The following is a 232,101-nucleotide window of genomic DNA, read 5'->3' as shown; positions in this document are numbered from 1 at the left end:
ATTCAATAAGGAAGATGTAGAAGTATTTTTTGTGTCCTTTGAGAAACTGACAAGCCAGCTAAAATGGACAGCTGAGACCTAACTTCCTTACTGCAAAGCAAGCTAACTGGAAAAGCCCATGAGGTTTATTCCCTGTTACCAGGTGAGAGTTCATCAAATTATGAACTCTCAAAAAATGCTATCCTCGAGGCATATGAATTAGTACCCAAAGCATATCACCAAAAGTTTAGAACCCTCAAGAAGCAAGTTAATCAAACTTATCTGGAGTTTGAAAGAAGCAAGCAGCTGGCTTTTGACCAATGGCTGAGGGCTCTTAAGGTACAGCTCAGCTATGAGAATTTCAGAGAAGTAATTCTGTCAGAGGAATTTATACACTCTCTCCCACGCTCCATAAAGACACATGTAGAGGAGCAGCGGGTGCAGAGTGCCTGGCTAGCGGCCATTCTGAGTTTGCTTTAATTTATAAGTCGGTTTCCCAGGGAGAACCTTTCCTAATCACCCCCACAAATCCAAAAAGGACAAAGGGTGGGAAGGTGATAGAAGCCCAAGCAGTCCTGAGAGAGAAAGGAAAGCAGGGGGCCTTCCTCTAGCCAAAAAGGAAGGTGCTGTGAGCAAGAGTGAGACCCGGAGACCTGTGTGCTTCCATTGTAATAAAGCAGGGCATTTAAAAGCTGACTGCTGGAAACTAAAGGGAAAACCGATAGGGTTAATCAGGGCACACTTGCTCAGTGAAGACAGGACCCTGGTGGAAACCACAGCAGAACAAGCTGTGGCTTTAACTGCAGGAAGAGTGAGACCCAGGAAGCATACGACTGCAAGTGCAGGAAAAGCTAATAGGATTCCTGAAGGCTATCAGGGTTTTGTATCTGAAGGGAAAGTAATCCCACACCCCTCGAGTGGGGCAAGCAAGCCCATAGTAATTCTCAGGGACACAGGGACCACTATATCCCTTTTACTGCGAAAAGGCCTGACCTTTCCCCCAGAGAGTGCAGTAAACACCACAATGCTGGTGAATGGTAATCGAGGGCAATGCATGCCTGTACCTGTACTTCGGGTGCACCTGGAGTGCGACCTAGTTTCAGCACCGGTGACCGTGGGGATTGTCCATAGTTTGCCAATGGACAGGGTTGACCTGCTCCTAGGTAATGATCTGGCAGGGGTGAAGGTGGGAGCAAATCCCCCAGCCCCGGTAGTGAAAGAAAGACCGCAAGAGGTCAGAGAGACAGGGCAGTGGCACGAGACGGACCCCTGCAGTTTCCCTGAATGTGCAGTGGATCAGGCCATGATCAAACCAGCTCCCCCAGAGGAGACCTCATTGGCACTGCAGGTGGATGACCATGAGGTTGGAAAGTTAGGAGACCCAGGGAAAGAATTAAATAGATTTTCCCTAGCTGAGGCTCAGAGAGCCGACCCAGTATTGCGAGAGTTAGCACAGGCTGCCCAGTCTGAAAGTGAAGCAGAGGGAGTCCCTGATTGCTATTATTTAAAGAATGAGGTACTGATGAGGAAATGGAGTTCTCCTCACAGACCTGAGAGCAAGGAGTGGGCAGTAGTTCACCAGGTAGTGGTACTGCAGAGGTACCGGAGAGAAATATTAAGAATGGCCCACGTAACTACAGTGGCTGTACATGCCGGTATACGAAAGGCCAAAGCCCACATAAGACAGTGGTTTTACTGGCCAAATCTCCACAAAGATGTAGTGGAGTACTGCAGGAGTTGCCACATGTGCCAGGTTGAGGGGAAACCTCAACTTACCGTGAAAGCTACACCCATAAGTCCTGTACCGGTGTTAGGAGGACCCTCCAGCAGAGGGCTGGTGAACTGTAAGGAACCCCCGCTGAGAACAAAAGGGGACAGGCAGGCACAAGGCTGGCAAAAGGTTAGACAGAGAAGGGGAAAAAGTGACCAAGGGGGCAGGTTAAAGGAAGTCCGAGAGGAATCCCGGATGAAAGCCCCTGCTGTCCGGTCAGCCAACCCCGAAAAATGTGAAGTGTTAGACCCCACATCCTCCTACTTAAATGCAGACACTAGAAGCAGCCCACCAGAGTTGCTGTCAGCATTTACAGGAACCTGCAGAGACAAAGAAAGACCTCTAGGGGGCACAGAAACTGTGAGGTTGATGCCTCACCTAGTCGAAGTGCCACAGGGGAGTGCAGTAGAGTCTGCACAAATACCTGCAGGCAGGAGTGCTATCTGGAACAAAGGGAGATTAGCAAAGAATCATTCCCCACGTTCAGAAAAAAGCGAACCACCCCACCCCTGAAGTCAAAAGCCTTTGCATGACTCAGCAAAGCACTGAAAAAGAGTTTAGGATAGACCCGCCCGCTACTGACTCTTTAAAAAAAAATTACCTCAGCAGGAGCAAAGCCCGTAGGCAGCCATGGAAATAGGCAAATGGAAGAGAAACATCCCTCCAAAAAAACCCACATGTTTATTGGGATTCCAAAAAGGGGGCAATTAAAGCAGCACTGGCACCAAGAGAAAACAGGCTGTAATAAGTTTTAGGATTTATGAATGAATGGGAATGAATGAGAGAAATGCATGGTTTGTTCTGTATGTTACATTTTTCTCGATCCTTTTAATGAAATGCTCCTTTCCTCAAGTTGCATTTCATTCCGCTCAGTTTGGAGGTGTCTTTCTAGGCCCCCACCTCCCAAGAATGAGGCACATTAATTTTGTCATGCACATTGATTTTAAAGTGTTACTGGAGTGAGGGAAGGACATGTTGAACAGATCAGCCGTGGCTGAAAATGACATTTACGTATTAACAGACAGTGTTTGGAAGGACAAAGCAGCCATTCCCTAACATTCAACCCACAATGGACTTTTGATCACCAGACGTTGAAGGTGGTGGAGCTCGCATTCCAGGTTGACTGCTAAGATGGCCGATTACACAAACGGACATGGTCAAACCAGCTAGTCACATGACTAACCTGCTGGGCAACCTGAGTTTTTTGAATTTGTACAAACAGTTTGGGCAGAAAGCAGGCTGTTCCTGGAATGAGAAGATCTTTCCTGGCTGGCTGGCCACAGAAAAGAAAATCTACTTACAATTGGCAGCACAGTGGCACAGTGGTTAGCACCTCAGCCTCACAGCTCCAGCAACCCAGGTTCGGTTCTGGGTACTGCCTGTGCAGACTTTGCAAGTTCTCCCTGTGACCGCGTGGGTTTCCTCCCACATGCAAAAGACTTGCAGGTTGATAGGTAAAATTGGCCATTGTAAACAAAAAAAATTGCCCCTAGTGTAGGTAGGTGGGAGGAGAATTGAGGGAAGGTGGGGGTGTGAGAGGGAAAATGGGGTTAATGTAGGATTGGTATAAATGGGTGGTTGATGGTCGGCGCGGACTCGGTGGGCCGAAGGGCCTGTTTCGGTGCTGTATGACTCTAATCAAGGACTCTACAGTGAGCTTGAAGAACCGTAACAACAACTCTTCAGGTATTGCCTCAAACTTATCCACTTTATTTTTCTTCTGCTCTTTTCTGTCTCTATTTACGTGTGAGTATCGCACATGTATGTTAGCACGGGCTCATTGATTATCTGTAGGCATTAACCGAATTAGAGTATAAGTTTAATAAATTTCAACTTTTCTTCTTTAAACCTGAGAAAGCCTGTTTGTGTCCTTTCTTTGCCTTATAATTGGAAAGCGGTGAACAAGGATTCACCAAGGGGGAGCTAAAAAAACACGGTGTGTTTAAAATTACAAAGTAATTCATGACAACGCTACTTCATCGGACACGTCATCAGGATGTGCCGCGGTGCGCACATGCGCAGACGGTCTCATGCCCCCTGCGCATGCGCTGCGGTCCGACCTGCCAGGACCGTTGTGCGCATGCGCAGATGACGTCATCGCGTTATTTCGTCTTCCTCGCCGACGCGCCAGTTTGGCCTCTGCGCATGCGTCAAAGCTTCGGCGCGACTTTTTGAAAGTGGAAGGAGGAGAGGTTTCGTCGGGCATTTTCTCGCATTTTATCTGAATTATTTATTCGTTTTGGAGACTTGCTTCATTTTTATTTGACACAGGAGATTGTTCCAAGGTATGTTGCTCTGCCTTTGCTCTGAAAACATTTCCATTGTCTGGGCCACCGCATGTTCTCCAGTCCCTGTTGTGAGTTGCTCTGAAAACATTTCCATTGTCTGGGCCACCGCATGTTCTCCAGCCCCTGTTGTAAGTTGCTCTGAAAACATTTCCATTGTCTGGGCCACCGCATGTTCTCCAGCCCCTGTTGTAAGTTGCTCTGAAAACATTTCCATTGTCTGGGCCACCGCATGTTCTCCAGTCCCTGTTGTGAGTTGCTCTGAAAACATTTCCATTGTCTGGGCCACCGCATGTTCTCCAGTCCCTGTTGTGAGTTGCTCTGAAAACATTTCCATTGTCTGGGCCACCGCATGTTCTCCAGTCCCTGTTGTGAGTTGCTCTAAAAACATTTCCATTGTCTGGGCCACCGCATGTAGCAGGATGAAGGCACAGTGACTGTGATTTCTGGCGCCAAACAGTACACACTGCAGATACATGATGGCCAGGCTACCTGCAGCTGCATCTTCTCCATTCAGACTTTGTTGCCCTGCAAATATGCTGTTGTTGTGCAGAGGCATCTGGGTCTGCCTTTGGACAGGCTCGCCCCCAATTGTCGCTGGCGTGCATCTCAGACACCAACGACGACAGGCATGGCTGCTGCCATTGTGATTACAGAGGAACAGCCAAGGCCCCTCAGCCACAATGAAAAATACCGCTTGCTTTCAGATCAATTGTACCAGCTACAACAGGCCGTTCTGCAGAGTGGAACGGCAGCATTCATGAGGAGACTGGACTGGTTGCGGCAACAGACTCTCCGCTGGCAGCAAGGACTGGCTGATGAGATGGAGCCATTTACTATGCCCAACAATTGCCCGGAAGCACCTTCGGATGGAGGTGGCCACGCGCTGGACATCAGTCACGTGTCACAAATCCTGGATCCTGAGCATCTCACCCCCTGGCCTAATGATCTGATGGACCATACATATGCCTACCTGTTCAAATCTCCACTTCCCCTACCTGCGGTACCCTCTCCTTGCTGCTCAGTTACACAGTCACCTGCTCCTACACCCATCAGGGCAGTGCTCATGGACACACAGCCACCTGTTTCCCCATCCGACGTTGAAACAACCATGCAGAGCCTTGTGAGACTCCGCAATTGCCAGTTGCTGCCTGTCAAGCAGAGAGGGCGTCCAAAGGGGTCAAGCACTTGGGGAACATTCAGCAAGAAGAGACTGAGCACTAAAAGAAACAAGCATGCCGTGTCCAGTGGTAGCACAAATGTGAATGCTCTTGCTGTGAACACAACTGGTGATAGTAGTAGGCAGGATTAAATGGGAATGGATGGAAAGACGCACGAGTAACATAACCACTGGCAGGGAACTGCTGGGCTAAATGGCCAGCTTTATGTTCATAGCCCAAAAGAAATGTGCTTCTTTTCCAGCACCCTCACATCATTCATGTTTTCCCTGAGAGCAGCATTGAACCATCACGAGATAGGGGCAGTTACATCATCCTGACTCTTACAGCTGAGGTGGGTACTAAGTGATTCATTGGCGGTGTTATCAGTACATGCCTTTACCGCAGAACACAAAGCATGCTCAACAGTAATTTCATTGGAGGGGGGGGGAAGCTCTGACACTGATGTTCTTTCCTTATTTTCTTTCATGTAAAATGTGCCCTTGAGAAAACAATCCTTGACACTTAAGGACGGCATTCAAGCAAAGGAGGCAGTGCGGGAGAGGACGCAAGGATGTGCTGATTCCTGCATCTGAGGTGGGTAATAAGTGCTTCATTGGCGACGTTATCAATTGGTGCCTTCACTGCAGAACTTAAAAAGGTGTGCGCAACAGTAATTTCAGTGGATGGAGGGAGGCAAGCTCTGACTCTGATTTGCTTTATTTCTTTTCATGTAAAACATGCCGTCGAGAAAACAATCCTTGAGACTTAAGGTCAGCATTCAAGCAACGAAGGCAACTAGATCAGGCTGCAGAGCTCATCACGATGTGGAAAGGAACATTGCATTTATGGATGAATTGGGAATGCACATTGGGATGCGCTTGGGGAACATTCACCAAGAATAGACTGAGCTCAGACTCTTGTGACTTTGCCTTCTTCACATGGACAATACAGTAGTGGAATAGAGAGCCAAGCGTTTATTCACCACAAGGCTCTCCAGGAACAATCTCTTTAGCTGTGCATAGCAGAGACTCGGCCTGTCTGTCTAACGGGAATGCTGGACACAACACTCATGTATCCATGCACAGCAGTTCCGCGGATACTTAATGAACTTAATAAAACTTTTCAATAATTAAACCCAGAATTGTTGAGGTTTTGTTTTGCATGTTATTTCCCCGACTTTGCAACTGCACTTCAGATATTCAACTATGGTGGGGGGGTAGAGGGAGGGGTGGGTGAAGATGGGGAGGGGTGGGGAGTGCGGGGAGGGGTGGGGAGAGGGAGCATGCAAAATGCAGGGACCAAACAGTTGCAATGCCTGAAGTACTGAGGAGAAGTAGAGAAAGCAACTGGGTAGGGGAGAAAGCAACTGGATTGAGCATCCGCAGCTGGAGGGAACGGCTGAATGGAGAGGGCCGGAAGCGAGAGGCCATAGAGAGCCGCGGGGAGCGAGCATGCGAAGACCTTGGTGTCACCGGGTCCAGGGAATGGCCAGTAAGTCTTTTGCTGTTGTGTTTATGGCGCATGCTCAGAAAAAGGCACTCCTCTTCCGTTCCGCTGCTCCCACCCCCACTCTCTCCCCTTCCTCCCTCTCCCCCCAGCTCTCCCCCTCCCCCCTTCCTTACCCCTCCCTCTCCCTCTTTCTCCCCCTCCCCCTTCCTTACCTCTCCCTCTTTCTCCCCCCCTCCCTCTCCCTCTTTCTCCCCCTCCCCCTTCCTTACCTCTCCCTCTTTCTCCCCCCCTTCCTTCTTTCTCCCCCTCCCCCTTCCTTACCTCTCCCTCTTTCTCCCCCCCTCCCCTCCCTCTTTCTCTCCCCCTCCCCTCCCTCTTTCTCTCCCCCTCCCCTCCCTCTTTCTCTCCCTCTCCCCTCCCTCTTTCTCTCCCTCTCCCTCTTTCTCCCCCCCTCCCTCTCCCTCTTTCTCCCCCTCCCCCTTCCTTACCTCTCCCTCTTTCTCCCCCCCTCCCCTCCCTCTTTTTCTCCCTCTCCCTCTTTCTCCCCCCCTCCCTCTCCCTCTTTCTCCCCCTCCCCCTTCCTTACCTCTCCCTCTTTCTCCCCCACCTCCCCGGCACCGCTACCGCTGGTCTCCCCGCGCTGATCTCCCCGGCCCCCGCGCTGATCTCCCCGGCCCCTGCGCTGATCTCCCCGGCCCCCGCGCTGCTCTCCCCGGCCCGCTCCACTCTCTCACTCTGGCCATTGTATTCTGCCACGTGTTTGTTAGGTTTCATCTCTGTGATTTTTTGAGCAGCGCCATCTTTAGTCCTGGCAGCTGCTACAGTCGCAGGCTGTGACGTTTTCGTGGCACATGCTGTATCTGCGCATGTGCCAAAACAGCGCCACCTACCGATCATGTTGTCAACAATTGCGGTCTTAAAATTAAACCCTGTTACGGTAAGACCAGGTGAAGGTTGAAAGGGAACCCTAGACCCCTTTCTCACCTGGTCGTAACAAAAGTGTAATGATAACTTTATCTTTACCAAAATCTATTACCTCACATTTACTGACATTGAGTTTCATCAACATCCCATTGCAGCTTCCTTTGGTCCTCCGAAATAATTATCATGCCTCCAGTTTTAGTATTGTGTGTAAATTTGGACACCACTCCCTTATTCTGTTAGGTGAGGGAATCAAAGGGTTATTGAGGGTAGATCGGGGTGTGGAATTTGAAACACAAACAGATCAGCCCTGATCTTATTCAGTGGCGGAGCTGGTTCAAGGGGCCGAATGGCCTACTTCTGCTCCTAATTCGTATGTTCACATGTCCCTCTGTAGCCACACATTGGCGTGTTTAATGGATGGCCATTACATTCTCTCTTTGCATCTGTCATAATCATGTTTAGTTATTTTATATAATGTTCACAGGAAACAGGAGAAGCAAAAAAAACAATAATTAGGTCTTTCTGGATCACCAGTCTCAACACTTTACTTGGCCTTTTGCACATTTCAGTTGGCCTTGAATGTTCCCTCCACCCTAAGCTTTATCCACTGTAATTCAAACTGACAGCAACATTGGTCTCTCCTCCTGACTTCCTGTCCAGAGGTCATGACCCATGTCTTGTTTTCTTCTACAAAGCCCTCCTGTTATCAGAATGGTTTGCGCACATTTCAAACTCCAACCTCCCCCAACATCCACCCTTCAGGTTAGAATAAATAATAACATTGGCTTCCTATTGGTTGGGCCTTGATCTCGATCCCCAAATATTTTCCTGCACATAGATTCAAATCTTATTCAATCTGCATCTATACGTACAGCTCCGATAAATGTATGTGCCATAGGCTTAAAAAGCGAATCAGAATAACAGAACAGAGAAACAAAATCCAGACCAAGACTGCAAGGGGAGTGGGAGAGGTAAGAATAAGAGATTTTATTACGTAAAAGAGAAACTGCAGATGTTGGAAGTTGGAAAAAAGAAATGGAAAATGCTGGAAAGACACAACGGGTCCATCAGCATTATGAGAAGAGAAAAACAGGTTCAAATTTCAGATGGAGATCCATTGAAGGAACATTTCCCCTCAAAATATTAACCTCCTTTTCCTTTTTTCAGATGCTGATCAACTTTCTGTGTAGTGTTATTTTATGATATATGTGTAGTTGCTGATTGTTAAGTGAGAAAGGATTTTGGTCATTTATGCATTCAATTACACAGTTAAGCACTGATATTCTCAAATAAGTTTGTCAATAAATTGGGTATCTGTACTTAAGAAAAGAGAATGTACACGTTGTCATTCAACGCTGAGTTAATCCGCAGTGTGATTTTTAAAATTTGGTGTTGTGGAACAGTTTTGTGGCTTTTTGCAGACCTGGGACTGATATTTGGACTGTTATCAAATTATTTGCTTTTAGCAATATCACACTGGCAGCCTGCATCAGAAAGAACTCATTTGTGTGTCTAAGCAGACAGACATGGTGAGAAATGGTGAAGAAATGTTTGCTTCTCTTGAAGAAATATTTGTAGATTTAAATAAGCACTGAACTCATAACTTGAAAGAGGGAACAGTCAGAACTGCCCGCGTCAGTTTTGCTGCACTGATTTCTTGTGCAAGCATTGTGATGACCTATTTGCAATTATTTTGCTGTGATTGCAATAAATGCAGAACAATGTTTGGAAAACACAGAGAAAAACCTTGCCAAATTTTATAGGATGGATGTAATTAAAACAGAACTTGTGCTGTTGTATGTTACAGCATTTCTAATGTTGAAGATCAGTTTAGAATGTGGAACTTGCACCACAGGGAGTAGTTGAGGTGAACAGCATTGATGCATTTAAGGGGAAGCTAGATAAGTACACGAGGGAGAAAGAATATGCTGACAGGGTGAGATGAAGAAGGGAGGATACTCATGTGGAGCATAAAAACCAGCATGGACCTGTTGGCCTGAATGGCCTGTTTCTGTTCTGTAAATTATACTTATACAGTAATGTTAACACAGTGAGATGTCTCAAAGTGCTTCACTTGGGAGGATAATAGCATAAAGGGAAGAAAATTAAGGCAGTCCAATTGAAGGTAAGAGGTACGTTTAGAGGCTTTTGAAGTTAGGAGAGATGTAATGAGATGGAGAGGTTTAAGAAGAGAATTTCAGAGCAGAGGGCTATGATCTCTGAAGGCTTTGATGTCAATGATAGGAGGAAGGGAAAGCAAGGCTGACATTCCAACATAAGTAAGGGGATGCGCCCACTAGGAATTTTCACTGCTGACCCTGCCAGACTACCTGGGGGTCAGGGGTAGATTTCCTGGTTTACCTAAACATGGCGGTCACTTCTGTAACTACAAGTGCATCTTGTAATGCCTGCTAGAAGAAGGGATGTGGGATATGTGGCACTGGCAGGCTGCTCGTTGCCATGCCAGTATCACCAGGCCATAGAGGGCAAAGATAAGCCTCCCATTAGTCCTGTTTATAAGGGGACTAAAAATGTTTTCCCTCCAAAATCTTTGGGATTTCAGTCTGCAACCCAGGCCTGAACCCCTAATCAGTTTTCCCTTTCAATGGCCGGGGAGGGGGATGGTGCCAGTACGCTCCTTCCCAACTAGTGCACCAGCTGCCCAAGTTAGGACCAAGGAAGCTCTGGGCCTGGCAGTCCCCTTCCACCTCCAACTACATTCCCCCCGGCATCAGAAACTTGTTTTGGGCAAATGGAGGTTTCACCCCCAAACAAAGACTGGCAGTGGCCCAGCATACCTAGGTCCTAGGGACATTGACCTATGGTGGGATTACAGTGGGAGGTCTGTGGAAATTTGGGGCCCAGAGTCAGAGGATGTAGACAGTGCCAGCTGGGTGTAGGGCTGGAGGAGGGATCATGGAGTGAGGCCATGGAGAGATCTGTAAACAAGGACAAGGATTTGAAATTCACTGTGCTGAAGGATGAGGAAACAGTGGAGGTTGCTGAGGACTGGAGTGAGGACGAGTGGGAATTAGTACCAGACAGGATGTAAGCAGAGGTTTTTGTTTTTGGTTCATTCACATGATGTGGGGGTCCCAGGCAGGGCCAGCATTTATTGCCCATCACTAATTGCCCTTGAGAAGGTGTTGTTGAGCTGCCTTCATGAACCGCTGCAGTCCATGTGGTGTTTTGGAATTTGTGTAGATGTTGGTTCTTGGGAATTAGGTAATAAAGGGGTTGGAAAATTCGAGCCACCTTCCAGCTCTTTCACTGTAGCCCTGTAGGTTACAGCAACTCAAGTGCATATCCAAATGTTTTTTTAGATGCGATGATGATTTTTGCCACTACCACCTTTTCAGGCAGTGAGTTCCAGATCCCCACCACCCTCTGGCTGAAATAAATTACTCCTCAACTCCCCTCACTTACTGGTTTTAGGAGAACATCATTACGTTTTCGTACCCAAACTGATATATTACAGAGTTGACAATAGTTAGGTGCTTATCCAAATTCACCTTGAACACTTGTTAAAGATATTTCCCTTTGCCTTAATAAGTTGTTTCACGATGGGAACGGCTTGATTTATCATCAGAACAAACTAATTATACTTCCAGGGGTAGGGACTGATTTTCCTGTGTTTAATGTCTGGGGAATAGGGATTAGAAAATAGGGGTGGAGACCTTTGATGCTGGCTCTCCTTCCTTTTGCTTCAGGAGTACTGGGGCTTTCCCCAAGGAGGATGGAGGGTTTGCACCTACAATAGACATAAGTTAAGGGTGCTAATTTAATTGAGGTGGGAAGGGGCATGCCTGCCTTACTTTTCTCCTTGTACTGTTGCACCTATTTTGAGGGTCACCCAGAAGAAGTGGAGGATCAGAGAGCAGCAGCCATGAACCATGCAAGTCACATTTCCTTTTCACAGGGAATTTGGGCCAAGGTTATGCTCTCTGGATTCTGATTCCCAAAATCAGCCAGAACTGTGGTAACCATAGCTGCAACTGTAAGGGATAGTGCTGGACTGGGGAGCATCTTGGCCATGCAAATGAACTGAGGCCGTAAATCCAGGTGCACTGCAGCTGACCAGAACTCAGACGCAGGGACTAGAGGATAATCAGCCCCAATGTCTCTTGATCACTGTCCAATGTCACGTCAGCTGTGGCTACTGGTATAGAATGCTGCGTACTCCCTTATAGTCACTGCACTCCATTAATTCATTGCATGCAGCACTTTCAGACATTTTTGACAACGTGATAAGGCGCAATGTGAAATTGGCTAATGCCGGTACGGTCAAACACATTCTTAGCGAATCAGCAGCCATTTTTTATACCTCATCCAATTATCTTTCCCATTGAGCTGGGTCACAGAGGCAACAGACAGCTGGAGACTGGGACACACAACAATACCAGAAAGCGAGATACAAGTCTGGTACAAACCGTGTCCCTATTGTGATCGCTGTATAAAATTGCACATTCCTTTTCGAAGAATCTAACTTTTCACCCTAACTAATTGGAAAAGAATTTCCTCAGTTTATGGAAAGAGAGCTCCTTGTAAGATTTATTTCCTCATTTGAAGAAAGGTGCAACTGGAGCACGATAAGTAACTGCTGTCTCAGGAAATCAAAGAAGAAAAATATTTTTAGAAACATGTACAACAAGGAGTTTTGCTAATTAGAGCTGAAATAGGCAGAGATTACGGAACCTGAGCTTCCTGTGGCTCTTTCCCACAGGCAGCAGTTTGGGCAGCTCTTTCAGGCAGTGGGTATCGTTGTCTTCCTATCAACTCTAGCTTTGGCGATAACCTCCCTTACCTCTACTCTTCAATCCACCCCTCTCCATCACAACCTTTCTTCTCTCTCTCTCAGTCTCGCTGATTGAATGCCCATATACCTCCAGCCTGATTTTCCTTCTCATTGACTTCCATGGATAGGAGAATTGGGTGGTGTATTTAACACCAACAACTTGCAAATTATATAGCACCTTTAATGTAGTAAAAACATTCCAAGGAGCTTCAAGGTAGTGTCATCAAAACAAAATTTAACACTATGCCACATTAGAAGATATTAGGACACGTGACCAAAAGCTTGTCAAAGAGGTAGGTTTTAAGGGGCGTTTGAAAGGAGGAGAGAGAGGTAGAGAGACAGAGAGGTTTAGGGAAGGAATTCCAGAGCACAGGGCCTAGGTAGCTAAGCTGCACTACCACCAATGGTGGAACAATGGTGGCTGCACAAGAGGACTAACAGGTGGCTGATCTACTGCCACCACTTTTGCACCCCTGCCAAAGTTCTTTCTATTTATCCCCCAAGCCAATATCATTAAAACAGATTATTTGGTCATTATCTCATTGCTGTTTGTGGGAGCTTGCTGTGCACAAATTGAATGCCGTACTTCCTATACTTCAACAGTGACTAGACTTCAAATGTAATTGATTGGCTGGGACACCCTGTGGTCATGAAAGGCGCGTTATAAATCCCAAGTCATTTTCTTCAATATGGTCAGTGAGGCATTAGGCCCTGTATTGTGTCAGTTCTGATCAATAGGGAGATGAAACTGGGTGTGTCAGGGGTGTGCTAGCTAACTATGAAGAAATATGCATATTTTAAAAGAGTCGATTATGCTCTAATTTACTAAAGTAAACAAATGCCTCTCCTGTAACAATTCCCTGGATGACCTTTGGTAATTATTTATTGTGAACAAATTTTAAAAAAAAATAATTCTTGAATATCTAGTGCTATGAGGCAGGATTCATTTGTGTTTACATTTGGTCAGCTGGATGCATATCTGTGCTAATGTTTGAGGCCTTGAACTATTTTTAACATCCACTTCGAGATTCTACTTAAAGGGAAACAATAGGAGCCAAGAAACATCTATTAAATATGTAGAGTACTCCCCCAATTACTAGTCCTTGGCATTGATTCACATTCTCTCCCCCGCTGTTCATGAAAACATTGACTCATTCCAGAGTACTATTCCACAACACACGCTCTCCTCTTGCTCAAGAGACTGTTCTTTGTGGACAAGCTTAAATAGTGAGTGTCACAGGCTGTTTGATCATGGCTATAGTCAAGTCTGTCACTTAGTCTCCACACATATGTGCTCCCTTGCAGGGGTTATTGAACAGCACCAGAAATCAGAGCAGCTGCCAAGCTTTTCCCTCCCTAACCCAACAGAGCTGAAACCAATTGTAATATTTTCTACCTCTGAGGCTGAGACCAGCCAATTCAGCATAGACCAGGGATCTAACTCTGAGCCTATGCGTCTGTATGACTCCATTCCACACTGGACAGAGCATTTACCAACTGAGCTATTTTATCCTCATCTTCCGCTTTTAACTGTCAACTTCCTTCCTCCTATTCATCCTGTCCCAGAGACACTGACTCCTTGCTGGGGTACCGTTCCACCCACGAAGCCTTGCCCATTTGACCATTCCTGACAGGGAGGGTCATGTAGGCTATTTGAATGTAGAAAGTACCACAGTTAAGCCCAACTGAGAAACATGTACATGCGAACTGGGCTCATTGTCCCCATTCTAGCCCAAGGGAGCTGAGGCTAATTTAACTGCTTCACTACCTTACTATCACCCTGACTGAGATCATTTAACTTAGCACAGACCAGTGTTTGAACCTGAGCTTCTGGTGTGTATGCCTCAGCTATATCGAGTGACATCCAAATTACATTGAGTCTACAGCCCAGAAACAGACCATTCGGCCCAACTGCCAGATGCTGGCATTTATGCTGTATATGAGGGTCCTCTACCCCTTCATCATTTAACCCCATCAGCATCACCTTATATTCCTTTCTCTCTCTCATCTGCTTATCTAGCTTCCCCTTCAATGCACCTATGCTATTCACTTCAACAGCTCCTTGTTGTAGTGAGTTCCACATTCTTACCACTCATTGGGGGACAAAGAATTTTCTTCTAAGTTCCCTATTGGATTTATTAATGACTAACTTATATTTAATATGTCTTAACCAGTGCAAATTTGCTTTTATTTCTTCATCTACACATTAATGAGACATTTCAGGGTAGATATTTTCTATGTACTGAGAGGAGCCATTTGCAGTTCTGAAGACGCTGTTGACAGGAATTGACTGTTTATGAAATAAAAACAGAAAGTGCAAGAAATACTCAGCAGGTCTGGCAGCATCTGTGGAGAGAGAAACAGAGTTAACGTTTCAGGTTTGTGACCTTTCATCAGAACCCAGGTTTCTGGTCACATACCTGAAAAGTTAACCCTGTTTCTCTCTCCACAGATGCTGCCAGACCAGCTGAGTATTTTCAGCACTTCCTGTTTTTATTTTAGATTTCCAGCATCCGCAGTATTTTGCTTTTATTGACTGTTTATGCCTCTGTGGAGACAACTTCCTTTTCTCTCTCCCTCTCTTTTCTCTTTCAGAAGAAAGAAACAGGAAGTAAATTCCACATCAACATGGAAGGAGCGCTGACAGCTCGTGACAGAGTGGGAGTGCAAGATTTTGTCCTGCTTGATTCTTACACCAGCGAGATTGCCTTTCTGGACAACCTTCGCAAACGCTTCCGGGAGAACCTTATCTATGTAACTGCTACTTTATACTGTCTGGTTAGACAAAAACAAATTCATCATTTGCCTAAGCTAGAAGCACCTTTTGAAGAGGATCCAATTTATGCATAATAAAATCCTTATTGATCATCATACATTTTCTGAAACCTGCCATTGTAAGTGGCAGAAAGGCAATCCAAAACCACATGGAGCCCAGCCACTATCAACAGGCATATGGACTCCACCAATCAATGGCTGCCCATGCCATGCCTGCCCTCACCCTCTTTTAGGTACCCCCCCCCCCCACTTCAACAACAACTTGCATTTATATAATGCCTTTAATGTAATGAAACATCCCAAGGCACTTCACAGGAGACTTCATAGACATAGGTTGTCACTGAGCCAATGAAGGAGACATGAAGACAGGTGACCAAAAGCCTGGTCAAAGAGGTGGATTTTAGGTAGCTTTTCAAAAGAGGAGGGGGAGTGGAGAGGCAAAAAGATTTGGGGAAGAGATTCCAGAGCTTAGAGCCTAGATGGCTGAAGGCAGCACCCACCAATGGTAGGGCAGAGGAAGTAGGTGATGCACAGGAGGCCATGTCTGCCCTGCCGGTTCTGCTTCTGACATAATTAGACACTAAGAAATAAAATGTATATTAAAAATTCCTATCTAGTACAAGATTAGTGAATGAGGCAGAGGGCTTTTCTTAATATAGCAATTTTTGTTTGGCTGAATGTTACTTTCTTCCTATAGATTTTTGAAAACGACCTTTTTCTGTTGCGGTGGGAAATTATTTTTGGCAAGAAGTAACTTTTTTTCTGTTTTTGTTTTACGACTTAGAGGCTTCATTTGAAACGATATAATCTTGAGGATGAATGGATTGCCATTTAGTTTCAGGAGCCAGACTGGGGATGTTGGTGTGCATAAACTGATGACCAACTGGCTTGTTTCCCCTCCTCCTCTCCTGAATGTGGGGATTCATGCTTGGGAGCCTTGCACTAGCAGCTACGTCGTTCCAGGATCTGACCCACATACTTCATGTGTGAGCCTAGCATGTCTGCAGGCTGTTCAAGCTTGGAGGACATAACAGCAAAACCCTCACCCAACATCCACACTCACTCTCTTTTTGGCATCTGTCATTAAATACCAATTACGAGTGGGAAGCTTGGGTGATTTTTTTTTAACTTGAGAAATTAATAGCACTGAAGCTAATTGTAACATCCCTGTCATTGCCCCAATTCACTTTAATTAATAGTTCACTTTAGTTCAGCACAGAGCAGGGCTGGAACATGGGACTTTCCAGTCCATTGGCTCGATTTTACCCTTTAAGCCTTTGGGGAAGCTGAGGTGAGCAGTCTTGCCACGAGAGCGCCTCTGACAAATTGTAACTAGGGCCCTGAAAATCCATCAGCCTTTGATCACTGCTGACCCTGTCGGAGTGTCCAAGGTCATGCAGAGGTTCCTTTTTTAGCATAAGATTGACAAGTACCTTTACTAATATGGGCATGCCTCCAGCAGGGGAAGCCCCTAACAAAGCCCTGCTGCATCTACCAGAGGATGGGCTGAATGGCCTCCTTCTGTGCTGTGATGAGTCAATGAGGAGGCTGAGACCCAGTGTATTCGGGTTCCGGCCTAATCCACAGGCCTTCCACAGGGTCCTTCCCAGACAAGCGGGATTGGACATTGAATGTAGATTGTCCCACTTTCTCAGGGGGTCAGACCAACGCCAGGACTGGGAGACCTGGGTGAATCCTACCTTCCCTCAGGGCAGAATAATGCTGACATTTCCAGAAGCATGCCGTTGGGGTGCCCTCCTGTGGACCTCACAATCTCCGGCGAGGTCAGATGTCAGGCACAAGCCCAGAGTAACTGCTGGATTCATGACACAAGAAAACTCAAGGGCAAGCAGTCTGGATCTAACCAGGCATCTAATTGATATATTGTCAGAGACTGATTACAGGACTGCCTACGGATGTTCAACAAAAACAACTTGCATTTATATAGCACCTTCAACACAGTGAGACATCCCAAGGTGCTCCGCAGGAGCGTGATCACATACCCAGTCTAACACAAAACTTTGGAATTTACTGAAGTCTTCTTCTTCTTCTTTGGCCTCCTTGTCTCGAGAGACAATGGGTAAGTGCCTGGAGGTGGTCAGTGGTTTGTGAAGCAGCGCCTGGAGGGGCCTAGAGTGACAGACTCTTCCACGGGTGCTGCAGATAAAATTGTTTGTCGGGGCTGTTACACAGTTGGCTCTCTCCTTGCGCTTCTGATTTTTTTCCTGTCAACTGCGAAGTCTCTTTTACTCGCCACGCTTTAGCCCCGCCTTTATGGTTGCCCGCCAGCTCTGGCGATCACTGGCAACTGACTCCCACAACTTGTGATCAATGTCACAGGACTTCATGTCGCGTTTGCAGATGTCTTTAAAGCGGAGACAAGGACGGCCGGTGGGTCTGATACCAGTGATGAGCTCGCTGTACAATGTGTCCTTGGGGATCCTTCCATCTTCCATGCGGCTCACATGGCCAAGCCATCTCAGGCGCCGCTGGCTTAGTAGGGTGTATATGCTGGGGATGTTGGCCGCCTCGAGGACTTTAGTGTTGGAGATACAGTCCTGCCACCTGATGCCAAGGATCCTCCGGAGGCAGCGAAGATGGAATGAATTGAGACGTCGCTCTTGGCTGACGTGCGTTGTCCAGGCCTCACTGCCGTAGAGCAAGGTACTGAGGACACAGGCTTGATACACTTGGATTTTTGTGTTCTGTGTCAGTGTGCCATTTTCCCACACTCTCTTGGCCAGTCTGGACATAGCAGTGGAAGCCTTTTCCATGCGCTTGTTGATTTCTGCATCGACAGACTGGTTACTGGTGATAGTTGAGCCTAGGTAGGTGAACTCTTGAACCACTTCCAGAGTGTGGTCGCCGATATTTATGGATGGGGCATTTGTGACGTCCTGTCCCATGATGTTCATTTTCTTGAGGCTGATGGTTAGGCCACATTCGGTGCAGGCAGCCGCAATCCTGTCGATGAGTCACTGCAGACACTCTTCAGTGCGAGATGTTAATGCAGCATCGTCAGCAAAGAGGAGTTCCCTGATGAGGACTTTCCCTACTTTGGTCTTCGCTCTTAGACAGGCAAGGTTGAACAACCTGCCACCTGATCTTGTGTGGAGGAAAATTCCTTCTTCTGAAGACTTGAACGCATGTGAGAGCAGCAGGGAGAAGAAGATCCCAAACAGTGTAGGTGTGAGAACACAGCCCTGTTTCACGCCACTCAGGATAGGAAAGGGGTCTGATGAGGTGCCGCTATGCTGAATTGTGCCTTTCATATTGTCATGGAATGAGGTGATGATACTTAGTAGCTTTGGTGGACATCCGATCTTTTCTAGTAGTCTGAAGAGACCACGTCTGCTGACAAGGTCAAAGGCTTTGGTGAGATCAATGAAAGCAACATAGAGGGGCATCAGTTGTTCACGGCATTTCTCCTGTAGCTGTCGAAGGGAGAACAACATGTCAATGGTGGATCTCTCTGCTCGAAAGCCACACTGTGCCTCAGGGTAGACATGCTCAGCCAGCTTCTGGAGTCTGTTTAAAGTGACTCGAGCGAAGACTGTCCCCACTATGCTGAGCAGGGAGATTCCACGGTAGCTGTTGCAGTCACCGCGGTCACCCTGTTCTTATAGAGGGTGATGATATTGGCATCGCGCATGTCCTGTGGTACTGCTCCCTCGTCCCAGCACAGGCAAAGCAGTTTGTACTGAAAGTATAGCAGGCTTGGCACTCTTGATGATTTCAGGGGTAATGCCGTCCTTCCCAGGGGCTTTTCCGCTGGCTAGAGAACCAATGGCATCACTGAGTTCCGATTTTGTTGGCTGTACGTCCAGCTCATCCATGACTGGCAGACACTGGGCTGCATTGAGGGTGGTCTCAGTGACACCATTTTCCCTGGAGCACAGTTCTAGGTAGTGTTCCACCCAGCGGTCCATTTGCTTGCGTTGATCAGTGATTGTGTCCCCTGATTTAGATTTTAGGGGGGCAATTACATCAATGTTAGTACAACAGCATTACACTTTAACCTTTCTCTAATTGAAATCTCTTTTATTTTTCAGACATATATTGGGACTCTGTTGGTGTCTGTGAATCCTTATAAGGAGCTGGATATATATACACACAAAAGGAAGGACCTATACCAGGGAGTGAATTTCTTTGAGCTCCCACCTCATATGTAAGTCGTAAGATTGTGAATGATTTTTTTGCCCATTCCTCTCTGCAATCTTTCCCACCAGATTTGCCATCCTTGGTCAAGAGGACAGGAGGGCAACCCGCCCCGCAGTCACTTTCAGTCACTTTCAGCAGGAGGCCTTTCAGCCCCTCGAGCCTGTTCGGCCATTCACTGAGATCATGCCTGCTCTGTGACCTGTAACTCCATATAACTCTTTGTCCCACATCCCTCGATAGCAATGGTTTACAAAAGTAAAACCTACACCATAAAAACCACTAGAGCCAAATCTAGTGCCTTAGACCACTTGGCCTCGTGACTTGCTCATTTGGCGGAACTTCGTAGGAGGTTCCTCCTCTCCTCACAGTGTGAACATTCTGGAAATGGGTGCACTGTCTGTTATGATATTGAACCCAATAGAGCAGGGGTGGGTGGGGAAAGAATTCCTCGACTTACTATGTGTGAGCAACATTGCAAACGTAGTGGGAAGATTTTCCATGTTCACTCTTGTAAATGGATTGTAGCAGAATACATCTGTGGTTTTGCTGGAACTAGCAATCAGAGATGGCCTTTGCACAGTTTATGATATCATTGATATGCACCTTGCCCCATAGAGGACTCTGCCAGATTTGCTCCCTATTCTGTGCTGAGTGAGCTGACCTCAGTCACAGAGGCAGTTGAGGTCACTTCAGCTGGTTTTACTGTTCCCTTGGTATTCAGGAAAATTCCGGGCAAAGTCAGCTGAGGTTCCTGATCACAATCCAGTAATCAGTGCCGGAAATGGAGTGCGGACTTTAGATGAGGCCACAATGGGATTCAATTGTGGTTTCCTCTCCCCCATAGATGATGGTTAACACTTAGTGCCACACATAGGAAGTGTTACAAGTTACCAGAGGGCTGGCAGTGCTCATGGAATGCAATCCCAGTATGCATCAGTTCCTTTAGGATACCGCAAGGGAGGGACGTCGTTTAAAAATTCATTCTCGGGACATGCCTGGCTGTGCCCATCTTTAGTTGGGAAGGTGACAGGAGGCCTTCTTCTTGCACCACTACAGTCTGTGTGGTGAAGATTCTCCCACAGTGTCCTTAGAGTTCCAGTATTTGGACCCAGCGACGATGAAGGAATGGGTGTTATATGTCCAAGTCAGGATGGTGTGAAAGTTGAAGGGTAACTTGGAGGTGGTGGTGTTCCCATGCACCTGCTGCCCTTCTCCTTCGAGATGGGTATGGGAAGTGGGAGATGTGGGAGGAATGAAAAGAGCGGTTTATTGTGAAAGAGAAGTCATACTCCAGAGCCAACTGCTTCCTTTCCCTACAGCTACGCTATTGCTGACAACGCATACCGAGTGATGTGCACTGAGTACAGCAACCATTTCATTCTGATCTCCGGAGAGAGCGGAGCAGGGAAGACAGAAGCCTCAAAGAAAATCCTCGAGTTCTATGCCAAGACCTGCCAGACCACAGAGCAGCTGCAGGTGGTTCGAGACCGGCTTCTGCTGTCTAACCCCGTACTAGAGGTGAGCACCCAGAATGCAGAAGGTGGAATAATGCTTGGTGCTTCTGTCCACAGCATTAGTCTCGGGTAAGAGAATCGTGATTTGTATATGCAAAGTGCACGAAATAGAGAGCAATGTTGGAAAGGAGGGATCTTTCTGATGAGACATTAAACCAAGGCCTCGTCTGCCCTCTCAGATGGATGTAAAAGATCACGTGGTACTATCTTGAAGAAGTGCAGGGGAGTTATGTCTGGTGTTCTGGCTAATATTTATCTCTCAATCAACATCACAGAAACAGATTATCTAATAATTTATCACATTGCTGTTTGTGGGAGCTTGCTGTGTGCAAATTGACTGCCGTGTTTCTTCCATTACAACAATGATTACACTTCATTGGCTGTAAAGCACTCCAACTCTTTATTTCTAATGGAATAAAGTAACAGAATACGTACACACCTTCCTTACACTGTTTTTCTACACAGGAAACTATGATCTTATAGAATGGCAGAGCAAACTTGAGGGGCCGAATAGCCTACTCCTGGTTTGTATGTTTGTATGAAACACCTGAGCAAAGCATTTCTTGGTAAAACTAGTCATGTTTGTCTTCAAATCCAGCTGGACATATATCAGGACCTTCACCCTTTAGATACAGAGGGAGTTTCAGAAAGTTTCCACCATCCACCGGTAGCTTAAAGAACAATGTTCAGATCAAATTACCAGGAAAGAGTGTTATAGCACAAACTACATTGTACAGTGCTCAGATAGCACCCAGCCTGGGTGATCACCAAGGAACTAATGTTGTCCTTTATGTGAACATTTCAAAACATGTTAGATGTTTATTCTCAATCAGCAGGAAAATCACATTATGACTAATTAGGATTACTCAGTGTATTTCTAAAACCAGCCAGCATTATGTTTCCTGGTTAGGGGATGTCTTTCCCTTGTGGCTATGGTCTTATCTGTGGCCATCGCTACTAAATTTTCAACATGAGTCAGCCATCTTCTTGTGTTGCACAGCATGTAGACTCAGGAATCCCAAGATCCTAGGATCTGACCAGCACCATTTCACAATTCTTCAATACAAGTGAGTCACACTGTGTGGCAAAGGTCTCCTCCTATATCACTTTATAGTATGAAGGATGCCACTTAAAAAAGGATAATTAAGAACGATCTTGCTTTTTCATGAACTTTAATGTTCATGAAGGTGAATTCTCTGGAGTTTAGAAGAATGAGGTGATCTCATTAAAACATATAAGATTCTAAAGGGGTTGGAAAGGGTAGACATTGAGAGACTATTTCCGCTAGTCGGGGAATCTAAAACACGGGGGCGCAGTCTCAGGATAAGGGGCCAATCATTCAGGACTGAGATGAGGAGGAATTACTACACGCAAAGGGTTGTGAATCTTTGGAATTCTCTACCCCAGAGGGTTGTGGATGCTCCATCATTGAATACATTTAAGGCTGAGTTAGACAGATTTTTGGACTCTCGGGGAATCAAGGGATATGGGGAGCAGGCGGGAAAGTGGAGTTGACTCCTAAAATCAGCCATGATCATTTTGAATGGTGGAGCAGGCTCGATGAGCCATATGGTCTACTGCTGCTATATCTTGTGATCTTGTGTTCTTGTGAAGAATATCCCAGGATTGGAACATTTCCATTTTTGATAGGGTTAGGTCAGGTAAAGTGCAGGTGAGATATAGAGAAAATCTCTCTCTACTGCTCTCCAGTCATATGCCTTAAGACACAACTGCAAAACAGCACCTGTAATGCATCTGTGTAACACATTACCACACAAGCTATCCTTATAACTCTCTGAGTGAGAATGCCAAATTCTGGGCAGGCTTTGTGTTTTAGAGTGACTGGACTGTACCCACTGGGCACTGGGTTTGAGATTCCACACATACTTACTTCACATCAACTGTTACAGTCTGTTAAGCAAGGGTACTTCCATCACAGCTCGTTTTAAGCTTCCATAGAGCGCATCAGCAACATCTGTTAATCTGCAGTTTGCTTATTTATTCATGGGATGTGGGCATCACTGGCCAGGCCAACATTTATTGCCCATCCCTAATTGCCCTTGAGAAGATGGTGGTGAGCTGCCTTCTTGAACTGCTGCAGTTCATGTGGGGTAGGTACACCCACAGTGCTGTTAGGAAGGGAGTTCCAGGATTTTGACCCAGTGATAGTGAAGGAACGGCGATATAGTTCCAAGTCAGGATGGTGTGTGGTTTGGAGGGGAACTTGCAGGTGGTGGTGTTCCCATATATGTGCCGCCCTTGTCCTTCTAGATAATAGAGGTCGCGGGTTTGGAAGGTGTTGTCGAAGAAGCCTTGGTGAGTTGCTGCAGTGCATCTTGTAGATGGTACACACTGCTGCCACTGTGCATCAGTGGTGGAGGGAGTGAATGTTTAAGGTTGTGAATGGGGTGACAATCAAGTGGGCTTCTTTTTCCTGAATGGTATGGAGCCTCATCCAGGCAATTGGATAGTATTCCATCACACTCCTGACATGTACCTCGTAGGTTGTGGACAGGCTTTGGGGAGTCAGGAGGTGAGTTACTCACTGCTGAATTCCCAGCCTCTGATCTGCTCTTGTAGCCACAGTATTTATGTGGAGGCTGGTCCAGTTAAGTTCCTGGTCAATGGTAACACCCAGGATGTTGATGGTGGGGGATTCACCGATGGTAATGCCGTTGAATATCAAGGGGAGATGGTTAGATTCTCTCTTGTTGGTGATGGTCATTGCCTGGCACTTGTGTGGCGTGAGTGTAACTTGCCACTTATCAAGCTGAAACCTGAATGTTGTCCAGATCTTGCTGCATGTCGGCATGGACTGTTTCAGTATCTGAGAACACTGAGGTACATTACAGAAAAAAATGTCACTCTCCCAGGGGCAACAGGCTGCAGACTGAAAGAGCATTTTTTTTCCAGTTGGTAGAATTCCCCAAAATCAAGGGCATCAATGTCAGCATCTTCCTGGCTCTATATTAAAGAGGTCAATTCCCCTTTTCTGCACCTCTTGCAACAGGACCTTCAAAAAAGCATCAGAAATTGCAGCAGACCTGCTCCTTGCTCCAGCCATGTTTTCTGTTGTGCACAGCAACAATTCACATGAACCCCTTTAAATGGCAGCTATTGCCTTTAAGAGCTGCACTGTGTACTATTTTCTGTCTCCTTTGTGAACATAGTGCCAGCATTAGTTGTGGAGCTCTCGCTGCACAATTAATGTGCCCCATCTTTTACCAACTTGAGCTCATCCAGTGCTCTGCTGCCCGTGTCCTAACGCGTACCAAATCCCGTTCACCCATCACCCCGGTGCATGATGACCTCCACTAGCTCCTGGTCTGGCAATGCCTCAATTTTAAAATTCCCATCATCGTTTTCAAATCACTCCATGGCCTCACCTCTCCCTATCTCTGTAATCTCCTCCAGCACTACAACCCTCCAAGATATCTGCTCTCCTCCAACTCTGGCGTTTTGAGCATCTCCAGTTAAAATTGCTCCACCATTGGCGGCTGTGCCTTCAGCTGTCAAGGCCTTAAGTTGTGGAATTCCCTCCCTAAAGCTCTCCACATCTCTAACTCTCTTTCCTCCTTTAAGATGCTTCTTAAAATCTACCTCTTTGATGTTTTGGTAATCTCCCCCAATATTTCCATATGTGGCTCGGTATCAAATTTTGTTTGCTAATGCTCCCATGAAGCACCCTGGGACATTTTACCACGTTAAAGGCGTTAGATAAATACAAGTCGTTGTAGTCGCCATTGACCTCAACGACCCCATGAGCTCGGGCCAGCGCATTTCCATTGAATAATCAGCTCGCTGCTCTGGCGTCCCCTGTTGAAATGCTGGAACTATAAAATTCCCTCTGCTGGTACAGGCCATTGAAGACAATCTGTGGATGACCATAGATTCATAGAATAGTTCCAGCACAATAGGAGGTAATTTGGCCCATCGTGTCCGTGCCGACTTTCTGCAAGAACAACTCATCCAGACTCACTCCCCCGCTATTTCCCCGTAGCCCAGCAAATATTTTCTGTTCTGGTGCTTATCCAATTCCCTTTTGAAATCCCTGATTGAATCTGCCTCCACCACACTCTCAGGCAGTGTATTCCAGATTCTAAACACTCGCTGCATAGAAAAATATTTCTTCATGTCGCTGTTGCTCCTTTTGCCAATCAGCTTAAATCGGTGACCTCAGGTTCTCAACCCTTCCACCAATGGGAACAGTTTCTCCCTATCTACTCTGTCCGGACCCCTCATGATTTTGAACACCTCTATCAAATCTCCTCTCAACCTTCTCTTCTCTAAGGAGAATAGCTTCTCCAATCTATCCACGTAACTGAAGTCCCTGATCCTTGGAATCATTCTCATAAATCTTTTCTGCACCCTCTCTAAAGCCTTCACATCCTTCTGGAAGTGTGGTGCCCAGAACTGGACACAATACTCCAGTTGAGGCCGAACCAGTGTTTTATAAATGTTCATCATAACTTCCTTGTTTTTGTACTCTCTGCTGCTATTTTTAAAGCCTAGGATCCTGTATGCTTTATTAACCGCTTTCTCAACTTGCTCTGCCACCTTCAACAATTGTGCACATATACCCCCAGATTCCTCTGCTCCTGCACCCTCTTTAGAATTGTACCCTTTAGTTTATATTGCATCTCCTCATTCTTCCTTCCAAAATGTATCACATGGTCTTAGCAAAGATGAACCCTGCCCCCTGCAAATGGGTTTTCTAAATAACATTTTCCAATGGGTTGTATTGATTCTTCATATTTTATTACAGGCGTTTGGAAATGCCAAGACCCTAAGGAATGATAACTCTAGCCGGTTTGGAAAATACATGGATATCCAGTTCAGCTATACGGTATGTGTTGTTTTGAAGTTATTAGCCAAGATGACGTGTCAAGGTCCAAGTACGTACAACACTAAGGGTGTTGCAAATAAAAGAGAAGACCGGGGGAGGGGAAGGAAATCAGGAAACAGCGATCAGTTAACGTCAACTTTGGGTTGAAAAATCCAAATGCTATAAGAGGAAAGAAAGCCTAATGGAGTAAGGAGTACCAAGTTGTGAGGTTATAGGAAAGAATGAGTTGGAGTAGGTGACAATGAGATGAGTCCTGATGTCAATATAGTAAAGATGTATTTATAGGAATGTACAGTGTACATTTAGACATGGCATTCTATTTAGCAGAATCTTGAGCACACTATTAGAACCCCCAGGTTAGGCACAAAACATGTTAGATAGTGTACACAGCTCCTTCAACATTGTCCCATCAAATGCCCTCAAAGCCACGTTCAGCACAGGTTAAATTCAGAGTAAATCATCGCTCTAGTGTTCCAATGGATGCCCCCTGGTTATGTACATCACAGATTAGATACAGAGTAAAGTTCCATTCATTACCAGGTCATGTACAGGTTAAATTAGATTCAGGGTAAAGCTGCATCTACACTGCTCCATCAATGTACAAGCCAGGTCAGCTGCAGTGCAGCACAACCCCTCGAAGAGAACCAACGTGGGTCTGGCCAAAAGTGATCAACTCAGCTGGATGGTCTACTTAGAAGGTTCAGATGAGAAGATTACACTTAATATTGTATGCAGAAATTTATTTCTATTGATATAGGGATGCTACTTATCAACATGAATACAATGAAGTGTCATTTCAAATCATAAACATTTTACAACTATAATTGCCACATGTACCCACTACTGGCATGTCATTCTACAGCCAGCCAAAGTAGTTTGTCAGCATCATTGATTTTAGAGGTCACACATGCAAATTGTTTTTTTGTTCCCCGTACACTGATGTGTATTTGGCTTGTGGTTCAGTGTAGCCTGAAGAGCTGACTTATTGGCATGAAGGTCCTGTGCTTACTGTCATTGACTTTTGCCAGGACTATTCTAGCATTCAGTGTGTTCCCATTATTCCATTGTGTTGTGGATTTAAATGAGCCAGAGTGTATTTTGTTGCAGTTCAGAATGAAATATTCAGAGTGAAATCAGTCGTGTCAAATTCCCAGAACTATTTATAACGGAGGCTGCAAGTTATTCAAGATTGAACCAATGCATTGTTTGAAACCAACAAGGATTAATGGCGTACGTGTGAAACAATCAGAGCCCAGATGCCAATCCGGGCTGTGCTTGGCAGGCAGTTGATTTAGGGAGATCAAAACTGGAGATTGGGACAAAAATAAGCAATCGACTTCCTGACTAGTAATGTGATTAAGTAAGTGAGGCATAATTGACATTGATGATGTCTGCTTTTTTGAATGCAATTTTTAAATAGTGGATTAGTTTAGCAACAACATGCATTTGTATAGTGTTTCTAATGTAGAAATACCTTCTCAAGGTGCTTCACACAGGTATAATCAGGAAAAGAAAGGATGGTTGGCAGGCAAGGCTCTTCTTAAGATGCAGAGTAAAGTTCCCTCTGCACTGCCCCAATAATCTCAGACTGAAAAGAGCACCTCCTACTGCTCTAGTATGATCTTCCCACATTCTGTAACAGGCTAACTGCCTCCCTGCCCTCTCAGATCGGTCTATTACTCGGTCAGAAAGACCGAGGAAATAAAAAGTAACTAAAAAGTGGGAATGGACATAAAGTAAAGAAGGTTGCTGGGTACAATTCCACTTGTCATAAATAATGTTCCATCAGTGTAAAGCAGTTTAATGGAAAAGTACCCACCACAATAGAGAGCTAGAGTGATAAAGTGTTGCTTTAAGGAGGGATCCTCAGCAGTTAAACGACTCTTGAAGAAATAGCATAGGTATTTACATTGCACTACATTTACCGTGGTTCACTGGAGTTTCAATGCTGACATGCAACAACACTTAACACATGTTGGTGACGGTGCAGGAAGCCTGTGCACAAGGTTCAAATCTATTGGTCTATGACTTTAAAGGAGGCTAAGTCCACAATGCACCAGGTTAGTTCATTCTGTGTTGGGAGATGGAAATCCCACACATCGACCTTCATGTCTTCTGGGTTGCTAAGCTTAACCCTCTGAACATGGTGCCCAAGCAAAGGAAAGGACTGATGGAACGGAGTGAAAAATTAGCATAGATTCCACCAAACTACATTAGAGGCACTACATAAATGCAAGTTGTTCTTTTGTTGTTGAGATCCTTCTGATTTCGTTATTCAGTGATCTTCATGCAGACGTTGTAATGCAATGCGGGCCCTGTCCCCTCTCTATCTGTGTACTTCTTGTCTATACAAACACTGCCACACCACCCCCACCGCTCTTTTCTCCAGGGAGCTCCAGTCGGGGGCCACATCCTGAGCTACCTCCTAGAGAAGTCGAGGGTGGCCCACCAGAACCACGGAGAGAGGAACTTTCATATCTTCTACCAGCTGTTGGAGGGAGGGGAGGAGGAGCTGCTCCGCTGGCTGGGCCTGGAACGCAACCCGCTCAAGTACCACTACCTTATCCAGGTGAGGACAGGGGGAGGCAGCATTGTGGGTGAAGCACCACCTCAACTAGAGCTGTCACAGACCTCCGCTGTCATGTCCACCCAATGCAGAAGGCTTGTTTGCGTGTGCCTGAGCCGGGAATTAGTGTTAGTGCTGCTGTGGGCAGCAGTTCAAGCCACCCTAAGAGAAAATTCTGTGCTCCGTCTATACCTTCTATATCCATAAAGTCAAAGGAAGTGATTGAAGTGAATAATATGGATGCATTTAAGGGGAAACTAGATAAACACACAAGGGAGAAGGGAATAGAAGGTCACGCCAATAGAGTTAGATGAAGAAAGGCGGGAGGAGGCTAGAGTGAGTATAAACACTGGCATGGACTGGTTGGGCCGAATGGACTGTTTCTGTGCTATATATCCTGCGTAAACAGCACAAATTGAAGAACGAATGTGGAACTTTCCTGCCCTGAATGACGCAGTTTCCCACTGGGCAAACTCACAGAACCTTTGAGTCAAAGGTCCAATTTTTAAAATCACGGGCTCTAAATCAGACCAAAGTGTTTCAATATCGGGAGACCTTAAGAGAGTCAGAACGGTCATATTACATAGAGTTTAGAGCACAGAAAAGGCCATTCAGCCCAACAGGTCCGTGCTTGTTGCTTCAAGTTGATCCGCAGTTTCCAATATTTATTGTCCTGATTTTGTTCCATTTTCTGACCTCTGTCTTGGTTGCAAAGGTTTGTTTTTTTTGCTGTCTCTCAATAGGGTGAGTGTGCCAAAGTGAGCTCCATCAATGACAAGAGTGGTTGGAAGACTGTTCGAAAAGCATTGTCTGTGATTGACTTCACTGACAACGACATTGACGTGAGTTTTTTAAAAATTAATTCTCGGGCTGTGAGCTGGCAAGGCTGGCATTTATGGCTTTTATTTAGTTGCCTGTGCTGCTAGGTAGGGAGTTCCAGGATTTTGACCCAGCAACGATGAAGGACTGGTGATACAGCTCCCAAGTCAGGATGGTGTGTGACTTTGGGGAACTTGGAGGCCCTGCACCTGCTGCTAAAGTTTTACAACAGAAAGACTCCAGTATGTGGCTGCATGGATCTCTTGCTGGTACACTGAAAAGGACTGTGGGGATCAGATCCCACTCCAGGACTTATAACTAGGCTGCCCTGCCAGTGTTGAGTGGTTAGACTCTTGCTTAATGCAGGTTAGGGCTGCTGGAATAGCATCCCTGCTACCATTTGTAGAACCCCCCCCCAGCTGTCCATTAATCAGCACTGCTCCATACTTTGCAGTTTAAAGTTCTGCCCTTCTGCATTTTGCACTCAGAGCTGCAGATTCATCTTTATTTTTTTTTAAATGAATGTCATCAGTGCTGACCTTTGGGTGATGAGATATTAAACTGAGACTGCCTCTGCCTGCTCCTGTTATTCAAATGGATGCTAAAAGTTCCATGACGCTATTCAAAGAGTAAGGAGTTCTCCCAGTGTTCTGTCCCTCAAGCTGGACAAAAAAACCGCATTGTGGGACTTTGCTGTGTGCAAAGTGGCTGCTGCACTCATAAAGCAGTGACTGAACTTCAACCTAAATTATTGCATGTGGTGTCTTGGAACATCCTAGCAAACGTACTGAAACCCAGTGCAGAAATATAACCAATAAATCTTAATGACTAATGTTTGCCAAAGGTATCTGCTGACTCACTGAGTGATCAGATTCCGTGACTTGATGATGTCATGTGAATGCAAGCAGCCATCTTTTGTTGATGACTAATTCTCTGGTTCAGCTTCATAATTTCTCTATATAGATATTGATAACGTGCCTTTGTGTACCCAGGACCTGTTGGGGATTATAGCCAGTGTTCTACATCTGGGGAACATTCAGTTCGTTGCAGATGGCCAAGGACATGCCAACATCATAGTCGACAAGGAAATCAGGTGGATCTCCAAGGTAATGTTGCGAGGATAGATAGAGAGAAACTATTCCCTCTGATGGAAGAATCCAGAACAAGAGGGTCTTACCTTAAAATTAGAAGTGGGCCATTCAGGGGTGATGCTAAGAAGCACTTCACTCAAAGGGTAGTGGAAATCTGGAACTCTCCCCCAAGAAACAGTTAGGTCTCAGTCAATAGAAAATTTCAAAACAGATTTTGAGATTTTTGTTAGGCAAGGGTATTAAGGATTACAGAATCAAGGTGGGAAGATGGAGTAAAGATACAGATCAATATGATCTAACTGAACTGTGGAACAGGCTCCCGGGGCTGAATTCTGTCCTATGTTCCTTTCTATGCAAAGGGGCTACATGGTGTTTCTGTTATGTGGTGATTAACAGAACACAATCACTGCCTAATTACAAATCAGATGGCTTAACAGCCTGTGCTCAATTGGCCGATCTCAGTTGGGGAACTACGTTAGGCTGCAGCACTCTGGTGCTGGAGAAAGCCAAAAAATAATCATCTAGAATTCTTGCTCCAACCTCATGACACCAATTGGAACAGGTGTATATATATATGGCTGTACTGTGAGGACAGCATGAGAGCCAGCTGTGGTGTAGACACTCCAAGGTTAGTTTTCCACTTGAAACTCCACAGCTTTGCTAGGAACCTCAATCACTCCAAGCAACTTTAAGAGATTGAGTAGAATGGACCTATATTCTTTGGAGTTTGGAAGAATATGAGGTGATCTCATGTAAACATATCTTTTTTCTTTCTTTTCTTTTCTTTTGGGCCTCCTTATCTCGAGAGACAATGGATACGCACCTGGAGGTGGTCAGTGGTTTGTGAAGCAGCGCCTGGAGTGACTATAAAGGCCAATTCTGGAGTGACAGGCTCTTCCACAGGTGCTGCAGAGAAATTTGTTTGTCGGGGCTGTTGCACAGTTGGCTCTCCCCTTGCGCCTCTGTCTTTTTTCCTGCCAACTACTAAGTCTCTTCGACTCGCCACAATTTAGCCCTGTCTTTATGGCTGCCCGCCAGCTCTGGCGAATGCTGGCAACTGACTCCCAGGACTTGTGATCAATGTCACACGATTTCATGTCGCGTTTGCAGATGTCATTATAGCGGAGACATGGACGGCCGGTGGGTCTGATACCAGTGGCGAGCTCGCTGTACAATGTGTCTTTGGGGATCCTGCCATCTTCCATGCGGCTCACATGGCCAAGCCATCTCAAGCGCCGCTGACTCAGTAGTGTGTATAAGCTGGGGGTGTTGGCCGCTTCAAGGACTTCTGTGTTGGAGATATAGTCCTGCCACCTGATGCCAAGTATTCTCCGAAGGCAGCGAAGATGGAATGAATTGAGACGTCGCTCTTGGCTGGCATACGTTGTCCAGGCCTCGCTGCCGTAGAGCAAGGTACTGAGGACACAGGCCTGATACACTCGGACTTTTGTGTTCCGTGTCAGTGCGCCATTTTCCCACACTCTCTTGGCCAGTCTGGACATAGCAGTGGAAGCCTTACCCATGCGCTTGTTGATTTCTGCATCTAGAGACAGGTTACTGGTGATAGTTGAGCCTAGGTAGGTGAACTCTTGAACCACTTCCAGAGCGTGGTCGCCAATATTGATGGATGGAGCATTTCTGACGTCCTGCCCCATGATGTTCGTTTTCTTGAGGCTGATGGTTAGGCCAAATTCATTGCAGGCAGCCGCAAACCTGTCGATGAGGCTCTGCAGGCACTCTTCAGTGTGAGATGTTAAAGCAGCATCGTCAGCAAAGAGGAGTTCTCTGATGAGGACTTTCCGTACTTTGGACTTCGCTCTTAGACGGGCAAGGTTGAACAACCTGCCCCCTGATCTTGTGTGGAGGAAAATTCCTTCTTCAGAGGATTTGAACGCATGTGAAAGCAGCAGGGAGAAGAAAATCCCAAAAAGTGTGGGTGCGAGAACACAGCCCTGTTTCACACCACTCAGGATAGGAAAGGGCTCTGATGAGGAGCCACCATGTTGAATTGTGCCTTTCATATTGTCATGGAATGAGGTGATGATACTTAGTAGCTTTGGTGGACATCCGATCTTTTCTAGTAGTCTGAAGAGACCACGTCTGCTGACGAGATCAAAGGCTTTGGTGAGATCAATGAAAGCAATGTAGAGGGGCATCTGTTGTTCACGGCATTTCTCCTGTATCTGACGAAGGGAGAACAACATGTCAATGGTCGATCTCTCTGCACGAAAGCCACACTGTGCCTCAGGGTAGACGCGCTCGGCCAGCTTCTGGAGCCTGTTCAGAGCGACTCGAGCAAAGACTTTCCCCACTATGCTGAGCAGGGAGATTCCACGGTAGTTGTTGCAGTCACCGCGGTCACCTTTGTTTTTATAGAGGGTGATGATGTTGGCATCGCGCATGTCCTGGGGTACTGCTCCCTCGTCCCAGTACAGGCATAGCAGTTCATGTAGTGCTGAGAGTATAGCAGGCTTGGCACTCTTGATTATTTCAGGGGTAATGCTGTCCTTCCCAGGGGCTTTTCCGCTGGCTAGAGAATCAATGGCATCACTGAGTTCCGATTTGGTTGGCTGTATGTCCAGCTCATCCATGACTGGTAGAGGCTGGGCTGCATTGAGGGCAGTCTCAGTGACAGCATTCTCCCTGGAGTACAGTTCTAGGTAGTGCTCAACCCAGCGGTCCATTTGTTTGCGTTGGTCAGTGATTATGTCCCCCGATTTAGATTTGAGGGGGGCGATCTTCTTGATGGTTGGCCCAAGAGCTCTCTTCATGCCATCATACATTCCTCTGATGTTTCCGGTGTCTGAGGCCAGCTGAATATGACTGCATAGGTGTTGCCAGTAGTCGTTTGCGCAACGCCTAGCTGTTCTTTGTGCAGTACTTCTGGCTGCTTTAAGTGCTGCGGATGTTAAATCGCTGGGGGCTTTCTTGTAGTTCAACAGTGCAATGCGCTTAGCAGCTATGACAGGTTCCAGCTCTTCATTATGAGATTGAAACCAGTCCGCATTTCTCTTCGCACTTTTGCCGTAGGTGGTCAAAGCTGACTCATAGATGGCGTCTCTGATGTGGGCCCACTTGGTCTCAGCATCCCCTGTGGGAGTGTTTTGAAGGGCTGTTACAAGTGAATTTAGAAATTTTTGTAACAGCTGTGGGTGAGAAATTCTGCTCGTGTTGATGCGCGGGTGGCCCTTCTGCTTGGAATGATGCAACTTCTTTGGTCTGAGTCTAACCTTGCTGCACACCAGGGAGTGGTCGGTGTCGCAGTCCGCACTGTGGAAGCTGCGTGTGATTTGAACACTGTTTAAGGCGGCTCGCCTTGTGACAATGAGGTCTAGCTGGTGCCAACGACGCGATCTTGGGTGCCTCCATGAAACCTGGTGACAGGGTGCTGGTGCAGGTAATAAGCCATTTCCTCAGTGCCCACCATCGACGTCCGGAAAGCTCATCCACGTCCTTCGGGAGGTGAAGCATCATTTGGCAGACTTAGAGGTGATTACATTTGCTAAGGGTTTTTTTTTTTTGCAGTGGTTTAAATAAAGGCATGCAGCATTGCCGACAGTGCGCTGCAGATGCTCTCCGAGCCATCTCCCGCGGGCACTTTGAAGTTGCGGCCGGGGGAGCCGTTCGTGGATTTTTTGGGTGTTCGGGTGTAAACATATAAGATTCTGAAAAGGCTTAACAGGTAAAATGCTGAGAGGCTGTTTCCCTTGGCTGAAGAGTTGAGAACTAGGGAACACTGTCTCAGGATAAGAGGTCGGCCATTTAGGACTGAAATGTGGAGCTATTTCTTCACTCAGAGGGTCGTGAATCTTTAGAATTCTCTACCCCAGAGGTTGTGGATGCCCAGCTGATGATTATATTCAAGGCTGAGATCAATAGATTCTAGGGCAGTGAGGGACCCAAGAGGTATGGGGATGGACTAGGCAAGTGAGAGGGTCCTATTGAGTGGCAGAGCTGGCTCGATGGGTCATATGGCCCACTCCTGCACCTATTTCTTATATTCTATCATGAAATTGCCTGTATGCAATAACTGGATGGGGAACCATTGGCTCTGCACATGCATGACTTCCTCGGATGAATTGACTTTGACAAAGACTCCGCGCTGGACATGTGCAGTCAGAAAATGTATCCTTCAGTTCCCAGCCTTACACATGAAGAATGATCATTTGACCGAGTTACTGCAGGGAGTCTGCTGCCTTTAGAACCAGAACATAGCATGGAGGGAGAGAGTTTCAGTCATCATGTCATGGAGTCTGTGGTGATGTAATATCTGATAATCAATTAGAGAAAGCGAATCCCTGTTGATAGTATTTATTATTATGGAAATAGTGTGAAGAACATCGTAAGAACTGGCTAAGTGTCTTCAACTTTTTCCACTCAAATCTCCAAATACAGTTACAGAGTCTGATAAATCTTTGTCTTCACCACATGGGTGATGATCCATGAAGTGGATCACCCACCTATTATAGAAACTGGTTATTCTATTGGTTTCAGATTGTCACAAATGTGGTGGAGAAAACTGTATCCCAGTGTTTTCAATAATAACCATTTTTTAATAATAATCTTGTATTCTGCCTCATTCTCTTCCTCCACCTTCTGGGTTTTGCTTCATATACTCAACTTCCCCCACATGCCTTCCCTTGCCCAAGGATAGTAAGAACAACAGCACTATTGTCTGACAGCCCTTAGGGTTGTTACTGTTGAAATTGAACAATAACTGAACAAAGAAAATTTCTATGAAACATAAGCTCATAAGAAATAAGAGCAGGTGTAGGCCATTCAGCCCCTCCAGCCTGCTCCGCCATTCGATAAGATCATGACTGATCTGATTGTGGCCTTATTTCTACTTTCCTGCCTGCCCCCCCATAACCCATGACTTCCTTGTAAATCAAAAATCTGTCTAACTCAGCCTTGAATATATTCAATGACCCAGCCTCTACTGCTCTCTGGGGAAGAGAATTCCAATGATTAACGACCCTCTGAGAGAAAAAATTCCTCCATTTCTGTCTTAAATGGGAGACCCCTTATTTTGAAATAGTGCCCCCTAGTTCTAGATACCCCCAGAAGGGGAAACATCCTCTCAGCATCTACCCTGTCAAGCCCTTTCAGAATGTTATATGTTTCAATAAGATCACCTCTCATTCTTCTAAACTCCAATGAGGGCCTAACCTGCTCAACCTTTTCTCATACAACAATGCCTTCATCCCAGGAATCAGCCTTGTGAACCTTTTGTGAACTGCTTCCAATGCAAGTATATCCCTTCTGAAGTAATGAGACCAAAACTGTACACAATACTCTAGGTGCGGTCTCACCATTGTCCTGTACAGTTGTAGCAAGACTTCCCTACATTTATACTTCATCCCCCTTGCAATAAATGCAATATTCAATTTGCTTTCCTAATTACCTGCTGTACCTGCATGCTAACTTTTTGTGATTCATGTACAAGGACACCCAGATCCCTCTGTACTGCAGCACCCTGCAGTCTCTCTCCATGTAAATAATATTCTGCTTTTCTATTCTTCCCACCAAAGTGAACAACCTCACATTTTCCCTCATTATACTTCATATCCCAAAGTTTTTCCCACTCACTTAACCTATCTATGTCAGTTCCAATGGATTGGAGGGTAGCTAATGTAACCCCACTATTTAAAAAATGAGGTAGAGAGAAAGCAGGGAATTATAGACCGGTTAGCCTGACACCAATAGTGGGGAAAATGCTAGAGTCCATTATAAAAGATGTAATAGCAGAACACTTTGAAAACAATGACAGGATTGGACAAAGTCAACATGGATTTGCAAAAGGGAAATCATGCTTGACAAATCTACTGGAATTGTTTTGAGGATGTAACTAGTAGAATAGATAAGGGAGAACCAGTGGATGTGGTGTATTTGGACTTTCAAAAGGCCTTCGATAAGGTCCCACATAAGAGATTAGTGTGCAAAATTAAAGCACATGGGATTCTGGGTAAGGTACTGACATGGATAGAGAACTGGCTGGCCGACAGGAAACAAAGAGTAGGAATAAACGGGTCTTTTTCCAAATGGCAGGCAGTGACTAGTGGGGTACCGCAGGGATCAGTGCTAGGACCCCAGCTATTCACAATATATATTAATGACATAGATGACGGAATTAAATGTAATATGTCCAAGTTTGCAGATGACACAAAGCTGGGTGGGAGTGTGAGGTGTGAGCAGGATGCAGAGAAGCTCCAGTGTGATTTGGACAGGTTGAGTGAGTGGACAAATACAGATGCAGTATAATGTGGATAAATGTGAGGTTATCCACTTTGGTGGCAAAAACAGAAAGGCAGATTATTATCTGAACGGCGATAGATTGGGAAAGGGGGAGGTTCAGCGAGACCTGGGTGTCCTTGTGCACCAGTCGCTGAAAGTAAGCATGCAGGTGCAGCAGGCAGTTAAGAAGGCAAATGGTATGTTGGCCTTCATAGCGAGAGGATTTGAGTACAGGAGCAAGGATGTCTTGCTGCAATTATACAAGGCCTTGGTGAGACCACAGCTGGAATATTGTGTGCAGTTTTGGTCTCTTTATCTGAGGAAGGATGTTCTTGCTATGGAGGGAGTGCAGTGAAGGTTCACCAGACTGATTCCTGGGATGGCAGGACTGACGTATGAGGAGAGATTGGGTCGATTAGGCTTGTATTCACTAGAGTTTAGAAGAATGAGAGGGGATCTCGTAGAAACTTACAAAATTCTAACAGGACTGGACAGACTAGATGCAGGAAGAATGTTCACGATGGCGGGGGAGTCCAGTACGAGGGGGGTCACAATCTAAGGATAAGGGGTAAGTCATTTAGGACTGAGATGAGGAGAGATTTCTTCATCCAGAGAGTGGTGAATCTGTGGAATTCTCTACCACAGAAAGCAGTTGAGGCCAAATCATTAAATATATTCAAGAAAGAATTAGATATAGTTCTTAGGGCTAATGGGATCAAGGGATACGGGGAGAAAGCGGGAACAGGTTACTGAGTTTGGATGATCAGCCATGATCATATTGAATGGCGGAGCAGGCTCGAAGGGCTGAATGGCCTACTTTTGCTCCTATTTTACTATGTTTCTATGTCTCTTTGCAGACTGTTTGTACACTCTTCACAACTGCTCTCCTACCTATCTTTGTATTGTCTGCAAATTTAGCTACAATACACTCCTTCCCTTCATCCAAGTCATTCATATAGATTGAAAATAGTTGAGGCCCCAGCACTGATCCCTGTGGCACTCCACAAGTTACAGTTTGACAGCCTGAAAATGCCCCATTTATCCTGACTCTCTGTTTCCTTTTAGTTAGCCAATCCTCCATCTATGCTATTATAATACCCCCAAAATCATGAGCCCTTATCTTGTGTAGTAATCTTTTATGTGGCACCTTATTGAATGCCTTTTGGAAATCCAGATATACTACATCTACTGGTTCCCCTTTATCCACCCTGCTTGTTACATCCTCAAAGAACTCGAATAAATTTGTCAAACATGATTTCCCTTTCATAAAACCATGTTGACTCTGCCTGATTGCATTACGATTTTGTAAATGTCCTGCTACTACTTCCTTATTAATGGATTCTAGCATTTTACCAATGACAGATGTTAGGCTAACTGACCTATAGTTTCCTGCTTTCTGTCTCCCTCCTTTCTTGAATAGAATTGTTACATTTGTGGTTTTCCAATCCACTGGGATCTTTTCAGAAACTCGGGAATTTTGGAAGATTACAACCAATGCACCCACTATCTCTGCAGCCACTTCTTTTAAGGCCCGAGGATGCAGGCCATCAGGTCCTGGGGACTTGTCAGCCTTTCGTCTCATTAGTTTTCCTAGTACTTTTTCTCTCGTGACAATGATTGTTTTAAGTTCCTCCCTCCCTTTTGCCTCTTGATTTTCTGTTATTCTTGGGATGCTTCTTGTGTCTTCTACTGTGAAGACAGATACAAAATACTTGTTCAAGGTCTCTGCCATTTCCTTGTTTCCCATTATTAATTCCCCAGTCTCATCCTCAAAGGGACCAACATTAATCTTTCACTACTCTCTTCCTTTCTAAATACTTGTAGTAGCTTTTACTGTCGGTTTTTATATTTTGTGCTAGTTTACTGTAATGCTCTAGCTTTTCCTTTTTTTTTTAGTCATTCTCTGCTGGTTTGTTAAGTTTTTCCAATCTTCTGACCTACCCCTAATCTTTGCAATATTGTACACCTTTTCTTTCAATTTGATACCATCCTTAACTTCCTTCATTAGTCACAGATGGTACATCCTCTCATAGAGTTTTTCTTTCTCAATGGAATATATCTTTGTTGAGAGTTATGAAATATCTCCTAAACAAGTACATTTCATCTCTCTTCACTGTTTTTTCTGTGCAGCTGCTGGGTGTGCATGTCTTAGTCCTGCAAGAAGGTCTAACTCACAAGAAGATTGAAGCCAAAGCAGATGAGGTACCAAAGGAATGGCTTCAGAAATTGTTGCTGGGTTCTTATGAGAAAAGCAGAGGCAGGGAACGCATGCATCTGAAAATGGCAACCGAGGGATCCAGAAATCCACCTGAAAGGAATATTGAATGCTGAAAGGACATTAAGATGTAGCCCACGCTGTCCATGATAACCTTGTGGGTAACTGCACTGATAAGTATGATACTGAGCCAGACAGACCAGGAAGGCTGCAGGTTGAGTCTCAGCTACAATGACAGAGCTAGGGAGATGTTAAATGACCCACGGTCCCTGCTCTTAGCCACTACCCGGTGACTGCTGCTGCAAAATGCTCAGCTGGGAGGTCCTCCTTACTGCTGAATAGCCAGCCTTCATTGCCTGTTCAGATGAAGAACATGGGTGAAATATCAGAGAGCAACTGTGGAATCAGACTCGATGTGAGTTAGCACATCTTAGAAGGGAAGGGAAAAAAGAGAAGCGGGAAAAGAATCAGACTCATTCAGAAGCAAAGTCTGTTCATGAATAGGACGATGCTCGTCGCAATGTTAAGTGTGTGATATTAGGAGAAATTCACCATGATGGACTGTAATTGTGAATTCCCTCCCATGACCCCTCCCCACCCAAGATTCCTAATGGTATTCGCATGGCAACAAACCACAAGATGCAATGGACGAGAAAAACCATCCCATCCAGTTTAGATCATTCCAGAATGCCCCGACATTCTTCTCCCCTGCCCATCTCAACGTCCAGCTGCTTCTAAAAGTATTTCAATGTTTTTGCCTTCAAGGCACTAGCCAGGTGTCGAATTCCAGCCATCCTTACCTTCTTTGTTCCAGACGATCCCCAGGCTTCATTTCCCTAAGTGCGGCCTGTGATGGCGCTGGCTACCTCAGCGCGAACCAACCTTATGGAGGGGACTTCAAACAGATGTTAGGCCCCTTCTTTGCATATACAAAGGGCATAACACCTGCTTCAGGCATGGGTAAGGGATGCCTCTTGTTTGCCCTTACCTAATTTGACGCGTGGTGCACTTCTAGTTGGAAATATGGGCACAATTCCTGCCCACCATGTTGGGGCCTTAGTAGGTTGAGAGGTTGAGTAACTCACGGTTGTATGGACCAATTTCTAGGGCCAGATTTTTCCAACCTTTCCCATAGCTGAATCCCCTGAAGCTGTGGATTAGTTATATCGCCACAGATTCACTATTGTGACCCTGCTTTATTTGAAGGCAACCTACCCTAATAGTTTATTGTTTTAAATTGAAAAGTTTATCAACTTTGTGAAAGAAAGAGGCCAGTATAATGAGGAATAAAATTGAAAAGGCAATAGGTGTTACACTCCTTAAATTAATGTATTGCTTGTTTTTCAAAGGTTTTGAGCCCTCTGAGTGTTGAACAAGCCTTTTGCGCCCGTGATGCATTAGCAAAAGCTATTTATGGACGTACTTTTACTTGGCTCGTTAACAAAATCAATAAATCACTAGCTAATCAGGTAAGGGGAAGTATTCTTTTTTTTTTAAAAAGTACATCTTTTGATTAATTTATTGTGTTATCAAAAGTGACATGAGTCAGAGCTGGGGATTGGAACACTTTTTCTAGTATCAGTACTGACTGTTGAGATTGAGCTCCCCCAGATGTTACAGATGTTAAACACCGAGTAATGCAACCTCTAATCTGATACAGAATAATGCAGTCTCTATTCTGATCAGAGTAATGTCGCCTTTAATCTGATACAGAGTAATGCAGTCTCTATTCTGATCAGAGTAATGTCGCCTTTAATCTGATACAGAATAATGCAGTCTCTATTCTAATCAGAGTAATGTCCCCTCTAATCTGATACAGAGTAATGCAGTCTCTATTCTGATCAGAGTAATGTCGCCTCTAATCTGATACAGAATAATGCAGTCTCTATTCTAATCAGAGTAATGTCCCCTCTATTCTGATACAGAATAATGCAGTCTCTATTCTGATCAGAGTAATGTCGCCTTTAATCTGATACAGAATAATGCAGTCTCTATTCTGATCAGAGTAATGTCGCCTTTAATCTGATACAGAGTAATGCAGTCTCTATTCTGATCAGAGTAATGTCACCTCCAATCTGATGCAGAATATTGCAGTCTCTATTCTGATCAGAGTAATGTCACCTCCAATCTGATACAGACTATTGCAGTCTCTATTCTGATCAGAGTAATGTCGCCTTTAATCTGATACAGAGTAATGCAGTCTCTATTCTGATCAGAGAAATGTCGCCTTTAATCTGATACAGAATAATGCAGTCTCTATTCTGATCAGAGTAATGTCGCCTTTAATCTGATACAGAGTAATGCAGTCTCTATTCTGATCAGAGTAATGTCACCTCCAATCTGATACAGAATAATGCAGTCTCTATTCTGATCAGAGTAATGTCCCCTCTAATCTGATACAGAGTAATGCAGTCTCTATTCTGATCAGAGTAATGTCACCTCCAATCTGATACAGAATAATGCAGTCTCTATTCTGATCAGAGTAATGTCCCCTCTAATCTGATACAGAGTAATGCAGTCTCTATTCTGATCAGAGTAATGTCGCCTTTAATCTGATACAGAGTAATGCAGTCTCTATTCTGATCAGAGTAATGTCGCCTTTAATCTGATACAGAATAATGCAGTCTCTATTCTAATCAGAGTAATGTCCCCTCTATTCTGATACAGAGTAATGCAGTCTCTATTCTGATCAGAGTAATGTCGCCTTTAATCTGATACAGAATAATGCAGTCTCTATTCTGATCAGAGTAATGTCGCCTTTAATCTGATACAGAGTAATGCAGTCTCTATTCTGATCAGAGTAATGTCACCTCCAATCTGATGCAGAATATTGCAGTCTCTATTCTGATCAGAGTAATGTCACCTCCAATCTGATACAGACTATTGCAGTCTCTATTCTGATCAGAGTAATGTCGCCTTTAATCTGATACAGAGTAATGCAGTCTCTATTCTGATCAGAGAAATGTCGCCTTTAATCTGATACAGAATAATGCAGTCTCTATTCTGATCAGAGTAATGTCGCCTTTAATCTGATACAGAGTAATGCAGTCTCTATTCTGATCAGAGTAATGTCACCTCCAATCTGATACAGAATAATGCAGTCTCTATTCTGATCAGAGTAATGTCCCCTCTAATCTGATACAGAGTAATGCAGTCTCTATTCTGATCAGAGTAATGTCACCTCCAATCTGATACAGAATAATGCAGTCTCTATTCTGATCAGAGTAATGTCCCCTCTAATCTGATACAGAGTAATGCAGTCTCTATTCTGATCAGAGTAATGTCGCCTTTAATCTGATACAGAGTAATGCAGTCTCTATTCTGATCAGAGTAATGTCGCCTTTAATCTGATACAGAGTAATGCAGTCTCTATTCTGATCAGAGTAATATCGCCTTTAATCTGATACAGAGTAATGCAGTCTCTATTCTGATCAGAGTAATGTCGCCTCTAATCTGATACAGAGCAATGCAGTCTCTATTCTGATCAGAGTAATGTCCCCTCTATTCTGATACAGAATAATGCAGTCTCTATTCTGATCAGAGTAATGTCACCTTTAATCTGATACAGAATAATGCAGTCTCTATTCTAATCAGAGTAATGTCCCCTCTAATCTGATACAGAGTAATGCAGTCTCTATTCTGATCAGAGTAATGTCGCCTCTAATCTGATACAGAGCAATGCAGTCTCTATTCTGATCAGAGTAATGTCCCCTCTATTCTTATACAGAATAATGCAGTCTCTATTCTGATCAGAGTAATGTCACCTTTAATCTGATACAGAGTAATGCAGTCTCTATTCTGATCAGAGAAATGTCGCCTTTAATCTGATACAGAGTAATGCACTCTCTATTCTGATCAGAGTAATGTCACCTCCAATCTGATACAGAATAATGCAGTCTCTATTCTGATCAGAGTAATGTCCCCTCTAATCTGATACAGAATAATGCAGTCTCTATTCTGATCAGAGTAAAGTCACCTTTAATCTGATACAGAGTAATACAGTCTCTATTCTGATCAGAGTAATGTCGCCTTTAATCTGATACAGAGTAATGCAGTCTCTATTCTGATCAGAGTAATGTCGCCTTTAATCTGATACAGAATAATGCAGTCTCTATTCTGATCAGAGTAATGTCACCTCTAATCTGATACAGAGTAATGCAGTCTCTATTCTGATCAGAGTAATGTCGCCTCTAATCTGATACAGAGTAATGCAGTCTCTATTCTGATCAGAGTAATGCAGTCTCTATTCTGATCAGAGTAATGTCGCCTCTAATCTGATACAGAGTAATGCAGTCTCTATTCTGATCAGAGTACTGTCGCCTTTAATCTGATACAGAGTAATGCAGTCTCTATTCTGATCAGAGTAATGTCACCTTTAATCTGATACAGAATAATGCAGTCTCTATTCTGATCAGAGTAATGTCACCTTTAATCTGATACAGAGTAATGCAGTCTCTATTCTGATCAGAGTAATGTCACCTCTAATCTGATACAGAGTAATGCAGTCTCTATTCTGATCAGAGTTATGTCGCCTCTAATCTGATACAGAGTAATGCAGTCTCTATTCTGATCAGAGTAATGTCGCCATTAATCTGAAACAGAGTAATGCAGTCTCTATTCTGATCAGAGTAATGTCGCCTTTAATCTGATACAGAGTAATGCAGTCTCTATTCTGATCAGAGTAATGTCACCTCTAATCTGATACAGAGTAATGCAGTCTCTATTCTGATCAGAGTAATCTCACCTTTAATCTGATATAGAGTAATGCAGTCTCTATTCTGATCAGAGCAATGTCCCCTCTAATCTGATGCAGAATAATGCAGTCTCTTTTCTGATCAGAGTAATGGCCCCTCTAATCTGATACAGAATAATGCAGTCTCTATTCTGATCAGAGTAATGTCACCTCTAATCTGATACAGAGTAATGCAGTCTCTATTCTGATCAGAGTAATCTCACCTTTAATCTGATATAGAGTAATGCAGTCTCTATTCTGATCAGAGCAATGTCACCTCTAATCTGATACAGAGTAATGCAGTCTCTATTCTGATCAGAGTAATCTCACCTTTAATCTGATATAGAGTAATGCAGTCTCTATTCTGATCAGAGCAATGTCACCTCTAATCTGATACAGAGTAATGCAGTCTCTATTCTGATCAGAGTAATGTCACCTCTAATCTGATACAGAGTAATGCAGTCTCTATTCTGATCAGAGTAATGTCACCTCTAATCTGATACAGAGTAATGCAGTCTCTATTCTGATCAGAGTAATCTCACCTTTAATCTGATATAGAGTAATGCAGTCTCTATTCTGATCAGAGCAATGTCCCCTCTAATCTGATGCAGAATAATGCAGTCTCTTTTCTGATCAGAGTAATGGTCCCTCTAATCTGATACAGAATAATGCAGTCTCTATTCTGATCAGAGTAATGTCACCTCTAATCTGATACAGAGTAATGCAGTCTCTATTCTGATCAGAGTAATCTCACCTTTAATCTGATATAGAGTAATGCAGTCTCTATTCTGATCAGAGCAATGTCCCCTCTAATCTGATGCAGAATAATGCAGTCTCTTTTCTGATCAGAGTAATGGCCCCTCTAATCTGATACAGAATAATGCAGTCTCTTTTCTGATCAGAGCAATGTCCCCTCTATTCTGATACAGCATAATGCAGTCTCTATTCTGATCAGAGTCATGACCCCTCTATTCTGATACAGCATAATGCAGTCTCTATTCTGATCAGAGTCATGTCCCCTCTAATCTGATACAGAATAATGCAGTCTCTATTCTGATCAGAGTAATGTCCCCTCTAATCTGATACAGAATAATGCAGTCTCTATTCTGATCAGAGTCATGACCCCTCTAATCTGATACAGCATAATGCAGTCTCTATTCTGATCAGAGTCATGTCCCCTCTAATCTGATACAGAATAATGCAGTCTCTATTCTGATCAGAGTAATGTCCCCTCTAATCTGATACAGAATAATGCAGTCTCTATTCTGATCAGAGTCATGACTCCTCTAATCTGATACAGAACAATGCAGTCTCTATTCTGATCAGAGTCATGTCCCCTCTAATCTGATACAGAATAATGCAGTCTCTATTCTGATCAGAGTAATGTCCCCTCTAATCTGATACAGAATAATGCAGTCTATTTTCTGATCAGAGTAATGTCCCCTCTAATCTGATACAGAATAATGCAGTCTCTATTCTGATCAGAGCAATGTCCCCTCTAATCTGATACAGAATAATGCAGTCTCTTTTCTGATCAGAGTAATGTCCCCTCTAATCTGATACAGAATAATGCAGTCTCTATTCTGATCAGAGTCATGACCCCTCTTTCTGATACAGCATAATGCAGTCTCTATTCTGATCAGAGTCATGTCCCCTCTAATCTGATACAGCATAATGCAGTCTCTATTCTGATCAGAGTCATGACCCCTCTTTCTGATACAGCATAATGCAGTCTCTATTCTGATCAGAGTCATGTCCCCTCTAATCTGATACAGCATAATGCAGTCTCTATTCTGATCAGAGTCATGTCCCCTCTAATCTGATACAGAATAATGCAGTCTCTATTCTGATCAGAGTCATGACCCCTCTAATCTGATACAGAATAATGCAGTCTCTATTCTGATCAGAGTCATGTCCCCTCTAATCTGATACAGAATAATGCAGTCTCTTTTCTGATCAGAGTAATGTCCCCTCTAATCTGATACAGAATAATGCAGTCTCTATTCTGATCAGAGCAATGTCCCCTCTAATCTGATGCAGAATAATGCAGTCTCTTTTCTGATCAGAGTAATGTCCCCTCTATTCTGATACAGCATAATGCAGTCTCTATTCTGATCAGAGTCATGACCCCTCTATTCTGATACAGCATAATGCAGTCTCTATTCTGATCAGAGTAATGTCCCCTCTATTCTGATACAGCATAATGCAGTCTCTATTCTGATCAGAGTCATGACCCCTCTAATCTGATACAGAATAATGCAGTCTCTATTCTGATCAGAGTAATGTCCCCTCTAATCTGATACAGAATAATGCAGTCTCTATTCTGATCAGAGTCATGACCCCTCTAATCTGATACAGCATAATGCAGTCTCTATTCTGATCAGAGTAATGTCCCCTCTAATCTGATACAGAGTAATGCAGTCTCTATTCTGATCAGAGTCATGACCCCTCTAATCTGATACAGAATAATGCAGTCTCTATTCTGATCAGAGTCATGACCCCTCTAATCTGATACAGAATAATGCAGTCTCTATTCTGATCAGAGTAATGTCCCCTCTAATCTGATACAGAATAATGCAGTCTCTATTCTGATCAGAGTAATGTCGCCTCTAATCTGATGCAGAATAATGCAGTCTCTATTCTGATCAGAGTAATGTCCCCTCTAATCTGATACAGAATAATGCAGTCTCTTTTCTGATCAGAGTAATGTCCCCTCTAATCTGATACAGAATAATGCAGTCTCTATTCTGATCAGAGTAATGTCCCCTCTAATCTGATACAGAATAATGCAGTCTCTTTTCTGATCAGAGTAATGTCCCTTCTAATCTGATACAGAATAATGCAGTCTCTATTCTGATCAGAGTAATGTCCCCTCTAATCTGATACAGAGTAATGCAGTCTCTATTCTGATAAGAGTCATGTCCCCTCTAATCTGATACAGAATAATGCAGTCTCTATTCTGATCAGAGTCATGTCCCCTCTAATCTGATACAGAATAATGCAGTCTCTATTCTGATCAGAGTAATGTCCCCTCTAATCTGATACAGAATAATGCAGTCTCTATTCTGATCAGAGTCATGTCCCCTCTAATCTGATACAGAATAATGCAGTCTCTATTCTGATCAGAGTAATGTCCCCTCTAATCTGATACAGAATAATGCAGTCTCTATTCTGATCAGAGTCATGTCCCCTCTAATCTGATACAGAATAATGCAGTCTCTATTCTGATCAGAGTAATGCAATCTCTATTCTGATCAGAGTAATGTCCGCTCTAATCTGATACAGAATAATGCAGTCTCTGTTCTGATCAGAGCAATGTCCCCTCTAATCTGATACAGAATAATGCAGTCTCTATTCTGATCAGAGTAATGTCCCCTCTAATCTGATACAGAATAATGCAGTCTCTATTCTGATCAGAGTAATGTCCCCTCTAATCTGATACAGAATAATGCAGTCTCTATTCTGATCAGAGTAATGTCCCCTCTAATCTGATACAGAATAATGCAGTCTCTATTCTGATCAGAGTAATGTCCCCTCTAATCTGATACAGAATAATGCAGTCTCTATTCTGATCAGAGCAATGTCCCCTCTAATCTGATACAGAATAATGCAGTCTCTATTCTGATCAGAGTAATGTCCCCTCTAATCTGATACAGAATAATGCAGTCTCTATTCTGATCAGAGTAATGTCCCCTCTAATCTGATACAGAATAATGCAGTCTCTATTCTGATCAGAGTAATGTCTCCTCTAATCTGATGCAGAATAATGCAGTCTCTATTCTGATCAGAGCAATGTCCCCTCTAATCTGATACAGAATAATGCAGTCTCTATTCTGATCAGAGCAATGTCTCCTCTAATCTGATACAGAATAATGCAGTCTCTATTCTGATCAGAGTAATGTCCCCTCTAATCTGATACAGAATAATGCAGTCTCTATTCTGATCAGAGCAATGTCTCCTCTAATCTGATGCAGAATAATGCAGTCTCTATTCTGATCAGAGTAATGTCCCCTCTAATCTGATACAGAATAATGCAGTCTCTATTCTGATCAGAGTCATGTCCCCTCTAATCTGATACAGAATAATGCAGTCTCTATTCTGATCAGAGCAATGTCTCCTCTAATCTGATGCAGAATAATGCAGTCTCTATTCTGATCAGAGTCATGTCCCCTCTAATCTGATACAGAATAATGCAGTCTCTATTCTGATCAGAGTAATGTCCCCTCTAATCTGATACAGAATAATGCAGTCTCTATTCTGATCAGAGTAATGTCCCCTCTAATCTGATACAGAATAATGCAGTCTCTATTCTGATCAGAGTCATGTCCCCTCTAATCTGATACAGAATAATGCAGTCTCTATTCTGATCAGAGTAATGTCCCCTCTAATCTGATACAGAATAATGCAGTCTCTATTCTGATCAGAGTAATGTCCCCTCTAATCTGATACAGAATAATGCAGTCTCTATTCTGATCAGAGCAATGTCTCCTCTAATCTGATGCAGAATAATGCAGTCTCTATTCTGATCAGAGTCATGTCCCCTCTAATCTGATACAGAATAATGCAGTCTCTATTCTGATCAGAGTAATGTCCCCTCTAATCTGATACAGAATAATGCAGTCTCTATTCTGATCAGAGTCATGACCCCTCTAATCTGATACAGAATAATGCAGTCTCTTTTCTGATCAGAGTAAAGCAATCTCTATTCTGATCAGAATAATGTCCCCTCTAATCTGATACAGAATAATGCAGTCTCTATTCTGATCAGAGTAAAGCAATCTCTATTCTGATCAGAATAATGTCCCCTCTAATCTGATACAGAATAATGCAGTCTCTATTCTGATCAGAGTAAAGCAATCTCTATTCTGATCAGAATAATGTCCCCTCTAATCTGATACAGAATAATGCAGCCTCTATTCTGATCAGAGTAATGTCCGCTCTAATCTGATACAGAGTGATGCAGTCTTTAATCTGTACACAACGTTCAGGAGAGCATCTGCTGCTCTGTGAATTTTTGCAATCTCTATACTACCAGCCACCTTTATGATATGTCTAATAGAGATGAAAAATTGCATGTCAATTCCTAAATCCTGATTTGAACTCCTGGTCAGTTTTTGGCAAGTGATCAGACGTGATTCATGATTCTAGTTTTGTTTTTTGTAGGACCCAAGCAGAAAAACAGTGATTGGCCTATTGGATATCTATGGATTTGAAGTCTTTGATGTCAACAGGTAAGAACTTCTTGTGATGCACCATGTCATTTCTGAGGGATGTCAACGTAGTGTCAAGCCCAAGATAAACACTAAACATGGACTCTTACCTTCTTTCATCACATATTTGTTAATCTTGAGCTAAACCTGAGGTAGATAGTTGGCTCAAGCACGATTCTGCTTAACTCACTCGTTAGCCAGCTTGCCATAAAGCAGCCTGCTGTTTGCATTGAATATGTTTTGCTAAACCTAATGGGAGTTCTGTAATAAAAGCAAAATACTGCGGATGCTGGAAATCTGAAACAAAAACAAGAAATGCTGGAATCACTCAGCAGGTCTGGCAGCATCTGTGGAAAGAGAAGCAGAGTTAACGTTTCGGGTCAGTGACCCTTCTTCGGAACTAATGGGAGTTCTGTCCTGGTGGAAGTCCTGCTGTTAATCCAATCACCATTCATTGGCACTGCCTGGTATACTTTCAGCTGCAGTTGGATGCCCCACCTCATACATTAGGTCGAACCTTTACTCACAAGAAGTCACTTCTGGACCAAGTGAATATCATCCCTCTACAATCTAAATAACTAAGCTGCTTGGTTATATTCACGTGGACAGAAAAATATTCTGGAATATTTCTGCAACTCACCTAAAACCTTTACAACATGATATATTACACAGAATTGTAGTTAATAAGTGAGATGATGGCTGGAATTTTATGCTAGGCGGATGGGAGCCGGACTCCGCCGTAAATGTCGGTGCCGATCCTGCTCCCGCCCAGCCTGGGGATCCGTCCCGTCTTTTCCGGATCCCCAGGCTTTAATTGGCCCGAGGCGGGACTTCCAACCGCTTGAGGGAGGAGGTCCCACCTCAGTGAGCTGCCGGCCAATCAGCGGGCCGGCACCTCTTAGTCTCAGCAGCGCCACCGAGAGCAGAGGCCACTGCTGAGACTGCAGCCCTGCCGACCAAGGAGGATGCAATGGAACTGGTACAGAAGGTAAGTTCGGGCAGCCTCACCAGGGGAATCGGTCGTGCCCTGGTGAGGCTAGGGTGGTCGTTTGGGGGGAGGGGGGGGGTTGCGTCTTGGATCCCAGAGTTGGGTTGGGAGGCGGGGACAGCCCTCAATCGGGCTGGGCAGCCTTTCACGGCACACCTGCTTGCCACTGGTAAAATACCCGTGGACGCGGGCGAGGGCCCTTAGGTGGCCGTTAAGCGGCCACTTAAGGGTCTTGATTGGCCTCGGGCGGGCAGGCTGCATCTCACCCCCCCCCCCCCACCCCCACCCCCCTGCCGGGCCTCCGTAAACTTGGTCGGAGGCGGAATCCGGGCGGTTAGTCCTCCCGGAGCCTGCCACTCAATTTTACTCCGCCCCCACGCCACCACCCGACCCCGTGCGGCGGTGTAAAATTTCGGCCAATATGTACAGTTGCGGAACCAATTATACAGAATTGACTTCAGTCCACAGGTTGAAATGGGCACTATTGAATGAGTCGTCCATGATATCCCACAGCAGATCCTGTTGAATTAGTCGTCCATTTTACACCACGGCAGATCCTGTTGAATTAGTCGTCCATTATACACCACGGCAGATCCTGTTGAATTAGTCGTCCATTATACACCACGGCAGATCCTGTTGAATTAGTCGTCCATTTTACACCACGGCAGATCCTGTTGAATTAGTCGTCCATTTTACACCACGGCAGATCCTATTGAATTAGTTGTCCATTATACACCACGGCAGATCCTATTGAATTAGATGTCCATTATACACCATGCAGATCCTGTTGAATTAGTTGTCCATTATACACCATGCAGATCCTGTTGAATTAGTCGTCCATTATACACCACTGCAGATCCTATTGAATTAGATGTCCATTATACACCATGCAGATCCTGTTGAATTAGTCGTCCATTATACACCACTGCAGATCCTATTGAATTAGTTGTCCATTATACACCATGCAGATCCTGTTGAATTAGTTGTCCATTATACACCACTGCAGATCCTATTGAATTAGATGTCCATTATACACCATGCAGATCCTGTTGAATTAGTCGTCCATTATACACCACTGCAGATCCTATTGAATTAGTTGTCCATTATACACCACTGCAGATCCTATTGAATTAGTTGTCCATTATACACCACGGCAGATCCTGTTGAATTAGTTGTCCATTATACACCACTGCAGATCCTATTGAATTAGATGTCCATTATACACCACTGCAGATCCTATTGAATTAGATGTCCATTATACACCATGCAGATCCTGTTGAATTAGATGTCCATTATACACCATGCAGATCCTGTTGAATTAGTCGTCCATTATACACCACTGCAGATCCTATTGAATTAGATGTCCATTATACACCATGCAGATCCTGTTGAATTAGTCGTCCATTATACACCACTGCAGATCCTATTGAATTAGTTGTCCATTATACACCACTGCAGATCCTATTGAATTAGTCGTCCATTATACACCACTGCAGATCCTGTTGAATTAGTCGTCCATTATATACCACGGCAGATCCTGTTGAATTAGTCGTCCATTATACACCACTGCAGATCCTATTGAATTAGTTGTCCATTATACACCACTGCAGATCCTGTTGAATTAGTCGTCCATTATACACCACTGCAGATCCTATTGAATTAGTTGTCCATTATACACCACTGCAGATCCTATTGAATTAGTTGTCCATTATACACCACTGCAGATCCTATTGAATTAGTTGTCCATTATACACCACTGCAGATCCTATTGAATTAGTCGTCCATTATACACCACTGCAGATCCTATTGAATTAGTTGTCCATTATACACCACTGCAGATCCTATTGAATTAGTTGTCCATTATACACCACTGCAGATCCTATTGAATTAGTCGTCCATTATACACCACTGCAGATCCTATTGAATTAGTCGTCCATTATACACCACTGCAGATCCTATTGAATTAGTTGTCCATTATACACCACTGCAGATCCTATTGAATTAGTCGTCCATTATACACCACTGCAGATCCTATTGAATTAGTTGTCCATTATACACCACTGCAGATCCTGTTGAATTAGTCGTCCATTATATACCACGGCAGATCCTGTTGAATTAGTCGTCCATTATACACCACTGCAGATCCTATTGAATTAGTTGTCCATTATACACCACTGCAGATCCTGTTGAATTAGTCGTCCATTATACACCACTGCAGATCCTATTGAATTAGTTGTCCATTATACACCACTGCAGATCCTGTTGAATTAGTCGTCCATTATACACCACTGCAGATCCTATTGAATTAGTTGTCCATTATACACCACGGCAGATCCTATTGAATTAGTCGTCCATTATACACCACTGCAGATCCTGTTGAATTAGTCGTCCATTATACACCACTGCAGATCCTGTTGAATTAGTTGTCCATTATACACCATGCAGATCCTGTTGAATTAGTCGTCCATTATACACCACTGCAGATCCTATTGAATTAGTTGTCCATTATACACCACTGCAGATCCTATTGAATTAGTTGTCCATTATACACCACTGCAGATCCTATTGAATTAGTTGTCCATTATACACCACGGCAGATCCTATTGATTTAGTTGTCCATTATACACCACGGCAGATCCTATTGAATTAGTCGTCCATTATACAACACTGCAGATCCTATTGAATTAGTTGTCCATTATATACCACGGCAGATCCTATTGAATTAGTTGTCCATTATATACCACGGCAGATCCTATTGAATTAGTCGTCCATTATACACCACGGCAGATCCTATTGAATTAGTCGTCCATTATACACCACGGCAGATCCTATTGAATTAGTTGTCCATTATACACCACGGCAGATCCTATTGAATTAGTCGTCCATTATACACCACGGCAGATCCTGTTGAATTAGTCGTCCATTATATACCACTGCAGATCCTGTTGAATTAGTCGTCCATTATATACCACTGCAGATCCTGTTGAATTAGTCGTCCATTATATACCACGGCAGATCCTATTGAATTAGTTGTCCATTATACACCACGGCAGATCCTGTTGAATTAGTCGTCCATTATATACCACTGCAGATCCTGTTGAATTAGTCGTCCATTATACACCACGGCAGATCCTATTGAATTAGTTGTCCATTATACAACACTGCAGATCCTATTGAATTAGTCGTCCATTATACACCACGGCAGATCCTATTGAATTAGTTGTCCATTATATACCACTGCAGATCCTGTTGAATTAGTCGTCCATTATACACCACGGCAGATCCTATTGAATTAGTCGTCCATTATACACCACGGCAGATCCTATTGAATTAGTTGTCCATTATATACCACTGCAGATCCTGTTGAATTAGTCGTCCATTATATACCACGGCAGATCCTATTGAATTAGTTGTCCATTATACACCACGGCAGATCCTGTTGAATTAGTCGTCCATTATATACCACTGCAGATCCTGTTGAATTAGTCGTCCATTATACACCACGGCAGATCCTATTGAATTAGTTGTCCATTATACAACACTGCAGATCCTATTGAATTAGTCGTCCATTATACACCACGGCAGATCCTATTGAATTAGTTGTCCATTATATACCACTGCAGATCCTGTTGAATTAGTTGTCCATTATACAACACTGCAGATCCTATTGAATTAGTCGTCCATTATATACCACTGCAGATCCTGTTGAATTAGTCGTCCATTATACACCACGGCAGATCCTATTGAATTAGTTGTCCATTATACAACACTGCAGATCCTATTGAATTAGTCGTCCATTATACACCACGGCAGATCCTATTGAATTAGTTGTCCATTATATACCACTGCAGATCCTGTTGAATTAGTCGTCCATTATACACCACGGCAGATCCTATTGAATTAGTTGTCCATTATATACCACTGCAGATCCTGTTGAATTAGTCGTCCATTATACACCACTGCAGATCCTATTGAATTAGTCGTCCATTATATACCACGGCAGATCCTATTGAATTAGTTGTCCATTATACACCACGGCAGATCCTGTTGAATTAGTCGTCCATTATATACCACGGCAGATCCTATTGAATTAGTTGTCCATTATACACCACGGCAGATCCTATTGAATTAGTTGTCCATTATACAACACTGCAGATCCTATTGAATTAGTTGTCCATTATACACCACGGCAGATCCTATTGAATTAGTTGTCCATTATACAACACTGCAGATCCTATTGAATTAGTTGTCCATTATACACCACGGCAGATCCTATTGAATTAGTCGTCCATTATACAACACTGCAGATCCTATTGAATTAGTTGTCCATTATACACCACGGCAGATCCTATTGAATTAGTTGTCCATTATACACCACGGCAGATCCTATTGAATTAGTTGTCCATTATACACCACGGCAGATCCTATTGAATTAGTTGTCCATTATACACCACGGCAGATCCTATTGAATTAGTTGTCCATTATACACCACGGCAGATCCTATTGAATTAGTTGTCCATTATACACCACGGCAGATCCTATTGAATTAGTCGTCCATTATACAACACTGCAGATCCTATTGAATTAGTTGTCCATTATACACCACGGCAGATCCTATTGAATTAGTCGTCCATTATACAACACTGCAGATCCTATTGAATTAGTTGTCCATTATACACCACTGCAGATCCTATTGAATTAGTTGTCCATTATATACCACTGCAGATCCTATTGAATTAGTCGTCCATTATACACCACTGCAGATCCTATTGAATTAGTTGTCCATTATATACCACGGCAGATCCTATTGAATTAGTCGTCCATTATACAACACTGCAGATCCTATTGAATTAGTTGTCCATTATACACCACGGCAGATCCTATTGAATTAGTTGTCCATTATATACCACTGCAGATCCTATTGAATTAGTCGTCCATTATACAACACTGCAGATCCTATTGAATTAGTTGTCCATTATACACCACTGCAGATCCTATTGAATTAGTTGTCCATTATATACCACTGCAGATCCTATTGAATTAGTCGTCCATTATACACCACTGCAGATCCTATTGAATTAGTTGTCCATTATATACCACGGCAGATCCTATTGAATTAGTCGTCCATTATACAACACTGCAGATCCTATTGAATTAGTCGTCCATTATACACCACGGCAGATCCTGTTGAATTAGTCGTCCATTATATACCACTGCAGATCCTGTTGAATTAGTCGTCCATTATATACCACTGCAGATCCTGTTGAATTAGTCGTCCATTATATACCACGGCAGATCCTATTGAATTAGTTGTCCATTATACACCACGGCAGATCCTGTTGAATTAGTCGTCCATTATACACCACTGCAGATCCTATTGAATTAGTTGTCCATTATATACCACTGCAGATCCTGTTGAATTAGTCGTCCATTATACACTACTGCAGATCCTGTTGAATTAGTCGTCCATTATACACCACGGCAGATCCTATTGAATTAGTTTTCCATTATACAACACTGCAGATCCTATTGAATTAGTTGTCCATTATATACCACTGCAGATCCTGTTGAATTAGTCGTCCATTATACACTACTGCAGATCCTGTTGAATTAGTCGTCCATTATACACCACGGCAGATCCTATTGAATTAGTTTTCCATTATACACCACTGCAGATCCTATTGAATTAGTTGTCCATTATATACCACTGCAGATCCTGTTGAATTAGTCGTCCATTATACACTACTGCAGATCCTGTTGAATTAGTCGTCCATTATACACCACGGCAGATCCTATTGAATTAGTTGTCCATTATACAACACTGCAGATCCTATTGAATTAGTCGTCCATTATATACCACTGCAGATCCTGTTGAATTAGTCGTCCATTATATACCACGGCAGATCCTATTGAATTAGTTGTCCATTATACACCACGGCAGATCCTGTTGAATTAGTCGTCCATTATATACCACGGCAGATCCTATTGAATTAGTTGTCCATTATACACCACGGCAGATCCTATTGAATTAGTTGTCCATTATACACCACTGCAGATCCTGTTGAATTAGTCGTCCATTATACACCACGGCAGATCCTATTGAATTAGTTGTCCATTATACAACACTGCAGATCCTATTGAATTAGTCGTCCATTATACACCACGGCAGATCCTATTGAATTGGTTGTCCATTATACAACACTGCAGATCCTATTGAATTAGTTGTCCATTATATACCACTGCAGATCCTGTTGAATTAGTCGTCCATTATACACCACGGCAGATCCTGTTGAATTAGTTGTCCATTATACACCACGGCAGATCCTATTGAATTAGTCGTCCATTATACACCACGGCAGATCCTATTGAATTAGTTGTCCATTATACACCACTGCAGATCCTGTTGAATTAGTCGTCCATTATACACCACGGCAGATCCTATTGAATTAGTTGTCCATTATACACCACGGCAGATCCTATTGAATTAGTTGTCCATTATACACCACTGCAGATCCTGTTGAATTAGTCGTCCATTATACACCACGGCAGATCCTATTGAATTAGTCGTCCATTATACACCACGGCAGATCCTATTGAATTGGTTGTCCATTATACAACACTGCAGATCCTATTGAATTAGTTGTCCATTATATACCACTGCAGATCCTGTTGAATTAGTCGTCCATTATACACCACGGCAGATCCTGTTGAATTAGTTGTCCATTATACAACACTGCAGATCCTGTTGAATTAGTCGTCCATTATACACCACGGCAGATCCTGTTGAATTAGTCGTCCATTATACACCACGGCAGATCCTGTTGAATTAGTTGTCCATTATACAACACTGCAGATCCTGTTGAATTAGTCGTCCATTATACACCACGGCAGATCCTGTTGAATTAGTTGTCCATTATATACCACTGCAGATCCTGTTGAATTAGTCGTCCATTATACACCACGGCAGATCCTGTTGAATTAGTTGTCCATTATACAACACTGCAGATCCTGTTGAATTAGTCGTCCATTATACACCACGGCAGATCCTGTTGAATTAGTTGTCCATTATACAACACTGCAGATCCTGTTGAATTAGTCGTCCATTATATACCACTGCAGATCCTGTTGAATTAGTCGTCCATTATACACCACGGCAGATCCTGTTGAATTAGTTGTCCATTATACAACACTGCAGATCCTATTGAATTAGTTGTCCATTATACAACACTGCAGATCCTATTGAATTAGTCGTCCATTATACACCACGGCAGATCCTATTGAATTGGTTGTCCATTATACAACACTGCAGATCCTATTGAATTAGTTGTCCATTATATACCACTGCAGATCCTGTTGAATTAGTCGTCCATTATACACCACGGCAGATCCTGTTGAATTAGTTGTCCATTATACAACACTGCAGATCCTATTGAATTAGTTGTCCATTATACACCACGGCAGATCCTATTGAATTAGTCGTCCATTATACACCACGGCAGATCCTATTGAATTAGTCGTCCATTATACACCACGGCAGATCCTATTGAATTGGTTGTCCATTATACAACACTGCAGATCCTATTGAATTAGTTGTCCATTATACACCACGGCAGATCCTGTTGAATTAGTTGTCCATTATACAACACTGCAGATCCTATTGAATTAGTTGTCCATTATACACCACGGCAGATCCTATTGAATTAGTCGTCCATTATACACCACGGCAGATCCTATTGAATTAGTTGTCCATTATACACCACGGCAGATCCTATTGAATTAGTCGTCCATTATACACCACTGCAGATCCTGTTGAATTAGTCGTCCATTATACACCACGGCAGATCCTATTGAATTAGTTGTCCATTATACAACACTGCAGATCCTATTGAATTAGTCGTCCATTATACACCACGGCAGATCCTATTGAATTAGTCGTCCATTATACACCACGGCAGATCCTGTTGAATTAGTCGTCCATTATACAACACTGCAGATCCTGTTGAATTAGTTGTCCATTATACACCACGGCAGATCCTATTGAATTAGTTGTCCATTATACACCACTGCAGATCCTGTTGAATTAGTTGTCCATTATACACCACGGCAGATCCTATTGAATTAGTTGTCCATTATACACCACTGCAGATCCTGTTGAATTAGTCGTCCATTATACACCACTGCAGATCCTGTTGAATTAGTTGTCCATTATACAACACTGCAGATCCTGTTGAATTAGTCGTCCATTATACACCACGGCAGATCCTATTGAATTAGTTGTCCATTATACAACACTGCAGATCCTATTGAATTAGTCGTCCATTATACACCACGGCAGATCCTATTGAATTAGTTGTCCATTATACAACACTGCAGATCCTATTGAATTAGTCGTCCATTATACACCACGGCAGATCCTATTGAATTAGTCGTCCATTATACACCACGGCAGATCCTGTTGAATTAGTCGTCCATTATACAACACTGCAGATCCTGTTGAATTAGTCGTCCATTATACACCACTGCAGATCCTATTGAATTAGTTGTCCATTATACACCACGGCAGATCCTATTGAATTAGTTGTCCATTATACACCACTGCAGATCCTGTTGAATTAGTCGTCCATTATACACCACTGCAGATCCTATTGAATTAGTTGTCCATTATACACCACGGCAGATCCTATTGAATTAGTTGTCCATTATACACCACGGCAGATCCTATTGAATTAGTTGTCCATTATACACCACGGCAGATCCTATTGAATTAGTTGTCCATTATACACCACTGCAGATCCTGTTGAATTAGTCGTCCATTATATACCACTGCAGATCCTGTTGAATTAGTCGTCCATTATACACCACGGCAGATCCTATTGAATTAGTTGTCCATTATACAACACTGCAGATCCTATTGAATTAGTCGTCCATTATACACCACGGCAGATCCTATTGAATTAGTCGTCCATTATACACCACGGCAGATCCTGTTGAATTAGTCGTCCATTATACAACACTGCAGATCCTGTTGAATTAGTCGTCCATTATATACCACGGCAGATCCTATTGAATTGGTTGTCCATTATACAACACTGCAGATCCTATTGAATTAGTTGTCCATTATATACCACGGCAGATCCTGTTGAATTAGTCGTCCATTATATACCACGGCAGATCCTATTGAATTGGTTGTCCATTATACAACACTGCAGATCCTATTGAATTAGTTGTCCATTATATACCACTGCAGATCCTGTTGAATTAGTCGTCCATTATACACCACGGCAGATCCTGTTGAATTAGTTGTCCATTATACAACACTGCAGATCCTATTGAATTAGTTGTCCATTATACACCACGGCAGATCCTATTGAATTAGTCGTCCATTATACACCACGGCAGATCCTATTGAATTAGTCGTCCATTATACACCACGGCAGATCCTATTGAATTAGTTGTCCATTATACACCACTGCAGATCCTGTTGAATTAGTCGTCCATTATACACCACGGCAGATCCTATTGAATTAGTTGTCCATTATACAACACTGCAGATCCTATTGAATTAGTTGTCCATTATACACCACGGCAGATCCTGTTGAATTAGTTGTCCATTATACAACACTGCAGATCCTATTGAATTAGTTGTCCATTATACACCACGGCAGATCCTGTTGAATTAGTCGTCCATTATACACCACGGCAGATCCTATTGAATTAGTTGTCCATTATACAACACTGCAGATCCTATTGAATTAGTTGTCCATTATACACCACGGCAGATCCTGTTGAATTAGTTGTCCATTATACAACACTGCAGATCCTATTGAATTAGTTGTCCATTATACACCACGGCAGATCCTATTGAATTAGTCGTCCATTATACACCACGGCAGATCCTATTGAATTAGTCGTCCATTATACACCACGGCAGATCCTATTGAATTAGTTGTCCATTATACACCACTGCAGATCCTGTTGAATTAGTCGTCCATTATACACCACGGCAGATCCTATTGAATTGGTTGTCCATTATACAACACTGCAGATCCTATTGAATTAGTTGTCCATTATATACCACTGCAGATCCTGTTGAATTAGTCGTCCATTATACACCACGGCAGATCCTGTTGAATTAGTTGTCCATTATACAACACTGCAGATCCTATTGAATTAGTTGTCCATTATACACCACGGCAGATCCTATTGAATTAGTTGTCCATTATACACCACGGCAGATCCTATTGAATTAGTTGTCCATTATACACCACGGCAGATCCTATTGAATTAGTTGTCCATTATACACCACTGCAGATCCTGTTGAATTAGTCGTCCATTATACACCACGGCAGATCCTATTGAATTGGTTGTCCATTATACAACACTGCAGATCCTATTGAATTAGTTGTCCATTATATACCACTGCAGATCCTGTTGAATTAGTCGTCCATTATACACCACGGCAGATCCTGTTGAATTAGTTGTCCATTATACAACACTGCAGATCCTATTGAATTAGTTGTCCATTATACACCACGGCAGATCCTATTGAATTAGTTGTCCATTATACACCACGGCAGATCCTATTGAATTAGTTGTCCATTATACACCACGGCAGATCCTATTGAATTAGTCGTCCATTATACACCACGGCAGATCCTATTGAATTAGTTGTCCATTATACACCACTGCAGATCCTGTTGAATTAGTCGTCCATTATACACCACGGCAGATCCTATTGAATTAGTTGTCCATTATACACCACGGCAGATCCTGTTGAATTAGTCGTCCATTATACACCACGGCAGATCCTGTTGAATTAGTCGTCCATTATACAACACTGCAGATCCTGTTGAATTAGTCGTCCATTATACACCACGGCAGATCCTGTTGAATTAGTCGTCCATTATATACCACGGCAGATCCTATTGAATTAGTCGTCCATTATACACCACGGCAGATCCTGTTGAATTAGTCGTCCATTATACAACACTGCAGATCCTGTTGAATTAGTTGTCCATTATACACCACTGCAGATCCTGTTGAATTAGTCGTCCATTATATACCACGGCAGATCCTATTGATTTAGTTGTCCATTATACACCACGGCAGGTCCTGTTGAATTAGTTGTCAATGATACATCACGGCAGATCCTATTGAATTAGTTGTCTATTATCCACCACTGCAGATCCTATTGAATTAGTTGTCAATGATACATCACGGCAGATCCTATTGAATTAGATGTCAATGATACATCACGGCAGATCCTATTGAATTAGTCGTCCATTATATACCACGGCAGATCCTGTTGAATTAGTCGTCCATTATACACCACTGCAGATCCTATTGAATTAGTTGTCTATTATCCACCACTGCAGATCCTATTGAATTAGTTGTCTATTATCCACCACTGCAGATCCTATTGAATTAGTTGTCAATGATACATCACGGCAGATCCTATTGAATAAGTTGTCCATTATCCACCACTGCAGATCCTATTAAATTAGTCGTCCATTATATGCCAAGGCAGATCCTGTTGAATTAGTCGTCCATTATATACCAAGGCAGATCCTGTTGAATTAGTCGTCCATTATATACCAAGGCAGATCCTGTTGAATTAGTCGTCCATTATATACCATTGCAGATCCTGCTTTCCATTAAAGTTAATGAAAAAGAGAAATCAATATAATGGCCAGACAATTGGACATCACCCATTCTGCACCATCACCCAAGTTAAAATGTACCTCAATGACTTCAATTTGCATTAAGTAGCATTACAAAATGGCAGCTTTAGGCAGAGAGCTAAACACGCGTCCAAATATTGGAGTCCAGTTCCAGAGAGATTGTGAAATTATCGTCGGGCTTTGATTGGTCGATTACACTGTTTGGACGAGGACATGTGATTTCCAGCATACAAGAAGTCTGCAATCAGGTTGAAAGGACTGGGATAATATGATGAACTAGCGCAGTGGTTTTACTGGAGCAAAGGCTAACCCAAACACAAGATGTTGAGGATATGTTCCCTCTTATGTAGAATTAGAATCATGGCCTTTAAACTCTGGAGGCTGGATTTGAATCTAACCTCAAGAGAAGGGATGGTGGCCTCTGGGGGTGGGCTTTAAAACGTGGTGAAGAATAGATTGAAATTGTATCTTTTAAAATATCCAACACATTACCATTGAAACCCTGGCAGATTGTCATTTTAGATACTTCAAATCGGTGCATTGTTAATATGTTGGCACTTTTGCTCTCTTACTGACAGAATTATCATACTTTGCCTGTGAATATCCATTTATCTTAATACAAGTGACACCTGTACAGTAACAACAAGGCGGTGTGTCGTATCAGTAATCTATTAAACATGACACCTATGTATACACGGCTTCTCATGATAAATTAATTGTGAGAGTAACTGTAATCATTGCACGGTTACCTTTATTACCTTGCCTTTATTACTCATATCTCCCTGAGAGCTCAGGAATACTTGATCCCCGGACTGTGCTGAGTTACAGGGGTGAACAGAGGATGCTACATCCCGCATCAGTAACCCCTGGGCTAGGGAGGGGGAAAATAATGAGCCAGGGATTTTGTTGCTGAACATTATCTAGTGACTGCGCCTGGAAAGTGTACATCTGTGGACTTCAGGTAAGGCTAAGAATAGGGTAAGCTGTGCTGCCTCCCACAGTCAAATATCCCACCTCCATTCACTTGTCTCACATGTGATGAATGACTGTGTGGCAAAGTACTGGAGGCCAGCGCCCTTGAAACCGTATTCTAATAAGAGCGAGCATGTCAGGAAAGGAGGGGAAGAAATGGGAGGGGATACAGGTGAAAAAGACACACACACACACACACACACACACGCTCCTTCCTTGGTCTCCTTTTCTAGCTGTCACAGTGCATAATCTGCTGATATAATCTATTGTGGTGAAGTGCAGTAAGGTGCAGGTTCTCCCTGGCGAGCCTTCAGGTGAGGAACCAAACCCATTGGGAGTTACTGAACGGATAATAAAATCAGAGAGCAAGTCAAGCTGTTCAATTGCATGGGAGTGTCCTGATATCTGGGTTCCAGAAACTGCTAATGGGAACCCAAAAGAACAGAGGGTGCGATACGGGGAAGAGGGTGGCAAATACAGACGGGCAGGAAAACATAAACTAAACATTGTCTTCTCTTTAGAACAGATTCAATCAAGTGAATGACTTCTTTCTCTCCAGTTTTGAGCAGTTCTGTATTAATTACTGTAATGAGAAGCTCCAGCAGCTGCTGATTGAATTGACACTGAAATCGGAGCAGGACGAGTATGAGGCTGAAGGAATCCAGGTACAGTCTATTCCACTTGTATTATTTTAATCTAACCAATTCCAAGAGTGCAACTACCTCATCATTCACTTTGAAGAAAGTCAGTTTGGATCAAGGTGGCTTCAGCCCTCGTGATGAATTTCCATTGTTGTTAAAGTCTGCTAACCAAATTCTCACCGATCCTGGGGAAAATCCACCCTGTATAATTTTATAATAATAGCAACGCTCTACCTTCTTTATTAAAACTACTTCTTGGGTTCAACAAATTAAACAAAAGTAAGTGCCAAACAACAACAACTTGTGCTTATATAGCACCTTTAACATGGTAGAACATCGCAGGGCAAATATTAAACAAAACTTGACACAGAGCCACATAAGGAGGTTTTAGGACAGAGCCTGGTCAAAGAGGTAGGATTGGAGGAGCATCTTAAAGGAGGAGGGAGAGGTAGAGAGGCACTCGCTCCCATCACCCCCACACATGACTGCATCATATATTGGGCCATATGGACCAGGAAGGTCCCAGGTTTGATTCTTGGTCGGCTGACCTTGGGCAAAACAGCAGTGTGGCTACCACAATAGGCCCCTGGCCTTTCTGCATCTTGTTTCTATCCAGTGACCCCTGAGGGGCAAGGTGGATGTGAGGATATCGAGTGAGGACAAGATCAGGGTTAGGTCTGAAGACCCTTTCAGAGCTAAATGCACTGCTGACCTTCACTATTTAGGGACACACTTGGGCAGTGGCTGATTGCTCAAGTTACCAGAAGACTCTCAGGTAAATGAAGGGAAGCTGGAAAATTGAGCTTGACTCATTATTCATTCTGTTGAAGGCGGCCAATATTGCACATTGAGACCTGGTGCTGTGGACAATGGGAGTTAATTTCCAATGTGGAAGGAAATCATAAACACATTCTTTATCAATGAGTTTGCATTGCTGTTACATGTAATGCACAGAGGAAATCTCCCTCTGTGTTCATAAAAACATTTTCACTTACTGGATATGAAGAGGAATTTTTTTGAGGCAGTAACAAGGAGGATCGATGAGGGTAGTGCAGTGGATGTTGTCTACATGGATTTAGTAAAGCATTTGACAAGGTCCCATATGGCAAACTGGTCAGAAACGTAAAAGTCCATGGGATACCGGGGAAGGTGGCAGGTTGGATCCAAAATTGGCTCAGTGACAGGAAACAAAGGGTAATGGTTGATGGATGTTTTTGTAAATGGAAAAGTTTCCAGTGGCGTTTCACAGGGCTCAGTGTTGGGTCCCTTGCTGTTTGTGGTATACTAATGATTTGGACTTAAATGTGGGAGGCATGATTGGGAAATTTGCTGATGACACAAAAATTGGCCGTGTAGTTGATAGTGAAGAGGCTGGCTGTAGACTCCTGAATAATATCAATGGTTTGGTTGAGTGGGCGGAGAAGTGACAAATGGAATTCAATCCAGAGAAGTGTGAGGTAATGCATTTGGGGAGGGCAAACAAAGCAAGGAATACACAATAAACGGGAGGATATTGAGAGGGGTAGAGAAAGACCTTGGAGTGCTTGTCCATAGGTTCCTGAAGGTGGCAGGACAGTTAGATAAAGTGTTGAAGAAGGCATATGGAATGCTTTCCTTTATCGACCAAGGTATAGAATACAAAAGCAGTGATGAAACGCTGGAACTGTATGAAACATTGGTTAGGCCACAACTGGAGTATTACGTACAGTTCTGATCACCACATTACAGGAAGGACATAATTGCTCTGGAGAGAGTACAGAGGAGATTTACAAGAACATTGCCAGGGCTTGAAAATTGTAGCTATGAGAAAGATTGGAGAGGCTAGGGTTGTTTTCCTTAGAACAGAGGAGGCTGAAGGGTGACTTAATTGAGGTGTACAAAATTATAAGGGGCCTGGATAGAGTAGACAGGAAGGACATATTTCCTCTAGTGGAGTGGTCAATTACCAGGGGGCACAGATTTAAGGTGATTGGTAGAAGGGTTAGAGGGGACATGAGGAAAAACTTCTTCACCCAGAGGGTGGTGGATGTCTGGAATTCACTGCCCGGATCGGTGGTGGAGGCAGAAATCCTCAACTCATTTAAAAGGTACCTGGACCTGAAACTGAAGTGCTGTAACCTGCAAGGTTATGGACCAGGTGCTGGAAGGTGGGATTAGAATGGGTGGCTAGTTTTTCAGCCGCCACAGACACGGTGGGCTGAATGGCATCTTTCTGTGGTGTAACCTTTCTATGATTCCCAGTTCTATTTTTACCTTAATTTAAGAGTGATACAGATGGACCCAGATGATTCACTATCAGATAGCATGTTCCTCCCTGAGATGTACTCTGCTTAGTGCCAGCCCTGGAAAGGGGAACTCCATAACAGGAATGCGAGGGATGAACCTGAGTCATACTATTCCAATGGCATGTCACAATGGCTTATTGATGTTCTTCACTGCTACACTGACACAACATACACCAGAAACATCTGCAGTCAACTCAACACATGAAAGAGAGATGGAAGCAGATTAATTGGTAACTTCCAAAAGGGAATTGGATAAATACTTGAAGGGGAAAAAAATTACAAGTCTATGGGGAAAGAACAGGGGAGTGGGATTATTTGGATTGCCCTACAAAAGAGCCAGCACAGGTACGATGGGCTGAATGGCCTTGTTCAGTGCTCATCAATTCTATGTCAGTCTGACTTTGTTCATTTTTGTGTCTGCAGTGGGAACCAATCCAGTACTTCAACAACAAGATCATCTGTGACCTTGTGGAGCAAAAATACAAAGGAATTATCTCCATCTTGGTAAAACAAATCAAGGCTTTCTCTGTAATCTTTCTCTGCAATCCTTGTCATCAGCTGATCTGCCCATACATGGCATTCACAGTAGGGGAAGCAGGCTTGAGGGGCTGAATGGCCTACACCTATTCCTGCATTCCAGAGGGGAGATGAGGAGAATTTGTTTTTTCCAGCCAGTTGTTACGGAATGCACTGTCTGAAGGGGTGACGGAAAGAGAAGGGGAGTGGGACTTTTTGGATAGTTCTTTCAAAGAGTCAGCACCAGTATAATGGACTGAATGGCCTCCTTCTGTGCTGTAAATTCCATGATATTACGCGCTGTTGTCATGACGTAACTTGCTATTCAGTAACCCCTCCTCTTTCTCCTCCCCCCCCACCATTCTTCTCTGTATCATTTTATTATTAATAAGTTACCACATGTCATTATAGATATTCCCCATTCATTTCTTGGCTGTGGGTGTTACTGGCAAGACTGGCATTTATTGCCCTTGAGAAGGCGATGGTGAGCTGTCTTCTTGAATACGACTGAGTGGCTTGCTCGGCCATTTCAGAGGGCAGTTAAAAGTTAACCACAGGAGTCACATGTAGGCGAGTGGTAAGGGGAAAGGACGTTAGTGAACCAGATAGATTTTTAAAACAATCAGTGATAGTTTCATGGCAACATCACTGAGACTAGCTTTCAGTTCCAGATTTTCATTAATTAATTGAATGTATTAATTAATTGAATTGAAATTCCACCAACTGCCATGGTGGGATTTGAACTGGCAGCCCTAGGGCATTAGCCTGTGCCTCTAGACTACCAGTTCAGTGCCATTACCACTGTGCCACCATCTCCCCCAAACCCCAGCAACCCTCCTGAACTTCATCCGTGAGGTTTTTCTTCGTGTGTGACCTCAGACAGCAAGCTGTTTGACCACAGGAATGCAATCCTTGTCATCAGCTGATCTCCCCCAAACATGGAGTTCACAGTCGGAGAAGCAGGCTCGAGAGGCTGAATGGCCTACACCTGTTCCTACATTCCAGAGGGTGAGATGAGGAGAATTTGTTTTATACAGCCACTTGTTATGATCAGGAATGTACTGTCTGCAAGGGCGATGGAAGAAGATTCAATAGTAACTTTCTAAAGGGAATTGGATAAATACTTGAAAACAAATTATTTGCAGGCCTGTGGGGAAAGAGAAGGGGAGTGGGACTATTTGGATAGTTCTTTCAAAGAGTCGACGCAGGTATAATGGGCCAAATGGCCTCCTTCTGTGCTGTAAGATTCTATGACACTACACATTGTTGGAACTTGACATTCAGTCACCCCCTCTCTTTCTCCTCCCCCTACCATTCTTCAGACTGTCTGCGTTACTTCATCTGGCACATGTATTCTTGGTATTTCCACGTAATGTCCTGTTACCTGAGTGACTTTTTGTTTCCTTCCCAATGAGGATGAAGAATGTCTGAGACCTGGAGAAGCCACAGAACTTACTTTTCTGGACAGACTGGAGGAGAAAGTCGGATCCCACCCTCACTTCCTAACGTAGGTATCTGAGGAGCTTTAAGATAAAGGCATTTACTTGGGGGAGGGGAGGAAAGGAGCATGTTCGATAACCAGGAACAGAATACTTTCTTACCATTTTTATTCTTGTGAAGTTTGTTTTCATGGAGGTGTAGTCCTAGAGAATAAAATGTGTTATTTTGAGTACTCCAGTGTCAACATTGAGTATGCTCAGACCAGCTTTCACACTATGATGTGCCTCAGTCCTGCCCTCAGAAGAGTAGCAGGGTTTAATTATCCAATTCCTATACCAGCCATGCTAATTATTGCAGAGTGAAGGGCAGTTTGATGCTGTGCACCCAAGCTCACAAGGACCTAAACTAAGGTAAGCCAAACTCTTCACTTAGAATTGTTTATACCCAGTAGACAGGGGAGACATTCATCACATTAGAACAAACTGGGTTGGAACCAAGGTCCCAGACTTGAGTTACCCAATTTCCATTTCCTCAAGTTTTGATGCTTGCATCAAACTATCCCAGGTCAGGGACAGCATGAACCCAAACCAATTAGCTCCTGCTAAGCTTAGGCTCAATCTAGAAAAGGGGTCTGATGTTATTGCATCAGTGTGAGGTTTTCATGTCCCACATCAGTCATCCCTTTAATGTCTCTGAGTGAAACTCAGTGAAGTCAATGAAGTGATGGAATTTGGAATCCACTTACTAGTAACTAAGTTTTCACCTCAAACACCTGACACTTGGACCTTTACAGCCATGGGCTTTACTTCCATCATTCTGAGTTAGATTCAAACCCTGGTCCCACAGTTAAAGACCAGGGAGTTGCAAACTCCACCACCCAACTGTCAGAGGGACCTAAATATTGCATTGCGTACCCACTGCTGAATGTTCAATGTTCCTTCCTTACATGTGTATCTGAAGTTGGCATTTTTTGTCCTTTGGAACTGTTTTTTATAAGTGCCCAAGCAGCTGTCTGATTTCAATCAGATTAAAAATGTAATCACATTCCATAGAGACAGAAATAGTTTTTATTATTTTCCCAACAATTTTGGTTGCAATTATTCTCAATCATTTGCTTTGAAGACTCTTGACTCTAAGTGATGAGTTTTCATGACTATTAGAGATGCAGTTGACCAAACAAAATGTTCAAGTGTGCTACTGAGTCACACAGCTCACAAAAGCCTGCATTCAATCCCTGGTCTGTGCTGAGTCAGCTGACCTCAGCCAGGACAGAAGTTGAACAACAAGTGGACTCAGTGTCCCTAGGCCTGAAAATAGGCCTGGGTTCTGCTGCTTGCTAGTTGCATCTTGCTGGAAGGTGAAGGTGTGCGGACATCAGGTGAACATAGGGTTGAGTTTAGATTCAAAGCGTTATAGTCAGGTAATCTCCTGTCTGGAATGACACATGGTTACATAGGAACATAGGAACAGGAGTAGGCCATTCAGCCCATTGAGCCTGCTCTGCCATTCAATATGATCATTGCTGATCAGCCACTTCACTGCCTTTTTTCCACACTATCCCCATATCCCTTTATGTCATTCGTATTTAGAAATCTGTCAATCTCTACTTTTAACATACCCAATGACTGAACTTCCACAGCCCTCTGGGGTAGAGAATTCCAAAGATTCACAACCCTCTGAGTGAAGAAATTTCTCCTCATTTCAGTCCTAAGTGGCTTCCCCCTTATTTTGAAATTGTGTCCCTGGTTCTAGACTCCCCAACCAGGTGGAGGCAGGGTCATTGAACATTTTTAAGGCACAGGTACATAGATTCTTGTGAGGCAAAGGAATCAAAGATTATCGGGGGAATTCAAGACACAAACAGATCAGCCATGATCTTTTTGAATGGCACAGCAGGCTGGAGGGGCTGAATGGCCTACTTCTGCTCCTAATGCGTATGTTCGTTTATATGTACCTGTATCTACTCTGTCTATCCCTTTAAGTATTTTGTAGGTTTCAATTAGATCACTTTTCATTCTTCGAAACTCTAGAGAATATAGGCCCAGTTTCCCCAATCTCTCTTCATAGAACAGTTCTGCCATCCTGGGAACAAGTCTGGTGAACTTTTGTTGCACTCCCTCTATGGCAATAATATCCTTCCTAAGGTAAGGGGACCAAAACTGCACACAGTACTCCAGGTGCAGGGTAACCAAGATTCTATACAATTGAATAAAAGCAAAATACTGCGGATGCTGGAAATCTGAAACAAAAACAAGAAATGCTGGAATCACTCAGCAGGTCTGGCAGCATCTGTGGAAAGAGAGGCAGAGTTAACGTTTCAGGTCAGTGACCCTTCTTCGGAACTGACAAATATTAGAAAAGTCACAGATTATAAACAAGTGAGGTGGGGGTGGGGCAAGAGATAACAAAGGAGAAGGTGCAGATTGGACCAGGCCACATAGCTGACCAAAAGGTCACGGAGCAAAGGCAAACAATATGTTAATGGTGTGTTGAAAGACAAAGCATTAGTATAGATTAGGTGTGAATACACTGAATATTGAACAGCAGCAAGTGCAAACCTGAAGAAACTAAGATGAAATGAAATAAATGCAAAAAAAGATTGTAAAAAATGTAAAAGGAATGTAAAAACAAAGGGAGGAAAAGGGCAGTGTTCCAGTGAACATCAACGCAAGCTCGAGGAACAGCATCTCATCTACTGATTAGGCACACTACAGCCTGCCGGACTGAACATTGAGTTCAATAATTTCAGAGCATGACAGCCCCCCATTTTACTTTCATTTTTAGTTATTTTTTCTTCCCTTTTTTTTTACATTCCTTTTACATTTTTTACAATCTTTTTTTGCATTTATTTCATTTCATCTTAGTTTGTTCAGTTTGCTTACCCACTGTTTTTTTCAGGTTATTTTTCTTCAGGTTTGCACTTGCTGCTGTTCAATATTCAGTGTATTCACACCTAATCTGTACTAATGCTTTGTCTTTCAACACACCATTAACATATTGTTTGCCTTTTCTCCGTGACCTTTTGGTCAGCTATGTGGCCTGGTCCAATCTGCACCTTCTCCTTTGTTATCTCTTGCCCCACCCCCACCTCACTTGTTTATAATCTGTGACTTTTCTAATATTTGTCAGTTCCGAAGAAGGGTCACTGACCCGAAACGTTAACTCTGCTTCTCTTTCCACAGATGCTGCCAGACCTGCTGAGTGATTCCAGCATTTCTTGTTTTTGTTCTATACAATTGAAGCAAGACATCACCACTCCTGTACTCAAATCTTCTTGTGATAAAGGCTCCCATACGATGAGCCTTCTTATTCTTCACATTGAGGTACCAAAGAGCTGCTCGTGCCTGTGGAACTGTATGAATAAGCACCTTCAGGAGAAGAAGGGAGAAAATGAAGAGGTGTGTGGTGAAGCAAAATCAACATTATTCTTGCAGGACATAGGGAAAAGCAGGTGTTCAGTTCTAAAAGATGAGTTTTATTTAACCTTGAACGACAATTTCAATATCCAAGAAGCTAACCAGAAGAGTGGCTTCTAGAAGGGTTTGTAAAAGCTTCATCCAGTTGAGGTCTTTTTTGCTCATTGTGCCTTGCAGACACAAGCTGGCAGATCAGAAGACAAGGAAGACTATGTGTCGTGGGGACTTCAGGCTGCTACACTATGCAGGAGAAGTCACTTACAATGTTACAGGTGAGTCAGGAGCTATGGATTGGGAACAACCTCACAATTGGTGGCCATTCCTAACTATCTCTAACCTTCCTTGTATACAAACTGTGGTACCACCGCTCATTAATCTACCTGAGAAGAACTGGCTCAGAGTTAATAATGATGGTCATCATTAATTTAATTAAATTATTCTATCTGAAGATTGTGAGTGTTGTTGAAAAGTTTTGGTTTTCATAAGCTGGCATGTCCTGTGGTCACTGGACGGGAGAGTCCCATTTGTAACGATACTTAATAACATAGTGGCATCGCTTCCCTTGCTCTGTTGAGAGCACAGACTTTGTGAAGGTTTCTGATCTCAGAGGAGGTTTCTTTGTGAAATAGTTTATGTTTGTAAAATTTGTACCTATTCATATTCCAAAAATATGTGACTTTTTTTCCCCCTTCAACTAGGGTTTCTTGATAAGAACAATGACCTTCTGTACAGGAATCTCAAAGAGGTAAGCACCACTCAGGAAAAGCACGTCCAGCGGTTCCTTCCTTAACGGGGTTGTGTCAACATGCAGGGAGAAATCATTCATGACAAAAATTCTATGGGTCCAACAGGATACCCAGCAGTTGGATGGCAAGAGCTTTTCCCAATCCCACTGTGGCAGTCGTCGGAATAATGGCTAACAGGAGCCATCCGAGCCAGGAATGTCAGCATAACCTACTGGATGTCACTCAGTGCCGGTCTCGGTCCAGCAGATGAGCAGATAGGGATAGTTAGCTGGAGCAGCTCTTTGGTGAATCTGGTGATCTAACATGGCAGGTCATTGTGCTGGAAGAGAAATAAGTTTAAATATAAAATGCCTCCTACCAATGCACGCTTCTCTAAAAAAGGACCATTGAGAGAAGTAAGTGAATGCCCAGCACCCATGGCCCAGAGCAGCACCAGGGTTCTAAAGAATAAGCGGAAAAGCAAGGTAAATCAGAACATTGTGATTAGGTGAAACCAAGTCTGAGTTTTGAAAGCCGTAAGATTGTACAAGGAAGGATACCAGAATAACTCCATCCATGGTTTAACCAATTTAATTTATTTGTTCATGGGTTGTGGGTTTCGCTGGCCAGGCCAGCATTTATTGCCCATCCCTAATTGCCCTTGAGAAGCTGGTAGTGAGCTGCCTTCTTCAACCACTGCAGTCCATGTGGTGTAGGTACACCCACAGTGCTGTTAGGAAGGGAGTTCCAGGATTTTGACCCAGTGACAGTGAAGGAACGGCGATATAGTTCCAAGTCAGGATGGTGTGTGGTTTGGAGGGGAACTTGCAGGTGGTGGTGTTCCCATGCATTTGCTGCATGGTCAGGCTTGGAAGGCGCTGTCGAAGGAACCTCGGTGAGTTGCTGCAGTGCATCTAGTAGATGGTAAACATTGCTGCCACTGTGCATCGGTGGTGGAGGGACTGAATGTTGAAGATGGTGGATGGGGTGCCTATCAAGCAGGCTGCTTCGTCCTGGATGGTGTTGAATTTCTTGAGTGTTGTTGGAGCTGCACCCATCCAGGCAAGTGGAGAGTGTTCCATCACACTCCTGACTTGCACCTTGTAGGTGGTGGACAGGCACTGGGGAGTCAGGAGGTGTGTTACTCATCGCAGGATTTCCAGCCTCTGACCTGCTCTTGTAGCCACAGCATTTGCGTGGCTGGTCCAGTTCAGTTTCTGGTCAATGGTAACCCATAGGATGTTGATAGTGGGGGCTTCAGTGATGGTAATGCTATTGAACATCAAGGGGAGGTGGGTGGATTCTCTCTTGTTTGAGATGGTCATTGCCTGGCACTTGTTGGCGCAAATGTTACTTGTCACTTATCAGCCCAAGCCTGGATGTGGTCTTGCTGCATCTGGACATGGACTGTTTCAGTATCTGAGGAGTTGCGAATGGTGCTGAACATTGTGCAATCATCAGTGAACATCCCCACTTCTGACCTTATGATTGAAGGAAGATCATTGATGGTTGGGCCTAGGACACTAACCTGAGGAACTCCTGCAGTGATGTCCTGGGACTGCGATGATTGACCTCCAACAACCACAACCATCTTCCTTTGTGCTAGCTGTGACTCCGACCAGTGGAGAGATTTCCCCATGATTCCCATTGACTCCAGTTTTGCTGGGGCGCCTTGATGCCATACTCGGTCAAATGCTGCCTTGAAGTCAAGGGCAGTCACTCTCACCTCATCTCTGGGGTTCAGCCCTTTTGTCCATGTTTGGACCAAGGCCGTAATGGGGTCAGGACCTGACTGGTCCTGGCGGAACCCAAACTGAGTGTCAGTGAGCAGGTTATTGCTGAGCAAGTGACGCTTGATAGCACTGTCAACAACCCCTTCCATCACTTTGCTGATGATCGAGTGTAGATTGATAGGGCGGTAATTGGCCGGATTGGATTTGTCCTGCTTTTTGTGTACAGGACATACCAGGGCAATTTTCCACATTGCCAGGTAGGTGCTGGTTGTAGCTGTATTGGAACAGCTTGGCTAGGGCCACAGCTGGTTCTGGAACACAAGTCTTCAGTGATATTGCCAGAATATTGTCAGGGTTCATAGCCTTTGCAGTATCCAGTGCCTTCAGCCATTTCTTGATATCACATAGAGTGAACTGGATTGCCAGAAGACTGGCATCTGTGATGCTGGGGACCTCAGGAGGAGGCCGAAATGGATTAGCCACTTGGCACTTCTGGCTGAAGATTGTTGCAAATGCTTCAGCCTTATCTTTCGCACTGATGTTCTGGGCTCCCCCATCATTGAGGATGGGGATAATTGTGGAGCCACCTCCTCCTAATAGTTGTTTAATTGTCCACCACGATTCACGACTGGATGTGGCAATTTTAGGTGAACAGTAGAAATTCAATCTTTAACATTTTTAAAATCAGATTTAAATCCTTGGACCACATCCCCCAACAATTCTCAGGGGTGGGGTAGACTGGGGGAGGGTGGTGAGACAGGGGCAATCAGCCTAGGGAGGCAACCTACTCCCAGGCTTTGGCCTATTAAGGCAATTGACTTCCAGACTTTGGCAACCTCCTTCTAGGCCTCAGTCTTTCAGGTAACCTACTTCCATGCCTCAGATCTGCTGAAAGGTGCACTTGAATGGATGGTGGTGAGGAAGAGAATATGGATGACTGTCTCTTTGAATCTTTGTTACCCCCTTAAGGGAGTTTTATCTTGCTTCTACTAATTCAGCTGGATTTTGCAGTCAGCGGCAAAGCAATGGCGCTAGTCCCTGACCTCGAAGAAAGCTGCCCACAAAAATACTAACGATCTCTGTGGTGCGGACTTCCCCTTTCCTGACGTTAGTTTGAATCTGGCGCCAAGTCAGGGGAACTCCAGGTGTCCCAACAGTGATGTCATCAAGCCAGCTAAGTAGCCAATTACATTGAAGTATCCTCACAGACAGAGCGTAAAAAAGCCACTGAATCCCTTCACTTTTCATTTTAAATTTTACAGATAGCAAAATGAATGACTGGAACATTCAGGTGGGATTTAGGTAGAAGCTAAAGTATCACAAACTAACTTAAAAAATCAATATTTTAAAAATATATGGCATTTGTTATCATAATGGAAAAATTGGATATTCAACATATATAAAATTATTCTTTCAGGCCCAGTGAGGCAGTAATTATGAACTTTGTGTGCCATTAAAAATCAGTTACATCTTATTTAACAAGGTGAAACTTTTTCAAGGGTTTTTTACAGCAAGACTAAGAGTGTAAGAGTGAAAGTTCTCATCAGTTCAGTGATTTCTAACTGATTGCAGCCTCGGGGGACCTCAACAGTGCACCGTTTGAAGAAGCATATAATCTCTGACAGCGACTTCTGGATTTCTGCATTTAACTGCGTATGTGCAGACTCCAGAAGTTATTGTCAGTAATGAAGGTGAGCGCTGACAGTTTCAGCATCATTACTACCACAAAATCTGGGCCAATAAGTGCAAATCTGCATCCACCCCCCCCCCCCCCCCCCACCTTTCTATTTGTAGCCTATGTCTTCAGATGAACTTTAATTCTTCACTTCAGATACAAACAGATCTCATCGCATATATAACATCGACATAGTAACAAACTGGTATCTCTGTCGCTCTGCAGGTGATGTGTGGCTCTAAAAACCTCATAGTTAAACATTGTTTCAGTACATCTGAATTGGATACCAAGAAAAGACCTGAGACAGTGAGTATTGACTTTTCTGTTGCTCGTTCTGTTTAATTCATGATTATCTGCAAATACGTTCCTGTGTTTATACCTCACACAGGCCAGCTCACCAATGGTTTAACAGATTATTTCTAATCATTTTGTTTTACACCAATTTTCTGCCCCTCCTCTGCTGAAGATGTTATGTCAGTTCCCCATGTGAGAGCCAAGACAGTAAATGTGGGCATATAATATGACCTTGTGTGAGGGCTGGGACGGAACTGCCAATCAACGACCGCACAAAAGGTGTTCCCAGCAGTGATCAGAATGAAAACGAGAAAGGCTTGCATTCACATAGCGCCTTTCACAACCTCAAGATGTTCCAAAGCACTTTAAAGCTTATGAATTCCTTTTGAAGTGTAGTCACTGTTGTAATGGAGGAAGCACAGCAGCCAGTTTCTGCACAGCAAGCTCCCACAAACATCAATGAGATAATGAGCAGATAATCCGTTTTAGTGATGTTGGGTGAGGGATAAATATTGGCCAGAACGCCAAGGAGAATGTCCCTACTCTTCTTCAAATAGTGTTATGGGATATTTATGTCAACCAGAGATCAGGCAGGGCCTCGGTTTAACATCTCATCTTTCAGGACTGCGTTGCAGCATCAGCCTGGATTGTGTGCATGGGGCTTGAAGCCACACCCTCTGACTCAGAGGTGAGAGCACTACCAAATGAGCCACAAAATCCTGGATGAATCTTCTCTGTAACCCAGGAGGCCCGAGACTAATTCTTGTGCCTCTACTACTACCCGGTCTGAGATCAGTTACTTTAGCATAAGCAGGCCTTCCCTGGACTGTGTGGCTCATTACATTCTGCTTCTAGTGACCCACCCAGAGAATTGTAGTTAATTTTGACTTCTTGCAAAATAATACAGAGCTATTGCCAACAATCATTATGACTGGAATTGATATTCAGATTAAGGCCTGCCATGGCTTGTTGCAGCATAATTACATTAAATTAGATAATGCTCATCATTACAACTCTAGAAGGTGCTACAATTGTACTCTCAATGCATTTGTATCAGATCAAGCCTTGGGCTCTGATGTGCTGCTCATCCTTACAACTGTTTCTCCTGGAATAGGTGGCGACACAGTTCAAGTACAGCTTGATGGGTCTGATTGACATCCTGATGTCAAAGGTGCCTTCGTACGTCAGGTGTATCAAGCCAAACGATGCCAAGCAGCCAGGTAAGCCTCAAACTTTGGACCAAGATGTTGAATATTATTGAATGTTGCATCGAGACTGTATTGCACCTGACCTGGAAATGCTCGATGTTACCAGGGGCTGGTAAAAATTGTCAAGCATTGCATTTCCCAGTGCTAATATCCTTCACCATCATCAGTACATGACAGCATGAGATTTTAATAAGATACAGGGATAGTGAATCACTAAACCAAACTGCAATTCAATTATAAAGGATTACATTTGTTTTGTAAGTACAGGCGTTTAATACTGATAAACTGAATTTATTCTCCTGCTGTCACTTTCCTCCATCTTTCTCTCTCCCTTTGCAGGCAGGTTTGATGACATGCTAGTCAGACATCAGGTGAAGTATTTGGGCCTCATGGAACACCTGCGTGTGAGACGAGCCGGTTTTGCTTACCGCAGAAAGTTTGATGCATTCTTAAAAAGGTAACCAAATATGTCATATGGACAAGCTTGTTGAATTTGGCCCTTTAAGGACTAAGAAGCTTTTTCTTCCAATAGCAGGCCACTTGGATGGCATAAACATGGACAATTTCTCCCTCCGATGTCCCCCCTATTGTGACAGTGCCTATTCTTGCTGGGATTGCCACCCTCCAGTACTTCACCCAATGGACTATTCTTCCTCTAAACAATAGGTGTCAGCAGGATGTCCAACCTTGGGGTGCCAGCCCAGCTGGTCCTGATCTTGTCCTCACCCAGTATTCATGTACACATCTTCTTCTTTGGCCTCCTTGTCTCGAGAGACAATGGGGAAGCGCCTGGAGGTGGTCAGTGGTTTGTGGAGCAGCGCCTGGAGTGGCTATAAAGGCCAATTCTAGAGTGACAGACTCTTCCACAGGCGCTGCAGATAAAATTGGTTGTCAGGGCTGTGACACAGTTGGCTCTCTGCTTGCATTCTGTCTTTTTTCCTGCCAACTGCTAAGTCTCTTCGACTCGCCACTCTTTAGCCCCGCCTTTATGGCTGTCCACCAGCTCTGGCGATCACTGGCAACTGACTCCCATGACTTGTGGTCAATGTCGCAGGACTTCATGTCACATTTGCAGACGTCTTTAAAGCGGAGACATGGACGGCCGGTGGGTCTGATACCAGTGACGAGCTCGCTGTACAATGTGTCCTTGGGGATCCTGCCATCTTCCATGCGGCTCACATAGCCAAGCCACATACACACACACTTTCCAGCCTATCACAGCAGGAATGGGAACCCTTGCTAATGTCACTTCATTTTTTTTAACCCAAGGGCTCTAAGAAGACCAAAATGAGTAACCCCCAGTTTCTACCCTGGCTGAAATAGATAACACTGATAGGCCCAAAAATCAAACTGGGAATAACTCAGCACAGACCAGAACCTTGTTCTGGATGAATCAGCCACAAAGTGTTCAATTAACACAGGCATCGGAGAAGCTATGCCAAGAAGTGTCTTCCTTCAGGATTGGATTGGTCCAATACAACACAGAGGAATGGAATATGGGTATGTGCCCACAGATCTCCACAGGATGGGCTCCTGGTTTTAATAATGCCACTGTGGGCTGTTGCTAGATATTAGCTATAAGGGGGATTTTAGGACCAATACTCCCTTTACAGCTACAAGCTGCTAGAGTTTTAATAGACCCCTTTCAATTCCCGACTGGACTGTGGTGTAACCCCATCTCCTAATAGTATTCCCTTGGCTTTCTCTTACAGAAGAATCAAAAAGGGAGATGAAATAGTGCTGGATGCTACATCTGGCAACATCCCACAGCTGGGTGGCCCATCAACCCATACCCATAGTTACCTGGAGTAGAACATCTGTTGAAGGCACCAGGTGAAAGGGGAGTGGGACACAAGTGGCTCATAGATACTATTGTGTTACTGTAAGGAAAGTTTCAGGTAGTGATAAGTCAACTGATAATTCCTCATTCTTACTCTGTTTCCCCAAGGGTTCAAATTTGTAATTACACCAGCCAAGTGCTGAGGAGGGATAGGGTGAATGCAAATGGAGAGATAGAAAAATTTTGGACACCCCTCCTTAACACACTGTACAGACAATGAAGAGTTGTATATTCACACTTCAGTGTTCTTTTCCTGTAGGTATAAGTTATTGTGCCCTGACACCTGGCCAAACTGGCATGGACCTGCTTCAGAAGGGGTTGAACGATTGGTGAAATATATTGGCTACAAACAAGAGGAATACAAAATGGGAAGGTATGTAAAGAAAATGTTACCATACAAATGTAAAAAATAAAATCAAATTCTTTTTTGGACACGAAGGGTATCGGGGGATATGATATACGACTGAAGATCAGCCATGATCTTATTGCATGCAGAGCAGGCTCGAGGGACCATATCGCTTACTCCTGCTCCTATTTCTTATGTTTTTAAATGTACAATAAATCCCTGAATATACATTGGATTCACGAGAATAGATTCTCCTCCATATCACTGGACCTTTGGGTAGTACCGAAGCAGTCTGTGTCCATTTGCAAAAAGACCTGGACAACATTCAGGCTTGGGCTGATAAGTGGCAAGTTACATTCACGTCACACAAGTGCCAGGCAATGATCATCTCCAACAAGAGAGAATCCAGTCATCTCCCTTTGACATTCAATGGCATTACAATCACTGAATTTCCCCACTATCAACATCCTGGAGGTCACCATTGACCAGAAACAAAACTAGACCAGCCAACTGTGGCTACCAGAGCAGGTCAGAGGCTGGGAATTCTGCAGTGAGTAATTCACCTCCTGACTCCCCAAAGCCTGTCCACCATCTACAAGGCACAAGTCAGGAGTGTGATGGAATACTCTCCACTTGCCTGGATGGGTGCAGCTCCAACAACTCTCAAGAAGCTCAACACCATCCAGGCCAAAGCAGCCCGCTTGATTGTCACCTCATCCACCACCTTCAACATTCACTCCCTCCACCACCGACACACAGTGGCAGCAGTGTGTACCATCTACAAGATGCACTGCAGCAACTCACCAAGGTTCCTTCAACAGCATCTTCCAAACCCATGAACTCTACCACTTGGAAGGGCAAGGACAGCAGATACATGGGAACACCACCACCTTCAAGTTCCCTTCCAAGCCACACATCATCCTGACTTGGAACTACATCGCCATTCCTTCACTATCGTTAGGTCAAAATCCTGGAACTCCCTTCCTTACAGCATTGTGGGTGTACCTACCTCACATGGACTGCAGCAGTTCAAGAAGGCAGCTCATCACCACCTTCTCAAGGGCAATTAGGGATAGGCAATAAATGCTGGCCTGCCCAGTGATGCTCACATCCTGTAAAAGAATGAAAGAAAAGACAGGGATGAACAATGAGATTGGAACCTTTTACGAGGATTCCACCCATCTCACCAACTGTGTGATTTTTCTGTGTCGTTCCTGTTGGACATCAGAAATGTTGGACCAAATACAGATGGATGTATTTAGACTCGACTATTCCGATGTTTTCCTAGCCGGCCTCTCATCTTCCACTCTTAAGCTCATCCAAAGCTCTGCTGTCCATATCCTATTTTACTAAACCATCACCCCAGCGCTCGCTGGCCTACATTGGCTTCTGGTCCAACAAGACCTGGAACATCGGCAGCAGGCAGTAACTTCATTACCCTGTTCAAGAGGACATTGAAGGCCTCTGCTCCATTCCAATTCCTCAGCTCAGGAAACCTGGGCCTCAGAGTGGACCTATCAGGCAGGTGGGCATTTAAAAAATTCACAGGGCTTTAGCTAAATGAGAATTGCCAACTTGATCTAAACGCTAATTTAAAAGTTGCTGTCGTCATTTTTTATTGTCCAGTTAGCTGTTCGTCTGTCACACGTGGAAAACTTGATCAAGAGTCGGCAAGCTAAGCTGCTCAGCAATCCACACGGAATTCTCTAAGGGTATCACCTTTAAGCCACCTCAACCCAAATACCTCCTCCCAAGGAGCTTAGCCACTATCATTGATCATTGAACAACTGACAAGTGGATTTGAGTTTCTGTCAGGCAGGCAGCAGGTCTCCAGAGCTCCTCATGAGCAACACGATGACCATCACAACTCATAACTTGAATTGTATGCATAGAATTACAGAGAATATACTGCACAGGTTCAGGTCATTCAGCCCGACTGGTCCATGCTCCACACGAGCCTCCTCCCACCCATCTTCATCTGACCCTATCAGCCTAACCTTCTATCCCTTTCTCTCTTGTGTTTAGCCAGCTTTCCCTTAAATGCACCTACGCTGTTCACCTCAACTCCTCTTCGTGGTAACGAGTTCCAGATTCTAACCACTCTTTGGGTAAAAGAGTTTCTGCTGAACTCTCTATGGATTTATTAATGACTGTCTTATATTTATGGTCTTTAGTTTTCATCTTGCCCCCATGTGGAAACATCTCTATGTCTACCTTATCAAATCCTTTCATACACTTAAAGACCTCTATCAGGTCACCCCTCTGGCTTCTCTTTGCTGGGGAAAAGAACCTCAGTCTCTCATATACCAATCTATCTTGAATTAAAATACCAAAAGAGCAAAACTGAGGTCAATGGGAATCAGGGGGAAAACCCTCCACTGGCTGGAGTCATACCTAGCGCAAAGGAAGATGGTTGTGGTTGTTGGACGTCAATCATCTGAGCTCCAGGACATCACTGCAGGAGTTCCTCAGGGTAGTGTCCTAGGCCCAACCATCTTCAGCTGCTTCATCAATGACCTACCTTCATTCATAAGGTCAGAAGTGGGGATGTTCGCTGATGATTGCACAATGTTCAGCACCATTCGTGACTCCTCAGATACTGAAGCAGTCTGTGTAGAAATGCAGCAAGACCTGGACAATATCCAGGCTTGGGCTGATAAGTGGCAAGTAACAATCACACCACACAAGTGCCAGGCAATGACCATCTCCAACAAGAGAGAATCTAACCATCTCCCCTTGACATTCAATGGCATTACCATCGCTGAATCCCCCACTTTCAACATCCTAGGGGCTACCATTGACCAGAAACTGAACTGGGGTAGCCATATAAATACCATGGCAACAACAGCAGGTCAGAGGCTAGGAATCCTAAGGCGAGTAGCTCACCTCCTGACTCCCCAAAGCCTGTCCACAATCTACAAGGCACAAGTCAGGAGTGCGATGGAATACTCTCCACTTGCCTGAATGGGTGCAGCTCCAACAACACTCAAGAAGCTCGACACCATCCAGGACAAAGCAGCCGCTTGATTGGCACCCCATCTACAAACATTCACTCCCTCCACCACCGATGCACAGTGGCAGCAGTGTGTACCATCTACAAGATGCACTGCAGCAATGCATCAAGGCTCCTTGGACAGCACCTTCCAAACCCGCGACCTCTACCAACTAGAAGGACAACGGCAGCAAATGCATGGGAACACCACCACCTGCAAGTTCCCCTCCAAGTCACACACCATCCCGACTTGGAACTATATCACCGTTCCTTCACTCTCACTGGGTCGAAATCCTGGAACTCCCTTCCTAACAGCACTGTGGATGTACCTACCCCACATGGACTGCAGCGGTTCAAGAAAGCAGCTCACCACCACCTTCTCAAGGGCAATTAGGGATGGGCAATGAATGCTGGCCTGGCCAGCGACGCCCACATCCCATGAATGAATAATAAAATAAAACTAACAAAACAATCTCTCAGTTTTACGTGTGTTTCTTGTGCTATCGAACTCTAACTGATGCCCTTCCTATTATTTGGGAAGCAACCTTCTATCAGTATGAGAAAGTTGAGGAGTTTTGATAAAGAGGCTACAGATTTATTCTTTTGCTTTTCAGAACAAAGATATTTATCCGTTTTCCAAAGACGTTGTTCGCCATCGAAGATGCGTATCAAGCCAGCAAGAATGCCTTAGGTGAGATGGCAGACCTTTTCTCTCTGACATTCGATCTTACTTTAAAAGTATAAGGGACAATTTTAACCATGCCAACCCAGCAGGAATGATGCGGGCGAGGGGAGAAGATGATGGTGGGGATTCATGCCTCATTCTCGACATGCTCCTGGAACCACCATTTTTACTTGCTTGACTTCCGGCACAAGAAGGCCATCTGTCCTAGAGCAGCGGGGGCCTCTTCTAAATGGTAGTGCCACATCTTGATGATGTCATTGGGACATGCACGCCATTTTAACTGTGGACCTAAAGACTGCCTGACCTCTATCCCACCTGGTTCCAAGCCACAGGAGACCCAACTAAGTGGATTTTCAGACATTTTTAATGGGCAGAAGTAGCAAGAGCATTATTACAAAACGGATGATCCCATGTACATTTTAACAGCTGTATTAATGTGTCCTCCCGCTTTTAAAAATTTGTGTATTTGGATCCCTCTCTGCTCTTCTACTCCTTTCAAAGTTTTACCATTTAGTGTGCACCCACTCTCATCATTCTTCGTCCCAAAATGTGTCAATTGGGGCGGCACGGTGGCGCAGTGGTTAGCACCGCAGCCTCACAGCTCCAGCGACCCGGGTTCAATCCTGGGTACTGCCTGTGTGGAGTTTGCAAGTTCTCCCTGTGTCTGCGTGGGTTTCCTCCGGGTGCTCCGGTTTCCTCCCACATGCCAAAAGACTTGCAGGTTGATAGGTAAATTGGCCATTATAAATTGCCCCTAGTATAGGTAGGTGGTAGGGAAAATATAGGGACAGGTGGGGATGTGGCAGGGATATGGAATTAGTGTAGGATTAGTATAAATGGGTGGTTGATGGTCGGCACGGACTTGGTGGGCCGAAGGGCCTGTTTCAGTGCTGTATCTCTAAACTAAACTAAACTAAACTAATTAGCAGTTCATCTTTTACTCTTTAAAATACTTTAACCCAGGGACATCTCAATGGTGCTGAGAAATAGTATCGAGAGTTACCTCAGAAATGTTCAGTGCTATGGAGCAAAGATGAGCACTGAGTAAGGAATAAACAGAGGCTGCATTGTCTCTGCAATGAAGGAGGGGAAACAGAGAGAAGGAGAGAGAGTCACACCTACATTCTCCCTGGCATGCACCAGCTGTCATCTGTTCAAGGCATCGGCAGCAGATGACGCTCAAATGCCAGGTAAGTTTGAGAAGGAAAGGGATAAAATTACAGGGAACGTGAGCAAACCCATGTAAAACAACCCCAATAAAAAAGAAAGTTTAAAAACTAAGATTAATTTCTTCCGTTCCCTCCAAACAACACAGACTCATGTTGGGGTGTTGACAGTCTTCCAATATTTCACTGAAGGAGCCATTTTCATAAGCGAGCCACAACAGCAAGTGTCCATCGCCTGGCTCCGTCACTGCCTCAGCTGTTCTGCTGCTGAAACCATCATCCATGCCTTTGTTATTTCTAGACTTGACTATTCTAACGCACTCCTGGCTGACCTCCCACATTCTACCCTCCGCAAACTTGAGGTCATCCAAAACTCTGCTGCCGATGTCTTAACGCACCAAATCCTGTTCACCTATTTTCCCTGTGCTCGCCAACCTACATTGGCTCCCAGTTAAGCAGCACCTTGCATGTGCGACTTTCCTTGTGTATAAACGACACCTCCAATTTAAAATTCACCTCCTAGTCTTCCTATCCCTCCATAGCCTCGCCCTTCCCTATGTCTGTAATCTTCTCTAGACCTACAACTCTCCAAGACCTCTGCGCTCCTCCAATTCGGGCCTCGTGCATATTCTTGGGGCTGGATGTTCAAATGCTGGCGGGATCGGGACCGGGTGCAGACATGATTTAAAAAGTATGGTCCCAGGGGGCGTCTCTGGATCCCAACGCCTATGGGACAGACTTCAGGGGCAGTGAACCCACTCATCTCCAATTAATGGCCCTAGAGGAGTTTGATAAGGGGCTGGAGAGTTCGGGACTGCCATTTTCAGTTTGGATTCCGGTGAACCTGAACAGCTGAGTGCACCTGACATTGCACCAGATCATGGGCATTGCCTCATATTTGGATCTTCCAACAATGTCTTTTTCCTTCATGCTGCTGACTCTCCGAGTAGCTGCATGCTCTCTTTGGCAAGGCAGTGGTAGGCCCCATCATGGCTGCTCGCATTCTACAGGCAGATCCCGCCTCCTGGAGGCGCTCAGTGTCACTAATTAGGCGCCCAGCTCGCCTCCTGCCAATTAGGACATTAACATACCAAAACAGAGGCATGGGGTCAGGACCTGGAAATCATCCATGCGTCAGGTTCCCGATCCCATTTTGAAAATCCAGTTCCTGATTTCCATCATTTCACCATTGGCGGCTGCGTCTTACGCTGCCTAGGCCCTAAGCTCTGAAATTCCCCCCCTCAACCCTTTCGGCCTCTCTCTCCTCCTTTAAGACCCTCCTTAAAGACCTGTCTTTAACCAAGCTTTTGGTCACCTGTCCTAATATCTCCTTATGTGGCTCAATGTCAAGTTTTGTCTGTTCCTATGAAGTACCTTGGAATGTCTTATTGTGTTAAAGGCGCTACATAAATGCAAGTTGATGTTGTAAGGCTCTATTCCAAATCAGGCAGTGTATTTACTCACTCAGCTGTTGGAAACAAAATGAAGGTAAAAAAATATATACTTTCCTCTGCTCCATGGAAGAGAAATTATTTGGATTATTAACCGCTGACTGTTCAGCTAATCACACTGTTCCTGAATGTTGTCAAGTTACAAAATGGTTCTCATCTTTTTCCAGTTGCAAAGCTCCAGGCCAAATATAAGGGCAAAATCCAAAAGGGGGAGTTTCAGAAACAGAAAAAGGCAGGTAAGAGGAAAAGGAGCAGCACGTCCAAGCTGTTTCGCTCATCTTTTTTCTTTCATAACCTAACAGACGATTTTAACCTCACCCACTTGTTGGCAAATTGACACGATCGGGTACAACATTGGATTTAAATTCTGTCTGATATTGCTCACCATTGAAGTCAACAAATAGTGATAATGGGCAGGGTGTGAAAGCAGCATTACACCCAATTCTGAGGCTTTCCCGATGGGCAGGCTATGTTAAAATTACCCCCGAGATTTCTAAACCAGTCAGCATCTTTTCTAGCTGCTCACGTGCACGCCAACCATTCTTGTGTGACTCAGGGAGTGATCTAGGGTCCTTGCCCATGTCTTCTACTTACACTTGGGAAACCAAGGGGCATGCGGGATGGGGCAAGTTGCAGAGGTGCAGTTTGGTGCAAAGTGGAGAGTGTTCCATTCCCCAGTACTGACATTCATGGTGCTAATGAGCACATATGATGGGGATTCAATGAGTGCAATAAAAAAACAAAATGATCAGGTTCTGGACATGGAGAGGGGTGTAGGAAGGAAGTAAAAATGGCCTCAGTAGGTTCTACATTTGGGCCTACGCAAGAGGGTAAGTGGGATAGGCCAAGTGGATTTTCACCCTTTTACATTTGACTATACACAAAAGGGGTAAAAAAAAAAGGGTTGTTAACCATACAGGATCGCCCTCTGGGACTTAAAGATTAATTCCCCTTAACACTGCTGCAAGTAAAGCCAAGAGAAACATCATAGGAAGAATCAAAAATTGTGTTTTTAAAAAATTTTCTTTGAAGACTTTTGTTTCTTAGTTATAAAAATATCAGGGCATAAGGAAAAGCAGCTGTTTGACTGACAGTTTAGAATCATCCACTCAGGTCGACTCGCTTTCTGATTGGCCTGGGAAGGCAGTGCACTGCTAGTATTGGTGTGTTGGGCGACCAATGGCGGGAGTGGGGGGCGGGGCGGGGTGGTTGGAGACAGGAGATCATATGGTGACACATCCAGGAATATGTCCACACAGAGTTGGCAACCCTAGATAAACAGCTAACTTTTATGATTGGTCCCCCAGTAAAGAGATACTGATCTGCACATGTTATTCGTTGCAGCGATCAAGATCGAGACCTGCTGGAGAGGAATTCAGGCAAGGCATGATGCAGGAAAGCGAGCCTGGGCTGTAAAAGTAATCAAAAAGTACGTGGCCTCAAAATTCATTCACTTCTTTTTAATGAAAGCGGGTTTCTTGTTCGATCACTGCAATTCACTGAATTTCACCTCATTGTGAACAGGCAGTAAGTGGAGGTTTATTGCTTCTGCACAGAGAAGGAGGGAGAAAAAAAAATCAAAGAACATGTCATCTTCAGATGTTCCCTAACACCTCAAAGCTGCCACTTCAGAGCAACATTGACACAGTCCTGGGTGTCATCAGTAATTAATGGCTGAGGGAGAGCTGAAAGGACTAAAACAGGAAAATAATTAAAGGATAAACATCCCAAATAATTTTTTTATGTCATACTTTTAATTGCCAGATATTTGCTGGTAGGATCACAAAATTAGACATTCTACCACCAATCATGGAGATTAAAATGCATTTTCCCTTTAAACGATACTGCCCCTTTAAGGAGCTGCTCTTCCAAATTCTTGCATTTTCTTTCTCTTCAGATTTATAAAAGGCTTCATGCTCAGAAATCAGCCAGCTTGTCCAGAAAATAAAGATTTCTTGGCCTTCGCTCGATCAAATTACCTGATGAAGCTCAGGAACAATCTGCCGCAGAATGTTCTGGATAAAAAAACATGGCTCAAACCTCCTGCCTTTCTGGAAAAGGTAGGGAGCGACTGATACAGAAGTTTTACAGTAAATATTTTCCCTCATTTTATGGTGATGTAAGTATTACTGGGTCGGTTAATTTAGCAGCGGTATGTGCAATTCAATTATAAAAGGACCAGCAACAATAGTTTGGTGAGGTTTAAAAAAAACATACGACTGTTCTTCTCCACAGCAATGCTGTGTCTCAATAACTGAAATTACTGACTTGTGCTGAGCTACATAGTGAGCTGAGTGGAAGGATACGGGTTTGAGTCCCTTACAGTTCTGAGTTCTACAGCTGCCAACTCTCCTTGGACATATTCCTGGAGGTTTCATCACGTGACCTCCCACCTCCAACTGCCCCACCCAGTTAAACAGCCTCTTATCCCATCACTAATATTTTCACAGCTAGTAAACCACCGTGTTCAAAGAAAATGAACAAAATACACATTTGTTTTAAAATGCCCCTTAAGACTTTTCTCGCAGGAGTGACCTGGAAATGAATCTTTTTAATTCCTGGAGACTCCAAGTCAACCCTGGAGGATTGGCAACCAGTGTTACCTCAAACCCAAAATTTCCCGTGCGGGCCATGCACAAGTCAGCCCCTTTAAATTACAGCGTGTGCAAGGCCACACACAAAAATGTAAAGGGGCCACGCCATTAAAGCAATTGCCTGCGCACTCGACAAAATAGTTAGAGGGAATGTTGTTGGCTACCATACTGAGTTCCCTATCTCAGCATTTCTACTGTGAGCAAGGAGATAAAATTGGAGGGAGAGTTGTTAATAGGCCACTGAGATTTGTCCTCTAGTGGCTGGTTGAAGAATCATAGAATCATAGAAAGTTTAAGGCACAGAAAGAGGCCACTTGGCCCATCATGTCTGTGCCGGCCGAAAAACAATCTGCCTATTCTAATCCCACCTTCCAGTATTTGGTCCATAGTCCTGCAGATTACGGCGCTTGAGGTGCATATCCAGACTCCTTTTGAATGAGTTGAGGGTTTCTGCCTCAACTACCCTTTCAGGCAGTGGGTTCCAGACCCCCACCACCCTCTGGGTGAAAAAGTTTTTCCTCAACTCCCCTCTAATTTTTTTACCAATCACTTTAAATCTATGCGCCCTCATTACTGACCCCTCTGATAAGGTGAATAGACCCTTCACATCCACTCTATCCAGGCCCCTCAGAATTTTATACATTTCAATCAGATCTCCCCTCAGCCTTCTATGCTCCAAGGGGAACAACCCCAGCCTATCCAATCTTTCCTCATAGCTGCATTTTTCCAGTCCTGACAACATCCTCATTAATCTCCTCTGTAACCTCTCTAGTGCAATTACATCCTTTCTGTAATGAGGTGACCAGAACTGCACTCAGTACTCAAGTTATGGCCTAACCAATGAGTTATACAGTTCCAGCATAACCTCCCTGCGCTTATATTCTATACCTCAGCTAACAAAGGAAAGGATTCCATATGCCTTCTTAACGACCTTATCGACTTGTCCTGCTACCTTCAGGGATCTGTGGACATTCACTCCAGGTCCCTCACTTCCTCTACACTTCTCAGTATTTTCCCATTAATCGTGTATTCCTTTGCCTTGTTTGACCTCCCCAAATGCATCATCTCACACTTCTCCAGGTTGAATTCCATTAGCCACTTTTCTGACCATCTGAGCTGACCAGCAATATCTTCCTGCAGCCTACAGCTATCCTCCTCGCTATTTACCACACGGCCAATCTTTGTGCCGTCCGCAAACTTCATGCCCCTTACATTTATGTCCAAATCGTTAATATACACCCAAAAAGCAGGGGACCCAGTACTGAGCCCTGCAGAACGCCACTGGAAACAGCCTTCCAGTTGCTAAAACGCCCGTCAACAATTACCCTTTGTTTCCTGCCACTGAGCCAATTTTATATCCACTTTGCTGCATTTCCCTGGATCCCATGGGATTTTATTTTTTTTAAGCAGTCTGCCATGTGGTGCCTTATCAAAAGCCTTGCTAAAATCCACTTCACTAGGGATGCCTGGGAGGTGGTGGTAGCCTGGTGAGACTTAACAGAGAGACAGTAAAAGTGAAAAATAACCGGACAATGCTGCCGTCAACAAAAGGAAGATAATGTTTGCTGAACGTTCTGTTCTGACAGACTTCAGAGCTGCTGAGGAAACTGCACACACGGACTTTGGTTTGGAAATACTGCAAGGGAATCTCTGCACAACGCAAGCTGCAGGTAATCGCTCCTCTCAGACTCTTATTTCTGTACATTCAACAGGTAGAATCATAGAATCTTGCAGCGCCATTCGGCCCATTGTACCTGTGCTGGCTGTTTGAAAGAGCTATCCAGTTAGTCCATACCCATGCTCTTTGACCATCGCCCTGCAATTGTTATATATCCAGTTCCTTTTTGAAAGGTAAACTGTTCATAATTGTTATGGTCAAGTGAGGAGAGATTGAAGGGCTTCCCTCTTTTCCCTCTCCTTGTTTGACCACAACAGGTTTAATTCTTTCTTAAAGTGGATGTACTGGCCAATTCAGTAGGTGTTTGATTACTTACTTGCTATGATCATAACAAGAACCAATTGGACAAGTTTCCTTGACTTAACAAAGAAAGAGGTTAACTTTATTGTATCTAAACCAAACTAATAAAATAATAAACTTTCACTCTCACACACACACTAAAGGTTTGCACACACAAATAGGTTACAGAGTGGGGAAAGGTAGATTGGTTGATTTAGAGTCCATAAAAAAGATACAGTCTGTGGACTTGGGTGATTCGGCTGGCTTCCAGCTGAATTCAGTGGTCCTGAAGTTTTTAGTTTGAAGAGGTAGATGACTGATTTGGTGAGTCTCTTGGAGATAGCGATGTGGATGATTTCCTTCAACGGGGTTTCTGATTGTAGCCAGAGTATGCAAAGGTGGTCAGTCAACAAGCAGGATTTGAAAGCTTTCAAACTGGAATGGAGCGAGAGAGAGAGAGAGAGGGGGACCCCCCACATTAGGGTCTGCTCATGTCAGAGTCCAGTTGCTTCTCCTCTGTTGCAGAGAAAACATCAGCTTAAAACCACAGATGGGGAGGGGCTTGTCACATGACAGTCACTCAGTCATTCAAACATAGCAGTTAGCAGTGTCTCTCTCTTGCTAAAAGAACAAGAACAGACAGTTCCTTTAAACTTCCTGGGTCTTGGCTCTTGCTGGGATATTAGCAGACATTTTGTATAGGATACAGTGTTGCAAATTAGGTGATCATCTTAAGCTGAAAGGATGACTTTGCTGGCAGCTTGTCTTTTATAAATGTCTTTTTAAAAAATATATAAATTCAGATCTCCAGGCAGTGGATTAAAGAAAATTATCATTCAACAAAACACGTTGGTGTAACACAATAAAGCAGCAGCCTGGCAGTTAGCCACACATCAGTAGCCCTCATCGCTGCTCAATAATCATGACATATCAACAACCTGGTTGTACATAGTTTAAGCTTAATCGAGTCTATTCTGTGTTGACTTTGGGTTTGTTGGTGTCTGTTGGATTATTGACGGCTTCTGAAATTTACATGAAGCACAAAAGACTGAACGCCTGCTGTCTGTAACAGTCAGAAGCTGTCAGTTCGATTGCCATGTGATTACCCTAATTGACATTTAAATCCAATCCGCCATTTTTAATTGTCAAATGTGAACCATGATTTCCCCCTCATTTTGTTGTCTCCTGTCCCAGGAGGATGACTGTCCTCTGATAGCTCACCCGAAGCAGGCAGTTTCAGGCATGAATACAGACAATGAGACGACAGGCTATTTGACCATGTGGGCAGCATCATAGCCAAACTCGATGATGGCCACACCCAAGAGGCTCATGTTGCTCGCAACTGCTTCAAAATGCAGGCGAAGGCAGGATTGGGCGCGGCTGTGATGCTTTCCGCAGTCGGACAGATCGCTGGAACTCGCTGTGCAGCTCACAGGAATGGCTGTGGGGGTGAAGTACAGGAGGGTACCCATGGAACCATAGTCCATGAGTCACCGCCTTCATGAAAGAACAAAGAGAAAATCAGGGTGGAAAACTATCTTTAAAAACCCTCTTTTTCTAATTTAACATGCATTTTGTACAGATGCAACAAAAGGTTGTGGCCAGTGCACTATTTAAAGGAAAGAAGGATGGATATATGCAGAGTGTGACCAAACCCTTTAGTGACAGCAGACTTCGTAAGTACACACTGACCTTCCTCTGGGCACAAAGAAACAGCAACAAATTCGGAGGGTCCTTTACTACAGCACAGATCCTTTTCAATGTGGCATGTTCTCCATCCTCAGGTGAACAGGATATCAACCCGAAGGCTCTTCAGCTGATCCGTCATGAACGACTCAGGGTAAGGTTCCAAATTCAATCTAGTAAGACCTTGACTAATAGGCAGAAAATTTAAAAAAGCAGTGACTCTCTGTTGGTTATCAGCTGGGTATATATTGATCCAAAACTGACCATTTTGGTCATGTAGGGACTGGGGGTAAGGGGTAAATGATAGATGTTGGAGACATGCACATTAATTTTAACCTAACGCACTGGGCAGGAAACCCACGGGATCAGGTGGAATACCAATATTACACTCTGCTCAATATCGCTCTCCGTTGCCTTCAGTGGGGAGTGCAGTCAGTTGGATTGTAAAACCAGCATTGCTCCCAATCCCGTCAGTTTCCCAATGGGTGATGTTGGTTAAAATTGTCTGCATGGTTTCTGCTTGAGTGCGACTTTTTTCGTAATACATTTCCTCTGTCTTTAGCTGGACTTTATAACAGCTAAAATTGTATTTTGGACTGCCATAAGTGCCAATATGATGAATTTACCATTTCCCAATCGGCTGACTGCACTGCTCTTGGTATAAAACAACAGCAAGGTGTCCTGCAAGGACATTTTACTTTGGGGGCAGTGCCTTTGTGGTCAGTCAGTGAAAAGACATGTGCTGCTGTGTATCCTGTCCTGCCAGGGTTCAGAGGTCATACCACTTGAATTGCCAGATTTCAGCAGTGCCCAATGTGGATTTAGACAGAGGATGGGCACTACCCTTCAGGGAGGGAAATTCCTCACAGCTGGGGCTTGGTTTTCAGTCCCCGCCAGGGCTGGGAATCGAGGCAGAGTATAACACGTGGCTGGTCTCCATACTAGTTCCCAGTCTCCATCCTGTCTCCAGGACATTTTCGAGGAAGCCCATGCAGGTGAGTAGCCGCTTAAACCAATTAAAGGCCTATTAAGGCTTGTTAATGGAAGCCAACTGGGACTTTCCAGGAAGCGAAGGGGGCCAGTTTAGTTGTCTGGAGGCGGCCTCCTGGCGGCAGATCGAAGGCTTAGAGGCCCTCCCTGCCTGCCTGGGTGCAACAGCAGCTGTAGGCCACCCTGTAGCACCCTACTTCACTTACCTGCCATTGCATCCTGCTGTTGTTTTCAAGCTGAAAGGCCTCTGATTGGCTCTCCAGCTGAGAGCCCCGCCCCCATTCTTAATTGGATGGCAAGCCAGCCCTCTGGTCCTTAATTGGCTGCTGTGGGGAAAATCACAATGAGTGACTGTTTCCCACACAGTGTGGGCTTCTCACCCCCATTTCAGCCTGACGACGGGGTTCAGAAGCTGCAGGGAAAATCCTGCCCCTGATTTCAGAGCACCCTGCTGGAGACCTAACAGCAGGTACCTGCCATTCAAACTGGGATGGCACATCATACCTCAAATTTAAACATGGGATTAAATCAATGTCACGGTCTAATTAGGTATTCAGGACACGCTTAACACATTGTATTTCTCTTTCTTTTTAAGTTCCCCTCTTCTCTCCGGAAAGTACTGCTAATATACTGGAAAGCAGTTCACCACCCAGCACCCACACCTGTGGTCTAGCCAGTAAGATCAATATCAGAAGCTGAGAGTTTTCCAAGCCTGATTGAAGCTAATTGTTGCACTCCAACTGAGTTCAGTTAACACAACATAGGCCAGGGATAAAACCAAGGACCTACTGAGCTCGGTTTCACATTGGGCAGGTCATTTACCAATTGTTCCGGGGTGGGGGGTTCCCCAGATTGATCTTCTTGGCTGTTTAGGAAAGTATCGCCGAGCTTGCACTGTTTCCAGATTACTGGTGCTCCGACATCTTTACATGCAGGCAAAGACGGCGAAATGCAGACAGTAACGGCCAAGGAGTTACAGGAAAGGTGCTATAGTCACAGCCTCATTACAATTGCGTGTGTTTGATGACATCTGTGCTCGTTTGTTTTCAGTACGGTGTTCCTGTAATTAAATACAACCGAAACGGGTTCAAACCAAGGAAACGGCAGCTGCTGTTGATGCAGACAAAAGCCTACATAGTTGAAGAGGACAAAATCAAACAGAAAATTGAATATGCGACTCTCAAAGGTAATAGGCTGCAGTCAATGCAGTCGTCAGAGCTCTGATGGTTACATAGTAAGTATGGACCCCGCCTCTGGACTGGCTCAGTTGCACCAGGTGCCAGCTCACAGTCAGGCTGAAGCCAGGTTTGGCCAAATAGGGAAAATATCATTTAAAAAGTATTGTTGGGAAGCAGAGAGGTGGGATTTGGCTTAACACCTCTTAAAAGAACCGGGTGGCAGAATGGGTTTCAAAAGAAAGTCCTTTCGCCTCTGGGACTGGGGTTGTATTTGACGGTTAACCAAATCAATACATTGATACTGACTGCGGATGTGTTTTTGGTTGTGGTTTTACCTTTATTACAGATGTTTTACAGAGGGCACCAATAGGAGGAGGGCAGTAATTCATACTGTTTCCAATTGGTTTACTCTGTCCACGTGGCACTAGCACCATTGTACCCACTACCACCAACAAGGGACGTACAGCATTGCTGGTCAGAGGCCATGTAAACCCATTGCAAAAATAGTAAGGCAGACATACCCTCCTTCCCCACTCCACCCAGTGATAAATCTAGGCCTTGCTTATTAAAACAAGGGGGTTACATGTCTCACCGTGCCTAGGTATTTCGTGTGAATTGAACAACAGAGCTGGCCTCACACTACTGACAACTTGCATTTCTCTGTCTCCTTTAGGTGTGTCTGTCAGCAACCTGAGTGATGGGGTCTTCGTCATCCATGTTCCCTGTGAGAACAACAATCAGAAAGTAATGATTCAGCTCCTGTCTACCTTATTTTCTTCTCATGTATAGGGGGCCATCTTGACTTGACAGTGTAAAATGGGTGAAATTGGATAAGCAGCCTGTTACAAATCTTCTCCTGTTTTGCTTTCCATGGAATTCAATGGCAAGTAACTTTGAGCAGGGTGTATAATAGGTGGCAGATCTGATATACTGCCCCTTTCACACTATGGCCATTGTGCCCTCCCAGCCCCAAGTCAAAATGGCCCCTTATAGAGTTCTAGCTGTGTTACTTTGGGAATGAAAGCAGAATGAATGTCATATGAAAAGAAAAGAAAAAAAGCACCACGGAAACCAATCATAAAAGGAAATATGGTAATCCTGATAAATTTGCTGGACAATACGGACTCAATGCCTAGGGTCCTTTGGAGTTTTATTTTGTTATATTGTTGTTCATATTCCTAATGACCCAGGACCTCCTCAGGGATCCACATGGAAAATATAGGCCTCCATTGCCCCGGATTTACCCCTCCCCATCACCTCCCTCCCATGCGATCTTCCCAAAATCCTCTTTCCCACATCTCTCTGTATGCTGGTCAGTGGCCATGAACCACCCAGTTCCCATAAGGCCGGCAGTTGCTTCCTGATATTTCCAACCTGGAATGGGCAGAAACTACAACAGCCTAATGGTACTGAGGCCAGGCGGTTAAAATCCCCATGGCCTCACAGAGTTTGGAAAGTAACCGATTCCCGCGAATCCACTGGGGGTTAAAAATCAACCCCACCACTTTTACTCTAAATCTAACATGTTTCCTAATTGTATTAATACCAGCACTGACAGATGTTAGGGGAATGTCTCTAAAATACTCAAACTATTGTCGCATTACAGGTGATTTGGTCAAAGTTTCCAAGACATTAAGGGGAGCAGGTAGGATAGACAGGGAGAAAAACTATTTCTGCTGTTTGCAGGGTGGGGGCGTGGGGGCTGCGGGTCTGTGACTAGGGGGTAAAGTCTAAAAATCACAGCCAGACTTTTCAGGAGTGAAATTAGGAAACAGTTCTACGTCCAACGTGGTAGAGGTTTGGAACTCTCATCCACAAACTGCAATTGACGCTGGATCATTTGTTAATTTTAAATGAGAAATTGATAGATTTTTGTTAACCAAAGGCATTAAGGGGTATGGGGAAAAGGCGGGGATATGGAGTTCGGTCACAAATCAGCCATGATCTCACTGAATGGCGGAACAGACTGGAGGCAGTAAATAGTCTACTCCTCTTCCTGTGTTCCTGGGAGATAGTGTTTGTAAGTTTTCTTGCTAAATGTACCTGTCCTGTTTAGAGATCAGGGAGCTAAATGATTCCAGGTATCTCCCAGGGCCATTCTAAATCAGTTAATAAGATGACTAATCTGGTCTTTGGACATTAATTGCTATGATTGGTCAAGAGCTCCATCATGTGGAAAGTGAGCAAGATGGACTTTGGGTCTTTTTTTGTCGAACAATTCTTATGTGACTTAAACCAGCCTCCTTAGGGGAAGAGGCTGGTTTTTCAACCCCTTAGTGCAGAGATCAGGGAATTCAACCATGTAGTGAATCAGTCACAAACATGTTTCCACTCTCCACTGTTACCACTGTGATACATGTTACTTAAGATAAAGTTCCGTGCCACATGTAAAGATGGTAGTGATGGCTCGTCTACCAGGTATTGTACTGACTGTCTGTCTCATGTATGCAGGGTGATGTTATTCTGCAGTGTGACCAAGTGTTTGAGACAGTGACCAAGCTCTGTACAATGGCCAGCAAGCAAAACAGCTTCAAAATCGTGCAGGGCAGGTAGGTAAAAAAACCTGCACAGGATGACAGAGATGGAAATGTATTACATGCTTCAGTCCTTGGCTTTTATCCACCACAGAATGACACCAGGGCAAAAAGGGTTAAATTATAAGGATAGATTGCGTAGACTTGGCCTGTATTCCCCTGAGTATAGATGATTAAGGGGTTAATCTAATTGAAGTATTTAAGATGATTAAAGGAGCTGCTAAGGTAGATAGACAGAAACTATTTCCTCTGGTCGGGGAGTCCAGAAAAAGGGGGCATAACCTTAAAATTAGAGCTAGGCTGTTCAGGGGTGATGTGAGGAAACACTTCTTCACACAAAGGATCGTGGAAATCTGGAACCCTCTCCCTCAAAAAGCTGTACTAGCTGCGGATCCATTGAAAATTTCTAAACTGCGATTGATAGATTTTTGTTAAGCAATGGTATTAAGGGTTATGGGACCAAGGAGGGTGGATTGAGTTAAAATGCAGATCATCCATGATCTAATTGAATGGCAGAACAGGCTTGAGTGGCCTACTCTTGTTTCTATGTTCTCCCACCTGGCTCTTTGGCAAAATCAATCTGCTTTATTCCAATATTGTCACCTTCTTTCCTTCTGAAGGCATTGATTCAGATTAGGCTTGGCATTACAAACCCCGGCAGTCATTCTGAACTTATCTATGAGGTTAAAAGCAAAATACTGCGGATGCTGGAAATCTGAAACAAAAACAAGAAATGCTGGAATCACTCAGCAGGTCTGGCAGCATCTGTGGAAAGAGAAGCAGAGTTAACGTTTCGGGTCAGTGACCCTTCTTCGGAACTGTTGAGGTTGTTTTCGTTAGAGAGAAGGAGGAGAAGAGGTGACTTAATAGAGACATATAAGATAATCAGAGGGCTGGACAGGGTGGATAGTGAGAGCCTTTTTCCTCGGATGGTGATGGCAAGCACGAGGGGACATAGCTTTAAGTTGAGGGGTGATAGATATAGGACAGATGTCAGAGGTAGTTTCTTTACACAGAGAGTAGTAGGGGCGTGGAACGCCCTGCCTGCAACAGTAGTAGACTCGCCAACTTTAAGGGCATTTAAGTGGTCATTGGATAGACATATGGATGAAAATGGAATAGTGTAGGTCAGATGGTTTCACAGGTCGGCGCAACATCGAGGGCTGAAGGGCCTGTACTGCGCTGTAATGTTCTATGTTCTAAGTTAAAATAAAGTGCCCTACTCATGGTGAGGTTTTAAAGGTATAATTTGATTGCTCTAAAGAGGGTGGAGAGGAGAACTCCTTGCCCCAACTGGGGTAATGTTTTTAAAAATTCAATCTGAGGATGTGGGTGCCATCTCTAGTTACCCTGAGAAGTTGATGGGATTGGGTCTTCTTGAACCACTGCAGTTACCAATAGCACTAGTGCCACCAGCCTGGTATTTGCAGTAGCAGAGACATGAAGTTAATGTAGTTACAGGGGTCCTTGATGACTGACAGGTGCATTCAGGAGAACCTTTTTGGCCAGTATGGCCAACAAGGGAGGGCGCAGTTTTAGACTTGGTTTTAGGAAATGAAGATGGACAGGCGGAAGGAGTGGCAGTGGGAGAGCATTTTGGTAGTAGTGATCATAATTCAGTCAATGTTAACATAATTATGGAAAAGGACAGAGATAGACTAGGAGTTAGAGTTCTCAATTGGGGCAAGGCCAATTTTATTAAACTGAGGAGTGATTTAGCGGAAGTGGACTGGAAACAGCTACTTGAAGGTAAATCAGTGTCAGAGCAGTGGGAGGCATTCAAAGGGGAGATTCAAGGGGTTCAGAGTAAACATGTTCCCACAAAGTAAAAGGGTGAGACAGCCAAACCTAGAGCCCCATGGATGTCAAGGAGCTCACAGGGTAAGATAAGGCAGAAAAAGAAAGCTTATGTCCGACACCGAGAATTCAATACTACAGAAAGCCGAGAGGAACATAGAAAGTGCAGGGGTGAAATCAAAAAGGAAATTAGGAAAGCAAAAAGAGGGCATGAAAGAATATTGGCAAACAAAATCAAGGGTGAGCCCAAAGATGTTTTGTAAATACATTTAAGAGTAAGAGGATAACTATGGAGAGAGTAGGGCCCATAAAAGACCAAAAGGTAACCCATGTGTAGGGGCGGAAGATGTTGGTATTGTTCTTAATGAATACTTTGCGCCTGTCTTCACAAAAGAGAGAGACGATGCAGATATTATAGTTAAGGAAGAGGGATGTGAAGTATTGGATGTGATAAACATAGGGAGAGAGGAGGTATTAATGGGATTAGCATCCTTTAAAGTTGATAAATCACCAGGGCCGGATGAAATGTACCTCAAGCAGTTAAAAGAAGCAAGACAGGAAATAGCAGTAGGTCTGACCATCATTTTCCAGTCCTCACTGGATACAGGTGCTGTGTCGAAGGATTGGAGAACTGCTAATGTTGTACCTCTGTTTAAAAAGGGAGCGAGGGATAGACCGAATAATTACAGGCCAGTCAGTCTAACCTTAGTAGTGGGCAAATTATTGGAATCTATTCTGAGAGACAGGATAAACTGTCACTTAGAAAGGCACAGATTAATCAAGGATAATCAGCATGGATTTGTTAAGGGAAGATCTTGTCTGACCAACTTGATTGAATTTTTTGAAGAAGTAACAAGGAAGATAGATGAGGGTAGTGCAGTTGATGTGGTCTACATGGATTTTAGCAAGGCTTTTGACAAGGTCGTACATGGCAGACTGGGATCCAGGGAAATGCAGCAAGGTGGATACAAAATTGTCTCAGTGGCAGGAAACAAAGGGTAATTGTTGACGGGTGTTTTTGCGACTGGATGGCTGTTTCCATTCGCATTCCGCAGGGCTCAGTCCTGGATCCCCTGATTTTTGTGGTATATATTAACGATTTGGACGTAAATGTAGGGGGCATGATGCATTTTGGGAAGTTAAACCAGGGCAGGACATATACAGTGAATGGCAGGGCCCTGGGGAGTGTTGTTGAGCAGAGAGACCTTGGGGTGTAAGTACATAGTTCCATGAAAGTGGCAACACAGGTAGACGGGGTGGTGAAGAAGGCGTATGGCATGCTTGCCTTCATCGGTCGCGACATTGAGTAGAAGAGTTGGGATGTCATGTTACAGTTGTACGTAAGGTTGGTTAGGCCGCATTTGGAGTACTGTGTGCAGTTCTGGTCGCCGCACTACAGGAAAGATATGATTAAGCTAGAGAGGGTGCAGAAAAGATTCACAAGGATGTTGCCTGCTTTGGAGGGCTTGAATTATAAAGAGAGATTGGATAGGCTGGGTCTGTTTTCCCTGGAGTGAAGGAGGCTGAGAGGGGACATGATAGAGGTATTTAAAATTATGAGAGGGGTAGATAGCCAGAGTCTGTTTCCCATGGTAGGGGTGACTAAAACTAGAGGGCATAGATTTAAGGTGAGAGGGAGGAGGTTTAAAGGGGATCAAAGGGGTAAATTTTTCACACAAAGAATAGTGAGTATCTGGAATGAGCTGCCAGAGGAGGTGGTGGAGGCAGGAACAGTAGCAACATTTAAGAGGCATCTGGACAGGTACTTGAATGAGCAAGACATAGAGGGATATGGAATTAATGCAGGCAGGTGGGGTTAGTATAGATAGGCATTATGTTTGGCATGGACGCGGTGGGCCAAAGGGCCTGTTTCTATGCTGTACGACTCTATGATTCTATGATCAAGAAGTTTGCAGATGGCACAAAGATTGGCTGTGTGGTAGATGGCGAGGAGGATAGCTGTAGGCTGCAGGAAGATATTGATGGTCTGGTCAGATGGACAGAAAAGTGGCAAATAGAATTCAACTCTGAGAAGTGTGAGGTGATGTATTTGGGGAGGTCAAACAAGGCAAAGGAATACACGATTAATGGGAAAATACTGAGAAGTGTAGAGGAAGTGAGGGACCTTGGAGTGAATGTCCATAGATCCCTGAAGGTAGCAGGTCGATAAGGTGGTTAAAAAGGCATATGGAATCCTTTTTTTTATTAGCCGAGGTATAGAATATAAGAGCAGGGAGGTTATGCTGGAACTGTATAAATCATTAGTTAGGCCACAAGTTGAGTACTGTGTGCAGTTCTGGTCACCTCTTTACAGAAAGGATGCAATTGCACTAGAGAGGTTACAGAGGAGATTTACGAGGATGTTGCCAGGGCTGGAAAAATGCAGCTATGAGGAAAGATTAGATAGGCTGGGCTTTTTCTCCTTGGAACAGCGAAGGCTGAGGGGAGATCTGATTGAAATGTACAAAATTGTGAGGGGCCTGGATTGAGTGGAGGTGAAGGGCATATTTACATTAGCAGAGAGGTCAGTGACTAGGGGTCATAGATTTAAAGTGATTGGTAGAAAAATTAGAGGGGAGTTGAGGAAAGATTTTTTCATCCAGAGGGTGGTGGGGGTCTGGAACTCACTGCCAGAAAGGGTAGTTGAGGCAGAAACCCTCAACTCATTCAAAAGGAGTCTGGATATGCACCCCAAGTGCTGTTATCTGCAGGAGTACGGAACAAATGCTGTAAGGTGGGATTAGAATGGGTGGATTGTTTTTCGGCCACACGGACATGATGGGCCAAGTGGCCTCTTTCTGTGCCTTAAACTTTCTATGATTCTATGATACAGTGGGAGTGACAATGTTACTAACAATGTGATTATGTGGATTAAGTGCAGTGAACAGACAGTTACAACTGAGAGTCTTATAACGACAGGTGTTGCAATCAGGTGAGGAGGAGTCAAAGGGCTCCCCTCTTTTCCTTCTCCTTGTTTGACCACAACAGGTTTATTTCTTTTTGAAGTGGATATACTTGCCAATTCAGTGAGTGTTTAACTGTTTATGCGCGTGATCATAAAAAGAACCAATTGTACAGTTTTTCTTGAGTTTAACAAAGAAAGCAGTTAGCTTTATTGTCCTTAAACTGATCTAAGTAAAATAATAAAATATGCTCCAACTTTCATACACACACTCGAAGTTCACACACAAACACAAATAGGTTACAGAGTAGGGGAGGATAGATTGTATACCTTCTATTTCTCTGGACTGTAATTCAACCAATCAGTAGAGGTTGGTGACTTGGCTGGCTTCAGGGTGAATTCAGTGGTCCTAAGATTTCCAGTTTGAAGATGTGGATGGCTGGTTTGGTGGTTCTCCTGGAGATAGCAATGCAGCTGATTTCCTTCCAGGAGTCTCTGTCTGCAGCAGGGATATGCCTAGGTGGTTACAGTCAGCAGGCAGATCCGAAGCTTGCAAGGTGGATTGCAGAGAGAGAGAGAGGGAGGGGGGATATACTTGGGCCTTCTCTTGTCAGTGTCTAACTGCTTGTCTGGCTGCTGCAGAGCAAACACCAGCTTAAGCATACAGATGTTGGGCCTGTCACATGACCGCCACTCAGTGATTCAACATGGCGGTTACCAGTATGTATTTTCCTCTTGCAACTCAATCAGTCCATGTCTAGGAATTCCCTTCTCACAACCAGAGTCCCATTGTTCAAGTGATTAGCTTTGAGTGGTTCATCTCCGCCAGAATAATATTCAGGTGGTGGCCTTGATGCCTTGCTAATGGGAACAGGATGGGTAGTTCACTCAGATTCTCCAGGTCATTATTCTTGGTTCTGTGCAGACAATCCATCTTCACCACAATGCATTGCAATGTGGAATATTGTGATACAAATTGGGGTGGCCATCTTTAGCTGCTAGTATGGTCATCTTTTATCTGTTTCTTCTTTAAAATTTAATTCAGGTTTCCAGCCAGTGGATTAAAAATCATCCTTCGACATAGCACGTTTTCATGGCACAGGGACAAGTAACAAATTGTTGTAACTGAGCGCCTTATACTGGAGTGAGCAAGAGAATGTTATAACTGAGAACCTTATACTGAGGGCGTGGCAGTGCTATCACTGGGTTGCATATCAAAGACAGAATTGTAACATAACTTTATAATGAGAATGGGACATGAAACAGAGACTGTGTTATAACTGAGAGCCTTATATCAACAGTGGTGGAGGACTGTAACAGAGTATTATAACAGTGCTTTATAAGAAAATCAGGACAGACAACAGAGAAATTGCTGCATATTTCTGCTCTTTCCTAAAGTATTTACCATTCTTGATATGTAATAATTCAATAGTTTTGATAACTCACCCTGTATGTAAAATGTTTCCATTTCAGCTTGAAATTCACTATTCAGCCAGGAAAGGAAGGTATCGTTGATTTCACCTCAGGCCATGAGTCACAGGTTTTCAAAGGCAAGAATGGCCATTTGATGGTGGTAAGAAGTCCAAATGATTATATCAGTGTTATTGGTGTAAAGGCTGAAATGCTATTATTGACAGTCAGTTCCCAATCTTGGTGCAGGGAGGAATCGAGCAGGTCACCTATCCTGTTCCTGTGGCAGGGGCAGTGCAGTGGGATAATGACAATGGAGGGGTAGGGGAAAATCATCCAAGAAGGAGACTAGGTGGCTCTGTATAATGTCATGAGTCTGCTCCAATGAGATGTTTCAAGGTAGTATGTGTACCAGTTATAGCAAATTTGTCAGTCCCCTCCTAATCTTGAAAGCATCAAATAGGTCACCTGTAAGTTTGAATGATCGCATTCCACTATTTCCACTGGCAGGAGGGTCGGTAACCAAAGGGCACAGATTTAAGATAAATGGCAAAAGAACCAGAGGGGAGATAAGGAGATTTTTCTTTTCACTCAGCAAGTTGTGATCTGGAATGCACTGTTGAAAAGGGTGATGGAGGCAGATTCAGTTGTGGTATCACTTTAACAAGTGTATGGACTCCACACATCATCACAGGAAGTGATGTCATCCAGCATGTGATCAGTTCATTGGAGTTGTGTAAGACACCTAGTCACATGTGCATGATAGAGCTCTCTTGTAAATGTGTTACATTGGAAAGAACAGGGGATTGGGCCCATTTTAATAGCTCTTTCAGAGAGCTGGTACAGGTGTGGTGGGCCGAATGGCCTCCTTCTGTGCTGTATGATTCTATGAACCGAGCCCAACTTCCCTCCACAAATGAAAAATACTGCTGATGCTGGAAATCTGAAATAATAACTCAAAGAAAATGCTGGATAGACACAGCAGGTCTGGCCTTTAAAGAGTTAAAACATTTGAGGTTGTCAAGACCTCGTTATGCTTTCCTGCCAACTGAGATTCCTGATACCCAGAATTATCTGCTTGCTCCTGCTGTGGGGCATTAATCTTCTGATTAGGTGATCGGAACAGCACACTGTGGTCCAGATGGACCGTGACTTCTTACAGAGGCAATGCTTTCTCTTTTGATTGGTTCCCTATCCCTATTTCGCTTAATTCCCTTAGTACCCAAAAACCTATCAATCTCTGTCTTGAAGATAAGAACATTTATATAGTGCCATTAGTGTAGTAAAATGCCCCAAGGTGCTTCACAGGAGCATTATCAAACAAAATTTGACACCGAGCCACATAAAGAGATATTAAGCTTGGTCAAAGAGGTAGATTTTAAGGAACAGCTTACAGCAGGAGAGATTTGGGGAGAAATTCCAGAGCTTTGGGACAAGACAGCTGAAGGCATGGCTGCCAGTGGTGGAGCAAATAAAATCGGGATGCGCAAGAGGACAGAATTGGAGAACGCTGATATCTCAGAGGCTTGTAGGGCTGGGGAATGTTACAGTGGTAAGGAGGGGCGAGGCCATGGAGAGATTTGAAGACAAGGGAGAGAATTTTAAAATTGCTGGAGGGTAGAACATGGTAGGCTGGCCAGGATGAGTTGGAATAGTCAAGTCTAGCGGTAACAAAGGAATGGATGTCTGTTTCAGCAGCAAATGAGCTGAGGCAGAGGCGAAATTGGGCGATGTTACGGCGGTGAAATAGGCAGTATTAGTGATGGCGTGAATATGTGGTTGGAAGCTCATTTCGGGCTCAAATATAACACTAAGTTTCGAATAGTTCGAATAGACAGTTGCCAGGAAGAGGGATTGAATCAGTGGCGAGGGAGCAGAATTTGTGGCGGGGACCAGAGATAATGGTTTCAGTTTCCCCATTATTGGAGAAAATTTCTGCTCATGCAATACTGGATCTCAGAGAAGCAGCCTGACAATTTAGACAGTGGAGGGATCGAGAGAGGTGGTGGTGAGGTAGAGCTGGGTTTTATCAGCGTACATGTGGAAACTGACACTATGGCCTGGATTTTACATTGCTGCCACTGAAATCAGCGGTGGTCATTAACTATGGCAGTCTGCACACACGGACCGCTTGTCGTGGAGTTGCTGCAATATTAAACGTGGCAGCTCATTTAAATGGCCAGGGCTCTGAGCCCTTCAACTTAGTTTAAATATTTAAAGAAATAGCAATGTTAAATGTAATTTAAAAAAATTAAATGAATATATGACTACTTCTAGTCCCTTTCCCACCCCCCCCCTATAACCATACAGGTCATTCCTTGTCCTCTTTCACCCGCCCCCCCCACCCCCCACCAAAATACTTACCTCGTATACCTGACCTTTCCCCCCGCCACAAAGTTTATTAACTTTTACCTTCAGCCCCTTCCCACCATCCCCTCGACCAATCAGAATAGGTTGACATCGCTCCCTCCTGCTCCCGCACAGAGAAACGTACCTGCTGCCCCCTCCCCCCCAGTGTTACACCTTGGATCTCCGAATGGAGATCTGAAGACGCGGGAGTACCGGCTGCCGGCACTAATATCGGTACAGCACAGACATTGGGAGCTCATTAATGCAGGTATTTAAATATGTAAATTCTGATCACCTCGCTGAGTGGCGAGGGGGCTACCATGAGGCCTCGCTACCGCTAGCAATATTGGGCTAGGCCTTCCCAGCACCGAGGCCCATGGCGGGCCTCTCCCAGAGGCATTTTCCGGCCCCCCGGCCACGACCCCGACGTCCGGGGGAGCTGTAAAATCCAGCCCTATGCTTTCGGATGATGTCGCCAAGGGGCAGCATGTAGATGAGAAATAGGAGGGGGCCAATGATAGATCCGTAGGGGACACCAGAGGTAACAGTGCAGGAGTAGATCACATCAAACTTTTATAGTTTCCAAAATGAAGAAACCCAACCTACTGTCCCTCATTGAGCTGAGATGAATTTGATGCAGCTGAACACTTAGTCCCAGAAACAGTGAACCTCTGATCAGATCCGAGTGATTACTGGCCCCTAACCATAACTCAGATTCCCAGAGCTGAGAATTATCTTCACCTCTCACCTTTGCAACCTCTGAAAGGTTATCATATCCTACCTGTGATTAAATGACCAGAAGTACACAGACTGCTGTTCTGAAGGTAATCGCATTGTGTGTAAAACAGATGCTTGTTGAATTTTCACTCAGGCAGAGCTGTTTTAACAGATTTTCTGTCTTTTCATTTTCACAGATGACCCCAAGGGTGAAGTCTCGATGACCTTCCATTATTATTCATCTGTTTTTGTTTCTAGATTTCTTGGGAAGTATTAATTTGCTGCAAGTTCCAAAGGCATTTGTTGTCTTACCATGTTACCCACTCAATGACATGTCACAGTGATGACCTACTTATTATTGTCCTTCCATCCTGTAGTTTTTGTCAAGGGCAATGGGCATGTCCAATAATGTCTTATTGCACAAGCCATTACAGTGCCTGCAAGCCACAAACAGCCTGACGCAGAGGTGGTTCAATGAACGGAGGCATACCTTGGTAAAGGTGGCTTGTGAACTCAGCCACTCAAATCAGGATGTCCCAGGTCCGATCCCTGTCCTGTCCCATTAGCTGGTCTCAACCAGGGTGACAGTACTAGTGCTCCAATTGACTTCAACATCCCTGGGCGAGGAAGGGAGGAATCAGCAAGGGTTCTTGCTCCTGATCACTGTGCAGTAACCCCCGTAGGGAATGCCCTCTATGATTTAATAGCTTGTTGATGCTGTCTGAGTTCAGACAATGACGCACAACTCTGCACCACCTGTCTTGGCTCCTTATATTGTCCCATACTAAATCTCACTCAACCATTACCCCTATCCTCGCTGGATTACATTGGCTACCCATCACCATTTGAAATTGAAAATCCTGCCGTTTGTCTTTAAATTCCTCCACGGGTTCACCTCAGCACATCTCTGCAACTTCCTCCAGCGCAAGCACTTTAGCTACCAACCAGTGCACCAAAAGTAATGCACAAGGGTCCCAGATGAAATTGGTCCTCTCGTACCATCAGGCCATGACTGGGGACATCAGTCGTGCCCCAAGAGGCAGTGCGCTGGTTCCTGAAGAGAACAAAGGTCAGCCAGAGTGGACGACACGAGCTGATCCACGTGGGTGCAGGAAGACAGGGAGCTGGGTGACGAGTGGTGGCGGGTAGCAGTTGTAACGTGAAGCCAAGAGAACTCCTGCTCCTCCTGGTTCCACATTCAGGTGATAAAAAAAAATGATTACTTGCCCTTTTTTTTTTGCTGGTGAACTCAGCTGGTTTGACTGCTTTTCACCTGAGAAAACTGGACACGAACTGTGGTCAGCTGGGAACCAAATCCCTCAAATGGTCTGAAATAGGGGATAGGCCTCCAATTTGCATACCCAATGACCTAATTGCGACAGGGCACCCTAATCAATATGCTGGTGGCCAGTGCAGAATGAGCAGGCACATTGCATATTATATTGAAACCTGCAGCAACCATCTTTTGCCTGAAAACAGATGCCACGTGATTTAACTTCTGGGCTTTTGTTCCTCTGACTGTGGCCTCTTGCCCTGCCCTTCCACTGTTTGTCAAATCCTTCAGCCACATTGGTTATAATTGCTGGAAATCCCTCCCTAAACCACTCACCCTCCCTCTCCTCCTTATAAAAACCTCAACAAAACTTCTCTCTCCATCCACCCTCTTGAACTGCTTTCCCCAAGTTGGTGTCAACTTTCCATGTGCTGATCTGTGACATACCTTGGGCCCTCCTTTATCGTTAAAAGGAAACTATAAATAAATGTTGTCTTCCTCCGTGACCGACCTTTCGTTTTAAGAATTAAAAGGGAAATGAATCACCCCTGCTATTTAAATTAAGCTGTACTTGTGATCTGAAACTGCAGTGAGCTTGACTAAGATTACTTTGCTTAGAGCAAAGGTCACTTCTGGAAACTGTAAAACAGCTCATCCATGAAGTTGAAAAGCATAGGGACTGGGAATCTTTAATTTGTGTCATCGTTAATCTGTGAAAATGTGACAAATATAGAATATATATTATCCATGGAAGTAATGAATGAGATTGTATACACTGCAAGAATGTGTGTACATAATATGTATGTTCTTACATTTCATACAAATAAAAATGTAATTATGCTTTCTAGAATATTTAGTATTTGTTTATTTACCAGTATTTTTATTAAAATTAAAAATATTAATGTTTTCTGTGGCACTTTTGCTCAGAGCTGAATGTGGAATGCAGAGATTTTATTAAATTATTCATGGGATTTGGGTGTTGCTGGCAAAGCCAGCATTTACAGCCCATCCCCAACTTCCCTTGAGGGGGCGGTGAGCCACCTTATTGAATACAATGGAGTGGTTCACTGGGCCACTTTGGAGGGCAGTTAAGAGTCAATCACATGGCTGTACAGCTGCAATCACATATAGTCGAGACCAGGTAAGGACGGCAGATTTCCTTTCCGAAAGGGCATTAGCGAACCAGATGGGGTTTTTCAACAATCCAATAGTTGCATGGTCACAATTACTGATACTCGCTTTTGATTCCATTTATTTAATTAACTTAATTTAAATTTCCCAGCCATGGGAAATATAAATAAACGTCATCTTCCTCTGTGCACATTCTCCCCATTGGTGTACCCGCACTTACCCAAACCCAGAACACTACAGCGTGTCCGAGGGAAAAGGTGAAGTATCCTCTACTTTTGCACTCGTACTGCTAGAGATAAACTGGTTAAAACGAGCTGCTTAGCAGTAAACATAACCAGTCTCCTGTCCACACATACTGCATGGAGTTGAGGAGTCTTAAACCCTTAATTGGACCTTAATCATGTCATTGAATATGTTCACGGAATTGTTACAGCACAGGAGGCCATTCAGCTCAGCACTCTGAATGAGCAATTAATTTAGTGCCATTGTCTTCTCTACAGAAGTTTGCACATTCCTCCTTTTCCTATAACTGTCTAATTTTATTTTGAATGCTTCAATTGAATTCGCCTCCACCAGACTCTCAGGCTGTGCATTCCAGACCTTAACCACTCGCTGCAAAGTTTTTCATGTCACTTTTGTTTCTTTTACCAAATACTTTAAATCTGTGCCCTCTCGTTCTCGATTCTTTCACGAGTGGGAACAGTTTCTCCTTATCTACTCTGTCCAGACCCCTCAAGCTTTTGAATACCTCTATCAAATCTCCTCTCAGCCTTCTCTTCTGCAAGGAAAACTGTCCCAACTTCTCCAATCTTTCATAATTGAATTTTCACATCCCTGCAATCATTGATGTTCAAGGCTGAGATGGACAGATTTTTGAACTATAGGGGAGTCAAAAGTTATGGGTAATAGGCAGAAAAGTGGAGTTGAGGCCAAGATCTTATTGAATGGCTGAGCAGGCTCGAGGGACTAAATGGCCTACTCCTGCTCCTATTTCTTACAACCAGAGCTGGAACAATTCTCAAACAGCAGGATTTGAGTTTGATTTATTCAGTCAACTACTTCCTATAACTCACTAAAAAGGAGCAGGCTGCCATCAGCAGGAGATTTTGAGACATTACAAGCAGAGATTAAGAATTGAGACAACTAATACAATGCCTTGAATGTCTCGATTAGGCTTCACCTTTGGGCCGAGGTTCAAACCCAACCCAGTCTCGTGAAGGAGTTTCCTGTCTACCAGCTGAAACTGGGCTGAACAATGACACTCCATTCTTCCATAGCAAACATCCATAAATTTAGCTCCTGTCATCAGTCTCATTCAGCGAGGCTTGTACAGTAAATGAGAAAAGGTCACATGTGGTAGGGATGCTGTAACAATTTTAAGTTAGGGCCCATTGCAGGGATATTGAGGATGCAAACTACAACAGTCCATTGACTATTCAATGCCAGATATTAAAAATGGAGAAATATGTCACTTTGTGGAACACTACAAAGTGCGTCATCACTGATCAATTAGTTGTTCAAGTTTACACTCAAGTTGACGGAGTCCTAACTGAAATGAGTTTGGCTTTCCATACTCGAATCTAGATTTGACACACAGAAAATCCACAAGTGTGGCTGTTGTAAGTAACGACTAACGCCAGACTGATGCACTCTGAAGTGCTTGTTTGAGATTGAGGTTGATCCACAATAACTGGGGTAAGATAGAGACATTGACTTTGGAACAGTCAAATATTTCTTTCTCCAGATACCTCAACTTTACCACAAACAGCTTACCAAACAAAAAAAAATTTAAGGTAACTACCTGTCAATGATTAACAGCTGCAATCCAATCTACATATTAAAAAGGTGCAATTTCAAATTACAGGCTTGTATACCTCTCTTTGGTATCTAATATTTCACACAAAGACTTTGCACTGTTAATTTATTTTTTCCCCAGTTTGTTCCCAAATCCAGCATTTTAATTACAGCCTTAGTATTACTTAATGCAGATCAATGAATATAATAAAGAAAAGGCTATTGAATAGTGTCCTTTTCCAGTTCACCCAGCCCAACACTCAACTGCACTTTGAACTCTACTAATTCCACTATCTCAAAACTAGAGGGAAGATAAATCCAGGTCAACATTTGCAATGACACAGCAAACTCAAGAGGAATTAAGAAGCATCATCTTGGCTCAGTGGTAGTACTCTTGCCTTAGTCATGTTGACAGACAGATTTCACCTTAAATTTGACTGACATTTCAGTGCAATAAATGTAGGGATGGCACATGGTGAGAGATGTTTTTCAGCTGAGACATCAAACCTATCCAGTACAGGCACACAATGGATGCATGCCCTGCCTAACATTTATCCTTTAATCAAAGCATCTTAACTGGACATGTGCCTGGTCACTACTTGTGGGATGGATTTTACTTTGTGCACATTTTGCACAAAGTTTGTCTAAATGGGAGTAACTACCTCTTCAGAAGCAATTGATTGGATTGCCAGAAACGCTTCACAGCCTAAAAGGACACAAAAAGGTGCTTTCAAATGCAAGTTCAGGACTTAAATAAGACACATTTTTAAAAGGTTGAGTGACTAATAAACTCTGGAAAAGAAATAAAATTTTATTTAACATATTCACAAGTCAGTGCCAAAGCAGTTTACAGCAAGCAGAACATTAACAAAGAAATGAATGAATGAAATGCAGACATATTTACAGTGAAATTACACCTTAAAAGCTTTCAGTCATGGACTAAATTAACAGACATTTCCATGGAAATTCTGTATTAAAAAGGCTCTTTTACCTGCACCCAGATACACATGGGCCACTGGAACAAAATAAAATCTCAATCTGATCTGTTAAGTGAGCATTATGCTCCGAGAGGTTGGAAAGATTTAACAGATCTCAAACCATGTAATTATCTAGTAATAAGGCCCTTCCAATCAGTTAACATGAAATCAGTTCTTCTGCCCAGGTCTGGCTTACGATAAATCCTAATCCCACCAAAACTCTTTCTCCCAACTGGGCTCACAGCAACTTCCAGTTGATGGGGGTCTTCCCTGATTTCTTAAGCAACTCGTTGGTTCTAGAGAAGTGCTTGCAGCCAAAGAAGCCTCGGTGTGCAGAGAGTGGAGACGGGTGAACTGTCTGCAGGACATGGTGACGTTTCTGTAACAGAGTGGCAATCCCAGTTAGAGAGACAGTGGATAGCACAGTACAGAGTCTTGTGTGAGGGGCTTCTACACTTCATAGCATCAATACACCCCTCACACAGAATCAAGCAGTTGAGCACACAATGTATGGGATCATACATGATGCAGATAAAGCAAACATTCCAATATCCCCCTCTGCCTAGATTGGTCCAGTGTGGTACAGAGCCACACACACAGCAATAAGTTCCAGTTTCAGTTCCCATTGCTCACATGAGCTGATCCTAGCCAGGCCAGCAGTACAAGCAGAGACAGGCTGGAGAGCAACAGCACCCCCAGAACAGAAGGCAAACTACTGAACAGCAGATGGCATTTCATAGCTACACCGACCTCTCTGCTAAACTAATCACTTTTGACCACTACCTCAGGTGGCCAACTTGGGGCAAGTTTCATGGTAATCTCTCTGGCAAGTGCCAACTGAGAGAATGAGTAGAACAGCATCTCTACCCAGTGAGGGAAACAAGTTAAACTAGAGACAACTATGTAGGGGAAAAAAACTCACCACATACAATGTGCTGCAATGAACAAGGATAACCTTTTGCCTCCCATGTGAAAGTTGCCAACTGTGATGCTCTATTCAAAATTTAATTACTGTATCATCCCATACAAAAACACAAGCTTTACAGGAGTGGAGGACTAAGCTAGCAGCAAAAGCTGACCTAAACCAATGCAAAGGTGACCACAACCAACAAAACGACTAGTTACTGGCACTCTCTCTGCCAAGCAAAATGTGTCCCAGGAACCATGAAGAGCCAAACTGTTTTAACCCTTGAAGGTGCATCACTCTCAATACAAGCATGCCCCTGTACACCAGGAGGTTTAATCCACCCTTTGGATGAGGCATTCAACTAAGACACCTGTTCAAGTGTATGTAGCAGATCCCATGGCACATTTCTCCATCAAACAGATTAAACCAGTCATTTATTCCATTGCCCTTTATGGAATATTGCTGTATGTGATTTGGCTGCCATGTCTGCCTACAAAACAGACTACACTTCAAATGTAATTAATTGACTGTAAAGCATTTTGGAACATCTGAATGGTGCTGTATAAAAGCTCTTTTCAAATGTCTCAACGTGCTCATCCCACATGCAAGGCTTCATTAAAAACACAAGATTGTTTCAAATAACGTGAATGAAAAGACTTCCAAGTTAATACTCTAGATTACAGCCTTCCCTGGAGGAAGATTTACAACAACCTACCCTGTCGATCACACTGCCCTTTCGCTGTGCGTATGCTCCCCACAGCATGAACACCAAGCCATCCAGGTTGTTATTCAGATAAGATACCACTGCATCCGTGAATTCTTCCCAGCCTCGCTCCTTGTGAGAGTTTGCCTGATGTGCACGCACAGTGAGGACTGCATTCAGCAGCAACACACCTGTTTCAACAAAACACAACACCCATGAAGAGAGGATGAAAATTTGCTCCAGTCTGGTACATAGCAAGTCCATTGGTCTAAAATGCCAAGGCCTGGGCATGAATTACTGCTCCTTACACTTGCTGGCTCCCCCATTTCTATTGACAATCTTGGTCTCACCATTTCGTCCAATATCAAAAACACCACCACAGCCTGACTTTAACCTTGGAGAGCAAATTCAAGTCTAGTAACTATTAGCGCCTCAACTCAAACAGAATACAATTTTCCATATGCACATTACCTTGCTTTGCCCAGCCAGTCAGATCGCCATGCATTGGGGGCTCAAAGCCTTCAATGTCCGATTGTAGTTCCTTGTACATGTTTTCCAGACTGCATGGAAACAAGTCAAATTAACTTCAAGTAGACTGTTCAACATACAGGAGAAGCCAAGCAAAACATTCATCTCTTCACCCCAACTCTTTCAGGAACTTACAGGTCCACTCACTTCCTCTAACTATCAACAGGAAAGTTGCTTCAAGTAGAATTCCCCTCCCCGGGACATTACTATTAATATACAGGAATAGGATGTATTCCTACTGCAACATCTCACCATCTATCTTGCTGCACAAGACCAGAATGGAGCTGTAACAATTCTAATAAAATTCTGACCATCTCAGTATGCATGCATTTAGAGAAAATAACTTTATAAATCAATTTTCCTTACAGGCTCAATGTCCCGTCTTATATGGAACAAAGCAATAGCAATCAGGAAGGTCCAAACTTTGATCCCCAGCCTGCACTAAGTCAGCTTGGGTGCTAAAAATCAGTCAATGTTCCTCATCCTGATGGTATTTACTAACCCTTACTGGAAAATGCATTCGTGTAAATCTCAAGGCAGAAACAGGCTCAACTGAAGTTGAGTAAGATGACTCACCCAAAAAAAAAAGTGAACATTTGGGAAGCCAACGCCTGTGGAACTGTAACTAGGAATGACCAGCTTCGGGCTACTTTCTTCACAAGACATGCTGCTTTGTAGTCTCACTAACTCCCGCCCCCTCTACCTTCCCTAAATCAGCCAACTCAGCTCAGTTCCAGCTGGTGTGGTAGGTACTGACTCTGCACGACCTCCAATGGGAGCCGGACTGGGTCTTCACTGACGTGTCCATGTGCTTCCCAACCCACCCCGTGAGTCCGTGTGTCAGAGGTCAGAGATGAATTTCCCAGGAGTACATTTCCTCTAGTTGGCCTATCCTGGAGACGACACGACTCGGAGTAGGTTGGGGTTGGCAACTGTGTAGCGATGATGCTCCAGCTATCGTGAATGTGCAGCAGGCTTGATGGACCAGCTGGTCTTTTCCTGCCTGGCCACTTCCCAGGTCTATAATTTCAGTTACAGATACTGGTGATCTGAGCAGATCAATGTTTTACACAGTTCTCCAAGGGGATTTACTGGGCAAATAATTACACCTTTACAATTTGGAGAACAGTTGTGCAAGTTACAGCTAAAACCTAAATAATTAAAGTATCACCTTGAACTCTATACACGAGGCAGCAACATACCTGGGTGGAGGCGGCACTGGGCGTTTTACGCTGAAGCACAGCCCATGAGCCTGGTTTGGTCCATGGTACGGGTCCTGGCCAAGAATAACCACCTTCACCTGCACACAAATACAAAGCTTCCTTTTACTCCATTATTCACTGTTCCGGACAGCTCTGCCCATGCTCAGTGTTTAACATTTCAGCTAATAATCTAGTGTAACATTTGAGATTCTAAAATCTATTACAAAGGAAATTTCCACAATATTTCTTTTCAAATTTCTGAGTTTTATAAATAGGGGCAGAGTACAAGAACAAAGAGGTAACAAATATACACACTCCAATGGTTAGGCCACAAAGTACTGTATAGAATGTGTGTCTGATTACAGAAAAGGTATGAAAACCAGAGAGAATACATTGTGGATTAACTAGAGACAGGGAAGAGTTATAAAGGAGAGACTTAAAATAATGGGTCTATTTCCACTGGAGCAGAGAAGGGCAAAAGGAGATTCAATAATGAAAAGGGGATTGGATATAGTGAAGACAGAAAGACTATTGTTTCTGGCTTGGGGAGGGAGGGGAAAAAAAAAAAAGAGGGTCAGTTATGAGGGTTCATCCATTTCAAATTGACTCAAGCATTGGGAATTGTTTTTGCGACAGGAATAGTTGAGGCAGAGACCACTGCATCTTTTTAAGGACAATAAATGTTCAAAACAGAGGAGCATAGTTATTGTGACAGTCTGGGGTAGTGTCATTAGCATTGGATTGTTCTAACAAAGAGCTGGTGAGCTAGACAGTTTGTGCAGTAAACTTCCACGATACTGTGTAATGCAGCACCAAGCTGTAGAAACCAGGAAACATCCAGGCTTAACCGATGGTTTATCAAGTTACTTGATCTTAACTAGATTTGCATAAGTTGGTGCTACAACTGGTCCCCCCTCAAATAGGACACGGAAGAAACCAGGGCTTGTTTTGATTATCTGGTGACTCCTGCACACGTGTATATGCTTTCATCTGTCAAAGCTCACCACATGCTAGCTCCTGGGGGGGTGAAAGTGTCATTTAAAAAAAAAAGGGTCTATGCAGTCTATGTGACGTTACCCAGTGAACTCTGACCCCATTCTCCAAGTACTGTACCTTGACAGGTTGAGCCATGCCATCATTCTAGCCTATATATACACACTAGACTACCTACAAGAAATCTAATTTTAACAGGAAGACCAAATAATTTGGAATTAAATCCAGCCCATACTGATGAGTAAATGCATCTGTCTGTTGCGACAGCAATTAGAGAAAACAAATGCTGAAAACCTAAATTCAGAAAATGCTACAGCTCGAGAACAAAAACCATTTGGGGGTAAATGGACTATACTAGAGCTTGGAAACAAATATTTCCCTGTTGTACATTTCCAGCATTTTCTGTTTTTATTCTTAAAAAAAACTTGGGGGCAATCAGAACCCAGCTCTAAGATGGGAACTTGAGTATAAAACTGTTCCAACTCAATGTGGCCGATTAAAGTGACTGGAAATGTCACACTTGTACAACAGGGGGAATTCCTCCTGATTCCAAGTCAAAGCTCTACAAGTGGCTATAGTACTCCGGAACTGAGCGTGCTTGAGACTGGAAGTCCTAAATAAGAAAGTACTCAATTTCTCAATAAGTAATGGCTCATCTCCCCTTGCCAATACCAATCCTCTGACACTGTGTTACAATTCAACCTTCCAACAAATACACTCATGGTAGAAAGCTGTTCCCTACAAAGCAAAACTTATGCCCATATGCCTGCTGTGATAGCATGCCACAGGGTGAGCAATTACCTGTTATAAGGCAGCAAGACCACATGTCCCACATTTTCCTGTATACTCTGAAAGGCAGTAAATGCCACAGACAAATTCAAGATTAATTTATAAATAACACTTACAAGCAGAGAAACACAGGTTGCTGATTATTGATAAGATTAAAACGAGTACCATCAGAACATATTCTTCACACAATTTGATAATGTGCTACACATTTGCAGTAAAACTTTTCATAAGCATGGACTCAATTAGCCAAATCATCTATGCAGTTGTAACTCAGACTTCCTGATATAATGCTTGTATTTAGATCAGCCACTATTCTTGCCTATTGCTCAAAACCAAAGCATTAATTCCAGGAACTGAAATATATTGAACATACAATGCCGATGGTTGAATTGTAGAGAAGTGGCCAGGTGGTACTCTCAAGGGAGAGCTTGCTTCAGCTGTTTGCACCCCTACCTGAGTTAGAAGACGGACTTGAACATAATCTCAAAAAATGCTTCAGCACAGAAGGAGTTCTGCATTGTCGGAGGTGCATTCTTTCAGATGAGGTGTTAAATTGAGGCCCCATCTGTCTGTTCAGAATGCAATGTAACTTTTGCATCCACCTGAACAGCAGTTAGTTCTCCTATTGTTCTGGACTTCTGCACTGATAGACCTTCCCCAATTTGTTGTTGGTGGAATCTTGTGGTGCGAGAATTGGCCACCATGTTTGCCAACATAAACAGTGACAACATCTCAGATTAAATTGCTGGTTATCGCTCTTTGGGTCACCCCGAAGACGTGAATGGAGCTACATAAATGCAAGTTCTTTATAACAGAGGAAACTTGCGCCAAATATTCGTCTCAAGGTGTTAACCAATCTTCTTTCCAAATGGGTGAGCCATTGCAAATAAATATTTCTGCCCGTGTACAAATCTGTATACATTAACATGCCAAAGAAATAACGGCCTTGCCCTTAAATAAACTAGATTTAATTCATTTCTGAGTAGATTAAAAGGAAGCCAGCTAACTCATGGAAACAGAGGAATGAATCAATTTGTGTATGTTGGCATTGCACCCAGTTAAGGTAGTGGTTACCAGCTATATGAAGAAATGTTTACTCTTATCTAGGCATTACATATTTTAAAAAGACAATGCAATTGTTCCCACCCCCACACTACTGCACTGGGTTTTGCTCTAGTCTTTGCAGTGAGACCTGAACCCACAAGCTTTTAGCTCAGAGGTCAGTGTGCTACCCACTGGCACAATGGCTGACACCTATCTCTGATTACGACTTCCTCCCCACCCCAGATTTAAACTGAGTATTTGCTTCAAAACGTGCAGGTTGATAGTTGACATGTCTACAGCAAGGCAGATTCACCAAGTGGGGAGCATGTAATTAAAAACAGACCTCTCAGTACTTACATCATGAATATTACACATCTCTGTCCAGGTGAAGACTTGGTGAGGTGGTGGGTAAACTGTCCAACGTTTCCTCTCCAATGCTACAAATCCCATCAGCTGCAAACAAAGCAGAATTAAAACCATTTCAGACAGGGGTAAAACAGCAGACTCAGTCTACATCACTCACTAGCAAGTGTGCGCTAGAGCTAATGGATCGAAACTGTGGTGACAACTGATTCTTTCCTAAACCTTACAATATTGTTCTATTAATAAAAAAGGTTGCCCAAGGCAGACTCCTCCCAATCCAGAAAGCAGACGACTCACTCCCAGGCTTCAAGCTAGGTTAAGCTGCTGTTCTGCATGTTGGGAGAGAACAAACTAAATACACAAACACCAATACACACCACCCTATGGCACAGTACTCTGGTATTCCAACAGACAACCACTTCTTATTGGATGTATATGACTAAACTTCATGGAGATGAGGTGGAGTGCTGCAGTGAGGAAGATGGAAAAGAGCGTTGGTGCGACGACACAGCCTTGCTTGACCCCAGTTTGCACTCGGGTTGGAACAGTGGCAGATCAGTTGGCAAAGATTACAGCTTGCATGTCGTCGTGCAGCAGGTGGAGGATGGTGATGGTGCAGGGGGAAGGCGGTGGCGTAGTGGTAGTGCCACTGGACTAGTAACCAGAGCCCCAGGCTAATGCTCTGGGGACATGGGTTCAAATCCCACCACAGCAGATGGTGAAATTTGAATTCAATTAATAAAATCTGGAATTAAAAAGCTAGTGTAATGGTGACCATGAAACCATTGTTGATCGTTGGAAAAAAAAAATCTGGTTCACTGATGTCCTTTAGGGAAGGAAATCTGCCTAATCCTCACCTGGTCTGGCCTACTTGTGACACCAGACCCACAGCAATGTGGTTGACTCTTAAATGACCGTTACGGATGGGCAATAAATGTTGGCCTAGCCAACAATGCCCACATCCCATGAACGAATTTTTAAAAAATCATAATCCTTCTCGGTTGTTAGAATTGAAGGCCTTTGTGAGGTCAAAGGCAGCCATGTATAGAGATTGCTGCTGCTCCCTACATTTCCCTTGGAGTTGTCTTGCTGTGAAGATCATGTCCACTGTGCCTCCTGATGGACAGAATCCACACTGTGATTCCACTAGGAGCTCTTCAGCCACGGGAAGGAAGTGGTTGAGAAGGACTCTTGCAATGACCTTCCCTGTGGTGGACAGCAGGGATACCCCTCTGTAGTTACCACAGTCGGTCTCGTCACCTTTTTTGAAGATGGTCACAATTACAGTGGCTCGGAGATCCCCTGGCGTGCTCTCCTCCTTCCAGATGAGGGAGATGAGACCATGTATTTGTCCAGAGTGCCTCTCTGCCATATTTTAGAATTTTGGCAGGAATTCCACCAACATCGGCGGCCTTTTTGTTTTTTTAGCTGTCAGATGGCCATTTCGATCTCATGTCAGGCTGGGGTCGTGTTGAGGTTGTGGAGGGTAGCATGCTGTGGAACGTAGTCGCGGGCACTCGCATCAAGGACTGAGTTGCAATGATGATCTTCGAAGTGCTCCTTCCAACGAGCGTTGGCTGCCTCTCTGTCCTTGATCAGCAACGCTCCATGCGCTCAGTGGGGTAGGTCCTTGGGTAAATGGGCTGTAAATGGTCTTGACTGCACTGAACGATCCACACATGTCGTGGCGGTCAGCAAGCTGCTGTACTTCCTGCACTCTTTCAGCCCAACAGCTGTTATTTAGGTCATGGGTTTTTTGATGAACCTCAGTCTTCAAGTTTTTTTTTTATTATTAACACCACCCTCTCCAATTTTGGTGATGCTTCAATTCAGGAACGCCTGCTGCATGACGACATGCAAGCTGTAATCCTTGCCAACGGATCTGTCACTGACCCAGAGTGCAAACTGGGGTCAATCAAGGCTGTGTATCATACCAACACTCTTTTCAATCTTCCTCGCTGCAACACTCCACCTCATCTCCACGAAGCTCCCTGCCAGAGTAGATCTACTCTACAGGACAAGCAGAAAACTATTTAATCTACGTCGCCTCCAGTCCAGCACCAAGGCCATTCCAACCTCTGTCATCGAGCTGCAGTACGCCGACAATGTGTGCGCATACGCACACAGAGGCCAAGCTTCAAACCCTTGTCAATGCATTCAGAGGCATAAGATTGAATGGGCCTTAAGCTAAACATCCGAAAGACAAAAGGTCCTCTACCAGCCTGCTCCCACAGCGCTACACTGCCCCAGACTATCGAGATCCACAGCGAACCACTGGACAATGTCGATCACTTCTCATACCTTGGGAGCCTCCTCTCAGCAAGGGCAGACATTGACAATGCAATTCAGCATTGCCTCCAGTGTGCCAGCGCAGCCTTTGGTTGTCCGAGGAAAAAAAAAAAGTGTTTGACAACAAAGACCTCAAACCTGGCACCAAGCTCATGGTCTACAGGGCCACAGTGTTACCTGCCCTCCTGTATGTGTTGGAAAATTGGACACTGTACAGCAGACATCTCAAAGCCCTGGAGAGAGATCACCAGTGGTACCTCCGCAAGATGCTGCAAATTCACTGGCAGGACAGGCGCTCCAATATCAGTGTCCTCTCTCAGGCCAACATCCCCAGTATCGAGACACTGGTCATGGCTAGTCAGTTATGCTGGGCGGGCCACATCGTCCGCGTGCCTGACGACTCCCAAAACAAGCTTCCTACACAGTCACGGCAAGGAGCTACCAGGAGGGCAGAGGAAACACTACAAGGATGTCCTTAAAAGCCTCCCTGAAAAAAGTGACATCTCCACCGATTCGTGCGAATCTCTTCCGAGACCTCCCAAAATGGAGAAGAAGCATCCGTGAAGGTGCCCGCCAGTTCAAACAACATCGACATGCCCAGGCAGCGACAGAGCGCAAACAGCGGAAGGAGCGTTCCGAAATTCGAGCATCCCATCCGCTCAGCTCACCAAACACCACCTGTGGCACAGTGTGTGGATCCAGAATTGGACTATTCAGTCACCTAAGGACCGAGAACCCTGGAGTGTAAGAAAATTATCCTCATTCCCGAGGGACTGCCGAAGACAAAGATTCTGGTATGCTAACAGACAACCGCATATCAAGATTATATCTTTTTATTGATGTACATGACTAAAGAGTGGGTTCTGAAATCCAGTTAGCCAGATAAAACATATAGTATTGTCACTGGCATAAAGATTCAACCAGATTTTTAACAGTGTCTAACTGGCTATTTAAAGACAGCAAACCATGCTCTAGAAAATACAAGGCTATAATCCAGATCAGAGGAGCAATATTAATTCTGTATGCAATGAGAATCTAGAAGAAAGATAAAGTTCTAAAGTAAAATACTGTAGGTGCTTGAAATCAAATCAGAACATGCTGGAAGGTTTGAAGTAGAGAGATATAGAATTACTATTTGATGCACTTTCATCAGAACTGGAAAATATTAGGAATGCAACACGTTTTAAGTAAATACAGGTTCCGGAAAGGGAGGATGAAATAGAAAGTTACAGTTTTTAGGTCTCTGCAATGTGCTCAGAAGGACTATTCATTGTTGTATCTGCAGCAGTCTCTCACCTTGATAAAGTACGGTTTGCTGAACTCCATCAGCAGCTCCTTTTTCCAGCTCTCCCCGAAGCCCGGGGGCACATTCCGGGCCGCAAGTCTCTGCAACGCCGCCTGCTTGTTCCTCTCGATGCGGGACAGCTGCTCGGGGCTCAGCGGGCAGCTGGGCTTGGCCGGTGCCTCTCCTCCCTCCGGGTCAGCCTTCAGCTTCTTAACGGGCGTCCTCATACCATCCTGCTCTTGCTGGCGGGGAACAAACGGACGAGTTAGACGGGGACAGAGGGGCCGGAGCCGAGAGGCAGGGAAAGCCAGCAGGAACATCCCTGCAGCGATGTTTCCCCACCTGGAAACGGCGCCGCTACAATTTCCCGGCAAATATTCACAAGCCCCGCCCCCGCCAGTCGATACATTCCATTGGAGCCCCGCCCCCTTCCTCCCATTGGCTGACCCCCACCTACTATGCAACTTTTCCCTCCCAGAAGCAATTCTTCCCGCCAACTCTGAATGAAAAAGGGAAGATATTATAAAATGTAATATATTTATATAGGACTACGAAACTTTGCAAAACAAAAAAACATTTTCACCATTAAGATTGCCAAGAGAGAAAAATACAGCAACGCACAAACTTAGCATTTTAGGAATGGAAAAGCAATGACTGCATTTTTAATGAGAAAAAAATTGGAGATTAAATTCCCATTGTGATGAGTATGTTTGCGGATAAAATTCAGGAATCTTATTTGTCCTGTGAACCTCACAGTGAGCACTAGGACCATTTCGTTTTAAAACAAGTTACTAAGTTTCACAATAAGCTTTGCTGGAACTGAAATTAAAACGTCGCCGAAACTATAGTTAACTGGAAAAAAAAATATTCCGAATCAGGAGTTTTTGCAGAAAATTTGATCTTTCTGAATTACTCAAACCACTTCTCCTTCAGAGAAAGGTAAACATCTTAAAAGACAATAGTTAAAAATTCATACCCCTAGAGCAAATAAACTATTTAAAACACACTGAACTTACTATTCAAAATTTGATTAGTTCACATTAATCCTGCATTTTTTTGTACAAACTGACTTTTTTTTTACCTCTTCTCGATTTGTTTCTTGCCCATTTTCAATTTCTTCCTCCGAAACTTCAGACAAAGTTCTTTTTACTGCGGGAGTGAAGTAAGATGCAATCGTCTTCTGCCCGATCATTTTGAAGAACTGTTTCCCTCTAAAAGAATTAATATTTTCAGAGTTTTGACAGTATTTAGTTGGTCCAGCAAACACATACACACACACCATACAACTGGGGTAAGTCTGACTCGCGTGGTTTCTTTCGCGCCAGATCCCGAGGGCGGGACAAAAGTTTTACCAAAACTTTTTAACAAACTCAAATTTCCCCACCCCCGGAAATACTGCTAAAATAAGCCAGTCGGGGAAACTTTGTGAACAAATTCTACAGAAATAGAAAGCCACTCAATTTTAACGTTATTACTAATAATTACGTTGCTTTAGCAGAAAACACCGATAGGAGCATTTAAAAAGATTGAATGATTGAAATGCATCTGGAACGTTAAAATAAATTAAAGCTGATGTGTTTCCAATCTCACGTTTTATTACTTTTATCATCTCTTGTCAGAGTTTTAAAATCTATTCGTTCTTATCGATATTGAATAATGAAAAAAGTCAGTGGAGGAATAAAAGTAACTTTACTTTCAATTAATGTCAATGGCTAATCATTTATTTATAATGACAATAACATTAATCCATTTTGCACAATTAAGGACTAAAGGTTGGTGTTGCACTCTGCGCTTATTTGACTGTTTCCCCCTCCTCTTTAGACATTAATATGGGATTCATTCATTGCGATCTGTTTATTTGGTGTGTCTTAGCATTTATTGGGTTAACACCAAACAAATCTGTGCGTTGATTCGCTGATCCTGGACACGTGTTGAGGCACAGGAAGTAGGAAGTGAGGAGTCTGAAATGTGGGTTGTGTTGAGTATCAGTTGGAAGGTGTAATGTTAGAGTGCTAAGGTAAATTCAGCTGGGTGTTAGGACTTTTCAACTTGCAATAACTGTAGCTTAATTTTTTTAAATTCTGTAACAGTCAATTCAAAAGTGGGGTCGTTCTTTAAAAGGAAATTATCTGAGAGGTAATGTCTCATCCACCCAATTTCAGTTAGAATTATATTCGCTGGAGTTCAGAAGAGTGAGAGGGATCTCATAGAAACCTATAAAATTCTAACAGGACTTGACAGGGTTGATGCAGGGAGGATGTTCCCGATGGTGGGGGAGTCCAGAACCAGGGGTCATAGTTTAAGGATATGGGGTAAACCTTTCAGGACTGAGATGAGGAGAAATTTCTTCACCCAGAGAGTGGTGAGCCTGTGGAATTTGCTACCACAGAAAGCAGTTGAGGCCAAAACATTGTATGTTTTCAAGAAGGAGTTAGATATAGCTCTTGGGGTGAAAGGAATCAAAGGATATGGGGAGAAAGTAGGAACAGGTTATTGAGTTGGATGATCAGCCATGATCATAATGAATGGTGGAGCAGGCTCGGAGGGCTGAATGGCCTACTCCTGCTCTCTGTTTCTAACCATGGTTATTGTCCAGTAATCCTATTGGAAAGTGACGATGTATGGAAATGGAATTGGGCTGAGCTGCTGCTGAATAGTCTGTAGACTCACTTAACTTGGTAATATTGGATGGTATCGGTGGTGGTGAGCTGTGCCACTGATGGCTTCTGGAGGCATCAGTGGGGAAACAAACAAAACTAGGCACAGTATTGAAGTGGGACTTTATAGTTAAGCAAGTATATGAAGAATGTCCATATGCTGTTTTCTAAACAGATTGCTGCTGAAGTTAACTTCACCTCAACATCACAATGCTGCCCAATGCGTTGTGTGTGACCAGAGGCAACAATGGACAAGTTTGTGATTAAGCAATCAAAGAACTCTGAAAATCACAGATCAGAACCATGTGAATTAAAATGTCAGATGGACAATGAAGTGGTGGATTTGAGTGAGGACATGCCAGAGAGTCCTAGGAAGAAACTGAAAAGCAATACAGGAGGAAGCGAAGCAACAGAACTGCCACCCATCTTCACTGAGCAGGGATCAGTGCGAGATGTTGAATATTCCTGGAAGCGACTGAGAGCTGAGGGACTGAATTGTGATTATACCAAAATATTCACCAAATCTGAGGCAGATGACATATTCTTGCAATTGGAGAAAGTTGTGGAGTATTTTTCAGGTACAGATTAAAGGAATGGGGGTGGGTAGAATTTACAAAAGCACAGTTCCCTTTAAACAAAAATTTTAAACTCTGACCTTTGCCTCACTGTGGGCAGCAACCCGGGCTCACTCACTGTAGGGCTGTTGTTTTCCGGACTAGATGCAAGTCGGGCCAGAAAAGTTGGCAACAACTCGTTTTCACTTGACTATCAAAAGCTTCTACTTGAGCCACCTCTGACTCCCAGTGCACTCGAATCTGCCGTGTTTACATGGTGGGGGAGATTGCAAAGGAGGAAGGCCATTCGGCCCAATTAAATTCATGCATTCAGAAAGATCCTAAAGTAGTGCCTGTTGCAAGGTCCAATTGTTAAATTATTCCAGGGTTTCTTCCTCCCCTACTATTTTTTTTTTTCTGGAGGTCCATTCTGTTGGACTGCTTTCTGGTTCTAATTCATCTTGTTTTAAACACTGGCGTACACGTGAAGTCATAACAAAGCATGATCAGGTCTTTATTGAGGCAGCATATTTCACAATTCTGGTATGAGTGAATGCTATAGAGGTCCACTTACAACTCTTGTACTAAATCTATGTTTGATCTCTACATTCTATACGTGCCACCAGTAACTCCTACTAAAACAAAGATACATACAAGTGACAGCAGAATAACAATATGGATCCAGTAAAATCCACTTGGCCCATCTCAATCCTTTCTAATCATTGTTAAAATAGTTATGTTGCCCTCTCAAACACTTCCCCTCTATTATTATAAACACAACTGACCAAATTAATGGATGAATGAATTTCTCACATTCCGTCATCCCCTTATCTGAGAAGGTATCCTTGCCTGAAGTTTGCTTACACAATGCATCCGTACTCAACAGAAAGCCCTTTTAACTCATCGTGTGCCTGGGATATCAAGGTTCCCGCATGTTTCATACATCGTGAAGAATTATTTCTAGCTATCAGCCCTGTGGTCCCTTGTCTCGCACTCTACAATTTTAAAGTAATATTTCAGATTTATCCCTTCCATTTTTTAACCTAATATTGTTCCAAAGCCTTTGTAAGTTGAAAAGCCTGACCACCTCTTAAGGTGACTTGTTTGTTTATGCATCAGTAGTTTAACTTCTGAGGAAAGGTTGAGTCTGTTTTCTTTGGAAAAGAGACTTGGAGCTGATCATACTAAAATTTTCAACATTAGGGAGGCAATTGACAAAGTTGATCCAGGTAATCCTTGCACTGTGGTTCAAATACCAGGCACACAAACATTATGAAGTTAGGTGGAAGATGATAATCGGGCAGAAGTTTTTTTTTATGCAAAGGCTAATAACAAATGTTCTGGAATTAGTTATTGGAGAAGTCATTGAACCAGATAGTCAAAAGGCAATTGAATGTGTTTCTGGAGATCACAATGGTACACATCTGTTGGATTTAATGGATTTTCCTAAGATTCTGGCTAGTGGTTATAGTTTAAATACTGTGATCACTGTCCTTACTCAAATTGCTTTTCTGAATTTTTTTTTTTCTTCAAGGTGACCAGACCAGAGTGCAGGTGTTTGGGAAATGGCACAATATTCCACGCAAACAGGTGACCTATGGTGACCCTAGCCTGACTTACACTTATTCGGGGGTGACCCTGGCCCCTAAGCCTTGGCTTCCTGTGCTGGAGATGATAAGGGACAGAGTCACACAGGCTACAGAACACAAGTTCAACTTTGTGCTGATCAATAGGTGAATATTCACGGACAGTCGGGAGGAGAGGGAGCAAGTGGACGACGGTCCGTATGCTGAAATGCTTTGAAATGACTGATTATCAGGCAGCATGTTGAGGCTCCAATTTGCTATGCACAGAAGGGCAGGTGGCTGATCCATTCCCTCTGTTCCCCACACGGAGTTCCTGCTAGTGACCATATTGAGGCTGGGCACTTTTCTATGGGGGCAGGAATATCTGAGCAGAAAAAAAGATTTACATTTATATAGTGCCTTTCATGACCTCATGATGTCCCAAAGCGCTTTACAGCCAAAGAATGCTTTGACAGTGTAGTCACCATAATGTAGAAAACACGCAGCCAATTTGCACACAGCAAGTCCCCACGAACAGTAATGAGATAATGACCGAACAATCTCCCCTTGTGATGTTGATTGAGGGATAAATATTGGCCAGGACACTGGGGAGAACTCGCCTGCTCCTCAAAATAGTGCTGAGGGCGCACGGGGTCCTCGGTTTAATGTCTCATCTGAAAGATGGCACCTCCAACAGTGCAGCCCTCCCTCAGTACTGCACTGAAGTGTCCAGGTGAGGGATGTTGTTCAAGTTCTGAAGTGGGGTTTGAACATGTGATTTTTCTGACTCGGGTGAGAAAACGATCACCGAGCCAAGTTGGCATTCTTTAAATTTCTTTTTGCTGTCGCCCTAAGAAGTGACATGGGTTTATCTGCTCTTGTGGGGTCTGACATTGGGGAAGTTCGAAGTGTAGTTGGATATTAGGCTGGGTGAAGTGACAGAGGGATAAGATTCGGTAGTCTAAATAGCCTTTTCTTACCCTTGATTTCTGACTCCGAAACACTTGGAGGCTGATACTTCAATTGGATGTATCCACCAAAAAACCCCATTAATTGGTCATTTGTTTCAATGAGGATGGCTGTCTCATTGACTTATATAAGGAAGGGACGGTTGTTCAATTTGCTTGCAAAGTGTTTAAGATGTTCCAGTGACACAATGAAGTGCTACATAATTGCAAAAAAATTCTCCATTCCTTCCAGAAGGACTAAAGAAGATTAATGAATGTTTCCCCTGGAGCTCTCCTGATGGTAAAAGAATCACTGGGAGAGATTTGGGTTTTCAGCTGCCAAGTCAGCTGATTTCAGCCATGGGGCAGTCGGGAAGCTTACCTGCCTCTGAGTTTAGAGAAGGTTAAAACCAGTCTGTGTGCCCACTCCTGATCACTAGGTGATCTCTGATCAAAGTGCATGTGTGTGAACCTATCTTGTCCTTCAAGGAACTATCCTCAATCTTCTGTTTCTTATTTACATGCTGCCCCTTGGTGACATCATCTGAAAATACAATGTCACATTGACGACACCCAGCTCTCCCTTTACCATTTGTTTATTTTATTTTGTTTCATCATTCACTATGACGATCTATCAACACCACACCATCTCCCAAGACAGTAGCCTGCTTATCAGTGATATCTGGATACCTCTACTCAAGAAACACATCACCACCTGCACTGCAGCCAACATACCCCAAAAAGGACAACAGAATGTATCGACTTACGAGATACAATAGCTGACCAATCAGCAGCAACAGCATGTACTGACCTATCATGAACGCAATTAGCCAACCAATAGCAGCAAGAGCATGTAATGACTGATCAGCAGTAAGATCCTGCCCACCGTTGCACCCAATCCAGTTATTTCTCCAGATGACAGGCAGAGTACGCTGCCCAAAACATCGATCTGCCAGTTCATCTAAGAACTCCTTTTCCAAGGAAACAACTGCTCTTTTCAGTGCAAATTCGCATGGTGAAAAAAACCATAAGACTTCTTTATTCCTGTACTCCAATCCCCTTATAGTAAAGACCAACATGCCATTTGCCTTCCAAATTCCTTGCTGTACTTGCGTGCTCCATTGTCTTCGGGCCCCGCCACAAACTCCATCACTTTCCCAAGCAACTGTCTGAGACTGATCCAGATCATTCGCGGCCTTGGTGTCATATTTGACCCCGAGATGAGCCTCCAATTACAACGTGCTCCATTACAAAGACTGCATACTACCACCTCCATAATATCACCTGATTCTGCCCCTGCCTCAGCTCATCTGCTGCTGGAACCATCATTCATGCCTTCGTTACCTCTAGGCTTGACTATTCCAATGGTTGCAATTCCCGATTGGTCTCTGATCTTCCACCCTACATAAACTTGAGCTCGTCCAGAACCTTGCTACCTGTGTCCTAACTCTCACCAGCTTCATTCACCCATCATCCCTGTGCTCACTGACCTACGTTGGCTTCTGATCTGGCAACGCCTCAATTTAAAAATTCTTATACTTTTGTCTTCAAATCCCTCCATGGTCTCGCCCCTCCCGATCTCTCTCATCTCCTCCAGCCCCGCAACCCTCCAATATCTGTTCTGGCCTCTTGTATATCCCCGATTTTAATTGCTCCAGCACTGGCAGCCATGTTGCCCAGTTGCCTAGGCCCAAAGTTCTGGAATTTTCTTAACCCGCTCTACCTCTCTTTCCTTTCAAGATGCTCCTTTAAAACCCACCTCTTTGAGTCAACTTGTGGTCACTTGACCGAATATCTCCATGTGTACTCAGTGTCATATCCTGTTTGTTAACGCTTCTGTGAAGCACCTTGGAACATTTTACTATTGTTAAAAGCGCTATATAAATACAAGTTGTTGGTGGACTGGTTGGGGTTAAACTCCCATGGTCGAATTACCTTCTGCCATTGTTGTGTAGGATTACCCTTGGAAGAATGCCCAATTGCGTGAGGTATCAGAGGTTTATAATCATGAGCACCTCTAGAGACTGAAAGGTAAATGACATATGGAACATGCATTGAAATTTTAACTATAGGAAGAGGTTTTTATCACAATCCAGCCACAAATCTCAGATGCAAGTTAGTAATCCAAAAACAAAATACTGCAGATGCTGGAAATCTGAAACAAAACCAGAAAATTCTGAAAATACTCAGGTCTGACAGCATCTGTGGAATGAAAAATAGATTTAACGTTTCAGGTTGTGGCCATTTATCGGAACTGGCAAAAGTTAGAAATGTAATAGGTTTTAAGCAAGTGAAAGAGGGTTGAGGGGAAGAACAACAAAAGGGAAGGTCTGTGATAGGAGGCACACCAGGACAGGCTAAATGACAAAAGGTTTCATGGTACAAAGCCAAGTGAGGAAACAAAAGATGTGTCTGGATGAGGTGTGAATGGCCGAATAGCAACCATCCAAACACAAAGAGAAGGGATTAAGAAAGAAACAAAGGGGGGCGGGGGGGGGGGGGGGGAGCAAACTAGCAAAAAAAACATGAAATAAGGAAAGTATGGGAGCAGAGTTATGATCTAAGATTATTGAACTCTGAGTCCAAAAGATGAGGTGCTGTTCCTCAAAGTTATGTTGAGCTTCATTAGAACACTGTAGCAGGCCAAGAATAGAAAGGTCAAAGTAGGAGCAAGGTGGAGAATTGAAATAAGTGACAGGAAGCTCTGGGTAATGCTTGCAAACTGAACGGACATGTTCCGCAAAGCGGTCACCCAGTCAGTGTTTATTCTCCCCAATGTAGAGGAGACCGCATTGCGAGCAGTGAATACAATATACTAAAGTGAAAGAAGCACAAGTAAATCGCTGCTTCACCTGGAAGGAGTGTTTGGGACCCTGGACGGTGAGAAGGGAGGAGGTAAAAGGGCAGGTGTTGCATCTTCTGTGCTTGCATGGAAAGGTGCAGTAGGAAAAAGGGAAGGTAAAAGCAAAATACTGCAGCTGCTGGAAATCTGAAATAAAAACAAGAAATGCTGGAAATACTCATCAGGTCTGGCAGCATCTGTGGAGAGAGAAGCAGAGTTAACGTTTCAGGTCAGTGACCCTTCAGAAGGTGTTGGGAATGACTGAGGAGTGGAATGGTGGTGGGGGGGGGGGGGGTGGAGGGAAGAAGAGGAAGATGTTTGGTGGTGGCATCAAGCTGTAGGTGGCAGAAATGGAGGATGATCCATTGAATACAGAGGCTGGCGGAGTGGAAGGTGAGAACAAGGGGAGCCCTATCATGGTTCTGGGAGGGAGGGAAAGGGGTGAGAGCAGAAGTGTGAAATAGTTCAGACACGGTTGATGGACTTGCCAACAACAGTGGAGGCGGGGAATTTATGGTTGAGGAAAAAGGAAGACATATTGGAAGCACTAGTATGGAAGGTTGCATTGTCTGAACAAATGTGACAGAGAAACTAGGGGAATGGAATAGTCATTACAGGAAGTGGGGTGTGAGGAAGTGTAGTCCAGGTAGCTGTGGGAGTCTGTGGGTTTATAGTAAATATTGGTTGATAGCCTATCCCCAGAAATAGAGACTGAGAAGTCGAGGAAGGGAAGAGTCTGAGATGAACCATGTGAAGGTGAAAGAAGGGTAGAAATTGGAAACAAAGTCAAAGAAATTTTCCAGTTCAGGGAGTTAGTTATCCTCAGACTAACCTTCTGTCCTTTACTGACAGGTATAAAGATGGAAGTGATCACATTGGGGAGCATCGCGATGATGAGAAGGAACTGGAGCCTTTCAGTCCCATCGCATCAGTTTCCTTCGGCGCCTGCAGGGACTTCGTCTTCCGCCACGGAGACTCGCGGGGGAAAAGTGCAACACGGCGCCTGGAACCGGTGAAGCTGCTTCTGGGCCACGGCAGCCTGCTGATGATGAACTACCCGACAAACATCCACTGGTACCACAGCCTGCCGATCCGCAAGAAAGTGCTTGCCCCCAGGGTCAACCTGACCTTCCGCAAGGTTCTGCCTCCGCCAAAGAATTGAGAGCTTTTCCCCCAATGGAGATTCTGTTTCTGAATTTTCTCCGTTTCTCTTGAAGCCGCTGGGTTTAGGATTTGCTGCCACTCGCAGCACTGTTGCTCCCTTGGCCCATAAATCTCCTGGATGATATGTTAAACCAAGCCCCCACCACCCCCCCCCCCCCCCGGCCCCTCAGGTGGATGTAAAAGACCCCATGGCGCTATTTTGAAGAAAAGCAGGGGGTTATCCCTGTTCTCCTGGCCAATAGTCAGTCCTCAATTAACATCACAAACGGATTATATAGGCATTATCACATTGTTGCTAGTGGGATCTTGCTGCATGCAAACTGGCTTCCACGTTTTCTACATTAAAACAGTGACTTATAAGATCATGTAGGAGCAGAAGTAGGCCATTTGGCCCCTCGAGCCTGCTGCACCATTCAATAAGATCATGGCCGATCTGATTGTGGCCGCAACTCCACTTTCCTGCCTGGCGCCCCATAACCCTCGACTCCCTCCAGATCATTCCACTTCAAAAAGTACTTCATTGGCTGTAAAGTGCTTTGAGATGTCATGAAAGGTGCTATATAAATGCAAGTCTTTTTCTTATAAGCCAGCCTTGATGGTTATTTAATTACGGAGGGCTTCACAGCTCGCAGTCAAGCCCGTCATCCCCTGATGTCTCATGCACTTTACAGCAGGAGTCATTGTAAGTGATATTGAATGAGAAACCTGGCCTGGTTTTTATTCCCTGCTCCCTAGCTATAGCCCAGATATACAGAAACCGATTGTAGTCTCCCAAATGCTGCCACAGCTGACTCAACAAAGACTAAGCATCAAGCCGAGGACTCTCTGGATTTGTAAGACACTGTCTGTACTGGGTGGGAGTCAGTTTTTTAAACAAATAAAAGTTATCTTTATGCTCTTCAAATAAGAATTTGGTCTCATTATCTATTGTTTTTCAAGAATACTGTAGCAGGAACAGTTCCTTCTGATATGAACAATATCAGCAAGTAACTCAGACATGCATTAGCTACAAATGGTTTTGTCCTGTGGAATGCACCATCTGTGGTAGGGTGCACAGTAACCTTTTCAGGGAGCTTCACTAGACTAAGACAACACATAGAATAGTTGTGGACCGCATAAGTATATTTCTATGTCTATGTGGTCAAGAAGGCATACGGCATGCTTTCCTTCATCGGACGGGGTATTGAGTACAAGAGTTGGCAGGTCTTGTTACAGTTGTATAGGACTTTGGTTCGGCCACATTTGGAATACTGCGTGCAGTTCTGGTCGCCACATTACCAAAAGGATGTGGATGCTTTGGAGAGGGTGCAGAGGAGATTCACCAGGATGTTGCCTGGTATGGAGGGCGCTAGCTATGAAGAGAGGTTGAGTAGATTAGGATTATTTTCATTAGAAAGACGGAGGTTGAGGGGGGACCTGATTGAGGTGTACAAAATCATGAGACGTATAGACAGAGTGGATAGCAAGAAGCTTTTTCCCAGAGTGGGGGATTCAATTACAAGGGGACACGAGTTCAAAGTGAAAGGGGAAAAGTTTAGGGGGGATATGCGTGGAAATTTCTTTACGCAGAGGGTGGTGGGTGCATGGAACGCTTTGCCAGCGGAGGTGGTAGACGCGGGCACGATAGCGTCTTTTAAGATGTATCTAGACAGATACATGAATGGGCAGGAAGTAAAGAGATACAGACCCTTAGAAAATAGGCGACAGGTTTAGATAGAGGATTTGGATCGGCGTAGGCTTGGAGGGCCGAAGGGCCTGTTCCTGTGCTGTAATTTTCTTTGTTCTTTTGTTCTTATGTTTTCAATTCTTACCAAGTTTCTTTAATGCATGGTGAGTTTCAATCCAGCAATGGAAGTGCATTTTAGCAACAATTGCTATACAATAGGGATAAGTCAATGTGTCATGGAGTCATTTACAGCATAGAAAATGGCCACTCGGCCCCCTCGAGTCCAAGCCAGACTTCCACGGAACAATGGAGTCAATCCCACTTCCCCCGCTTGATCCCTGGAAGTTGACCTTGGAAGTTTATTTCCTTCAAATGCCCATCCAATTTCCTTTTGAAATCATTGTCTCTGCTCCCACCACTCTCATAGGCATTGAATTCCAGGTCATTGCCACTCGGTGTGTATATTAAAAAAAAAAGTTCTTCCTCATATTCCCCCTGCATCTCTTGCCCAAAATCTTCAAACTGTGTCCTTGTACCATCAGTTAACAGAAACAGTTTTTCCTTGTCTAAGCCTGTCATAACCTTGTACACTTTTATCAAATCTCCCCTCTGTGGAGAACAACCCCAGCTTTTCCAACCTAACAGTGTAACTAAAATCCCCCATCCCTGAAACCATGTGTCCAATGTTGAAGTAAAACACAAGATGACCGGGGCACAAATTTCCATTGTATCTCAAACACTTCATTATCCTCCCATATCCCATTCCTGAAAAAACGACCAAATGATTAATACACGTACACTTCACTTATTGATATAGCAAAGACAACCTACAACCCACTCAGTTTGGTTTCTTTAACCCTAAATTCTATTGAAGCAAATATTTACCACAGTCCTAGTTCAGCACTGCACTGAATGGGCTCCTGTTCTGGCCTTTATTAGTTTGGCAGAAAAATGATATGGCAAACTAAAAGTAACTATCACTGGTGTGGTAACTTTCATTAGGCAACTTGAAACCCAGTCGTACATGACAGCAATGGGTACAAGTGACACCAATGCGAGGGTTTCTGGTATCCCAACACTTTATCAATTTTAAGGTTATGTTTTTAAAGAGCATGGTGAGAACCGTTATGGTATGTACAGCCAAACTCTCAGCAATGTCACTTTATAAGTAGGATTCTGCAATAGGATGCAACTTTAGGCCACAATGATCCAACTATTGTAGGTTGTTGTATTGGTGGTATGTGCCCAGACCAAACTTCCTCTAAAGTTTAAGGGAAGCATCATACTGATCCGGAGCAAATATCCTATATACTGGGCATATTATTCCCCCGTAACATACGGAAAAGAAAATCTAGCACCATGTGGCAAAATACCATTTCAATTAAAATTACTAATGAGTGCCACATGCTCAATACCAAGGAAACACTGATCAGAAAATGTAAACAAAACCACCTGTGTGAATTGCAACTATAGATATACACAATGGGCTGAATTTTACCAGGCCCCCAAAGTCGTTAATTTAATTTAATTTAAATATGTTAATTTAAATGAATGACCACCGGTTTACCTTGTAGTGACAGCCATCTCACGCCGATATTCCGGCTGATTCCTGGAACTCCCGCACGTTCAGATCTCCGAGCTGAAACACCGGTGGGGAGGGGGGAGAAGTGAAGTTCTCAGGGCAGGGGAGCACAGAAAACGGTTGCTATTCGTTGTTGGGATGGCGGGAAGGGTTGAGGGTTAAAGTTAATGAAGTTTGGGGGTGGGGGGGGACGGTCAAAATCTGAGAAAAATTTTTTTGGGGGGGCGAGAGGGCAATTTGCATATTGATTCCTCATTGGGGGGGGGGGTGGGTGGGAGATGGGATTCAAAGTGCAATCAAAAGTTTATTTCTGTTTTTTTTGAAAGCGGTACCTTTAAAAACGTGTTTCTCACTGAAGGGCTTTAAAAATGGCGGCGGACGCCATTGCTGGGGATGGAGCAGCTGCCCCCCTCTTCACCATCGGGGGATGGGCATTCCGCCGCCCCCCCCCCCTCCATGTAAATGAGTTGCCGCACGAAATATCGCGGCAGCTCGGCGTCGCACATCTTGCGCGTGAGCTGCGCCTCTTTCAGCGGCGAGCTTTAAAAATTCAGCCCATGCTGATCTGTACCTGAACCCCCATCTGCCCGTCATTGCTCCCTCTCCCTTGATATCCTTATCCAACAAGAATCTATTGATTTCAGTTTTGAAAAATTCCAATTGACCCAGCAGCCACAGCCTTTTAGGTTGCAGATTTCCACTGCTCTTCATATGAAATATTACCTTCTGATTTCACTCCTAAATGACCTAGCTAGTTTTAAGATTATGCCTCCTTGTTCTGGTTTGCCCCACCAGAGGAAATAGTTTCTCTGTATCCCTTTATCATTTTAAACACCTCCACTAGATCATCCCTCAACTGGGTAAAATGAAGTGGAAACGAGTCACGTTTATGCAACATGTCCTCATACTTTAAGTCCTAGATGCATCTGCACTGTACTCACACCAAGGCTAATACATCTTTCCTGAGGTGAAGCGCAAAACTGAACACAGTACTGCAGATGGAGTCTGTCCAACACTCTCCAACTGAAACATCACTTTCTCACTTTTGAACACCAAACCTGAGATAAAAACCAACATCCCATTAGCTGTTTTGATTACTTTTTGTACCTGTGCACTAGCTTTTAGTGATGTGCGTACCAGGACACCTAATTCCCTTTGCTCTTCCACAGCTTCTCCTCTCCACCATTATGGAAATATTGTGATTAATATTTCTCAGATCTCACACTTGCTCACATTGACCTCCAGCTGCCATAGTTGTGCACACTCACTTAATCTATGTTCCTCTGCAACTTCCTGTTCCCATCCATACAGCTTACTGTGCCTCCTAAGTTGTGATTTTTTTTTGTTTTTAAAAGCTGAACTCAAATTCTCAAATGGCAACTTGAACTCACCTTCTCTGAATTACTAGTGTAATAACAAAACTGCTACACTACCATGTTCCTTTAAAACAAAGTTGTCTTTTATTTATTTATTTTGCAAACAACACTTTGATAAATCCAATTACAGCTGGTCCCCTGCCCTGAAACTTTAGAAAAATTCTCCTGGATAATTAAAAATGCAGGTCTTAGGATGGTAGCTAAAGGAGGTCCCACATGGTTTTACCTCCTGAGTTTGACAGGATCACCAATCTGCACAGAAACAATTCACTTTCATAGTTAGCACCATTATCATCACTGATTTCCATGCATTCATTCACTAAGATTTGCAGGGGATGTGCTGGAGGATACTGCCAAAATATATAAACACAGGACGTCCCTACATCAGGGGACTTCAAGCTGTTACGACCCTGGGTTCATATCCCGGAAGAGCCCCCAATTAGATGTGACGACTGAGGCAGGAGGAGTGCACTATATTTTCTAGTTCCACTTCGTCACAGGTCACAGCAAATATTTAAATATTTACCCAGTCACCAATACAGTCGATCATATACTCTACCCTTTATCCCTGAATAAAATACACCAACCAGATTTCTTTAATAAACAATAAAATTATCAGTTTATTATAAAACAAGACTTATCCAGTAACAAAGCAAAACATTAACAGATTGAAATATGAAAATTTTCTTTTACCTTAGCCCCTCTCTCTCACACACACACATATATATATATATACACACACACACCGGTTAACCGAAAAATAGAGATTTTCTCTGCAGAGCTCTTTTACAAAAAAACTCCCAAAAACTTTGGCCAAATGCTTGTTAATTCTTGAAAAAAAAAGAGGTATGTTGCGTCCCAAAATGGCATACAGTCTGGCATCCGAGTACACGTAGATGGGTCACTGGGATCTTTTCTGGAGCAGTTCTTTTCAGGCAGCGTCGAGAATTTATCTGGCAAGCTTTCCAGGAATTCCTTGGGAGAAACGTAGCATTTCAGAGACAAGAGGAAGGAGGGCGTTTCTGTCTTGGCAGGTTGATCTCCAACTGCTTTCAAATACAGTCCCCACTCCAACTGAACCAAAACAATATCTCAGAAGCGAAACCAAACAGCAAGTCAGAACCTCCTGACCCTTATAAATCCTGACATGTCACTTCTCTGTAAACATCTCCCCCAAGTCACCAAGGTTTCTGTTGTTTATTGAGCTTAAGATATGTGACTTTCAAACAAGACTTCAAGTTTCCTTCCGGCGACCTCTTTCAAAAAAACAAAGTCCAACATGTATGGAATTACTTCAGTTCGTCAATGAATCTATCGCCACAATTCTAACACACGAATCCACAGAAAAGATTAAAAAGAAACCTCTTCATAACATAGCACACATTGACTGCTCTCCTTTATGTTAGATGGGTTAGCATGAAGAAAGCGGGTCCACTCTCCTCTCTAGATTATTTAGAGAAGGATTTTTTTCCCATCATTACTCATTCTGTAAAATAATAAAACTATAATAGATGTTAAAACTAGAGAAATGTGTTTAAATTATATTGCTTTGGCCATGGCATTAGTTCTACCACATATCGGTCTGTCACTCAGTTATTAATAAGCGATCTCCTAACTCTTTATACTACCCTCTTCACCCTTTATATGCTTCGGACTTTGTAGTTATTTATTCCTTGATATGCCAGAGAATCCTTTTTTTTTTAGTGATCACTACTTATAGCAATTGTGCTTCAAATCTAACTTGCAAGAACTCATTTACATTGACTCTGGATTTCCCATTGGTTGTAATGATCAGCTTAACTTTTAAAGTGCTGCTGAGCAGTGACTCCTTCAGAGCTGAGCTGATTAATTGGCCATTTGAAGCACCAGAGAGGGCCGAACTCACCAGTGCATTACCATCACTACTGCCTGGCCAAACTCATAAACGCAAGACTGTTAATGCTTCTTTCTAGATAGGCATACATATCTGTTTCCTTGACATTGGTTACCCGTTTTTGTACCTACACCAGGGGACTTCCAGCTGTTACGACCCCGGGTTCGTATCCCGGACGAGCCCCCAATTATGTGTTACGACTGAGGCGGGAGGAGTGCAACAGCCTCTTCATCACACTGATGCTACTTTAATTATAATTGTGATCCAGCTCATTGCAAAGTGGGGAGTCGAGAATGTCAATTCCACAGTGTGTATAACTCAGCCACTTACATATAAATTCCAGGCCACTGGTGGAGCATTTTTATAAATGAAGAAAAATCAAACTAATATGCTCAGGATAAGGGGTTTGGCTATTTAGGACTGAGATGGTGCCTGGATGTGCACTTGAAGTGCTGTAACCTGCAGGGCTACTGACCAAATTCTGGAAAGTGGGATTAGGCTTGGTGGCTCTTTTTTCTCCAGCTAGCGCAGACACGATGGGCCAAGTGGACTCTTTCTGTGCTGTAAATCTTCTATGAGGAGAAATTTCTTCACTCAGAGGGCTATGAATCTTTGGAATTCTCTACCCCAGAGGGCTGTGGAAGTTCAGTGTTGAATATATTCAAGATGGAGATCAGTAAGATTTTTTGGGTACTAAGGGAATCATGGGAGGAAAGTGGAGTTGAGGTAGATGATCAGCCATGATCTTGTCGAATGGCAGAGCAGGCTCGAGGGGCCTACTCCTGCTCTTATTTCTTATGGATGAGGTGGAACAGGAAGCAGTGAACAGGTAGTAACATTAGGTTTTAGAAACCTAATCCCAGGAGGAAAGAAAAGACTGAAGGAGGATAGGAGCTCCATAACGGGAAAGTTCAGAAAAGTATTGATAAAATAAATGTCAAATCCACACTAAAATGGAGATTTGCTGTGAGCCTGAAGAAGATTATTACTTTTCTGTCTGACAAATTAATTGAAACACTTGGAAAATTCATTCTCAAGCAACCATTTCATTTATATATATTTTATTTTCTATATATACACACATGTACAATTAATGAGTTAGTGCAAAAATTGCTTTCTTTTCGTACAATTTTTAGTTTATACAATCAGAATTCACATTATTTTCTCACAAAAATATTAAAAACCAAACACTTGAAGTTTCCCCACTTACTCCATCTTGCACATTTGCACAACAGACGCACAACCTCTCAGTTATACCTTCATGGCGATTAACTGGTACACCAACAGCTAAGGCAGGGCTTGACACTGAAGGATGCCTACTAGGGCTAGACCTTAAGATGTGATTGGGCACATGGAGTATTTGAGGCATTTGCCTTATAGTCGGCCTTTTTCACCCCATCAGACGCCTCTGTCGCTGTCCTTTGATGCATCTCTGTAGGAGAGCATTGATTTTACAGCAAGCATTACAGGGACAGGACTGCTGCCTATTATGAAGGGCCTAGACTCAACAGTTAACAATCCTTAGCTCTCAATCATCATAGAAGTTTCTGGTGGCTTTTGAAGGTCAATCTTACTCTCCCCCTATTCAGTAGGCATGCTATCAATACAAAATAAAGCAGATTTTCTGTCACCATACAAAACTACAGGCACTTTGAAGAGTCCTCATCCTCGATTCAATGCAGGAACAGCTATAACATGTGATCCATAACCTAAGTCTTTGGGATAAACACATATTCTGCTCAGATGATCAGAGCTGGGATTTCCAGATATTGTCATGTATTTTACAAGGTATGGAACCAATAACACAGACATAATCTTAAAGTAGCCTTAGTGTCAAACTATTTAGGAATGAAATCAGGAAGCACTATTTCATACAAAGGGTAGTGGAAATCTGGAAAACTCTCCCCCCAAAAGATTGTACATCATTGACATTCAACCACATATAGATGTTTTTACTTGAACAAACACCCCCTGCCCACCTGCTGCCCCTCTTGTTTCCAAACCCTCTAATTCTGGGGTAAGGTTTCACCAGAGGTGCAATTTTGACAAAGTGGCAAAAAGGAAATCTAGCTATTGTAAAACAGCCATTCTCTCACAGCGGATATAACTGAGGTTCACAGATGGCTGGCCATTCCTCACATGAGCCAGATGAGTGAGTGCCTGCAGGTTGCTTGATCATGTTAGATGTCACTGCCAAGCCTGATCCAGTCCTTGCCTAATGTCCTCACAGGCAGGCTTTACAGCGAGGGAGGGAGGTCACTGGATAATAATCAGCAGCAGGAAACCAGCCCCGTGGGCACTGAGGCCAATTGTAGCCATCATAGCTGAAGTCAGTTAACTAGGTCCAGTCAAATCTGGGGCCTTCCTGGTCTGTATAGTTCAGTTCCATACTGGATTTGCCAACTGAAGCATCAAGAGAGCACCTTTTAACCTTACTACAATCCTGTTTGTACAACAGATACTAATTGCCCATAGCTTTATCCAGTTGAACATCACAAAACACCTCAGAAATCACTGATACTGAAACAGAGCAATGGCTGGGTGAGGGTACCTCACTTGAATACTGAACGTACTATCATTATAGTTAAAAATAAAACTGAAGGGAGTACAATACTGTGGGTCTCAAACTAGAACTCACCTGAAAGAACACTCATTCAAACGGAATCTTTCCATCATTGCTGCCTGTGACATTGTGCTGTATTGTAGGCCGCACTCCACTACAGTTCCCAGTTTATGACCCAGTGTGATTGACCCAACAACTCCATGAAGGGTGTGTTCGTGGAGTACGGTGCACAGACTCCCTACATGTATATATGGTTCTAAAAGAAGTGAACAGGAGCAGGAGCTATGGGTAATTTCCTCCCTTTCAGTGGGAACTCAGACTAATTGCTGCACTGCCTTATCTGAGACCAGCTAACTTAGTACAGAGCGGCAACGGAGCGTGGCCTCCTTGGCTCAGTACACCACCATGCAGTGCATTTATCCACTGGGGAAGTAGCACTCTTAAGGGGGAAATCACACAATAAAACAGTCTTGCCAACTTAGGTGGCTTCATTAACAGAATAAAGCAACAGTCCTGTACACATCTTCACCTGAGGCGATATACAGACAGTATGCATGTTACAACTGTTGAAAAGACTCCCATGAGAAAGGATTCAGTGGTGGTAATGAGGGGGATTCAAGGGGCAGACCAATTCGTATGGAATAAAAATAAAAGTAGGCCAACAAAATTTAAAATGAAAATGAAGATAGTCATTAAAACAGGGCACATTCAGCATAGCTCCTGAATATTACAACAGTACCAAGCTGAATAAGACTGGGTGCCAATGCAAATCAACTCACAGGTGCTTTAGGAGAAAGTATAAAAGGACATTGGCAAGGCTGCTCCAACCCCTGAAAGCATATTTACTGCCCATCACCCAGTGGCACTAGCAGTGAGTGGCAGTGAACGTTTCATGTACCTTGTGGCTGAAGGAAGAGGTATGATACCAGAAGGTTAAAAAAATGGGTGGATTACTGGCTTAATTCCCCTCTTTCTAACCCAGAGGTGCAGAGGCCAACAGCTGTCCAGACAGTCATCAAACCTGTGTATCCTGGCCTGTGAAGCTTAGCAATTCTGTCCCTCCGAGTCTGACTTGTTCTATTATCCATATGTCAGGACCTGTGGCTTTTTTTTTGTTATATCCGACTGTCTCTGGTTGGCAGGTCAGAGAACATGTTACCCCCCCACAATAAAGGGCTCACTTATTTTGTATAGGCATTCCATGCAATCAGAAAACTATGTCTGACTCCTCTAAATACTATCCCCCACGAGTGAGGATTCACAATAACCAGTGGGATTGCATCGACATCTGCACTCTGTGGAAACTGGTGGTGAAAATCAACTTTACTGTTATATTCAGAGACTGTGTCAGCACTCCGCCAGTCATATTGCATTGCAGTGAAAATAACACGGGGAAATTTATTACATCACAATTTGCACGATCTGCCATGTTGTTCTAATCCCTCCTTGAAGGTGTCAACTGAGACATGGTCCCATAGGCACTGGTGATTTTACAGTACCTCACCCGAGTCTTTATTGTTAGTGCACAAGTCTCAACAGTGAGTGTGAGCAGGTTATCTGGCTGGGTTGGGACACCACAGCCCAGTCCTCACCTGGCAGACACGCAATCCAGTGGCCGTTAATCAGAACCTGAATTTTTGCCCTCCCTGTACAGGGGCAATTGTAGCACCCTTACTGTTGTGTTGGAATTAGCAGACTCAGCATAGACAGGAGAGGGAACCTGGGACCATAACTACACGTAGTGCATGTACCCACCAGGTATTTAAAGGAATTCCTCAATCTTTCATAAAAATCTTCATGCTAAGCCTGTCACTAACAGTTGTGGGTCTTTGAGAACGGAGTCATGACTGTGGCAAGATTCTACTGGCTAGTACCAAAAAGGTGACCTTTCCAGCCTAGCTTTATATATGGTTGAACTGATTTCTCACTTGAGGATTTTAACTCAATAATTTTTTCAACATTGCTGAGCTGATTCTGAATTTTCTTTGCAATAACATTTGCAAATATGAAGTAATATTTCTCTATTGGTTCAAGCACACAGTCAAAGTTCATAAATATATAACCATTACTCCCTGTATGGAGCTATGGAATTAAGTGGCAAGTTAAAAACATTTTTTCTAATATGATGGACCTCGTATCCTTTTGGTTCACTGCACAAATATTGAATCGGGTATCTGGGTGGATAACAATTGGGCTCCAGCTCCTTTCCACAATTGGTTTCCTCTCAAACCGTGAAGATTATTTGTCCCTTTACAGCACCAGTCAAATGCCTAGCTCTGCCCACTCACTCACTCCTCTGGCCCGAACTCGCGGCTCGCGCGCCTCACCAGGGACCGAACTCTCTCATAGAAGAGCAAGTAGGCATTGGACGCAAGGACTTCCTGCAGGCTGGCTCTGCGCACCGTGTCGTCTGATATCCACAGCCACTGGTTGCTCACCACCGCCGGGTTCTTCGAAGTAGACGGCGAGCGGCGATAAGTGACAAAATGGCCCGAGTGTATGTCACCGTGATGGACAACCACAGACATCAGGCGGAACAAATATACTGACGAGCTGTGGGAATAAAGCAGAACATCAAGCTCACACTTGAGGAAAAGGTTCTCTCCTCCCCCTCCTCTGCTCCAAGGTACACTTATTCAATGGAAATCCAACTGCAATGTGGAGGTGGTGGCGTAGTGGTAACGTCACTGGACTAGTAACCCAGAGCCCTAGGCAAATGCTCTGGGGACATGGGTTCGAATCTCACCAGGGCAAATTTGAATTCAATTATAGAATTAAAAAGCTAGTCTAGTGGTGACCATGAAACAACTGTTAATTGTTGCAAAAACCCATCACTAATGCCCCTTAGGGAAGAAAATCTGCTGTCCTTACCTGGTCTGCCCTACAAGTGACGCCAGACCCGTGGCAATGTGGCTGACTTTTACCTGCCCTCTGAAATGGCCTAGCAAGCCACTCAGTTATATCAAACCACTACAAAGTCTAAGAAGAGGAATGAAACTGGATGGACCACCCGGCATTGACCCAGGCATCAGAAACAACAATGGCAAATCTAACCCTGCCGACTCTGCAAAGTCCTCCTTACTAACATCTGGGGGCTTGTGCCAAAATTGGGAGAGCTGTCCTACTGACTAGTCAAACAACAGCCTGACATAGTCATACTCAACGAAATCATACCTTGCAAACAATGTCCCAGACACCACCGCCATCATCATCATCCCTGGGTATGCCCTGTCCCACTGGTAGGGCAGACCCATCAGGGATAGTGTACAGTGGGGACGGAGTTACCCTTGGAGTCCTCAACATTGACTCTGGATCCCATGAAGTCTCATGGCATCAGGTCAAATTTGGGCAAGGAAACTTCCTGCTGATTACTATCTACTGCCCGCATTCCCCCCTTACTGCCCACTGCTCCCCCCCACCTCGGCTGATAAATCAGTGCTTCTCCATGTTGAAGATTAATTGGAAGAAGCACCGAGGGTGGCAACGGCGCAGAATGCTCTCTGGGTGGGGGACTTCAATCACCAAGAATGGCTCGGTAGCACCACTATTGACCGAGCCCTAAAGGACATAACTGCTACACTGGGTCTGCGGCAGGTGGCAAGGGAACCTACAAGAGGGAAAAACCTACTTGACCTCGTCTTCACCAAATACCTGTTGCAGATGCATCTGTCCGTGGCAGGAATTGGTAGCACAGCGCTTCTGGAGACAAAGTCATGTCTTCACATCGAGGATACCCACCATCGTGTTGTGTGGCACTACCATGCTAAATGGGATAGATTTTGAACAGATCTGGTAACTCAAAACTGGGCATCCATGAGGTGCTGTGGCCATCAGCAGCAGCAGAATTGTATTCAACCAAATCTATAACCTCACGGCACGACGTATCCCCCACTCTACCATTATGATCAAGCTGGGAGACCAATATTTTTTCAATCAGGAGGGCATGCCAGGAGCAGCACCAGGCATACCAAAAAATGAGGTGTCAGCCTGATGAAGCTACAGCACAGGACTACTTGCATGCCAAACAGAAGTAGCATTCAATAGATGGGGCTAAGTGATCCCACAACCAGTGGCTCAGATCTAAGCTCTGCAGTCCTGCCACATCCAGTCGTGAATGGTGGTGGACAATTAAACAACTGACAGAAGCAGGAGGCTCCACAAACATTCCCATCCTCAAAGATAGGGGAGCCCAGCACATCAGTGCAAAAGACAAGGCTGAAGCATTTGCAACCATCATCCGAGTGGATGATCCATCTCGGCCTCCTCCTGAGATCTCCAGTATCACAGTCTTCAGCCAATTCGATTCACTCCATGCGATATCATGAAACGGCTGAAGGCACTGGATACTGCAAAGGTTATGGGCCCTGACAACATTCCAGCAATAGCACTGAAGACTTGTGCTCCAGAACTAGCCAGTCCCTAGCCGAGCTGTTCCAGTACAGCTACAACACTGGCATCTACCCGGCAATATGGAAAATTGCCCAAGAATGTCCTGTACACAAAAAGCAGGACAAATCCAACTCAGCAAATTACCACCCTATCAGTCTACTCCCGATCATCAGCAAAGTGATGGAAGGGGTCACTGACAGTGCTATCAAGCAGCACTTACTCAGCAATAACCTGCTCACTGACGCTCAGTTTGGGTTCCGTCAGGGCTACTTAGCTCCTGACCTCATTACAACCTTGGTCCAAACATGGACAAAAGAGCTGAACTCCAGAGGTGAGGAGAGAGTCAAGGCAGCATTTGACTGAGTATGGTATCAAGGAGCCCGAGCAAAACTGGAGTCAATGGGAATCAGCGGGTTGGTTGGAGTCATACCTAGCACAAAGGAAGATGGTTGTGATTGTCGGAGGTCAATCATCAGTCCCAGGACATCACTGTAGGAGTTCCTCAGGGTAGTGTCCTAGGCCCAACCATCTTCAGCTGCTTCATCAATGTCCTTCCCTCCATCATAAGGTCAAAAGTGGGGATGCTCGCTGATGATTGCACCATGTTCAGCACCATTCATGACTCCTCAGATACTAAGCAGCCCAAGTCCATATGCTGAAAGACCTGGACAACATCCAGGCTTGGGCTGATAAGTAGCAAGTAACATTCACGCCACACAAGTTTCAGGCAATGACCAACTCAAACGAGAGAATCTAACCATCTCCCCATGACATTCAATGGCATTATCATCGCTGAAGCCCCCACTATCAACATTCTGGGGGGGTCACCATTGACCAGAAACTGAACTAGATCAGCCACATAAATGCTATGGCTACAAGAGCAGGTCAGAGGCTGGGAATTCTGTGGCGAGTAACTCACCTCCTAACTCCCCAATGCCTGTCCACCATCTACAAGGCACAAGTCAGGAGTGTGATGGAATACTCTCCACTTGCCTGGATGGGTGCAGCTCCAACAACACTCAAGAAGCTCAACACCATCCAGAACAAAGCAGCTCACTTGAGTGGCACCCCATCCTTCAACATTCATGCCCTCCACCACCGATGCACAGTGGCAGCAGTGTGCATCATCTACAAGATGCACTGCAGCAACTCACCAAGGCTCCTTCGACAGCACCTTCCAAACCCATGACCTCTACCACCTAGAAGGACAAGGGCAGCAGATGCATGGGAACACCACCACCTGCAAGTTCCCCTCCAAGCCTCACACCATCCTGACTTGGAACTATATCTCTGTTTCTTCACTGTCGCTGGGTCAAAATCCTGGAACTCCCTTCCTAACAGCAGTATTGGTGTACCTATACCCCTAGGACTGCAGCGGTTCAAAAAGGCAGCTCACCACCACCTACTCAAGGGCAATTAGGGATGGGCAATAAATGCTGGCCTCGCCAGTGACGTCCACATCTCCCAAATGAATAAAAATAACTCACCGAAATGCCCATTCTCAATAGGTGAAGCTAGATATTGAACAGTGGTGAGCATCACAGGAATAAAATATCTCATTATCAGTATTCTGTTTGCTCAGTTTTATCACTCCATTGCCTGTCTTCACTGAAAACCAAAACTTGGCAGAGGTAAGAGCTTTCGTACAGTAAATAGAAATGCAGTTTTTGATGATAAAAGTTACATAATTTCTTTTGAGAGTTATTTTATTCCTGGAACAGGAACGATGTGAACCAACAGAAAATGAAAAAAAAAGTGATGCACCATAGAATCACAATGATACAGAAGGAGGCCATTCAACCCATCCTGCCTGTGCTGGCTCTATGAAAGAGCTATCCAATTAATCCCATCCCCTGCTCTTTCCCCACAGCCCTGCAAAAAATTTATTTTCAAGTAGATACTGAGCGCATTTCTCGGTAATTATTTTCTGCTATTAGATGGGGCATTACTATTTAACTAAGTTTCTGAGGATCTTTAGTGGCAGACACCCAGTATTGCCACTGTGCCCTGCCAGACTTATCCTTGAAAATCACCTATAGGATCTCTGACTCTGAACTGCATTTTGATGCACTCTAAAGCTCTGTACTAAACAAAAACATTAGGTTTTGGGAAAAAAATTTAATTGAAAAGACTCACCTGTAACTTCGAGTTACCGGAGACGGTGAGGTTGCAATTGAAGCGGATAGCAGAGATGATGAACATGCTCCATTCGCAACTTGTATTTTACTCAGGTTGGGCTGAGTGGATCCTGAAAGATGACAAGCAGGGGAAAAATAAAGATTTAAAGCACCATTTTTAAAATAACTCACTGACAGCTGCTGGGAGGCAATGAAATGATTAAGATTGTGGACGACAGCACTTGCGAGAGTCTGACCGTCATGACAATTGTAAGCAAAGTAGTCACTGTACAGAAATATAAAGCAAACCAAGATTCTGAAATAAAGATAGAAAAATGCATGATAGATCCATCAGTGTCTGAAAAGAAAGATGTGCTTAGCCTTTCAGCACTGATTTAATTTCCTTATTCATTAGGATTACACCTTCATCCTGCTTCAAGAATTTGTGTCTCTGATTGATTCATTGGCGAGATAGCTGGCAGAGGAGCTACTCATTAGTTGCTTGGAGGTTGTGATTCACTGTTTCTCCCTCCTTGTAAGGAAGCACCTGGCCTCCCATTGATAACAGCACAGATCAGTGACTCCAAGGGTGAGCAGAGGTGGGAACCCAAATTCCTGCACTGCAGGTACAGGGAGTCAGTGTTCCAACACAAATCCTCCACCTTAATGAGTATAAATACAGCATCTTTCTGCCATCTGAAACTTGGCTGGCTATAATTTATAATGTATTCATTTAGTCATGGTGCCACTGTTAATTATCTTCCTAAAGCTGTATATAGTTAAGTGAGACTTAATTCTTTGAAATTAGCTTTTCAAACGCTAACAAAATAATCAAATGACTTGCTGCTTGGAGCCTGATGCTAGGTAAATTTTCTGTGTATTAAACAGAAGCTTGGAGCAAAGACTTTTTCTTCAAAGTTATAAAACATGATCACTGGGCGTGGTACTGAACGGTACAGCTCAGAAAGTGTCAGCTTTGATCATTGCCTCTGTGCGAAGTTAGCTGGTTATCAGCTGAGGGGGAGGAAGTGGAGATGAAGGACATGTGTGGGGAAGAAGGGGTCAATTAACCATCAATCTCACTACACCAGAGCTAGGGGCAGCTGATCACAAGCCAACACGGAGCCACAACAGCTAGTTTCAACATCCCTGGGGTGTAGGGCTGGTCTTCCCGGTCCTAGTTCCTATCTGACTCGACTGCTGGAATGTGTTTGTTGTGAGAAAGCAGAATTCAGCTTAGATGTAGAGCCCTCCGTGGTTGAACAGCCTGCTTGTGTATGAAGAACAGCCACTTGGGTGGGATAGCTGGAAAGTGGCCTGCTCTGTGTGCAGTGATGGCCCAGCATATCAGCGTCTTGGGAGAAGGGGTGGGGAGAGAACTGAAAGAACAAAACGCATCAATTAGAACTCCGAAATGGATACAGTAATAGAATCATAAATACTCCAAAAGAGTAAGTTCTATTTTTTTTAAATCAGGGTTTTTCATAAATAGAGCTTGAAATGGAAATAAGCATCACGTCGTTGATTTTCAGATGCTGCCTGGTCAGTTTCCTGTTAATATGACCAGTACCTGGCTTGTTCAGCATGGCCCCCTCCAGCATGTGTGGCAAGCTCCCTGTGCTGGCGGGTCTGCTCATTCTGCGGTGGCCTAGCCTCTGAGACAGGCTGCGGTACTTGTAGGTATCAAGCGAGAGGAGCTCGCTGAACTGCACGTGCTCATTGCGTTTTAGGGGGGTTCCTTGGTTGGACCAGGAGAGCCTTTGCAGGTGGATACACAGGCACTGAGGGAGCTTAAAAAAAATCAAATGAGAAAACATCAGGACACAGGGATTGGAAATTACAGCACACACTCTGAACAGATCAACTTTGTCCCTGATTTTCTTTGCCTGTTTTCTCACCTAATCACACTTAGCCCAAGCTGGGATTCAGTTTCCTTTTCATACTGACTAGTAACATGTGAGCCTACAACAAGTTTCATTTATATAGTACCTTTAATGCATTAAAATAACACCCCCCCCCCCACCCCCCAAAGGTGCTTTACAAGAATGGTTAACAAAACTTGACACCGAGCCACCTAAGGATACACTGGAACAGGTGACAAAAGCTTGGTCAAAACTTTAGGGAGCATTTTAAAGGAGAGAGAGAGAGGCGGAAAGGTTTAGGGAGGCAATTGCAGAGCTTAGGACCCAGGCAGCTGAAGGCACGGCCACGAATGAAGCAGCGATGAAAATCGACGATGCACCAGAAGCCAGAATTGGAGGAGCACAGAGCCTAAATGGAGGATTATAAACAGGACCCAATACCCATGCACTTCACTTTCCAGCAATGGGTTGCTGAACAGCAATCGATGGGAGACATGGCCTCATTTTGCCTTTCTCTTACCCAAGTACACAGCAGTGAATTTATTCTTCCTATGATTGCCCTGAATGAGATCAGGTAACTCAGCACAGACTAAGGATCGAAACGGAGATCCTTCTAGCTCAGCCTGTATATTCCTGTATGAAAGAATACTCCAAGGAGCCTCTTTTGTATCTAATTTAAACACAACTGGTAAACAGGCTTTGAAAAATAAGGTTTTTTTTGAAATAAATATATTAAAAAACTCAGCAAAAAGCCATACTGATTAGGAAAACCCCATATTTTATCCCCAGTCTATGCTGAGTTAAATAATCACAACTAGAAAGGCAATAGGGATGTATTTATTTTATTTTTTATTTATTTAGATATACAGCACTGAAACAGGCCCTTCGGCCCACCGAGTCTGTGCCGACCATCAACCACCCATTTATACTAATCCTACACTAATCTCATATTCCTACCACATCCCCACCTGTCCCTATATTCCCCTACCACCTACCTATACTAGGGGCAATTTCTAATGGCCAATTTACCTATCAACCTGCAAGTCTTTGGTTGTGGGAGGAAACCGGAGCACCCGGCGAAAACCCACGCAGACACAGGGAGAACTTGCAAACTCCACACAGGCAGTACCCAGAATTGAACCCGGGTCGCTGGAGCTGTGAGGCTGCGGTGCTAACCACTGCGCCGCCACTGTGTGGGCTTGGGGGAGAAATCTGTCATGTTTTCAGTTCTCAGTGACTCCCAATGAACGTGAGAGTGCCAGATGTGAAAGGGATGCGGCTCAGCTGTGATTGTCACTTTACAATGCTGCAGTAAGCTGCTGACACTCACTGTCTAAGCTCACACATAAAGAATGGCTCCTGGAGAGGTACTGGAGGACGGTAGGTACCTGTGAATCATACCTGAGCAAGAATCAGTATTTTGGAAGACAAAACCAAACTGAAGGGTGGGAGGGGATGGGGGAGTGGTTGAGAACTGATCTCTCAAATGGAACTGGCAGATATGCCACACTTCCGATACCGAGTGCTGATGAGGTTTCATTACTTAGCTTGAAGTCCCAGCTGTACCATATAGAAACAGAAAATACTGGAAACACTCAGCAGCATCTGTCGAAAAGGGAAGGTAGGGTTAATGTTTCAGCTCATATAACCCTTCATCAGAACAGTTCTGAAAAAGAGTCATAGACTTGAAATGTTGACCTGACCACCCTCTCTCCACAAGTGCTGCCTGACCTGCTGAGTGTTTCCAGCATCACAAAGTCTCCTCTTTTCCAAATAGGATCCAACTTTTTAAAAAAAATACTCCTTTAAGATAAATCTTTAAAGCCTTTAAGTAGCGTAATCATCAAATCCGAGGAAGCAGTTCCTGCCATTGATGCAAGTCTCACCTTTCCAATTTTCAGCTGTTTGATGAAGGTTGTCCTTTGGTTTTCCACAGTCTGTCCATTCAGTGTTTCTCCTGCCTGGATTTGCGGAAGAACAGAAAGCGTCGTCAGAACTGAGAAAAACACTGAGTACACAGAGGTCAGCTGCTGTGGACCACCTTCTCACTCCCATTTCTCTCTCCCCAGTTAGCACTTTGTTCTCCTGACACATCTCGGCCCACGATTAACGACTTCAATAGGAAATTTTGGAGCTGCTTCCAACACAACATTGGACACCTTCAGACTGCAGTATTTTTAGAAACTATATTTGAAGCAGTACATTGAATAAACCAGATGAACACATATGCCTCAGTTAGATGGACCATCTCACTCTCATTTCTCGCGACTATTCTTTACACTCCTCACCTCACCTCTCCTGAAGGATCAGATTCATGCTGGAGTATCATTCCAGGGCTCCAATAAAGCACATGATTCATTAAATTTGCAAGTTTTCTTTTTAAAAGTTAGGCTTGGATTTGATTCTTCTTCAGCTCAACAAGTTTGAGTGTTGGCTACTGACAGGAAGGCAACTTGAATAGTCTAGGCATCAGTGAAACTATTCTCATTTAATTCAAAGGACATGAACATCGCTGGCAAGGCCAGACTGGGCAAGGACGACAGGTTTCCTTCCCTCAAGGATATTTGTGAACGTTCAGTGATAACCCAGCAGTTTCACGGTCACCATTACTGATACTAGTTTTTTATTCCAGATTTATTTAATTAATTGAGTTTAAATTTCACAGCTGCCATGGTGGGATTTGAACTCATGTATTATGGATCATAGTCCAGGTCTCTGGATTACCAGTCCAATAACATTACCACTGTTACCGTACCCCTAGATAGGAACCTTCTGGCTAATTGTCTGCAGTAATGTATGCACATCTTCCAGTTTAGTACCTTTCGTGCTTTTTCTTCCAAGGCTTTGTCGTCACAGTTATTGATAGTTAGTCACTGCTGTCACGGACTTGTAATTATTTTTCTCCTCGGATTATATACAGTGCGTGTGCCTTTAAGACTCTTAAAAACAGTGTACCTTTAAGGGAGAGAAAGTTCTGGAATTTCTAAAGCACAGTGTACTAGCAGCTGCATTTTGTTACCCTGGGCAACAGCATGAGAGAAAGGTCACATGTTTCCACTTGACTGTGTGTATGGAACTGGCAAAAGCCATGTTGAACCAGACTGACCAGCGAAGCGTACTGAAGAGAAAGGAGCTGTTTTATTCTTTCTCAACAGAAACTCTACAAAGTGCTACAGGCCAAGTTAATCCCTTAAGGAAAGAAAAATTATTTTCTTTTAAGAGATCATTTATACTGTGCCCGGGCGGCACAGTGGCGCAGTGGTTAGCACTGCAGCCTCACAGCTCCAGGGACCCGGGTTCGATTCCGGGTACTGCCTGTGTGGAGTTTGCAAGTTCTCCCTGTGTCTGCGTGGGTTTTCTCCGGGTGCTCCGGTTTCCTCCCACAAGCCAAAAGACTTGCAGGTTGACAGGTAAATTGGCCATTATAAATTGTCACTAGTATAGGTAGGTGGTAGGGAAATATAGGGACAGGTGGGGATGTTTGGTAGGAATATAGGATTAGTATAAATGGGTGGTTGATGTTCGGCACAGACTCGGTGGGCCGAAGGGCCTGTTTCAGTGCTGTATCTCTAATCTAATCTAATCTTTTTCTTTACTTCCAAGCCAGAAAGTATTTGCTTCAAGATTGAATCTCTCTGGACTGATTGAGTTTGCTGGAATTCAAAGTAAAGTTTCAACTGAGATGCTGTCAGTTTTAAAATTCAAGTTGACTTATTGCTGTGCTCATCGTTCAAAGAACTGTTTACTGCTTACTGCAGCCGAAGAGTTGAATGCCTATTAAGAAGCGACTACGGCATCAAATCTATGTGAAGACTTCGAGTGGCCTTTGACTATTTCCACGTTAGAAGCGTAAACCACAAATACTTATTTTATTTATTCTTGAGACAGCTAATGTTTTTTTAAAACACCACTTTTAAAAACAACGGTTAACTATTGTTATTTTTGAGTGTGTGTGTGTGAATGGAAGAGTTAGATTAATATAAGAAGTTAAAAGGTCTTTAGACATAAGTTTATCTTAATAGTGTTTAAGATTTAGTTTTTTAATAAATAGTTAATTTGTTGTTATCTAAAAATACCTGGTTCAGTCTGTTTTATTCTAGAGGCCACTAGTGTTTAATTTGGCTGTTTTCTGATTGGTGTGAAAGCTTAATAATACGCCGTGACCTTTGGAGTGACGGGACTGAATTGACAATGCGTTGCTCCCGCCGCAGTTGTAACACTGCCCAGACAGTGAGGATCATCTAGCTGTTCAACAATCGATAGCATCGCAGGTCATGTCCTCACCTGACTTCCACAAACATGCATTTCCCAATAAGGATCAACAGGCTACATAATCAGGAGTGGGAACCTCGGGTAATATTTCTCCCCCCTTCCACTCAGCCACTAGAAGCATCTTTGCTGTTCTGACTCGAGATTAGCTAAACTCGACATAGACCAGGATTGAACCTAACTATCCTAGTCTGCGTGACTCAGCATTTACCAATTGAGCCATCAGAGGAAGCTTCTTATTTCTAATTTTAATTCATAAAAAACATTTGACCTTTTTTCGCTCAAAACATCATTGCAAGTTGACACCACCAGCATGGGTGGCCAGAAGTTTATCCGCCTACTAAGACTGATGTGTCCATTGCGTGTAGCATTCTTCTATTTCCATGCAAAAACCGTCACCACTGTTAATCGGAATAAATGATTTGAGTGCTGCTCACCTTGGTACAGTTCTCACACACCACACCTTTTATGGTCTCTGAGGAGATGAAGTGTTGCAGGCAGATGTCCAATGTCAGAGGTCTGCCCTGGAAGGATATAAAGTAACAGGCCATTTAAAACCAGTGTCGCGCTGAGCAGACACACCAGTTCATTGGAAAACCCACAATATTTAGATAGTTTTCTCTGTAATTACCATTGCCCATGATAATTATGAAAGAAAATTGTCGCTATCAATCAGCAAAGTCATTTTCCAGCTTTAGTGAGTTGTAAAGCGAGTAATTAGTTTATTTTGCTTCCTCTATTTCTACTTCGCTGCCACCTTAAATCCCATTTAAACTAGAACAATATATCCGATGTTCAGTGCGCTGATAGCGTCATTTACATACTTGAACAAGGTGTATGTGCCTCTCGAGTCGCAGAACCTCACAAAGGGTAAATATAAATGGTGTTAACTCCTGTAACTCTTTTCAAGTCAGTACTGTCAACATCTACAACTGGAACTGTCTATGGAAGCAACTATAATGGAAAAACCCAGCTAAACATGTCACCAATTGATTATGGGAAAACTGTATGTCATCAGATGCCCATAACAATGCAGTCGCACACCTGCAGCCACTAAGTGACAGTGTGGCACAATGAAGAAAGACTTGCATTTATATAGCATCCTTCAGGACCTCAGGTCATCCCAAAGCCCTTTACAGCCAATGAAGTGCTTGTTGAAGTGCAGTCACTGTTGTAACGTAGGAAACATTGCAATGAGAGTATCCATACACTCTCATTTTCTTTTCCACAGCTGAGATTTTGCTTTCAATTTCCTCTTATTTTCAAAAATATCAAGTTATTTTGATTTAATCCCATTGCTCTGATCTCATTGCGGCTCCTTTTTGATCATTCCTAGGCCCTCTTTTGCCCCTTTGAAGCCTATATATCTGTCCTCCGTCCACCAGTCCCTCCTGTCCTAGCCCTGCTGCTCCTGCTCTTGCAGGCTTACTCCACTGATCTGCCCCGGTGTATCCCAAACTGCATGCTGGCTCCATTCCGTCCTGGCTTCCCCCACCCTCCATGCCACAGGACAAATTGTATTCTTCAGTCAGCCGTCCGGCATCAGTTCGCACCCTGGACCAGCTCCCTTTATCTTTCTTGCTTCCTGGCTCCTAACTGGTAAGTCGTGATTTGTTTTTTTTATAGCAGTATAATTTGTTTAGAAGAACAACTGTCCTGCGCCTTTCACAATCTCAGGATACCCCAAAGCACTTTACAGCCAATAAGGTACTTTTGAAGTTGTAACATAGGAAGCGCAGCAGCCAATTTGCGCACAGCAAGCTTCCACAAACAGCAATATGATAATGACCGGGTGATCTGTTACAGTGATGTTGATTGAGGGATAAATATTGGCTGGGACACCGGGGAGAACTCCCCAGCTCCTCTACAAAAAAGTGCCATGGGACCTTTTGCCCTCCTGAGAGGGCAGACTGGGGCTTTGGTTTAACATTTCATCCTCAAAACAGCACCTCCGACAGTGCAGGACTGCACTAGAGCCTCAGCCTAGATCTTTGTGCTCAAGCCTCTTGAGTGGTTACAGTCCTAGAACCACTTTAGAACCATACATAAGCACAATGATTTTTTTTTAAATCAGCATAAAACACAATGTAATCAGCACAAAATAAAAAGGTAGACAGCACATACCCACGTGATTGTTGGAATGCTGAGGGAAAGGCTGTCAAATGTGTCGTACCTCACAGGACTCTGACGAGAAAATGCAAAGCCAGTGATAATGTGGTAAAGTTCTCTCAGTGTTTTTCCCATACCAGTGGGTATGCATAATACATGCTGGCCAGAGAGGGGATGAAGGGCACTAGCAGCCCATCTCCCCTCAACCGCCCACATCCACCGCCCACTCCACCCCCACCGTTTACTCGCAATCTTCGCAGACCAGCTCCGACCACTTGACTGTGGAGTCAGGACTAAAGAGAAACAGCACGTGAGCGAATAAAATGAAGTAAAAATCAGCACGTGAACGCATTACTGGACGTCTTAAGCGAGTCACAGCTCAGGACTCTCAACAAATAGCAAATATCCTTGTCTTCTGCATAAAACAGGAGCTTTTGTACAGCCTGTGCTTATACAAATTTGCAAAGCTCATACAGATTATGAAGAAGCTTGATAAGGTAGACGGAAAGAAGACGTTTCCACATGTGGGGGAGTCCAAAATTAGGGATCTCTCCCCACTGTAGGAATATAAAAGTGTCACTAATAAATCCAATAAAGAATTCAGGAGAAACATCTTTATCCAGAGAGTGGTTAGAATGTGGAACTCACTACTACAAGGAATAGTTGAGGCGAATAACAGATACATTTCAAGGGAAGTAAACACATGAGAGAAAAAGGAATAAGTTATGTTGATGGGGTTAGATGAAGTAAGGGTGGGAAGAGGCTCATATGGAGCATGCACTCTGGCATAGACCAGTTGGGCCGAATGGCTTGCTTCTGTGCTGTAAATTCTATGCTGATAGGGGCATTTGCAGTGGAGATACGCAACAACCTCAATCATCCACAAAACTCATATTTCCATTCGTTATCATCCGAAAGGATTTTTAATGGCAGTCAGTCCAGCCCGTTAAGAAGCAATGGAAGGTTTGGAATTTGTTGTTCCCCAGCTTGAACTTCTTCAGCCAGCAGGGGTACGTAAAGAATTACCAACATGTTCAGAGCCTGGTGAAATTTACAGCACAGACAGCCGAGAGATCAATGAGAGTTCAGACATTAGCACTTACATTTCGAACATCTAATTTTTAAAATGAGAAAAGAAACATAGCTCATGCTGGAAACTTCATTAGGTAACTGAAATGGACAAATTAGAAGTTTAAAAACTTACTGTGTGTTTACATTGGAACACAGGATCAGGAGGAGGCCATTCAGCCCCTCGAGCTTGTTCCACCATACAAAGAGATCATGACTGATCTGCAACCTAACTCCATATACCCGCCTTTGCCCCACAGCCCTTAATACCGTTGGATAACAAAAATTTATCAATCTCAGATTTAAAATTGTTCTAGCAACAATTGTCATTTGCAGAAGAGTTTTCCAAACTTCTACCACCCTTTATGTGTAGAAGTGTTTCCTAATTTCACCCCTGAAAGGTCTGGTTCTAATTTTTAGACTATGTCCCCCAGTACTAGACTCCCCAGATAGCAGCAATATCTACCATATGTATTCCCATTAATATCTTGAAAACTTCAATCAGATCACCCCTTAACCTTCTAAATTCCAGGAAATACAACCCTAGTTTGTGTAATCTCTCCTCATAATCTAACCCTTGGAGTCCAGGTATCATCTAGTAAACCTAAACTGCTCTCCCAAGTATAATCACTGTTAGGCAGCGTCATCTTCACACAAACCCACCTGTTGTTCACATCGTTTACACACCATATTACTGGTCAGTCGACCGTGGAAGGGATGCTGGAACTTCCAAGGACTTGGTGGTGGCAGCAAAGGCCCTTAAATGATAAACAGATATGAAATGAGTTAACAGTGATAAATTTGTTTGCCTCCTGCAAACACATCAGGCAGTTTAGAGGACGTCATTTTTAATGGCTGCAGTAAAAAAAGCACAAAACCACCTCACAAAGACTGCTAGAAATTCGACTGTAATAATAAAGGTTGTAGCAAAGGACTAACAATAAATAACTAGCAGGACAAGCTTGTGTAATCTTTGGATTGAGTGCATCTTCACTCCATTTAGACTAAAGCAGAAAATCTGCTTAAAATACGTCCATCAGAAATTTCACTGCCTGGTTCATTTCTGAGCCAAGAGACAGGAGTTTGATCTTTGCTCTGTGCTGCGTTAACTGATCACTCCCAGCACAGCAATAGGAGCGCTATGTCTGACCTTAATTTGCCAGGGACAAGGAGTGGAGCGGGAAAAAAAATCTTCAGGGATATTGTTAATGATCATTATCCAGTGATCCCTGCTTGAAAGTGGGAACATTCAGATATTGAGGGAGAACAATACCCCAGCACAAGTCTCTTGGCTCGGAGTACGCACAGTTCCCAGTGGATATGGATCCACAGTATGAAGCTGCCTCCAATGTGGAAATTTCACTCAGTATGGCTGATGTGGGAAATATGAATATGTCACACTGGTCTGGGTAGGATGTACTGTTGTGCGTTTCGAGCTGAGGGACATGGTTGAGATAGGCTGGACAAAATTCTACTCTAGTCCTAACTGTGCTTTACCTCACCTGGAGTGATGTTAACATTGATGCAGAAAGTGGAAAGTTTATTCCCGAGCACCAACAACCCTCACCTTGGAGACCACAAAGTCCAGAGGAAAAAACATGGAATAGGGCGCAGATAAGCAGTAGGACTCTTGCGATTCCCCGATTTTCTTCGCTCCACCATTGGTGGCTGTGCCTTCAGCTGCCTCAGACCTAAACTCTGGAATTTGCTCCCTAAGCCCCTTCACCTCTCTCTCTCCTTCTTTAAGACGCTCATTAATACCTACCTCTTTGGTCACCTGTCCTAACCTCTTTACGTGACCCAGTGTCAAATTTATATTGATAATGTTCCCGTGAAGCACCTTGGGACATTTTACTATGTTAAAGGCGACTGTAAAAAGCACATTACTTGTAGGTTCATTTTAAGAAATTGAACACAGGGCTGCCTTTCTCAGCTAAATATTCAAAGTCAAGGTCACAGTAAGCCCTTATCACGCTTTATTCAGTCAAATCAGAATTCAATTCCACAATTTTCCAATATATGCTGGCAGTGGTTGTGATATCTCATTGCCTGCATGTACGAGGAAAATTTATAGGTTTAATCTCTCCAGTCAAATGATTGTTGCTGCTCAGTCCCTCGGCATGCAGAGTAATTTATTAACTCGGCTGAATCGAGAACATACATTACTAATGTTCATTTTGGACCAAAGGTTCTTACCTCGGCTCCTGCAGCTCAGCTGCTTTTCCTCCGATTCTGGCGGAGTCTACAAAACCAATGAGATACAGATTACCTAGGCTGATGGAAGGCAAAATAGTTTTCTTTAAACAAATTAGGAATTTATTGATTTCAGTAATGAATCCGGTAGGAAAGAAAATGCATTTCAACAGGGTTTGAAATGACCGACTGTTGCAGTATTTTTCACGAATGCACAATGGGCTTGGTTGAAATGTGTTGGGACGTTTTTCTACATTAACTGCAATTTGGTGCTAAGCTGCATAATTTTACAGACAGTGAATGAATGTAGAGGGAGAGATATAATCACTACTCATGTAATGCACAACCTCAAAACCCTCATGAATACAAAAATAAAGCTCACACCATATTATTCCACATAAGTGGGCAAACTTAACTTTTTCCCGTTCAGACTCCTGGTATTCACCAGTCAAGCCGGTAGCTTTCCCTCACTCTGCCCCACTCCTGCACCAGGTGGAACTGGACTGGAGTCCTCATGCAATTGCCTTTGTCCTTTTATTTTCCAGTGTTTTCAGGAAATGGGAGGGTTGTCCGTCCGACTTTTTCCCCAGTGATTCACCAGTAGAAATTCCAGTAACTCTTTCCACCCCAACTCCCGCTCCCTTCCTCCCCTGTGGGCTCCTTGAAAACCATCTCCTGCTACTCTCAAGATGAATGGGGACCATCCTGAGTTAATGAGCGTGGGATGAGTCAATTGACTCTTACTCTCTCAGCTCAAAGTGAAACAGCAACATTTCACAATCTGGTCTAGTTTAATACACATTTTCAATGCATGGCTCATTATCAAAAAAAAATACCCTCTTCTTTGCCTCAAGGGTTGTAGTGTATGTCTGCCTAAACCCACCTTGATTTAAAACATGCCACTTAAATGTAAATTATTTCCAAATTCTTTCTGTGGAAAAATAGTCCAAAATAATCCTGAAAAATGGCAGCAATTGCGATCGGAACATTTGGCACTTGTACGCTGTCTTTTTTAAAAAGTCAGTTCAATTTTGGACACAAAAAAGCACAAGAGGCCTCACTCACCACGTGTCCTGTAATTATGTTTACAACCATTAAATACAATCCCAGTGTAAAGCCATTTTACCTCCAGAGAGCGGACGTCGAATAAATGTGCAACTCGAGGCTGGCGGTCTCGCTCGTCTTCCAAAGCCGCAGTGAGAACATGAAACAGCTCGTGAGCATCCTGCAAAGACAAGATGAGAAGAACAGCATTACTCAGTGGAAGCAGGATAAAGGGGCAGAACAAGAGTGAGGCACAACAGAAATGAACACTCTTGTACACAAGAAAAAATGAGTTAGGGAGGACTACGGCAGGAATGAACAAGTTTCCCATTTTGCCAGGCCATTGCTTAAACATAGAAAATAGGAGCAGGAGTAGGCCATTCGGCCCATCGAGCCTGCTCCGCCATTCATTATGATCATGGCTGATCATCCAACTCAATAGACTGTTCCGGCTTTCGCCCCATACCTTTTGATCCCTTTAGACCCAAGAACTATATCTAACTCCTTCTTGAAAACATAATGTTTTGGCCTCAACTGCTTCCTGTGGTAGCGAATTCCACAGGCTCACCACTCTCTGGGTGAAAAAAATTCTCCTCATCTCAGTCCTGAAAGCTTTACCCCGTATCCTTAGACTATGACCCCTGGTTCTGCACTCCCCCACCATCGGGAACATCCTTCCTGCATCTACCCTGTCAAGTCCTGTTAGAATTTTATAGGTTTTATGAGATCCCCCCTCAGTCTTCTGAACTCCAGCGAATATAATCCTAACCGACTCAATCTCTCCTCATACGTCAGTCCCACCATCCCAGGAATCAGACTGGTAAACCTTCGCTACACTCCCTCTAGAGCAAGAACATCCTTCCTCAGATAAGGAGACCAAAACTGCACACAATATTCCAGGTGTGGCCTCACCAAGGCCCTGTATAATTGCAGCAAGACATCCCTGCTCCTATACTCGAATCCTCTCACTTTGAAGGCCAACATACCATTTGCCTTTTTTACTGCCTGTTGGACCTGCATGCTTACCTTCAGCGACTGGTGTACGAGAATACCCAGGTCTCGTTGCATATTCCCCTCTCTCAGTTTATAGCCGTTCAGATAATAATCTGCCTTCCTGTTTTTGCTATCAAAGTGGATAACCTCACATTTATCCACATTATACTGCATCTGCCATGCATTTGTCCACTCACTCAACTTGTCCAAATCACCATGAAGCCTCTCTGCATCCTCCTCACAACTCACCCTCCCACCCAGTATTGTGTCATCTGCAAATTTGGAGATGTTACATTTAGTTCCCTCATCTAAATCATTAAAGTATATTGTGAATAGCTGGGGTCCTAGCACTGATCCCTGCGGTACCCCACTAGTCACTGCCTGTCATTTGGAAAAAGACTCATTTACCCCTACTCTTTGTTTCCTGTCCACCAACCAATTTTCTATCCATCACAATACACTACCCCCAATCCCATGCGCTTTAATTTTACACGTTAATCTCTTATGTGGGACTTTGTCGAAAGCTTTCTGAAAATCCAAATAAACCACATCCACCGGCTCCCCCTCATCAGCTCTACTCGTTACATCCACGAAGAATTCTTGTAGATTTGTCAAGCGTGATTTCCCTTTTGTAAATCCATGCTGACTCTGCCCGATTCTACCACTGTTCTCCAAGTGCTCTGCTATAAAATTTTTGATAATGGACTCTAGAATTTTCCCCACTACCGACGTCAGGCTGACTGGTCTATAATTCCCTGCTTTCTCTCTACCTCCTTTTTTAAATAGTGGGGTTACATTAGCTAAAATGGAGCCACGTGTGAATATAACAAAGATAAGCAGCTATCAGTGACAGGAACTCAACAGCCAGTAGCTGTCTGTGATGGTACTGAGGTGAAATGAAAAGTCAGTACCTTTCTGTGAGGTAAACCATCTTATGAATGACAATACAGAGGTTCATAGAAATTACAGCATAGCAATGGTCTTTTAACCTTGTACAGCATGGGTAGTTCTTTAACTGAAACTCACTTCCCTGGCCTTATGGAATTGTTGAGGGAAGCTGACTGGGTACCTTTCACAGATGGTACAGTGAGAAACTCTACACATCAGCATTTATCGCTGAAAAGTACTAACCAAGCAAGATCCCCCTGTGCTATCAGTGATTGTATGTATTCATAGAGCAATTTTACTCCTTTAACTGTGACAACACTGAATGACCGCAAGCCCTTTGATATCTTAAATAAAAGCAAAAAATGCTGGAAATACTCAGCAGGTCTGTGGAGAGAGAGGCAAAGTTAACGTTTCAGGTCAGTGGCCTTTCATCAGAACTGGCAAAGTTTAGAAATGCAACAGGTTTTAAGCAAATAAAGCGGAGTGGGGCAAAAGATAACAAAAGGGAAGGTGTTGATAAGACAGAGGGTCACAGAGAATAACTGACCAGACGGTCATGGAGCAAAGGCAACCGGTATGTTAATGGTGCGTTGAAAGACAAAGCTTTAGTGCAGAGAGGGTGTTAAATGACAGAATAATGAACAGCCCTGGCGCAAAGCACAAACATGAAAAATGTGGGAAGGCACATGGTAAAAAAATGAATGATGAAACAAACTAAAATAAAATAAAAAGAAAAAATAATAAAAATAAAAAAGGGGGGCCAGTCATGCTCTGAAATTATTGAATTCAATGTTCAGTCCGGTAGGCTGTAGCGTGCCTAATCAGTAAACAAGATGCTGCTCCTCGAGCTTGTGTTGATGTTCACTGGAATGCTGCAGCAAACCCAGGACAGATATGTGGGCATGAGAACAGTGGGGTGTGTTGAAATGGCAAGCGACAGGAAGCTCGGGGGTCACGTTTTCGGACTGAGCGAAGGTGTTCCGCAAAGCAGTCATCCAATCGCCCCTTTGATATCTTACTGTTTACCTGCTCTTCGAACGAAGACATTTGCCATTTGTACATCCTCAAGACTTCCAGGAGACTTCCTGCATCCACCACATCCTCTGCAGTCTCTTCCCCATTGGATAATACTAGCAGTTGAGAAGAAGAAAATAAAACACACAATGTGCAACCATTCTCCTGCCCCTCGATCTCCCTGTTCACCCAGCAGTCAGGAGAACTCAGCCACAGAATGAGCTCAATAGAAACAAAACATCTCACTTAAAAAGGGAGACTTGCATTTATGTAGCACCTTTTACAACCTCAGGATGTCCCAAAGCACATCACAGACAATGAAGTGCATTTATACATCCACAGTGATACTTTGCAAACACTGACAAAGAATTGGCGAGAAACTTTTAGAAATTACACTGTTCAAAGTGTTGAATTCCTGAACATGTCGGGCAAATTACACTCAAACATCCACATTACGAACCATTGTCAAATGAACTAGTCCAGTCTGGCATAGGTAGAGAACAGTTTAAAAAAAAAAGTTGCTCCCAATTCAATCCCTGGTTTGTGCTGAGTCAGCGCACCTTAACCAGGATGACAACAGCAGCACCACTATTTGCCTCAGTGCTACTGAGCTGGTGAAGAGAAAGAATATCAGCCACAGTTTCTGCCTCAGACGGGGACATGATCAGGCTCAGATGTGACGCCTCTTATGGTCACATATGAAGGATGCCCACTAGGCTGATGTACCGGAAGGATTGCTAGCTCCCATTGGACAGCACCCAAGCAGGAGTCGGCACCCTTAGGAGAGAAGGAAAGAAAATGGGAGAAAAAAAATTGCTCTTTAGCAGTTCAACTTTTAAAATAATTCTGTTTTTGAACTTTAACCAACAGAAGAAAATAAAAAAGATGCTGAAATGGAATGGACAGATGGAAATTCATGACCAATGAAGGCTATTTGGCCCATCGTGGATGTGCTGGCTCTTTGAGAGCTATCGAATTAGTTCCACTCCCCTGCTCTTACCCCTTTGCCCTGTAACATTTTTCCCTTCAAATATTTATCCATTTTTGAAAGTTACTTTTGAATCTGCTTCCACCATGCTTTCAGACAGTGCATTCCAGATCGTAACAACTCGCTGACTAAAAACTATTCACATTATCCCTCCCTTGCTTTAAGAGTCTCCAAATGAAGCTGCTGAGAACCAGCATCTTACTCTAGATCCAAACCTAGGAATGTTGTAACATCCTGTATCAAAGAATAACACAATTCTGTGCCTATGAGCTCTCACATTGAGTTTCTGGGTTCAATCATACCAAGTGCAGGGCAGACACATGTGAAGAAAATAAAGGACAGAATCAATAGTTCTCAAAGATTTTCTTTTCAAATGCAGAATTATGGAAATCTGAAATAAAAGCAGAAAATGTTGGAAATACATGAGTCTGCCAACTTCTCATTTAATATTAAACCCTGACAAAACAATAGGATATCTGGCTAGTCATTTGTCTGTGATGAATAGTTGAATAACTCGCAAGCAGATAAAGGAGGAACTTTGAGAGACTGGGTAGGACAGTGGGTTAAGCAAAACTCAGCCATGGCTGAATGGATGGTGAATGGATGGCACCCTATCCATTTCCTTAAACATTTGCTCCCTCCACAGCTGGTGTACTGTGGCAGCAGTATGTACCATCGACAAGATGCACTGCAGCAACTCGCCATTCCACCTTCAACAGCACCTTCCAAACCCGTGACCTCTTCCACCTAGAAAGACAAGAGCAGCACCTTCATGTTCCCCTCCAAGTCACACACCGTCCTGACTTGGAACTATATCGCCGTTCCTTCATTGTAGCTGGGTCAAAATCCTGGTGCTCCCACCCTAACAGCACTGAGTGTACCTACACCACAAGGACTGCAGCAACTCAACACCACTTTCTCAAGGGCAATTAGAGATGGGTAATAAATGCTGGCCTGGCCAGTGACACTCTTATTCTATGAATGAATAAAAAGGGGTCACAATGTTATGATCAACATTAACGGTGAACTTTCTATGGGTATTTCTGTTGACTGCTTTTTCTAGCCCTGACTCCCACCAACAAAAAGGATCTGTACCTTAGGTTAACAGAACTTTAATCTTTACCTCGTCCCCTACTCGCCCTGTTTCTCACCTCTGAGTAATCGGAGAAGCGTGACAGAGAGATATGGACAATGCTCTTCCTGGGGACTGTCCAAGTTATAACGCCTGGTAAAATCATTGAGCCAGCGAACGAAGGACGGACAAGCAGCCAGACCCTGAACCAGGGAGTTCATAAAGCAGGTGTTCCCCAGATTCAAGAGGCCAGGAACTAGGCCTGGAAAAGAACAATATCCAATGACACAATCAGCTCTTAGCAAACCAGTTAATAAGTCATCCCATTAACAAAATCAGACTGCTCAGGTGCCTCGCAGGCTGAATACGCAATGTTTAAATCACTGCTCCCTTTACATTGCAAACATCTCAAAGCTTAACAGATCTAAATACTTTGATTCAGCTCATGTCTATCGAAGAGGTAAAAACATTGGGAACTGTCCTTGCCAAGCTTCCAGTGAGTATAAAACTTAAGTACCAGTCGGACCGAGTTGCCTTAGCCCATGGTCTGTATTGCCAGGGATTGGGGGGGCTCGGGGCGGGGGGGGGGGGGGGCATGAGCAGCCCATAGGACATAGTCTGGACAACCCTAATCTGTATATTTTATCTCAAAAAGTCTTAGGTATCTGTCACGCTACATTCAGCACACTTTGCAGTAAATGCAAGATAATGAAAAAAAAAGTAAGTCAGGTCATCTCACCCAGGAAGCTGAAATTTACAAGGAATTTACTGACTTCTAAATTGGCCTGAAGAATTATAAAATTGTCTACAATTACTTGGATTCCCACAGTGGCCTTAAAGGGACAGGCCACATTCCTAGCTATATATTATGAACATGCTGCAGTCCATCCTTAAGCAACACCAAGGGGCATCCTCTCGTAAATAGTAAAACAATATCCCATATTTCCTGGCTGAGACGCCTTGGAGGCAACCCGAGTCCGGTCCTCCTGTGCCTATGCCATTGTCAATACAGCTCTTCTGCAGGCAGCGTAGAGACGAGAAAGAAGTTTCAGTTCTGTCTCTCCAAACGTTAATTCGGATGCTTCACTCTGTCAAAATCGATGACTCCTCCAAGCTATTTTACCTCAGCACTTAAGAATTTTAGAGTGCGAGAGCGAGAGAGACAAGAGTGCCTTACCATCAGGATTACTTTTAAATAATAAACAGTTACAAAAAATCATGATTTAACATAAAGCATCTTTCTGTTTCGCTCCATCCATGCCAGTTGATTATTTAAAAAGGGTTTTTTTTGCTTAAAGGTCACGTGCTGATAACACTGGAGAAGCGTTAGCTTGGCAAGGTTAATGAGCCTGGCCATTTGACGGAGCTGAATTAGCACACCCAGTCAATGCTGAATCATCTCCTCCCTGATTGATGACTACAGTAATTCAGCCATTACAGCCGGCCGACCTCAGAAACTCCTTGAAGCCAGCACATTCCGACAATGTCATCGGAATTCACCGGTCAAGAAAAGGGAAAAAGAAAGTGTCTTTTACTGTTGGTGAATTTTTCCACTCAAGGCGAGGGATGAAATGGAACACTCTCATACTGCATGTGCCCTGTCTCTGCATCAAGCACTCCCAAGGTCAGGTGCTGCATGGTAAGATGCTGATAGAGGCACCTATGCCCTGTACCAAATGCGGAACAGCATGTCCTAATGCACCAATTCAGACATTTGTCCATCCTACTTCTTAGCAGGATTACCCCAATTAGTGTCCGAACATGAGGGGCCATGGTGATGGCACTGGAGTTGATACCACCCAACTCATTCTAAGTAGGATTAGTACAGCCAACAGAATAAAAGAGATGCTCATTTCCACCCCCCACCCAGTCTGAGCTAGATTCATAGAATTATACAACAAAGCAGGAGAGCATTCAGCCCATTGTACCTTTATCCAACTCCCTTTAGAAAGCTTCCACTGAATCTGTTTCCAGCACCCTTTCAGGCAATGCATTCCAGATCATAATAACTCGCTGCATTAAAAAAATTCTCATCTCCCCTCTGGTCCTTTTGCCAATTAACTTTTGTCCTCTAGTTACTGACCCTTCTGCCACTGGAAACAGCTTCTCCTTATTTACTCTTATCAAAATCCTCATGATTTTGACCACCTCTATTAAATCTGTACTCTCTCTCTCTCTCTCTTTCTCGAGGAATCAACGAGGGAACAGGCTATTTTAGATAAACTATTGTGTAATAAGATAGAGTTAATTAATAATCTCATAGTAAAGGATCCTAGTAAGGATTATAAAGGGGAAGAGTGACCATAATATGATGGAATTTCATATTAAGTTTGAGAGTGATGTAGTTAAGTCCAAAACTAGAGTCTTAAATTTAAACAAAGTCAATTATGGAGGTATGGGGGTAAATTAGCTAAGTAGATTGGGAAATTAGATTAAAAGATATGATGATAGATAAGCAATGGCAATATTTTAAAAATTCTCAATGAATATGCATCCTTTTGAGGAACAAAAACTTCATAGGAAAAGTGGTAGTGATGCCTAATTAGAGAAGCAAGGATACTATCAGGTTACAATGTTGCCAAAAACAATATCAGACCTGAGGATTGGGAGGGTTTGAAACAACAGCAAAGGATGACTAAGAAGGTAACAAAGAAGAAAAAATAGAATATCAGGGTAAACTAGCAAGAAATGTAAGAACAGATTGTAAGAACTTTTATAAGTGTATAAAAAGGAAGAGACTAGTGAAAGGAAACATGGGTCAATTAGAGGCACAGACATGAAAAATTACAATGGGGAATAAGGAAATATCAGAGACACCAAACAAATATTTTGTGCCTGTCTTCACAGTTGAAGACACATACAACATACCTGAAATAATGAGAATGAAGCAATTAATATTAGTAAAGAAAAAGTAATGGAGAAATTAATGGGACTAATAGCTGACAAATCATCTGGACCTCATGGCCTACATCTGAGGGTTTAAAAAGAAGTGGCTGCAGAGATAGGGAATGCATTGGTTTTGATCTTCCAGAATTCCATAGATTCTAGAATGGTCCCAGTGGATTGAAAGGTAGAGAATGTAACCCTGCTGATCAAGAAAGGAGGGAGAGAGAAAACAGAGCAGTTACTTTGACATCAGTTGTTGGGGAATTGCTGGAATCTATTAAGGATGTAGTAACAGGGCATTTAGAAAATCACAAAAGTCAACATGGCTTCATGAAAGGGAAATCATGTTTGGCAAATCTATTCGGAGTTTTGAGGGTGTAAGCAGCAGAGTAGATAAGGGGGAATGTATGGATATAGTGTATTTGAATTTTCAGAAGGCATTTGATAAAAGATTCTTGCACAAGATTAGGTCTCATGGGATTGGGGGTAATATATTGGCATGCACTGAGGATTGGTTAACAGACAGAAAACAGAGAGTAGGAATAAACGGGCCATTGTCAGGATGGGAGGGTTTAACTAGTGGAGTGCCATAAGGATCAGTGTTTGGTCCTCAGCTACTTACAATTTATATCAATGACTTAGACGAGGGGCTAAGTATAACGTATCCAAATTTTCTCATGATACAAAGCTTGGTGAGAAAGTAAGGTGTGAGGACACAAAGAGGTTGTATAGAGATATAGGCTGGTCAAGTGATTGGGCAACATGATGGCAGATGGAGCACCATGTGGGGAATGTGTGAAATTATCCACTATGGTAGGAAGAATGGAAAAGCAGAATTTTTTGTAAATGGTGAAAGACCAGTAACTGTTGGTATGCAGAGGGATTTGGATGTCCTTGTACACAAATCACACAAAGTTAACATGCTGGTACAGCAAGCAATTAGGAAGGCAAATAGTATGTTAGCCTTTATCAGAAAGGAACTGCAGTATAAGAGTAAGGAAGTCTTGCTGCAATTATACAGGGCCTTGAAAGACCACACCTTTGAGTATTGTGTATAGTTTTGATCTCCGTACCTAAAGAAGGATAGACTTGCCTTAGAGGGGGTGCAATGAGGGTTCACTAGATTGATTCCATAGATGAGAGGGCTATCCATTGATGAGAGATTGAGTGGAATGGGCCCTATATTCTCCTGTGTTTAGAAGAACGAGAGGTAATCTCATTGAAACGTTTTAAATTCTTAGAGGGCTCGATAGGGTAGATGCTGAGTGGCCGTTTCCCCTGGCTGGGGAGTCTAGAACTAGGCCTTAGAATAAGGGGTTAGCCATTTAGGACTGAGATGAGGAGAAATTTCTTCACTCAAAGGGCTATGAATCTTTGGAATTCCCTACTGTAGAGGGTGAGGGACACTCAGTTGATGAGTCTACTCAAAACTGAGACCGATGGATTTTTGGACACTAAAGGAATCAAGGGATATGGGGATAGAGCAGGAACGTGCAGCTGATGTTTAGCCATGATCTTATCGAATGATGGGGCAGGCTCAAGGGGCTGAATGGCCCACTCTTGCTGCTAATTCTTATGATCTTAACCTTCGCTGGAGAACAACCCAATTCCCAGAAGCAAAACTCCAAGGTGTTTCTGCAACACCCAGTGCTTAAAATTGGTGAATTAAATCATTAACGTCAATCACAATCATTTAATTTAAAAGGATTCTAATGAAAAAACACCCTCTTTAAATACCTAATATGAGCGAGGGAGAGCAGGCCAAGGGAAAATAAACTGTCATAGATCACAAGGCACAAATCATAGTTTATTTTTGAGTAACAATATCTGTAAATATTTGTGCATTGTTTATACATTAATTTTTAAAGCTATATCTGGCAGGCAGAGATGTTGGGCACAAGCTGCACTCACAGTAGTGTCATATGCTTTGATTTCACACCAGAAATTCTACAACATCAATGTATCACCAGGACTCTGAGAAAAAGTGCTGCGGCAGTTTAAACAAAGTAGTTATCCGTCTTACATTTGAGAAGGAGACATGAACGTTTGAGCAGAACCCCTGGCAGAAGTGGATCACATGGTGTATAAGGACAGTCAAAAAGAGAGTATGAAACTTAGGCCAGGCCAGTCCCAAACAGAACAGAGGTCGTAAAATACAAGAGGGAAAAGGATGATCTCTCGAAGCGATGTGCAACAGTCATGTTCCTCATGTACTATACCTTTCCTGCGCTTCTTCCTGTCAGTAATTGGTCCCCATAATACGTAGATGCTGGCTGCCAAGGCTGCAGCTATTCCTCCAATAACACCCCAATTCTTCATCATTCTATTTCTGCAAAATAATAAACCAATTTTTATTTCTTTTTTCCAAATGTCACTCCTTTGACAGCACCTCCCAAACTCGCGACCTCTACTCCCCGGAAGGACAAGGGCAACACCACCACCTAAAAGTACGCCTCCAAGTCCCGCACTATCCTGATTTGGAAATATATCAGAAAATACGTAGAAAGCAACAACCACAAGTAGTTTTCACTGGCAACAAGTCTCTGGAATTAGTTATCAGAGGGTTATCTAGATAAGTGAATAATACAAAGAGATTCACAAGATCATTGCGGGTGAGGAGGCTATTCTGTCCATCTTAAATAACCTATCCAATATCCCATTGTAGCACTCAATTATCTCTTAAATTCCAGGATTTTTACCTCACTGCTTTTTCTGCAAGTATATTTCACATCTTGGTTCAACAGACAACTAGAAGAACCAGCATTTATATAGTGTCTTTCACAACCTCACCACATCCCAAAGCGCTTTACAGCTAATTAAGTATTCTTGAAGTGTAGTTACAACAGCAAGTTGCATAGAGCAAGCTCCCACAAACAGCAATGAGATAATGATCATACAATAGTTTTTTTTAGTGATGCTGGTTGAGGGAGCTCAGTTGGTCAACTAACTACATATTGGTACAAAGACGACAAGGCAAATGGCTGAAGTTAAGAGACAGGCTTCTTGAGTGTAAAGGCATTTTCTTGTAGTCTATATTTTCAGTTTGGACAGCATTGTCTTCCCTAATGCACTGTCCTCACTATAAAAGGGAAGGCACTTGCTGATTACCAGACTGCATTTGGACAATCAGTCCTGCTATCAAGTGATCTACCCAAAATAGTATCTCCAGGAACTGAGCAATCCATGCAATTAAAGGTTTAAAAAGTTCAATTCTTAGTCAGTGCTGAGTGCATCGAGTTGTAGACTCATACAGCACAGAAACAGGGCATACGGCCCTTCAAGCCAGTGCCAGCTCTCTGAAAGAACCATCCAACAGGCCCCATTCCCCCGCTCAGAGTTGTGATAAGAGTCAGACAACACAGAAATAGGCCCTTTGGCCCACCGTGTCTGTGCTGGCCATCAAGCCTATCTATTCTAATCCCATCTTCCAGCACTTGGCCCGTAGTCTTGTAGGCTATGGCATTTCAAGTGCTCATCTAGATACTTCTTAGATGTTGTGAGGGTTCCTGCCTCTACCACCCCTTCAGGCAGTGTGTTCCAGATTCCGACCACCCTCTGGGTAAAACAAATTTTCCTTAACTCCCCTCTAACCCTCCTCCCCTTGCCTTAAATCTATGCCCCCGGTTATTGACACCTCCACTAAGGGAAAGAGTTTCTTCCTATCTACCCTATCAATGCCCCTCATAATTTTTTCTACCTCTATTCGGTCCCCCCCTCAGCCTTCTCTGCTCTAAGGAAAATAACCCTAGCCTATCCAGTCTCTCCTCATAGCTGAAATGCTCCAGCCCAGGCAGCATCCTGGTGAATCTCCTCTGCACCCTCTCCAGTGGAATCACATCCTTCCTATAGTGTGGTGCCCAGAACTGTACACAGTACTTCAACTGTGGCCTAACTAGCGTTTTATACAGCTCCATCATAACCTCCCTGCTCTTATATTCTATGCCTCAACTAATAAAGGCAAGTATCCCATATGCCTTCAGGTCCCTCTGACCCTCTGTACTTCCTCGGGTCCTATCATCCATTGTATATTCCCTTGCCCTTTATGTCCTCTCAAAATGCATCACCTCGCACATCTCAGGATTAAATTCCATTTGCCACTGCTCTGCCCATCTTACCAGCCCATCTATATCATCCTATAATCCAAGGCTTTCCACCTCACTATTTACGACACCATCAATTTTCGTGCCATCTGCGAACTTCCTGATCATACCTCCTATATTCACGTCTAAATCATTAATATACACTACAAACAGCAAGGGTCCCAGCACCGATCCCTGTGGTACACCACTGGTCACAAGCTTTCAATTGCAAAAACAACCCTCGACCATCAACCTCTGCCTCCTGCCACGAAGCCAATTTTGGATCCAATTTGCCAAATTGCCCCGGATCCCATGGGCTCTTACCTTCTTGACCAATCTCCTATGCAGCACCTTATCAAAAGCCTTACTGAAGTCCATGTAGACTACATCAACTGCTTCACCCTCATCTATACATCTAGTCACCTCCTCCAAAAATTCAATCAGGTTTGTTAGACATGACCTCCCCGACAAAACCATGATGACTATCCTTGATTAATCCCTACCTCTCCAAGTGGAGATTAATCCTGTCCCTCAGAAATTTTTCCAATGGTTTCCCTATCACTGATGTTAGACTCACTGGCCTGTAATTACCTGGTTTATTCCTGCTACCCTTCTTGAATAATGGTACCACATTCATTGTCCTCCAGTCCTCTGGCACCTCTCCTATGGCCAGAGAGGATCTGAAAATTTGTGTCAGAGTCCCCGCTATCTCCCCCCATTACCTCACATAGAAGCCTGGGATACATTTCATCTGGGCCTGGGGATTTATCCACTTTTAAGCCAGCAAAAATGGCTAAAATCTCAGAGGGAACAGCAGAGGGGCTGTGACAACTGGCCTCAGCACCCCAGGGGGAGTAAGAGGAAAATCTGCCAATGTTCCCTCTCCTCATCAGGCTGCCAGGAAAGAGACACTAGACCAAAAACAGGCTTGGCCGTGATGCCCCCAGCAGTCGAATAGCTTGTTGGCATTCACCATCCAGCCTCATCTACAAGAACGGGCACTAACAAAATTAAATTAAATGGCTCTGGTCAAGGCGCCCTCATTGTCCGAGTTTTCATTATCAAGATGCTGGGGAGCCATCTCCAGCCCAACGGGGCTCAGGCTTCGGGGAAGGAAGAACTACCAGGCGAGGATGTGTGTCTCTTACCACCAGACACGGGCCCCTCTATCAATGGAGGGGGGGCTGCCTAGCCTCACCTCACAGTCGCTCCGCTCTGCAGGAACTCCCGGACTAGCCTGTCACCAGCCTCCGACCGGGTCCCGGGCCCACACCGCATCCCCGCCCGGCACACGCTCCGAGCCAGCAACGGGGACCCTTCAGCCAAACCCGGAACCAAACATTGAAGCCAACACCTTCCCCGACATCCGCCCGGACTGAAAACTACGAACACCTTCACGCCAACGAGTGCCCGAGGATACAAGCTTGACCATCGGGAGGAGTCGGAGTGCAGACTGGTCCTCCCGCCCGCTGGGGGCCGCTGTCTTCACCATTGGGGAGGTGATCCTCTTGTCTGCCTTGCTAGGGATTGACAGACAGTGTTCACCTGCAGAGTTTAAAGTTTTAAACCATGATGGTGAGATTTATCTGAGTTTCAGAGAACCGGCTGAACAAACAAAGCCATCATTGTAGGATGTCCAGTGATGGGGATATTCATTGTTGACAGAATGAGTAAATCACCCTCCTGAGTACATCATCTTGATCGTCACCCCATCCACCATCCTCAACATTCACTCCCTCCACCATCAATGCACAGTGTCAGTGTGTACCATTTACAAGATGCACTGCAGCAACTCATCAAGGCTCCTTCGACAGCACCTTCCAAACCCACAAACTCTACCACCTAGAAGGACAAAGGCAGCAGACACATGGGAACATCAGCACCTGCAAGTTCCCCTCCAAGCCACACACCATCCTGACTTGGAGCTATATCGCCGTTCCTTCACTGTTGCTGGGTCAAAATCTTGGAACTCTCTTCCCAACAGCACTGTGGGTGTACCTATCCCACATGGACTACAGAGGTTCAAGAAGGCAGCACACCACCACCTTTTCAAGGGCAATTAGGGATGGGCAATAAATGTTGGCCTGGCCAGCGACACTCACATCCCATGAATGAATCCAGTGCAATACTGAATGACATATTAGAGTCATAGGGAGATACAGCACCGAAACAGGCCCTTTGGCCCAATGAGTCCGTGCCAACCGTCAACCACCCATTTATACTAATCCTACATTAATCCCATTTTCCCCTCACATCCCCACCTTCCCTCAATTTCATACCACTTACCGATACAGGGGCAATCTACAATGGCCAATTTACCTATCAACCCAGTCTTTGGTATATTGTCAGAAGTGAGCTTTTAAACGGACACTCCATCTGCCCTTTCAGGAGGATATAAAAGATCCCATGGCACTATTTGAAGAAGAACAGGGAGATCTCCCCCGTCAATATTTATCCCTCAACCAACAGCTGATCTGGTCATGTATGTTGATGGGAATTTGCTGTGTGCAAATTGGCTGCTGCGATTTCTACATTACAACAGTGACTACTCTTCAAAAAGTAATTAATTGGCTGCAAAGTGCTTTGGGGTGCCCTGAGTGGTAAAAGGTACCATATTAATGAAAGTCTTTCATCTGGCCCTTCCCCACTCCCCACTCACCACAGGGTTCCATTTATCCCCGAACCCCTAACGCTGCTTGAGCTGGAAAATTCAAATTGGTCTACGTGCTATACTGCAGGGGATTGATTCGTGTATTAAAACTGGGCAAACAGGCTGGTAAGTGTAGAGAGGTCTGGGAGATGGGGACGTGGAGAGAAAGGAATGGGAGACTGACCCCTGGAGAGAGACGAATATGAGATGGGGAGCTGGGGAGAGAGGAATGGGAGACTGGGACCTGGAGAGAGGAATGTGAAACTGGGACCTGGAGAGAGAGGAATGGGAGACTGGGACCTGGAGAGAGAGGAATGGGAGACTGAGACCTGGAAAGAGAGGAATGGGAGACGGGGACCTGGAAAGAGAGGAATGGGAGACGGGGACCTGGAGAGAGAGGAATGGGAGACTGGGTCCTGGAGAGAGGAATGGGAGACTGAGACCTGGAGAGTGAGGAATGGGAGACAGGGACCTGGAGAGTGAGGAATGGGAGACAGGGACCTGGAGAGAGGAATGGGAGACTGAGACCTCGAGAGAGAGGAATGGGAGACAGGGACCTGGAGAGAGGAATGGGAGACGGAGACCTGGAGAGAGAGGAATGGGAGACTGAGACCTGGAGAGAGAGGAATGGGAAACAGGGACCTGGAGAGAGGAATGGGAAACAGGGTCCAGGAGAGAGTAATGGGAGACAGAGACCTGGAGAGAGGAATGAGAGACTGAGGCCTCGAGAGAGGGGAATGGGAGACAGGGACCTGGAGAGAGAAATGGGAGACTGAGACCTGGGGAGAGAGGAATGGGAGACTGAGACCTGGAGAGAGAGGAATGGGAGACTGAGACCTGGAGAGAGAGGAATGGGAGACTGAGACCTGGAGAGAGAGGAATGGGAGACTGAGACCTGGAGAGAGAGGAATGGGAGACAGGGACCTGGAGAGAGAGGAATGGGAGATGGGGATCTGGAGAGAGGCATGGGTGATGGGGACCTGGAGAGAGGAATGTGAGACGGGGACCTGGAGAGAGGCATGGGTGACGGGGACCTGGAGAGAGGAATGGGAGACTGGGAACTGGAGAGAGAGGAATGGGAGACGGGGACCTGGAGAGGGGAATGGGTGATGGGGACCTGGAGAGAGCAATGTGAGACGGGGACCTGGAGAGAGGAATGGGAGACTGGGACCTGGAGAGGGGAATGGGTGACGGTGTCCTTGAGAGAGAGGAATGGGAGAATGGGACCTGGAGAGGGGAATGGGTGACAGGTACCTGGAGAGAGGAATGGGAGACTGGGACCTGGAGAGAGGAATGGGAGACAGCGTCCTGGAGAGAGAGGAATGGGACACAGGGACCTGGTGAGAGAGGAATGGGACACAGGGACCTGGTGAGAGAGGAATGGGTGACGGGATCCTGAGAGAGAGGAATGTGTGACGGGGTCCTGGAGAGAGAGGTATGGGAGACGGGGACCTGGAGAGAGGAATGGGAGACGGGAACCTGGTGAGAGGAATGGGACTGGAGAGAGGAATGGGAGACTGGGACCTGGCGAGAGAGGAATGGGAGACGGGAACCTGGAGAGAGAGGAATGTGAGACTGGGACCTGGAGAGAGAGGAATGGGAGACTGAGACCTGGAGAGAGAGGAATGGGAGACTGCGACCTGGAGAGAGAGGAATGGGAGACTGCGACCTGGAGAGAGAGGAATGGGAGACTGAGACCTGGAGAAAGAGGAATGGGAGACTGAGACCTGGAGAGAGAGGAATGGGAGACTGCGACCTGGAGAGATAGGAATGGGAGACTGAGACCTGGAGAGGGAGGAATGGGTGACGGGGTCCTGGAGAGAGAAGAATGGGAGACTGCGATCTGGAGGGAGAGGAATGGGAGACGGTGTCCCAGAGAGAGTGGAATGGGAGACTGAGACCTGGAAAGAGAGGAATGGGAGACGGGGACCTGGAAAGAGAGGAATGGGAGATGGGGACCTGGAGAGAGAGGAATGGGAGACTGGGTCCTGGAGAGAGGAATGGGAGACTGAGACCTGGAGAGTGAGGAATGGGAGACAGGGACCTGGAGAGAGGAATGGGAGACAGGGACCTGGAGAGAGGAATGGGAGACTGAGACCTCGAGAGAGAGGAATGGGAGACAGGGACCTGGAGAGAGGAATGGGAGACGGAGACCTGGAGAGAGAGGAATGGGAGACTGAGACCTGGAGAGAGAGGAATGGGAGACTGAGACCTGGAGAGAGAAATGGGAGACTGGGACCTGGAGAGAGGAATGGGAGACTGGGACCTGGAGAGAGGAATGGGAGACGGGGACCTGGAGAGAGGAATGGGAGACGGGGACCTGGAGAGAGAGCAATGGGGGCCTGGGTCCTGGAGAGAGGAATGGGAGACTGAGACCTGGAGAGTGAGGAATGGGAGACAGGGACCTGGAGAGAGGAATGGGAGACTGCGACCAGGAGAGAGAGGAATGGGAGACAGGGACCTGGAGAGAGGAATGGGAGACAGGGTCCAGGAAAGAGTAATGGGAGACAGGGACCTGGAGAGAGTAATGGGAGACAGAGACCTGGAGAGAGGAATGGGAGACTGAGGCCTCGAGAGAGAGGAATGGGAGACAGGGACCTGAAGAGAGGAATGGGAGACTGAGACCTGGAGAGAGAGGAATGGGAAACAGGGACCTGGAGAGAGGAATGGGAAACAGGGTCCAGGAGAGAGTAATGGGAGACAGAGACCTGGAGAGAGGAATGAGAGACTGAGGCCTCGAGAGAGAGGAATGGGAGACAGGGACCTGGAGAGAGAAATGGGAGACTGAGACCTGGAGAGAGAGGAATGGGAGACAGGGACCTGGAGAGAGAGGAATGGGAGACAGGGTCCAGGAGAGAGTAATGGGAGACTGAGACCTGGGGAGAGAGGAATGGGAGACAGGGACCTGGAGAGAGAGGAATGGGAGACTGAGACCTGGAGAGAGAGGAATGGGAGACTGAGACCTGGAGAGAGAGGAATGGGAGACTGAGACCTGGAGAGAGAGGAATGGGAGACTGGGACCTGGAGAGAGAGGAATGGGAGACTGGGACCTGGAGAGAGAGGAATGGGAGATGGGGATCTGGAGAGAGGCATGGGTGATGGGGACCTGGAGAGAGGAATGTGAGACGGGGACCTGGAGAGAGGCATGGGTGACGGGGACCTGGAGAGAGGAATGGGAGACTGGGAACTGGAGAGAGAGGAATGGGAGACGGGGACCTGGAGAGGGGAATGGGTGATGGGGACCTGGAGAGAGCAATGTGAGACGGGGACCTGGAGAGAGGAATGGGAGACTGGGACCTGGAGAGGGGAATGGGTGACGGTGTCCTTGAGAGAGAGGAATGGGAGAATGGGACCTGGAGAGGGGAATGGGTGACAGGTACCTGGAGAGAGGAATGGGAGACTGGGACCTGGAGAGAGGAATGGGAGACAGCGTCCTGGAGAGAGAGGAATGGGACACAGGGACCTGGTGAGAGAGGAATGGGACACAGGGACCTGGTGAGAGAGGAATGGGTGACGGGATCCTGAGAGAGAGGAATGTGTGACGGGGTCCTGGAGAGAGAGGTATGGGAGACGGGGACCTGGAGAGAGGAATGGGAGACGGGAACCTGGAGAGAGGAATGGGACTGGAGAGAGGAATGGGAGACTGGGACCTGGCGAGAGAGGAATGGGAGACGGGAACCTGGAGAGAGAGGAATGTGAGACTGGGACCTGGAGAGAGAGGAATGTGAGACTGGGACCTGGAGAGAGAGGAATGGGAGACTGAGACCTGGAGAGAGAGGAATGGGAGACTGCGACCTGGAGAGAGAGGAATGGGAGACTGAGACCTGTTGAAAGAGGAATGGGAGACTGAGACCTGGAGAGAGAGGAATGGGAGACTGCGACCTGGAGAGATAGGAATGGGAGACTGAGACCTGGAGAGGGAGGAATGGGTGACGGGGTCCTGGAGAGAGAAGAATGGGAGACTGCGATCTGGAGGGAGAGGAATGGGAGACGGTGTCCCAGAGAGAGTGGAATGGGAGACTGAGACCTGGAGAGAGGAATGGGAGACTGGGACCTGGAGAGGGAGGAATGGGTGACAGGGTCCTGGAGAGAGAAGAATGGGAGACTGAGATCTGGAGAGAGAGGAATGGGAGACGGTGTCTCAGAGAGAGTGGAATGGGAGACTGAGAACTGGAGAGAGGAATGGGAGACTGGGACCTGGAGAGAGAGGAATGGGAGACGGGGTGCTGGAGAGAGAGGAATGTGAGACTGAGACCTGGAGAGAGAGGAATGGGAGACGGGGTCCTGAGAGAGAGGAATGGGAGAAGGGGACCTGGAGAGAGGAATGGGTGACGGGGTACTGGAGAGAGGAATGGGTGACGGGGTCCTGGAGAGAGGAATGGGAGACGGGGACCTGGAGAGAGGAATGGGAGACGGGGACCTGGAGAGAGAGGAATGGGTGACGGGGTCCTGAGAGAGGGGAATGGGAGAAGGGGACCTGGAGAGAGGAATGGGTGACGGGGACCTGGAGAGCGGAATGGGAGACGGGAACCTGGAGAGCGGAATGGGAGACTGGGACCTGGAGTGAGGAATGGGAACTGGAGAGTGGAATGGGAGACTGGGACCTGGCGAGAGAGGAATGTGAGACTGAGACCTGGAGAGAGAGAAATGGTAGACGGGGTCCCGGAGAGAGAGGAATGGGAGACGGGGTCCCGGAGAGAGAGGAATGGGAGACTGAGATCTGGAGAGAGAGGAATGGGAGACGGGAACCTGGAGAGAGAGGAATGGGTGACGGGAACCTGGAGAGAGAGGGATGGGAGACTGGGACCTGGAGAGAGAGGGATGGGAGACTGAGACCTGGAGAGAGAGGAATGGGACACGGGAACCTGGAGAGAGAGGAATGGTGACGGGAACCTGGAGAGAGAGGAATGGGAGACTGGGACCTGGAGAGAGAGGAATGGGAGACTGAGACCTGGAGAGAGAGGAATGGGAGACTGAGACCTGGAGAGAGAGGAATGGGAGACTGAGACCTGGAGAGAGAGGAATGGGAGACGGGGACCTGGAAAGAGAGGAATGGGTGACGGGAACCTGGAGAGAGAGGAATGGGAGACTGGGACCTGGAGAGAGAGGAATGGGTGACGGGAACCTGGAGAGAGAGGAATGGGAGACTGAGACCTGGAGAGAGAGGAATGGGAGACTGCGACCTGGAGAGAGAGGAATGGGAGACTGAGACCTGGAGAGAGAGGAATGTGAGACTGAGACCTGGAGAGAGGAATGGGAGACGTGGTCCTGGAGAGAGGAATGGGAGACGGGAATCTGGAGAGAGGAATGGGAGACGGGAATCTGGAGAGAGGAATGGGAGACAGGGACCTGGAGAGAGGAATGTGAGACTGAGGCCTGGAGAGAGAGGAATGTGAGACTGAGGCCTGGAGAGAGAGGAATGGGAGACTGAGACCTGGAGAGAGAGGAATGGGAGGCTGAGACCTGGAGAGAGAGGAATGGGAGACTGAGACCTGGAGAGAGAGGAATGGGAGACTGAGACCTGGAGAGAGGAATGGGTGACTGAGACCTGGAGAGAGAAGAATGGGAGACTGCGATCTGGAGGGAGAGGAATGGGAGACGGTGTCCCAGAGAGAGTGGAATGAGAGACGGGGTCCCAGAGAGAGAGGAATGGGAGACTGAGACCTGGAGAGAGAGGAATGGGAGACTGAGACCTGGAGAGAGAGGAATGTGAGACTGAGACCTGGAGAGAGGAATGGGAGACTGAGACCTGGAGAGAGAGGAATGGGAGACTGAGACCTGGAGAGAGAGGAATGGGAGACTGAGACCTGGAGAGAGAGGAATGAGAGACTGAGACCTGGAGAGAGAGGAATGGGAGACTGAGACCTGGAGAGAGAGGAATGGGAGACTGAGACCTGGAGAGAGAGGAATGGGAGACTGAGACCTGGAGAGAGGAATGGGAGACTGAGACCTGGAGAGAGAGGAATGGGAGACTGAGACTTGGAGAGAGAGGAATGGGAGACTGAGACCTGGAGAGAGAGGAATGGGAGACTGAGACCTGGAGAGAGAGGAATGGGAGACTGAGACCTGGAGAGAGAGAAATGGGAGACTGAGACCTGGAGAGAGGGGAATGGGAGACTGAGACCTGGAGAGAGAGGAATGGGAGACTGAGACCTGGAGAGAGAGGAATGTGAGACTGAGACCTGGAGAGAGAGGAATGGGAGACGGGGACCTGGAGAGAGCGGAATGGGAGACTGAGACCTGGAGAGAGCGGAATGGGAGACTGAGACCTGGAGAGAGGAATGGGTGACGGGGTCCTGGAGAGAGAAGAATGGGAGACTGCGATCTGGAGGGAGAGGAATGGGAGACGGTGTCCCAGAGAGAGTGGAATGAGAGACGGGGTCCCAGAGAGAGTGGAATGAGAGACGGGGTCGCAGAGAGAGTGGAATGAGAGACGGGGTCCCAGAGAGAGAGGAATGGGAGATGGGGTCCTGGAGAGAGAGGAATGTGAGACTGAGACCTGGAGAGAGAGGAATGGGAGACTGAGACCTGGAGAGAGAGGAATGGGAGACTGAGACCTGGAGATAGAGGAATGGGAGACTGAGACCTGGAGAGAGAGGAATGGGAGACTGAGACCTGGAGAAAGGAATGGGAGACTGAGACCTGGAGAGAGGAATGGGAGACTGAGACCTGGAGAGAGAGGAATGGGAGACGGGGACCTGGAGAGAGAGGAATGGGAGACTGAGACCTGGAGAGAGAAGAATGGGAGACTGAGACCTGGAGAGAGAGGAATGGGAGACTGGGACCTGGAGAGAGAGGAATGTGAGACTGAGACCTGGAGAGAGAAGAATGGGAGACTGAGACCTGGAGAGAGAAGAATGGGAGACTGAGACCTGGAGAGAGAGCAATGGGAGACTGAGACCTGGAGAGAGAGGAATGGGAGACTGAGACCTGGAGAGAGGAATGGGAGACTGAGACCTGGAGAGAGGAATGGGAGACTGGGTCCTGGAGAGAGGAATGGGGGACTGGGACCTGGAGAGAGGAATGGGAGACTGGGACCTGGGGAGAGACGATCTGTACTGAAGAGTCTAGAATACACAGGAGAGTGGAACTGAAAGGAATGTGAGCATTCCCCAGGGTGGACTTGAATTTCCACACCGCCCCCCCCCCCCCCCCCACCAACGCCGCTCCCCACTCTATCCAACCCAAGAGCCGCTGGTGGCAGGCTTTCTCACCTCACACCGGGGTCTGTTGAGTTGATTGAGATCGATTGCTGTCATTAATTAACAGCTCCAAGTTGTATCATGTGACTACCGAGGTGGTGAAATCTTAGTCTTTATTTATCTTGCAATTCCTATATTCCTAATGATTGAAAAAGCTAGCCGTAGGCCTGAGTATTGACACTAATAGCTTCAAATGTATTCACAAATGCTGATGAAGAGTGTCTGTAATCATTCTTTTTAATCTGTAAATAGATTAGAGCTTGTTAAAAGCACCAGGGCGAGGAAAGGCTGCTACTTCCCTTTTACTGAAATCGTTGAGTTTGGAAATGGAACAAGACACACAGTCACCATAGTTACATAGATGATGTGGCATTGGTTGGGCTCTCCACTGCCCAGATTGCAGAGGTGCCATAGCAACAGGAAAAGTGATACTGCCATTTGTAACCTAATCGGGGTCGTGCCCATGGAGGGAACAGATTGGACACCTCGCACTTCGACAATTATTGGAGACAACCTGCCAACAAAGTCACCTACTTTTGGCAAGCTGGTCACTGATGCCACTGACAGCATTGGAGAGGAAGAGGGTGAAGTCATAGGACCTGTGCTAGGCCAGGCCAGACACTGACTGGGAGAGGAATAAATTAGGGGATGGACTGAAAACACTACAAACCAATCACCAGGCCAACGCTTTGGGTGTAATTTTAACCCAACCTGCCGTGTGGGTGGGCAGTTAAAATTCTGCAGATTACTTGCCCACCAGAAGCTGCCCAGGGCCTGGGGTGTCCAGTTTTAATGGACACTGCTGGACGAGTGACTAAGCTGCCCGTCCCAGAGCCTGCCCCGGACTCCACCCCTCCATCCCCCATCACCATGAGCCCCTTCCCTGTAACTCCCTTTCTTACCTAAGAGCAGGCGGGTGGCCGATTCCAGCACAACTGCTTACTGCCCGAATCAGGCATAAAACTAACCATAACCAGCGGATCCCACTTGTGTATATACAGGATCTGAAAGGTTTTAGAAAAAGCAATGATAGGCACTTTTAAGACTTCAGGTAAATGGACATTGGACCTGTGATAATTCTTTGTAATAGTTCTTACTGTATTACTATTGTATAATTATTGTAATAATAATTCTTTGTTTATTTTAAGATTCTTCATTCAATGAGGCCACAGGAAAGCTGGTGTGGAAAAGAGAAAAAGTCACCTTGGTGCATTCGGAGTCTCATCTCAGACGAGGTGAGTTGCTGTTGCAGACAGCCAGCATGAATTCTATGAGGCTCATTGTTATAGGGAGCTTTACTCTGCCTCTAAGCTGCCCCGTATCTGCCCTGAGAATGTTTCCTATCGGAAATAGAAAAATGAGCAGTCTCCAGTGTCAACATCCCTCACCTTGATGAGCACAAAATTCATTGAAAAGAGTTTCTGAAGAAAGGATTCCAATGGTGATGCCTTTTTTTTTAACATCACCTCTTTGACCAGGATTCACTGGCTTGTAAACAATAAACGGCCGTTCCGTTTTCTCACAACTCTATATACATTACTTCCTGGAAGGCAATACATGTTGAACTTATTTCCACTGCTTTCATTAAACACATCTGCAGTTTTTTTGGGTAAAACCATTCATCACAAATTCTAAAGTGGTAACACATAAGGACAACCAATATCTAAACCAAGAAGGTCTAAGCTTTGAATTCATACTGACAACCATCCCGGCTCGACTTACGCTGGCTTCCAAAATGGTGTCCTTGAGAATCTGGCTCGCACCTCAACAACTGTTTAAAGTTGCTTATTCATTGAATTAAGTCACAGTCGATCTTTATTTGCATAGGTCATGAGAACCAGTGACTGCGACAGGGAGGTCAACAAGGTTACCCAGCCACTGAATGGACAGTAGCTTGTATTTTAGGAATTGTATCCTGTTAACTTTAGGTAACAGTTCAGAAATCGTTCCATTCCAGAAAGTCTTCAGAATATAAATAAGGCTGGACGTGAAAAGGGAGTATTTGAGCCATCAAGACTGTTTCTTCCACAGACAAAACCCAATCCACCCGATTGTGGGTTCGTACCCAGTCCATTCCACAGGCTTGTGCAAATTCTCTCCATGTCCAAAGACAAATCCAATAACATTTCAGGCCTTCCCAACTAACCTTGCATACTAGATTACTGAGCAGGGGAATGAGTCTAATTGGATGGCTCTACCAAAGAGCCAGCACAGGCACAATGGGCCAAATGACCTCCTTCTGTGCTGTATTGTTTTATGAAATGAACAAGGGAATACACAATAAATGGGCGGATATTGAGAGGGGTAGAAGAAGTGAGAGACCTTGGAGTGCATGTCCACAGGTCCCTGAAGTTGACAGGTTGATAGAGTGGTGAAGAACGCTGGTTAGGCCACAGCTGGAGTATTGCGTACAGTTCTGGTCAGCACATTACAGGAAGGACATAATTGCTCTGGAGAGAGTATAGAGGAGATTTACAAGAATGTTGCCAGGGCTTGAACGTTGCAGCTATGAGGAAAGATTGGATCAGCTAAGGTTGTTTTCCTTAGAACAGAGGAGGCTGAGGGGTGACTTAATAGAGGCGGACAAAATTATGAGGGGCCTAGATAGAGTAGGCAGGAAGGACCTGTTTCCCCTAGCAGAGAGGACATTTACCAGAGGGCACAGATTTAAGGTGAGTGGTAGAAGGATTAGAGGGGATGTGAGGAAAAACATTTTCACCCAGAGGGTGGTGGATGTCTGGAATTCACTGCCAGGAACGGTGGTGGAGGCAGAAACCCTTAATTCTTTCAAAGGTACCTGGACATATACCTGAAGTGCTGTAACTTGCAAGGCTACGGACCAGGTGCTGGAATGTGGGATTAGATTGGGCGGCTAGTTTTTTCAGCTGGCGCAGACACGATGGGCTGAATGGCCTCCTTCTTTGCCATAACCTTTCTATGGTTCTAACCTATTAAACAAGTGGTAGGCAAAATATGGCCCGGCCTGCAAATTGAATCCGTCCAGCCCACGTAGTGGTTCTTAGCATGGGGTCTGTGGACCCCTCTGGGTCTGTAGGGACTTCTCAGAGGGTCCATGAAATATTGTAAGCAGCAAGAATTGGAGACTTGGAGCGTGGAAGGAACTCAGATTACTTACTTGTATCTGTATAGAATGGAGAGACCTTTACTGAATAACCACAGGAAATGGTCCAAGTTCAGCCAATGAGCAGGCTTTTACGCGAGGTGGAAACAGTGCAGTTGCCAACTGTGAGCAGGGAAGCAGATGGAGGGGCACCAAGATTTACAATGTAAATAACCATCTTATTATCTCCTGATTTCTGCTGACTTTGTGCTGAGCACTCAAACAGATTTAACTGAAGTGGTTTCAAGTGCCAGTGAGCAGGTTATTAAACTTACCAGTTACTGCGCCGATCAAAATATTTTCACTGATCTGACAACAAACATTTTTGCTATTCTGATTTCAATGATTTATTGATCAGTAATTATCTCATCCCAATTCATAACACAAGAATAATATTGGGGGGAAATCTGTATATCAGGTATCTAAGTAAATACCTGCTTGCTTAAAAGTGTTATTAAAATACTCTTACTTTTATATGCAGCACTTTCATCTTATGAGTGTTGTATAATATGGGGGTCTGTTCTTCAACCAAAAAGGTTTGAAAACCACTGGTCCAGCAAAAGGAAAAAGCATATTATATCACTACTGCCTGTAAATAAAAAGTGTCTCTCTGGGGTAGCAGGGTCATTTGAGACCTCAGGTGCTGGTCGTCCCCGCCTTTTTGTGACTCCTTCCAGGCCCAGGTAAAGGTCCTATGCTCAGGGTTACGAGCCATGGCCAGCGGTGGAACCAACAAATTTTCAGTGGTGATGGCAGAAGAACGAGAACCTCGAGGGAGAACAGACGTCTGCTTACAGATGGAGGATCCTTCAAGAAAAGAACTTGTGTTTCCTTTAAAGCACACACGAGGAAGGCAATGGGAAACCACCACATGCACTTTTTCCCTAGTCATATTGCTCATTTCTCATGGAAGTTAAAAAAATTTGAGGCTCTTTGAGCAACTGAAGAGGAAAGCGCAGAACCATGAGACATGGAGAAATGAGCAGAGGACCTGCCTATGGGCAGATCACCACTACTCGCTGGCGTACAGTATTTGCGTACGATCTGAGCCTCACTGGGATTTGTTGATTTTGATGTGGCTACGTTACAGTGCTGCCAGGTCTGACCAGAAAAATATCCTTGAACCCTAACCCAAACTCAGGAATCAGCTCAACAAAGAATAAGAAAAGGTAGATGCAGAATGCCAAATATTCAACAAAGAATGGACTTCTATTTAGTATATTTAGTATTTAATATCTAAATAGCTGTTGTTAACACAATTCATTGGATGTGTGCAGCCCTCAAGGAGCTCACCAAAACTTAAGTTGCCCTCCAGCTCAAATAATTGCCCACCCCTGTATGAAACCACTTTGAAATGTACGAAACACACGCACATACTTCCAAAAATACTTGGAACATTTAGATATTTATTTATAGATATATCTCATATTTAAAATACACTCACCATAGAATTCATATATATATATATAATTTTTAAATCATTTTATTTTTCCTATTTAACTGCCAATTCTTAGAAAAGAAATTCAATGATAAAATATATATTTTACTACGTTATAAAGTTACCACATGTTAATACAGTGCTTCAGCGAGAGGCTCATGATGGCAAGAGACGAACCATGGCACTATGTCAGGAAGTGTACGCCACAATGGCACAGGTGCCCAAGACTGCATTTCACTGCTTTAGGAAACTCTACAAACTGGCATAGCTTAACCTCAATAAACCCATCAAGAAATCTTTCTTCCAAAATCAGGGTGTGTCTTTTATTTTTTTTTTATTAAACATAAGGGAGATTAGGAATGAGTAATGAACTGTGGAAATATAAGCTAAATGGTATTATTCTACATGGCACTGGACAGGGATCTGGGGTATTGGCGTAGAGATAGCGGAAGCCATCAGCACACAGTGCAGCATCTGTAAAGGGACCAAATAAGATCTTGGTCACATAGCTACAGAATAGAGCACAAATCTCAGGAAGTGATTGAGCATGTACAGAGTTCTATTCCTACCTCAACTGGAGTACAGCATATAGTTCTTGGAAAGATCTCCAGGCACTGGAGAAGATGTGACAAAGGGCAACTAAACGGATAGCTGGAATGTGGCATCTGACTTTTGAAGAGAGGCTGCAAAAGCAGGGAATACTTACACTATTGGAAAGAAGGCAGATTCTAAAGGGTATATAAACAATATAAGCATAAATACGTTAATATCACACAGAGTTTACAAGAGAGTGTGGCCTTAAATTTGGAAGGACGAGACTGAAGAGATATTTATGCATTACACAAAGAGTGGTGAATGTATGGAATGGACTGTCAAGGAAGGAAATAGGAGCTGATTGAATCATCAAATTCAGGACGGATGGTTAAATAGCTGGAGAAAGGAATTTGAAGGAGGTGTATGACAGCTATTTACAGGATGGGATATTTCCCAGACATTGGACTTGCTGCATGGACCTGAATAGCTTCCTCTGGTCCTGTATATTCCCATGTTCCTTAAATGAAAGGCCAAGGACCACAGTGCAGGACGCCAAGATAGAAAAGAAACTGAGGCCGGGATTTTATGTTGGCGACGGGGTCTCAACATGTGGAAAAAGCGACGCCGAGAACCCTGTGTTGCCTCTTCTCCGGAAGGCCCACCAAATCTAGTGCCAATCAGGCACTTAGGTGGACTGCGGCGGGCCTTCCATGGGATCAAGGACCCGGCGCCGGAAGTCGCACCCTCAGAGATGCTGGCCAATCGGAGGCTGGCAGCTTTTCCACTGAGCAGTGCCACGCGGAGGAAGTGGCTGCTGCTGGTGGAGCACATTCTGGAGCAGCACTGGACCCAGGCCACAGCTCGGTTAGAATGGGAAGGCTCTCGTGGGGTGGGGATCGCAGGGGAAGGGGGTTGCTAGCAGGTATAGGGGATGGTTCTCAGCAAGCCTCCCCCTTCCCGATGCCGGATCCCTTGTGAATGTGACTCTATATTAGAACAAATTTACACAACATCTGAGGGTGATTTGGGAAAAAGAACAAATTTGAAGTTGTGGAAAATAAAATACCATAACAGCAATCACATAATGGTTAAAAAAAACTTGGGAGTTCACTGAATCTAAAAGCTGTATGGAAGGAAGAGTTTGTTGTCAAATGACCGTACACACTATACAAAGATTCACTAACTTGAGGTCATGCTAGTCTTAGAGGCTGTGCAATGCAGTCTAGGTCTTTACAAGTATCAGAACTGCAAATACTGAAGTATGGGGCAGTGTTAGCAAACCACAGCACAGTCCAGGCACTGCGAAAGATCAAACTGACAGAGGAATTAATGACTTGCAGAACAAAGGGGCAAGTCATTTATTTCATGTTTTGAAATTGATCAACTTTATAGATTGTTTCCGTCCTTTTTTTCTTTAAGAATCAATGGCATTACACTCATGATTTATTTGGCAATTCTTTTGATGATCATGCTGTACTTGGAACAGTCTAGCTCATTAATGGGCTAATCTGTGTCAATAATAGAGCGGGTTTCGAAAGCAGGCTCAGGGGATCACAAATCTCTTGAAAATCAACTCCTTGTCCCTTTGCCTTTAAATCCTGACTACATCAGCTATGGGCTCCTCTTGAGATACAACATCTCCTGAACTTAATTCACATTCCAAATAACTGCAAGAACGACACTCGACAGAGCACCTTTAATGTGATTTATAAAGTTAAATCAAATGTAGCTCTGAATAGTGATACTGGTTGACCGTAGAACAGTGTGCAAGACGGTCAGGAAGTTGTGGCGCCTGTGGAGAGAGGGCAGTCAATCGGATCAGATATCTCACCCCAGCAAGAGAAGAATGTAGATTGACTAACAACACATCGCTTTCCTGCACACACAAGATTGCATCGTCCTCTGTGACAGGGAAGCCAGGGATTTTCTTTTCAAATATAAGGCAGGTTTGGAGCCCATTGCTGACGTGAGGTGGTCCTATTAAATATAAACCAATCAAAACATCAACAGAAAACAATATCGAGAGGAGAGGAACTTGGCACACAGTAGGGAATTGTGGCCCACAATATAAAGCACTAAGTGGCTCTTTGTTGTCTCTTTAGAGAGTGCACAATTCACTGGTACTTATATATATATATTTTATATATATATATATATTCATCCGCATATAGATACCTTTTCTGTGTTTAAACATTTACAATAGATAGTGTTTACAACATTTAAAAGCAAATAATCTCCATTTACAGAACAACATTTTACACCAGGCAGTGACACAGACATTTTCAAAATTTACAACCGGTTTGGATATCGCAAGTCAGAACACACGGGCACTTGGGCTCGAGGAGGCCACCACTGTAAGTTGAAGGAAACCCAGCTACACATCTGGCTCTGCAGTTACTTGTGTGTGCGCTAGGCTGGTGTGGCTTTATTTCCTCATTGTTATAAATCATTGTTCATTCACGCCTCGCCAAGGTCAGGAAATTTCTCACTTGCAAGCTAGGAGTTCCCTACCAGTAACTTTGGGAATGCAACTTCCGAGCTGCTAGTCAAGACAACAGTAGACAAATCCAATGTGCAATCTTCAGAAGATTGCACGATCACTTTGAATTGTGCTAGCAGCACCATTCAAAGTTATTTTAGTTGGGCGGCTCGGTCAAGCTTTCTCCATTGTCTTGTGCGAAAGAAGAAGCAGGCTTTGACTTTCCTGGGGAGAGGAAGAGGAGGCAGAAGCAGGAGCAACGGACTGACTACAATTCCCTCCCAAGGGAGGAACACCACCAGGGTTTCTAATGGCCTTAGGAGATTAAAGCAAGATTTTACAGATGCAAACTTTTAAAAAGGACTGTTATGGCCTTGTTTTTCACTCTTTCATGGGATGTGGGCGTCGCTGGCAAGGCCAGCATTTATTGCCCATCCCTAATTGCCTTTGAGAAGGTGGTGGTGAGCTGCCTTCTTGAACCACTGCAGTCCATGCGGGGTAGGTACACCCACAGTGCTGTTAGGGAGGGAGTTCCAGGATTTTGACCCAACGCTAGCATTTCTTAGACCGCCTCCGTGCTGGTGGAAACCCTGCGACCAATTTTCAGAATTAATTTGAGCTTTGCTAATGGTACATTGCATTCTTTTATTAGACTTTGGAGGATGAGTTAAAGCCTACTTTAGGTTTGACAGAAAATAGACACTTGTGTGGAAGTTTTAGGATATTTGTTGCAACTGTTAACAGCTAATAGATATGTGACATATGTGAAAAGTGACACTTTGGTTAGTGCTGGATAGTCAGGGTAGGAGTAAGGGAAAGGTGGATAGATCAGGGAAGCTCACACAAACTAGAAAATAGCAAAATGTTAGAGCCAAGTGTAGTTGATAAGAATGTGAACAGTAGATTGGAATAAACATGCAGGCCAGGATTTTATGTGGCCCCCTGAGGTGGGGTCGGAGGCAGGGGGGCACGGAGTATCACGACGGGTGGTGGTGGTTGGAGGGTTCGTCGTCTCCCCGTCGCCAAGCGTTCCAGGGATAGGATGGGCCAATGACGGCTTTCTTGCCCAGAGGCTTAGTAACAGCCAATTAAGGGCCTCTTCCCACCGCCATTAGTATCTTGCAGCACAAGGTGACCTCTCTGTGGGCTTTTGGTGGGGGGGGGGTCCCCCATCATGAATATGTGGCCCATGGAGACCTCCGCTGGGAACCAGTTTACCATCTGGGACCCCCCTCCCCTGGACAACACGACCACCCCCCACCCCCCCCAACACCCTCCTCGCCTTCCGGGCTGGCCCAGCGACCCTGCCTCATCCACCTTTGTTCCAAGGTTCCAGCGCTGGGCCTGGGTCCAAGGCCTCTGCAGTACCGACAGTGGCCACCACTCCCAGTGACGCTGCTGCTATCGCTGAGCTCCGAGCCCTCTGATTGGCTGGCAGTTCTTGGAGGTGGGATCCGTGTCTTTAAAGGGGACAGGGATACCAGCTCGTGAAACCTTGATTTCAAAAGACTGGAGGATTTCTCCGGTGATTGGTGGGGGGGATGGGGGGAGAGGTGGGCACAAAAAGTCAGAGGCAGAGTTTTCCCCGCCTTTTTGGAGGGCATTGCGAGCACCGCCTCCAACACAAAATCCAGCCCGGAGTAATTTGGGTGGATCCAGCAGATCCACTGTACATTTCATCTTCATGCCGAAATTGATGGAGGTTATGAACTGCCTTTAAAAATCTGTGAAAAACTTGCATCTCTATAGCGCCTTTCATGACCTTAGGACACCCTAAAGCGCTTTACAGCCAATGAAGTATTTCTGAAGTGCTGTCACTATTGTAATATAGGAAACACAGCAGTCAATTTGCGTATAGCAAGCTCCCACAAACAGCAATGTGACAGTGACCAGATAATCTGTTTTTTTAGTGATGTGACTGAGGGATAAATATTGGCCAGGTCACTGAGGAGGACTCCTTTGCTCTTCTGAGAAACAGATTCAGTGGCTCTTCAGATCCCAGGATGTTGACAGTTGTTCCCCACCCATATCCGTGCCCCCATCCCAAATGTAACAAACATGGGGAAAGGGAAATGGAAGTGAAATCAGCTTCTGTTAGAAGGCAGGAAGAGACACCTTGTGTTGTCTTTGTAAATAGCAATCTCAACAAATGGCTTTTTTGTTGAGACAAAGGGAATGGTAAAGCAGATGATGAGGGCTTATTTTTGGGGGAGGTGTTGCAGAGTGATGGTCAGAAAGTACACGAGAAAAGCAAGGGAAATGACTTCGATGAAAGGTTCTAGTACCGGTGTAAATTGCAAACTTCAGGTTTTGAAGTAAAGGATGAAATATGACTCCTGTGCTATGAGATACAGCTGGTTTATAAAGGTAAACACTCACCAGATGGGAAATACATGGAATTGGGTGCAAGACCAGTTTTACACTCCACCCATTGCTACTTTCCTTTAACTTCAATGGAGAGTAAATTTGAGCACTTGGGTGGGGGCGGGGGTCAAACCAGCATTGCCCTGATTGCATCAGTTTCCCGATGGATGGGCTGCGTTAAAATTGCTCCCATAGCATTTGAAGCTAGGGCCTAGCTCATGAAACAGAAAGAGAAATATGTGCGTTGTACAATGATAACACCTTGTGTAAAGGTGATAGTATGATAGAACTATAGAAAAAGTACAGCACAGACGGAGGTCATTCAGCCCATTGTATCTGCGCCGGCCGAAAAAAGTATCTGCCCAAACTAATCCCACCTTCCAGCACCTGGTCCATAGTCCTGCAGGTTACAGCACCTCAGGTATATGTCCAGGTACCTTTTAAAAGAATTGAGGGTTTCTGCCTCCGCCACCGTTCCTGGCAGCAAATTCCAGACACCCACCACCCTCTGGGTGAAAATGTTTCCCATCATGTCCCCTCTTACCCTTCTACCAATCACCTTAAATCTGTGCCCCCTGGTAACTGACCTCCCCGCCAGGGGAAACAGGTCCTTCCTGTCCACTCTATCTAGGCCGCTCATCATCGCCATCAGGGCGAGCAGGCGTACATACACTCCTTTTACTGTATTACGGTATACAGTATGGAAGGAAGGGAGAATATGATTCCAGAGGAGGAGAAGGAACATTCAAATGCCCTGATATAGGAGGAAGTAATCCACTGTCCCAGGCCACAGTTCCAATTTTTTTTCCCCTCTGGGGCTCCTCCCAGAAATGCCTCAACATGTTGCACCACAGAACAACAGGATGCAGGTCTGCACCTGCAATTACAATTTTCTTCTCCTCCAAATCCTGAAGGTCTTGACTCCTTGTCGAGATCCATCTCACTAGGCCCCCGCCACCTTCTGGTACCTCTGCTCAGTGGCCATTATTCACGTGTTAACTTCACCAGACTATTCACTTGTTACCAGGCACCATCCTGTCCTCACCAAAAATCCACATTGGCACTTGGAAGGGAGGCTTCCAGGATAGCAAGCAGGAATACAAACATGGGCTGATACTTTCCGGCTTCACCTCACTAAGCCAGGGTTGCAAAGGCTATCTGTAACACACATATTTCCACCCCACTATTTGACTTTCAACAAAGTTTGATAGAGTATTGTATGGATGAAAAAAATAGGCCTCATGGGATATGATACTTGATAGGCAGTTGGTTGGAATTACATAAGCTGACAGTCACTATTAGTGGGAGTGGATCTGATTGGAGTCCAGTAGGCTCCGTATTGGGAATCTGTGAGTGGAATTTTTTGGCCCCGATAGGGACGGGTACAGAATTTCATGCTGCCGGCCGGTGTGCCAGTTCCCCGCCTCTATCACGTCCCAGGCCATGTCCTAGAGGGCGGATGGGGGAGGTGGCAGGGCTACCCACCAGCAAGTGGTGGGTAGCCAATTCACCTTGTTAAGGGCCTATTTATGCCTATTGTCAGAGACTGACACCACCCTGACAATAGTGGCCCAGCTGCTCAGTCTATTTTAAGTTTAAGAAGGCTGGAGAGAGGGAGCCTTTCAGAGGGTCGTGAATCTTTGGAATTCTCTTCCCCAGACAGCAGTGGAGGTTGTTGGGTCATTGAATGTATTCAGGGCTGAGGTAGACAGATTTTTGAACTACAGAGGAGTGAAGGGTTATGGGGAACAGGCAGGAAAGTGGAGTTGAGGCCAAGATCAGATCAGCCATGATCTTTTGAATGGTGGAGCAAGCTTGAGGGTCTATATGGCCTACTCCTGCTCACATTTCTCATGTTCTTATAGCTCCAAGAGTCAAGTTATTTACTTTGGAGAAACAGTGGCTTAGAAGGGATAATGACTGAAGCTTCTAAAATTATGAAGGGACTGAATGCAATCCAGTTAGACATATTTTGTGAAAAAGATTCAGACAGTAGGACTACAGTTTATACCAATAAAATCAGAGTCTGGCAGCATCTGTGGAGAGGGTGAAACAGGGTTACCATTTCAGGTTTTGTCAACTCTGATGAAAGGCCATTGACCTGAAACGTTAACTCTTGTTTCCCTCTCCACACGTGCTGCCTGACCAGCTGAGTATTTACAGCACTTTCAGTTTTTATTTCAGATTTTCAGCATCCGCAGTATTCTGCTTTTATAAACTCAGTCAGATTAGGTGTCTGGGACACGAGGCCAAGACATGGGGTGAGTATGGAGTCAGTACAGTCCTTTGAAAGTATGTTCACATTGCCCGTTAGAGGGGACAAGTTGCTAGTGAGTTGTGACCATGGTGAACCAAGATATCCTGCAGCCTGCTTGATTGCTTTAGGGAATTGTCAAATTCGAAGAGTTCTGCCAGAGATTTTATTGGCTCTCCCAGGAGGTGGCAGAGGGGAGGGTGGTGGTGGGTAAACAATAGATGCAGTGGCACTGTTGGCACAGTGGTTAGCACCGCAGCCTCACAGCTCCAGCGAGCCAGGTTCAATTCTGGGTACTGCCTGTGTGGAGTTTGCAAGTTCTCCCTGTGTCTGCGTGGGTTTCCTCCGGGTGCTCCGGTTTCCTCCCACAGCCAAAAGACTTGCAGGTTGATAGGTAAATTGGCCATTATAAATTGCCCCTAGTATAGGTAGGTGGTAAGGGGAATATAGGGACAGGTGAGGATGTGGTAGGAATATGGGATTAGTGTAGGATTAGTATAAATGGGTGGTTAATGGTCGGCACAGACTCGGTGGGCCGAAGGGCCTGTTTCAGTGCTGTATCTCTAAATCAAAAATCAAATCATGGGGCAGGCTTGATACCTCTTCTCGTCCGTTTTGTATAATCGTACAGGATCAATTAACTAAACAGAGGACTGGGATTGATCCTTGCCCCTCAATGGCTAAGTTCTTCACTCGATGGTGACCCATGGTTAGTAAATAGCAGAGAAATACAGTGGTCAATAACAGACTGACTCAATTTCCAAGAAACGGATAATTTGGTTGATTTACAGACTTATAGTAAATTATTCCAGCCACTGATTCTTGTGACTAATTTTGCACTGACAGTGGATCTGCTGCCATTTCACAGAAATATCAACTGCTTCTGAGACTCTGTCCGTACAAGACAGTTAATGTCACAAATATATGGAAAAATCAGAGATGTCTACACGTAGATTATTTGCTTCAGGGCTCCTGTAACCTTCAATCCAGAATTAATCAAATTCCAGACTCTGAAGAAGTACTTTACATTGGAATGCTGTCTGCGGAGCTGAATCTGAAATGATACTTTCTTGTGATTAGGCATGAAGTATGCAACTAGTTCCCTTTTGAAAGCTACCCCCTCTAACTGTCAATGTCAAATTTCCTTCTCAAGGACTGCAGTGACTCCATACTGACCCCAGGAACTCGGCAGTGTGTTACAGAGGGCAATCAGTCATCTAACCTTACTCTGCCTGTGGATTTTATTTCAATGACTGCTAGCCAATTGCCGAGGACAGTATCTCCCATCCCCCAACCTTTCCCCTGGCAACTACTGTGAATTATTCCATCTTGGCTCATAACTGTCGATGCAGTTCCCAATATGTTTGATTCTTTTCCTGAAGGGGTTTAATTGGAACAGTAGCCACTGCGTCTGCTGAAAGCCCATTCCATATATCTGTCTGGCACTGGCTGCAAGAAATAAGCAGAAGAGGCTGTCTTTAAATGCCTGCCTGGGACTGAAGGTGACGGAGACTCTCAACGTAGCCACAATTGGAGAGGAGTGCAGAACAATCAGCAGAATCACACTGTACATGAATAGAAGTTAAAAGAAAAGAACTTGCATTTACATACTGCCTTTCACCACCTCAGGATATCCCAAAGCACTTTATGGCCAATGATGTACTTTTGAAGTGTAGTCACTGTTGTAGGAAACGCAGCAGTCAAATTGACAACAGCAAGATCCCACGATCAGCAATAAAGATAAGTGAGTTGTTTTTTTGATGTTGGTTGGGGGATAAATACAGGAGAACTCTCCTGCTCTTCTTCAAAATGATGGGCTGGATTTTGAGGAGCCCTCAACGTCGGGATCCGAGGTGGGGTGGCCTGAAGTTGGCCCTGGATGAGGCTGACCATGGAACTCGACTCTGGCAAGGCCTGGGGGGGGGGGGTAAGGAGGGGGGAGTTAAATTTATCAGTGCGGGGGTTGGGAACGGGGTCAAATTGATGTCATGGGTGTCGGGAATGGTGGGAAGGTTTGGAGTTGAAAGTTTGTGCAGTTTGTGGGGGGAGGGGGGAAAAGGGAAAATAATTAATTTAATTGCTATTGGGGAAGAGGGAGAGGGGCAAAAGAGATGTATTTATTTATTTTAATACCATTTCCCTTTAAATATTTAAATTTCCTGGTAGGGCTGATTGCCCTACAAAAATGGCGTCAGCGCCCTCGGGGACAGGGGGGTGGGGTGCCCACCCTGTTTATTTAAATGAGCCGCCACGCATGGAATCGCGGCGGGCCGCCATTTTTGGGCTTATAAAATTCAGCCCAATGCGTGAGATCTTTTACATCCACCTGACAGAACAGACGGAGCCTCAGCTTAACGCCTCATCTGAAAGCCAGCACCTCCGACAGTGCAGCACTCCCTCAGTACTGCACTGCAGTGTCAGCCTGGATTATGTGCTTAAATCACTGGAATGGAATGCACAACCTTCAGACTCAGAGGCGAGAGTGCTACCCACTGAGCCCCCGTTTAAACTGTAATCCAAATCAAACTCAAATTAAGGGACCCTGTATAAGAACCGAGTCTGATTGCAGGATTGAGCAAGATAATGTTATGAAAGTACTTCCATTTTTTAATATTTTATGAAGACTCGTTTTAAAATTGTGGAAATGGATTCCTTTGGAGAACTGAAGAGATTATATAGATGCTGGACTTTGATTTTTTTAAAGGTCTCTTGAAGGACTTTGTGACTTGGTTTAGAAACACACTTACTGGAAGTCACACGTCTTCAGCTAAGTAAACAGCAAGAGCATTGGTGACGAGGGGGAGTTATTTATAGAGAAGTGACGTGTCAAGATTTATGGTGGTCAAGAATTGGTTTCATTTTGGATATTGTTTTGCGTCAGTTGGGGGTCAGCCTGCTGAGAGAGAAGACATCAGTTCATCCTTTCGCCACCTCTCTGAGAATCCCTGAGAATCCAGCATGTGATAGCTGAAACCCCTGATGCAGCATTTCTCCAGGAAAGCCTGCCAGACTAAGCCTCGATGTCGCCTGAAGAGAACTGCTCCAACAAGATCCTTGTGACAGCCGTCTACGCGTGTTTGGACACCAGAATAAAGGGATAACTGATATCATTCCATTATCTGGGGTGATACAGTGGTTAGCACCGCAGCCTCACAGCTCCAGGGACCCGGGTTCAATTCTGGGTACTGCCTGTGCGGAGTTTGCAAGTTCTCCCTGTGACCACGTGGGTTTTCGCCGGGTGCTCCAGTTTCCTCCCACAGCCAAAGACTTACGGGTGATAGGTAAATTGGCCATTGTAAATTGCCCCTAGCATAGGTAGGTGGTAGAGAATATGGGATTACTGTCGGGTTAGTATAAACGTGTGGTTGTTGGTCAGCACAGACTCGGTGGGCCGAAGGGCCTGTTTCAGTGCTGTATCTCTAAATATAAATAAATAAATATCTTATTCTCTTCCTTCAAGAAATAACAAGTATTTGGCAAAAATATTTTTTTTGTCTTTTTTTTGTAAAGCTCCGCAGAGAAAAACTTTATTTTTTCTTTAACGGTATGTGTATGTGCATGTGTGTTGGGCTAATTTAAAAGGGAATTTTCATATTTCAATCTGTGTGTTAATGCTTTGCACCTTTACTGAATAAGTCTTGTTTTATAATAAATTAATAATTTTGTTGTTTATTAAAGAAACGTGGTTGGTGAATATTATTCTGAAATAAAAATACAGTAAAGAATTGGCCATATTGGTAACTGGGTAGACATTTAAATATATATTGTGACCTGCGGAGAAGTGGAACGAGAGAAAGACAGTGCACTCCTCCCACCTCGGTCCTAACAATATCCTACAGAAGTGGACGGCTGCACAGCTCAAAAGAATAGGGGCAGATGGTAAAAGCTGGAATGAAGGCCCCCTGTAAGAAACAGGACCGGGGGCAGCAATTTCAACAGTGCACAACAGGCAGAAGACTGGCGCATGAGAACTGGTCCCAATACTTGTACTTCCATTGCTTTGGAACTTCTGTGTCATGCCAACTGCAGCCCCAAGTGGTGGCCACTGAGTTTTGCAGCTGATTGCTACACACTGACCAAGCTGGGATGGCAGGAATTGAACCCTATGCCGGCTGCCATTGAAGAAACTTGTCATTTGATGAAAAATAATCCCTAAAAAGATGATGGGGAGATAAAGGTGAGTTAATGCTAACTTACACAGGGAACAGGAAAGGGTCATTCAGCCAACAAGCTCAGCCCATGTTTGGTAGATCTCAACACTGTCTACCTCCCTTCTCACCAGTAGCCCAAATCCCCTGAGGTATTTCCCATTTATACTGTCTGCTTAGATGGCCTACCTTGGGTGAAAAAGATCTGCCCTGACGTTGCTTCTTACAATCTGAATGCCTCAGTTTTAAATGGATGTCCCCTGGTACCTTGTAGGCTTTGACATACTGAACATACATTAATAAAACAAAAAGAGACCATACATAGAAAAGGCCCATAGAATCAGCAGCTGTGAGCTTCTGCAGATGCAGCAATTATGGAGGAACCCAAGAGTTTTTAAGCTGCAGCCTTGCGAGAAAGGAGAACAACACTCTTCAACATCGCTCACTGCAACAGAAGACACAGTGGCTAAACCAGTGGCCCCAGCACAAATGTAATACTATAAATAACAATGTATAGATTGGACAGCCAGAGTGCCCTAGGCTTCACCCACAATACTCTGCTGATGTGCTGTCTGGGTGCCCTCATCTTCCTTCTCCTCCTCATTTATTTTCGATCAGTGTCTGCACTTTGTAAACGAGGTCCCGTGCCAGCTTCAGCACCTGCTTTGCGTCGTGATGCTCAGCCATTTCTAGAAGGCAAATTAGGAAGTGGGTAGTTAGCAGGGTTCAGAAGTCAAGGAAAGGGGTCTCATGGGGTTAACCTTCCACTTCAGGACAGGGAACCAGTAGAGGAGACTGACACCTTCTCTCTGCCTTGGGGTGTAAGAGGCAGGGGGAAGGGAGGCACTGGATGTTTCAGTGAGTTATACCGAGATCTTTTCATTTCAGGAACCCGAGTATGAATCCCGCCTAGATAAAGGAGATGAAATCACCCCTCTAATGATACAGATCTTTCACCAGCCTTCCTCCCAGGCATGCAAATCAGCAGGGATTTAGACAAAGTTGGGTAAGAATAGTAAGGGATAGAGGTAATGGAGGAATAAGGGGATAAATGGAGGAAAGATACAGATCAGCCATGATATAACATGATAGAACAGACTTGAGGGGCTGAATGGCCTTCGCCTGTTCCTATGACCTTACTCTCTCCATTCTTTAATTGGGTTAGACAGGGTGGGGGTTGGGTATGTTGGCACTCATTTATTCCTCCTTCAGTGGTGGAGATTATAGGCAGCGTCTTCTGCTCACATCAACAGCCATGAGGGGCCAACTCCAGGTGTTCCCAAACAACTAGAGCTCTCTAGCCACACCTTCTCTCACTCACCGTTAAAGAACTTGATGATGTCAGTGAAGTCCATGTTATTTTCCAGAATGATGTCTCGATAAAGCTCCACCAGTGACAGTGCAATGAAGAGCACGAAGTGAGCGGATGAGGTGTACTTTGCTGCCCAAACGGTCTCCCAGACTGAAAACACGTCACCATAGACCAACTCTGCAGAGGGAAAAGAGGACACAGGCTACAGAAACCCCAAAGGAAAAAAAGTACGATGAGAAGAGAGGAGGAAAAGGGGAAGAGAGGAGAAAAAGGGGTAATTGTGCTTTTTTGCCCCATATCTCCTCAAGCTACTGAAAATGCTGCGGCTTAGTTCCAGGAGCAGAGGCTGTCCTCCCAACACTTCACCAATGTAGGCATTCTTCACACTTGAGGCTAAACAGTGTAATCCTAAACTACAATAAAAACAGCAAGTGTTGGAAATACTCAGCAGCATTTGTGGAGCGAGAAACAGAATTAACGTTTCAGGTCTGTGACCTTTCATCAGATTACTCCTAAACCAGCCTAACTGCAGTTCATTGTAAGTTGGGTCTGCTGGAAAACTGTTGAAAAGAGCTAGGGGGGATTTAAAATAGAAGCATGTTTATATATGGGTTAAATGGGCCAGTGTCATTGATTGGATGAGGGTGGACCATGTCCTGGTTATATGGCTGCCACATGGCATTGTAAAGAACTGCCATAAGAGGGAAGGGCAGAACAGGGCTAGAGCAAAGGAGCAGACAGTTTCAACAGATAATCACCTGTTCACCAAAGAATTGGGGATAAAATCCAGCTTTTGTATTTACTGCCTTGTTACAGTGTGTAAACTGTATTTGATCATTAAAATTATTGATGCCACTGTATCAATCTGGGATGTGGGCATCGCTGGCTAGGCCATCATTTATTGCCCATCCCTAACTTCCCTTGAGAAGGTGGTGGTGAGCTGCCTTCTTGAACTGCTGCAGTCCTTAGGGTGTAGGTACACCATCAGTGTTGTTAAAAAAGGAGATCCAGTGACAGTGAAGGAACGGCGACATAGTTCCAAGTCAGGATGGTGTGTGGCTTGGAGGGGAACATGCAGATGTTCGTGTTCCCATGCATCTTGTAGATGGTACACACTGCTGCCACTATGCGTCAATGGTGAAGGGAGTTGAAGGTGCTGGATGGGGTGCCAATCAAGCAGGCCGCTTTGTCCTGGATGGTGTTGAGCTTCTTGAGTGTTGTTGGAGCTGCACCCATCCAGACAAGTGGAGAGTATTCCATCACACTCCTGACTTGTGCCTTGTAGATGGTGGACAGACTTTGGGGAGTTACCACAGAATTCCCAGCCTCTGACCTGTTCTTGTAGCCACAGTATTTGTGTGGCTGGTGCAGTTCAGTTTCTGGTCAATGGTAACTCCCAGTATATTGATAGTGGGGGATTCAGTGATGGTAATGCCACTGAATGTCAAGGGGAGATGGTTAAATCGTCTCATGTTTGAGATGGTCATTGCCTGGCACTTGTGTGGCGTGAATGTTACTTGCAGTGGACACAAATACACGTGCACACATGCATGCACTCATTCCCAGCTGTTTTGTCATTGTGTGTTTTATACTGATAGTTTAAGGTTATGTTGCACTGCATTGGACACATGTATTCACTCAGTGAAGTTTTAACAAGAGGCAGAGCTGACTCTAGAATATTCTTGTGGACGTTCAATTCAATGTAGAATGGGTTTGGGGTGGGGGGATGGGGGCATGGCAGTGGCCAGGATATATGGGTCAAGGACACGACCGTCACGCGTTCACGTTGTAACCCTGCTGGCTGATTGGATATCTCTGTGGCTTTGGAAGAACCCGCAGTCTGCCAAACTCCAAAACAAAATCTCTACCCACGCAGCAGAAAGGGACATCTTGGGTAGGCCAGGAAGAACCAGTTAGAAATCTATTTATTATGCAATGGATTTAGGCAGGTGTGTCATCCAATCACTGGTTTATGTTCACCCTCAAATCCATCCCACTTTGGCTCTTTGTGGTTGATGGTGATCAGCCACATATCCGTGCCATCACTATGTCTGCCTAGTTCCATCTCCATAACATCGCCTGACACTGGCCAGCCTTAGCTCATCCGCTGCTGAAACCCTCATCCAGGCCTGTGTTACCACCAGACTTGACTATTCCAATGCACTCCTGGCCGGCCTTCCATATTCCACCCTCCGTAAACTTCATGTCATCCAAATCTCTGATGCCTGTGTCGTAACTCGCACCTAGTTCCGTTTGCCCTGTGCTTGCTGAGCTACATTGGCTCCCAGTTAAGCAATGTCTCAATTTAAAAATTCTCATCCCTGTTTTCAAATCTCTCTATGGTCTTGCTTTTTGGTGGCTGCACCTTTAGTTGCCTAAACCCCAAACTATGGAATACCCTCCCGCACCTCTCCGCTTCTCCACCCCTCTTTCCTCCTTTAAAACACTCCTTAAAACCTACCTCTTTGACCAAGGTTTTGGAGATCTGTCCTAATATCTATCCTTTCATGGCGCGGTGTCAAGTTTTGCTTTATAATGTTCCTTGGAAGCACCTTGGGACATTTTATTACGTTAAAGGCATTATTTAAATACAAACTGTTGTTGTTGACTGAATGCTGCGTAAACAGATATTCTGTCTTTGGACAAGGAGTTCATTATTCTGCTTGCCACAGTGTCTCCTGGTGCTCTACTATGAAGTGGCATTGATAGCTAATGTTCTGAGGCACAGACCATCTCCAACTTGTACTAGATAGTGAATCAAGGTACCAAAAGGCCTGAAAAGGTATGTGGCAGGAAAAATTAGGGGGAATAAGATGGGAAGAAGTAAAGCCCCGTACAACCAGTTACCTCGCTTGAAGTCCAGCAGAAACCAGCGATAGCAGAAGTAGAAGTGGGTATAGTCGCCATTCTGGTGCATTAACTCAAACAATTCTGAATCCAGGATCTGGAACAGAGACACATACACATATCACATTAAGAGGTGTCAGCTTTTTTGCAAGAACCAGTTCGCCCGCTGACTGGCGATTCCCCTCACCCCTTTGGCCTCCAACCTCTCACTCTCTGTCGCAAACTTGCAGGTTGCTCTCTCTGTTTTCACCAGTACTGCTATGGAGATTTTCTTCATTCCTCCTAAGCTCCAAGAACACCAAAGTTCCTTCTGCAGCACCTCACTTTGTTAAAGTAAAGACTCTGATCCCAGTCTCTGCTTCTCCAACTCATTCTTTGCTGGCAACACAAAATCGTTGAATCTTCCTCAGTCCAAATCCTCCCCCAATCCAAACTCTGCCCCCTTTCACCCAACTCTTTTGAAAGTAAGGAAATGCCCTGCTGTCGGACCAGTGTGTGCAGGCTAAAACAGAGGGTGTAATTCTTAAAAGCAATCAACATATAATCAGCTCACAAGGGGTTAAAATACTGCTTGCCTCTTCACAATTGAAGCATGGCAGCCATTAAACCCTGGATAAAATTCAAAGACCCAGTCTTCAGATAATGCCTTAGAAGAGCTTTTAACTCAAGGCTTATAGATTCCATGTCAGCTGCATGACACTCACCTTCAGTTTGGTGGATGGAGCTACAAAGGACAACTTGCCACATGCTAGATAACCAGGCTCAATGCCTTGTACCAGGCTTGCTCTCCACCAACTACTTAATTCAGTCCTCCCCTCTAGCATCTTTACAAAGAGACGTTCTGACAGTGAGGCTGTTTCTCTCTTTACGGTGCCCAGAGACAGATTGGAATAGGAAAGAGAATCCCTGCCCAAAACCATTTCCCCTTTTGCCGCTAACCCACCTGACAGCTCAGTCCTGGATCTCGCCCTTGAGGTAAAGAAAGGCGCTGCAACACAGGAGAACTGGACACATGTCTTGTATGCCACACGGGGACTTTGTTAGTGGTGAGAAAGACTTAAGTGCCCTTCACCCTTTTCAGCACGCTCCTGAAGGATCATGTTTAGGTGAGCATATCCAGGTTAAAAGTCATCCACTGTGGCCCCCAGATACTGATATGACCAACTGGGACACATATACCTCATATTGTCCAGGAGCCTTAACACGCCCTCTTGAACCTCACAAAGTGGTAACTGTGCCTTGGGGCACTCACCACCATATCCTACTGATGAATAGAATGTAGTAGTCAAAGTGCGTCTACCAACAGCACAATGCCATACTTCCAGAAATATCCAAAGCAACACATCATAAATGATGACATCAAATAGGATGGGTGACAATAGCCAACCTTAATCCTCTTATGAGAGACAGAAGTTTCAGTGACTCTCTCATCTGCTCTCACATGGATCTTGGGAGCTGAAGCATATATCACAGCTATGGTCATGTACACCCATAGGTTCCATCTTCTTTATGAGAGGTATGTGAGATACTCGGTTAAAAACATCACAAAATTGCCAGAAGCAAGGCAAGTCTATTTCCCCTGAGCTTTATGACTCTCCATCAAATAAAGTCACAATTTGCCCGAGAGATTTCTCAAGAGAGAAAAATTCAGTGGTCACTATTATATAGGCAAATATGACTTGTGCACAGTAAGATCCCATAAACAGCAAAATGTTCCACAATCAATTTGTTTTTGTGCGGTGTTGCTTGAGAAATGAATATTCTCCAGAACACTGGGATAATAAATAGTAACTATAAGCCTCGATTTAACATCCCTTCTGAAGTATGGCACCCAAGATAAGGCGGCACTGTCTCACTATTGCAATAAAGATACCTGGAATGAGTGGGTTGTCTGAGGAAAGGTTGGACAGACTGGGCTTGTTTTCACTGGAGTTTAGAAGAATGAGGGGAGACTTAGTTGAAGTCAGACTTAGCCTGAACAGTTTTGACAGGGTGAATGTGCAGAGGATGTTTCCTCTTGTGGGTGAGTCCAGAACTAGGGGGCATGGTTTTAAAATTAGGGGTCGCCCTTTTAGGTCAGAGACGAGGAGAAATTTTTTCTCTCAGAGGGTTGTGCGATTTTGGAATTCTCTGCCTCAGAAGGTGGTAGAGGCGGGGGTCATTGAATATTTTTAAGGCGGAGGTAGATTGATTCCCTTGCCTAACAAGAATCTTAGATTATTGGGGGTAGATGGGAGTGTGGAATTTGAGTCAGAAACAGATCAGCCACGATCTTATTAAATGGCAGAGCAGGCTCAACAGGCTGAATGGCCTACTTAGAACATAGAACATAACAGCACAGTACAGGCCCTTCGGCCCACAATGTTGTGCCGACCCTTTAACCTACTATAAGATCAAACTACCTGCATACCCTTCAGTCTACTATCATCCATGTACCTATCCAAGAGTCACTTAAATGTCCCTAATGTATCTGCTTCTACAACCACCGCTGGCAGTGCATTCCACGCACCCACCACTCTCTGTGTAAAGAACCTACCTCTGACATCTCCCCTAAACCTTCCTCCAATCACCTTAAAATTATGCCCCCTGGTGATAGCCCTTTCCGTCCTCTGCTCCTAATTTGTATGGTCGTATGGAGTCACCCCAGATCATGTCCTGAAGTCCTGGCCTGGGGCTTGAATGCATCAACTTCTGACTCAGAACTGAGTGCTATTTCTGAGCTACACTGCAAAACAGCACCCACAGTGTATATCACAACATTCCAGAAAGCCAGATTAAGAACCATTGCTTATTATGTTAAAGGTGCTATATAATATCCCAAAAGCATTAGAAAGCAAAATTTGACAACAAGCCACATAAAGAGATATTAGGGGAGATGACCAAAAGCTTGGTCAAAGAGTTAGGTATTACGAAGCATCTTAAGGTGGAATCTGAGGAAGGGAGGGTTAGGGAGGCTATTCCAGAGGTTAGGGCTGAGGCAGCCGAAGGTGCAGCTGCCATTGGTGGAGCGATTAAAATCGGGAATGCTCAAGAGGCCAGAATTAGATGAGCGCAGATATCTTGGAGGGATGTGGGGCTGGAGGAGATTACAGAGATAGCGAGGGGCAAGGGCATGAAAGCAAGGATGAACATTTTTAAATCAACATGTTGCTGAACCAGGAGCCAATGTAGGTCAGTGAGCATAGGGTAAACGGGAATTGGTGCGAGTTAGGACACAGGCAGCAGAGTTTTGGATGACGTCAAGTTTACGGAGGGTAGAATGTGGGAGTGCAGCCATGAGTGTGTTAGAATTGTCAAGTCTGGTGGTAACAAAGACATGGCTGATAGTTTCAGCAGTAGATGAGCTGAGGTAGGGATGGAGTCAGGTGATGTTATCAGCAAGATTCCTCAGCAGTTTTTGATCCAGGGAAGGTTCATCTCCCAAGATTAACTGACTTTTACATAGAATTCACAGTACAGAAACAGGCATTCGGCCTAAGTGTTCTATGCCACTCGAGACTCCTCCCACCCTATTCCATCTCACCCTATCCGCATAACCTTCTATTCCTTTCTCTCTCATGCACTTATTTAACTTCCCCTTAAGTGCATCTATGCTACTTGCCTCAACCACTCCATGTGGCAGCCTTCTCCAGTGCATCGATATCCTTTTTATAATACGGAGACCTATAATACGGAACTATTTCACAGTCCTTCAAGTGTGGTCAAATCAAGGTTCGATACAAGCTTAACATAACTTTTCTGCTCCATATAACTAGTGTGGATGAACACCTGGTGTTACAGGATGGTAAAGGCTAAAATGATAGGGAGTGAAGCGTACCTGGATAAGGGAACGCATGTTGGCAAAGTGAGTATCCATGGCCCCTCCGTGCGGAAAGTTCTGGTTCATTCTTTTCATCAGCTGGGTGAAGCAGCTGAACGCCATGGCCTCTGTACAAAGGCAGCAAGACAAGAAGGTGAAGGGGGAACAAGCAGAAGGATTGCAATGTTCAGTAGATGGTCCAGGGGTTGTGCGGATGGGGGTGGGAGTAAAATCCCCTTCTCAAAGTACTGCCTCCCACGTTCAACCCTGTGACTGGACTGTGAGCTTTTAGTTCAGAAACAAAGCCCAACATTACATTTTCCATTCTATCAAGTTACTATTACAACAACTAAATTATTCCCAATACTTGAGCACATTTATTATGTAACATTAACATTTGTACATCAGTGCGTGAGCTCAAAAACAAAATGAAATCGGCCCTGTCTTACAACATACTCACAGTAGGAGCATACAGTTCAATTAGTGGGGGAATCCAGAATAAAGCTAATAAAAATAGAGCTAATCCATTAGGGGTGATGCCAGGATGTGCTTTTTCATACAAAGAGGAAATCTGGTCCTCTTTCTCACAAGGGGTTGAAGCTAGGGGTGGGGCGAGGGTGGCGAGTCAATTAAAATTATCAAAACTGAGATGGATAGAGATTTTTTTGTTCGGGAATGGTATTCAGGGAGATGGAACAAAGGTGAGTAAATGGAGTGATCAAATTGAATGGCGGAACAGGCTCGAGGGGCTGAATAGTCTCCTCCTGTAGCCAAGGGTTTAAGAGCAGAGCTGTGTCGCTCTCTGCCAGATAGCAGCCTAATCTGCAGATGTAAATGAGTGACACTGGACTCACAGAACAGCTGGGAAAGACATCAACATCCTCGCAGGATTACTTTAGAAATCCAATTTAGAATTATTACTGGCAATTAATATTGATTTGAAAACAAACATCATTATTTCGGTTAGCCGGTCGACCGCCACTAAATTTAATTAAACCATAAATAAAGAACTTGCCATCGTCTAGGACAACAAGCAGTGGAGCCAGGAGGTCGCACATTCCCTGCACATAGCCAATCTCCAAATGCTGCCAGATATAACTGCAAAAGGAAATAGTTATTGGTATGAACTCAAGTTCTACTGTCTGCATCCTTTCCACATAAGCTGTCTAACTGGCTTGTATTCAGTCCCTTCATAATTTCGCTTTGCTCATTATCCCTTCTAAGCTAGTATTTCTCCAAAGTAAACAATCCTGACTCTTCAAGCTATCTTCACAACTAAGAAACTCTTAATATTTGATATAATTCTGGTCACCCTCCACATTTTTAGGGTTGCCAACTCTGTTTGTACATATTCCTGGAGTTTTCACTACCCCTTTGCCCAGTGAAGCACAAACTTCCACCCCCTTCTCCAATACTTTTATAACTAATAAAGAAAAGCATTCAAAATAAATGAAACAAAAACACATTTAATAACCCCCCCCCTCACTTGCCATAATTTATCTCCAGGGTTTCTCGCATGCGGTGTCCTGGAAACTCCAGGTCAATCCTGGAGGGTTGGTAACCCTCATTACCAATCCAGTTTAAACTTTAACCACCAATGCCACGGGTTGTAATCTTACTGCCTGGCTTTCCACATGACACTGTATCGAAGGCTTAGTTAAAAAAAAACACGATGGACACTACCTGCACATGACGTTGCGCAGTTTTTCCAGGTTAGTGGGCGTGAAGTACCAATAGTTGCGGTCACAGCGTTGAACGTCCTTTTCTATCCGGTGCAGATTGACCGTGTACAGGTCCAGCAATTCTTGCTGAAAGGTTAAAAGAAAACACACACGCATTGTGGTTTACTAACAGGAACAAATAAAAAACAACCAGACCAACTCCCAGACTGACTTCTGGCAGAAATGTTGCCAAGTGGCACCACGACCCAGTAAGATATCAACGCACTGCGCCATCCAGTGATGAGACATGGCTCTAGACCCTCGGATCACCACAATCGGTCTTTCAGGTCATGGGGAAGGTCCTTAATCCGTCAACTGGGGAAAGGAGATACTGAGTAGAAGCTTAGGAACATTGCAGTATTGGCAGCTCTCTGCAAGTTTCACACAAATATTCTGGTGAACTGTCAGAGTCTTAGGGACCTAGGGTTGGCATTTATTTGGTTTTGGTCCAGTTTTGGCCTAAAACTGTAGAACATCCAAACGTCTAGTCATGATGTTCAAGCCATCACGAGTGTGGGGCAAGCTTGACCGACCTGTTGGCCTTTGCCTGCCCATTACTGTTGGATGCTCAATGTGGATGTTGGCCACCTGGAATAGAAAATGTTTCTTCTCCCCACTGTCAGTATCCCTCACCATAAGAAGTTTTGGTTTTTTAAAAAAAATTCAGGGTTAAAAAAGACAAATCTATTGACTTTGTACCTAATTTCTGGGATTGAATTTAAGAAGGAAAATTATAAGAGTTCTCACTGGCTCTCCCACAGCAACAACAATGTGGCATTGATTGACTAAGAGTACTCACAGCGTATGTCACTCCAGTGGAAGAGACTGGAGAAGTTGCATGGGCATTGCTCTCAGCCATACTCAGCTGCTGACAAAAGCCTTCCATATCCTGCCCAACAGGGAGTGCTTCTTCTTGTCCCACTATCTCTTGCTCAGTCACATTCTCTTTGGTTTTAAACATAGGAAGGTCACCTTTTGACTCCTCACAGTCAGGATCCAATCCATCCACCACAGGAATTACTTCTTCTGATCCCTCCATCAAAAGAACTACTTCTTTTGATCCCTCCGCCATAGGAACTACTTCTTCTGATCCCTCCGCCATAGGAATTACTTCTTTTGATCCCTCCGCCACAGGAGCTACTTCTTCTGATCCCTCCGCCACAGGAATTACTTCTTTTGATCCCTCCGCCACAGGAGCTACTTCTTTTGATCCTTCCGCCATAGGAACAACTTCTTCTGATCCCTCCGCCAAAGGAATTACTTCTTTTGATCCCTCTGCCATAGGAATTACTTCTTCTGATCCCTCTGCCAAAGGAACTACTTCTTCTGATCCCTCCGCCACAGGAACTACTTCTTCTGATCCCTTCACCAAAGGAACTACTTCTTCTGATCCCTTCACCAAAGGAACTACTTCTTCTGATCCTTCCACCAAGGGAACTACTTGTTCTGATCCATCCACTACAGGGAGTGATTGTTCTGATCTATCCACCACAGGAAGTGCTTTGGATCCATCTGCCGTAGGAAGTACTTCTGGTAACCACTCCAAGGGAGGTACTTTTTCCTGCAATTCCTCTTGGGGAGGAAATATTTCCTCTGCTTTATTTACCGCACTTCCCCGTCTGTGTGCCATTGTGTGCTGGCTGCACTGCATCACCTCCTCGGTGCTGAAGCTGCGCTCTGAGTAGCCAGACGTTGTAGAGAAATTGCGGGAGGATGGATGTCCAGAGTCTGGGGAGCATGTGCCATTAGGCACAGTGCCATTTGGAATGGGCACTGCCTGTTTATCATTGTCAGTCTCCACTTCTTTCTCTACTTGTTCACCTTCAGCCTCTTCCACAGACTCAAATACCTGAGAGCAAAAAAGAGCCAATAAACATTATAGTGCCAGGAGGACAGTGTTGCAATGTTCTTGTGGTTGAGGTACACACTGGCAGAACCAGCGAGTCTCTCTCAACCATCAAATCTCATCCATCCAAATGTCTACTTGCTCAACCATTGAGTCTCATGTATTCTGTTTTTAAAATTCTTTCATGGGTCGTGGGTGTCACTGGCAAGGCCAGCATTTTTAACCCATCCCTAATTGCCCCTGACAACTGAGTGGCTTGCTAGGCCATTTCAGAGGGCATTTAAGAGTCAACCACATTGTTGTGGGTCTGGAGTCACATGTCGGTCAGAACAGGACAGCAGATTTCCTTCCCTAAAGGGCATTAGTGAACCAGATGGGTTCTTACAACAATCGATGATAGTTTCATGGGACCATTACTGAGACTAGTTTTCAATTCCAATTTAAAAGTGTGACCTATTTTCACACATCTCACTCTTAAAAAATTAACACAGCCCGTTTGGTTTAAATGGGTTTGTGAGTGGTCTTGTCATTTTCAACCCTAAATCTCATTCACAATGTCTCCCCAATGTTGAAAACTCTAGTGTGGCCAGTTCTGCTGACTGTTCTTGTTTTTCATCTCTTCTCTATATCCAGTTTGTTTTTTGGTGTTTAAACTTTACTTATTTAAGAAACCTTTCTTGGATGTATTTTGCACTGGGCAGGGAAGGCGAGTGGGAGGGGGATAAAGGGTCATATCATTTTTAAAAATCTATTACATTTTGTTTCTTCTCACTTGCTGTACTGTGGGCACTGACTAACTGCTGAGTGCTGTACCCACAGGCAGGACCTGGCCTCTATTACCTCACTCTGGTGAGGTTGAGACACCTTGAGGGCCACTTTAACGTAACAAACCCAGCAGGAGTCTGACAGGATTGGACTGATGCCTGATTTAACCCTCGACAGGCTGGTGGAATGGGCGGACACACGGCAGATCAAATTGAATGCAGAAAAGGATGAAGTGATACATTTTGGTAGGAAGAACAAAGAGGTAACATAAATTAAAGGATACAATTCTAAAGGGGGGGGCGGGGTGCATGAGCAGAAGAGCTGGGGTTATATTGAAGATTGCAGGGCAGATTGAGAAAGCAGTTAATAAAGCATACAGGATCCCAGATTTTAGAATTCAGGGTGTAGAGTACAAAAGCAAGGAAGTTATGATAAACCTGGAGAAGAAAAAAGATAAATTGGAGAAGAAAAGATTAAAAGGAGATTTGATCGAGTTGTTCAAATTGATGAGGGATCTGGACAGAGTCGATAGGGAGAAATTGTTCCCATTGACAGAAGGTTCCAGAACCACAGGGCAGTGATTTAAGGTGACTGGCAAAAGAAGCAACAGTAACATGAGGAAAAATGTTTTTACGTAGCATGCGGTTAGGATCTGGAATGCGCTGCCTACGAGTATGGTGGAGGCAGGTTCAATCGTGGCTTTCAGTTCGTATTATTTGAAGAGAAAAAAGTTGCAGACATACAGAGAAAAGGTCGAGGAGTGGGACTAGCTGAGCTGCTCTTGCAGAGAACTGGCACAGACATGATGGGCCGAATGGCCTCCTTTTGTGCTGCAGCCATGCTATGATTCCATGATTGAAGTCAATCAAAAAGAACTTGCATTTATAGAATGCCTTTCATGACAATGTTTAGTCCGAAATTGCTTTATAGCCAATGAAGTTCTTTTGAAGTGTAGTGACTGTTGTAATGCAAGAACATGGCAACCAATTTGCACACAGGACGCTCCTACAATGAAATAAATGGCCAGATAGTCTGTTTTAGATGTTAGTTAAGGGCAGAAATATTGAGTAGGAAACTGTGGGGATCCTCCTTACTTTTATTCCAATAGTGCTACTGGATTTTTTTTTACCTAAAAAGGGCAGACAAAGCCTCAGTTTTGACATCTCATCTGAAAGATGGTAACTCCCTCAGTACTACGTTGGAGTGTCAGCCTAGACTATGTGCTCGAGCTCCTGGAGTGGGACTTGAACCCACAACCTTCTGATTTAGAGGGGCACCCACTGAGCCAGGGCTGACATGTAAAATCGGAGCAGGTTATAAAATGGGCTGCTCCCATCCTGTTCGTTTCCTACCGGCCAGGTTGGGGAAAGATTACCCTGTGTGTTAGCAGGCTGGTCGGCAGAGACCCAGGGCATCAAAGGCAAAGCCTGATTCTTTCTTAACCCAACATCCACACACGTGCACTTTGCAGGAGCTAACACTGGACAGCAATTAACTAAGAGCTTGGCAAATTTATTCCTCTTAGCTCAAGGGCCTTAAAGCAACTTTAGTGGCCAGACACCCTTGTCTGAGATCAGTGGATCCAGCACAGACCCAAAGTTTCCCTTTATTCTGCTAGTTTGTTTAGTGTTCTCCCCTGTACTATTTTTCTTCATTTACAATTTTCACTTTTTGTCCCCCGTGTGAGTTAAATTCACCGGTTAAAGTGAAACTACTTCCTGGCCCTGGTGACATCAAGTCCATTTGGCTATGTTTAAGCTTTTTACATGATTTGGCTACATATCAGTGTCCAAGTATTCAAAGCCAATCAGTGCACCTGTATCTTTTTCAAACTTTGAGGTGCAGCATTGGACACAAGCTGGTGCAGACACGATGGGCTGAATGGTCTCCTTCAGTGCTGTAACTTTTCTATGATTCTGTGATTCTATAAACATCTTGCTGTAAAGGAACTGAGTGAGTGTCTAATTGGGAGCAGGACTGGAGATCATGGGACACAGACTAAGGGCATCAAACACTTGGCAGGATGTAACGATCCTCTTGGGAAGGGGTTGAAAATGCCTGCGGAGGGCAACGTGCTAAGGTTGAGTCGAGGAGATGGGGGGGGGGATGGGTGACCATTCTGGATTTTGCGATTCAGCGGGTAAGAAATGAGGAAGTATTTACCCCAAACTCTTCCTCTGGAGCTTAACCAGGTTTGAGGGGGTGAACAGCCTATTCTTCCACACTTTTCTAACCTCCTGAGACTTTGATAGAGGGGAAAACCAGTTTACAAGACGAGACTCTCTCCTGAAGCGGGCAGGGGGAGCCTGGCTGTACACTGGGTGGCAGTGAATCGTTTCACTGGCTCGGACACTGCAGTCACAAGGCCTTAATTAACAATTAATAATGTGTTTGTCTCTTGTGTCAATGCCATGGTGTTTGCAGAGTCCTGCAAGTAACTGGGCAGATGGCGTGCAACTCTGAGTTACACCTAGGAGGAAACTGGGTGTCTAATTCCAGACAATGAAACACGATAACATCTGTGACTATGGCTGATGACATTATGTAAACAGCCCTTTAAACTCAACATCTTAAGTGAATACAAATATTGCTGGCTTTTATTAACAATTCACCTAATGTAAATAGTTACATTTAATTAGGAATTGAGATAGCTCAATTCACTGCTTTCAAATCACTCATCGTTGCCACTGAGACAGAACGTTATGCCTGCTTGAGATGGTTAACAGAATTTGAACAATGACTTTTGCCCTGTACACTTTGGACAGTCTTCTCTTCCATGCCACCCCTCTGCCCCTCAATTTTCTCTCCTCCTCTGCTGAAAATGCAGACTCATTCTGGGATTCAGTTCCAGTGGCAACAACGTCCCCCCTGCACCCCCGTCCACTACTTCCCCCATACCCCAACCAAGTGGCTATTCTTGGTATGTGAGCTACACAGCAAGGCCCCAATTTTAACAAGGGTGGGGTGGGGGGGGGGGGTTAATGGCATGTGAGAGCCCCAAATGTGGGCAGAGCAGCTGGACAGTTCAGGGACATGGAGGCCCAGCCAATCTTAAAAGTAGGGCTTCATTGATGTTAATGTTACCAGAGACTCGTATGGACACCTGGACAGAGTCGCTACCTGGACGGTGGAAGGGAATGAGGATTTAGGGGCAGGAGACCGTAACCAGGGAGCCGTGGGTATAATCTCAGTCAGTCACTGGCTGGAGGTGTCCGGAGGCAAGCGGAGGGGGCTTCCACCACCATCAGGGTGAGGGGAGGAAGCTGGGGCTGGGGAGGTGCATGGAGGCTCCTCGTAAGGCCTTGTGGGCGGGGTGTGTGTGAGGTGAAGCACTCCTGCTATTCCTGGCCCACTAAGAGTTCTGCGAGATGTAATTTAAAAAAAAAACTGACCTTGCTCTCCTCTGGCCAGTCTCTGTAGCTTGGCTGCTGGACTCTAGAGAGTGCAGAGATGGGTCTCTCCATCCTGACACTGTCACAGTGCCAATAAAGTCATGGGGGCTGCTACATTTGTATTTAAAGTAGGCTCTGCCTGCCTTTGGCAGAAGACTCGGTCGATGTGCTAGTTGGCAAGGTTGAAATGGCACTGGGAGGAAACAGATGGACCTCAAGCCTGTATGTGGACATGGCCTGATCCTCATCTCTCCCACACACCATTTCAGCGGGCAATGGGAGGGGTGTTAAAACCGAGGCCCAACCATCAGAAGGCGATTCAGCCACGTCCAAATTCTAACATCCAATACATGTTCTTCAATTGAATAGCAACCAGGAATGGACATATTGAGAACAGTCCCCTGCCAAACCCAGAGACAATGAAGGAAACTGTTGCAGGTCTATTGGCATCCTAACTAATGGAAGCTTGTTAACCCAGCACTCCGGTCTTTCCAAATCTGAATGATTTATCGACACGTAACTGTACACGTCCCAGCAGAATGAAATCCTTTAGCTCGAAGCTCTTCACCCAGACACACAGATCCGCAACCAAAATGGCGGGCAGCAAGCGCGTGCTCATTTTCTACTAGAAATGCACCAACCGCCATATTGGGCCAGAACAAACTGCAGGCATCTTAAAGCCACACCTCAAGCAGGCGTTAAGACTCCTGCATATGTAAATAAGGGGCCTAATGCCTGTTTGAGGTCCCCTCTCCAAGACTAGTTTGTTCTGAGGCAGCCAGCACCATCGCAGTGTGCACGCAGGGAAATCAGCCTGAAGGATTGCCTGCAACAATGAACAATGAAGGTAAGCAACTTCGTTGAATCTAAGCAATCCTGCTTCTCCCACATTTAACCTTTCCCCAACCCCATTCCTTCCCCCCACCGATTGCCTCCACCTCCCAGCCCCAGCATCTTCTCCCGCCCGCCGATCACAGACCACTGGCTTCTTTTGCCATAGTCCAATTCCGGCCCTCCAGCCCCAATCTCTGACCACACTTGGCGGAAGACCACTATGACAATGGTAGTGGCCCAAACTTGGAGCCCTCTTGACTGGTGGGTTCTTGACACTTTGCTGGCAACATGGAAAATTAGGCCAGAGGCTCTAAATTCGCACAGCCTTGGACCTCACCATTCAGGCATGGGTGGGGCCCGAATAGCACACCCCACACACCCACAGTGCCACGGCGCAGTGGTTAGCACCCCAGTCTCACAGCTCCAGGGACCCAGGTTCGATTCTGGGTACTGCCTGTGCGGAGTTTGCAAGTTCTCCCTGTGACCGCGTGGGTTTTCGCCGGGTGCTCCGGTTTCCTCCCACAGCCAAAGACTTGCAGATGATAGGTAAATTGGCCATTGTAGATTGCCCCTAGTGTAGGTAGGTGGTAGGGAATATGAGATTACTGTAGGGTTAGTATAAATGGGTGGTTGTTGGTCGGCACAGACTTGGTGGGCCGAAGGGCCTGTTTCAGTGCTGTATCTCTAAATAAATAAAAACATGTCTGCAGGCCAATTTCTAGGTCCTTGTTTCTTCCATAATTTGTTACCTTATTGATAGCCCAAACTCTAAACTGTTTATGACTAACTGAATCCCTGACACAGATGCCTGAAGTGTGTCTGAACTGTGTGGTTAAGAGTCGCCAATGCTTTGTTCCTGGAGTGAATATCAGTGGAGTCACGTTAGCATTTTAGCATTGTGAAACAAGAGGTCACATTTGCAAATTTACAATTCTTTGCACTGAAACTGGATGCAAGAAAAGCTTGGTCAAAGGTTTTAAGGAGTGTCTTAAAAGAGGTGGAGAGGCAGAGAGGTTTAGGGAGGGTATTCCAGAGCTTAGGACAGTGGCGACGCAAGGCACTGCCACCATGGTGAAGCGATTAAAATCGGTGATGCTCAAGAAGCCAGAATGAGAGGAGTGCAGATATCCCAAAAGGTTGTGGGGCTGGAGGAGATTTCAGAGATAGGGAGGGGAGAGGCCATGGAAGGACTTGAAAACAAAGACGAGAATTTTAAAATCAAGACATTGCTTGACCAGGAGCTAATGTTGATCAGTAAGCGCAGGGGTGATAGGGGAATGGAACATGATCGAGTTAAGACATGGGCAGCAGAGTTTTGGATGATCTCAAGTTTATGGAGAGTAGAATGTGAGAGACCAGCCAGGACTGCATTGGAATAATCAAGTCAAGAGGTGATGAAGGTATGAATGAGGATTTCAGCAGATGAGCAGAGTCAGGGCGAAGTCAGGCAATTTTACAGAAATAGAAGTAGGCTGTCTTAGTGACAGCACAAATATGAGATTGGAAGCTCATCTGAAGGTCAAATGTGATACCAAAGTTGTGAACAGACTGGCTTAATCTCAGACTGTTGCCAGGGAGAGGAATGGATTCGGTAGCTAGGGAACGGAGTTTGGAGTGGGCCTGCAAACAATGGCTTCAGTCTTCCCAATATTTAATTGAAGGAAATTTCTGCTCATCCAGTATTGGATGTTGGATAAGCAGACAGATAACTGCAGAGGAGTTGAGAGAGGTGTTGGTGAAGTAGAGATGGGTGTCGTCAGTGTACATGTGAAAACTAATGCTGTGCGTTGAGATGACGTACCCGAGGGGCAGCATGTAGATGAGAAATTGGAGGGACCAAGGATGGATCCTTGGGGAACACCCGAGGTAATAGTGAAGGAACAGGAAGAGAAGCCATTGCAAGTGATTCTCTGGCTACCATTAGATAGATAGGAATGGACCCAGCTGAGACAACAGTGGAGAGACGTTGGAGCAGGATGGTGTGGTCAAACAACAGATCAAAGGCTGTAGACATGTCAAGAAGGACAAGGAGGGAAAGTTTTGTGACTTTGATAAGAGCTGTTTTGGTACTGTGGCAGGGGCAGAAATCTGATTGGAGGGACTCAAATGTGAAGTTCCGGGTAAGATGAGAATGGATTTGGGAGACAAGAAGTTCAAGGACTTTGGAGAGGAGAGGTTGGAGATGGACAGTAGTTTGCAAGGGTGGTGGGGTCAAGGGTTGGTTTTTTGAGGAGAGTGGTGATGACATCAGATTTAAAGGCGAGAGGGATGACACCTGGAGAGAGAGAACCATTAACAATAATTGGGTAACATGGACAGCAGGAGGGGAAGTTGGGAACAGGATGGAGGGAGCAGAAGATTGGTCTCACACAAAGATGAGTTTGGAGAAGGCACTGGGGAGATAGGAGAGAAACTAGAGAAAGCGATGAATTCAAGGCTAGGGCAAGAAGGAGCACTGCAGGAATTTTGGCCACGTGGGCTAGTGGAAGGGAGGGATGCAGCAGAGGCAACTGATCGGATGGTCTCAATCTTAGTGGCAAAGAAGTCCATGAGATCCTCGCACTTATTGTTGGAGATGACAGGGGAAAGGGGTTTACAAAGACGATTTGCAGTAGCGAAAAGAAGCTGGGGGTTATCTTTGCATTCCTGGATGATCATGGAATAGTGAGCCGTTTTAGCTGACGGGAACAGGACCCGATAGTGTTTTATATGGTCCAGCCATAACGAGTTAAAGTCGCATCAATTGGTTGGATGGGATAGGTCAAGCGGAATCCCCCTCCACAGCCGATGTCCATGCTACTCAGTTGAAACAATCCATTGCTTCCCCACCTTGGGATTTAGTCACTTTTCCTTTCACTCCACCTTCCCATCAAAATCGAGCAGGAAAGTTATTAACAAGTGGTGGGGGAAGACCAATTCAGATCTGATCAGTTCATGGCTTCTTTGGTCCCCCGTACCCAGTCACCTCCGCATGCTCAGAAATTTAACTGCACATTCTCTGTGAAACTCATTGCTTGTGACAGAGTTAATTAATCATTAATGAGAAGACCACACATTCTTCGCCTCTGGAAGTACGTTCTCCAAGCTATTGCACCGGTGGGGCAGTGCTGGAAAGCCAAGGGCAACCCCACCTGGGCTGTTTGGGGGCCCCCCCAACCCACGCACTTTTCAGCGTTGAGGCAATTAACTGCCTTTAAAGGATGGGAGCTCACCTTCAAGAGCAGCTGGCCAACTGGAGGGCGGGCAGCTCTTCAGTCTCAGTAGTGCCACCTCCAGCCTTCCCTTGCCATTTTATGCCCCCCATCCCCGGGTTTCCCAGCATATCCTTAGAGGCTAGTAAAATTCAGTCCATGGTTTCTGTATCAACAGTGGCTGTGGTTGCTCTCCACAAGACTGGAATTTTAAAAAAACTACTTGAACTTGACTACTAACTGCTGTGAAAACTTGGTAAAAAAAAAATCACAAGTTAAATTACTAATAAGCACCCTTCATTTCCTTTTAGATGTGGTCTCACACTTAACTAAGACACACACATGGACCTCACAATGGCAGCTTATAGGTGTCCACGTATTTACCTGAAATATCGAGTGTGGCAGGAAAGCTGGGATCTAAGACATGAAAGGATAGTTTAAACAGTCAGAGCTCACATAGTTCAGGTATACTTGAAAGGTAAACAGTATATTCAGAAACAAAACCAGACTGTGGGTTTCAAAGTAAGTCACACAGCATAGCATGACAGTACTAATACAAAACAGTGAATTGCTCCTTACTGGCCAACCGAGCATAGTTGGGAGAATCTCATTTTTTTCCCTGGTGATGTTTTGTCCCTCCACTATTCTGCCTTCTACTCCAGAATCTGAGCTCTTCCATACCTCAACTTAAGTGGCTATTTCCCATGAATTCTCCAGGCCAGCGAAGATTACCAATCATGGAAGAATGATACCAACCCCAACCCCTTTCTCAACCATCTTCCACACACAGACTTCCCAGCAAGGTCGGCAGTGCTGGTGGGGGGGGAGGGGGGGGGGGGGGGGGGGAGAGGGGCGAGGGGGTGGGTAGTGTGTGGTGTGATGGAGGTGGAGGCACAGTCCACTGAATGACCTGTTGGCAGTCGGAACTCTGGCCGATATTTGAAGCTGGTCTGATTGACCCATGTATTGTGTTTATCCACTGAGACACATTAAGAAGCCCACATCTGCCATTGATTGTCTCACATGGTGACTTGCATCTGAATGAAACCTCTCCACGAAAATGTTTCCCCTAAACTAAGCGGGTCTGTATTATGACATTTCTAAATGATTTCCGAACAGCACAACAGTTACTACATTCAGGAAGGTTGGGCACTTTCCATCTCAATCCCTTCAGCAGGAAAGGCTTTGAAACAGCTTCAGGGGGTGCTGGCATTGTTCATCAAACCCATCAAGCTACTCTCAAGGAGAAGGACAACCACTCAGCCCATCTCAGCTCACCCAATTGGAAAATCCTACAGTATTCAACCTCCCCCCACCCCCCCACTCACTGTCCCCCCACCCTCCAGTCACTACCCAATGATCACAGTGTTTGCCTCTTACCCAGAACTGCCTAGGTCCTAGACCCTGGAATTGCCTCCCCAAAACTCTGATTCTCCACCTCCCTCTCTTCCTTTAAGAAACTACTTAAAACCTACTTCTTTTTGACCAAGCATTTGGTCACCTGTCCCAGTATCAATGCTGATTACACTGCCATGTTAAAAGCACTATATAAATGCAAGTTTTTGTTGGAAGTCTATTCCAAGAGTTAATCGTGTGTGTAGTGTTGGTCCTAAATTAGTCAATCACCAATTTATACTGTGCTCCCTTCTTTGATTATCACCTTAAAGTAGTGCTTGGATTGGCCTTTGTAATCTGGTCCTGCCTTATTATGCAGTCCTCTGATGCCCAGTGATGGTCGCTCACTTTGTTTAGAATATGTGTCTAAATGGTTTCGGATTCGATCCTTTGATCAAAAATCTCTCTCCTAACATTTCTGTCAAGAGTGACTGTTCGGATTATAGCTAAAAGTGATCTGAATGGATTTTGACTGGGAGAAGCCGACCAGTTGGCAAATAAGTAGCAGGTCACAGTGAGTACAAACACCACAGTATTAACAAGCCAACAGTAACCCCAACCACAAGCAACAGGCAAAAGTCACACTCGTAGATAAGCCACTGCATGAAGGTTCTCCTACTAAAGTTCCAGCCTTTTCACCACATATTTCATGTTCACTTTTACCCCTTTTCTTCGCCTTCTGAGCATAACAGTCCTCCACATAGCTGGGATCCACAGTATGGTTTAAATTACAAAATTTTTTTTGTGTAGTTCTGTTTCCTGCTCCAAAATCCATGAGTAGCTTGGTGAAAACTCACTCGCTTTGGATAGGGTTTCAAACCCAAGGGAGTGTCAGGTCAGTAGGTGACTGCTGGAGCAATGCCCATCGTTAAGAGTACTGAGCCATGATTCTCCCTGCTCCCTTCCCCTCCCCTCATGATTTCCACGTACTGACAACATTACAAAATCGAAGGGTGGAAAAATCCCACTGGGTAAGGCAGTTGCATCTCTTCTGGTGTGTGACTTTGTAGATACATCACCAACTACACCATCTCTGCTGAGGTGACAAGAAACAGAACAAGCTCAGCTCTTCAGAGAACAGATAAATTGTACATGATGGAGTATCCGTCATGAGAGAACAACTCACAAGCTCCAGAAGTGAACTCCAGTTAAACTCTATCTCGAGTGAGTGAAAGACCAGCCTATGATGTATGGTCACAGTCAGAATTTATTTTGAGGTTGTGTTACACTCATTCCTCCTCTCCTAATCCCAGCTTTCTTCTCTTAATGGTTCCCTGGCAGCCTGCGCATCTCCTGAACCTGAGATTTGTCTGCAACATCTAGCCTTAACTCTTGTCCCCCTAAAAAGATGAACAGCAGCAGTGTGTCAAGAACTCCCTCTCTAATTCTTCCCCTCCCCCTTTTAGGAGAGGGTGCTCCACACAGCAACAGGGCTCAGACTGGAAACTAACTCAAGGCTGGAGGAATCGATCCTACATCTCACCACTCTGGTGTTGATGGTCTGATTCCTCATAACAACTAGGACAGATGTTCAGAGGAACCTGCTTTAAACTTCACCCCTCACTATCACTGAAACCCATACCTACACTTTTGTCACCTACAGATTCAATCTCTCTAGTGTCTCCTTCATCGGCTTCCCAGCTTCCACCCTCCATTAATTCCAAGTTATTCAAACCTCAGTCACCCAGACCCTGTCCTACATCAGGTCCTGCTCGCCCACCACCCCTGTCCTGACTGACCTCCTCCGGTCCCTTGTCTCCCAAACTATTAAAGTTAAATCCCTCCACAGCCTCTCCCCACTGTATCTCTGCAACATCCTTCTTTCATCCCTGCCACACCATTTGAGACCTTGACCCTAGCCTTTTGGGCACACCGCAGACACCTTGAAATTCCTTGACGAAACTCATCCACCTCTGCACTTCTCTGTCCGCTTTTAAAGATCTTCTTTAATCCCACTTGTCAACCGAGTTCAGGGTGCCTGAGGTTGATAAAACCTCTATATAAATGTCAATCTTTCTTTCTCCCTCTCCTAACTCTCCCATCATTGGTACAATTTTAAAAGGGATGCAAGAACAAAGAGACCTGGGGGGTGTTTATGCATAAATCTTTGAAGGTGGCAGGACAGGTTAACTAAACAATTAATAAAGCATATGGGATTCTGAGTTTTGTAAATAGAGGCTTGGAGTGCAAAGGCAGGAAGTTATGCTAAACTTCTATAAAACACTAGTTTGGCCCCAGCTGTAGCATTGTGTCCAATTGTGCCACAACACTTAGGAAGGATGGAAAAACTTTGGAGAGGGTGTTGGAAATATTTACTCGAATGGTTCCAGGGTATTAAAGTTATGTGAATAGACTGAAAGCTGCAGTTGTTCTCCTTAGGGGAGAGAAAGCTTAGAGCAGATTTGATAGAGGTGTTCAAAATAATGAAGGGTTCAGATAGAGTAAATAAAGAGGAGGTGCTTCCAATGGCTGAAGGGTTGATAACCAGAGGGCAGATTGAAGATAAAATAAAAGGTTCTGATGAAAGATCACAAACCTGAAACGTTAACTTTGCTTCTCTCTCCACAGATGCTGCCTGACCTGCTGAGTATTTCTAGGACTTTCAGGTTTTTATAGCAGATTGAAGGTGATTGGCTAAAGAACCAGAGGCGACATGAGATTAAAAACCTTTTTTTTAACACAATGAGTAGTTATGATTGGGAATGCACTGACTGATAGGGTGGTGGAAACAGATTCCAGTAGCCTTTGAAAGGGAATTGGGTAAAGACTTGGGGGAAATAATTTGCAGAGATGTGGGGACAGAGCAGGGCAGTGGGACTAACTGATTGCTCTTTGAAAGAGCCAGCACAGACTTGATGGGCAAAATGGCCTCCTTCTGTGCTACATTATTCTATGATTCTATAATCAGGGCTCAGCAGATGTTCCCTTTATTCCCTTTATCTATTTAAAGTTTTCTTCCTTATTTCTCTCCACCTGCACAAAGTGCCCTGGGTCATTTTCTATGGTAAAGATGAGTTGCCTTTGCTGAAACACCAGGCTGGGCTGCACCATTCAAACCATCACATGCTTGAGTGGTATTTTGTCACAGCTGAACCAAATAACTGATTACTCATCTCTGAAAAACAGAAGGGACACGATTTAATCCACACCGAGATTGCCAATGTATCAGTCCCTCCGGCTTTCAGTACAGCTCAGCAACGAAGATGATGAACAAGAACAGAAGCACTGATACAGGCTTCCTTGGACTGGCTGGGAAAGCAAAACGGTGGGATTTACCTGTGTACTTGTGCTGGAGTCACTCTGCAGACGCACATGGTTCTGACTGTCTGAGCCACAACTCTGGGAAGACTGGAACACAAGAGTAGAGTCACTTAGAGAGGTGAAGAGAAGAGAAATTGAGCAATTAAACAGTAAAACTTCAGTTTTTGCAGATTTCTTGCCATTGAAATAACATTGAGCAACTCTGGGTCATTTTATTGGGTAAGTTATCTCAAATTGGTTCCAGCAGCCTCTGTCCTTTGCAAAGTGTGAACGCCTGTGTTCGTGGGTTTTCTTTTGAAAGGTGTGGGTGAAGGAGCAAAAGAGGAAACAAATTAAATGACATTTAATGATATATACTTCTTTGCACCATTTTAGATCTTGCTGTCCAAGTAAATGCCTCAACAACATCCCTACGGAACAGGGCTCCGTACTGTACCAACGTGACATTTCATCTTCTCAAATTACTAGCCGCACATCGAGACTGCCTTTTGGAGACATTTTAGGGAACGTAGATGGGTTGTTGGGTACTAACTGAAGACCATCCAGGGTCATTCCAGGAGCGACTTTTATTCAACAGGCTGGTCCAAATTGAAAGCCAGCTCTCTGAGATGGAAGGACGGTGTGCTAACCCACTTTTCCACTTAGTTTCCTTTAAATTTCTATTCAATTTAAACCCTAAATGAAGAAATCCAGTGCGTATAAGGCTAAATGTTACATAGTTATTGGTTTTGTTTTGCTAGTTGTGGAATGTGGAATAACTTTTTCGTAGAAGCTGAATGCAAACATTAAATGGCCACTTTAGCCATCCAGGCGACCTGGATGTGAAGGGCCATACAGACCAGGAAAATCCCACATTCGAACTTGATCTGAGTTAACTCATCTCAGCCTGGGCTGCAGCAGGTGAGCTACAGTCAACCACAGAGCTCCTGGTTTCAGGAGGGGTGGAGCCAGCTGGGATTGCCAGTCTTGTGTGCCATATAATAATCACTACTGGAGTGCTAGGATGTAGACATCAAGTGGGGTCAGGTTGTAACCAGCCTGTCCTCACTGCCAAAACGCACACACAAGTAGTGGGAACTTGGATAAGATGCTGGAGGGAGAGCACTGGGCACTTCATTCCAGTGAGGACATCAATGCCTTCAGGAGAGGAGAAAAAATTGAAGGAGAGACGTTAAAACATAAATATACATCAAAAAGAACTTTCACTGTATGGTTATTTCATAACCTTCAATCCTACTGATTAAATCTACAAACTGCAGCAACCTCATTATATATGATTGTACGTTAGTAAATACAGTCAAAGCCGGTTTCTCAGCTCAGTGCTGGGAACCCCACAAAGAGACACTGCGTGAAATGACAGGAGGAACTAAGTGTTGCCCTGAAGTAATCTTTCTGTTGATGGTGGTGGGGATGGGGAGCTGGGGAGTTGTGAGGGAGATGTGTTTGGGTTTTAGGGGGATGTGGTAAAGCTGAGGCCAACTGGGGGCACATGAATTTCAGGGGAAAAAGGAGGTGAAGAAGGAAAAGGGAGAAAGGGATATGCATGGGGAGACAGAGAAGGGCAAGGCAAAGTTTCAAAGCTCTCTACATAGAAATCACAACATAGAAACAGGCTGGTCGGCCAAACCAATCCAAGTTGCTGTTTATCTTCCACAGGAGCAGTTGTCCTAATCCCATGTTCCGAGTCTTTTCCCATATTCTTTTATTCCCTGTTCCTTCAAACACCTATCTAACCTATTTTTAAATACAGATGTGGTCTCTGCTTCAGTCACCATCTCTGGTAGTCCATTGCATAGCCTTGCAACCCTCTGTAAAACAAGGTTTTCCCTGTTCTCTGGCCCAAGGCTCTTATATACATTTAATCTTATACTTATGGCTTCTTGTTATAGATCCATCAATCACTGGGAACAGTCTGTTTCTATCTACTCTGTTCCATCCCTTCTTAATTTAAACATTTCCATCAAAATTCCTTTAATCTTCTCTATATGAATGAAAAATGTCTTTCCTCGTGTTTGTATTTCTTCATGACAGACAGCACTGAGATGGGAAGCTGACACTTTAATTTTCAGAAGTCATAGTGCTTAGAATATGTTTGCCGCGCAGGAAGGAGGTGTATGGCCGCTGATTGCTGGGGAGGGCTGTCACTGTTCTAAAAAGCTTTAGTAATGGGACAATAGCAGCAACATCAGGTTCCGAATGAAGAATGAGGTGGAAGCCAACAAGAATTTAGGAGACTGACGGCCTTGTGGGAGCCAAGTGGCCATTCTTCCAACACAAATTAGATACCAAGTCTTGGCAGTTTGTCTGAAAACAGACAGCATTATATCTAAGGCCAAATGTGTACTCACCTGAAGTACCACACAAAGAAGCTCACTTTCCCACTACTTGATATTGATCAGGAATGGGAATTCCCTCCAACTTCCAACCCAGGAGTGCCGAGGTTGATTACAGCATCCTGAAGTTGAGCTCAGCACAAAATAAGTATCAAGCCAGAAGCTTCCTTTTCTTCTTGGCTTAGTGGAGTACTGAACCACTTAATTATTTTAAATCTCAATTTGTTCTTACATACAAAGAATAATATAGAATGTACAGCACAGAAACAGGCCAGTTTGCTCCACGTGAACCTCCCCCAATGCTAGAAAGGTCACATTTATTGCCCATCCCTATTTACCCTAAAAGATAGTAGCGTGTCTTCTTCCAGTGACTTTACAACTGAGCGGCATGCTAGGCCACTTCAGAAGACATACAAGGGTCAACCATACAGTGCTGGGCTGTAGTCCCGTGCATGGCAGACATGATAGAGGTTAGATATTCTCTTCTGTGAAGGACAGGAGGTGAACCATCTGGCTGCTTTCATGGCCATTTTATCAGGTGCCAAGTCACAAGTTTCAAGACTTTGCAGAATTCAATCTCACAACTTGCCATGGCGGGATTTGGACTTCTAGCTTCTTGGTTGATTGTTCAGTATCATAACCACTCCACTACTGTATGGAACTGGTGGAAAATATCTATTTAACCTACAAACCAGCTGAATGCATAAAGCAAGTGCTTAGAATGATGACTACATTTACCAGGACGTCAGTAGAACCCTTGTGTTTTGAAATTTTTTTTACCATTCTCACCCTCAAATCCCTCCCTAGCCTCACCCCTCCCTCCCTATTTTTGTACCCTCCTCCAGCTCCACACTCTCTGCACTCCTCCAATTCTGGCCTCTTGTGCATCCCTGATTTTCAGTGCTCCACCATTGATGACCATGCCTTTAGCTGCCTGGACCCTAAACTCTGGAATTCCCTCCCTAAACCTCTCCGCCTCTCTACCGCTCTCTCCTTGCTTTAAAATGCTCCTTAAAACTTACCTCTTAGACCAAGCTTTTGGTCACTTGTCCTAATACCTCTGAATGTCATTTTATGTCGAATCGTGTTTGATTACGCTCCTGTGAAGCACCTTGAGATGTTTTGCTATGTTAAAGGTGACATATAAATGCAAGTTGTTGTTGTGGTGTCTTGTGGTTTTTCACCTTCATTCACTCTACCTGGACTTCTCACCCTGGCCCTCACCTCATTGCTAAATGTTGAATCTCGATGCATCATCCGTTGCATCTGAGTGTCCAGGCTAACTGCAGACGAGCACTTCGCTAATGCTGCTGCGTGTGACTCTCTCTCCCGCTGACGGACAACGGCTTCACAGGCCATCCACTCTCCCATCGTCTGCTCATAGCAGGTTCGGATCTGATCATCTACCTGAGAACGGGAGAGAACAGAAACTACATTTGACAAAACCTGTAAGCATCGAGAGTTTTATCGACAGCATTGCCCTCACCAACCCCCACCACCCCCCCCCCCCCACAATTTACTGCCCTTTAAGAGGTATAAATTCTTGCCATTCTGCAGGTGTCACCACCCCAACATTAGATCCTGAGGAGATGCTCTCCACGTGCAAATCTAGATAGCAACTGTCCGAAAGCTATTTGGGGAATGTGTGAAGCCATTCCCATTCTGATTGAATTTCTTTACTTTTAAGCAGGGAGATCGGTGGATCATGATCAGAAGCAGGGACCTAGGCTGACTTATCTACTTTGTAGCACTATGACACTGAGGCTAGCTGTAATGCCCTTGCCTCGAGTGTAAAATTCTTACCCTCCTGTTCAAATATCTCAATGGCCTCACCCCTCCCTGTCTCTAACCTCCTCCAGTCCTACAACCCTCTTGAGAACCCAGTGTCCTTCATCGCTGGCCTCTGCATCCCTCACTCCCTTCACCCCAGCACTGTTGGCCGTGCCTTCAGCTGTATCGGCCCTAAACTCTGGAATTCCCTCCCTAAACCTTTCCACCTCTCTCTCCACAAAGGGCATTTATTAAAACCTACCCCTTTGACCAAGCCTTTAGTCACCACCCCGGCTCGGTGCCAACTTTTGCCTGATAACACACCTGAGCAGCACTTCGGGGCATTTTACTACATTAAAGGTGCTATATAAATGCCAACTGTTGTTGCTGCAACCCTGGCTGAGACCAGAGATCGAGCCTCTGCTTATAGGTGGTGCATTTACCTCACTGAGTCATCAGACGTCTATCTAAAGCATTCTAAAGGTTTAGGGGCATTGATGGTGTGTCGTGCTTGCGTTTCGGATGTAACAGTACATGGTTTTTCTAACCTCTTCCCCACTCCACCCACAGTCCATGACCCAGAGAGGTCCTGATTATAGCTGAGTGCTTTAGGGAGACATTTCATAATGAGAAAAGGGGTTTATAGAAGTGATTCTAAACTGGATAAATTGAAAGCAAAATTTTTCAGGAATTGCCATTTATTTGTCATTAGCAGCAACATGGAGGGAAATCATATTGGAATTTAAAAAAAACCAGGATTAATCAGAACGTACTTTGTCTATTCTAAAACATACAATAAAAATACAGGGGGAAAGAGGGAAATTCCAATCCTAAAAGTCTATTAATTCAATTGTTGTGTTCACAATAACAGTAGTGAGTGCTTCCCACTTACTGACCTCCTTCCTCTCCACCTCCGTCATCCCAAACTGATAGTGTCCCAGCAGAAATGGCCACACTTCCTTCCGAATCTCCATTTCAATGCCTCCGTAGTAAATGAGACGCAGGAGCTCCTGCTCCTCGTAGCTCTGCAGTATTGTTTCCAAAAATTAAAAAGACAGGCTAGTAACCGATACATTTAGAATGGTTTCACAATGTATCTAAAACAGAGAATCGTTCTTTGCCCAGCTTCCAGGTTTCCTTTTCTCTTCTCTTCTCCAGAGGGGGATGTCTCCCTGCTTCAATACAATTCCACAAATGCCGAATACCATCTGGTACATGATACATCCTCCAATGTAAGTGTCCAAATAGTGAATAGTCCATCGGGTATTTGATCTCATAGAATTACACAGAATCTAGAGCACCAGCCCAACTGGTCTATGCTCATTATGAGCTACCTTTCACCCCTCCTCAACTCACGCTATTAACATAACCTTCTATTCTTTTCTCTCTTGTGTGCTTACCTAGCTTCCCTTTACATGTGTCTATGTTTGATGGTATCACAGCTGAGCTCGAGGTGGTCTTCACCCTAGTGTCACAAGTGCTTCCTTCATTAGAGAGTGAGGAGGAACTGGAACCCTGGTTGTCCTCCCCAATTCCCACCTCCTCTACACCCTCACTTCCCAGTCCAGGGTCCTCGAACACTGAATCTCAAAGAGGTCACAGGACAATCCTCGTTGGATGTGTAGCTGTCACACTGCTGGTGGAACTGCCTGTTCATCTGGTGGATAGAGGAGAGGAAGCCTACCAGTTCACAAATAAGCTGTGCAACACTTGACCTGGGATTGGACAGGGGAAAAAGGTTCCAATTCTCATCACCAGCAGCCCTTACATCACCTATTTGTGTGGCGAGAGCTGGATTGAAACTCCTTATTGCATGGGATATTTGCAGAGAGACATGCAGCTTCGCCTAGATCAAAGCCCCAGCTCCCAGAGATGGCTGCACAGCTCTCTAACCCGGTCCACTCAATGATCGCAGCTCATTTCCCACCCACCTTTTTGTCTTGCAGGAAGGTTAGCCAAATTTCCCTCGTGAGGCCGCAGCCAGCGTTAGATGGTGCGGCTGGACTGATGATGGTGTGGTTGACAAGTGCGGAAAGGTGTGTCCTTACAGTGGACAGGTGTCGGCAGTAGGCAAGCCCTAGGAAGCGAAGAAATGCACATGAAGAGTGAACTGACCTCACATCGCTAATCTCACCAGCTAGCTGGAGCTTTCTATGAGAAACACAAACTATGGCACTGCCTGAATTAGCTGCTCAAAGCCCATCAGACTCCCAAAACCAAAAGCACCAAAGATGTCGTTACACCATTATGTTTACTCCTGGATGGAGGGTCCTGCATTCCCCCGCACACCTCCACCCACTCCCCATAACAGTTCCTAAGCAGCAAGTTTATGATAAGCTGCACTGGAGTACAAGTTGCACCCTATATTCCAGAAGGTGTGAATTACATATTCCTTCAGCTGCAGAGATCACAGAAGAAATCTGGAAAGTCTGTGCATTTAGAACTCAAAGTGTATCAAAGGGCTTTCCCTCAGGTCCCCCTGAATTTAACGCAGGGCCTGATGATCAATTTTTTGTTGATCATTCCCGGCTGCTACCTGGCCAGATTGAGAGGCTGGCTGGCTTCTGGGTGGGCAGGCATCTGACACCAGGCCAAAGCCAGGGAGCAGGGGTGTGGGGGAGGAGAGGGGGATCAGAGGATTCAGGAGAGATCAGAAGAGCGTTGTTGGGGTTGGGGGGGGGTGAATGGTGCCATGTCCGATCCTGGGTAGGTAAGTGGAAAAGCACTTATGTCCTGCAGTCCTCACCTCCCTTTTATCACCGGGTTTCCTGAGGCCCAGGAAACTCATTCAGTTAAATTTTAAATGGTGGCTGAATATGTGGCATACAGCATCATGATCATATTTAAATAGCCAACTTGACAGCTGGGAATGGGTTGCTTGCATGCCCCTCCGGCCTCTCTCCCCGGCCTACCTCCATTAAAACCGTGGGCAGGTTGGGGGTCGGGATTCAGATTGGTAACATTTTTACATCCCACCTGACCCAAACTCACCCATTTTTGGGGGTTAAAATTACACCACCCTCCAAAGTGAAAGGTTGCACATGACCCAGGAATAAAGGGGAGGGTGATTTGAACCTAACTTGCCGGTGGCGAACCCACGGGATTGGGTGCAACGCTGGTTCCACACCCCATGTGATATTAGATCCCGTGGGTTTCCGCCGGCGAGTCAGGTTAAAACTGCCCCCCCAAAGTGTCATCATTTAACTCATCCGAGTGGTGGAATCTGATAGAACAACCCCGAAACTCAACCAGCAACAATCACTGGTCGCAGAGCCAGCATTAGGATCTTGCCCCACACGCAAAACTCCAACACTTCAGTGAAGTCAGTCAGCGGGAACCCTCAATCCAGCCTGTCCCTTTCCATTTCATCACATTCCATTTCCTTTAAACCCCACCCAGCTCACAGTTAATAAGGGATCTCTATATCCTCACCAGGAACAAATGAAAAGCTGAAAAATTCCTACTGTATTTACTTCTGTTTAATTTTGAAATCTAAGTACACTTTACGGGAGAAACAGCAGAAATGTACTTTCATTGCGAGGTGCAGTACTGAGAGAGGGAGGACCTGGTGATCTACCTGCAACTGCCTGACCCCATCCTCTCCTTCCTTCTGTTGTATTAAACATAGTCAGTGCTCAACCTTCTGAAATGAGCTTTTCATGAGTTTATATTACATGGGATGTACAGCTCAGAAAAGGGTCATTCAGCCCAGCTCGTGCGTGCCGGTGTTTATGCTCCAAATGAGCCTCCTTACACCCTTCTTCATCTATCCCCATCAGTAAAACCTCCTTATTCCTTTCACACTCAAGCACTTAACCTCAGGATGGATTTGCTGTGGGAGGGAGGACTGTTACTCGTGTTGATTTTTCTGCCTCGAGACCCTTGGTCAGGCCCCATGGAACCAGATTCTGTCTGGTCACTCACTGTCCCTACAAACCCAACCCCATTCCCCTATACCTCCCCAGTCTAGACCTTCCAGGGAATACGTTTTTGTGTATATGGAGCCTTATTCTGTTCTTGTGCATTCACTGAAAGACTTCGTGCTTTGTGTTTGCACCCGTTCCCCTCTGCCTGTGCCTCTGGGTTTTGGGAACGTTTATAACTGGCTCGACACTAAGATTCATTGAGCTAAGTGGTGGAACCAAACAGTTTTCCAGAACCTTCCTCTGACAGGTTACAAGAGACACCTTTACATCTGACAGGTGATTCTTCCCTTGCCTCTAGCCTCCAATCTCTCTTATTCCACTTAACTACAATCTTTCTTCTCATTCTCTATTCTATCAATGTTACTATGGTTACTGCTCCTCTTGTAACCCCTAAATTCCAAATGCACCATCCAACACTGCCTTCTTCCTCACTGTGTTGAAATAAAGACTCTGCACACATTCTTGTATTCCAATACAATTCTTCCTTCCTCATCTTTTATCTAGTTCAATGTTCCTTTCTTCCTAAAATCCAGAGGCCTTTAAAACCCATACTTGGCATTACCTCACCTCTGCTACTTCATTTTTCTAATTTTTTCTCTTACTCATTTCAATCGTGGTGATTTCCTGCACTATGGTTCCTGACCTTTTACCTACTGTTACAAAATTTGAACCCACCACAGATATATATTAGAGTTCAGTGGATATCAGTCGCCCTTTTAGTTGTCTGTTCTTATGAAAGCCGACTCCCAGCACCCTCCCTCTGCTAGGGTGGTAGTAGGACACGGGTGTGTCACAATGAAACTTGCTTGTGATTCTGGATTGGGATCGCTGTGTCTTGAACACGTGTCGTCTACGATCTCACCGAAGGTGGACCAAGCTAACACAAGGCAATGCGATGCTCGATTTGATTGATCAGCTGTTTTATTCCACACTCAGCAAAACATACAGAACACTGAGCACAATGAGAGATGCTTGGGATATGGTCAGTTCATGTACTATTACAAAAGTAAAGAACATGCATACACTAGCCTATTCCAGTGAGTCGTGTTAACTTAAACATTCACTTCCTCCACTGCCGGTGTACTGTGTCTACAGTGTGTACTATTTACAGGAGCACTGCAGCAACTTGATAAGACCGCACCTCCCAAACTGGAATCTCCAAAACCTGGTAGAACAAGGGCAGCAGCTGCATGGGAACACCATCACCTTCGCCATACAGACTGCAGCGATTCAAGAAAGCAGCTCGCCGCCACCTTCTAAAGGACAACTAAGGATGGACAATCAGTGGCAGCCTAGCCAGTGCTGTGCATATGCCGAGAAAGAGCCCAGGGCAGAGATTCTGTCCCCTTGCAATCTTTCTATGGTCTGACCAGAGCCTCTTTCCTTGACCCATGGGCAGCACAGTGGCGCAGTGGTTAGCACCGCAGCCTCACAGCTCCAGGGACCCGGGTTCGATTCCTGGTACTGCCTGTGTGGAGTTTGCAAGTTCTCCCTGTGTCTGCGTGGGTTTTCTCCGGGTGCTCCGGTTTCCTCCCACAAGCCAAAAGACTTGCTGGTTGATAGGTAAATTGGCCATTATAAATTGTCACTTGTATAGGTAGGTGGTATGGAAATATAGGAACAGGTGGGGATGTTTTGGTAGGAATATGGGATTAGTGTAGGATTAGTATAAATGGGTGGTTGATGTTCGGCACAGACTCGGTGGGCCGAAGGGCCTGTTTCAGTGCTGTATCTCTAATCAAGAGTTTGTCAACACTAAGGTTCTGGATGTCTTCATTGTCAATCAATTGCCTATTGTTTAGTTTCCAAAAGAAACCAATTTCCATCTCGAATATCAATTATTAATTCTCCATCACAACTCAGCATGGGGCAGTCCTGAAAGGTCAACACCCTTTTAGGCAGCTTTTGCTCCAAACACATTCCTTGAAGTGAGAACTGGAACCTGTTTCTAGCTGGGGTGGTGATCACCTCATACAACAGGTAGGTATCCTGTAACCTAAAGTAGAGCCAACATAAGTGTCACTCGCCTAAGGGGATGGGTCAGCAATTTTCCAGTTTTTTTCCCCCTTAATTGGCCTCGGGCTTTTTAAAAGATCTGTTCTTTTTGCCTCTCTCAGGAGTTTACATGGTTCCAGACGGGTGAGGAGTAAGTTTTGTGATGCATAAGGCATCAAAACAGTGTGGGATAGGTTGTTGAGAACAGCAGGTCTTATCCTGTGCAGCATACTCATGTGCTCGTAAAGTTGCTCACATTCAAGTCCTTTCTGTAGAAATGGCCAAGGAATCCCAAACCGTGACATCAGCTTGCTTATTGTAACAAAGCAAAATAGTTGCAAGCACATTACTCAGGTAATTCACCACACCAAACCTGATCTTGCTGACACGTACATCCATAGAATGCCCTGGAGAGGATCTGGTACTTCATGTTGTCACAAAGCATCTTCAGAGGTGCCCTGTAAGGGAAAATCACAGGAACACAGACACTGGAAATAGCACTAGTCATTTCAAATGGGCAGATTGTATTCATGGCTTGTAGGATCAGGCCAATCGCTGAACAATGATTGGTCACAATGCCTGGAGATCTCTTGCCAACCAAGGCTTCGGTCCCGCCCCTGCCTCTCCCTTGGACCCCTGTCCATTTTCCAGGGTCAGGGGCATTTCAATACAATAGAGTTCATCATGCATGGACTCCTTCCTCCTTTTCTTACATAAACTCTCATCTTGGCTATTCAATGGGAAGCTACTGGTTAACAGTCTGTCAGTAATGAAGAACCAAAATGGCAGGCAATGGCAGAGATCCAACATTACAGTGGACATCTAAGGTACAATGCTACAAGAGAAAAAACATTGATTCAAGAACAAAATCTAATCCATATTTAAACAGACTGGACTTTAAAAAGTTCAGGACAATGGAAGAAATTCTATCCATTTCACAGTTGGGAACACAGTGGGGCAGGAGAAAAGGTATTCGACCCAAGTTCACTGCTTCTGCAGATGAGATGCAATTTTTCCCCACCATGGGCGCTGACCAATTTATTTGATCTCCCGAGGAGAGGGTTTGCAAAATTTCACTCATGACTAAGGGTACTTGAAAAAAATTCCAGAATATCTACCTAACATCATGTCATTCAACCCAATAAAAAATATAAAAGTTAGTCTCAGTAATGGTGACCATGAAACTACCAGAACGCCATAAAACTCCATCTGGTTTACTAATGTCCTTTAGGGAAGGAAATCTGCCATCCTTATCCAGTCTGGCCTATATCTGACTCCAGACCCACAGCAATGTGGTTGACACTTAACTGCCCTCTGAAAGGGGCGGCACAGTGGTTAGCACTGCAGCCTCACAGCTCCAGGGACCCAGGTTCAATTCTGGGTACTGCCTGTGCGGAGTTTGAGAGTTCTCCCTGTGACCGCGTGAGTTTTCGCCGGGTGCTCCAGTTTCCTCCCATCGCCAAAGACTTGCAGGTGATAGGTAAATTGGCCATTGTAAATTGCCCCTAGTGTAGGTAGGTGGTGGGGAATATGGATTACTGTAGGGTTAGTATAAATGGGGTGGTTCTTGGTCGGCACAGACTCAATGGGCCGAAGGGCCTGTTTCTGTGCTGTATCTCTAAATAAAATAAAATTTTTTAAAAATGGCCTAGCAGGTCACTCATTTATACCAAGTCACTATGCTTGTGGCATTTCAAGGCAGCTCACCACCAACTTCTCAATGGCAATTCGGGATGGGCAATAAATGTTGGCCTAGCCAGCTGATGCCCACATCACATGAACAAATTTTTAA

At 44.5% G+C, this 232,101-nt stretch overlaps 5 protein-coding genes across 12 annotated transcripts in view; 2 read left to right on the top strand and 3 right to left on the bottom strand.

Moving 5' to 3' along the window:
• The first annotated feature begins 8,369 nt into the window (after positions 1 to 8,369).
• Positions 8,370 to 106,729, top strand: myo1ha (myosin IHa). 4 transcript variants are annotated; one of them, XM_068054732.1, is made up of 32 exons: positions 8,370 to 8,539; positions 14,959 to 15,117; positions 19,191 to 19,306; positions 20,619 to 20,817; positions 25,579 to 25,659; positions 28,049 to 28,228; positions 28,969 to 29,067; positions 30,037 to 30,150; positions 38,500 to 38,571; positions 39,934 to 40,053; positions 48,480 to 48,547; positions 62,727 to 62,832; positions 65,517 to 65,597; positions 67,025 to 67,116; positions 70,643 to 70,737; positions 71,164 to 71,210; positions 74,824 to 74,904; positions 76,007 to 76,112; positions 76,440 to 76,557; positions 78,200 to 78,313; positions 81,893 to 81,969; positions 84,748 to 84,816; positions 85,925 to 86,009; positions 86,478 to 86,640; positions 88,761 to 88,844; positions 90,714 to 90,807; positions 90,916 to 90,971; positions 92,858 to 92,993; positions 93,659 to 93,729; positions 95,437 to 95,534; positions 101,692 to 101,791; positions 104,892 to 106,729. In XM_068054732.1, exons 1-32 carry the CDS (start codon positions 8,456 to 8,458, stop codon positions 104,916 to 104,918), a joined length of 3,192 nt encoding a protein of 1,063 aa, XP_067910833.1. In that variant the 5' UTR covers positions 8,370 to 8,455; the 3' UTR covers positions 104,919 to 106,729. The 4 variants fall into 4 exon arrangements, 3 of the variants coding, with proteins under 3 accessions (XP_067910833.1, XP_067910832.1, XP_067910834.1); XM_068054731.1 differs by having other exon boundaries at positions 14,959 to 15,141; XR_010977223.1 differs by lacking the exon at positions 95,437 to 95,534 and having other exon boundaries at positions 14,959 to 15,141.
• A 2,967-nt stretch (positions 106,730 to 109,696) lies between these two features.
• Positions 109,697 to 121,292, bottom strand: LOC137382968 (uracil-DNA glycosylase-like). Its single transcript, XM_068055551.1, has 7 exons — positions 121,054 to 121,292; positions 119,984 to 120,214; positions 116,393 to 116,488; positions 113,210 to 113,307; positions 111,951 to 112,039; positions 111,492 to 111,670; positions 109,697 to 110,248 (listed from the first exon to the last, which is right to left on the bottom strand). Exons 1-7 carry the CDS (start codon positions 121,252 to 121,254, stop codon positions 110,108 to 110,110), a joined length of 1,035 nt encoding a protein of 344 aa, XP_067911652.1. The 5' UTR covers positions 121,255 to 121,292; the 3' UTR covers positions 109,697 to 110,107.
• Positions 121,293 to 121,909: 617 nt separating this feature from the next.
• alkbh2 (alkB homolog 2, alpha-ketoglutarate dependent dioxygenase) lies at positions 121,910 to 130,199 on the top strand. Of its 2 annotated transcripts, none has more exons than XM_068055549.1 (4): positions 121,910 to 121,989; positions 122,805 to 123,207; positions 124,718 to 124,916; positions 129,390 to 130,199. In XM_068055549.1, exons 2-4 carry the CDS (start codon positions 122,877 to 122,879, stop codon positions 129,697 to 129,699), a joined length of 840 nt encoding a protein of 279 aa, XP_067911650.1. In that variant the 5' UTR covers positions 121,910 to 121,989; positions 122,805 to 122,876; the 3' UTR covers positions 129,700 to 130,199. The 2 variants fall into 2 exon arrangements, with proteins under 2 accessions (XP_067911650.1, XP_067911651.1); XM_068055550.1 differs by lacking the exon at positions 121,910 to 121,989 and adding an exon at positions 121,996 to 122,108.
• A 7,071-nt stretch (positions 130,200 to 137,270) lies between these two features.
• On the bottom strand, positions 137,271 to 171,124 carry LOC137382594 (ubiquitin carboxyl-terminal hydrolase 30-like). Of its 4 annotated transcripts, XM_068054726.1 has the most exons (13): positions 170,931 to 171,124; positions 167,873 to 167,982; positions 162,847 to 163,029; positions 160,720 to 160,823; positions 157,895 to 157,993; positions 156,772 to 156,817; positions 155,239 to 155,333; positions 153,523 to 153,582; positions 151,836 to 151,922; positions 149,016 to 149,090; positions 146,838 to 147,057; positions 145,287 to 145,398; positions 137,271 to 141,314 (listed from the first exon to the last, which is right to left on the bottom strand). In XM_068054726.1, exons 1-13 carry the CDS (start codon positions 171,008 to 171,010, stop codon positions 141,050 to 141,052), a joined length of 1,536 nt encoding a protein of 511 aa, XP_067910827.1. In that variant the 5' UTR covers positions 171,011 to 171,124; the 3' UTR covers positions 137,271 to 141,049. The 4 variants fall into 4 exon arrangements, with proteins under 4 accessions (XP_067910827.1, XP_067910829.1, XP_067910830.1 ...); XM_068054728.1 differs by lacking the exon at positions 162,847 to 163,029; XM_068054729.1 differs by lacking the exon at positions 167,873 to 167,982 and having other exon boundaries at positions 170,931 to 171,020.
• A 24,771-nt stretch (positions 171,125 to 195,895) lies between these two features.
• Positions 195,896 to 232,101, bottom strand: part of sgsm1a (small G protein signaling modulator 1a) — a 155,185-nt gene continuing 118,979 nt past the window's right edge. Inside the window, exons 7-19 of the mRNA XM_068055479.1 lie at positions 231,141 to 231,144; positions 230,703 to 230,767; positions 226,320 to 226,465; positions 225,285 to 225,413; positions 223,843 to 224,025; positions 220,301 to 220,372; positions 206,401 to 207,450; positions 205,564 to 205,688; positions 204,896 to 204,978; positions 203,899 to 204,008; positions 200,082 to 200,178; positions 197,244 to 197,411; positions 195,896 to 196,611 (exon numbers count right to left, since the gene is read on the bottom strand). Of these exons, the coding sequence (XP_067911580.1) occupies positions 196,523 to 196,611; positions 197,244 to 197,411; positions 200,082 to 200,178; positions 203,899 to 204,008; positions 204,896 to 204,978; positions 205,564 to 205,688; positions 206,401 to 207,450; positions 220,301 to 220,372; positions 223,843 to 224,025; positions 225,285 to 225,413; positions 226,320 to 226,465; positions 230,703 to 230,767; positions 231,141 to 231,144 (2,321 nt within the window). The 3' untranslated portion in view covers positions 195,896 to 196,522. The remainder of the gene's footprint in view (positions 196,612 to 197,243; positions 197,412 to 200,081; positions 200,179 to 203,898; positions 204,009 to 204,895; positions 204,979 to 205,563; positions 205,689 to 206,400; positions 207,451 to 220,300; positions 220,373 to 223,842; positions 224,026 to 225,284; positions 225,414 to 226,319; positions 226,466 to 230,702; positions 230,768 to 231,140; positions 231,145 to 232,101) is intronic.

Source organism: Heterodontus francisci, chromosome 23, assembly GCF_036365525.1.
Source record: "Heterodontus francisci isolate sHetFra1 chromosome 23, sHetFra1.hap1, whole genome shotgun sequence".
In the NCBI taxonomy this organism is placed as follows: domain Eukaryota; kingdom Metazoa; phylum Chordata; class Chondrichthyes; order Heterodontiformes; family Heterodontidae; genus Heterodontus; species Heterodontus francisci.
This window is presented reverse-complemented; position numbering and strand designations above follow the sequence as displayed.

Coding starts and splice junctions, on each gene's coding strand:
- LOC137382968 (XM_068055551.1), bottom strand. CDS start 121,254: ATGGTGTGTGTGTATGTGTTTGCTGGACCAACTAAATACTGTCAAAAC. Junction 120,215..121,053: donor AAGAAACAAATCGAGAAGAG/GTAAAAAAAAAG, acceptor GTTCCCCGCCAG/CAAGAGCAGGATGGTATGAG. Junction 111,671..111,950: donor GACTGGCTGGGCAAAGCAAG/GTAATGTGCATA, acceptor TTGTTGAAACAG/GTGTGTTGCTGCTGAATGCA.
- alkbh2 (XM_068055549.1), top strand. CDS start 122,877: ATGGACAAGTTTGTGATTAAGCAATCAAAGAACTCTGAAAATCACAGA. Junction 123,208..124,717: donor AGTTGTGGAGTATTTTTCAG/GTACAGATTAAA, acceptor TTTTTCTTCAAG/GTGACCAGACCAGAGTGCAG. Junction 124,917..129,389: donor AACTTTGTGCTGATCAATAG/GTGAATATTCAC, acceptor CTTTACTGACAG/GTATAAAGATGGAAGTGATC.
- LOC137382594 (XM_068054726.1), bottom strand. CDS start 171,010: ATGCGGTGTGGGCCCGGGACCCGGTCGGAGGCTGGTGACAGGCTAGTC. Junction 157,994..160,719: donor TGTCTTCGTTCGAAGAGCAG/GTAAACAGTAAG, acceptor TTGTCTTTGCAG/GATGCTCACGAGCTGTTTCA. Junction 151,923..153,522: donor GCATTCCAACAATCACGTGG/GTATGTGCTGTC, acceptor ATATCCTTCCAG/GGCAGACCTCTGACATTGGA.
- myo1ha (XM_068054731.1), top strand. CDS start 8,456: ATGTGCCATAGGCTTAAAAAGCGAATCAGAATAACAGAACAGAGAAAC. Junction 25,660..28,048: donor ATATCCAGTTCAGCTATACG/GTATGTGTTGTT, acceptor TCTTTTCTCCAG/GGAGCTCCAGTCGGGGGCCA. Junction 76,558..78,199: donor TTTGATGCATTCTTAAAAAG/GTAACCAAATAT, acceptor CTTTTCCTGTAG/GTATAAGTTATTGTGCCCTG.